We start from the raw sequence: 217,762 nt of genomic DNA, 5'->3' as shown, positions 1-217,762 counted from the left end.
AACGTAATGACGTTTCTTCTGGAGATCGTATCGGGGGAAATCAACATTTAAATTGATTTATTGGTGAATATTTTGAGGCTATCAGAAAGATGATAATTTTGGTTAGAATGGAGGGCATATAGGCTCATATTTTCTTGATATTCAAGATGAATCATTTAAAAGATTTTCTTATGTTTGGGAAGTTCTCTTCATCATCATTTCAGCTAAGAAATGTTCACAGCTGAATTTAGTCCCTCATTTTTTAAATTTCTTAATTATCAGTGAACCAAGGCAATTCGAAAGTGGTGTACATTTGCTTACCGGAATTCCACTTGATTGAACTTCAAACATAAATGAAGTCGTTCATTATACACACTTGAATTACGGGCCTAAATAGGCACTTACTCCTCATTTCATAGCTTACATCTGACAAATTAATAAATTAACATAAAAAATGTATAAGCATAAAAATTGCAATACAATTTAAACTAAATCATAAAATGATCAGTTCCTCGAAAGGGTTTAGGTACCAGCTTTCATCTTTGATTATGAACTCATCGAAGCATAATATTATGCAAATGTGTTACAGTTTTATCGGAATGGGAGGGAAGCGTTAACTTTAACTAGTTGACACGCCAACTAGTTACTAGTTTTAATAAATAATTCCGATCCGGGAAGACTAACTGGGTCAGATAGGGGCCCGGAGCAAATATTATCTCTGGCTGCATGGGAATGCAATGTGGATTTAATTCGCGTTTTGTTTGATGAAATAATTCTTGGTTAATATAACCGTGAATTTTTTTTTCCTACATATCGTGCCGATAAAAAGGCGTATTTATCTACTGTAAGTAACGTGGATGTCGTAAAAAGCGATTATGGGAAAAATATGTGAACATGAGGCTTTACGAAATCCAACCACCAAATCTCTTCCATTTGTCTCGTCTCTGGTAACCCCGTGACATGGGGGGCCAGGCTCCCCCTGAAAAATAAGCCTAGAACGCCAATATGTCTTACGAACTTAAACAAATGAGTCACCGAGTGGTAGAGTTCTGATGCAACAAAAGTATAAAAAAGACCATTTCAAAACACTAACAACATGAAATCACATCATAAAATCACGGTAATAATATCATATAGTATTACCGTGATAAAATCTACATAGCATAGGTTTTTTTTATTTTCATTAGTAACATAGCTGGGCATTAACTCGTTAATCCGTTAATCGTTAATTAACGAAGTTAACATTTCTATTAACGGATTAACTTTTAAGTTAACTTTAAAAAATGTTAACGGACTCGTTAACTTCCGTTAAATTATCCTAAGTCCGTTAATCGTTAATCCAGTACCTAATATTTACCAGAAAAATAAAGCAGACACGCTGAAAAACGCGTTCTGACAAGTACGTTCGGGCTTCCAGAACTTCCAGAACCCAAAACAACAGTTTTTCTAACCAGATTACCAACGCAACGATATAAAAAATGCATTTTTTTTATTTATTTACAACTGAATTTAAGACTAGTTTTAATCAACCGAATGAGCTCGGTATACTTATGTAAGTACGATCCCATCAAAAACAATACTTGTCAAAAAAACCAAGTCTCGCAACTCAGTTGTACTCTCGTGTTTTCATGCGATGACCAAGTCAATATATTTATGTAAAACGTTAAAGATTTCCTGGCCTGGACTTGGTATTACATGGATCTCACAACTTTTTACCGTAGAACAACTGAGTTGCGAGACTTGGTTTTTTGACAAGTATTGTTTTTGATGGGATCTCATTTCTTTTTGTATTTTGTAGACAGCAGTTATGTATCTAGAAAACTGGACCGAAATTGAAAAATTTTACTCGACTTGGCGGTTGCACTACCGTGCCCCCAAATATTTTAGTTTTTCCTTGATTCATACACCAAACACTACTTATATTCCAAATTTGAAGCTTCTAGGTCTGCTAGAAGTGCCTTAGAGTTTTGATGATCGGTGAGTCAGTCAGTGAGTGACAAAATTAAGTAACTTTGACCCGTTATAATTCTTAAACTACTGGTTCAAATTGAATGAAATTTTAAATATACCGTGTCTTTACAATGCCTGCATAGCTAATGAAAATTCAGCCTTCTAGTTTTATCCACAACGAAGTTACAGGCGGTCGAAAATGGCCTGAATTGCTTCGAGAAAAGGATGGTACGGCCGTGCCGCTTTTTTGCTCGACTTGGTGGGGGCACTGCCGTGCCCCCAGATGACAATGCAATGTTATGGTACCATTGAGCTGGTCTGATGATGGAGTCAGGAGGTGGCCATAGAAACTCCTAAATGAAACGGCGGAATCGCATCGAATTTGGGTTCGTTGGATTTGTCATTTTGAGCACTTTAGTACTAGATGATGTCCAGGGTCCTGATGATGCAGTCAAGAGGTGGCCATAGGAATTCCTAAACGAAACGGTGGAAACTTATCGAGCTTGGGTTTGTTGGATTTGTCTTTTCGAGCACTTTGGTGCTAAATTGTATTGTAATTGTAGATTGAGATACCTACAACTAAAGTGTATAATAAAATTATAATAAAAGCTTTTATTCTGAAATGCATTTGTACTAAAACGAAAAAAATAATTGTACTTATGCAAGGTTCAAATAATTTCGAAAGCTTGTAGCGCAAACATAAAAGAGGAATAAATTCCATGCGCGATACAAGCTTTCGAAATTATTTGAACTTTGCATACAATATATTTTTTTGTTTTATTATCACGTGTTAACGGATTAACGATTAACGTTAACTTGCGTTAAATCATCCGAAATGTAACGTTTTAACGTTTAACGAAGTTAAGTTTTTTATTAACGGTTTAACGATTAACGAAGTTAACTATTTGATTAACGGTGCCCAGCTATGATTAGTAATGTAAAATTAATTTTTAAACTTTAAGGTGGAATTGGAAGAAGAAGGTTCAGAATTTTTTGTAAAAGTCACATGAAATCTAAATAATATTTTTACCCGACCATTACCTAAATAAATAACTTCCCATTTACAGAGTAGGTTCTAGGGATTATTGTACCCAATACACGTCACAGTACAATCTAATTAATGTTAATCTGACCTACATTGGCTAAGGCCGGGTTCCCACTATGCCGGACCGGCATTTCTGCCGAAAACCGGACACCGGACATGGGTGTTCACATTACACCGGATCACCGGATCCAAAATCCGAGCCGAATGAAGTGCGGGGAGCACGGGCGGGGCGGGGCGGGAAGCACGGGCGCCGCGGCGGGGTGGGCCGCAACTCGTACACATTACTCCGGTCCGGTGATTTTGCCGGCATTTTGTAGCGACAAAACGCTCGGTAAAAATGCCGGGCTCGGCGAAAAAGCCGGATCCGGGATAATGTGAACAGCTTCATACAATTTGTACCGCCGCTAGGCCTTCCGGCGATTTTACCGGACCGGGAGATCTGCCGGCATAGTGGGAACCCGGCCTAACACGTTCTCCGCTTAATCCTATGGTTTTACTTTGTACAAACAACATTATACCAAGCTAAACATTGGCATCTTATTCAGTCGTAATAGGGTCGATTTTGTAGGTTGATGTGTTGTTGACTGTACTCTTTCGTGGCTGCAAATAGGTTAAAACGAAACGTGTCAAGATCAGCCGTTTGTGCGGTCAGTGGACGCGTTAACTGGGTATTTAATTATTGGTCGTTTAAATAGTGGTAATTATTAAAGTTGTAGTTTAAATTGGAAGTTAAGTATCCAAAACCCATAGTATTAGCAATCTAGAGTGACAATAGCCGGTGTCGGTTAGGGACTGGAAAAAATCTGAAGTAGTGCCTGATCATATGCTGTAGAGCAGGGTTTCCCAAAATTTTTTTTGCCAACTTTTCCTAGCGGAACCCCCGTACTACTCCGCCCGCACGCCCTGCCCCTCCCTTGTGCGTAAACAAGTCGGTGCGAGCGAACAACGTCGGTCACGAAACGTGGAATAATATTTTTTACGGAACCCTTGCGGCCTTTCCACGGAATCCCAGGGTTCCGCGGACCACCATTCGGGAACCGCTGCTGTAGAGAACGTAATTTATTTCTTTTTGGATAATATCGGGTTGATTTTTACTTATTACTAGCGGCCGCCCGCGACTTCGTACGCGTGGATCCCGTTTTACCCCCTTCATCTATCTTACGCGGTTTAGATTTTTTCATACAAATGTTTTTTCCCGCTAACTCCCGTTCCCGTGGGAATTTTGCAATATCCTGTTGTAACTAAGCTTTAAGTTTACTAAGATACCTGCATGCCAAATTTCAAGCGTCTAACTTAAGTGGTTTAGATTTTTTCATACAAATGTTTTTTCCCGCTTACTCCCGTTCCCGTGGAAATTTTGCAATATCCTGTTATAACTAAGCTTTAAATTTACTAAGATACCTGCATGCCAAATTTCAAGCGTCTAACTTAAGCGGTTTAGATTTTTCATACAAAAGGATTTTCCCGCTAATTCCCGTTCCTTTGGGAATTTTGCAATATCCTGTTGTAACTAAGCTTTAAGTTTATTAAAGTACCTGTATGCCAAATTTAAAGCGTCTAACTTAAGCGGTTCAGATTTTCATACAAAAGATTTTTTCCCGTTATTTCCCGCTCCCGTGGAAATTCCTAAGTATCCTATAACCTGCCCAGGAGTACGAAGAATAATCGTACCAAATTTCGTTAAAATCCATCGAGTAGTTTTTGTTTCTATAAGGAACATACAGACGGACAGACAGACAGACAAAAATTTTACTGATTGCATTTTTGGCATCAGTATCGATCACTAATCACCCCCTGATAGTTATTTTGAAAATATATATCATGTACAGAATTGACCTCTCTACAGATTTATTATAAGTATAGATGTCATGAACAAACTGGAAACTCTGAAAAAGACTTTCTAAATATGTGTCTAACTAAACCTGTGTCACAACTATCTACTTGTAGAACTGCAGTTGCTTTTCTAAAATATCGAAGAAAGTTACCTTTATCAACTTAAATCATAAGAACCGTGATCACTTTATCTACTCAATGTAGAAATATATCAGTACAAGCAATATCTACTTGTAAAATATCTTCTACATCAGAGAAGCGAAAAAGCGTAGACAATGTAGTATGTCTACATTCCTACACTTTTCATTAAAAACAATCTCTTTAAACTTTTCGAAGCATTTTATTTGAGCATTGGCATGTTATACCCATTGTCCTGGTTTTTGTCGTATTACCAAACTGCATTAGCCAAAGACTTTTACTATGTACTAGACTAGATAATTTTTTCAGCATAAAAATTGTGTCACAGTGCGGTCGTGCACCAATGCGACCTACAAAACAGTGTTTTAGTTAATGTTCTAACGGTGATTAAAACACTGTTTTGTAGGTGACTTCCAATTTCTACGATTTCCCCGTTCACCACATCAGTTCCCTGGCTACGCTCCAGAGCAATGAAGTATATCTGAAGGTATCGCAATATGTAATATCGCTTCGATACATTCAGATATTATATAAATATTAGTAGAAAAGATTTCGGTATGTATTCTGAAACCTCAGAATACGGAACAAACCAGAAACCGTCAACGGGCGTAAATGTGTATTCATATAAAGTACTCCAAAACGCACTACTTTGACTTTAGAGCAATTAGTCAATGGCCGGCGCGCGCATTGTTTACATATCCGTCAGATTGACACTTTAAAATTAAATTATGCCGTCTTGTGCCGTTCCAACATGTAGGAATGCTACTGGAATCACGAAGAAAGTGCATGGGAACATGTTTTATCCGTAAGTAGCACATTTCCAATTCATTTTAATTAAATAATAATTTTCAAAAAAAATCACGGTTGTATTTTGTAAGTGTTGCCACAAGTCTACGGAATATTTTACCCTACTTTTTTATATTGAATTACATTTGTCTAATTACACTATTTAATAGAAATAAATAATCATCTACACTTAGTTACTTCGGAGTAAAAATTAAATTCATAGGTAGGTAGGTACTATCTATGCCTATGGCCAGTCATGTCGTCTCGTTCTATCGCAAAGAATCACCATTTGATGAGAGCGAGAGCAAAAACGGAAATGGATAGTTAATACTGTGGCCGTGTGTACTTATTTCACTTACTTATTTTTTACTTGTTTAACATCTCATTAAAAAATTACATAATTTTACCCCGAAAATGGGGGTGTCACACGGCGCTAGTAACACTAAAGGGGGTAGAGGGGCGCGGGAGGGGAAGTATTTTGGACACAAGTTGCCGCGTAGAAATGTTATCGAACACTCCTTCTGGTTTGTTCTGTATTCTGAGTCTGAAACGTGGCTTAGAACTCAATTCAAAGTCAGATTTTCAGCTGTTTTCTCGTGAAAAAGACTTGTGGGTTGCTGGTAAACGAAAAAACTTCTACTAGGGTTGTTCAAAAAGTAATGAGAATGGGATATTTCTAGCCATCACAAAAATGTGGAAAAAAATGGGTAAGTAGCTTAATTCTTCACTAGAAACTTTTAAAAATCATTGATGAAGTTCACCACAATCAGTCAAACATTATTGAAGTTCACCACAATCTGTCAAACTGGCAAACAAGTGATGTCAAGTCAAGAATTTCTTCTATAGTTCCAAAATACTGGACTGTCCTGTCGATGACATTGACAGTAGGGCGCCACCGTCAATACCGAATCGCTGGTTCAGATTTTTGCCATATTGCAAACCATATAGTTGAACGATAGTAGCGCCCCCCTGTCATTGAGTTTGGTGGGACAGTTCAGCGTGGGTCAACTATAGTTATTTGTCGGAGTCTCATCCAAAAAATGTTTGTTCACAGATTTACACTGATTTACACATTAAGATTAATCTGAGTCAAGAATGAATGGTGAGCTATTTCTATAAAAATAATTTTTTCATACGATCGTGGGACATGACCAAAAATATGATGGAAATCCTGTTAGGTAACATCAATTAACACATTCATATTATACTGGTTATAGATAAGAAGGTGCGAAAAATAGTCTAGTCACCTTTAATACTATTACACAAGTCAAAGCCAGTTGTAATTAAGTTATTAACTTATTTTAAGCGTCTTAGCGTTTGTTGTTGCCGTGTACTTTGTGTTTATTTCGGTCAGTTAGACAGTTCAGAATGGCCACAGAATTTATGTAATTTAATTGTAAAATAGGGCTTTCACTTCAATATTTCGAAATAATAACTATTGACTGGTTCTGGTACACTTGCGCGAAAGACACTAGCGCGAAAGACATTCGCGCGAAGACACTATCGCGAAAAGCCATTTGCGCGCATGGACACTTGCGCGAAAAGACACTAGCGCGAACGGACGTTAGCGCGAAAAGACATGAGCGCGAAAGACATTTGGGCGAAAGACATTTGCGCGTAAGGACACTAGTTACGTACCTACTACTCATAGCTGTATCTATCTCATTTGATGTAGGTAACTTATCCCAAGTCTACGTCTTTATCCCAACTAATATTATAAATGCGAAAGTAACTCTGTCTGTCTGTCTGTCTGTCTGTCTGTCTGTTACGCTTTCCCGCTTAAACCTCGCAACCGATTTTGATGAAATTTGGCATAGAGATAGTTTGAGTCCCGGGAAAGAACATAGGATAGTTTTTATCCCGGTTTTTGAAACAGGGACGCGCGCGATAAAGTTTTTCTGTGACAGACAAAATTCCACGCGGGCGAAGCCGCGGGCGGAAAGCTAGTGTAACTATATAACGAAATATTGTAATCTTCACTTCTACATAAGTCAGAATTCTTGGCCCCGTGCACACTTGATTTGTCTGCAAATGTAGCCTATTGTTTTGCTGTCCACGGCGTTTCCTATGGAGACAGTCACGAGATAGGTTATCCTTTACACCATATATCTTCGCTGTCTGGCTGCCTTCCAGGGGTTCTATTCTGCAGTGAGGTTTTTAGTTATTTTGCAATTCACTAAAGAAATAGCTTGTGGTCGTCAACGTATCTTAAGGTGGTCTCTCGACTGGTGGGTGGACAGTGCATTTGTGTGCTTGTCACAATCCAAGTAGGTGTATACGGTACTGTCGTGTTTAATTTTGTATATTAGGCACGTAAATAATGGCTATTTCACGCTCTCAACTCAATCTCAGTTGGCACTTGGCAACAACTTGTACGACAGTTTTTTATTATGTGCCCTCACATAATAAAAATCTGTATATTTTCAAAAAAGTTCAGACAAATAACCGTTGGTTTCATTCTAGCTAGTGTTTTAAATTATTTATCAAACTTTTATTTTAAAGAAAATGTTAACTTCTCGTGGTAAACTTAAACTTGTGTTACGAGTGGGTTCACCAGAATAATCGAGTGGCGGCGGCAGAGATGAATCCGCGTTCCTCGGATCACGAGTCAATTCAACACCTTCACCGTCGAACAAAAAAAAGACAAATAGAGCAATAGAGCTGAAGAAATGGCATCGTTTTACAGAATAGGGTCTCAGAAATCAGATTGGGCTCGCATCCGGATTGCTATAAATATTTGTTACTTGCCCTGACAGCCCGGTCTTATTACCTTAATACAAAGTTAGACAAGGGTTTAAAAGATAGACAAATTATGTATGTTATGTACATATGTCTTGTTTCTTTATTTAACATCGGAAATCTTTGTGTTACTAAAACAACTTATATTGCTGTCGTGCGACGGGCGGCCGCAGTGAGTGTGTGAGCGCGACAGCAACATAATTACGCGCGAGCGATAAGGATGAATAGCTTGGGGTCATTGGACAAAATTCTACGTGCTCGCAGACCAGACTATAATAAATCTATCTAAAATGCTACGAGTATATCAAAACTATAAATAGAGATGTTACCATTTATGCAATAGTGCAAACTTGGCAGGTAAAATCCATGCACTATTGTCATTTAGATACTTACCTACTCATAATTATCATCATAATTTCAGCCACAGAACGTTCACTGCTGAACATAAGGTATCCTCCGATTGGGTGGTTGGTAGCAGCCTGTATCCAGCGCCTTTCTCACCTTTATGAGATCGTCTGTCTATCTAGTGGGTGGGTGGTTTAAATACTTACTCAACACTTTAAAATTTTTCATGAGGATGATTGCTTTTTGAAAATAATGTCACCAGTTGAAAACTACATAATTCCTGGGTGACATACACTTTCTGTGTAATACTGAAATTCAGGCCGGGCGTAGCCGCAAAAAAACTAAAAATAGCTTTAAAAAAGTTAACCAAATCTTCGCCACACAGCACTTGAGCGAGCAGGTCGCCAAAACAGTTTTCAGATCTCCATAGTTGCATCACGAAACGCAAAACTTTGAGGCACCGCTCCCAGCTGGCTTCCATCCAGGAATAAATGTCTGCGAGCTCATAAAAATGTATATGTAATACCTGAGAGACGGCAGGGCATTAGACAAGCGTGCCGTTTCTCTGAAATATCGTCCATTTGGCATAATTAAGTTTAAGAAATAAAAACACTGGCGGAAGCGTCGTGGAGAGCGATTGTTATTTTGGCGGTAGTACCTACTTTCTTATACCATAGATACGGTAGATAATTGAAGATAGAGAAAGTTTTCTTTGAACTTCATTGCATAAACAAAGTACAATCAGTGGAATTAATGCCTTACAGTATCATCTACAAGTCAGTAATGAGTAAATTCAATATTATTACAATAACAATCCTGCTTACACGCTAAGTTGTCAATTTTAGCCAAATGAATGAGTTTTAATTAAGAACGAACATCAGAATTAAATAAATTAAGCAAGATTTACTTACCTACTAGCTCTATCAGTTGATAAACACAAATAACTATTTGACATCATATTGAATTGATATCCTATTTAATCCAAGTAAGTATGTGTAATTTCAGTTCGTGCAGACTTCGGCAAGTTGGTCAAATTAAATTGTTCATTGCAGACAGACATATTGGCGAATCTAAATAAGAATGGCGAATATTTACACAAAACTTATCAACAAAAACGATTGGCTACTTAACATAATTTCGATTACGTAACTCTACGCCCGTATTTACAAACGATGCTTGCTTAAGTGAAGCAGCAACGCTATGCCAAGTCAAACTCACGGCGTTGAATAAAGCTCTGTGATTGGTTTGTGTGTATCACTCCGCCACTCAAGTATTGTCTATGAATAGGTTTTTGGGACCCTGTGCGTCCTTGCGCACTGTGAGATCTCATAGTGATGTTTGTGAATACGGGCGTAAATGTAATCACTAAAACGCACTCTTCAGTGTTTTTTCTTTCTTTTCGACGTGTTGTATATGTCGTCCCAAAAGGTTTTCCTGTCCCAGTAAGGGTGGCTGAAGACTTGGAACTCCCGGTCCAGGTAGAGGCAGGTGACATTTTCCCGGGAGACTGTTGGCCATCGGATGGGTAGTAATGGGGTCACGGATGGTGTTGGATTGCTAAAAAGGATGGTTAAGAGATGTAAATTTTGACCCATTTATTGTTCCGAAGTAGTGGCAGGGTGAAAGTGATACTGACGTGTAAGGGCTTTTTAAAACCTGTTTGTAGAAAATAATTTACTATTACGACTTTAGGAAGCAAACTGGCTGTATAGGTACAATCAGTACAGTTAAACACAAGCATCATAGGCTGGGTTGAACCACCTTACTTTAACTTTGACAAACGTCAAAAATCTGTGAAACTTCATACAAAAAACACAGGTTATCGTCAAAGTTAGGTGGTGCAACTCAGCCTTAATGTACTTATTTGGAATAGGTGCTAGTATTTTGCAACAAACAAAAGAATCAACTGTTCCATAGAACTTTACTATCGATTGAACCCGAATGTATTCAGACTGGTGATTAATTAAATCTGTCACTAGGGTGACCTCAGGGGCTGTGTCGATAGTATAAGAGTAAAGAAGACAAAGAGGGCTGTTAAAAAGTTGGTTTCAACTTACCCGTATTTAACATAATTCCCTATTAAACTGGATACTCTACGAACCGTTATTTTGTCGGCTTCTTCCTTAGGGTTCTTATTCAAAATGGCGTATTTTACTACATCGCCATGCCCAGCCACATTCGAATTCTCGTAAAAATAATCGTATCCACCAATTTTGCCTTTATACGCAAACTCCATCAGGTAAACTGGATTGCACTTAGAATGGGCCTCCACGGAGGTCATGAGACTATGCAAAATAAGACTGTCCCCGAAATAATTTAAATGTTGAACCACAATATCGTCAGATCTGTTGCCAAAATAGAAACGTTTTATACTCTCCGCTATCTCATGTCTAACTTCATCTTTTTGTGTGATAAGATCCGCTGGCAAGAACTCCAGGAAATTAGACTCCATCCTTTCTCTGTAGTTCAGTTCGTAATATTCCGTGCTCCTAAGATACAGTCCTTCAAGTGTTGAGAACAGAAACATTGTTGGTATTTTTCGGAATTTGCCTCTTTTCAGAATGTCGCTAGGAGCTCTCGTTAGAAAATGTTCCTCGCCTGTGTATTTTTCGACACACGGAGCAAAACCAAACGTGCCATCCGTCAAGTTATTGTAGTACTCAAACGTCATCTCAGTTAATAGCTCAACAGGCATTCCCTTGTAGTGTTCAGCTAATATCTTCGCGAAGTCTGTTTTTGGGACGTTCATAAGCCTTGAGATTTTCATTGCTGTGTTAGACGGATTCCGGTCTAAAGCCCAAGGTGCAGTGGCTGATCCAGACTCTATAATCGCTTGATGGAACAATCTCCTACTCATGCTGGACAGCATTAGGTATTCGACTGACGCTCCCCCCGCGCTCATGCCGTATACCGTCACTTGTTTGGGATCACCCCCAAATTGGGCTATATTATTTCTGACGAACTTCAGAGCAGCGACTTGGTCTTTCAACCCTGCGTTGCCTGGAGCGTCCTTTATGCCTAAACATAGGAATCCTAACGCTCCAAGTCTGTAGTTGATGGTTACAACTATGATGTTCTGTTTTATCAGATATTCAACGCCCGCTGTTGGTCCTGCTCCCATGATGAAGGATCCTCCATGGATGTAGAATAATACAGGTATAGGGGTTTCAGGACTTATCATGGGGGTGAAGATGTTAAGCACGAGGCAGTCTTCTTCGCCTTCGCCCTTTTGGGGGCATTTTGTGGTGCGGTTAGCATCGTAGACGATAGTCCAGGGCTGGGGAGGTTTTGGTGCCTGAAAAATAAGGAGAAATTGAACTTAAGTTCTTTTGCACAGGAAATTGGTAACTAATTCGTAAACACGTTTATATTATTGCATAAACGCGTCATTAGCTATATAACATTTTTATTTTACTTCAAATCAAATCAATCACTTGACTTCAAGTGACATCAATCGTTGTTTATGTAAAGTATCTTAATTTACTGGTGTTCTGACATGTCCACTAGTGGATACGCATCTTTATTATGTTTAGGGGAGACCGAGGTGAGTTGTAACAGAGGAGAGTTGTGACATTGTCGATTTTTTTGGAACAATTTTTTTTTATTAACTACTTACTAGCGAGCTCGTAACAGTACGCGTTTTTTAGTTCAAGTCTCGAGCTAACAAATACGCACTGTTGCTTGCTGATAGCTATTAATAAGTTGCCATAAATCTAATATGTTACAACTCTCTTCGATCTCCCCTACTCTACTCGTATGTATTTACAACTAGCTTTCTGCCCGCGGCTTCGCGCGCGTGGACTACATTATCTGCCTACATATTTTACGGAACCCTATTATTTTCCAAAATAAAATTTAGCCTATGTTACTCGTGGATAATGTAGCTTTCGAATGGTGAAAGAATTTTTAAAAACGGGCCAGTAGTTTTTGAGCCTATTCATTACAACCAATCAAACAAAGTTTTCCTCTTTACAATATTATTAGTGTAGATCAATATAAATCAAACTAACGATTTGTTTACAATTTGTTAAGCTGTAGATCGAAATTTCAAAATTGATTTAATTTAATATCGTCGCTGTATTAACACGTTAATTAACAAACGCCATGTTTACCAGAACGGTAATTATCACACATGTGACGAGTTTACCGGTAATTTAATAACTTCACATGCCAATCCTAATTACCAACATAACATTCAGGCAACTGGATGTCTTCATTACAAATAATTAATATAATTGCTTAAACTCGTACCTACATGTGTTACTGATGATGTCATGAGAATTATTATGTCAGATTAAATTAAGTCACTATCTACGTTAAGATTGTATTGACTAAAATACCTATCCGTCTAATATTATAAATGCGAAAGTTAGTGAGGAGGAGAAACTCTTTCACGCAAAAAATGTTTCTGTGGTTGACGTTTTCTCCAAAGTACGGAATAATACTTATTTTTGCGATAGTCAAGATGATCAACTTTGACTATCATGCTCAACTCTCTATATTTTGTGTTTATAGCATGAGTATTTAATAAATTTGTTAGTGGATATAACATTGGTTCGTTGATCTACACGATAGAAGAACAGCTACTTACATGGTTAAATGCCATATTTTTGGAACGATATAAACCTGTTTTCAAGTTGTAATTTATGACCCAAAATAGTAAAGATAATAAGTAATATTAATGACATAATAAAAGACAAAAATCAGAAATGCAATTGAACAAAATAATTAACTTACAATTCGATTAACGACATTGTTTACAAAACCAACGGAAAGGAATCGATCATTCTTAACATAGTAATAATAACAAAAGAAAACTAACCTTAAACCGATTGTTCCCGATCGGTGGCTCTGCATACGGTATCCCAAGAAAGGCGATATAGTCATTGTTCACAGTATGCCCCCTAACAGTCCCGTACCTTGTCTGCACATATTTGTACCTCTTATTATGGCAATCACTAATTTCCGTGGCGTAAAAACAATTGAGGATCGCGACAAATGTTATGACAAGCAACATGGCCGTCCCAGTCCTTTTCGATAGACATACTGATTTGAAATAATAGAACATCTAATTTAGAATGGATGTTTAATTTTGTTTTCGTAAACTGGATTTAACAATACCTATTATAATGCGATTTGGCTAGCGAAATTAGTTTCCGATAAACCATTCTCATAAAGGTTTGGTCGGTGATCGAATTTAACATGAATGGATTATTTTGGTTTGGGTGAATGAGTTTATTTAGATGTGTTGTGGAAAAAGTTATAAATGAAAACGTTTTTTTAGAGAAAGGGTTGGATTGTTACTTAATTTTGTGACTGATTGTGACACTAGAGTAAGAGTTTTATAATTATTTTGTCTTTAACATACTCTACCATTTCATTTACGTAATTAAAAATTCAAATTAGATTCGAGCGTTACTTTAAATAAATTATTGGCATCACTTAAGAACGTCAGATCTATTTAAAAAGGTCTGCTTAATTCAATTTATCTTCTCAAAAGCGCGTTTCACCTAAATATTATATTAAGTATCACATTCATGGAAATCCTTAATTTCCATTTCGTTTTTCTTTTATAATTTCCGTGTTTACTTGACACTACACAAAATGAAGTCACTAAACAAAAACATAAAGTCCATCTTTTAGTGTCACTTTAACCACCAATCACATTTACGTTTATCAAATAGCAAATAACTTTATACAACGTAAGCAAATGTTCTAATACAGCCGCAAGATTCAACTAACCAGACTGTATACGATAATGGCCGATAAAGTTGTTTTATCTCTTTTTTTATTACGTCTCTGATATTACGTTGTTATACCGGATTGAAATATTCTTAACCTTCGCAAAATGGTGATCATCATCATCATTTCAGCCATAGGACGTCGACTGCTGAACATAGGCCTCCCCCAATGCTTTCCATGTTGATCGATTGGTAGCGGCCTGCGTCCAGCACTTCCCTGCTACCTTTATGATGTCGTCGGTCCACCTTGTGGGTGAATTTAAATGGTGATAGTTAAAAAAAAAATGACCATCCATTAGTGTATCATCCCCACAACTTTGGCACGATCTTTACAGGACATCCTGTATATTGGGATAAATTATAATAGTAACGTAACGTCTAAAGCAAAAGTACTGTAAAAATAATGATACTTAAGTTTAATTTTGCTGCATAGTACTTAAATGTAAATAATCGTGTTAAATTAACTTGTGTGTGTATAGTAGCTAAATTAAAACGAATTCTATTAGCATAACATCAAATATTACAAGTAGGTAAATAGGTATAACAAGTATAGAGTCACAGAATAATAATAAGTGTAGAGTTACAAACACCTATTGACATTGGTGAATGCGTAGATTTATTTTATGTGCATTACATTTTATTTAATACATGGTTTACAGTTTATGCAATCGAAGTATTCGAATATTTGGCACAAGACTACGTTTTAGCTAAAAAAATAAATCCTTACAATACTTGAACAAGAAAATATTGTAGGATAAAAATATAGCAAAAAATGTTATAAATATTTTTCGAGTAACATCACACACGACTAAAGACATTTATAAGGTGGCTCAGTATCGCAAGTCAGTATCAAATCCCATACTTACCGATGCGGGTCACGCTTGCCCCGAAAATAAGCGATTCGACTCCCAGTAGGGCTATCATTATTCAATAAATAACTTTTGCTCGTGGCTTTACTTGCGCGAATTTCGGTTTTTCACAAAAAGTTTTCTTCCAAAAACCATGAAGCAAAAAAAAAAAAAGGATTTTCCCTGGGTTTCAAACTATATTCATAACAAATTTCGTCAAAATCGGTTTAGTCACTTTAGTGGTTTAGGCGTGAGAGTTAAAATAATATCCATTCATCCCTCCAGTTATCCTCAAAAACTCACATTTACAATATTAGTAGGATTTTCCTGCCATTTTGGTGCTTATTTCTATCTTTTAATAAAACTCGGGTCCTGAATTAAGTTTCTCAGCTTGAGCGTGCTCATCTTCAACTCACGGATAACTAGAATAAGAAAATTGAATAAGAAAAGTTTATTAGAAGATTAGCATGCTCAAATCATCAAGCCAAAAATCTCAATCTAGAAACTTAATGGCCTAAGGCGGAAAAAATGATCTGTTTTCCTTAATTTTCGCACTTGAAGTTTCCGGAGTAGTCATTTTATGGGTTTTCAAAAAAGTTGGTAACCCTACTCGCATGAACATGGCGTTACGTGTCACGTAGGGTGACCAAGCCTTTAATAAAGTAGGCTGTAAGCAAGATAAACGATTTGAGGCCTCAGATAAAATACTTTTTTTGATCAAATCGATGGATTTCAAATTCTATAGGCATGACGTAAGATTTTGTAATAAAATACAAAGCACGTCATAGTTATTAATTTTGTTAATAAGGTGTGAAGCGCGATATTTGTTGACACACAAAATGTCCAATTTAATATCGTTATTTATTGAGTTCTGTCCACATGGACACGATGTGAACACGGTGTGAATTTGAATTTTGAATTTGAATTTGTCCTTGCTATTTCAAAAGACAGGTTGTGCTGGACTGGCGTAATTCTATACGCCCGTATTCACAAACGATGCTTGCTTAAGGCCCGATTCGACCAAACTTTTATCCGAGAATAACACCTGGTATAACTAGCACATTGACAGTTTCAGTATGGGAAATATGTCAAAATGTCGAGTAACTAACATTTTATTCTGAGATTAATATTTACTCTTGTTTGGTCAAATCACGGCGAAGTCAGCGGTGAATAGAGCTCTGTGATTGGTTCGTGTGTGACCCTGTGCGTCCACACGCACCGTGAGACTTCATAGTAATGTTTGTGGATACGAGCATTAAACTAAGGTATTGTAATTAATTCTATAGATCGTGGGATTCGATATTACTAAGCAATCTGAGACCAATCAATCTCAAGATATAATTGATGAGCGAGTTTCAAGGCTGTTACATAATCTTGGTCTTTATTATTAAGACATTAAAGTTTTAATCTAGATATTGAAAATTTGATCCATCTCAGAATTCGATATGCTATTTTTTGGGCGTCGTTTTGTAATATTGCCCTTTAATTCATTGATCTTCTTCATATCGTGTCGACATCAAACCTACACAGCGTCAGCCCAAAACTCCACTACAAGAGTGGCGTTTCCAGCAGCATTCATTAAATCCTCCTGCGTGAGTTGCTTGGGCACTCAGGGCACGACATCATGTTAATATGTATTCTGTTACAGCTAATCTTATGTTTTTTAATCGAGGGCTAAATCTATCTGGTTTAAGGTACCTTCATCTCAAGCTATTCTATCTATACTCCTGTTTTAAACGTGTGGGTGCTAAATGTAGGCGGGTTTGAAGACCTCAATTTAACGCCATTTGAGTCTAAATTCTAGATCTAGACCATTGGTTCCCAAACTTATTTGAGACGCACTCCCTTTCGTCCATCCAAAAAATTCCGTGCCCCCCTCCTCCAGTCAAGATTATTTATTGATCATATCAGTCCGGAATGCATTCTCTTTGCGGTCGCAGGTTTTTTATACTTAAGTACACAGATGGCCCGCGCCCCCCTTTAAAGGTCTTTGTGCCTCTTGTGGGGGGCGCCCCCCCACTTGGGAAGCCAATGATCTAGACCGATACAGTCCCAATACAGGCTTTGCTAACTGCTCTGCGGCGGGACCGTACATCCATAATGAATGCCAACCAAAACTCCTAAGGGACCACTTAGATTTATTCGGCTGGAATAGTAAAATGTAGAGGCGTATTTTTCAAATAGTTTTTTTGGCTATTTTAAGGTAACTCATTTGGAAATGACATTTCCAAATGAGTTACCTTAAAATAGCACCACACATTGTGTGGTTGCATAGGAAAGTAAAGATGTATTCTTCCTTTTTATTTAACTAAAATCATTATTAATTGGAGACCTTTATGTGCAATATTCCCGATACTTAATATTATAAATGCGAAAATAACTCAGTCTGTCCATCACACTTTCACACCAAAACCACTGAATCGAGTTTTGATGATGTCCCGGGAAAGGACAGAATAGTTTTTATCTCGCGCGCTATGATTTATGCCGGTTTTTAAAACGCGCTGTAAAGTTTTCTGTGACACACAAATTTTCACCTCTCTCTCTCTGAGCAGAATTAGCGCAATTAAAAAAGACATCACTATTTTGTTGCAATTTCTTACAAAACTTGCGCGCAAAAAGCAAATCTTAGTATGTAAAACATCAAACTTCTAATGCTCGTAACTCAGTTCAGACTGAGTTTAGAGGTATACATGTCATAGTAAGTTTGGTTTATTACACTATTTTGTAATCAAAAAATAAGGATTGGATGGCCGCGCGAATAAAAAAAGACGCCACCTTCCATACAAAATCTGGCATTACCATTTTCCGATCAAGTAACTATCGTAAAAGTACACAAGCTAAAGTTTCCTTAAAACGTTCCACTTTAGACATGTTAAAATATTTCGCGTACAATACCTCGCTTGCTGCTATTTATCTAGCATTTGCACCATAAATATGTTCTACTCCGAACGCCTCATCGGGTTGTGCTAACATCCACCAGTTCAGAAAACCACGATAAAATAACACAAAACACTCAAAAGTGAATCTTAAGTTAGAAGTAGTAATACTCTATCGAGTGCAGTACGTAACATCAATTCGATAACAAGCTCTAAAGAGACAAGCAGGCAGCAAGTGCAACGCGGGAAATTCGGGAAAAGTGTTTGAAAAGTAAGTTATAGTAAAAAAAATAGAACTGCTATTTAACCTTAAGAAGATAATTTCGAAAAATCAGTCCTACCATTCTTTAGAGTAGCACCTTGACGCCATTTGTACGATTACAAACAAATGACAAGATGTTTGTGAAGATGCACAAATATTGAGTACTAACTTCCAAGAACATTTAATTTTGTCCAAAAATCTTGACGTTTCTGCATGAGACAAACAATAATAAAAGCGCTGGAGGAAACTCAGTCACTATTAGTTGCCATTTAAAATGTGAAAGAAAAATACGCTTTGCAAAAAAGTGCACACTAATTCTCTCTTTTTTGTCATAATTAATCTAAACTTTGAACTTTAAAATAAAAGTTTAGAAAATTGTAAGTTGGAGTTAAACGGCGACAATAGCCCAATGATGTCGGTGTCGGACTGTCTCGTTATTCGAAAAACTCTGGTATGCTGGACTATTGTGGTGAACCCATTCGAAAACAAGCATAAATATTTAGATCAGCGCGAGGAATTAACGGGACTATTAACTTTAGGCAAAACAAATTACTACAAGTAGGCACAAGCTTTACTTAGTTTGGGACTAGAGGCGCAGTGTAAAATGTCCAAGGATATTTAAAAAAAAAATTACGTCTATGGAATTTCCAACGACAAAATCAATCGTCTACAAACTTGTGTGATAACATAAACACCGGTTAGGAGAACATGGGAAAACATCAAGCATTGGCTCGCGTCCAAATTGGATACTTCAAACAACGACCATCGCCTCTATTCCTGAAGACAAAGGGTCTGGAATAGCTTGTAGTGTTTCCCAAATCCGTGATTTCCCCACAATGTAGTGCAATATGGTATTGACTGAAGGTGTGGGCTGGGTTTATTGTTCACAGCAGTGTGGGCTTGATTTTCGTATGGGACTACTAACCTGCTGTCACATGTTCGAATCCTTTCAGGGGCAAAACTGTGATGAGTTGAAGTATTTATGTGCGGGTTCTGTGCCTCGCTAGCCGTTATAGTAAAAGATCTTAAAGGGATCTTGAAGGGCCCGAATTGAAAGTCAGCAACACTTGTGAATTAAGTTTAGGTACTTTGAAACTCTTGACTGAAAAATGAGTTCTCTATATGTAATATAAATTGTTTAAATTCTCCATAGTAAACAACAATTTGACAGCTAAATTATTTATTGTTATTTATTTAAATCTGTTATTGTATTTTACACATGCAATTTTAGCTCAGCTGAAGAGGCAATATAACAGTTGGCACATACAAGTTTTAAGCATATGCGACAATATCTAACAGTTTCCAAGTAAATACTCGCAGCTTCGAAGTGACTTGCTAAGGTTAGTTAATTAAACCGCGATCCGACTGTCGCACTAATGAATAAAACGGAGTTTTCATTAATACGAACAAAGGATCGCTGAAAGTTGTAGTGCATCTGGTTATTTAAATTCGAAGTCAAAATGCTTTATTAATATGAAGGCCCTTCTTAGGGCACTCCTACACGTCCCAAAAATTCGAGGGTCAGAGTTGAAACCGCGTCGTCCACTGGACTATAGAGGTAAAGCCACTCTTTAACTTCTAACTAGAAAGAGATAAAAATCAGTTTCTTGCTCTTTTTGAGTTTCTAAAAAGGAGCAAGACACTGATTTTCAGAGATTTCTTCAAGATAGGTACTCACCTTATCACAGGATTTTTCTTTTGTGTTGCTTCTAAAGTCAATATTTTTCTCCTACTCATGTTTTTTTTTCACTAAATCACTCGTATTAGCTTAACTGACCTACCTGTACCTACTATAAGTAATAAGACTACAAGTGAGAAGGAAACGACGACATATTGGCGGAAGAATCTTACCCTAATTTTTAAGTGGCCCCTATGGTAGCATGGTAATGTATGCTTACAGGCATTTTGTTTACATAGAGGTCACTTAAAAATTATGGATTGATGGCGAAAACGGGCAGATTAGTCACCTTTAGCAGCCTCTTTATTCTAGCACACCAGACTTAAGTATACAGTTTTCTGAAATCTGAAAATGTGACAGAAAGAAAAATCGTCAAACACCGCTTCTTGCTTTGTATTCAAGACGTTTCTAGAACGCTCGCAAAACTTCTCCTTCTTTTTCGGAATTCTTTTCGTATCAAACTTTCGGATTCATCATTATTCCACAGCAGCACGTGAGCATGAAATCAGACTTAAGTCAGTGGTTCTCAAACGAACGACGAAAAGTACTATACACATTATTTTCTCATTCAATTCCTTTGGATTTTCTTAAGTACAAAAAGAAATCTACTGCTCAAATAAACTAGAGAGGAAAACAGAAATCTTCAAGGCCATCAACAGACGGAGCAGAAGCAGGTAATCAATCAAAAAGTTTGCTGGACCAGAAATTTCGAGAGTAAAAGGTATTTCAAACAAATTGGCAATTAATCAACAACCTGTGTAATTCATTACAACTCAAGATCCTTAATTAAATTATTATACCGAATCGAATAACATTTCCCAGATGTAATTTACTTCGTTTATTACTGAGTATGAGTTGTGGTATGAGTCTGGACTAACCAACTCATTTCCAGCTCTGTAAATCCTATGTAGAGAATCCATGAAATGCAGTAGAACTAAAACAGTCGCGTTTTATCATAGAAAGCTTATACCCATGGCTTCGCCCTCGAGATTTTGGGGTCTGACAAAAATGATAATGATTTAAACTCAGAAATAATGTAGTTTTCTACTGTTGAAAGAATGATCAAATCAGTTCAGTAGTTCCGACAAAGAAACTTACAAACTAAAATATTTTTTATTATTGCGTATTTTTTACTAATAAACACTGACAGAGACAACATAGGCTGAAAAACTTGGTTGTCATCAACAAAAAATCAAGAATATTGAGAACCAACGAAAAACGTTAGTTCTACTCAGGGGGTTTCCCGAAACTGCATAGTAACGGTTACTTCTAAAGATCCTTTTCTACATTGATGAAAATGAAACGTTTGCTCTTTCATATTTTTAACCTTTTAGCAATAAGGTGCAGTTTAGCCTTGGCACATAATAAAATAGATGCAGTAACTTACTTTAAATAAAACTAACCAGAAGTGTACTGGGACGTGTAAAAAATATTTAGGTTCAATACTTTTTTTTGACTTGTAAGATGCGTTGTCTATGTTCTATAACTCTATCGTCCGTATTCACAAATTCGATGCTTGCTTAATTGAAGCAGAAAATCGAACGCACAGCATTGAATAGAGCTCTGTGCACTGTGAGACCTCATAGTAATGTTTGTGAATACGGGCGTATGTCATTTTAGGTACTTTTAGGCACATTTAGATACGTTATGTACGTTATTTTTAAAATAATTTTTTTGGCTTACTTTCTACATTGTTTAACGAACAGTGTGCATTTTTAGGCAAATAATAAGTAATGTTGTTCTAAGTAAAAAATAAAATCTCCAAATTAAAACGTATTTTTCCACCATGTATAAAATACCTTTAAAATTCCTTTTTCAAACCCGAGCCTTCTTTGTCCCTTTTATTTGTTGTTGGGATCAAACTATAAATGTCAGAGGATTATAGGCTTTCTGTCAGGTGGGATAAGAGCTCTGGTGTTGCCAGTTTATTTCAAAACACGAAGGTTTTTACCGCACAATCCTTTCCACATAATAATAAAGTGGTACAGTCAGTTGCGGATTTTCAATAAGAGTAAAGTTTTATTTTAAAAAGTATTATACGTAGCTATGATGCAATAATTTAATATGAATGGGAGTGACTGAAACAAGAAATGAATGTGTTAATAAGAGCGCTATAACTTCTTAATACAGTTGTAAATATGGAAGAAGACTTACGATTGAAATTGAGATTATCAATGCTAAATATTTAGGTAGAGCAGCTATAAATAGGCAAAAAGAAGTTTTTGTAGTTAGATCAGTTGCCCTGCAAGAAAGTCGTGGGTTCAAACTTCAAATTGAATAATAGAATTGAGTGTTAAACATCATAAAACATTAATTCTACTTTTTGACTTATTCTATTCATAACAGATTACTGTATTCAAAGTCTCAGACAGAAATATCCTCACTATTAATCACATACAAACAACTAAAACTCCGCTAAGGGTCAGAAGCGTTTAAACTTTCTGCTGCTGACTGTACCTCTATTTTGTCCCCACAATAAAAACGTTCCCTTCCGCTAATGTGCTGCGCGTTAAGCTTAAGGGTGGTTTTCGGATAGAGCGACCGACGAGCGCGACAAAAGTAGGCTAGATATGTCGTTAGATATATGTCACAGTATTTACGGTTTTGTACCATCACTCAAGTTTGAACACCTTGTACGGTCGACAGTACATCAAGTTAGACATTTTTGTTGTAAAGTAACACCTATCACAACTGAATAAGAACCGCAGTGTATGCAGTAACGTATCTAGTGCTTGACGTGCTGTCGTCTGTAAGTGCATAATATCAGATTTTTTTAATTACTTTCAAAAATTGAACTGAAGCTAAGAAAACCCAAAAAGAGACCCTTTGGCACTCGCACGAAACCTTAATCAGGTTCCCTAACTTCCAACTGTAAGGACTATCACTCACACAAGAACGTTTAGCTGCATTTCACAATACCAGTGGCTTACAATTTATACCATTTTATGATCAAATCAAAACAAAATCAAAAATCTAAATAATATTTATCATACACGTCACTATACTTAGTCGGGTCATAAGTTCTGTCACATGTTTATAGTGAAATAATTGATAGTAAATTTGTTTTTACGGTAATCATTTATATACTAATAGAAAAGTATTAAAACAAAGATTTTATGCTTATAAAAATTATTTCAAATTTTCCTCGCAATTATGAATACAAGGGTTCAAACTGCGCGGTCAGTGGTCTCTAGAAACACGAGCGAATTTCGTATCAATATCGGCCGTTGGTTTGATACAGGATGCCTTGAGGGACTCCAAATCAGTATGAGGCATAGAGCAGGTCTTCCTCTCCAAATATTGCCATATTTTGTAATCCAACAGATTAGGGTCTGGACTGGATGAGGGCTAGACTTCGTGCCGGTCAATTTTACGCCCTACGAGCGGGTTTTGCGCGCTTTTCGCTCTATGAGCTGGCTCAGAATCCTGCTGGAACTCCCAGTGTCTGTTGTTGGGCATGATATGTGAAAAAGGTTCTATAAGCTTTGTGAGAACTGAATTTTCATACAGAATGGCTTTCGTTTTTATGCCTTTCATGCAAAAAATACCTCAAAAAGCCCAAATTTGAGACATGTTACCAAACCTTGAGTGACGATAATAGTTGGCCTAGCTGGACAGCCGAAATTAAGCTGGTGCTTCTTCATTGATGTACGCATCCAACTTACAATTTTGATTTTTTGTAACTCTCCTCCATGGTAAATAAAAGCATTCGAAAAATTTTATTCAAGGTACTTTTTTCCCGCGTACCGCTTAAGCAAAACGTGGGATTTCTTCAATCTTAGGTCTTTTAAACGCGCATCCAAGTAATTTTTGATATTTATTCAAAAAGTTTGAAGCTTTTAGTCTTCATAAATACCAATTTCACCCTGGTTTTGCTTTAGCCTACCTCCAGGGCAGGCAAAGTCTGCTAACGCATGGGTTATTTTTGAGTTCGCGCCTTCGCAGCTTTTAACGCTGCTGGAGTCCTAACCGTGCAAGAACAATTACTTTTGTTTTGTGTCTTCTACACTTAAAACTTCATTATATCGTTTGATGAAACGATAAACGTAAAATTAATATTTAATTAAATTTTTTCAGCACATCGAAAATCTGCTTTGGCGAGTAACCGCACCAATGCAGCGTGACAATCGCTGTTCGGTCTTCTTTATGCGTCCACTACATATTTAAAAACAAATAAAATTCAAAACAGTGCACATTTTTAATTTCGTTAAATATTCTAAATTCTAATTCAATAAATATTTTTGAGACCTTCATTCAAAATTCAAAAGTTATGATCATGTGACAGAACTTATGACCAGACTAGGTATTTGTGACCTTGCCCTACCATCACTTTGGGACAATGGTATGATGCTGAGAAGAGGTGGCAGAAGAAACTCACACACGTTTTTTACTTTGGTCGCTATTGCTAGCACTTAAAACCATCCTTAAATACTCCACCGCTACCCTCGTTACGGCCGCTACATCTGAATAGTTACTGTTATTTTTATTCCGCCATAAAAGCCTCAGGTAAAACAGCGTGACCATTGAGTTCTATTAGATGACACTATGCTGGAGTTATAGCGGAGTGTTTGTAGTTGCGGGTTTTTGTTTGTTGTGTAATGTTTAGTGTTAAAGAAAAACTGATCTATGTTCAAGGTAAAAGAAACTAGCATGTTTTCTTAAAAAAAAAAAAATAGATGGTTTTTGCAACAAAAATATAAGTAGGTAGTACAAGTATTCAGTATAAACTTCACTTTTCTTCCATTGCAGGAGCACGACTCTCTTGAATTTACTAGAGGTTTGGCTTTGACTTACTCTCCACCTCGTCGGAGAGAAGTGATGGAGTGGGAGGTCCATTGGAGGAGTGGGAGTGGAAAAACAGCACAGTAAAAACACGTCACGTACTAAAATGTAAATCAGATGCACAGCACTGTTGGAAAGGCAATAAGCCTCCGACATAGTGGATACAAAGTTCGTAAACGACCTGCTGAAAAATAAAACATACCGNCCGCTAATGCCCGTTCCCGTGGGAATTCCTAAGTATCCTATAACCTGCCCAGAAGTATGAAGAATAATTGTACCAAGTTTCGTTAAAATCCGTCGAGTAGTTTTTGTTTCTATAAGGAACATACAGACAGACAGACAGACAGACAGACAGACAGACAGACAGACAAAAATTTTACTGATCGCATTTTTGGCATCAGTATCGATCACTAATCACCCCCTGATAGTTATTTTGAAAATATATTTCATGTACAGAATTGACCTCTTTTTGCAACAAAAATATAAGTAGGTAGTACAAGTATTCAGTATAAACTTCACTTTTCTTCCATTGCAGGAGCACGACTCTCTTGAATTTACTAGAGGTTTGGCTTTGACTTACTCCCCACCTCGTCGGAGAGAAGTGATGGAGTGGGAGGTCCATTGGAGGAGTGGGAGTGGAAAAACAGCACAGTAAAAACACGTCACGTATTAAAATGTAAATCAGATGCACAGCACTGTTGGAAAGGCAATAAGCCTCCGACATAGTGGATACAAAGTTCGTATACGACCTGCTGAAAAATAAAATATACCAAGTATTTACAACGCTGTAAAAATGATTTTGCAGCATAATTACTTGGTATTTTCTTCACCAAACCGCGGTTTTATTCCCATTCTTCAAATTTCACAAAGCACATAATTTGCTCCAATCATCTCATTTGCAGTAAATTACCTGGAAAATATACCAAAACAATGTACGGTGAAGCAGGTCAACCTACTTCAAAATTACGGATTTTCTAATCAATTTTGAACTTAATATCTTTTGTATAGAGTTTAAAATAGATTAAGGCTTCGTGCCACAGACTGTATTTAGTTGTTTTGTTATTTCAGCGAAACAAATTCGAGCAAAGCTGTTTATTCGGCTGGACCCGACTCATTTTCGCATTTTCAGCCATTTTCCACTGCATTTGGACCTACTTAATATTCGGAGTTAGTTCATTGCGAGTTATGAAGTTATGCCAGTTTTAGTATAGTTATAGTTTAGCATATAAGTTGTTTTATTGTAAGATATAAGGTGGCTTTAACTCGGTTTTAACTCTTTTATAATGCAACCAGCTAGAACTTGCTACGTCTGTATACTTTCCTGAGCACAATTACATCTATGCCCTGTGCCACTTCAATGAATATAATAAAAGTATAATTTACAGGGTAAATATCCAAGTTACTTGGTCTAAAAATACTAACCAGTGGCTATGTAGGTACCGGAAAACACAAGGTGGACCGACGACCTCATAAAGCAGGAAGGCGCTGGATGCAGGCTGCTACCAACCGGTCGATATGGAAATAATTCGGGAGGCCTATGTTCAGCAGCTGTATGCTGCTGATGAACCAATGGCAATATGTTTATTGTCACTGTTTGCAACATATGGAGTACCTACAAAGAAAGGTTAAACGGGGTATTATCTACCAGTCAACCAGAATAAGAAAATGCTGCAAAGCGTGACCTACTTAAAAGCCTAAACCAGACCCAATATTCGTCTTCAGTCGAATCTCATTCCGTAAGAATATCTTGTTTTAACCGAATTAACTGATATCTGTAGGTATACAGGGTGACTTTGCAAAATATTGAAAATTTTTATTAGCGNGCCGCTAGTCCTATAATAATTTAAAAATATTGTTGTGCATTCATTTAAGGATATAATAAGCTATTGAATTTCACTCAGTAAATGAATCCTAAGCCTCTTCGAAAACACATTAACATTAAAATCATTAATCAAAAAACTTTTCATTACCCAACTTTCGTACAAAAGCCAAAGCTTTCCTAAGTTGAGATTGTAAATCAAGCCTTTGGAAACTCCATAATCAGGTCGGAGTCCACCACACAAAAGACTGGCTACATTGGGAATATTGGCATCTAAAATTTCGAAGGCCCTATTCTGGAAACCTATTTTGGTATATTTCGTCATCTTTCATCTCTCTCACTTTCTTTAATCCAGAGATTCCAGTCTCGTTATTGCATGTAGTACCTATTCGTATTATTAATATTTATTTTTGTCATTCAATACAAACTTCATTAATTATACAGAGTTAAAAATATGTGTGTAAGTTGGTGGATAAATACAGTCGTGGTCAACTAATTAGGGACAGATAGAATACTAAGCAATACTAAGTGTTCATATCCTATTGTTGTGAGCTTCATTCGATATTACTGGCTGTTACTTTGTAAACATATTGACTATCAAGTACTCTATTTAACAGAATACAATAACAACAAAAAAAACTTACTAACTTAATAAAAAATCTAAATCAAATCACATGAATCGGTAATTATGGTACGGACGGTCTGGCCACCTAATTAGGGACGCTTAAGTTTTTCCTTCTAAATTAAAAAAAAAAAAAGTAATAACTTTTATTCTGTTCATTTGTAATTTCGGCGTCAATTTGAAAAGCGATATTCTTATCTTGCGAGTTAAAAACTCATCAAATTATTAAAGGTAATGGACTGAAAGAAAAGCAACAATGCGCTAAGTTATAATCAATCTTTATCAGTTTGGATGGCCATACCGGTAAATTGCAGATCATCTAAAATGTTCAAAAACATGAATCTACGATGCAGTGGATTATTTCAAAATCATGAAACCACAGAAAGTATGCCTAGAAGGAAGAGGCCAATAAAAACAACCCCACAAGATGATCGCAGAATGGTCACTCTCGCAAAGAGAGACCCCTTTAAGGGTTTCGTTCTGATCAAGAGCGAGATTTTTGGACCAGAACCGACTGCTGGAGTATCTGCGAGGACCGTCAGAAGGCGAATGGTGGAGGCAAAGCTTGTAGGAAGAGTTCCTCGAAAAGTTCCATTACTGAAGATGGAACACAAAGAAGCAAGATTGGCGTTTGCAAGAAAGTATGGACATTAGGCTTTTGCTCAATGGATAAATGTGCTGTTTTCTGATGAGATCAAGATAAATCTTATTTCATCCGATGACAGACAATACGTGCGACGACCTGTAAAGTCCGAAATGATACCAAAGTAAACGAAGAAGCAGGTGAAACATACAGGCGGCAATATAAAAATCTGGGGATGTTTTTCTGGACATAGAGTGTAACCTATAAAAAGAACTGAAGTTAAACTTGAGCAATTCCAATACAAACAAATATTGGAGAAAACGATGCTATCGTATGCTGAAGAAGTCTTACCAGTCTTATTAACATTTCAACACGATAACGACCCAAAACATACCGCGTACTCTGTTTAATCGTTCCTAGCGCAACAGTCAGTGACGGTACTAGATTGACCCGAAAACAACTCAGACTTAAGCCCTATAGAGCTTATGGTATGAAACGAAGGAAAAAGTTGCAGCTCAACGTACTGGCACTAAAAATCAGCTTTTCGTGGCATTCCTTGGTGTTTGGAATAATATTTCTTTAGAAACCTGTAATGATTTGATTGCATCCATGCCGCGCCGATGTCAAATGGTTATAACTAACAAAACCAACCATATTGGTTATAAAAATACGTTTGATGATTTTGTTTTGTATTCTATATTTATTAATGAAAACTTTTTATGTAAGAAACACTTAAATAATTTCCAATTTATTTACATTTACAGTGAAAGTGTTACGTGTCCCTAATTAGTTGTCCATCCCTAGGTCAATAAATGTGTAGGTGGCAATGATTTATTTATTTTAAAAATATTGATCGCAACTAGCTAGTTTCTTTTCTGGCCTTTTAATATTTAGAATACTAGCCAAATTACTTGTTATTAATAGGCACAAGCTACAAAGCCTCGTGAAGATTTTTTTTTTGGACTGGAGAGACGGTCTTGTGTTTTAGTCATATAACGTCCCTAATTAGTTGACCACGACTGTATGTGGTTCCTTAGAATAGAACAGGACTTCTCTTATTCTTCCCGTAGATGTCGTAAAAGGCAACTGGGGAAAAAATTAGGAACTGGGGAACATCAGGCCTCCAAAACCCTTCTGGCCAGGATAGGTCAAATTCCTCTGGTAAACTAGAAAAGGTCACGCTCTTACAGTGGAGACTAAAAGACCTGATGAATAAAGATGAAGTCAATTTCAAAAGGTATCAGCATCATTTTTAGTGCTTAGACGTCCACTGCTGGACAGGTCTTGCCCATACAGGTAGAGACTTCATCCAGAATACACCCCCAGTATTGGAGGGATTAGCGAATTTTGTGGAAACAAAAGCAATAAATTGCCGTTTGGGAGGAGTGAAGCAATTTGGAGCCACGTGTGCCAGTTCGGTACAAGGGCTGCCTGCATTTGGCATGAATAAAATATGAAGAAGATGTTATAGGAATATGGAAGTGCTTCGTTGTCGTACACCTGAGCTTCGTGAGGTGTCATCAGTCAAGTTTGAGGCGAATTATTAAAGCGGGAAGGTTTAAGATTGAATGTTAACCTGGCCTGGTAATTCGTGTACTGGACTACTGTGCACTGCACAGTGTGCAGGAGGTTGCAGGATACACACATTTTTGAACACGAATATAGGAACACTTTTTTTAAAAAATTATTATACTCGTATCATCAGACTTGTAGGAATGAAATGATGATGCAGAAACAGAGGTTTTGTGAGATAAATTCTTAATCGCATTATGGAGCAACAAAAAAGCAGGGGTGAAGCGATTTCGGAATTCATCATGCTACTTTGTCTAGGCAGGCTGTATCATCGCTATACTCAAGAGCCTAAGCTCACGATGCGTTGTGACTGCGGTGTGACGCCGGAGCGCTGTCGCTGCGAATGCAACGCATGCTGCGTTTTACATAGAAATATCTGTAACTGGCACACGAAAGTCGTACCATCGTGTGCTTTGGCTTTTGTCTGCGTTCACGATACTGGCAACGGCCGAGCGATGGCGTGGCGACGCGACAGCGGAGCGGCGGCGATGAGGAGTAGTATTGCGATCGCCTCGCTCCGCCACCGCTTATTTCGTGCGCGTCACCATCGTTCGTTCGTTCGTTTCAGCCAAATGACGTCCACTGCTGGACAAAGGCCTCCTCCAAGGTTTTCCACAATGCACGGTCCTGCGCTGCCCGCATCCAGGCTCTTCCCGCGACCTTTACCAGATCGTCGATCTACCTAGTAGGAGGCCTGCCCACGCTACGTCTTCCAGCCCGTGTAGCCGTAATTACGCGCGTCACCATACTGTCCTTGTTTTTATATGCATCGCTGCCACTCCGCCGTCGCGTCGCGTCACCATCGCTCGGGCGTCGCCAGTTTTGTGCCCGCAGACTTACTAAAACACCGAAGTGCATCAAAAGCGAGGTTTATAGGCAGTCCCAACCCTGTGAACACAATCTACGGTCTGGGCAGATCGCTAACGAGTTCTCTGGCGACTCGCATCGTTGCGTTCAAAGGATGTACAGGCGACAGCACATCAGGCAATCATTATTGTTGCAAAACAACCCCTAACGCAACTGCATAAGATGCTACATAAGATGTCACAGAGATTAGCTTTATATGTTGTCGTACCTACATACGTTGCACTGTTGCAGTTGTAACATTATGCAATTGCTTCTTCTTCTTAATAATTATAAGATTGTCAGATAAATTAGACCTCTTTTTCTTGACTTGGTTAAACTTTTTTAAATGCCAAGGCCTTATAATTTTTTTTGCGTTTAAGGATTTGCCCACTAGATGCGTTCTGCCCGCATCATGTATGAACAACATTGTCGGTCTCTATACATTTTGTATTGATGCAATCTGACTGCGGGCGGGCACGAGCAAAGAACGCAAACCGCACCGCTGATATTGCCTCGACTCTATCGCTGGAACACTGGCCGTTATCCTGACTGATGTTCTTCTCATACATGATGCAAAATATTATTGTAGATAAGTAACAAGAACTGACGGCCGATGGGGCAGCAAGGTTTTGGAATGGCGGCCGCGTACCAGAAAACGCAGCGTGTGATGTCCACCCACAAGGTGGATCGACGACATCATAAAGGTAGCAGGAAGGCGCTGACGCTGGCCGCTACCAACCGGGCAACATGGAAAGCATTGGGGGAGGCCTATGTTCAGCAGTGGACGTCCTATGGCTGAGATGACGATGATGATGATGAGGTAAATTATAATAGTAACTGGCTATTTGTTGTGCGTATTAATAGAAATTAATATCTCTCATGGGCATCAAACGATCCCTACCATGAAAATAACATCCACAACTACCCCAAAAATAATATTCTATTCGTTCCGGTCTATTAGGATGCAGGACGAAGGGCGTTACGGAACGTTAATGCCGTAACGTTATGAAGAGACCGTATCCGGGACGTAACGTTCACCTGGGCCCTAATGTGTGCGATTGGGTACGTTTTATATTCTTACTATTTGATTCTTTGGGCTGTGGCAACTGAACTATGGTGACAAAATTTATGTGCGCACAAGCCTGTGGCATTTGAGTTAACAAAACATAACTAGTAGTTGCATTTTTGTAGAATCAATTTGATTCTAGATTCTAGCCATGTATCTTATTTAAATCTTTAAATATTGCATCATCATAGTGGTTTTATACTTTTTTTGTTTCTATAGGAACTTCCGCAACCTGTTCTTGTTTGTACAGATAACAGAACGTCAAGTTAAAAAAGAGCAAAATTATAGTGTAGTTTAGTAAGTAGGTAGGTATTTTAGTACCTAATTGGTTTTTGAAACTACAAAAGTCCAATGGTGTTAGTGCCGATAAGTCGAGTCTGAGGACAATTTTATTATAATTTAGGTGTTTTTATATTTCTTTCAATTCGGTAACAAAATAAATTTTGTTGATAAAAGAAAAAGTGAAACATTAAATCTAATTCCAGATTGTAGTAATCGTGCTTTAAGAAAAAGCTGGAACATTTTCAGTAGCACTATTTTCACTTTTGATTTTATAGCCGTAGTAAACGGCTACGATAAAATCCGTAGCGCGATACCACCGAAACCGTAGCAAGGTGCTACGATGAAAACCGTAGCAGAGTGTTACGAGAAACTCGTAGCAAAGGCCGTAGCTGCTTTTTGATTTGTACAAAGCGAGAATTCGGAAAATGTTATTGGTAACTTTTTAATAAAATTTTGGGATATTAGGATATTACAAATACTTTGCTACAAAGAATTTAATAAAAATCCCTTCCTCAAATTAAGGTACTCACTTCACAATAAGAAACCTTCCAACCCCGACTAGGCCGCAGGGTTCTACATTTTAGGGCACGATTATATGAAACCCTCGTGAAAGAGGGCATGCATAGCTATTTAGAAAGGTTTTTGTGTTAATACTGCTGATTTCGCTATTGTAACTGGAAAAATGACCGTGTTTTTAAGCGATTTTGTGAAAAATATTCAAAGCAAATCAAATCCAATGACAGTTAACTTTCCCCGGGGTAAACTTGACCTTCACTGGTTAGGTTTTTATTGGCGGTCAAGCTGTAGATCCTGGCTACATAGGAGTTGCAGCGGTGGGAACGAAAGGTGGGAATAGTCCCGTTTATTGTAACCAATGTGACTTTTTAAAGGGCATCGGGCAAAATTATTATAACTGTCAAAATAAAAGCTATAAATGATAACAAACATTTGTTTCTAAATGCCAAATTGTCGAGTTTCCAAGAAAAATAACACATAAAAGAAATAAATAAGGCTCATATCTCTGAAAAATGTTTTCTTATTTATTTTATACTAGCTTTCCGTCCGCGGCTTCGCCCGCGTGGAATTTTGTCTGTCACAGAAAAACTTTATCGCGCGCGTCCCTGTTTAAAAAACCGAGATAAAAACTATCCTATGTCCTTTCCCGGGACTCAAACTATCTCTTTGCCAAATTTCATCAAAATCGGTTCAGTGGTTTAGGCGTGAAAGCGAGACAGACAGACAGAGTTACTTTCGCATTTATAATATTAGTATAGAAGTATAGATTGTGACAGTGGGATTTCTGTGTAACCTATTTAATCTATGTTATCCCCTCCCCTCGAGTGTCCTCATTTGGAAATGAATTTTTAAATGAAGTACGGCCCTTAAATGTGGCTCATTTGCGCGAGATATAATCATGTATCTTCATTTTATGGCTGGAGCCAGAAAAGGGCAAAATAGTGATGAAAAGTTACTGTATTTGTGTTTATCGAATAACGTACTCGTATAATTTTGGTTTAATGATGCAGGCAGGACCGTTCATTATGGAAAACCTTGGGGGAGGCCTTTGTCCAGCTGTGGAGGTCATTTGTCTGAAACGAATGATGTAAAGTTGTGTAGTAACCACAGATCACAGAAACTAAAGGGAGATGTGACAAGGGGGCGGAGGAGCCAGTCTCGCAGCAATATGCACAAAAACAGAACATATTGCTCGTGACAGCAATGATGACAGCAGCGACGTCATAATGTAAACAATTTACATTGCTTGCGTAGTGCTAAAGATTATTAGAATGTTGAGTACTGATATACAGCAGTGGATAATGAGCACATTAAAATTAACAAAACGCATTCAATCACACGTCACATATGTAATTTTTGACATAACGCCGTATCGCGGCTTACGCTCTTTCTCTATCGATATTAACTATATCTCTAACTCCTGTATACTTTACGTTGTGTGCCATTTCGATAAGGTATGTAGGTACATCACTAGAACAAATTGGTGTTTTGGCTTTCTCGTAAAGAAACCGGAGTAACTCAAGCTACGCGTTTTGTTTGCGACGCCCAAAGAATTTTAATGGATCATTTCTTTGATGGACGGATTTGTGCCTTGAGTTGTTTTTACAAGGTTCTTACAACGGTGATGCTTTTAAAAAGGTTTGAGTTTTTATCTTGAAGCTACGTAGTTTGTAGTAGAAACAGTCTTTATTGCACAACAAGCTTAACCTGTCAATTAATTCATAGTTCAATCATTAATTTATAGTAGAAATTAATTAGCAACACAAAAGTAGGAACATAAAGCCGGGTCTCCAGCGTACTAAATACATAGCTTCTAGAATCTACGTTCGTTTTTGGTATACTACGCTTTTACGTAACTTTTATAGAATTTAATTAAGGACACGTGAAATAAATTCTTACAAATGTGACTACGCTCCCCTCCAAGTAGGTAGCATGCCAAATGACTGCGCATTTGGCGTGACGTCATCAAACGACATTGTTATGTAGCGATAAGGGGCCAATTATACGCACGTAGGTTTTAAGTGTTTGCAGCACTATAGTGGTTATGGTTTGATAAGTGTTATCGAAGTTATGCTCTCTACGTCGCGGCTATGAATAGATGGGTGACCACTCTGACCGTATTTAACTTAGACCGTACAAGTTGAAGTATAATTTTTTTAGGTACCTTAGGGTTCCTACTTTTTATGTTTTTAATTAAACCGGTAGACAGTGGTGACAGAGTTTGTTTGTCTCGAAGCGGTAGGGCAAAAAAAGAATGAGACATGTATAGGCTCCTTAAGAGCATTTGACGATTTGTAAGTACTTATTTAATTAATCTAAACAAATAAAGATAATTTTGATTCGGAACCCTAAGGTTCCGTACCCAAAAAAGAAAAACCCTAAAAACAAAAACCAATAAAGGAGGTTTTCCGTCTGTGTATCAAGACCTTTTTTTTATATATTCCCAGTTTGGCACCGTATTGCAGGTTTCTTTGATTCAGCATAATTATAGAAATAGCACTTAACAGTCAGTGCCTGATGTATGGGAGGAGAGGCACAGGAGGGGGTTTTTGTTACGTCAAATGTCAGCCAGACTTCTGATCTCCTTCAGCTCCCCTAGACAAAACGCACTTTTTGATCGAATCGAAAATCGAATCCGTCAAAACTCCATACAAAAAAGGGGCTTTTCGACCACTTATCGACTAGTTTGCGATTATAATTTGCACTTTGTCTAGACCCACAGGTTTCCTTCATTCAACATAGCTATAGCGCCTAACAGTCAGTGCCTGAGGTATGAGAGGCACAGGATGGAGGGGGCTTTTGTAACGTCAAATGTCAGCGAGACTTCAGATCTCCTTCAGATTTATGCTCCTAGCTGTCACGTCATGTCAAGGACTGACCCTCCCGTGCCGCTCTCATATCTGCGCTGACTGTGATAAGCGCTAGATCTTAAAATACTATAATTTAAATTGGTTAATAATTTTGCACGCCATTACGGATTGGTGCAGAGAATGTGGCACGAGTCCACAATTTCACCTACCTCGGGAGCGTCGTGTCAGTAACTGGAGGTACCGAAGAGGACATCACTTCGCGCATTGCCAAGGCCAGAGCTACCTTCGCATAACATCGCCCCATATGGCAGTCACGGAAATTGACCCGAAGGGTCAAGATCAAAATATTCGGGTCCAACGTTAAATCCGTTCTGCTCTATGGGTGTGATACGTGGAAGGTCATCAAGGTTATCTCGCACCAGCTGCAGGTCTTCATCAACCGCTGCCTTCGCCGAATTCTCGGCATATACTGGCCCGAGAAAATCTCCAACGTCGAGCTATTGGAACGCTGCCACGAAATTCCGATCGACCAGCAGATCAAACGCCGCAGGTGGAACTGGATTGGCCACAATCTCCAAAGGGACCCCGATCACATCCCTAAGCAGGCTCTGGATTGGAATCCCCAAGGAAAACGCAAACGTGGTCGACCCAGGCAAACTTGGCGGCGCACTGTAGCGGACGAGGCGAAGAAGATCGGCAAGACCTGGAGCGAGATCAAGCGAGAAGCTCAAGACCGAACGAGATGGAGGACTGTTGTGGACGCCCTCTGCCCCATCTAGGGGACATAGGACCATAAGTCAAGTCAAGTCAAAATAACTTTTCTTAAATAAGTCGACAAGAATCAAGAACCTTATCATTCTCCAAACTTTCCAAGATTATCTGTTGCTTCCATCACAGTAAATTGTGTTTCTCCAATCTTCATCAACAAAGTATCTTGCGAGTTGCAATTTCGTTGAATATTTCACACTCGCCTGCATGTCGCATGTCTTTGCTAAATTGTTTTTGTTTTAGACAAGAAAAGAGACAATCTCTGGAGCAAAATAAAGGTAAAAAACAGATATGCTGTTTAATCAATTCTGAATATAAATCATGTTTTTAGTAAACTATTTTAGTAAGTTTAAAAACAACCTGAAAGCCACGATAGCTGAACGGAAGAAGGGCACATATTTGACACTATTAGCACTGTGACGTCATTTGTTATTAATACACCGATGGCGTATCTCTTCGTTCGTTTGTTTCAGACGAAAGACGTCCACTACTGGACAAAGGCCTCCCCCAAGGATTTCCACAATGAGCGGTTTTGCGCCGCTCGCATCCAAGCACCTCCCGCGACCTTCACTAGATCGTCGGTCCACCTAGTGGGAGGCCTGTTCACGCTACGTCACGGCGTAGGTGTTATGTCTTTCTGTAAGCTAAGTATCTCTTACGGGCATAGAAAAGGCGAACATTCAAACCGTAGTTTAATTTTTCCCATAAACTTGCTTGACTTTCACTGGTTGGGTTTTTATTGGCGGTCAAACTGTAAATCTTGGCTACACAACAGTTGCAGCGGTGGGAACCAGAGGTGGGAATAGTCCCGTAAATCACAATATAAACTATGTGAAACTAAAAATATTAGAAATGACTAGTATTGCACAATAATGGTTTCTGTTTCTATCAAGAATCAAGATTACCTTGATTACGTAGCGAGTGAAGGTAAGTAGTGTTTTGACGCTACTGCGCCGTGTTATTACGTTCATGCAATCGACTTCGACCGGTCGATTTTAGCTTGATGCCTACTTGCTAAGTTTCAGAGGTGAATTTGAAATGGAACTACTTAACTGGCTCACTCATGTTATACAAGACAGAGCGAAAGGTCATGAGTATAATTCCAACTTGTGGCAGTTATGTTACGTTAATGCTGAAAATTCAATATTTAATGATTTTCCGGGCATTGAAATCATATTTTTTCAAGATTTCTTTACAACAGAATCTCGTAGTTTATATTTTTATTTTAGAGAGAAGTAAAGGGACGCCAGATCTGTATAAGTATGGTTAGCTACTCAAATTCTCTGTTTAGCCTAAAGGTTAACTGGTAGAGAATGCCACACGACATTAAGTTCGCCTTATGTACCACATGTTTTGCAATAAAGTTAAAGGTTGTAGTCTACAAACTATGACTAATAATATCATTGTTTAATGTGACCGCTGAAACGTATTATAGTTATTTCAGTGCACAGACCTATGCGATGAGAAGTTATTGCAGAATAGCGTTCGCCTGTGTCACAAGTTTTGTTTTGAATCAGTCCGAGAGTTAGAAGTCTTTGGTGTATGTACATCCTATAGCTTCAGCCTTTAGTTCCCAGTCGGCTACAAATATCGTCAGCCTATGCATTTACTCGTAGCAACGGATTGCATTTGCTTTACGTACACGATCGAACACCTGCTAATTGAACAGAGGTGGAATTGTATAAAGCAATCGTAATCATTTGACAATTCATAACGTACGATAAAGTCAGTTAGACAAAGCGTTTGACAGAATAATCGTACGTTATGAACTGTCAAATGAATACGATTGCCTTACACAATCGCACCACAGAGGGCTGAGTGTGAGTTTACATCAAACGTCACTAGTAAGCGCGTAAAAAATGACAATAAATGTATGATGGATTGTACAGCGCCCCTAGCGGAAACTTCATCATCATCATCATCATCATCATTTCAGCCATAGGACGTCCACTGCTGAACATAGGCCTCCCCCAATGCTTTCCATGTTGATCGATTGGCAGCGGTCTGCGTCCAGCGCTTCCCTGCTACCTTTACGATGTCGTCGGTCCACCTTGTAGGTGGACGTACCACGCTGCGTTTTCCGGTACGCGGCCTCCATTCCAGAACCTTTCTGCCCCATCGGCCGTCAGTTCTGCGTACTATGTGCCCTGCCCATTGCCACTTCAGCTTGCTAATCCGTCGGGCTATGTCAGCGACTTTGGTTCGTTTACGGATCTCCTCATTTCTGATTCGATCTCGCAAAGAAACACCAAGCATAGCCCTCTCCATAGCACGCTGTGCAACTTTGAGCTTCTGTATAAGGCCTATAGTGAGAGGCCACGTTTCCGAGCCATAAGTTATCACTGGTAACACACACATCTGGGTGTGTAGAGGTCGGTGCATATACCTGAACAGGTTCGTGGACTATGAGAAGGCCTTCGATTCGATTGAGACTTGGGCAGTGTTACAATCTCTCCAGCGGTGCCGTATTGACTATCGGTATATCGAGGTGCTGAAGTGCTTGTACAAAAACGCCACCATGTCGGTCCGAGTACAGGAGCAGAGCACGGGGGCGATTCCACTGCAGCGAGGCGTTAGGCAGGGAGATGTTATATCTCCGAAACTGTTCACCGCTGCATTGGAAGACGCTTTCAAACTCCTGGAATGGAAAGGATTCGGCATAAACATTAATGGCGAGTACATCACTCACCTTCGGTTTGCCGACGATATTGTAGTCATGGCAGAATCGTTGGAAGATCTTGGCACAATGCTCGAAGACCTTAATCGAGTTTCCCAACAGGTAGGCCTGAGGATGAACATGGACAAAACGAAGCTTATGTCGAATGTCCATGTTACGCCCTACCCAGTTTCAGTTGGGAGCTCAATTCTCGAGATTGTCGACAAGTATGTCTACCTCGGACAAACGATCCAGCTAGGTAGGTCCAATTTCGAGAAGGAGGTCAATCGTCGAATCCAACTCGGCTGGGCAGCGTTCGGGAAACTACGCAACATCTTTTCGTCCAAAATACCTCAATGCCTGAAGACTAGAGTGTATAACCAATGTGTGTTACCAGTGATAACTTATAGCGGAAACTTAAAAGAAGTAAAATTTTCATATATTTTTTTAACGCGCTCACTAGTGAGAACGTTTGATAGAAACTCATACTAAGCCCTCTGTAGAAGGAAATTCAGTGGGGTTACTCTTTCCAAACGGTGTGGAATTAGAAGGTTAGATAAGGTTTCAAAATATACGAAAAAATTTGAGCACCAGTAATGGGTAGGTATTGCTTTTCAGATCGGAAATTGTTTTTATATCTAAATTCAATTTTATTCTAATCGAATGATTTGACTTCATTTGTCTTTTTTCAATGCATAAATTAAAGCTACAGGAAAATGTTATTTGTTTAGGCCGGAAATTGAATATATCAAGCCGCGAGCCCGCGGCGCCATATTTGTTGTCTCGTTTCCGTTTCCGGTGCGTGCTCACAGCCCGAGAAGCCTGCTAATTGCCGTAATAACATTGTTATTTTGTTGGAAGTATCTTCTAAGCAAGTATCTTCGTATCAAATTACTCGAATATTACATTAATTATAATAAAATATTACATTCTTCAAAAACGATATTTTGAGTAAGATAGGTACCTAGATAATGTATCTTTAGCATAAAATCATAAAAAAAAACAAAATGAATACTAAATAAATGAAACATTTTTGTTCATACTTACTTAATATCATGTAGTCCCAAATTAAGCAGACGTTTTTTTTATAACGATCATTGGTCATGCAAAATGTTTGATGGAATCAAATGTCCATATATACAATGGACAGACGACCTGATTAAGGTTTTTGGCAACTGTACATTATGGAAATCCCAACTAATATTATAAATGCGAAAGTAACTCTGTCTGTCTGTCTGTCTGTCTGTCTGTCTGTCTGTTACGCTTTCCCGCTTAAACCTCGCAACCGATTTTGATGAAATTTGGCATAGAGATAGTTTGAGTCCCGGGAAAGAACATAGGATAGTTTTTATCCCGGTTTTTGAAACAGGGACGCGCGCGATAAAGTTTTTCTGTGACAGACAAAATTCCACGCGGGCGAAGCCGCGGGCGGAAAGCTAGTAATTAATAAGTTCATTGAAACAATTTATAAATCCAATTAACAATTATGCGTAAACTGGCAACACTGTTATTATTTTCAGGCACAATATCAATTTATGCAATAACGATGCAAAACCATATTCAGATTTAAGTGTAAATTGAAATAATTTAATAGGCTCTGATTCAATGTTTATTTATATGGAATAATGATACCACAATGTTGTTGCAAAATTTCATTTAAAAGTAGATCTCACTATAATGTAGAGATCATCATTACAAACTAAGTATTAGTAGGTAGTAACTTTAATTTTATTATGTCTTAAATAAGTAACTTTTCAAAAGTTTAGTGTTCCGTTTTAGTGTTGTTGAGGTATCGATAAAAATATTGAACAGCTTTCGATAATTGTATTAAAATACATTGGATGTTAATGCTACTTCTTTTTGGTTTTTGAGGTCACAACTTTAGACATGAGCAGAATTTGTCTATCGAACCGAGTACAAACAAATATCTGCAAAAAGCGATTTTACACCATGCGTGTTTCATCTCTGAATCAATGGATAACCAATCACAGGACGAAATCTATTAATGAGATTAAACCCTCTTTTGGGCATCGTTTTCTGACATCGGTTTCTCACCTTTCTGTCTTAAAAATGGATCATAGAGCCATTATCTTTACATAGTATAAAACAAAATACCAAAAAAAAAACCTCCTCCTTTTGTTAAAGTCGGTTAAACACGAGTCGCCTCCCCTGTCTTTTAAACTATGCATCGGATTTTAATGCAGTTTAATACAAACATAGTTATGGACTTAGAGCGTACCCAGACAAATATTTCGACAAGCCAGGACAGGCTCAGAACAAGGAGAGCCGACCCTAAATAATGGGAAAAAGGGCTACGGAAAATAAGAAGATGACAAAGTAACATAGTTATCGATAAAAGTACCGATATTCTTGCTACCGATAACTATCGATCAGCGTCACTAGGCTGTTCTAATTACCAAGTTAATATCACCGTCACTGCCTCATAAGTTGGTAATTTACCTGAAACTGGGCCTGAGAAGTTCTGAAAGGTGTCTAATAGGCCCGCTAACGTCTAACTACACCCGTGGCGGTGTCTCTGAGGCCCCACGGGAGCCATCGGTGGCCGGGACCAACTTTGCGGCTCGTTTGTCTACATTTTGTGACGTCATAGTTTTTGTGTGTGTTAGTGAGTAACTACTTAGTTGTTGAACATTCTCATAATATGTGCATACGAGAAATAAGTTAGTATCAAATGAAATGAGAATAATGAATGGTTGTTTGTTACGAACCATCCTTTGGGACATCGATTCCATAGTCTAGAGTCATCTATTCTAGATTCTTGAGACCCGTGTTTCTCTATCCCAACTAATATTATAAATGCGAAAGTAACTCTGTCTGTCTGTCTGTCTGTCTGTCTGTCTGTCTGTCTGTTACGCTTTCCCGCTTAAACCTCGCAACCGATTTTGATGAAATTTGGCATAGAGATAGTTTGAGTCCCGGGAAAGAACATAGGATAGTTTTTATCCCGGTTTTTGAAACAGGGACGCGCGCGATAAAGTTTTTCTGTGACAGACAAAATTCCACGCGGGCGAAGCCGCGGGCGGAAAGCTAGTTTTAGTATATATTCTAGAGTTGTTGTTACTTTATTTAGTTCTAATATTTCTTACAGGATTAATATAAAATTGTAAATTAAAGGTACAAGGAAAACATTAGAATGTTTCCGTTCTCTGTCAATCAAACTTTGGGCCAAATAGACTTCGAGAGCTTGAAAATTCTCATAGCAAGCACTCTTCCTCATAGTATGGTTACAAAATCGCGCCTATCTCTGTTAAGGCTAATTTACACGTGTTAAGTATTTAAGTAGGAGGTAACTTTAACTTAAAAATTAAGTTAAATATTTAACTACTTACTTAATACGTGTAAATCAGCCTTTAAACAAGATCTATCATTACTATAGGTATCCCACTTCTATTAATTTTTTGAAAATGTTGAATTCGAAATTGAACTGTTTTGTGCATTATAAAAATAGTATTTAATGTAAAAAGGTTCTTCAAGTTGAGCTGGACTCTGTAACGAATTGCCGTCGTTAAGTCTAATACTCTTGCCTGTTCCAGTTGAAACAAGTCCCGCTTTTTGTCCCGGAGGGACGTTGCAGTGTCCCCTCGGGACTCATGACTGGCTTAGGGCTAAAAAGATTGGACTTACTTGCCCCTGTTTATTTAAACAAAAATGTTAATTTTACTTTGTTTCACCTGTTGGTGAAACATCTTTTACCTCGGTTAACTTATACACGGTTATTTGTAAAGCCTTGCAGGGCTAGATAACTAACATTATATGTATACGAGTACACACATTTATATTGAGTATCTTGAGCTTGAATTACCATTTTTATTCTCTACTTCTATCCCGATTCTCAACAGCGTATCCGGACACATTGGAAATCGCTCTAAATCTTAGGAAAAATGTTGATTAATTTTTGTAACTACTGTAAAATTAGTTTTAGCTGACATAGCACGATTTGCAGTACATATCATCGACGTAATGAAAATATTCACATTGTCAAATAGAAAGAACTTGGGCTTAGTAAGTTGTTCTTTAGTGAGGTAGCAAGTGTGAAAATAAATGTTGAATACATAGTTAGGTATGTATAACATACAGCAGTTCTCTATAAATCTACATTGCGTGTTTGCAAACCAAACTAATTCCAAACCTATTTACTCCCAAACGTATGGGCCACCATACATCACGTTAAAGAGAATTCGTACGTGCATTCGATAGAAGCTCTAAATTAGTTCCCTTTATGCACCACAGAGGCGCTGCTATCGGTGCATTGATGGGCTTCAATTGAATTCAAATGCACTTGACTTTAGTGCCTTTCAATATCGGAAGGCTTTAATGAGAATGCAGTGCAGTAAATTTTGTGTTCTTTGAGAAAGTTGGTGAGTATTTAATGTTTTGTTAGTAGGTATGTTTAGAAGGCTAGTTCTTTAGATAGTAATTTGGCTTGTTAAATAAATAATTTCTTGTGATGTGTACACTAACTGAACAAAATTAAATGTTGATTATTAATGGTAAGTATACCTCTTCTTCTTCTTCTTTGGTTTATGGCGATGAACTTGCGTTTTTTCGCCACTGAGGGCACACTATTCCGCCAATGTCACGTGCGCGAAAGTATACCTCGTATTACCTAGAGATTAATTTGACATTGACACAGGCACTTTGGTCTCAAAAATCTTGAAAGGTCAATCGTTCATTCGTTAGTTCCTTTCAGCCAAATGACGGCCACTGTTCGACAAAGGCCACCCCCAAGGATTCCATAATGGCCGGTCCTTTACTGCCCGCAAGGTCGAAACTTTCATATTAAAAAAGAAAGAGAGTGATGCCCATTTTCACCATCAATCCCTAATTTTTAAATGACCCCTATGGTAACATATAACAGGATTTTTTTTGCATAGGGGTCACTTTAAAATTAGGGATTGATGGTGACAATGGGCATGATACCTACAACAATCTCGTAAAACTATGAAAATTTTCCAAGACAAACGTAAAACCACGAGCAAAAATGCGGGCAAAACTAGTTACTAGTAAAACTCATATCAAGTTATTCGTATTTTATGAATATTTGGTAGCTACCCAAAGGATATGTGTTCATATATCCTCTAATATTAAGTTATTATTATTCAGACACGTTGTATTTCACGTGCTACCCGCAATAAACGTCAGTGGTGATGAACGGTGACAGCGGATATGCCCAGGTGTCGCTTTTTAGAGCTGAACCTTATGTGGTTGGAATAGATGCTGGTTTACAACAGTGTGTGTCTTTATAAGATGGTTTTCATAAATGTAGGTACATAATAATTACATAAACAGACAAAGGCACATTGAGATAAACGCTGACATCTTGTACAGTTCTAATAGTCGTTATTTTGCACGAAATGTATTTATAAAATGACTTACGTCCGTATTCACAAACGATGCTTGCTTAAGTGAAGCAGCAAATCGAACGCACAGCGTTGAAGAGCTCTGTGATTGGTTCGTGTGTCACACTGTGCGTCCACGCGCACTGTGAGATCTCATAGTAATGTTTGTGAATACGGGCGATAATGTTGAAGAAGGGTTAAGTTGTCGAATCTGAATCGAATCGACTGACAGAATCGTTAATAATAGGGGTAGAATTTCTTCGTCGCAAAGCTTTATCATTCATTTCATCCAACTTAAGCCCACCGCTGGACATAATAATATTTAATGATTAAACGAACTTAAAAAGTGAAGTTCTATCATAATTATGCGAGGGCTTTGTCCGAAGAGATTAGAAATAAGAACTATGTAGTATCACGTACGGTGATGCCAGTTTACGCACTGTTAGTTGAGGATATTTTTTTTTTTTTTTTGTGGGTATCTCAGTTTACATCCCATTTGACATTGGTATCCGTCGTCAGTTAGTTTGGAGTAGTAATTTGTATTTTTTATCATTTCACTAATATGGGGGTTTGTGTTTNTGGTTGAAGGCGATGAACTTGCGATTTTTCCAATTGTCTGAATTAGGGGTAGGAGTAGAACTCAAACGTTAAACCGCAAACCCTCAGACAAAAAACACAACTGGCATAAAGAGACAACCCGGGATGGTTGTTCGCATTATGGTAATGTGTAATGATGATGTTCTTCTTCTTCTTCTTTTGGTTGAAGGCGATGAACTTGCGATTTTTCCAATTTATTTATTTTCTTCAGCAAATGTTCCTTATCCTCATTTGACGTTTTTCGTTCGGCATTTTGACGACACAAAAACACTATTTTTAACACTGGGTACGTATTTAAGTAGAAGAAGTGCGAACTGGCAGAGCACTGAATCGTGACTGACGACGGATACCAATGTCAAATGGGATGTAAACTGAGATACCCACAAAAAAAAAAAAATATATCCTCAACTAACAGTGCGTAAACTGGCATCACCGTACGTGATACTACATAGTTCTTATTTCTAATCTCGAGGACAAAGCACGAGCATAATAGCCTTTATTCAGACATACAGAGTTAAGAATTGATTGAGTATAATATTATTCTAATTGACAATTGTCTGTGTGCCTTTTTTGGCAAAGGCCTCCTCCAACTATTTCCACTCTCCTCTATCTCCTGCAACTGTTGTCCATCCACCTCCAGCTATGGCCTTTATTTCATGGACTAACTGCCGCTGGACAATACTGGACATAGCCTTCCCTAATGTAAGCGTGAGAGTCAAAAGGCAAGGTATACCATAGCGAATTTAACTGTACCTTTTACCAGAAAAATTTACCTAAAATGTATTATTATGTACTCCGGTCTAAAAATCTGTACTTCTCCTAGAACGAAATAATAATATCTTGATAGCCAAATCCTAGTCTATTACCATCAAACTGTCGATAAACAACCTTTTTTATCCTGAAAACAAGTGAAAATAACCCCTCAAACGCTTATAGCACAGCACTAAAGATAGAATAATCTATTTTAAACGATTATTTCGGTCTTTTGTTTCACAGCTAATAACCCAGAAAGTAATCGCGTGCTTAGGCTAAACAGGCCTTAAAGGCACCGTTAAGACAATTCTCTAGCAACGAGATGTCGTTATTTTCTCCGGTTGCTAAGAAACAATCTAATAGTGATGTTAATTTGTCGATAATTTTGTATCGGTGACCTTGACCTCTAACAATTACCATCTTCTAAGTCTGTCACCAAACAACAATGTTAACAGCATTATTGTGTTCCGGCAGTTAGAGGTAAGATAGCCAGTTCCTCCGTGGTTGAGGATTCCGGGTGAAGTTCGTTTTCACCTTCGGCCTGATCGTCACTTACCATCAGGTGAGATACAGGCCAAGAGCTTCCTCGTTGTAGATAAAAAAATAATTAAAAAAAAAAAAGCAAATCTTGGAATTTTTGATGATAGTACTGCTATTTGAAAATGATTACGAAACGTTTTGCAACAGGTACCTACTTACAGTAAAATTGTGTGCAGTGCTCAAATACACAACACAACAACTTTTGAAGAGGTAAAACATTAAAATGACAAAATTACTTACAATTTGTATAGGGAAGTAGGTATATGTATGTATGAATGGTTACGTAGACATTCTATGGAATAAGTTTTTTTTTGATAGTCAGTTTTTGGCTGCGAGTATTCGAATCTTATCGACATTTCAAGAATGTTCTATCGAGGACAACCCTAATTTAAAATATTTGTTCTAGTTAAGATTGCATGCTTAAGGTCGGAAATATTACTTACTTTGCGAAAACTAAGTTTGCTTTGCCGTGAACATTTGGGTTCAAATTGAATTAGCTAATATTTACTGTTTGACTCAGGCTGAGTTGCACCAACGTACTTTAACCGTAACTTTAACAATAACCGGTGCTTTTTGTATGGAGTTAGATTTTTGACGTTTGTTAAAGTTAAAGTAAGATTGGTAAGATGGTGGAACCCAGCCTTAGAGTTGTAGCCATGTTAAACATAGAATTGGAAACTTATAATAACATGATAGAAAACATCTTTGTCGGCCGTTTGGTGTAGTGGTTCAGAACGGACTACTATGCCGAGAGGTCCCGGGTTCGATTCCCGGCCGGGCAGAAATTGAAATGATGAATTTTAATTTCTGTGACGGGTCTGGGTGTTACTATGTATAATATGTATGTATTTAAAAAAAAATGTATATAAGTAGTGTATCCGTCAAGCTAGCACCCATAACACAAGCATTAAGTTGCTTACTTTGGGGCTAGCTGGCGCTGTGTGAAATTGTCCAAAGATTTATTTATTTATTTTATTTAAAGATTTATCTTGCAATTAAATTAGTTTTCGAAAGTTACATAGATAATTTATTGTAGTACATCACACGAAACATGAAAAGAAGGAAGTTTTTATTTTCAGGAAAGGATCGTCATCTATTGACAGTGACTTTTTACCCGACTGCGCCAGAAGGAGGGCTATTCCATTATTGCAAACTGAGTTTTCATTAAATTTCGTTAAAATAATTATAGATCTGTATTTAATAAGAACGACAAAGGTTACCAAAAAACTAAATGCGGGCAAAGTCGTTGACAAAGATTCACAAATTATTAATTATACTTTAGTTTGTACTTTCTTCATACATTCAACGTACCTACTTAGTCCTTTCTTTGATTTATCTAATTCAGTGTGTTTAATCAAAGTCAATCATCTTGATGTGATCTATCCTTCTTTTAATTTCCTTAAATCGCAAACGAATCTTACCAAATCGAAAAGAAAAAGCTGACCCTACACAAACAGATGGAAATAAAGACAAAAGTTCAACGATAGTATCTGTAGTTCCGTGCGGGCTTCGGGGCGCTAAAAGCTTTGCTAAGCTACACCATTAGTAGTTTAAGAGGGCCAACGAAAATTACATAGAACAAATTTTTTATGGTTGACTTTAGTCTCTTATCAAAAATCTTGAATAGAAATCTTTATCGTTCTAATTCCCCCTTATTAATAAAAGTTACACCACCTTGTTTTAAAGTGACGTTTGGTATGGAAACATCACTTTAAAACAGAGTTCAACTAGGGGGTGTAACCTTTTTTTAGGGTTTAGGTATGTATTTCATGACAAGCGGCAATAATAGAAACTGACAGTGGATCTGTAAATACCAGTAAATTAATGCTTGGTTCAAAGGTTTAACTATTTTTGAATTTTATTGAGATAAGAAAGGTTAATACTGGTTTGGTACCTTCGACTTTTTATTCGAAGTGCCGACGCATCATTCAACCTATTTTTGTATCATCGTCAAATCGTAATAAGACTTTATTCTATGCTTTCTCCTTTCTCTTCCCAACAACAATTATTTTTAGAGCTTTCACTGGGAACGTTCGTGGTATCAGTCTGTTTGTTTCGCAAATTTTCGCAAATGTTTGACTTTTATATTTTTTACACGATTGATGCAACCACAAAGTTAAAAAAAAGTCTGTTTAATATGAAAATCGTGTGATTATTTTCATTATTCAAACCTCAGGTAGAGTTCCGAATTAAGTTATTCGTACATAATTATGGTAATTATGAAAGTTTTAGGCCCGATAAATTTCCTTTTTTGTCACCGCGTAGCGTTCCTACCTTTGTGAATTTAAAACCTAATTTACGCAAAAATTATGACGTAAATGTTATGCTACCTTTTATTTTATTTTTTTATTAGGCTCACAGCACAACCAATGCATAAACTGAAGCAAAATAAGTGTAAAACCCAAGAGGCGTCCGTTAGCGAAAATAAGAAGTTGTTTGCAATCCATTAGAGGCTGTCGACGAGTAATTAGGTGGGGGGAGAAATATTCCCCTTAATGGGGGAATAAAATGTTTGTTTCCGCCGACACTTTAGCGTTATCGACGGATTTATAATATAGTCTGATCGATGTAATTTGATGAACCAAAACCTGTACAACGTGGATGCTTTTAGCAGTGTTACGTTGTCAATTTTGGGGGATTTTTTCAAGTTAAACATTACGTATCTATTTATTATTATAAGGATTTTTTTTAACTGACTATGTCCGCTATGAGCTATTATGGCATAGTGACGTTCAGTAGAGGTATAAAAAAGTTATGCACTAATATAAATCTTCTTTAAATACAGACTTGAGAATCGTAACATAAAAGAAAGATTATAAAAAAGTTTAAACGACTTAACTTGAAAAGATAATGGCATAAGTACTTAAACATTTATTATTTCCTTAAAAATGCATACATTTTCGTATATTTTTCTTTCTTCTGCGGCTTCTATTGAAAAGGGTCGTTGACACTGGTCAATAAAAAAACTATAGTCAATAATTGATATAGTTTCATTCTAACTATGAATGAAGTAAGTTGACTCTTGGATTTATTGGTTAAAATATATATTATTATAATGGTGACATCTACCCAGTTTTGACTTTATTAATACAAGTTGACGGGCATACAAACTTACGTAAATCTAAGTCAATTTGAGTCAATCGACAACTAATATGAGACATCAACTAACCAACATACAAACTTTAGTTAGGGAATTCCCAATCGAGCGTTTGTCTGGCAGGTATGGCATTGATTTAGTGGTCTCGAAAATTTACATAAATGTAAGTAATTGCTTCTCTTGAACAGTAAAATTTATGTTATTAGTTTACAAGTTTCTGTGAAAATATATTTTAGTAGCTTTGAGAAAAATACTAGTAACTTAGTGAAATGATTTCTTGAACTTTGCCATGCAATGCCATGCAATAGAAGAGTTGCGTTTTGAAAGCTTCCAAAAAGTACCTATGCCTTATGACATCTTTATTTACATTAAACAGATGTTTTTACAACTAAAGCAAAGTTTTATGAACTACCTAATAGGGTTCATTCACATTATTATTATTTACTAATGGAATTAAGATTATACTTGATTGGTGCATGGCCTGCATTTTGTCTGCATTCTAAATTAGGAGGAATTCGAGTATCGAGCCGACATTCCCTCCATTGCAATGTAGTGTCCATTCTGAGAATGCGCTTGCTCTAACAAAGTAATAGGTAGATGGGAAGTTCTCCGAAGTTTTAGACCTATCCGTCCCTGTCACTCGTTGCGAGAAGAGAGAGTGATGGATAGATCCGTAAATACGGTAAAGACTTTAGTGAGTGAGTAGCCACACAGGTCTTACATTACGACTTAGAAGATAGTACTGTCCAAAGTAGAATCAGATTTATCGATTATTGTCCACAACAGAGTTGATGGCAAAATAAAGGGTGTGAACTAAGTAGGTATAATGTAGGTTCTACATGAACTAGTGAGGTACAGACCTCGGCACAAAGCATTGTAGTATCTAAAGCAGACGCACGAATAAAAGTTAGTATTTTACAACAAAAACGTGTAGGTGTTACAGTCTAAACTCATACTGATATTGACCAAGAGTATCAGTCAAAATCACTTTTTATTGATTGAGGTTTGCAGTCATAAGTGGTTTTGACGGATTATGAGTTTTAACTGTAAGATAGGTATAGCTTAATATGTTGTTAAGCTATATTTTTCTACTAATAGTATTCTTACACGAATGTCACCGAATTAATAAAAATAATGAGTCCCGCTGATAAATAGGGATCTGTCTTGCTTTTGTTTTCGACAAGCCCAAGAAAAATATATCAGAGGAAACCGTTATCCCGGCGACAACGGAACGACGCGGCTAAATTAATCACATTTAGTGTTGTCCGAAGTATCGATAGTTTTCTTTGATTTATCGTAATTGACATCACATTTATTTGATAGAGCTTCGCATGGCTTGACGGGCAATGTATTGTGCATCTAAACCTTCCTCTTGAATCACTCTACCTAAAGCTTTAGGTAGAGTGATTCAAGCAATGCAATGAAATGTAGTTTAAAAGATGTAAGCACACATACGGATTGAGTTACTTTCTTTTATACTAATGTTAATTGTGAAAAATCTAAAACGTTAAAATAACGGTATCGTTATAGTCGAGTCATAGTGACATTGACATTCACACCAGAAACGTTAGAATAGAGCGACGCGCGCTTTTGGTGCTAAGTGATAAATTGTGTTTTATTTATGAGAATATATGTATCTATCGACCTGAAACCTAAGTAAAGATGACACATTCCATTTATGTACAAAAGCCTCCCCCCAATGCTCTGAGCCCGAACCTGTCTTAATTTGGCACACAATTTTATATTATATTTATTTATTTTTTCCAGATAATGACGAGCTTTGCGCTGTTTATCGATAAGATACTGAGATATGGTTGGACATCCCTGACACTCCTGTCAGTCAGTTGGTTAATTACAACAATGTCATTTCAAGCAATTAGGTGTGATGACATTATTTCGGTGTATTATGACCTTACCTAACATATTCTGCGTTTGCTGAAACAATTATCATGATGAGTCTTGTAACTGAAAGGTCATTATTAATATTGGTGGCTTCAATTTGTTTAGTAAGAGAACTTCTATTTAGCAGTGTGGTGAAGAATATTGGATCTGAATTAGTTACAATAACAATCTTTTTTGTTATTTTTTGTAAGATAGAGTCGCTCGTAACAAATTTAGACATTACAAGACATTAAAGATGTTTGAAGTCTATCCTTCGGCATCGTGTATAAGTAGATGTTGAGACTTGATAGGCAGGCTCCCTACTAGCTGGACCGATGATCTGGTGAAGGTACATGGATGCGGGAAGCGCAGGACCGGTCGTTTTGGAAAACCTTGGGGGAGGCCTTTGACCAGCAGTGGACGTTATTTGGCTGAAACGAATGTACCAACGATAAGAAAGTAGATGTTTGATAGATCGACTGGATAGGGGAGAGTTCGGTATATTGGACCGCCGGGTAAATTGTACCACCCTCATATTTCGTAAAGTATTTATTGAATGTCTGTAATTGCAACACTCAGCGATACACAACTAAATTGAATTAATATCGGCCATGTGGTTTTTGCCGTGACAACGAACACGTGTGTTTTATTTTGAAAAGTATTTTTTCATTGTTTTCAAGTAATTTTGCATGTTTAGTTTGTAATTTTGTTAAATTTAATCACAGGGTGTTTCTAATATATTATTTAGAAGCGTAAATTAGTGTGGATTACAATTATTTGAAATATTTTTCGGTATTTATAAGCTATATTTTTTTACCGATTTTTTAAAATCACTATCACATAGTCGGCTAAATTGTACCACATCAAGTTGTATGGAACTTTACCAAAGGATTTTGAATTTTTTTTTAGTAAATCATATTTTGAAGTTATAATAGCGTAGTTATGTTTGACTAACAATACATGAAAGCAAAAGACTGGCGAAGTAGATTAGGTACAAGTGTGCGTTACGACAATTGGAATTACAAAACTTTACTTAAAATCATGATAACGTGTAAAACAATATCGATTGTCTATGTTATTAACTAGGTACTGTTCCTTTTCGTTACCTAATTTGTTAAGAATGTATCGTATAATATTTTGCCATTGTTTTTTTATAGGCTTGAAATTTATTGAAATCCAATTTAGTAACCCTGTGGTACAAATTATAGAACCGGTTGGCTAAATTGGACCGAAGCTCTGAACTCGTATTTTGTTGATTTGTGCTAAATATACAACAATTATGTTGATTAATGCCTATGAAATAGTAAGTTAAATAATTTATCTTTAATTATATACCATGAACATTAGCAAAAACAAAAGAAAACTATGTGTAAAATGGGATTGAAAAAAACTGGTCCAAATTATCGGACTCTCCCTTATATGGCATGTCCTCTGAAGTACAGAATGGATCTTCCTATACTTATATCTTAATCAAAATTGTACTATACCGACTTATGTACAATTACAAAATAGTTTTGTGACTCTACATAGCATAGGTGTCATCATTTGACTACTAAGCGACCGAAAGTAAATACCGCTGTTACAAGCAATTCACATGGGAGGCATCTTGCATTTTTAGATAGTATCTTTGGGGGGTCATTTTGTACCCAGAGGCATAGATGTCAAACTTTTAAAACCTTTTGCGGCAGGGGATAAAATCTCCGAAAAACGACACCATATCCAAATTGTGAAAGTTTTAAACTGCAATATGATCCGTTTGGAAAAACCCCGTGGCGCTAATGGCCAAGGAAGCCGCAAAAGAGAAAATGAATTTTTATGAACGCCATTTCCTAAAAAGGTTTCGCGAAATCGTGAAATATATACGGAATTAGTTATTTCTTTTCATTAAACAAATGGCGTGGGTTTCTGTTTATTTATTCTTTGCTATTTGTCTGTACTATGTAGAATGTAGATGGTATAGTCTACGCCTAGTGGTTAAGAATTCGAGCCTTGATAAATGGAGAGCCTGGGTTCGATTCGTATGTGGGAAATAAATATAGAAAAAAAAAACGGCTACGAAAATAATAATTACTTATTTTCTTTGAGATTTTATGTTAGACTCAAACGAAACGACTATTTTTTCATCTTTTTAGGATCGGACATAGTTTTACATGGTAAAATATAATTTAACAGACTATTTCTACATTTTAAACTTCCATGTTGCATTTTTTACTACAAATTATCTCTATAACGGGAATTGGCAACAAAACACTTTTATAAAATTAAAAAGGTATTTTCGACTCGGTTGTACGAGTCATAGTCGCGGGCAGACTGAAGTCCCATTATAGTGATAATTTATTTGTACATTACTGTATGTACCATTATTAAATAAAAGTCTCCATATCCTGCCGTAGTCGACCACAGCACATTAAACTACACATATATGTTGAAAAATCGATGGTATTATTAAAATTAGACAAGATGCCAGTATTTAGCTGGATGTCCTGATATCTGTACAAAGGCAGGTTCCCCAGATTGTCCTAGTTTCAGCACAGGATGCCTGCCGTCTCTCCTGGGCTGTTGGACAAGATCCAACTCCCAAGCCTGCAGTAACTTTAATAAAATTGAAAATACATTTTTAATCGTTTAGTAGGGCTAAAATGCTTTGTCTGGTTTCTTAGCTGCTGCTACATCTGGTTTTTGTAGCATTTCTTTAATTTTAAAACTATTTCCATAATTTTTTTGAAAAAGTGGGATAAAAACAGTACTTGCGTTTTTTGCTGGATCTTTTACCTGTGGGAACCTATAAGTGGTTTACTCGTTGCCTATCTTATGTCATTATTAAACACTGTAAAACCCTGGTTTTCCTAAATAAATAAATAAAATCTCAAACTATCCCTAGTAAATAAATTTCATCTAAATCAGTTCAGTGGTTGAAGAGTAAAACTAAAAAGTTAATAGACTCGTACGATTAAACAGAGTTCGTATTATAAATGAAAAATAAGTACATGAATGAATGTTTATACGGAAAAGTTCTATGAAGTACAATGTTTTCCAAAGATAATTGCATGTAGGAAGTTGCAAGAGGTAAAGTTTGATAACCAAACATTGTAGGGGTTCCAACTTCAGGCCTGTTTGCATTTTTAAGGCTCTCTGGTAAAAAAGTTTGGTTCTCTCACTTATAAAATACAAAATAATGTTGTCTGTTGTCCTAGGTTAGTTAGAACTTTCGGTTCTCGGTGTTTCAGAGGGCACCTGTAGTTCTGTTCCTATGTATTTAGTCTTTAATTACAAACATTATTCATCAATATTTATAAACCCATCTAGCGTGGGAAGTGTAGGTCAAATTCTCTATTTGCCTATGGTTATTTAGTGAGGGTCGTGCTTTGATATTTTTTAAATACCAATTGATATAACTGGTGTACTCTATCATCAGCTACTTCATGGATTAATATGACATGTTGATGTACTCTATCATCAGGTAGGTACTTCATGGATTAATATGACATCTGAAAACAATCTCATTGCAGACTGCATACCTAACAGACTTTTCCGTTAATTCTTGTCATAGTCTAAAAACACCTTAATTAATATCAGAGTAAATACAAATGAGTAGGTCATCTTCATAGAAACTCACAAAATTCGGGGCAACTCACCGCTAATCAACGCTAAATTTTGTCAGTGTGTGCGTGCGCGCCGCATACGTATTGGCACGCGCTCACATACAAACAGCGCTCGGGCGTTTCTATGAAGATGACCTACTCATTTGTATTTACTCTGTCAATATTCTGTTATAAACTTAGTTCTTAAAAGTTGACCTGAAAATCTCGGTCGAGCTGTCAAGTCGAGGTTACACCAGCAATTAGCGAACTTTGAAGTTCGTGTCGGCATCTCAGGATAACGGCGTAAAAACGCTAAGCACCCGGATGCCTCAGTCGAAACTTTAATAAAGGTCATAGCACACTTATATACCTGGAAAGGGATCAGGGGGAAGCTAGGCGAGGCGGTTACGGTACGGATAAGTGTGCGTTGTACGGAGATTCATACAAAGAATACTGACCGTTTCGAGTTGATACAGCTACGATCCGTTTCCGGGTTGATAAGTGTCCTTAATAATATAATAAATAATGTATTTTTATTTTTGATAATTTACATTGTAAAAAATATTTAAAATTATGAAAGAAAAAATAAAGAGATAATAAATAATAATAAATATTTGGACAATTTCACACAGCGCTATCTAGCCCCAAAGTATGCAATTAATATGATTGTGTTATGGAAGCTAGCTTAACGGATATACTACATAACATACTTTTTAAATACTTACATATTACATAGGAAAACCGAGACCCGTCACAGAAATTAAATTTCATCATTTAAATCCGGGCCGGGAATCGAACCCGGTATCTCTCGGCATAGTAGTCCGTTTAGAACCACTACACCAAACGGCCGACAAATGGTGTAAAAAACCTTAGCACCCGGATGCCTAAGCCGAAAGTTTAATAAGTCGAAAGCTAATACTTTCCTCCCAAGTTTACGGGGCGCTTCGGTGATAAAACCCCATGGAGTACGTGCGAGGTTTTCCAGTAGAGCCGGATTTAGAAAGGTACAATTAGACAGGCACCTATTTGTGACACAAATAAAGGTGTTACTCCGTGCTCAATTAAACAGTAGATATTGGAAGAAACTACAAAAATCTGGACGATTTTGAAACGTTTGAAGTCTTGTTAAATCACTTCGTGGTTTTCTTCTTACTTTTTCAGTGCCTTTGTATTTAAGTAAAAACGAGACACCTTCAACATAAATTATTATCAATACAACGATATGATTAGCAGATAGAGGTCGTATTGTGTGCACAAGTAATAACTCCCTTTTTTATAAAAATTGAAAACAGTGTTAAGGTTTTAGCTATACTCGTAAATATAAAGTTCTTTTATAAATATAAAGTTTTTTTACCAAATGTTTCACTTAGACAAAACAGTTTTTAATCAAATAATGTTATAAATACTGTAGGTAGACCTACATTGTAATGAATAAGGGGAACGCAACCATAGGGGTTAAGTGTGTGACTCACCGAATCTACTGCAAGCGATTCCACTACACGCGGCCGCTGGAAGCCTCCGCGGGGGGACCGAGTCGCGCCGCTCAGTCGGGCGCCGGCTACGACCAGCGCCGGTCGCACGCATGGGCCGCGCTCCGTGACGGCATGCACGCGCTTGCCGCGCTCGCGGCTTGCTGCGTGGTCGCCCGCGCCGAGCCCGCCGCGCGGCTCGCACCGCGAAACTCCACCCCCTCTCACGTCCTCCAGTGCAGCGATGGACTCGTCCTACCCGCCTGGAAACCCCTCGAAGATGTCCCCACTCTTGAACTCGCTATGCGCGGCGTCATCTACTTCATCTCCCTCATGTATCTTTTCATCGGAGTCTCCATCGTCTCCGACAGATTCATGGCCGCCATTGAAGTCATCACGTCCAGGGAAAAAGAGGTGCGCGTGCGGCGGAACGGAAGCGAGCAAATTGTCGTCGTCCGAGTATGGAACGAAACTGTTGCCAACCTAACCCTGATGGCGTTAGGGTCTAGTGCTCCAGAGATCTTACTCTCAGTTATCGAGATAGCCGGGAAGGACTTCGAAGCTGGTGATTTAGGGCCGGGCACCATCGTCGGCTCCGCTGCTTACAACTTATTCGTCATCATGGCCATATGCGTTGTGGTCATCCCTGATGGAGAAGTGCGCAAGATCAAGCATCTCAGGGTTTTCCTTGTGACTGCAACTTGGTCGATTTTCGCGTACGTGTGGCTCTACCTCATCTTAGCAGTGATATCACCCAGCGAAGTAGAAGTTTGGGAGGGAGCTGTGACCTTCCTTTTCTTCCCGGCGACAGTTTTAACAGCATACATTGCGGACAGACGACTTCTAGTCTACAAGTATTTGAAAAAAGGATACCGAGTTAATGAACGCGGAGTCATCGTGGAAGCAGAAGGCGATGGCTCTGTCGAGATGGCATTGAAGCCGAGTGGTGATGATTTCGCATCAGATGATGAGGAGGGCCGTGAGATTGAGAAGTCTCGAAGAGAATACGTGGCAGTTCTTCGAGACTTAAGGAGACAGCATCCGGAAGAAGATCTAGATACTGTGGAGCGAATGGCGTTGGAGACTCTCATGTCTCGCGGTCCAAAGTCCCGAGCATTTTACCGAGTGGCCGCAACAAGGAAAATGACCGGCGGTGGGGATTTCTCGCGAAAAATATCTGAGCGAGCTCAAAGTGATCTGAGTGAAGTGAAAGCTGAATTGCAGAGGCGTGAGTCTGGTTCTCCGTCGATCGAGCCAAAGGGTCCTAATGTCAGATTTGACCCTGATCATTATACTGTGATGGAGAACTGTGGTTCTTTTGAAGTGAGAGTTGTCCGCGGCGGAGACCTAACTGGGGAGATTTCCGTGCAGTATACCACGGAAGATGGCACTGCTGAAGCAGGTTCAGATTATGTGGCTGCTCAAGGCTCTTTGCTGTTCAGGCATGGCGAGACAGAGAAGACGTTTAGCGTCCAAGTGATCGATGATGACGTGTTTGAAGAAGACGAGCACTTCTACGTGCGTTTGACTTCTCCAAAGAACGCTTCGTTGGCTTCCCCGTCCACGGCGACTGTAGTGATTTTAGACGATGATCATTCCGGTGTGTTTTCGTTCCCCCAACGGGACTTCGAGCTGACCGAGTCAGTGGGGACTTTTGATCTTCGGGTGATGAGAACGGCCGGCGCCAGGGGCAAGGTGCGGATACCGTACTGGACGGAGGACGGCACAGCGAAGAGTGGTGCTCAGTATGAAGCTGCGCAGGGACACATCGTCTTCGAGAACAACGAAACTGAGTGAGTACTTTAGATTTTATAGTTACGTTCCTTCAAAAAGTTGTTTTTACGGCCTAATTTAGATTTAACACGTAGGACGCCATGCGGATCATCGGTGAGCCTCGAAAAATTAAATTTCTCTTGTGTCTTGTGTCTCAATAAACAAATCAATAACTTAAAATATAGTATAAGTAATTACTTGTTTTTGAATCGTGACAGCAAACAGTTGTTATTAAACCCATATACAACTACTAATAGGAATTGGAAAACGTGTCAATTTTAATGTAATTACTCGAGCCATTTTTATGTATTTGGTTTAGTTTTTAGTACTCGTAGTCTAGGTTAAATTAAAAGTAATTAAGTTGTCCTATTTATCTTTAGGTATAGATATTTAGACATTTTTAATGCGTCTCATTAAACTTCGGAATAAATATAGCTATGAGGAAGAGCTCTTGACTGAATCCTACAACTAGGTCGTTAGACTCGAGGGCCCTGAATATCTTGGCATGCTTCGAATGCAAATAAATAGGAGAGTACTAGTGTTAGTACTGTGTGCCTACCATGAGTTTACGTTAGGTGTGCTCGCTAGCGACTGCGTAAAAAAATGACATTTAAATGTATGACATATTGTGCAGCGCCCCTAGCGGCTACTTTCAAGAAATAAAATCTTCATATAATTTTTTGACGTATTCGCTAGCGAGCTCACCTAACGTAAACTCATGGTAGGCACACTGATGTCTAATACCTACGCTTACTTCAATGCAAAACATTATATAATTTTTTAGGGAAATGTTAGTGAGATTCGAGTCAGTCATAGAATTGCCAATTTCTATTTTTTTTGGCGATTATAAAAATACAAATAATTTATTTGTGAAACACAGGTAAGAGCATGGTGTACAAATAAAAGATGATTCTTAAATATTCCTAAATAACATTCCTAAATAACATTAAAATTAAAATATGGGTACATAATTTACTGTAGAGTAACTTTGTAAAGCTCTAAAATTAATGACTATCGTTATAGCTACGGTCTATACGCGATCAACGGTCAAAATATTTACCCACATCCCATGGGCATACTTACTTATGGTGTCAAAGTATAATAGCCCCTATTTGTGTTTAGCTTTTGCAATTTCCATTGGCGTAGCTTTGTATCTCTTTCCTAATTATTTAAATAAAATCATTTTGCTGCAATCTTACATAATTTTATGTATAAATACAGTCTATAGACCAACATTAATAACTTAAACGATTCCTTTGGTATAAATCCTCGTTAAAACAACTAAAATGATCACTGAAATTAATGAAACGTCAGCTAACTTATTACATTAGTATACATCATTAGTTCTTTCAGGCGATAAATCTCTATATAATAAAGCTTTGCGTGTGATGAAATATTATTCGTTTATACGAATGCATTTACCTTAATTGAGTTGGGTCATACTTTCACGGTTCTCAGAATTTTTCGCTGCTTTCGTCGAACGGAAATTCGGTATTTTTCAGTTGGGCACTTTTGTTGGGGTCGGGTCACAGTGATAATAGCACTGATCGATACTGATTTAATTTTTCAAAGTGGTATTTGCTTGAAGTTTGAGAAATTTTGTTTTAACCGACTTCAACCAAAAGAGGCGGTTCTCAATTCGGTTGTATTATACTATGAAACTTTTTCGTATTAATGGTATGGAATTCTTTTTTTCACAGAACTGCAAAATTTGTGTAGGCAGGATCTTTTTGTTTCAATATCATTTCTACTACTGTTGTACCTACTAGTTCAAAAGCCAATGACTATTTCTGACAAATAAAGGACAGAAATGAATCTATTTTAAAACTTTCTAACAAATTACTATGGGTATACTTGGAAACGAAGTGACATGGTGGCCCTATTTCAGTAAGAAAGGGCTAACGATTGTTACTTTTCCCTGGGCCAAGGTCAACATTATTAAGTATGATTCTATCGAAGCATTTATTTATTTTACTAGCTTTAGTCCGCAACTTTGCTCGCGTGTATTTAAGTACCTATGTTACAGAAAGTCTTAATCTCATGCTTGCCTTTTCAAAAAACTTTTTTTTAAAGTATAAAATTAACTTTTTACATCAATAACAAGATTTCATCCCCTATTTCACATCCTTTAACTTTAGTTTCCACGTAAAAAAATCCTTCCCCAGAGTACAAAATCTAAAAATCTCTATATCCGAATTACTCGAAATCCGTTCAGTAGTTTACTCATGAAAATGTCATAAACAGACACTTTTGCATTAATAACAATAGATGGATCAATCAACGAGATATTTCTTTCGTAACAGACTTTAAATATGAAGATTTCCGTAACAACCAGATGACGTGATATTAATGCATTCGAAATTCGTTAATAACTACGATTTATTAAAGCGCTGTAGTCGTTATTAAAGCGCTTTACAGTCGTTATGCAGGGGAAGCGAAGCACATGACTCGGGCTGACTCGGGTGTGGTATTTACAACTATCGCCATTAATATAATATGCCATAAATTGCATACCTACCTATTACTCGTATCCTCTCGCTTGGGCAGCGACGGTGGCGCCGGGGGGATTATGTGACGTAACGTAAACAAAAAAATTACAAATCAGCATAATTTGCAAAAACTCAAATATCTTCAAATTCGTACGGGGCGGGTATGCAACCAGCCCCCCTAGACAAAACGCACTTTTTGATCGAATCGAAAATCGAATCCGTCAAAAATCCATACAAAAAAGGGGCTTTTCGACCACTTTTCGACTGGTTTGCGATTATAATTTGCATTTTGTCTAGACCCACTGGTCGTACTGCAGTCGATGACGCTTTGTGTGCCGGCAGTCTCCTCTATTCGCAATTCCGAATGCAAGAACCAATATGCTAAAAAAGGCGCCAATTACCAGAACGTTGCGTACACTTAATGTAGTAGCTAGAACCGTTGACATATTCAGCTGTTCTTTGACTGAATTCACCAAGGTTACATTATTTATTTTATGTTATAGCGATAGCGCCAATTTTGATTGTTAAATATTTACTAATTAATCTACTCTATCGCATTGGGGTAACCAGTAATGTTAGAGATATTAGGATTGTTATTAATGAAATAAATAAATAATTAATCATTAGAGGGAAAAATGTTAACGTGTAATTATAATAATATTTTATACTTAAGCATTTGCACCCGGTATCATCATGTAGAATTTGTATTGTATCATTATTTCATTATTTAATTAAGTTTATTCGTTATCTTTGCACCATAAACGGACGTTGAAGTAGTCAACAGCACTATTATAATACATTGTTTGTTGCAAAATCATAACCTATTTACAACTATATAAAATGCCACAGTGTTTACCTTATTTCGCCGTAAATCCTTCTACTCTTATTCATATTTCTAAATAACAATTGCTTTAAAAACCTTCAATAACGCCCGTATTCACAAACATTACTATGAGGTCTCGCAGTGCGCGTGGACGCACAGGGTGACACACGAACCAATCACAGATCTCTTTTCCATGCTGTGCGTTCGATTTGCTGCTTCACTTAAGCAAGCATCGTTTGTGAATACGTGCGTAAATAACATAATTATCTTCCGCGATGTATAATCGCATTCAGCCAAGACAGAAACCATGCAAAACTCAAGTCTCAAGTGCATGTTCTTGCAATCGATAAGTACTCGTACAAGTACACTGAAGCGTTCACGATCATTACCATTACCACTGTAGTGCTTCCCAGCTAGTTTATGGCTAATTTTAGAACGCTTATATTGCGTTTGTTGTAAAAAAATAGAATAGAATAAAATATAATAGAATAACGTTTATTTTGCTGCTACATGAATACACATACATACATAAAACAAACGGTCAACATTACAGAACCAGTCAAAAGAATGATAGTTAAAATTAATCGGGAAAGCTACTTAGACGGCGTTGCAGCAGCAAAAAGGTCCCCGTCTCAGCATGTGACAAGTGTATACCACATACCACATGACGCTAATTTTCAGACGGCGGCCGTGGTCTGAGTTGCTCGGTATATCAGGATATGAGTTTTATAAATATTTAAGCATTATTAAGCAAATAGTTGAGCATTACCTACAAGCTGAATTTTTCACAGTGCATACATGGTGCAAATCTGAAACTACGATTTTATTTTTATTTATTTAATAGGACAACCAACAAGACATACACTGGAAGACAATCAATATTTACAACGTATTTAACTTAATCTAAGTGCTGCCTTAATTATAGGTTGCCACGGCATGCAAAAGTGGACTTATACATATACAGTGTCTACACTTAAAGAAAAGAGTTTCTTCAGCGAGTATTATTTAGCTGGAATAACATTTCGCCAGCGACTCGATGCGAAGCTGTTTAGGATTTTGCGCTTAAATGAAGATAGCTTGTCCCGATGATAGCGAAACGATCTTTAGGGGACTTCCCTAACTTAGGGCAACCAAACGGTCGCGTGATATTTGGTTCCTGTATGTATTCTTCGTTTTGGATCACATTCTGTAAAAGAAAGTAGATAAATACACTTTGTGAATAGTCAATAAGCACCATATTCCACGAATAGAAGTAATGACATGGATAATGTACGGCAAATTAAGAGCAGCTTAAAAACGAAACTAGTGTAGGTACTTATTATCTTTGATTGCAAAGTATATTTTAATGCTAAGGTAGCTATGACCAGTGGGCCTAGTGTGAGTTTTCATCAAACGCGCTCACTAGTAAAACTGCTCACCGCTCACTTTTAAAAACTAAAATTTTCATACATTTTTTAAACGCGCCTGAGCGCGTTTGATGTAAACTCACACTCAACCCACTGTAAGATACTGTACATCTCTATAGATAAAATTTTGTTGCAAAATCACACCAAATAACGACTACGAGTACCTATTTTGTAATAAATTAACCAACTCTATTATTGACCTCATCATATCACTCCTAGTAATGAAGTACGAGACATTTTCCTTGCTCAAAAATTATTGGTACCTCAGATCATAGATATTGTGGAACTTGATAAGCGTGATTTCAAAATCAAAAATCAAAATCAAAAATATTTATTCAGTTTAGACCACAAGTGGCACTTATGAACGTCAATAGAAAATAATAAAAAAAGAAAAGGTAGCCCTTATGGGGCACTTTACATGACTCCTTATCTTTTGGGCCCTACCAGCGCTTCGAGACAAACATATGGCAAGTGCTGAGAAAGAAGAAACGCCGGAACAAACTCAGTCACCACTTATTGCCAGGAATTATCTAACGGTAAGAATAGTCAAATTTAAGTACATCAAATATGTGCAGACTGAACTGACCACGCATCATTGTCATCAATATAGTCTCGAACCTTGTAGTACCCTTTGGACATAAGGGTATTTTTTATATGTATCTTAAATTTGTCTATTGGCAATTCAACAAGGTTGTGTGGTATTTTGTTAAATATGGTAATACATTTCCCCAAGAATGAATTACCTATCTTATGCAACCTAAATGATGGAACAGCAAGTTTATTTTTATGTCTCGTGTTAAATGAGTGGACGTCACTTTGAATTGAATTGAAAATTTGAATGATGCGGACTCTACATTGTGTTTATTGAGTTGCTGAAAAATAAAGCTTTATTACAACGAACTCAGATATCCTTTTTGAATGGTTCACTAACTAATCGCGAAGTTATGGCCACCTAATTACCATGTAGGTCGCGTCACAGCAGTGGAAGATCCCCAAAGATCTATAAGGTTTCAGAAGCCGTCAAAGTTGTGATCCTGACCTGGTGGCCCCTCGCTTGCGATAATCTCAGGATAATCCGCCGCTTTATCGCCTTCGATTTGTCGGATGCTTTATTCATGGATGGATAATGGATATTGTTTCATTTTGGTTGGCAGTGTTAAGGTACAATTCCACGCTGCGCGCCGCAAGAAGCAGCGCTGCAGATTTCATAGAGTTTTGCAGTTTGCGGTCTGCGGCCCGGAATTGTACCTTTAGAGGGGTTTTTACACAATGGGGAAGCTCTTGGCTTGATGGGAAATGATAATTTGAATTCAAAAATGTTTGTACTTTATCTTATGGTTTTTATAATGTGGAAGCTCTTGACCTGCGTCTCCCCTAGTGGAATATGATGATTCAAAATTCAAAAATGTTTATTCTGTATCTTATTTCTACTAATACATACGCTAGGCAGGGGTCTCCTTTTAAGTATTTTAAAGCTATTTTAGGGGACCCCGCTTTTCCATAAAAACACTTATTTTAAAAGATAGGTGATGATTAGGCCACAGCTTTCTAGACTGTAGAAGCGAGCATACTTAACACTTCATCCACTTGACGAAACAATGCTGAACACTGTTGTTATGACGACAGTTAAGTTAGGTCGTGGAAAATAGCCAGGCAGACTTAGAACAAACTCTACCACCAACTAACCAAGTTATCAGATTATAGCAAATTGCTCGGAAAATGTAATAATTTATCAATGTAAACAATCAGAAGTAACTTTCCTTCAAGTGTCTAGTTAAAAGAAAATCACTAATTCACACCTCCCAAGTCGGTATGTTTGTCAAAATATCGCCATAGTTACCAGTCGAACATTTATCCTGTTGCGGATCACATTTTAGATTATTTTTGTACACTTCTGTTGCAATTTGCAGTAAGTACAGTGCGACCTCATGATGTTTAAGTAGGTGACTGTACTAATATAAAGCTGAAGAGTTTGTTTGTTTGATTGAACGCGCATAACTCAAGAATTACTGGTCCGAATTGTTTTTTTTTTGTGTTGGTTAGCCTTAGATCATTATGATGAAGAAGACTGACTAAGATCACGCTACGGCCAATAGGAGCGGAGCAACAATGAAAATTGTGACAAAACGGGAAAAATATTAAATCACGCGTACTAAGTCGTGGGCACAGCTAGTTAAAAAATAATGAGTGTACATAAATCGATGGCGATCGCGACGCTTTAATCAGCGGCAAGCGTCTTTTTATAAAAACAAATGACGGTGACCATGTGGCTCGCAGACCATTACGCAGCGGTTCCGGATTCGAATCATACTGAGGACAACATACCTATGGTATGTGATGGGTGTGATTATTATTTTCCCTCATTGATGACATCTCTCTTTTTTGCATCGTGGTTTAAAAATTGCTTATACCTTCTCCAACGTTCAATCACCTTTTAAACAACATTCGTCGAAATTGTTCGTATGTTTAGGCGTGGAAGGTAACAGAGTTATTTTCCTTTAATATTAGTTGGATTTTTATTAAGAGTAACACTCGTATTCACAATTACGCTATGCGAAGTCGAACGCACAGCGTTGATAGCTCAGTCATTGGTTCGTTTGTGTTACTCCGCCACTCAAGTATTGTCTATTAATAGGTTTTGGGACCCTGTGCGTCCACGCGCACTGTGAGACCTCATAGTAATGTTTATCATTATCGAAGCATTCGCTGCAGGGCTTCGAGCCAACATTTAACCTGCTCTAAATTAGTCGTGAACTGTACTTATTTTTAGAGGATCCGCAATTTACTGCCGCATGAAAGATTGGTTAAAATTAGACCGCTGCTGTGTGCTATGCAGTTCCTAGAGCTACTTAATCTAAAAAATATTGATGAAGTAGCTTAAATAATGCCAGAAATTCAGTAATTACTTGGGTACCTACTTCATGTATCATCAAAGTCAAAGTTAAAGTCAAATTATCCGTCGACCGTCATGTTACCCATTAAGGCTTAACATTAAATGATTGATTTAATCAACGTGTAACGGATAAATTCTATCATCAGCATTATTTGCTATACTAATTTAAGGATAGGTTAATATGCTTCAGACTGTTTCCATCCAACAAATCTTTCCAGCAAATCTTTTTAGACATGTATTGTATTCACGTTTAAGTGATTCCAACATACCACTATTAAATAATAAAATCTCATATTAATACCACAATTTTGTCCTAAAGAGGCACTTTATAAAGCTACCAAAAGTACCAGGTTTTTGCCCAACAATAAATCGGTTCGCCCATAAACGTTGAGAGCATCCTTTTGTCTGAATGTCGCAACGCTATCACGAAATTAGATCTGCTAGACAGTGGTGTTATATCCGTTTACATAAATAATAATAAGAAAGACTTGTGCTACTAGACAAACATCATATTACCTATTTAAAGAATACCTACTTATTTACAGAGATAAGGTAGTACGAATATTGTTTTATAATAGAGAGATGTGAAGCTTTTCTTACCAGCAAAGTTGACATGTGATTTTGTTCACAAAATAGAGTCATAAACATGCAGATTATTATTACTCTTGGTGTCCAAAAATCGCACCTCCCGCGACAAAAACTTTCAAGCGTAGGTATCCCCAGGTCCCTCTACTAAAAATATCGATACCTCTGGGCTCAAAGGTCGTAAAGGACAAAATACCGAAAATGAGTTATTTATACAGTTTTACTCAGAATTTCATTCTCTATCGATCTGTATATTTAGTTTGTCGAAAATCCCAAAAAAAGTGCCTTTACGACCCATCATTTTTGATAAGCTAAACAGAATTCATCGTGAAAATTGGGTTGTAAATAACATTTGATTTTTTAGTACAGTTACTATGGTAGTAAAGAACAAGTAAACACACATTTTTGGGCGTATAACCTAACATTTTCATACCAAAGTCTAAATAATTTGTCCTTTACGCCCTTAGATTATCTAAACAAATATTTTAAAAATCTACAAAGAGAGGATATTAAAATAACTGAAAAGGTAAATTTATTAGATGTTTCTTATTGTATTTAAGTATGTGCGTTTGGAACAAACGAAAGAAATAAAATTACATCAAAAATTTGTATTAAAACTATTTTAGAGTGTAACATTTATGTGATTTGTACATATAAAATGATGACATCTACCCACATCGGGTAAGGTAATGTTGCTTTTTATTATTTCTCATATTTGAAGAAACTAGGTATTTGTCAGGGAAAAAGATAATTTTAAAAGATGATTTAAGAAAATGAAAACATGCTATAAAATAACGTATTACCTAATTAAGGTAGGATAGTCATCATAAAAATTGAAAAAATGAAAAAGTTACATTTGTTAAGAATATTATGAAAAAAAAAGTCACCTTACTGTAGTACCTCAACGGCCGGTTCACGCATGTCTCCGTTTTACTGTTTCGTTTTATCGTGTACGTTTTTTTTTCGTCAAGTACAATAACATAAAACGGAACAGTAAAACGGAGACATGTGTGAACCGGCCGTAAGGTGTCATTATTTTGTATGCACAAATCACAAAAATGCTACATTTTACAATTGTTTTTAATGATTTCCTAGTAATTTTGACTAACGTCCTCGGTCAAAACCACTTTTGAGTTTTGACTGTAATAATTATAATAAATAAGTATAGTTTATTTGGATCAGCTACTTGTAATGTTACTTACCTAACCTTTCTACTTTTGTACCAAGTACAAAAACATAATTTCTAGCTACTATGTATGAATAATAATGTTTAATCTATTTAGAATTTAGAATAACTAGTTTGGTTTTCCTTTGTCCTTAATAATTATATCCTATCTGCATTATCATAAGGTCAACTGGTTGACAGACTGCCCTATGGAATTAAGTCCGCCATTTGTAGTTTTTCGAAAAATTAATAATGATGAAATAAATAAATAAATAAAATCAAATTGGTTTCGGCTTTTCGTAAAAAGTAGACATTTAAGAAGTTTTATTTAAAAGCGTCATAATATTTATTTTCTAAATTCGCTCTTATATGGGAAATGGTATCTTCTAGTTCGAAGATATCAAAACTTCTGCTTAAATAGTTTCTAAAATTGTGTGCATTAAATTATGAAGCTACGAAAAATCATTTTATTTCATTAAAATTAAACATAATTCATTTAAATATGTGAAGAAATGGTATATTACATATCAAATACCATAAAACATTAAATATTTAAGCTAAATTATCAATTTTTCCTTGCGTAATACCTTACCTGGATGTTCCGTTTACGACCTATGAAAACCTATAAAACTATGTAAATTGTCATTTATTACCTTGGTTTTGTAGTTTTGTAAAATAAAAATAGACTTACGTCCTGAGCAACTTGCCTAGGACGAATATTTGAGGGGCGTAAAGGTCTTTTTAATGTAATTTTGAGGGCGTAAAGGAAATCTATCTCAGTAAATACAGCTCTAGTCCAATTTTTCAATACCTCTTCGGAAAATGCTGTGAATTCTAAGCACTTTCTTCTTAGGTCATATTTTAATAGCTCGAAAAACAAAAAAGTTACTGTCGAATAAAAAAATAAAAAATCGTTTTTTGCTTCTCCTGAAAAGTCGTACTTTGTCCTTTACGACCTTTGAGCCCAGAGGTATCGATATTATCTTACCTCAGTATCTTACTTATTTTGTAAATTTTAAACCTTGTACGTAAATGTGTGTAAAGTATGGAGCCTACAAGTTTGCTCGTATACATTGGCGAGAAGCTACCAGCACTCTCTAGATTCTGTAGATTAATTTGTCTACATATTTAAAATTAATAACCTTGCAAAAACCGAACGCCGGTAATTTCGGCTAGAGATAAAAAAAAACATATTAATCAATATCAGCACAGCCTGTCTAGTAGTGACATGTCTGACTGCAGAATGGTATTTAGGTATTTTGCCATTTCCTACATGTTTCATTACATTAGTTATAGGATTACTATCTTGCTTAACACCATTGTAAATTAAGTATTAATCTAACCAAATGATGTAATCTGTTGTGTTTTCCAATAAAATAAATAAATTAGACCTGGATGTTTATTCAGCGTACATTAAATCTGCCATTTCACATAAAGCGCTTTCATCTCTCATTTGCCAAAACATTCAAATGGAAAATAAAACTCTTTACCGGGCATTCGGTTAATGGCTTAGTTCTATTATATTGTCAAGTTCTGCAATTATTATTACGTGCCACAGAATGTAGATGACGTTTGTTTATAGTTCTGCAAATAACTTTTCACATATACCTATACAGGATGTCCCAAAATTTGCACGTCACACTGACACCAGAGGTAAATGAGATTATACGCATCTAACAAGTAGGTATAATATGTCCATTTTTAAAAATAACTAATATGAGTCATATCTTAAAACGTATGAAACTTTTCTATGGACATATAATTAAGCTTGTTCGATGCGTTTTCTATGGATATGAATAAATAAAATTGGTTATATCTTAAAACGTATGAAACTTTTCTATGGATATATTAAGCTTGTTCGATGCGTCTTAGACTCAGCTACCTCCAGTGTCAGTGTGACGTGCTAATTTTGGGACACCCTTTATGTATGAGTACTGGCTTTTGCCCGCGGCTTCGTGAAATTCGTCTGTCATCCTATGTTCTTTCCCGGGTCCGGGACTCAAACTATCTCTATGCCAAATTTCATCAAATCGATTCAATGGTTTGGCGTGAAAGCGTAACAGACAGACAGAGTTATTTTCGCATTTATAAGATTATTATTATTTATTAGGGGTTTTAGCTTTCATCAAATCAAATTCCGCTGTCAAAATTGCTTCAGTCAAGTCAAGTACGAGTGCCTAAATTGCATTTAGCTTTCTACTTCCCCTTTTAGAAATGTTCGATATTTTCGTCGGCGAAGGTTTTCTTTTGACGTCGATATTATACACATAAGTATAAATGGATTAAATGGAAACGTAAGGTCACGAAGTTATGAATACAACGAATTAGAAATATCGAGCTGGTTTCTCAAAAGAAAACTTATTATTGGTACGAGTATTGTAGTGTTGCCTAAGGGTAGGCAGAGTAGGTATCGATAAATGATTCATGTCGATGGTTTTTGATCATTTAAAACGCTGATTATACATTTTGTATGTTTTAAATATTAAATAACTTAATAAATCATGTCTTATTACTGACTAGCTTTCCGCCCGCGAACTTAAATTTGTCTGTCACAGAAAAACTTTATCGCGCGCGTCCCTGCTTCAAAAACCGGGATAAAAACTATCTTATGTCCTTTTTTGGGACTCAAACTATCTGTATGGTAAATTTCATCAAAATCGATTCAGTGGTTTAGGCGTGAAAGAGACAGAGAGACAGACAGAGTTACTTTCGCATTTATAATATTAATATAGACATTAGTATAGATTTTAAATGACATTTATTGTGCAGAAATATTAGAATGCAAAGCGTTTAACTCGCTTCTGTTGTGAACTGATACTGTTTGCTAATTGATTAGCAATCATGAACACTGCTTGAATAATAATAATTAATCGGCATGTATGCACAAGCATAATGGATTTAGATCCATTTGAAGTTAAATCAAAAGGAAAATACTTCATTGATTTGATTTTGAAAAACGAAGTCATAAAATATTATTCTTTAAAGATTGACGTAGGTACCTATTTATTTTTGTTTTGTGTGCTTTTTGGGGTATGAGAAAATGTATGCCAGTATTATGTATAAAAACCGGCCAAGTGCGAGTCGGGCTCGCGCACAAAGGGTTCCGTAGCAGCAAATATAATAAACTTATTATGTCAATTTATACACCTGGTGAATGGAGCCTAAACTCTCCCGATATTTTGCCTTGTACTTTTATGTATGAATATTAATTTTATATATGTATTTATAAATATTCCGAGCTAAAGAGGTGGCAAAAGCAATGGCAAACAAACCACAATCAATAGTATTCGGTTGTCGCTGAACACTTGGAAACTGAATACATGACTCCGATAGATACGGAAACAAGGCTTTTACATATATTTTTTGCGATTTTCCTAGAACACCAACAAGACTATCGTACACACGCAGTATTCCATTAATGTAATAAATACAACTCCAGTGCCCCACTAATCCCACGTCACCGTCATAAATTACTTGAAGGTGCGTCTCATTTTTAGGTACAGGTTCAATCAGTTCAGGGTGTTGAAATAATTCTAGCTCACGCGGTCTAAATGATGTGCACCGAAGTAACTTTTCATGAAATGCGCGAACCACATCATCTTCGATATAGTTATTATAATTCAGAATGTAGGAAAACGTATTATCTAAAGTATCCATTGTTAGATGATATACAATAAGCTTTAGAAATTTTAAAAACCTGCTACGAAACACTAAAATTTGCACCAAAAACAAAGGAATTTATATTATTGGGGGATTTATTAGTACGTGACCGGTTTAATAGCACCTATTAAACCAGTATACCTACTTACTTATTTTTTATAATAGGTACAATTCAATATTAAAAAGTCTCAACGCCAAATTCGACTTGCGAAAGAAGTAAATGGGAACGATGAAATTCTCTTAGCGCGCACAAGTGACAACGACGTCTGCCCTCACGTGTCTGCCCGTTCGGGTCGACGCGGTTAGCTATCTTATCCCCGCTCCCGCGCGAGACCACGCCCCGCAACTCACGCGCTGCAGCGCAGCGAGCGACCGATCTTCTTGAATCGATGTAATAATAATCTATAGGATTAACGCGTTTTAAAAATATTGGTTCGATGGATATGTTTAACCTATTATTACTCAACAATCACATTTGTAATATTAAACTTTATCAAATGCACAATGTATTTAAGGTACATTACTGGATAAGGATTAATGGCGTATTGCTTGAATAAGCTAATATTTCTCGTAAAAAGTACCTACATTATAAAGATTTTATATCATCGCGGATTTTAAAAGGTGTACAATACTGTAGTATATTTTTTGATCTATCTTATAAGGTTCAGCCATCGTTTTCAGTGTAAGCACAATAACTTAACCAAAATTACAGTTAAATCAACCTATCTCAAAAACTATAAGAGATACTTTGATCAAACCAAAAATCGTTGAAAGAGTTAATTAGCATGCATCACCTCTATTTTTTTTAGAATTTTATACCCCGTAGTTATAAAAATAGAGGGGGGGGGACATACTTTTTACGACTTTGAGAGCTGATATCTCAAAAACCGTTCACTTTAAGAAAAATGTTTTTTAGAAAACTTTATATCATTTTAAAAGACCTTTCCATTGATACCCCACACGGGTATGTACATCGAAAAAAAAATTTTCATCCCTCAGTTACATGTATGGGGGGCCCCACCCCCAATTCTTTTTTTTACTATTTAGTGTCATAATTTTGTAGCGGTTCATACAACACATATTCCCATCAAATTTCATCACTGTAGTACTTATAGTTTCCGAGTAAATCGGCTGTGACAGACGGACAGACGGACAGACGGACAGACGGACAGACGGACAGACGGACAGACGGACATGACGAAACTATAAGGGTTCCGTTTTTGCCATTTTGGCTACGGAACCCTAAAAACGCTGGATGTAGTGTACTAGTAGGTAAATAAATATGCTTAAAAACTACGTTTAAAAGACCAGTGCCAATGTCTAATAAACTATCGACAAACGATATTTTCTATCGATATCGCCACAGCATTCTCAAGGATTGTTAGCACTTCTGTGGCCGGTGTAATTTACCAAATTCCTTCCTAACACTCCAATCTCCTTGGAGTTATAATTGTCATAATGTTGCCGAGTTTCCAACTTTCGGTCATTTTCAATATAAATAGATTGGATTGGTTGGTTCACTGTATAAGTATAAGTTTAAGGAATTTTTTCAATATTTTTACGTTATATCCGAGAAAACATTTCTGTGATCATAATAGTTATTGAAATCGTGTCATCATCATAATTTCAGCCATAGATCCACTGCTGACGCTTTCCACGTTGATCGATTGGTAGCGGCCTGCGTTCAGCGCTTCCCTCTACCTTTACGATGTCGTCGGTCCACCTTGTAGGTGCACGTCCCACGCTGCGTTTTCCGGTACGCGTAATCGTGTCATAGTTTGTTTCTTTTCTAATTGTCTCTTTGCTAGTATCATAGCTGGTTAAATAATATTATTAAGATTACTCTTTTTTATGCTCTCTTTTTGAGCAATATTTTATAATGTTTTCCTACTTCTTTTCTTAGTATATTTAGTTCTTGTCCTTTGTCCAACTGTGGACCTCATTTGAATCGAATGGTTGCATATAGGTAATTGTTATGTTAAATGTGGGAATTGAAAATCAATGAGGTTTAATATCATTGTCCCACAGTCAAATTACCGCCATTTTATTATTTTCTATTGAAACTGTGTGTGTTGATAAGCACATAATTATTACTCTTAAGTATTATGATATTCTGAATTTCACAATCTCTCTGCTCTGTTTGCTGCGAAGATCGGCTACGTAAGCCATTTTCGGGCACACCAGCGCCGCCAAGACAGCTAGGAGTCGGAGTGGTCGCCATGGCCGAAATCGGTCGGATGGATCATCATCATCATCATCATCACACAATCTCTAATAATCCACTGTCGTAAATAGTAGCCAAAGTTTCCCAATTTACCGAAACATTTATTAAAATCCTTTTAACAGGTATGACACCTCGGAATAATCTCTCCAAACCCTCCTGCCTTCACGGGTTTGTTCTTAATACTACGGAATTAAAACTTTATAATGGACTCGCGGCCTTTTCGGTTTCGAGGGCACGCAAATTGGTTTCTGATAGTTCGGGACCGTTCAAACACTCGTAGTTCTGTCGGTGTTTTAATTTGTTCTTCGAGTTTTATAACGGTTCTCACTTTTTTTGGAATTCAATAAAAGTTCGCAGTGTGCGTGCACATTATAAGTGCTGTAGCTGAAGTGGGTATGAGTAAGGTATACCTTTGTAATGCTCGTCGCGTTATATAACTTACTAGCTTTCCGCCCGCGGCTTCGCCCGCATGGAATTTTCGTTACAGAAAAACTTTTACGATTCTTCATACAATTTAAAATCGGGCACAACTATCGGCCAACTAAAAATCAACGGTGTGCGCCTACTCTTAAAGAAGATATTTATACTGCCTAAAGATGTGACAAAGTCTACTAAAAATCTATATGGCCTATCAAAACCGTGATCCGTGATAGATCGCCGTAAATCGAAAAAGAACACGTCATTTGACTGCCCGACCCTAATAAAATGGCAGACTTGCTAATCAGAATCCACTAAAGGGATTCGCATAAAAACGAAACGCTTACGAAGCGGTAAGCCTGCAGCACCCCAAGCACGAATAAAGCTCATAGCAGACTTATCAACTCGGAAACGGTCAACACTGTTTACGATTACGATCCCTTTCCGGGTTGATTAGTGTGTTACCTTTTATGCTGAGTTGCACCACCTAACTTTGACCGTAACTTTGACGATAACCAGTGTTTTTTGTATGGAGTTTGACAAATTTTTGACGTTTGTCAATGTTAAAGTAAGATGGTGCAACCCAGCCTTAGTGTCGTAATTGTCATGACAATGGATAGTTTGCTGTCACAAGAGAAAAATAATTTTGTTATTAAATCGCGTAAATAACATTGCAAAAAACTATAAAAACAGCATTAGCCACTAGCTTTTGTCGTTAATTTTGTTGCGGGTCCAATGATAGTTTAACTTTCTCCTGGGACAAAATTTACCTTCACTGGTTGGGTTTTTATTGACGGTCAATCTGTAGATCCTGGCTACACAGGTATGTATACGTACACCCTGTGTACAGGGGTTGCAGCGGTGGAAACGACAGGTGGGAATAGTCTCGTAATCTCGTTAGTTTTTGTTTGTAAGATATTTTTTATAGTTTACTTTTGCAAATTAATAACAAAATTATTTTCTCCTGTGACAGCAAACAATCCATTGTCATCATGACAATTACCTACAGCTCTACGGTTACGAGAGTTTTTCGTGCTTGGGGTACCTTGAGATCCCCCGGGATATTTTCCTTGTTCGGAACAAGACTAGTTAAAATAGTAGAGCCAATTTAGGGGTATTCTCTGAAGCAATGACGATTTTACAATCCAATCAATGGTTCAAATTGGAGTTTGAAAGAAACACGGGTAAAAAGAAATCGGTTTTTGTTTTTCTGGAAGTCTGTTTTATGGATAGAAGACTTTTATAGGCGAAGAAGAAAGTTAAAGGTACAATAGCTATTTAGCCAACTTTGGATAGTAGACCTTTTTAGTTTTTTAGGTAGGTAGTAGGTATCTTTTCCCGCGACTGACGCTCGTATTCACAAACACTACTATGAGGTCTCACAGTGCGCGTGGACGCACAGGATGACATACAAACTAATCACAGAGCTCTATTCAATGCTGTGCGTTCTATTTGCTGCTTCACTTAAGCAAGCATCTTTTTGTGAATACGGGTGTGAGACTGCATTGATTTAAATACGAAGTAGCCTCAATAATTAAGATAGCCCATTGTGCTATTCTGAGCTAGCTATATCGTAAAGTTACATCAAAAGTCTATCTATCTTCACTAACGCGCTTTTAATTACTGAGTAGATAAAATTACATACTTCATGTACTTTACCATGTACAATTGTGTATTGATTATGTAATTTATTGATGAGCCAGCAATAAAAATAACATAATATTATGTTGGAAGCAGATACCTACAAAATTGCAGTGTAAGTTTTATTTACAAACTAGCTTTACGCCCCCGGCTTCGCCTTGGAATTTTGTTTGTCACAAAAAAACTTTATCGCGCGCGTCCCTGTTGCAAAAACCGGGATAAAAACTATCCTATGTCTTTTCCCGGGACTCAAACTATCTCTATGCCAAATTTAATCAAAATCGGTTCAGTGGTTTAGGCGTGAAAGCAAGATAGACAGAGTTACTTTCGCATTTATAATATTAGTATAGATGATACGTGAGTATAAATTGCAAAGTGAAAAAATAATACTATATTTCATTCACTCACTATTCTAAATGATAAACTTTTCCCTGTTGAAAAATCGGCAACGTAACACACACTACACAAAGCGACCAGTCTTCCTTGTTTGTATGTGCCACATTGTAGACGATAGCACGTCAAGCTTTACACTATGGGCTCTTATGTAGTCGTGATAAGGACGATTTTGCAATACGAATGTACATTCTGATGTGCCCTCGTGTGTACGTTTGTGAATTTTTCAACAGTAAAGTAGTAGAGGTAGTTTGCGTAAAAAATGTCCACGGAATACGTGAACGGAATTTTACAGAAGCTAACTTTACATTTTAAAACATTGTAAGCTTTGGAAGCTTTGAGCTTATTTGTAATCAAGAGTTGACGAATATTCTAAGCTTTATACAAACTTTTTGTATGAAATATGTGTTTACAGTTTCATCTAAAGAGTGCAGTTTTAATTTATGATATCTACGAGCATAGGAAGAGTCACTCGTCTCTTAATTATCTCTTAAAATATGTCAAATTTTGGCACAAATTTCAGATTAAGATAGAGTTCTTCCTTCTTTGAGTCACACTATTTGTTCTTTTTTGATTATTAAAATAAAATAAAGCTTCCTAACTGAAGTGGAATTGCGTAAAGCAATATTATAATCATTTGACAGTTCATAACGTACGGTATAGTCAGATAAACAAAGCGTTTGACAGAATAATCGTACGACTCGTACGTTGAGTTGTCAAATGATAACGATTGCTTTACACAATTCCACCTCTGACCACGTGTCTAATCATATGTCACTGCCTTCTTTTTTACCATAGTTGGGAGTACCTAGACAACAGAACATTCGTGTAAGTTGAAGGTGGATAGGGTGAAGTGAAGTAACTACATAGAAAAACTCTGAAGCGATTTTAGAATAAGAACTGTCACGATATTATCCGATCTAGAGCAGTTCTTTATTCCCACGTATTTATTATTCCAGTCGCCAAAACCCGCAATGAAACAAATATCATATTCTCTGGTACAGTCGCACACATCACACAAATCCTCCGCTCTGCTAACCGCAAGTTATCCGCATTTCTTCGTGCTTCATGGCGTTGTGTACGCGACTGTACATTATTGGAGACGACAAATTCTTGGTGACAGCACTTGTAGTGTGGTTTAAAGACCACCGAGCTTTAAAAAAGGTTTAATTCCACGATTAACTATGTTCTAAGTTTAGCTAGCTAGCTACTTCGAGTACTCGCTTAAGCACCTTATTCTGTACAATGTCTCCATAAAACAATGATAACAGCATAGTTGTGTTATTACATTTCTAGCATTAAGAGCCGCATCTAAAACTTAATTATAAATAACTTGAAAAATCTAGTTAGTGACTTTCATTTTTAGCTATTCTGAGCGTCGCTACGTCATGTATTAATTTGTCTATCAAACTGGGAGGTTTGATCTGAGATTCTCAACTTGATCGTGCTCATTTTTGTAGATTATTCTGACTGAATTGAGAATAGTTAAATTAACATTGAGAATTTGGCTTGAATAATCTATACTTCTATCTATACTATCCCATGCAAAAGTAACTCTATCTGTCTTGCTTTCACGCCTAAACCACTGAACCGATTTTGATGAAATTTGGCATAGAGATAGTTTGAGTCCCGGGAAAGGATATAGGATAGTTTTTATTCCGGTATTTGCAACAGGGACGTGCGAGATAAAGTTTTTCTGTGACAGACAAAATTCCACGCGGGCGAAGCCGCGGGCGGAAAGCTAGTTTTATATAAATTCAGAAATGTCTCAAATGAATTCAGGAGCGAAAACAGTTCATAGTTAAGTAGGTATAGTAATAAGTGTGATTTTCCCAAAGAGTTTGCAACGAAAACTTTCAACGACGTTTTCATTTTCCCCAAATAACTTTTTAAAGTTTGTCTCTACATCTTTTAACTTGCACCACACGAGCCAAACTTGGCATGATAGTAGCTTTGTTTATGTATGGCGGACGGACGAGATACGCGAACTTTTTAACAGCTAGTGACACTGTGCAGCTTACTGTCTTCATTAGGGTTATCGTTGGCTGCTATAGAGCTGGGAAAGAGCTTTGGGCTTTATAAGTTAGAGCTGATTTATAGCTTTACGTTCGATATAGCTGATGGGTTTAGTAAACTATGGATTTTGCTTGTCTTTGAACTGAGCTAATTTATAACTTACTAAGGCTGGATTCGACCAAACAAGAGTAAATATTAATCTCAGAATAAATCGTCAATTATTCGACATTTTGACATATTTCCCATACTGAAACTGTCAATGTGCCAGTTATGCCAGGAGTTATTCTCGGATAAAAGTTTGGTCAAATCGGGCTTTACATAAATAAATATTGGAGTCAATAAAGTAATAATGTATTTTAAATACAATAAGTAGAAGATTTGCAGACTTCTTAGCCACTGTATTTTTCAAAGTCGCATGGTTATCGCTTGGGCTGGATTGCACCGTCTTACTTTAACTTTGACAAACGTCAAAAATCTGTCAAACTCCATACAAAAAACACCGGTTATCGCTAAAGTTACGGTCACAACTCAACCTTAGTAATCAAGTCACAGATTACCTAATAGATTAAGGTGTAACAAAGTTTATTCGATTTATTCATAAGCTTTCAGCTTTTGGGTCACGATAGATTCTATCGTGATTGATATGACAGATTGAATCGAGTTAAGCCTTAAGTTTCATTTTCTACCTCAGTGCACCAATTATTTTACAACCCAAGCCTACGATCCAGGCAGATTTATACGATGAATATCGAAACAAGATAGAAAGTATTTCATTGAATAGAACTCGGTAAATCAATAGTACTAATTAATCTAACTTTTCATAGCTTCGTAGGTATCTTACTTTATTTTTATTTTAAGCTTCAGCCAAACCAACGCGTGCAGAATGCGTCGGCAATGGCGGTCCTGTGGGTCTAACTCTAGACAAAGTGCACTTTAAAATCGCAAACCAGTCGAAAGATGGTCGAAAGAAATTTTTTGTAATGGAGTTATGACATGACGGATTCGATTTTCGATTCGATCAAAAAGTGACATAAATGTATTATGTATACCTTCGCCGACGCGATCTACACGCGTTGGTTTGGCTGAAGCTTTCTTTAGACAGCAAAGAACTTAGCGTTTGAAAATGATCTCCTGGTTTCTTTCACGTTACACGTCATCCTGCCCTGGTACAATTAGATGCATATAAATGTACAGATGGCAACATCACACTAAATACTGCATCTTATATCCTTGAAATAGGTGTTATTTTGCAACAAAAACTTATACTCTGATTAGCTGTCGACTGTACTCGTATATTCTATGTCAAATATTCAACTCTACTCGTTTGAAACAGAGTTTAGAATCCTGAAAATATTACCTATTTATAAGTAACCTAGCGTGTCAGTGGATCAGTTTGGCTCACGGTTAGTAATTTACTAGCATTTGGCAATCGTTGTGGTTATTTATCGCCTGTATGTTTGTTTGTTTCACTATACTTGGTCAGTAGCAGAGGTTGGTTTTAGGTGAACAAATATTTTGGTTACCTAGTGTTAGTGTATAATTAATTCGTATAAGTACAGGGTGAAAACGATAAGTAATCTCACTCGATTATTTCTAAACTATACAAGATATCGAAAAACTGGTGATCCTGAAAGTGCATCACGAGCTCTTTCAAATGTTACCTATATTGAATTTTCGGATAGATCCAGTTTATTCTGTAATCTATTATTGATACTGTTTGATAAACCTCATGAAGCACTTTCACGATCAGTAACTAGTATTTTTTTATATCTTGTATAGTTTAGAAATAATCGAGTGAGATCACTTATCGTTTCCACCCTGTATTAACAGCCGGTTGAGGTTTAGAACTATGTACATGTATGGACAGAATGGAAACGTTCGTATATGTTTAGGGACAACAAGTTTATATAGAGCTATGTACGTGTACTAAATATGTAACGCTATATAAGTTGTAGTTTTTGGGTGTAACATCTTTCGTCTAAGTAAGACACTTTAAAAAAAAACGATGTTTTTAAACGTTTCCGTACAATTTTCTCAATTTCGTAAATAGATGCAAATTAACCATTTTATGCTTTTACATAATATTCAGACACTGATTTTTATTTTGGTAATAACCATTTACACAATGCTACACCGCGGTCTTTTGAATTCCTAATCTCTTCGTTCCATCGCGGTGAAAAAACAGCTCTTTTTAGAGTTTACGTAAATACCTTTGGACTTTTTGCGATCGCAGTCATTATTTAGAGCTTTTGGAGCTTCCGAAGCGACTCGATCGCTACGGCTGGCGTTTTTGAGTGGAGTGTTTGAACTGCATCGAGTTACGAAGAGGCTAAATTGTGATTGCCTAACAGTGGAATGGGAAAAATCCAGTGCTTTGCATAGAAAACAATTTTGACTTTACATAGATACATAAGTTTATTTTTGAGAACCATAGATTTATTTACTACCTACTTAGATACGGCGTCAAATTAGTTCGTGACACCCAAATTGGCCGAAAAGTTTTTTTTTTAATCCACAACGAGGAAGCTCTTGGCCTGTATCTCACCTGATGCCTGATGGTAAGTGATGATCAGGCCGAAGGTGGAAGCGAGCTTCACCCGGAATCCTCAACCACGGAGGAACTGGCTATCTTACCTCTAACTGCCGGAACACAACAATGCTGTTAACATTATTGTTATGGCGACAGACTTAGGTAAGACGGTGGTAGCTAGCCAGGCGGACTTAGAACAAGCCCTACCACCAACCAAACCGAACAGAAAAATCTGCCCCCACTGGGAATCGAACCCGGGACCTCTGCGTCTGAAGCAGGTGGTCTTACCACTAGACCACAGAGGCGGTAGTTGACAACACAACCTTATTCTAGTTGTAACAAAGAGGTCTTTCGAACTTTTTGGCTACTCTCATGGGTGTCACGAACTATTTGACACTGACTGTACTTTCCTATATCACAAATCACAACTAATTATGAGGCCCCAATGTTTAGTTTTTAGAAACCGGTGATTTTAAAAAACAATCGTCCATTTTCTAGTGTTAAACATTTACTGAATAAGGCTGGGTTGCACCATCTTACTTTAACTTTGACAAACGTCAAAAATCTGTCAAACTCCATACAAAAAACACCGGTTATCGTTAAAGTAACGGTCAAAGTTAGGTGGTGCAACTCAGCCTTATTCTTTAACCTCACAGGATATTTTTGGTTCATTTTTCAAATACACGGTTCCAATATCGTTTCAATATTGTATCAATTCAAGTTTTTCAACCTAAAAATTGAATAACTCGACTTTTTCCAGAATAAAAAATGATTGGACGTCGAATTGGAATCGAATCCTTATTCCCCGATTATTCCATGTAAATAAAACTAAATCCAATTGCATTCAAATTGAAGCCGTCCGCCCCGAGATATAAAACGCTCGGCATTTCTGCGCGAGCGTCCGCATATTTTCGCGGTTGGACTATTTGTGGGGTGCTTCGCAAGTTTAGCTATGTTTTTGGAAAATAATTGTGGACATTATTGTATCAAAATCTAATTTATTTTAACGTAAAAGTAACTTAAGCCTTTTGGGAGAGTGAAAGAGCTAGTCGAGAGAGACTGTTGATATTTCGGGGAAAACATTGAAACTCGGAAATATTAAAAAACGTATTATATTCCAGACTTCATACATTACAGAAAGAAAAATGGCTAGAGAGATAAAAGTGCTGCCAACACGAAACGTCAAAACTAAACAATAAAGCCAACCTAAAGAAACAGTAGGTATAATTGCATTCTCATTTGCCAACAGAGACAGAGTAAAAGATCGAGTCCTCTCTCTTGGTAATTTTTATTAATTGTTACTAACACGATTATGGACCCCAGTGTGACAACATTGTTTTTCAATTCAATTTAATTATAAATGTAGAGCCATTATTATTTACAAAACTACTTCACTATATAAAAGTTTCTCGCTGTTTTTTTAAGTTATTTCAGATACATTGCTTTAATCATATCTGTCTGTATGCTATTTGATGTATTTATTGTACTGTTGTTTGGTATAGATATAGTTTGTAACGTAGAGAAAGCAGGATAAACTATCCTGCTTTCTCTAATCCCTGTTTATAGACTTTTTGTGACAAACAAATATTCACGTGTGTGAGGTAAAAGCCAGTAGGCTATATTATCTACGTAGATAATAGGGCCGTACTTATAAACTTTTAAGTATTTTCTATAAAAACTGAAAGTATTTTCATGAACAGAAAATGCACAAGCGGGTTATTAATTACGTAACTTCTTATCTATTTTTTTGCGAAAGTTAAATGCTAAGGCTGGGTTGCGACATCTTATTTTAACTTTTTTTTTTATCCACAACGAGGAAGCTCTTGGCCTGTATCTCACCTGATGGTAAGTGACGATCAGACCGAAGGTGGAAGCGAGCTTCACCCGGAATCCTCAAACAACGGAGGAACTTTAACAAACGTCAAATATCTATCAAATTCCATACAAAAACACCGGTTATCCTCATAGTTACAGTTAAAGATAGTTGGTGCCACTCAGCCTAACACTTTACTGGTTTAAATGAAACCGTATATCTTTATCTGTCCTGTAATTTATCACCTCCGAGCTGGTGACACCAAGCCCCGTCCTTTGCATAAGAAATGCAATAACCTGGGCCGCCATTTTATTGTGTCACATTCGTATTTCGTGAATGTCGTTTGGCGGTTGCTTGAAATATTCAAACTGTGTTATGTTTATAATCTTTTTATATGCTGGAATAAGCAAGGTTGTTTGCTTATGTATATTTTGCCTGCTTTTAAAGTTACCTCTGTAGACATACGATTTCTTCTTCTTGTCGTGTCTAAACTACACAGTGTCAGTCCAAAACTCCGCTACAAGAGTGCGGTAACAGTAGCCTTCATTAAATCTTCCTGCGTGCAGTTGTTTGGGCACCCAGGGCACGACATCATGTGCTACGTCGACTGGGGAACAAAACCACCCCTGCTCTACAACTTTAAGAATACAAACACAAGATTTTAAGCTTTTCCATTCCATTTCAATTAAAATAGAGAGCGACATATTTAGCGAAACTTCAAGCCGTGAGCAATATGTCGCGTTAAGACCGGTGTTTCTCTATTAATTAATTTATTCTATTATTTAACTGAAGTTTGTGAGAATGAATAGGCGTTTGTTATCTCCAGCATAAGAAATGGAAGATTAGATCCTAAAAAATTACATCTCCTATTTCACCTTCTCCGTGCTATTTTTTGCGACAGAAAGTTGTTCATATCCTTCATAGAGGTTTAGCTTATTTTCTATATCAAAATACGTTTAGTAATAGTCGGGCAGCCAAATACAACCGCCTCAAAACAGTGTCAATAACCTTTTGTCAGATTACTCACGTGTCAATTTGGCGTGAGGTTTGATGACCTAAAGAAGGTGTAAATTAGGCGATGTTTAACACTTGGTGGAGTGGCAATACCTCCTAAATGACGTAATATAGTAGTACGTCACTTGATATTTAAACTTGTAGCTAGATGAAAAATGCGGGAAATTCTGGGATGCAAATGCATATGGATTCCCCAGAAATAAACCAATGAATAAATTCTTTGTATAATAGATTAGCCACATCGTGATGAGCCCGGGCATTATCGTGATACGCCGACACTTCATGATCTGCCCATCTTACACCAGCCATATCATTCAACCCTACTGACTTTACGTTTGACTTTACATAAGTATAAATGAAAATAAGTATATGTTAAATGCTGTGGCATTTAAAAACAATTTAATTGTATCTTTTCCCAAGAAAGTTTCAAATTATTCAATAGGAGTTTTCTTTGACTTTTTAACTAATTACTTAATTACACCTTTAACAATAAATCTGTTCTTTTGGCCAAAGCCAGGTTGTTTTCAATAGCAACAACTTTTTTCAGCTGTAATAAATTTTTGAATGGATGTTAAAAGCTACTAAGGAACTCAATAGTTTTCTTTTCAAAATATTAATTAAGTTTCCTTTGTGAACTTTTGGCTGGCCCACTTTAGAAGTCGTTGGAACTTTTTTCATTAAGCAAACTGAAAGTTTTTCAGTGCTTTAGAATTCTTTATAACATCAATTAGGTGTTTCACAAATGACTTGCTTTATAGGTCTTTTATTTTATAGTGTAACTAGCAGCCGCCCGCGACTTCGTACGGGTGAATCCCGTTTAACCCCCTTAGGGGTGGAGTTTCGTAAAATCCTTTCTTAGCGGATGCCTACGTACCTACTGCATAACATCTATCTGCATGCCAAATTTCATTTCAGTCAGTTAGTCAGTCAAAAGTGTCAAAGGAAAAATATCAGGGTGGCTGAAAATATTTATAAGAGTATTTAAGAGTAAGTACCTACTTCATAGTAAAATTAAAATGAATTAGGTGTAGTTGTGACGTAGTTTTCTTGTTAAAAGTAACAAAAAGAGGTCGTTACTTATTAAAAAAAACATTTTTTTACATAATTCTTTAAAATTCTCCATTGAGAGATTTAAAACTTCTGATTTCTTGTAAAATTACAAGGTCTCTATTTTTCCATTTAATTACGTTATATATACGAGTAAAATAAATAAGTGTTCCGCGTTGAACTCAATTTGCGACCGACTCGCATAAGAAATGCAATATCCTGGCCCTGGGTCACTGCCATAGTGAAATGAAACAGTAGAAAAACTACAACGTTTGTCTAGAAACTAAAGGCATGCGCTAGCTTAGTCCGAGTAGTTTTTTTAGGTAAGACAGACAGTTGACATTGCTTGAATCAATGTTTTTAATTACTCACATAAAAAAATCCTTGTTAGTAAAGAAAAATTGGTAAAAGGTATTTGAAAAGTACTTACTACCCTATCCTGCGATTGGTCTAAATATTGACATTGAAACAATCAAAAGCCTGGAAAATAAATCCTCAAACACACCTAAAACTAAATAATTCTTAAGTTTTTGGTCCCGATAGAATAAGAAGATAAATGTTATATGCAGCGATAGATTACAATTTTTATTTTGTAAGAAGGCCATCGTCTTACTGACTGAATTCTTTATGAGATGGTTTATAAGACCTTAGCGTTTTGCAAGGCGATTGCTTCTTTTATGAGTTGTACCAGTTATACATATACCAGTAACATTTATTGTTTAATACAAACATAACTTTCTACAATAACTTTTACTGTGCACCAAAGCATTGGGCTGTAAAGCGCCCTTTGTTGTGCGACGCGGGTTCTCACAAAAATAATATAATACGGAAAATTCGCGATAGTCAAGATTGTGCGGGCTACATTTGCATTTAAAGAATAAAAAGTTTTTGGCGACCTATTTCCTAGGGGTATTGTGATAACTTTTTGTGCTTATTTTGCCTTTAAAATAAATAAATACCATTACTTAGGTTCTAAGTTTTATGTAAAAGGAAATGAACGTGTCTCTTTCACAGGGTCCGATATAATTAATTTTTAAAAGAGGTCATGTACAAGTAATGCTTAAGGAATGTCTGTGGCACTTCCTGCTTCGACAGTGTTCAGGAATACTTGGACAAAGATTTGCATGTTATGTATTTTAGCATGGAACACTTACGTATCTAAAACACTATCTGTAACTACCTATTCTTAACAAATAAACGGTTTTGTCTTTGTCCGGTCTGGTCTAGTCATAGGTTTGATTCTGAAAAGGTTTAGGGTAAGTCCAGGATAGATGCCCCACTTTTTGAAACAGCTCTGTAACTCAGTCAGTAAGTTTCTATCAACAATTTGACCTTAGTATCTGTAAACTTTGGTCTTTCGTCTATGATATTACTATAATTATTTTAGTTTAAGTTATACCGATTCTGAGTAAATACCATTTTAATTGACCTCTAAAAAGTGGGATAGACGCCTAATGTGGGGGATAGAAGACTCACTGTATGATTGCTTCAAAGGATAGATGCCTGATGCAGGGATAGATGACTCGTTAATACAGTTTTTGAATTCTAAGGATCAAATGCATTTTGAAATCAAACAAGCCAAGTATTATTATTTAAGATTGTTTATTATGAATGAATTAAAAATGAAATTTAGTATTTAAAAAAATAGTACATAGTACATCCACCCGAAAAACATAACCCTCCTTCTAGCGCAGTCGGGTAAAAAGGTAATTTGATCAGAAGGGCACTCTATTATTACTTTCGTAAGGTTAGCCGTACTACATTCTTTTTTTCTTCTTAACTACTTGCTACTTGTGACAAAAAGAGCAGGTTAGGATAGATGCCCCTAGGCGCATGGGACTTGGCCCTAAGGGCATCTATACCAAAAAAAAATTAGGCAACTATCCTTTTAGCATAGGATAGGTGCCTTTTTTAATAAAAAATATAATAACACTAAAAATATAATTAAACATGGCTATCCCGTCTAATTTATAAGATAGTCTATCAAATTATATAAAAATCTGCTTCATTTTACAGCTGACATAAAAATTATGCATTAAAAGATACTTACCAATTTTATTCCGACGCTCGCCAATGTTTGGCCGCGGAAAATTTTTGCTCTCACTGGCTAAATGAACGCACTCTTTGATGGTTTGCGAGGCGAAAAGTGGTACGGGGAGGTCCCTTTCTATTATACGTACTATAATTTTAGGCTAAGTTGCTTGTAATATAGTGTACTTAAAATCGCGGCACCTATCCCACTGGGGCATGTATCCTGGAATTACCCTACTCAAAAAACAAAATAATTTGAGTTAATATTGCAGGCTAGAAAAACTTTCAATTATAGACACATTAAGCTCCAAATCATGGCGCCTCATAACAATCCACTCGATAGAGGAAGATATACAAAAGTCCGTATATAAAAAGATATTACGCGTATTTTTCAGGCTTTACTAAAATATCAATAAGATCAGTATTCGCAAACAGAATTAACGGCAAGCCGTACAAGTGTATCATGTATGCATAACCAATGCGGGTAACAACCGGGCCTGGTGCCAGGAACGCGGCTTAAATTGTTTTCGAATTTCCCCTACCATGGTGTTTGTAAATAAATCGTATGCTAGTATAATTAAAATTTCCCCATGGAAACTTCACCTCTTTAGATTACGTTACGACGAAGATGATGATGATTCATCATAATGGTCTGATCATTTAATAGTATCTAATGCAGGAGCATATAACTCTTTCTAACTTACTAAAAGGCAAAAAGAGTAGGTATTTGGCGCTACTATTATTTATTCTGTGGTTTGGCCAACATTCTCCACGCTGGCCAGTTTGGAAGGTTTGATATTCGCATTATAATTGTTTCTTCTTTGAACATTATTATTATTTTGAGTCCCTATGTCCTTCGCCCAGAAAAAAATTATGTCCTTCACACATTAATTGACAGGGACCGGAAACCTTGATTTTGTAACCTATGACGTCAATATAGTTAAATTTTTGAAATTTAATTATTAGTAGTATTAATTAAGCCATAACCCACTTTAACTAACCGTAGACAAGCCATTGTTTTTGGATAAAAGATAAGTACAAAGGGGGTCTGATTTAATCGAGAACCAGTGGTAAGACCTTGCTGAATTTCTGTGGGATATTTGTCACACATGTTTCGCTGCACACTTTGCGTGTTTTGAAACACTTTGTTGAATGTCACATTTGTTTTATTTTCTATAATATTTTGAAGTGTTTTATTTAATAGATGAATGTAATGCTGACTTGTCCTTGGTCCTGTAATGGTTAGCTATAATCTTATTTTAAACTTTTATCGTGGCAAAATATAGCAATAAGATCATCTGCTAAGTTACCTTTCAACCGTGGCTAATACCGCTTACGGTATAAAACCGGGAAAAACCGGTATGAAAATCTGCTACATTTTACGAGTTTAAGAATTACTTTGAGACTGTCGACAAACAGACGACTATAAAATATCTTAATAAGATGAAGAGAAGATACTTTAATAAACATCACACAAAACAGAAATTACTATTAAATAACAAAATGACAGAATAGAAAAGGCATAATTTAAAATAACATCCAAAAAGATGTTAAGCATTTTAATTTAAATAGAAAACACGAATGTAAACATTTCGTGAATTAGCCTTCTATAAATAACTACATACCCATTACCAAAGAGGTTCCAGCAATTACCTACCCTCAACCCTTACCGTAAGAAATAAATTCACCCCTGTCTAAGGCCCGGCTTCCACCAAGGGGAGCGGTGCGGAGACGAGCGATGTGTGGCGAAGCTGGCAGGCTATTTCCACCAAAGCGGAGCGGAGAAGAGCGGAGTAATGCGGAGATGAGAGGAGATATGTGAGCTGTGCGTAGCTGTCAGCTGTCAGTCTATGCTATCTATGAAACTCCGCATAGCTTCGCACATTTCTGCGCCTCTCCGCTCTTCTCCGCACCGCGGCGCCACCGCTGTCAAATTCTATAGAAAAACAATTGCGTCCGACACATCTGCGCTCTTCTCCGCTCAATCCATTTCAACCGAAGAGGAGCGGAGTAGAGATGTGCAATTAATGGAATTTATTTATTTAAAATAGGTACACAAACGGATCACTGTCCTGAAGTGTCCTGTCCATTACATAACCATAAAATTAAAACAATATTAAATAAGTAATTATAGGAATGTGATTGGTTTTCCAAAAAACTTCTCTGCACCGCTCCGCACTGCTCCTCCTTGGTGTAAACCGGGCCTAAAGGGTCTGATTTGTAAGCAGACCTTCCACCAGTTGAGCGATGACCTGGAAAGGGCCGAAGCCTTTGCACTGGAGAGGCTTCACGGAAGTACAGCACACCAAGGTGAACAGGCGTCTTATGTGGTTGGGATAGGGTGCTGTTTTGCAGCGAAGTAGAGTGATGTTCTGACGAGTGTATCTACGTGTTACGTCTCATGGTTAAACATTTTAATTTAAATATATGTAGACTTTTTTCATTGCTGTACAGTCCGCGCCGATATGAAAAAGCAATTTCGTGAAGGAAAGTGTTACCATTACGGGGAAAGTCTTGACTCTCTTGATGGAAAGAGATGGTTTTGCCGAAGGTAGAAGTGATCTTCACCCGGAATCCTGAAACACAGAGGAACTGGCTGTTTTATAATGTATCTACAACTATCGTCTATGTTATATTTAGGTACCCGACTGCGCCAGAAGGAGCTGAGGTATTTTCCAACTTAACTTTTTTAGAATCTAACTTTTGCCCTCAGTTTCATGTGGATTTACACCGTTATAAATTATTTATACCCTGATGTTATTCTGATGTACAAACAATAATACAGTAAATATTCATCAAAATACGCTCAGTAATTTTTGCGCGAAAGAGTAACAAATATCCATCCTCACAAACATTCACATTTAAAGTAGGTATTAGTAGATAGGATAGCATAAACGTTTTTCTTTTTCATTGCTGTACTTGTCATAGCTTCGTTTTCCTTACAAATAACATGAACCAATATTGACTTTATCCATAGGAAAACAGATTCATATCGCGCGTTCGCCGCTAGGCACACGTGCGGCAAATTGCCGCCGACTTTCATGCTAAGAATATAACCGGCTTTGAGGAATTCCCCGAAATTATATTGTTCTTGGTGTTATTGGTATACTTGTAAGATTTTGAAGTGAAAATAAAGAGGTTGGTAAGATTTCAGTTTAAGGGGTATAAAAGAGCCAGTATTTGAATTGATTTAATTGTTTTGTGAAGTAAAATTGGACTCTGTTGATTATAACCTATGGTGGATATATGGTTTACCTCTCTCTATTTTGAAGCGAGCTTGACCAGAAGTTGTTTGGTCACTCTTCTTATCTAGCGCACACTCATTATCTACTATCAGTGCTCCCAAATACTTAGGAGCTGTACATTGATAGGTTTATACATTGTTGTATTAATATTCTAGATGTGTTGTGCTATGTTTAAATACAATAATCTAAACAGACAAGAAGTTTTGACAACGCTCAAATTCGTGATTGTTTAAAACAATATTAACTTCTCGTGTTTTCCAATACCAGGCAGTTCGTTCGTAAAAAATAACGTAGAAAAAATTGTGTATTTTCAGTACCATCAAAAAGCTACTCATTTTTGGCTTTAAAAACCACCGTGGGCACATCATCACGAACTTTTCCAATTATGCAAAAATGCAACGATATTTTCCCTCAAACGAATGTGATTAACATTCTCCCAAAACGTTGGGAGCAAAAACAATTTGTTCAAAAACGCAACGTGATACAAAATGTAACATAATACGGAAAGCGAAAAGCTTTTAAATTATTACATTTTAAATAATGAAAATTCCTACCCAACTGGAGAATTATCTTTGATAAACGAACAATTTCATCTTATTATCTTCTTACACTCGCTGGCATGAAAAGATATTAATTTAATTATAATTTTGAGAGGTATTTTACCTTGCGGTTCTCATTTCTTAACTTATTACGTACCGCTTTTTCTGAACGTTTTCATTTTGTTTCAAGGATTCTTTGTTTTATTTTAATAGTACCTACTACTTATCTAATTCATACTCAAATCAATTTAATTTATTTTTCTTAAAACTTAGACATAATTTGTATGATTTTAGTTTTAGGTACAGATGACGGCCATCAAGTTTTATCGTCAGAACTTATACAAACTTATACTTATCTTGCTCTTAATGAGCAGTGATTTTTACAAACATAAGAAACATGTACGACTCTAGTTCGAAATGAAGTCAAATCCTCATTATATTCTCAAAATGGCTCTACCTACACACAAAACATATTTGGACTTACCCTCTTCTGAACACCTTGTATCAAAATTTAAACAGTATTTAAATCTGCGGCTAATTCTAAGTAGGTATGTATATGAAGTTTCAGTTGTATGGAAGGAAATTCTCGAAAAATTTGGTTTTCATTCAAATCAGAAAATCTACAGAACGTTGAGCAGATTTAAAGCTGCTATCTTTGGGACGGATTTGTATAGACGACAGCACATCAAAGTAAACATTGTGGCATCTTATGTAGTCGTAATAGGGTTGATTTTGCGATAAAAATGTAGAGTCTGATACGCTGTTGGCTGTACCAACATGCCACACTCAACTCGATTGAGCGTAGAGCCATAAAACTCTAGCTATAAAACGGCAGTGAATCTTAATAAACTTCATAGTTTTGCGTAAATCCTGTAGGTATATCAGTCAAAACTCTATTTCAGAGAGTGATATATTGAGATACTAGCTGTGCCCGTGACTTCGTACGCGTGAAAATAGTTTTAATAATATTTCCCGTTTTTGCAAATTTTTTTTTACACTGCTCCACCCCTATTGGCTGTTAAGTGATAATATATAGTCTATAAATCCTTTCTCGACAAATAGGATATCCGATAAAAATCGGGAATCGAACTCACTAAGAATACTCGTAGACTCTAAACGCTAAGAAATATTAATAACGATTATTCTAATTTCTATATTTTTATGGACAACGCTATCTTTTAACACAATCGAACGAAATTAAGAATATTTATCAAGCCAAAAGAACCTACAATAAGATCTTTACGTTCGGGGAACTCATTTACAAAAGATCTCTTCGTAGAAAGAACCATGTTTATAATAACAATGAAACTTGAGAATAATAAAGAACAACACGTAAATAATAATAATATAATAATAATAACGACCCCGTTGTGCTCATTATTATGTAAAGTGTATCAGATTATGCAGGTGAATATTAATTTCGACAATAAACTGATTTTATCGTCTTCAGAATATTATTTCAACTATAGTGCTGTCGGTGCAGTCGGTAATAATCATATCGATAGTTTCGTTTAACATTATTTTAAAGTCTCTACTTTTTGGATTTGTCACAATATTTTTTCAACCAAAGTTTTTGAGTTTCAACCAAACTCCTCGGATTCCGAGTCTGCTAGTCCCATACTGACACCATTGGACTATTGTCGCCTCATTTTAGTTTTGAGCTGGTATTTTATAGGCAACTACCCCCATAGATTACCACAGTGCTATAATGCTCTGGGCCGTTTTCAAGCAGTATGTAGCTTTTTCGAGGTGAACTAGTTTTATGCTCACATTAGCGGCCGCCCGCGACTTCGTACGCGTGGATCCGTTCTTAGGAGTGGAGTTTCGTAAAATTCTTTCTTAAGGATGCCTACGTCATAACATCAACTTGCATGCCAAATTTCAGCCCGATCCGTCCAGTGGTTTGGGCTGTGCGTTGATAAATCACTATGTCAGTCAGTCAGTCACCTTTGAGTCATGTATATTTAGATTTTGGCGTCGCATCTTACATAATATAAAGTCACCAATCGCCCACTATTTTCTACTATCGCCCTTCTTCTTTCGTCTAGCTAGAGATTATAACCGGTTTATCGACATCTCATAATATATCGATAATTCAGACTGCACTATTAACAAAGTTACGAGTTAAATGGATTGTGAATTTATCGCTTTAGTTACTCGGAGCATTCGCGTAATATGTTACTTGAAACGATTAATAATTAATTCGGGAACGACTGGCTTAATTAGGAGATAATTGCTATTGACATTACGAGTGGAATGTGTAGGATACACGTTAATTAATCAAGTTGTTCTTGATGCCTTTCATCTTCTTGTCTGACAATCCGTTTTGATGTCAGATGGATGTTGTTTTGGAGATATCACTCTTTGAACGGTGAAATATAATCCGAATTTGGGGCAGGATCCTAATTTTTGGAATCAAAATATTATGTCCTTTACTAGTAGTGGAAGAAATTCCGTGTTTATTTCCTGTTTCTTTTAAAATCTGTTAAACTTCATACAAAAAGCACCGAGGGCCTAGTGTGAGTTTACATCACTAGTGAGCGCGTCAAAAAATTACATTTAATATATGACGGATTGTGCAGCGCTCCTAACGGGAAACGTTCAAAAACTGAAATTTTCATACATTTTTAAACGTTTCATGTAAACTCACACTCAGCCCACAGGTTATCGTTATAGTTACCGTTAACGCAAGGTGGTGCAACTCAGCCTAAGTAGGACATATTTAACTAATTTACTAAGGCAAGCGAAAGATCTTCAGAGTTTTCCAAGTTTAAAAAGAAAAATAAACTGTCTAATGTATCTGAATAAAACTGTTGTTTTTCGAAATGTTCTTGAATTTCTGTGTATAAACTTTGTGTTCGGTGTTGTAGCGCTCAAATCTCGTCACACATTACGTGCAATAATCTGAAATAACATTTTTAAAATTAACCTTTTTAATATTTATAAATTCCACTCTACCAGTCGCTTCCACCCTAATGGCTCTACAGGATGGTGGAGTGATTCCGAGAGCCAATTTAGAGTCTCAAGTGTGGTCTCAAGTGCTTCGCGATTGGCAGAACAGAGTGGGTTATTCAATTTTTTGATCAAATCTTTTTATTCTGATATCAAATTATTTTACTGTGTTACTTTTTACGCCATATCAAAATGTTTCCAATCTGTAAAGGGTATTTTCGTGCGCAATCCAACAGCTTTTTGTTTTCTTAGCACTACTTAGATGTCAAATCTACAAATATTTGGTTCCAAAAGGCCGTTTTATACCAATATGCATGGAACATTTAAATATTGCATGCCGTGGCAACCTAATAATTAGAGTTGCCACGAATAGTGATTTGGCCGAATACCGAATACCGAATATTCGGCAACGCTGTCGGCCGAAGCGCCGAATATTCGGCGGCCGAATATTCGGCACAAAGTACATGCTAGTCGAGTGCGTAAATAATAATACGACAGGTTGCGACCTGTCTATCGTGTCCTCTTGAAATACACGACAGTTTCTGGAACTGGTTTGAGGAAGTCGCTAAAGATAATATGCGAAATAGTAATGATGAGGAGAACAAATGAGATGAATTTTTATTTGAAATCAAATCGACTAGATCGGAAAGCTGATCCTTACAAGTGGTGGTCAGCTAATAAAAAACAATACGCAAACCTCTCGAAATTTGCTAAAGTTTATCTTTCTTCTCCCGGGAGTAGCGAGTGAGAGATTGTTTTCTGAAGCTGGTATCATTTATGATGAAAAGCGTAATCGTTTGCTACCGTCAAATGCTGAAAAGCTTGTTTTTATCCATCACAACTTACCGCTGTTTAATTTTACTTATTAAAGTATTGTGATTTGATAATAAAGACAAATCTTGATTAATATGATGTGTCTTTTTTTTCCATGATTTGGTATTCGGTATTCGGCCGAATAGTACCTATTATTCGGCCAAATACCGAATACCAAACAAAGTGGCCGAATAGGCCGAATACCGAATAGTAGCCGAATATTCGTGGCATGTCTACTAATAATTAAGGCAGCACTTAGATTAAGTTAAATACGTTGTAAATATTGATTGTCTTCCAGTGTATGTCTTGTTGGTTGTCCTATTAAATAAATAAATAAATAAACATTTGGCACTTCTGTCTTTATCTGAAACTTATATAAAACACCTAAACCCAAATTATAGATGAAGAAGATTATGATGTACTTACCTACATTTTCATTATTTTATCTTTCTCCGTTAGATATTATTCCTTCTTCATACAAGCTATATCTTATCATAAATATTTGACCTTGTGTTGTGGACTTTGAGTACATTTTAGGTACATCACTTTGATCTCTTAGCCCAGATTTAACAGGCTTTTTATGAGTCTATATTCAAATTGAAAGATCCCAATCTGTATCAAAGAGTGTTGGGAGCGGACCTCAGGCTTCGACGGGCTCCCCTAGGGAAATTCCCTAGGCTCGCTGTCATAGTAAAAATGTATCAGTAAGATAAATGCGAAATGATTTTTAATTGAAACAATCCAACGGTTTAATATTTGTGATTTGCGACTCATGTTTAAGCACACAAATATATTTTATATTGAGCTGGAATCGAACCCCCGATCTTTGGTATATTAGTCCGGTACGTGAACTACCACACCAAACTAGTCAGTTTTAGTAAGACGGAGCTAAATGCTTTATGCCCGATTTCACTTAAATTTTTAGTGACCTCTTTGAAAACAAATTCCTGTTATGTATTACCATAGCTATAGGGGTCACTTAAAAACAAGGGATTGATGGTGAAAACGGGCATAAGACTTTTTTTGTTTATAAGTGCAATTTATCAGGTTGTTCCTAAGTGATTTATCGTGTATTATTATGGTATGATGAATTTCCTAATACATCCATTTACGTATTAATGTATTTCCATCACATCCTTTCTGAGTATAAGGACTACCTTATACTCAGAAAGGATGTGATTGAAAATAAACTACTAAGTTCATTCTGAATTTCTCCTTTTGTATTATACCCACCTTTTTATCAAAACACAGTCATGTTTTATAACACTTAGAAAGTAGACTTATATCCGTTTTCACCATCAATCCCTAATTTTTAAGTGACCCCTTTGAAAACAAAATTCCTGTTATGTGTTACCATAGGGGTAACTTAAAGATTAGAGATTGATGGTGAAAACGGGCATTACTCACCTATTTTGACTATGACCGCTGTTTACGCCTGAAAATAACACGGCGACTACTCAAACAACGAGTTGTATCAGGCCTATATTTCCACGTTTTACTACACAAATACTACGTTTGAGTTGAAGAATGGTTTTGGAGTCGTATTTGTTTGGTTTTTCTCCTGTGAATACGCAGTAATTATAATGAGTGAGTACATAAAGAAGAGTTACTTCTTAATATAGCAAATAGAGGTTGTGAGCAAGTCACACTTGAAGAAAATTAAGCTTTAACAAACTAAAAACAGCCAGCTTTAAAAAGTACTAGTGAAGGTTGGAATCCAAAACTATAATAGGTATTTACGCCCGTATTCACAAACGATGCTTGCGTGAATTAGCAAATCGAACGCACAGCGTTGAATGGAGCTCTGTGATTGGTTCGTGTGTCACCCCATGCGTCCACGCGCACTGAGAGACCTCATAGTAATGTTTGAGAATACGGGCGTTAGAGTAAATAATTATCTATTTGAAACATTGAGACAGTTGTAGTATATTTTATTTAACTACTTTTTATAGATCCTGAGGTTTAGCTTGACCCCATCGCATTATATGTCACAATTTACTTTTTGTACTGAAAATTAAATTAATACCGATTCATACCTTAAGCTGTACAAGTATGAAAGATACAAACAGATTTAATCCAAGACCGAGCATAATTGCAAACAATAACCTTAAAACAATAGCAATAAATCTCATTTTAATCCAGCGCCACCGCAGCCCATAACGCCCCAAATCGGACTGTGGGGAGTCGTAAAACACAAACGCACAGAAATACCACTCTGTGACACGCACGGTGTGACGTCACGATGATGTTTGTCACGTGTCACGCATGTCACGAGAAATGACAAAGGAAGTGCGTTAAGGCATTAGTGTGATTATAACATGAAAGCATGGTTTTAAAGAGATACTAGTTTCTGCCCGAGGATTAATTTTCTTTGCCTTCCTTATCCGAGTGATTTGAAATCTATAATAATAAATCTGTAGAGAGGTCAATTCTGTACATGCAATATATTTTCAAAATAACTATCAGGGGGTGATTAGTGATCGATACTGATGCCAAAAATGCAATCAGTAAAAAAATTGTCTGTCTGTCTGTCTGTATGTTCCTTATAGAAACAAAAACTACTAGACGGATTTTAACGAAACTTGGTACAATTATTCTTCATACTCCTGGGCAGGTTATAGTATACTTAGGATTTCCCACGTGATCGGGAATTAGCGAGAAAATCCTTTTGTATGAAAAATCTAAACCGCTTAAATTAGACACTTGAAATTTGGCATGCAGGTACCTTAGTAAACTTAAAGCTTAGTTATAACAGGATATTGCAAAATTCCCACGGGAACGGGAGTTAGCGGGAAAAACATTTGTATGAAAAAATCTAAACCGCGTAAATAGATGAAGGGGGTAAAACGGAATCCACGAGTACGAAGTCGCTGGCGGCTGCTAGTAGCTAATAATATCATGATTGAAGGAAAAGTATTCTAAATAAATTATGATATTTTATGCAAAATTCAAATTATAAAGGCCAATAAAATCATCCACAATAACGCGAGTCAATTCAAAATAACGCCATCTATAAATGAAAATTGTAATGGATCTTTTTTATGCATGACATCATAATGTAGAGTTCAGTATGTTTTTCATATTACAATAACTTATAATACAATAAATAGGTTATGTTTGCAGGAATAATAATAGTGATGTATGTATGTAGAGGCAGTAGGTTATAGCTATAGCTAAAACCTACTGGAACCAATCTCAATGTGAACCGGTTAAAGTTGCGTCAGCAATACGTTACCGGGTAATCTGCGCTTGGACATGTGGCCAGCGCCGTCACGTCGGTCAAAGTGAGAATTATTGGATGCGTGAAAAGCCCTATCAAATGAACTGGTGATGCGAAGTATTACCAACGAAATGATCCGGGTAAACTTTTTTTGATTTACTTTTTTACTGGTTTCAGTCCACAAACATAACAATTTGACTAACGCCCGTATTCACAAACATTACTATGAGGTCTCACAGTGCGCGTGGACGCACATGTTCACACGCGAACCAATCACAAAGCTCTTATTCAACGCTGTGCGCTCGATTTGCTACATCACTTAAGCAAGCATCGTTTGTGAATACGGGCGTAACTTATTTTTATAAATTACGCACAATGGTCCAATCTAGCGGCTAAGTGTGAAATTATTGTCCTACTAAACTGAACTACCTACATATTCGTCTCTCAAATTATTTCTAGCGATAAAAAAGATAAATATTATGTCGGTTATCATTAAAAAACCTTAATGAGTTTCACACACGAAATAAGTAGATACTAGTCGTATTTTCAATGTAGAAATTTTGGGTAGCTCAATATGAAAGATACACTTTGAGTATACCAACCCGATATAATTCATTTATTTAAGCTAAATGTTACTTTTTGTATAAGCTATGGGACACGATAATAACTTTTTCCTGAAAAATGTACCCGTTTTTCGAATTACTGTAGGTATAAGGAAAAACGACTACCCTCCCGACTTGGGCGAAAGAGACAAGTATATTACTCCTTTAAAATTCCGTTAAAGTTTCATGAAGATCGTTTTATGGTGAGAGGGAAGTCTATAGAGTTAGTGTCATCTTTATGGTACCCGTCCTTTATGTGGAAATACTTTTTACTTCCATTCTAGAATGTATAAATAAAGAAAGCTTCAATGAACAATAAATACGTGGCTTAATGTGTTTTGTGAATCATATAAGGATTTTCTATGGCACTATTACGTACTGAAAAAGAAAATATTTATAACTAGCTCCTGATTATAACTAACTATTATATTTATTATAACTAACTAACTAGCGCATAGGTACAATGTTTTATACTTTAAAACTTTCCTCTTAAATCACTCTATCTATTAAAAAAAACCGCATCAAAATCCGTTGTGTGGTTTTAAAGATCTAAGAATACATAGGGACAGACAGACAGCGAAGCGAATTTGTTTTATAATACGAGTAAGTAGTGATGATGCGTCCTAGTTCCTAGTATTATATTTTTTTCCCCCATAGGAGATCTAATTCTATTATAAGGACAACTGAATCCCACCAAAAACATTCTGTAAAAAACTAGCCAAGTCTCGATGGAGCTGCTTGTTTATCTCTAAAAAGTAATGAAATCTAGACAAAGTCGTGCCAAGTCTATGGTTCCTTACTGCGATTTCTTTATTATTAATAGTTAATGTTGTGTGACTTGGCCGTTGAAGGGTGACAAAACCAGGTGCTCCATGCATGACACCATTGCACCAATCTGTCGCCAGAACCGCTACTCATTGACGATGGAAAATTTCCACTTGGAAAACGTTGATTCAACAATAACCAGTCAATTGTAGGTTTAATAAAGCTGCGTATTTCAATAATACTTATGTATGATTATCTTAATAAAGATTCTTCAACGGCCAAGTCACACAACATTAACTATAATAATAAAGAAATCGCAGTAAGGACCCATAGACTTGGCACGACTTTGTCTAGATTTCATTACTTTTTAGAGATAAACAAGCAGCTCCATCGAGACTTGGCTAGTTTTTTACAGAATGTTTTTGGTGGGATTTCACTTCTTTTTGTAGAAAGTGGCAAAATTATTTAACGTCGTCGTTTTATAGACATTTTTTAACGAAATCAACGAAATGCAAATTACACAACATTCAACTTAATCCCAAGATCGAAAAACGCGACTAACCGTTAGTCGGAGCCCGATGGCGCACGAGTATACACGGGGGCAGCGCGTTCGCGCTCGCGCGACACATTTTGACGCGCCGGGCGTGGAGTCGGCAACATTTTGGCGATAATATTATAATGAATGTGAAGTATTCCAGCCTAATCAAACATTTATAATTTATTTCTTGTTTTTGTTTTTAATTTGTAGTGTATTTGTAAGTGATAGGTGTAATTTCTAATACAAAGTGACGTACCAAAGTAATTAATTTAAAGTTCCTTATTATAGTTCCTATTAGTTAAGTTGAAAGAAGATAAACAAGTTTATAATATATTAAGAAAAGTAAAATACTGGTTAAACAAAATGATTCTACGACATGACTTTTTATTTAATAAACACTAACCAAGTGTTTACTACTTCTGGTGAGGATGAGTTCAAATTTGAAGGTCACCGTACTGCTGGAAGGACCAGCAAGCAAACACGTACAAATTGCGTACTGCGGGCAGGACTTGCGATAATCTTCTGGCAGGACGTTTAGAACAAAAGACCAGTCCTTCCAGAAGAGCCTTCCAGCAGGACAAAGCACCGGGCGATCTATCATTAAAATATAAAATAACTAAGTAGGTACGTATAGCTAGGTGTGTTAGTAAGATTTAGTATCTAATTAATATAACTATTGCAACAGATTTTGCACTGAAATTAAGGTTTCGCACAATAGTCTGTTTGGAATATCCTCAACTTAGCAGAATTAGTCAAATGATAGGTTAATAGTGGAACCATACAAATTGATAATGTATTTGAATAAGTAGCTAAATCATTTCTAAATTGTCATTAGTCCTAAATTGATAAAAACCTAATGAATATTCGAATTATATCCCAAAGTTGGCAGAATTAATCTCTATAGCGCGTGATAGACCGCTGTTGGCTTGATGCGCGTTAGTGGCGCTGCGGTCACGCGATAGCGCCAGCGGTTATGGTTTAGGGTGGTACACAGTTTGTGGAGTATCAACTTGCGGTATAGGCTATAAATAGGTCCTACGGAACTAATTTTTGCTGTTGTACCTACTCAATTTTTTTTACACAAACAACGAAATCCACCAGGATCAGAAAAATAAGTAGGTAGGTAATACGATATATGTAGTCATTTAATGTGTTCTAATCTAACCTACGAGTTTTAATAATATGATTATGAAATCCTACTAATATTATAAATGCGAAAGTTTGTATGGTTGTTAACATGTTTGTTACTCTGTCACGCAAAAAATACTGAACGGATTTTAATGAAACTACAACTATATTATTGTAAAAAAATAAATGTATTATTGTTCGAAACCCAGAATAACATATCGGCTATAATTTATGACGGTCTGTGACAAAATAACCGGGTGAAAACGCGAGCAATAGCAAGTAAAATAATAAAAGTAAAGTATAATAATAAATTAAGAAGGCTGAAAATAGATTTTCAGACTCATTTACAGCGATTGCAAAGATTAAAACAAACAAACATTGCAACTTCTATAATGTTAACCAGATAAGGATCAACTCAGAGCCAAATTAGGTTTGAAAGTCAGTACCTACTTGCAAGTTTGCCTTTCCTTAGTATTACTGTCTGTCTTGTAAGTTGTAGTTTTCGTACTTGTTATACAAGTCGTTCGCGAGCGGAATGTATTTAAGTTGTGCTTGTACGCATGCGACTTTTTGAAGTTTTATTAGTGTTGTCGAAGTGCTGCTGGCTTGTTTCGGACTTTATTGAACTTATCTATACTTATAATAAATCTGTAGAGAGGTCAATTCTGTACATGAAATATATTTTCAAAATAACTATCAGGGGGTGATTAGTGATCGATACTGATGCCAAAAATGCAATCAGTAAAATTTTTGTCTGTCTGTCTGTCTGTCTGTCTGTCTGTCTGTCTGTCTGTCTGTATGTTCCTTATAGAAATAAAAACTGCTCGACGGATTTTAACGAAATTTGGTACAATTATTCTTCATACTCCTGGGCAGGTTATAGGATACTTAGGAATTCCCACGGGAACGGGAATTAGCGGGAAAATCCTTTTGTGTGAAAAATCTAAACCGCTTAAGTAAGACGCTTGAAATTTGGCATGCAGGTACCTTAGTAAACTTAAAGCTTAGTTACAACAGGATATTGCAAAATTCCCACGGGAACGGGAGTTAGCGGGAAATAACATTTATATGAAAAAATCTAAACCGCTTAAGTAAGACGCTTGAAATTTGGCATGCAGGTACCTTAGTAAACTTAAAGCGTAGTTACAACAGGATATTGCAAAATTCCCACGGGAACGGGAGTTAGCGGGAAAAAACATTTGTATGAAAAATCTAAACCGCTTAAGTTAGACTCTTGAAATTTGGCATGCAGGTACCTTAGTAAACTTAAAGCTTAGTTACAACAGGATATTGCAAAATTCCCACGGGAATGGGAGTTAGTGGGAAATAACATTTATATGAAAAAATCTAAACCGCGTAAGATAGACCCTTGAAATTTGGCATGAAGATACCTTAGTAAACTTAAAGCTTAGTTACAACAGGATATTGCAAAATTCCCACGGGAACGGGAGTTAGCGGGAAAAAACATTTGTATGAAAAAATCTAAACCGCGTAAGATAGACGCTTGAAATTTGGCATGCAGGTACCTTAGTAAACTTAAGGCTTAGTTACAACAGGATATTGCAAAATTCCCACGGGAACGGGGGTTAGCGGGAAAAAAAATTGTATGAAAAAATCTGAACCGCGTAAGATAGATGAAGGGGGGGTAAAACGAGATCCACGCGTACGAAGTCGCGGGCGGCCGCTAGTTTCAGTATAAAAGTAGTCTGAATGTTGTGCTTACCCTTAAGTGACATACGAGTATATATCAGAAATGTTATCTTCATAAATGTTAATCATAAGAGTATAATATATATGTTGTTGGTATGCCATATAAATAAATAAATATAAATATAAATAAAAGTATTATTTATTAACCTCAGACTTCTAACTTTTAAGTACTTCTTATTGATTCGACTATAACCTAGCCACATACTATACCGAGTACCTACAGGTTAACCTTTTTAAAACAAGAATTACTTGCACTATTTATGGATTTAAAACATAATTGCTTAACTTCTTTTTTTTCTTTCTTTTTATTATTATTATTATTTTTGACGTTCATAAGATATTAGTCTAAAATATTAGTCTAAACTGAATCAAACATTTTTTGATTTTGAATTCATTATACCTATTAAATTAAAAAAAATAAAACGCAAAAATGTTACAACCACTTTTTATACTAGTTTAAAAATACACTTCGGTTAATAATTAAACTGTAGAAATGAGCTTAAAGCGCATTAAATATTAAAGTCTTAGCAAACAAAGTATTTAGTTTTATTAACCATAAAACGAAGATAAGTCCGAATTAGACAGAGAGTTAAACTATTCTTAATATCTTTAGTGACATCAACTACTTCATTATACAAACATAACATTTTCACCTCAAAAATAGATTTCTAGCTTTTAATACATACATACGGCTGAAAGAAAATTCAGCTGCAAAAGTAAGTTGGCAAAAGAAAAGCCATTCTGAAATCAGGTTATTTGAGTGAAAATGGATCTTATCTTTGGAAACATAAAAGTGGAAATGAGGTACCTAGTTGGTAGATTTGAATCGTAGTAGGTTTATGTTAATCGGCCCTGATTTCTAAACTGAAAAAAAATCTGATACTGAAACTGATATTTATGTAGGATTCGTTTCTTCATCATCGTCATCATCATTATCATTTCAGTCACAGGACGTCCACTGCTGAACATAGGCCTCCCCCAATGATTTCTACAATGGCCGGTTGGTGGCGGCCTACATCCAACGCCTTCCTGCTACCTTTATGAGGTCATCGGTCCACTTTGTGGGTGGACGTCCTACGCTGCGCTTTGCCCTCAACTCCAATTAGTTTCTTATTGAATAAAAGCAAAAAAAAAATAGTTCATTAGAAACGCCATTTTGTTTTTAAAAAAACTCTTTACGAAACACTCCTACAAGTAATAAGAAAATGTACCTTACTATTTTTTGTAAATAAAGTAGGTGAGCCTTATCATCATCATCATCATTTCATCCATAGGACGTCCACTGCTGAACATAGGCCTCCCCCAATGATGTGTCAGGCGGGCCTACTTATAATAAAAGTTCGTTAAACCTTCTTAAAAAGCACTTTGGAATTCATAATTTTAGGTCTTTTTCAAATAAAAAAGTAAGTAAGTAAGATTAAGTATCTGGGTAAAGAGAGCATGAATAAGTTAAAGGGACCCATATAAAGTCGTCATTATTTACCGTTCCGCACATAAAATTCCTTTTCTCTACATGGTTATTTATCATGCTTCCGATTTCCTTCCTTACAGATCTCCAAGAGATCCATGTAATCTAACGAATGATAAATGTTGGGAGGACCCCTGGGGAGTCTTAGCACGTACGGCTGCTTAGCTCTGGATGCATCCTGGAAACGGGGAAGAAATGTGTTTAATCACGGTAAATGGTTTAAAGATTATTATTTTTATTTTCAGTAGGTACCTAGTTGGAATAACTGTGTTTTATGAAACACTTATCTCAAGTTCCGTCCCTTTAAATTTGCTTGTTGCAACAGAAGTAGGTAGGTCTTTTTGGGGTTCCAGTGTTTTAGGTTTGAATGAAAATCAGATAAAAAACATTAATAGTCTTGTAGTCTGCCATCATAACGCTTTCAAGGCAAGAGTGATCAGAAATCTTTTGGGTTAGCTCGCTCCATTATACATAGAATGCACTAACGAACTAATAGGTCTACAATGCGCGCCGCGATAAGATAATTTTATCGATTTTACCAAAATATATATATTTTGACGTCTAAAAGCGATAAGATTTTATCACGGCGTGCTTCCTAGACGTGCTGGCCGAATACCATAAGAATAAAACTTGACAAGATGTCAAAGTGTCAATGAACTTTTTTCCAGATTCATTTCACAAAATATAGAGTCTTTTAACAGAATAATAGCTATCCTTAAACGTCCCAAACCAGATCCTGGAAATCCGGGAATCTTCGTAACCGTTTATTTCCTCAACATGAGAGCGGCGGGTCACAAATCCATCAAGCGAATTGGCTGTAGGCGTCTGTCAAGTAGGAACTGCTCCATTTTAGTGCATTCCTTGGCTGTAGCGGACATGATTAATACAGGTTAATATTAGAGGTAAGTGCATTTTGAACGCCGCTTTGCCCGAAACGGTCGAACAAAACACACAATTTCTTTTCAAAACTATAATACACACTATCTACTATTTTATTATAGACCCTATCCACAAATAATTCCTTAATTTACCTATTTATTACTTATTGATTAGTTATTTATTTAATTACTACAGTTGACAATCGACATCGCTTTACGAGGTAGGTATTCGACGAAGCGCACCCATTTTGAGGCGCAACTAATGAAGCGCACCTAAACTATTCCTCAAAGCGCACCTATGTTATGTTGCCCTGGTACTTTTTATTCATCTTACAACGTATTTCGTAAACATAGATGCGCTTGGAGGAATAGTTTAAGTCCGCTTCATTAGTTGTGCCTCAAAATGGGTGCGCTTCAGGGAATATCTCGCTTTTACTACATACTTTACTCTACCTTCTACTATTGTTTTGCTATTTCAATGTCACGACTCTAGAAGGGTTAACTTCGAACATTAGAAGAAACCAAGTTAAGTTACTTGCACTGATGAGCGTAGCACGACGCTTGACAGACAGACGACCTAGCTAAAATTGTAAAAGCTCATTTACATCGTAAAGTTTCTATGAGATTATTTTCTCGGCCTTACCTTCAACTTATCTACCTACATCAGTCAGTCAGCCATGATCAGCACATTGCGTGATAAATGGACGACCGACTATGAATGTTAGAGCTAGGACCTTGTCCAGACGGGCGAATTCGTCGAAAAGTCGAATTTTCAACTCGCGCGTGTCTTGTGGACGCAATGTATTGGCTGATAGTATCTCGCCAACGCGCGTAGGATTCGCGACGAATTCGCTGGTCTGGACAAGGTCTGATCCACATCTTATAAGTCTCCACTGTATTATTTTCTCGACCTCCAAGTTACACGTAACGAAAAACGATAAATTTGTGTTTCAGCCTACGCACGCTACCAACTTATCAATTATTCTGTACCAATAATAACTAACTTAGGCCCACAACACACGGACAGTGATCAACATACACGAACTGCTCTTGCAGTCATTATAAATTAAAATTTTACTGTGCTGCCAACTGTTTCGGGCAGTTAGTTACAACTGCTCAAGCGGTTCCGTTTATGTGTGTATAGTTGTTGCAATGGACATGGCGCACAATTTTTGTTGAAGATGCAAAAAAAAACTACAAAAAATTAGAATGAATACTGTATTTTTACTTTTTTGTTATCTTTAAAAATGACTGAAATATTCAAGCTCAAAGTGCGCTCTTCCGCTAGGAGCGATTTTCCGCGCGGATTTTGAAAATGTGACGTAGTAACATGAAAAGCTGCATGTAAGATATTATCTGTGTACAATGGTTAGAATGGTTAGTAGGGGAGCCGAAGCGCGGATTTCGGGACTTACTAAAGAGTGGCAGACTAACATACAAGGAAATACTTTGTACCTGGTTGATTACCTCTAAGTATGCATTTTTGATATAAAACGGCATTAGTTCTTATGCTTCTCACCCAAAAAATACCTCAATTAAGCCCAAATTTGAGACCGCAGCCAAACCTTGAGTGACGATGGAAACTAGCCTAAATGGAGGACACATGAAATTGAACTTCTGCTTCTTCATTGATAAAGACTTATCATTTACCAAACCTTATCATTTTGTATTCCATTTTCAAGTCACTTTTTTTTCGATTACTGTTTAAACAAAACGTGGGATTTTTTTAAATCTCAGGTCTTTTGAACGCACATCTGAACGATGTCTGGTTTTAATTTCTTTAGTTACTCCGTGATCATGGCGCTTGCAACAGTGCCGAAATATTGGAAACTCAAAACTAAGGTACATGGTAGCAATCCCGTCAGTAATAATAATAGGAAAATGTCTTGAAAAATAAGTTGATCGTATATTACTTTAAGTAACTAATTTTATTATGTATCATACTTATAACTAATCACTTCATTCAGAACTAGAAAACGATTCCAAGGATTCTACTTTTCTTCAATAGATGATCAAGATAAAGAGGTATTTACTATAAATTGCTCTTCCACCATTTCAATTATTCTATCTTACATCTTACTTGATGAAATCTTTTTCAATTTTATTTACATGGTCATAACATTTTCACCATTCCTCTGCACCAATTTGTGAGGTACACCAGAAATCCCCGATAAAGCAGCTATTATAAGAATAATATTTTAAAAAACCCTCCTCCTGACGCAGTTAGGTAATAAACTAAATGTATCCAATTTCACTCCAACTTACTGTCAACTCAACGACGCGCTTTAAAATCAAAGATTGACTTTGAATTAGGCCTTATTTTACAATACACATTGAAAACAATATGACTTGCTTGAGCTTTTTCGACTTTTTCACAAAAATAACAAATAGGCATGAAGAGATTACAAAATTTCTGCAGCGACTGACTGTTCACTTGATTTACTTTGACAGGTGACAATAAAATAAGGCGCGGCTATAATCGAGGTCACAAAATTCGGAAAGAACATAGCGAAATCCATTTACTCGCCAATTTTCAAAAATTCCATTCCAAGTAAAATTAACAAATAACTGGACTATTTACTCGTTATTGAGCACAGAGACACAAACTTGGTTATTTATCCAGAAAATTTATATTTAGGTGCATAAATGTAAAAATGGCTTCATAGTGCACAAAATTGGCAATAGGTGGCATAATAATGGTTAATTTTTTAGCGCCTAGTTTGAAATGTGATTGAACGATGACAACTAACAACAGTTGTCAGAATTATGTAAAATTTTATTTTAGTTGGAAAAAGACAAAAAGTGGTAAATGGGTTAACGTGCGGGGGCTGCAAAATCATGTTGTGACGTCACGCGCGAATATTGGAAATTTTTGAAAATTTTAAAATGTCCGTAAACTTCTCGAGGCTCTATCTTCGGTAATACTGGATGGATTGAGGTGAAATAAAAACTAGTGTAATGTGTGTGATCTAAACTTTAAATTAAGTCATAATTTAACTTAATATTACAACTTATGCGTGTTGTCCATTCACGAAGGCGAGTGAGCTTTACATGTGTGGTGGCTCGCTACTCTTCGTTTTTCAAAAGTTTTGATAGACATTACATGACATTACACTATCATTGTGTGTACTTACGTGTACACACACAAGTAAAGCTCACTCGCCTTTGTGAGTTGCAAGAACTATACGTACGTTTAAAGCTTGTCACAGACTTAGCTATAATAAACATTAATATTTTTATAGCTAGGCATATTACTATATTATCTATACTAATTTTCGAGTGACCACACACTCAGCTATAAATATATTTCTGTGACTGTATTGTGTGCTATAAAAATATTAATATATATTATAGCTAAGTCTGTGACGGGCTTTATACTGTAGTTTGATATGCAGTCGTAGCTTGAAGCTGTCGATTCTAGCTGCTTTAAACTGTCCGTGTGTAGCGAGCCTTACTTATTTTCATGGGTTGTTGACGTGACCAACAATGTTTAAGTTGCTTTCACTTGTTGTTAACATAATTATTACAGTGGTTACGTTATCGTCAGAACAAATATGTTATTTGAAAACTAATTACAAGACCATAGACAATTACCTACTTACACACCCATAAAAGTGTGTGATAGAGAAATTACTTCGACAAGTGGTATAGACATTGTTCCAACAATAGTATAATAATTATTACTTACTAGCTTTTGCCCGCGACTTCACCCGCGTGAAATTTAGTTTGTCATAGATCGTCATAAATTATAGCCTATTATGTTATTGTGGGTTATAAACAATAATACTGTAAAGTTTCATCAAAATCCGTTCAGTAGTTTTTGCGTGAAAGAGTAACAAACATACAGACATCCACACAAACTTTCGCATTTATAATATTAGTAGGATGTGCAGATGACAATACACTAAGCTAAATATTGTAATGGCGCAAGTACACTATGTGCAAAATCGACCAAGTCGAAGCGCTAGCCCGTACACCAAAGTATGGGCGACACACGGACGAAGGAGAAAGTAACCGAGATGGTGTTCACACTATTACGTCTTGGCCAATTTCCCGAATAGTGTACTTGCACCATAGCATTTTACTCGTAGGTAGTACGTAGTAGTAAATATCTATAAGTATACCACTGGATAAGCTAGCAACTGCACTCAGGAGGATTTGATGAGTGCTGCTGACAACGCCACCACTCTTGTGGCGGAGTTTTGGGCTGACACTGTGTAGGTTTGTTGTCGACACGAAAAGAAGAAGAAGCTGTCTAGCAAGAACAATTTATCAAAGCGCGAGTTTCTACCAGATCTTTTTTGTTTCGTCATTTTTATTCGGATAAAAGTAGTTGGAAAGGCTTTTTTTAGGCCCTAGATTTAATATTTTCAGTCTTTTTTTTTGTCGGATCCTTTATTTTTCGTTTTATCAGCGTTGTTAAGCAATTTTATTCGTACTTCTGTATTTTACAGAGTGCAGTTACTGCATCAATTTAACTGTGTCTTAGATAAGTCTATAGCGATCCGTCTCTGTCCCCGCCGGAGTTCGAAGCAGTGACTTTAGTCTATTGACTCAAACTTGGCGGGTAGATTGCGAACTACGCGTGTTCATTTTGTTCTGAGATGTACTGTCGGCGGTATATCAAGTTTAAATACTAGCATCTTATGGAGCTGGAATAATGTGTGATTTGCTACAAGAATTATAGAGATGAAGAAAAAGACTGTACACAAATTAAAAGCTTAAATGCTAAAAAAACATAACTATAAAGTAAGCCATTATTTAAATGACAAAAGTGCTTTACCTGCCTAGCTTGTCATGTTAAGTTACAAATTGCTGTATTTGATTGAAAAAGAAGCGGACAAATGTGACTGAGTTTCTTCCGCCACTTCTTCTCGCAGCATCAGCCTAAGTCGTCCCGAAGACTGTGGGGTGTAGGGCTAGCTATTTGGGACGTGTATAAGTACCCTGAAGCCCTTTAACTTAAATTGCATTCTTTCTTATTTAATATTAGAAATTAGATTATTTTCGAAATAGCTTTTCTGTAATAACCGTAAAATTAATCATAAAATACTGTTGCTAATCAGAGATGTGAAAACTTTTCATATTTGACAAAATATAGCCATAAAGTTCCAGCTTTTTATAGTTACTTGCAATGAACGATAGACACTCTAAATACCGTCGTAAATAAATTACTTTGTATCGTCTATTTTCGTTCTAAGACAGTGTTTCCATTGGCGTGAGACAAGCCACAGGGATCTTGTTTAATATTAATGACAGTTGTAGGGTATGTCCTCAAATACAGCGGTGTAGAGTGAAACATAACTCAAACTGAGTATGCCAACGTAAAAATGATGAGTCTGTAATGAAACTGTACTAAAATATTACACACATCAGATGCGTCCGAAACTGTAATGGATCCAAAAATCCAACTCAATCAAACATCTATACTTTATTTATCATCATCTTTAGCTTATTGCATCTATACTTTATTTTTCGTTTCAAAATACATGGCGACAACCAAACCAACCCATTTGTTACTTTTTAAATTGAACCAGTCAATTTCTGACTTTATAAATTGTTCCAGTTAAATATTAATCGTAGTAACTCCTCCCACACTTCATTTATTAATGTTTCTTATTTTTTATTTAAACAGCAACATTCTTAGCTTATGAATACTAATTTCGAGGGCAGATCTCATCAATTTGCATAATAATTACATCATTTGCTACAACAGAAGACACGCCCTCAGCTTTGAAAACTATTTCAGCCAAAATTCCACACCTCAAGAACTTTTCCGTGGTTTCCAATGAAAATGTAAGGGCACGTTAGCTGATGTGAATTGGACTCTACATCTGTACGAATAAGAGAGCTTTTATTTTGATGGCGTGGTAACATTAAAGTATCTCGTTTCGTGTAGAGGTTGAGGCGTTGCTTTTACATATGTGGTGGTTGGTCCAAGTCATAAGCGGCAGCGAATCGCTACCGCTTATTCGCTACTAGCGATTTATAATTAAAACTATGCATTATTTAACAAGGCCGTATGGTGGGAAAGCATTGGGGAAGGCCTATGTTCAGCAGTGGACGTCCTATGACTGAGATAATGATGATGATGAATTATGGTTACGATAATAGGTAGTAATCGTAACTCGTGTTCTGGGAAATCAGCGCATTCGTTCGTTCGTTTCAGCCGAATGACGTCCACTACTGGACAAAGGCCTCCCCCAAGGATTTCCACAAAGACCGGTCCTGCGCCGCTCGCATCCAGGCACCTCCCGCGACCTTCACCAGATCGTCGATCCACCTAGTGTTTTTTTTTAATCCTACTGCGGCTTGGATATTCTATCACTTGCTATTTTAGTTCTAACACATTTTATGAAGAAATTTTCTTACTATTGTAGATATAAGTAGTGCAATCTTTGTCTAGCATGCTCTACATTTAATTTTGTTAAGCTTACTAAGATTTTCTCTACTTTTACTTAGAAGTGCCACCAGTGTTCAAAATTGAATAAAATATTTTTGATTTGAATAGATTTGATTTATTATTATTTCATCTTTTGTACCACACAAATAATTTACGCAACTGACTGTAACAGAACCACAGTTCAATTTATTTAACATCAAATGTCTCCCTTTGACGTTTGCTGTTGTTTCAAATTGATTTACTTGTAACAGAATAATAAGGTCTTAACTTAGGCTGAGTTGCACCACCAAACTTACTATAATGATAACCGGTGATTTTTGTATGGAGTTTAACAGATGTTTGACGTTTGTTACAGTCAAAGTAAGATGGTGCAACCCAGCTTTAATCTTATGTATAAGTAAGTAATATGTTGTTAATATTAAAGGTACTTATGGCTAGCATGTATTTACAGTTATAAGACTGAGGGTGTAATTTATTTTTACTTTTCTCTGTTAATTTCACTGTTAATAACTGGGAATGATTCGGAATAACACCTTTTAAAGTTATGAAACAGTTAACAACCATCAATTAGTATCTACATGAACAATATTCCAAATGAAACTTTTATTTTAATGTATCAAGAATTCAAGATTCTTATCACGTCATGACGTTTTAAAGCTCTTTTTAATTGCCTTAAAAAGAGTTTTTAGAAAGTTTTAAAAGAAATCATGCCTCGAAATAATGAGATTCCATGGCACAATTTATTGGTATTAACAGCCCAATAGTTAGTGTATTCCAAAGTCAAAGTGGCCGTTTTCCATCCATTTCCCGCGTGATGTGGAATTGTGGAATTCGTTCGTTTCCAATCGGCCACTTTAGTAACGATGTATGCAGTGGCCGTGCGATGGAAGATAAACACCAATTTCCTGTGCCCATCTAGTTAATGGTAAAAACACAGTGTGTGCCAGCGGAATTAGAGGAAAAAGGAGTTGATGGTGTAAGGATGAAAATAACTTTTGATTAGACTCTTTATAAGTGAGCAAAGCTTGTGCTAATACGTATCTACCAGATAAAGAAAAAAAAGTGTAAGTAACTAAAAACTTCTTTCAAAGTATAGTACATAGAATTCTAATTCTAACAAAAAATAGAGCTGACACTAAAATGTGCAATAAAAAGAAGAAAAATATAACGTTGTAATTTATTTTTAGGACAAATACACCATAAGTGTTAGGCTGAGTAGCTCCATCTTACTTTGGCCGTTACTTTAACGTTAACCGGTGCTTTTTATATGAAGTTTGACAGATTGTTGACGTTTGTTAAAGTTAAAGTAAGATAATGCAACACAGGCTTAGTATTTTTTACTCTAATTACGTAAGTAGTAAAGGATCTCAAATAACCTTGGCAAATTATTTAGCGATGGTCCTCCACTAGTCTCTTCGTCTAATATTAGGTATATTTTAATATAAATGTAGTCTTAAAAATAATTTATTTCAATTCCAAAATCGCTTAGCACATTTTGATAACGTATTCATAACGTTTAAGACATGACTCACCGCCTGCTTCCAGACTTATCCTGGAGTTTTACTCCCTCAGGACTCTCGTGTTACAGTTGACACACGCTTGATTTATTATATTTTGGTTATTGCATTAAAAGTTTCATACTTACCCTACTTTGGAATGTCGACATGATTTAGGCTGAGTTTCACCACCTAACTTTAACAATACTGTAACGATAACCAGAGTTTTTTGTATGGACTTTGATAACTATTTTATGCCCTTTCAAAGTCAAAGTCAAAGTCAAAGTCAAAGTCAAAATTTCTTTATTTTTTTAGACTAATAAATTTTAATAGTTCTTACAAATCGTTATTTTGCTCTTAAGGAGCCTCTACATGTCTCATAATCTTTTTACCCTACCAGCGCTTCGAGACCAACATTTGGCAAGTGCTGAGAAGAAGCGCCGCAACAAACTCAGTCACCACTGTCTGCCGGTTAATATAAATAAATAGAAATAGCAGTAGTCGGTACATTCGATTCAGGAGCAGTTCACTGAATTTACCATGCATTCTTGTATAGTGTAGGTATCTTATAATGGGTATACAAGATTGCGTGGTATATTAAACAAGGTAGTGACGTGCTAATATCTAGACTTACAGATTACACACTTAAATACTAGTAGAAATGACTCGCATACATAAATTGGAATAACTTGGATTGACCAGTCCCCGAAAGCAGCGCCTGTTCACAGACATGACGAGTGAACCAGCCATCTTTCCCGGGACTGAAACTATCTCTATGCATAATTTCATCAAAATCGGTTCAGTGGTTTAGGCGTGAAAGCAAGACAGACAGACCGAGTTACTTTCGCATTTATAATGTTAGTATAGATTAGGGTCCTAGTAAAAGACCATTTCAAAGATGTTAGAGTAAGTAAAATTCTGGTCATCTATATTCAGTTATTCACCCTCGAACATTGCTCGTTCGCTCGCAAACGTTCGCCGTTCTCCAGTCATGTGCGGCTCACGCGAGCCTCTGTAGTAATGTCCACAGTTCGATAAATCAGTGCCTAGTTTTAATTAACTAAAACCCTTACCATTCTAAAGTATATGAAAAGATTATAAACTCTTCTTATGTTTATATCTAAGTGGAGCAATCTTCATTACCGTTTACTGCGGTGTACCTATTTTGATAACAGTAAAGATATAGAGTTTAGTTTAGGTATCCCCAAATATTCTTTGGCATTTTATTTTCGCTTACGAAGAGCGAACCGTGTAGTGTTCTGTCTCACAAGACGTGCCAGTTTATTGGAGTGGAGCGTCACTGTCAGCGAGAAATGAAAAACAAAAGTTTACTACACTTAACGCAATGTTTTTATTAGTTCTTGACTGTGACGAAAGACTGTGATTGTAGAGATGTCAGTAGGCTCCTAACTTCAAAAAAATCTTTGAACATATAAAATGAACATGAATAACCCGTCATCTAACTGCTAAGCAGGGGAAAAGTAGGCCAAATCCTTTATTTGTCTCAGGTAACTTAGAGAGTTCTCCTCAGGTTGAGACTAAATCATCATCATCATCATCATTTCAGCCACAGGACGTCCACTGCTGAACATAGGCCTCCCCCAATGACTTCCACATCGCACGGTTGGTAGCGGCCTGCATCCAGCGCCTTCCCGCTACCTTTATCAGGTCGTCGGTCCACCTTGTGGGTGGACGTCCCTGACGATGAACGTCGACGATGAGACTAAACGATGATGTAATAATATGAACTGTTCATCTGGCCCAATTTACATATCTACGAGTTCACATTTTCTGGGCAAGCTCGCTCCACTTTTGTTGCGCCAACGGCCATGCTATGAGCCCCACCATTTAATTTATTTTAGCAATTCTACGAGCTATGTCGGTTACTTTGATTCTCCTAGACTCTATCTTACATCGCATCGATCGTTATCGAGGGCTTGTAATATAAAAAATAATGTTACTCGCTATCAGTGAGACCCCACCCTAAGCCTGGATCGCTTAATCGAGGCGCGTAGACCCGCTCCCCCGGGTCGGCGATGCAGGCCGCTTTCTTTGCTAATACGATAAAGGAGGGTAGTTTACCAAATAGGGGGTAATGTGGGAATATGCTATGGCCAAACTAGGACACGATGCCTATATCATGTAGGTAGTATCAAGCATAACACTATGACAGCTTATTTGGTTTGATAGAGGATATTTATGAAACCAAGATATAATAGTCTGATGTGGATTAATTGGGAAATATTACCAGGTATTTTCCATTTATGAGTTAATACATCATCATCATTATTTCGCTGGTTTCGATTGCCGACTGCTGCTCTTAGCACGATAGCACAAAACACTATAATCCGCTTTCATCGCCACCAGTATCTAAGGCTAAGAACTCACGGCGCGATTTTCACCCGCGCCCGCGGCGTTTGTGGAATTGCGGTTTTATTTCAAAACTCACGGGAGCGGTTATTTGCGCAGTTATTCTAAGAACTCACTCGATTTAAAATCGCGCCGCGTGCTAAGTCACTGGTACAAAATGGTCGCCCGCCGAGCGGGACCCGATTACAACCGCGCGGCCGCGCCCACTGCGGGCGAAAACCGCGTCGTGAGTTGCATTCTACAAAAACTGCGGGCCCACAACCGCCGCGGGTGCGGGTGAAAATCGCGTCATGAGTTCTTAGCCTAACAGTTCTGAATGAACGTCCTCCAAATCTTGTACTCACCCAAATCAAAAACTTAATTATCCGTAGTAAATGGGTAGAAAGCGAGTCAGAATATTATTTGATGCTTCTTAGGGTTGATTCTAGTGATTATAATTTTCTAGACCACATCATTCTTACACTGCAGCACTGGCTCTTTCGATATATATAAATTTAAACATAAAAGTATAACTCAAAGGTGATTGACTGACTGATTAGTGATCTATCAACGCACAGCCCAAACCACGGGACGGATCGGGCTGAAATTTGGCATGCAGGTAGATGTTATGACGTAGGCATCCGCTAAGAAAGGATTTTACGAAACTCCACCCCTAAGGGGGTAAAATGGGCGGCCGCTAGTCTCTACATAAACTCGTTTCAATTACAGAACCTTGTAGCAAAGTCAGATGAAAAGTCAATCTAGCCCGGTTAATATGGCGCCGCTTAACAAACTTGACTAAATGTTCAACTTATACGTTTAATTGCTTTATAAAGTTGCCAGACAGGCAGACGGCAATCTTATCAAATAGTGTCGTAAACTACAGCCGAGCGAAATGAGCCAACACATCTGGTACAGTAAGGCATGCTTAATTTTGATCGTGGTAATGACTGGAGGAGTAGATCCTAGACTGCATCTCATTTAACACCAGGTGCGATGGCGGTCAAATACCTGCCTCGTTTTGCATAAAAAAAAGATTAAAGTTACAAACTAGGTTCATTAGGAAAATTAGAATTCTTAATCAAGTTTTTTGAGAAATAAGATTATGGAGTAGTGTGCTGTGGTCTTGACTTTTAGGTATTATTAAGTCAAGGATACAAAATGTATTTATCCAATCATCATTAATGAACTTTCAATCAGTTTCATAGCACAGAAATAACTATTTTCAATAATTTCATTTCAAACAAACTTTGCTTTCGTTTCAAATTACTGGACCGACTTTTCTATTCTTGCTATGCGTGTGCTCCGCAATTATTTGGAATCTACAGTGTACCTAATTAACTTTAGCTTAGCAAACATGCGACGCTATGCGTTTAATTAAGTTCGCATTGCTAAAACATTTGTCTTACGCCCCGTATTCACTAACATTACTATGAGGTCTCACAATGCGCGTAGACGCATATTCTGACACACGAACCAATCACAGAGCTCTGTTCAACGCTGTGCGTTCGATTTGCTGCTTCACTTAAGCAAGCACCGTTTGTTAATACAGGTGTTATTGTTATAAGCCCAGACTTGCCCGTGGTTAACAGATTGGTCTTATCCATCTCTGTATCAAAAAATAATATATTTTAGAGAAAAAGTTCTCATAGTATTAACATGCAGACAGTTATTTAATACAATGAATACATTAGATGTAATGCCATAATACCAGTATCTATAGATTTAGTTGTATGGTAGAGAATATCCCATTTTATAAAATTCCATAAAATCAAACCAATTATTCACAAAACATGAAACATTCTGCAGTTATAACGTTTCTATTAATCGGAATATGAGTATTCAAATTGGCAATTTCTTTTTTGATGACAACCCTTTTTCGATATGTTTGATAGATAATAATATTCTAAATTTTTTTTTGTAATTTTGAAATACGTTTAATAATATTGTTATTAAATCCAGGTGGTTTCCAAATTATTATTTTAAATTATTTAAAGGGTTTTTATGTATGATTTTAATGGATAAACACAAAACCGCAACTTTTTGCTAACTTTTAACTACAGAGCTTAATAAATTTAATTAAATAAATTAATTACTATGGACGAGACGGGTTAATTACACTACTTATTGGGTTACGTGCTGAAATAGGACTCGCAAAAAACAATAACCTACCCACCTACATGGTAAAAATCCTTTGCTTTAATAAATGCAATCATTTAAAGATTAGCTGTATCTAAGACTAAGTATCCCTTATAATTTTTTCCCTCCCTTATAACACCAGCCACGGGGGCAGCTAGTGAGTTATAAATATCTTTGGACAATCTCACACAGCGCCATCTAGCCCCAAAGTAAGCAATTAATATGCTTGTGTTATGGGTGCTAGCTTAACGGATATACTACTTATATACTTTTTTTTAAATACATACATATTATACATAGTAACACCCAGATCCGTCACAGAAATTAAAATTCATCATTTCAATTTCTGCCCGGCCGGGAATCGAACCCGGGACCTCTCGGCATAGTAGTCCGTTCTGAACCACTACACCAAACGGCCGACAGAGTTATGTGGGGCTCTCCTTGCCAGAAGGGCAGGACCTACCCACTAAAAACCTGACGTTACCCTCGGTAAGTTATATGAGTCGGACATCGGGTGGACATCACTATCGCCGTTTTGCCATATACCTATCTAAACTATCTCGAAATAAATAGGTAAATTGTCCTAGATACTCACCCGCCCACAGGCATCGTCGGGACACTATATGATGTCATGCTTGCGTCACCTTATAATATTGTCCTGTGTGTGTTCGATAATAATAAAATCTTCCCACGATCGCTCGGATTACCTAGCAACATATTGAGCAGCAAAGAACGTGTAGGTAAGCCTCCCACTCGGTGGACCGATGACCTGGTGAAGGTCGCGGGAAGCACCTGGATGCAGTCGCAGGACGGCTTGTAATGACAGCAATTCAAGCACTGTGCGTGCATCTAACGTAGTTATGCTAGGTGTTTATGTGCAATATTGTGGAAGGTTATTTTCAAATTCATTTAAACAACACCTTTAAGTTCTGTAATTTGCTGTTTTTAGTGTGCCAAATAAATGTATTTTCTTTCTTTTGTCAATAAAAATGTCAATGTGCTGGCGATTGAGTTTCATTAATACTTAAAGAGTCACAGCACACGTGCAAATTTTAGCATCGGGTATCGGTTATTATTCGATCATTAGAAGCCGTAGGTAGCGACTACACAATATACACATTCCACACCACACACTTAAAAAAAAATGGCTGTGACAGACGGACGGACAGACGGACAGACGGACAGACGGACAGACGGACAGACGGACAGACGGACAGACGGACAGACGGGCAGACGGACAGACGGACAGACGGACAGACGTACATGACGAATCTATAAGGGTGCCGTTTTTTAACATTTGGCTACGGAACCCTAAAAAACGCCAAATGCGGCGATTGACTCGCATTTGGGAAGCTCGACGCAGCGACATCAGTAGCTAAAACGCGCGATTCCGATACCGCGTCCGAATGATGAAGTCGTGAAATCGCGGTGCTGCATCGATACAGTCTCAAAATCACCGATCGCCGATAAATAAAGCATGTCTTCCGTGGCCCTAAAGGATAAATTCAAATAACATTTAACTACGACCATAAAACGGCTGTTCATCTCACTGACATTTGACCCGCACTGGATTCGAATCATTACTGCCGAATTAAATTGGAAGTTGATTGGATTAATCTTCGCTATGAATCAGTCCTGCCAAGTCCATAAAATAGTTCTTGCTTCCATTATAATTATTGGCTGAATCTATTATTGGCTGTAAGAACAAAAATACCTGTTTGTGTTATTATTATAATAAAGAGCTGTGGTTTTCTGAATAAAAAAAAATAATAATTAAAGAAAATAGAGCTATATAATATGACAGCAAAATAATTCATCTCTCAACGTCACCAGCTGATGACGATAATGATGACATCATTAACATCATCATCGTCAGCTGGCCCTTCACTATTGGTTTCCAACTTTTCCCCACTAAGGTACCTACTAAAATACATTTATTCTTGTCTTACGTTTACTGACTCTACGCAACTATAAATCAGTCAATTACAAGGTTTTCAAAACTGTGTTTAAAGAACAGCCCTGGAATTCAAAAGGGACAACTTCTCAATTATATCAGACTAGCTTTCCGCCCGCGGCTTGGCCCGCGTGGAATTTTTCGGTTTTTTATATAACCTATGACACTTGGCAATAATGTGGCTTTCTAATTGGTGAAAGAATTTTTAAAATCGGTTCAGTAGATCCCGAGATTACCCCTTACAATTTAACAAATATACAAACACTAAAAACTTTACCTCTTTAAAATATTAGTATAGATGATCGTTATCATAAATGGTTTTTCAGTAACTAGGTCACACTAATGTCTAGCTATTAAACCGTTTAATAACCAAAGTGACTAACAATTCATGTTTAATATCCCGAAGTAATCCCGTCAAAAATCATTGGAATTATGAGCTGCTATCACGAAATGCTGCAGTATTTCAGCAACCGAGACAATGGCCAGGCAACCCAAATAGCATTCCTAATTAATCAGATAGCTAAGAACAGTTAGGAACGTGGCCAGAACACAGTGTAGAAAGGGATAGAAGAATTAAAGGCACAATAGCACTAAATTGAAGTCCGTGACAACCAAAAATATTAATGGTCTCCATCGAATCTATGACACAGAAAAGAATTGTCTACGCTAATATTTTAAGGAGAAAAGAGTATTGAGAAGGCTCCGAAACTACTGACCCATTTCAAAAATCCTAAATTATTTCTGGTGAACATAGGCGGTATGAAGTTCACCGAGTCGGCTTGTACTAGCAAGCTGCTCATTACAAATCCTCGCTGCCCCATTGGCCTTTCATAATGCTTGCTAGGTTTTCTGCCCATTACCAATTTAGGTTTCTAATCCATCGAGTGATGTCAGCGACTTTAGTTAATCTACTAGGATACTCATTTCATTGTGGCTGAAATGATGATGATACACTTACACACTGACCCAAATGGCTGCAGAGAGTATCAGTTACAAATTGAAAAATAAAGGGACATACCGAATCTAACTCACTTATAGCTAGACGGACATAGGATACTAAATTTATAACCTCCATTGGCTTCGGCAGTCGCTAGAAAGACATTAATGGCCGTCATAAAATTCTAATACATATTAGTTTTACTCTTGTTAACAATTAGGTTATGGACATACTTATTAATCGATTGACCTTTTGTTATGTTTGCGCTGGGTTATGTTCTCTGGTAATCGATGTAGCTATCTCGAAAAACTCTCGTTCAAAGATCGTAAGGAATGATGGATTAATCGGATCGACAGTTTAAACCAAACTGTTCAAAGCATAGAATCAAATTGAACGGTTCAATTGGATCATTGGAATCATGTTAGACCATCAGGTCCATTGAAGCCCACGATATCGTAACCAAATTAGAAACAAACCCACAAAGTGACTTATAATATGAGTTCAGCCTTAAGTCCGGCGAGTTTCATTCTCTTTTCCAGTGAAAAGTAGATCAGTATCTACAATATACAGGGTGGAAACGATAAGTGATCTCACTCGATTATTTCTAAACTATACACGATATCGAAAAACTGCTTACTGATCCTGAAAGTGCTTCATGAGATCTATCCAACGGTACCAATAATAGGTTACAAAATAAACTGGATCTATCCGAAAATTCAAAGTTTCCAGCTTCCATACATTTAGTAAAACCACTTAATATTAAAAATTATACCAGATATCCAAAAACTGATTACTGATCCTGAAAGTGCTTCACGAGATCTATCCAACGATACTAATAATAAGTTACAAAATAAACTGGATCTATCCGAAAATTCAATGTTTCCAGCTTCCATACATTTAGTACTGCCACAGTCATGGCACTCATGTCTTGATAATATTATAGCAAGTAAAGCCTAAAACCAATGTTTTCCATGAATAATTTTTAAAATATTTTAATTTACGAGTTCAATTTAAGTGTTTATTATTTAATAAAAAAAAAAATAACACTTCTAATATTGTGTGCTGGCATACATTTAGTATGGAGGCTGAAAACATTGAATTTTGGGATAGTTCCAGTTTATTCTGTAACCTATTATTGGTACCGTTTGAAAGAGCTTGTGAAGCACTTTCAGGATCAGTAACCAGTTTTTTGATATGTTGTGGAGTTTAGAAATAATCGAGTGAGATCACTTATCGTTTCCACCCTGTATGTATATATTAACATCGTAGGTTATCTTTCGCTATATTTAAATTTTTGTGTTTACATTATTTTTTTGTTTTAGGTTGCGGATACCAAAACGGTTAGTTCATAAAGTGGTATGTCCATTTGGTTACTCTGGTAATGGCAATTCAAATGTCTTCTTGAATCTTCTTCTTGATAATTTTGATCTGTCTTCGCATTATGCTTGACTTTCTTCAATAGTCATTTCATATCTTGATATTATATCAAGGTTTTGGGCTATGGTTTCTGCAGAATTCGACTGTTGCAAGTTCTTGAAGATTCATCTTCTTGTATCGTTAAGTATTCTTTTGCTTTAAGCATTTCTCTGCCATCTTTTTTCACGTTCATGAATGTTTCCTTATCATGATTATTGTTAATACTTAATTATTTATCATGTTCCTTAATTTCATTTGGGCATATGACAATGAATTAATTGCTAGGTCTTGTCTCTGGTCTTGATCATCTTATTTGACTGTCTATGCTACATCGAAGTGTCTACTGTTGCAGGCTTATTGTCAATGATATGTACTTACTATTTATTTTCGATCAGGCTTCTGTATATTAAATAACTACTACTGGCATGCAATCTGATTCAGCTTTCTCTAAGGTAGAAATGTTCTGGATAAAATGAAGACCACGAACCAGCATCTGATTGACCACACTCACCTGATTAATTTAAAGGTAAGCAATTGGTTGCACACTGAGAGTTATTGGTAAAATCTAACTTTTCTAAGCAATGAGAATATGACAGTTACCATAATTATCTTGAATTACCACCTTTACCAACTTGTCATAATGTCTTTGAAGGATTTCGTTCAGTAAAGACCGCCTCTTGGGCAGAAATGACAACCCAGTCTATACCTTCTTCTTCTTCTTCATTATGGAACTATTTAGTCTGTGCTAAATGAACGTCATAACATTAATTAATTCCTAAAATAGTTTCAGAGCTGAATGTTGATATAATTCAGTGTTTAATTACCTCCTCGAAACCGCTCAGTTGACTAAAGCGATTAAAATCGTAACACGAAAACTTGACCCACTATTATTAATGTCTATGGGAATCCAATCTTTGATTATCCCCTGCTGCTCCACTATCCACTTAACTGCTTTGAGATAGAGCGCACATTTGTGTAATGACTGAAACCAATTATAGTGCCGGGGCCACACTTTGGCATTTCAATTTCGTTGCGGCTCTAACCGCCTTTCTTTTGAGTTTCCTTGCTTTTGCAGTGTGGCTTTGAGGGGGTTTTCATTGTGATTCTAATGAACTGTATAAAAGAGATAAGTTTTCTTTCTACAGCCATGTGAGTAAAATTTAACTATCGACTGTCACTTTCTTATTGATTTAAGTACGAGTAGTTATTATACTTATTATCTCTCTTATTTTTAAAGACATTACTTCAGATATTACATAAATGTAATTATTATCTTTAAGTCGCTTAACCTTGCATAAGAAAATGCATAATTCAATTTAAGCCCTAAAATAATCAAGAATTTCATTTATTTTTCACAATAGATAAATTAAGGTTTTAGAAGTAAGTAGGTAACTGTTTAGTCTTTATGTTTTACATTTACTACTCTTTAATTATTTGAATAATCAAACGTGCAAGCTACTACTCGTAAAATATTAACAACCGAATCGAACGCCCGGTACCTACTAAAGTGGGACAACTCAAAAACGTTAAAAAACTTCCTCCAAAAAGTTCCAATTGCCAAATGAAAACTCTTTCCCCGTTTCCATTTTCCCTCTCAGTTCCAATAGTGTCAGTAAAAAATCGTAGAGTCCGAAACTCACTTGTTTTCCTTTTGCATTAATTAGTTTCGTTCGCTTTCAAAGAAGCATTGTACAGAATCCTCATACGGCTTATCTACTTGTTAATAAGAGCGTTTTTGCAATATAATTGTACAGTCCGATATGCATACTGTACATACGACGGCCATCACGTAGCGACAGATTGTAATGAATTGGATGTGTACGAAAATCTGGTGGTGGTAATTTGGATTGGGATAATTGGGTTAGCAGGTTTTGCAAGTGAGTAGTGTGGGTTGATATAACTATACAGGGTGTTAGGTAAATGAGTATATGAGCCGACACTAGCCCATGTTAACATGGTCATATAAATGGTATGGTGAAGTCAGAAATTTGATATCATAATTATTTTTTAATTATCATACAAAATAAATTTTATAAAATCCGACTTGTATGAAAATTAAAATAATTAAAATGAAGATATCAATTTTCTGACTTCACCATACCATTTATATGACCATGTTAACATGGGCTAGTGTCGGCTCATATACCCATTTACCTAACACCCTGTAGAGGAGATGACAACAAATCAATTATAACTCTGTCACTGTTTTATGTGTTCCAGTAGGAGCTCTTAAGCAACTAAATAATTATTATTTTTCTTAAGGCCTATTTGTAAAATATGAGAAACCTCGCACGCATGACTAGGCAACAATAGTTAGGTATTTTGTTCTAACACTTTTAAAAATTCATTAGTTTTTTTCATACAAAAGTACCTATGTATTTATTAAGGGCGGATTTTTCAATCATCATTAACTTTTAACTGAAGAATAAACTTGTCATTTTGACATTATTTCCCATACTAAAATTGTCAATATGCCAAAATAAGGTATTCTTGATTTTTTAAAAATCAGTCCTTAGTGCATCAACAAGAAAGAACGACATAAGTAAATGACAGTACGATAAAAAACTTGAAAAATTACTTTTTTTGAGTTAGGTACTGAAGTAGGTAGGTATATTGAAACTTTTAGAACCAATGTTGTTGTATAATAATGTCACTTAGTTAACTGTTGTCTGTCGCTGTACAAAAACATAAATTTTACATCACTGCGTGTTAATTCGGCTTTATTAATCGATGTCAAATTGCCGAGAACAGTTCTCGACCGAATTAAAGCGCCTCTAGTGGTTAATCGCATCGTTTAAATTAACTCACAATTTGCTCTGAACTGATTAATTAATGGCTTAATTGATAATTGTTTTACTGATAAAGATAATGTATTAATAAACTTCTTCTTTTGTTTCAGGTGAGTATTGTGCGGAAAAGAATGCTCTAAGTTAAGTCGTGAAATAAAACAGGTAAAAAGAAGTACTTAAGTTTTATAAGACTCGTAAAATATACGAGTACTATAGTTACTTTGTAAAATATTGTTCATAATATAGTAACAAACTGAGAACGGAAAAGTTTGACTGTAAGCTGTGTGTAATATTAAAAGTAAGACCTAACTTTGACCATAACCATATCGATAACCGGCGTATTTTGTATGGAGTTTGATAGATTTTTGACGTTTGTCAAAATTAAAGTAAGATGGTGCAACCCGGCCTAAGTAAGTAAGCATATTCCTGCTGAGAAAAATCATAAAACTTTACTTTAACAGTGCCTTTACTATGACTAATCTATAGCTTGGCCACTAAATAGTAGATCCTTCTTCGTCTCTCTCTGATTGGAGGAACTGAAATAGGATCTAGGACTAGGACCATCTCCGTTCAATCTATAGTATTGTGATTCACAACTCCATGTGCTCGGGTCGTCTCCGGGCTCGTTCCTACAGCAGTCCATTTTTGCTGGATCCAGAAATGCAGCATCCCGCAAAACTAGACTGTCTTATGAAGACACATATTATGTGTTTGAAATTCGAATTACAATGCAAACGGATTGGCTTTTTGCGGGGCACTGCAAACGGGATGGTCGTGAGAACGTTTATATTTAAAAGCCTATACTACTAAACGGGATCCTACAAAAACGGTCCTGCATAAAACGGGATCTCTCCGTGGCAATCAGTATCTCCAGTGGTTCCCAAAGTTGTCTGAGCTACGTACGATACGACTCATCTCACACAAGTTCCCAAACCCACTTTTAACCGTTACGAGTATATAATAATATATTTAAATAACAAAGTTTAAGTACAATTATTGTCGCCCGCTGCCTAGCGGTTGGATCGGTAGGGTGGTGTGTCGTTCTACAGGCAGCGCCCACTCAATGTTCACTCGCAACCCACCACTGGGTCGCACCCATAGTTTGGGAAACCCTGCCTTAAATAAGCCGATAGATAGCCAGCCGATAGATGGCTAGTTCAGTGATTCGGTACTAAATCTCATTATGTTACAGAATGAATTAAATGGGACGAATCCAGAACGAAAAATATGTTTTTTTTTTAATTCAGTGTTTCGTCCCAGTGGGACGAACGTGTTGTGGGACGAATCACTGAACTAGCCAGATAGATGGCTTAGTTAAAACGTTTATTTGCATAACAGGAACACACATTACAAACAGAAAGTATCAAAAGTCTTAGTCTTAGGGTGGATTCGACCAAACAAGAGTAAATATTAATCTCAGAATAAATCGTCATTTTGACATTTCCCATACTGAAACTGTCAAAGTGCCAGTTATACCAGGAGTTATTCTCGGATAAAAGTTTGGTCGAATCGGGCTTAGTGAAGATAACGTCGATAAAATCGGTATTGTCTGAACATCACCAGATGAAACTGCCATAAATTATTAAGAACCCTGTAATAACGTTGCATAATCATAAAACTTTACTCCCAAGCTTTACGACTCAATTAGCGTGGTGACGTCATTGCGAGAACTAAGTCGTCACGAAAGCACGGTTGGGTAAACATGCCATGGTCGTGGTAGTTTCGGGTCAAGTCTCAAGGATAGGGGATTTGTTACTGGTGGAAATCTTATAGTTTAAAACGTAGGGTAAAAACTTCCTTAAACGACTATTTCTCAGTTCGTTCGTTCATTCGTTTAGCCAAAATGTCCACTGCCAGACAAAGAAAAGAACCCCCAAGGAATTCCTCATCGACCGGTCACGCGCTTCTCGCATCCATTCCTATGATCGTCATCATTATGAAAGTAAAAAAAGCTATTACCAATATAAAGCTTCCAGGGTATTGCTGGTTTTTGTGGACTACTAAATTGTGGCACATTTAACGTTCAGGATGCCCAGCAAAGAAAGAAGAGGAGGAAGTTTATCCCATAAAAAACTTAGATCACAATTGAGGCATTTATTTTTTTAATCTCTACCTAACATATTTCAAATGAACTCATAGAGAAATTAACCTTATAAGTATGTGTTACTAATAACGGTTTAGAAGCGAAAGTCGCGTGCAAACATTCAGGGGCACGATATCAATCAGGTCATTTAGTCTTCACTGCAGGAACACGACCCTCTAATTTCGTTCGTTCGTTCGTTCGTTTCAGCCAAATGACGTCCACTGCTGGATAAAGGCCTCCCCCAAGGTTTTCCACAATGAACGGTCCTGCGCTGCCCGCATCCAGGCTCTTCCCGCGACCTTTAAAAGATCGTTGCTCCACCTAGTAGGAGGCCTCCCCACGCTACGTCATCCAGCTCGTGGTCGCCACTCGAGAACTTTCCTGCCCCAAAGGCCATCGTCTCTAATTTACTAGAGGCAAATGAAGGAACTTGTTGTCTACCCATTTAACTAAACTTGTGGATGCACCCTTTTTATTGCACTACTTCTCACAACACTATGCCAATCTTTTTCAATTAGACCCGCCCCATGATATCGTTGGGTCGATGGGTCGATGGGTCGATAGGTCGGCGGGTCGATGGTCTTCTGACTGACCTTCACCTCTTGACTGCCACTGCCTTATTTAATTCTTTATGCAAAAAGGATAGGATAAGGTGAATGATTATTTAAATGACAGGAACTGTATCTGTCTAGCTTGTACTTATAACAAATTATCTTGTAAATGGTATTTCCAGTTATAAATAAGAGGTTGACAAAGGATACTGAGATTCTTCCTCTACTTCTTCTCAGAATAAGCCCATAAGTTGTCCCGAAGGGGTAGTAAATAAATATCATCCAAAAGTTGTAATAAATATGTTAAAAATCGACTGAAAGTGTGACCTCAACTTGTGTCTTAAACATACTGAAAAATTCGAACTGTACCCAAAGAATTTAGAGCTATAAAAATCAAGGAAAAATGAATGACATTGAAATTCAAAATGCGAAATGAGTGTTCAAAATTGCCAAAATTGAATGATGGTCTTCATGGAATCGTGTTTCTCAGAAAGCTTTAGAAATGTATGCCAAACTCGTTAGATAATTTAATTAATTCATCGTAATATTGCCTCCAAAATTCGTAGAAATTTAGAAATCAATTTCATACGTTTATAACTGTTGAATGCCTTTGAATGATGTTTATAAATGTATCGAATTCAACGGAAAAGCAATCTGCGGTGGTACTCCGAAAAACGTTACCTGAAATTTCGAATGTTACCCTCTCTCTCACGCAAAGCGGGAAAGCCAGCATGAACGACAGTGACAGATAGAGTCGAAACTACGTTACAAGCGTTTCGTAGTAGAGCCCAGCTGAATTTTGATGCGAAATAAAAAATCCAATACAAGTTAAAACGTAAAACACGACGCGAGTTGCTTTTATCACCGTTTTTGCAATTTCATTCCGTTGCTGAACCGCGACGAGTTTTTTGTAGAGAGCGATTGTCGTACTTGGCGATAGGGTTCCGTATTTTATTTGGTTCTGGAAAAAAATTGATGGTTCGTTCCTTTCAGCTTTTCAGTATACTTCTGGACAAAGGCCTCCTCCAACGATTTTAAAAACGACCGGTCCTGTCTCCCTTGCATCCAGGCATTCTGCGCGAAAAATGTGCAACAAATTGACTTTTTTAAGCTATTTTTTCCAGCAACTCTAATCCGTAGAGACTCGTTTGTAGTATAGTCTCTAGATTATTATTCTGAGTATTAACTTTCATATTAAATATTACTTTAACATCGTAAAGTTTAATAAAATTTCATCCAGTTATTTTTTTGATGAAGCAACAAAAAATATCCATCTATTCTCAAAATTACTTGTTTAATATTTTGCACACTCACGTTCAGATTTGCACACCTAGTTTACCTAATGATTAATTACAAGACAGCTAAAAATACGATTAGTAAAAGTTTTAGGGTGTAGTTTATGACCGAATTTAATTATGCTCCTAACTTTCACGAAACTATACACGCGACCGACCTAAACGCATGGCGTGTGCAATTATTAATTTAAAACGAATGAAAATTGACGAGTCGTAACTTATTTACTGGGTAATAAATTTTTGCTAGGCGTAGGACGTCCACCCACAAGGTGGACCGACGACCTGATAAAGGTAGCAGGAAGGCGCTGGATGCAGGCCGCTACGAACCGTGCGATGTAGAAGTCATTGGGGGAGGCCTATGTTCAGCAGTGGACGTCCTGTGGCTGAAATGATGATGATGATGATTGAATAGGCTCCAAAACAAATGGACCGATTTAAAAAATCTTTCTAATGAGAATCCAATAATTTTTCTAGTGAACATAGGATTTTTATTTTATTAAACCTCATTTAAATGGAACCCTAAAATAAACTGGCAGATAGAACAAGGTTATAAACAGAGAACGGCTCAATATGGAATTTGCATAACGGTTTAATTCGTTATCCTTTTGTAACGTAAACGTTACAAATAACGAGTAACGCTGTCAGCAGATTATACCTGCTAACATTAGGCTAAATATTCGGACTTTTTGATTGCCTTTGGGAGTTTTATCTTTTTAACTGAACATGATTCGTGTTTCATGTAAAAACATTATTCCTACTAAATCAGAGAATCATGAAGAATGTAAAACGTTACGATGTTATTTCTTTTCTAATTTAGCTACCTAACTCAAAATAGTCATGTTTCATACTGTTACTAAACTTCCTCGTGAAAACTTTAATAAGCCAACCGATCAGTAATAAACACTGTTTGACTGTCATTTGACTGACATTTACCGGTGAACCATCGATTCCCGCCATGCAGTTAAATATTTTCAGGTATTTATAATTTAATTACTCTATTACTACAACTCTAAAGCTTAAATTTTTTTAATAACTTAGGCTAGGTTGCACTGTCTTACTTTAACTTTAACAAACGTCAAAAATCTGTCAAACTCCATACAAAAACACCGGTTATCTTTATTATAGTAACTATTAAAGTTAGGTGGTGCAACTCAACCTAAGTATGTCACAACATTGTTTGAAAATGTCACTATGTGAGGCTTCTAAAAATCAAGTACAGGTTAAAATAGATTTCCCTAATTGTCTCACAAATACTAATGGGAGTTGTACCAGTTGTACTATCATAACATGATGTGTCGATAGCATAATTCTCAACAAATATCAGTCGAGATATCGATCAAGCTATTTCTGAACTGCGTTTAGTTTCTAACTGCTGTATGGCATGGTAAACGGCAGTCGATATGCCCTGATTGGGAAAACACTAATTTTATTACAGCCTATTTTAGAGTAGGCATTATCATTTTGCTTTAGGTATAGAAGTCAACACTTTGTTTTCTATGGAATACTCTTTATAGAAATGGCGCCCATTTAAAAAATATTTCAGTATCAACTTTCGGCCGTTTGGTGTAGTGGTTCAGAACGGACTACTATGCCGAGAGGTCCCGGGTTCGATTCCCGGCCGGGCAGAAATTGAAATGATGAATTTTAATTTCTGTGACGGGTCTGGGTGTTACTATGTATAATATGTATGTATTTAAAAAAAAAAGTATATAAGTAGTATATCCGTTAAGCTAGCACCCATAACACAAGCATATTAATTGCTTATGGGCTAGATGGCGCTGTGTGAGATTGTCCAAAGATATAAAAAAAAAAAAAACTTTGAGATGGTAAAAATCATGTTCCTGGAATGTGAATTTCAGATCTATATCTTATCTATTCAACACAATGTGTAAATCATTGTAACGCAATTTTTTATTATATTTAGAAAGAAAGAAAAATATTTATTTTGTATCTTAAAAATATTTACACATAACTTATTTTTAGACAAATCTTTAAAAGTACACAATGATACCTACTGATTTTACGGGGAATCTTTTAGCCTTCATCTTATTTTGATGGAATGTGGTAGCGAGCTTTATTTGGAATTCTCAACTAGGTACAAAGCTATTTTACCTCCAAATGTCGAAACACAACAACGCTGTTAAACATTGTTGCTAAGCCGACAGACTTAATTAAGATGGTAAATGATTAGACAAACTATAGTCTGGTCTGTGAGTACAGTCGCGACAGCAATATAATTACGCGCGAGCGATAAGGATGGGTAGCTTGGGGTCATTGGACAAAACCGGGCTTTACACTGATCTGACTGATCTGATTAATCTTATTTTCCGTGACACAATCATCCTTTCTTTCTCTTTATAATTATACCCTTGAGAGAAGAAACATTTCTATGACCGAGGCCGATGCATCTTTATTACATTCAAGGTCCCCACCAGGTCGGAAGGCAGCCCTACTAGTCGTATAATGCTGCGGAAGCAGAACTATGGCTTCTCGGTTTACTCTTTTATTTATAGTTCCAGCCCGATTGTGTAAGAGGCTGATTTGACACGTTTATGAAGTGTTTTCGAGCGTGTGAAGGAGCACTTATAAGTGCAGTTTATTATAGGTAGATATATATCCGGACTACCGTCCTTTCTTATAATAAAAGAATAGTAAAGTGGATGAGTCTATAAACAACAACTAGCGGCGGCCCGCGACTTCGTACGCTTGGATCCCGTTTTATACCCTTAGGGGTTGAGTTTCGTAAAATCCTTTCGTAGCAGATTCCTACGTCATAACATCTACCTGCATGCCAAATTTCAGCCCGATCCGTCAAGTGGTTTGGGCTGTGCGTTGATAGATCACTATGTCAGTCAGTAAATCAGTCGCCTTTGAGTTATATAATTTAGAAGATACGTGGACTCTACCTGTCAAGTTCGTATTTACTACATCATCTATAATATGAAAATGAATCGCAAAATGTGTTGGTAAGTGCATAACTCAACAATGTCTGGACCAATTTTACCAATTCTTCCCTAAAATTTGTAGCGGAGAAGTGGAAATAATGAAATCTGATTGGTTATTCAAAACACTTCTGCGCTGCGCTTCTCTCCGTCTTGGTGAAAACTGGGCCTTAGGCTCAAAAACTCCAAAATTCACTAACAAGCTCCCGAACACTGGTCCTTACAATTCTAGGAAACTAAAGGGATATTCCCACAGAAGATAGAAACATTCAAAGTTTCAAACCGCCTTTGGCTATTTTGCCTTTAAGTTTTACGCTATTCGTACTTTGCCTTACAAAGTAGTTGAAGGAATGTTTTACAGTCATTCAGAATTCAACCACTAGAGGCAATTTATTTGCTTTCAATAGTAATTAAAAAACTTATTGACTTTTATTCTAGGTATTTATTATTATTTTTAGTCACAACAGTTGCGTTGCCTTTACTTGATGTAAGTAATGAAGTAACTTTAAACTTAAACCATATTTTTATACCTTCTTTTAGCTATTTGTTTAAATAAAGAGCAATAATAAAATATAGTACGTTAACTATATAGTTAACGTTGGATATCCAAACAACGAAAAAAAAAACAAAACACAATAATTGGAACAAAAAAAACCCCAATAACATCAGATAAGGTTTTTCATTCAATGATTCATTACATAGACTTTCAATTAAGAAAATAATTATGAAACTAGATCCATTGACTGATGGAGATCTAAAAAAGATGTTTTTCATTTTCGTGAGTAAATAAGGCATCATTTCATGTAAACATTTGTACAAAAACTGGAGAGAAAACTTTTCGGGCGAAGTTGAAATGGCACACCGGAACTAGGGATGTACCGTGACTGAGCGAAGTTGTCGATAAATTAATGTAGAGATCCTAAAGTAGAGTCAACGGTATTCTTCCGTTTGGCCAAATTACTTTTCGCCAAATTTCACTTCGCAAACAACTTATCGCCAAAGTTTCATTTCCCAAATGAACTTTTAGCAACTGTTACTTTTCGCACCTAATTCATTTGGTCAAATTATCATTTGGCAAAATTTTACTTGTTCCACAAGTTCCTTTATGGCAGAGTCAACAGCATAAATTATTCTTCTCGCTATAATCATTATTGCCAACATCAGGTCATTGAATCTCCACTGCAGGTGTAGGAGGCAAATAGAGGACTTCCACTCCCCACACTAGCCAGGCGGCATAGTGAGGCCTGATATTTGCACATTTGTCTCTAAGCCTCTTACGGCATCTACGGGTAAAGTGGTAAAGTGGGAGTCTGATGAAAACAAACGGTCCGGCTCGTTTTGGTACGCCGAAATCTCACGGTCATGTTCTAACCTATGCCAAATTGCGCAAAAAATATTTAAAGCCCTAATAGCACACGGCGTAGACGCGCACTTGTAGCGATACAGATGGGACCCAATCTGTAATCATTCGTAGGAAAAAACGCGCCGTCGCGTTTCAGGATTTTCAGGAACGCGCATCTGCGCTCTTATCGATACGATGAATTGTGTCTATCGAACATCTCTACTCAGAAATTTCTCCAAATCAATACATTGGATGTATTCAGAGTAGGTCGTGTGATTTAGGGCTGTGATTTGCAAACTTTAACGCCCTCGGGACTCTTAACGAAGCCCTGAATCTCATCCTGAAGGCTCAAATAAAGTTTAGAAATGGCCAATTTGAACACACATAAAGTGTAGGCTGAGCCCATTCTCAGAAAAGATTATCATCGCAATTTGCTTTGGGGATCAATGTAAATCACGAAAACACAACGATTTTCTTTTTTACGTGAATAAAATGTTTATAGCTGTAATGTTTCTCACTTACGCATTGTCAAAACGAGAAACAGAGCTCAAAACAACCACTAGGGCTATACCGAAGTATTTCGTACGAATCTTCCGTTTGCCTCTGGTAAATTAGAGAGGGTGGGTCATCCTCTTTCTGTAGCGAACAAATGACCTAAATGATGATGATGAAGATGACTTCGTACAATAGACAATATCACAAATTAGCATAATGAGTTCAATATCTCAGTTTGCTAGCCTTCACTTGACGTCCTATTTGCTGTCCAAAGCTATTTCGAGTTTTTGAGCACGAATGGTACCCGACGAACAGCTCGACCTGGAACTTTTCGACACATTGGAGCATCTGCTCGTAGTTGGAGCGATCGCGGCTGCGGACGTGGTTGCCACTGGCTCGCTCTCATTGTCACTAAATAGTAATTTGTATTGCACAAATTACTAATAGTCCTGTTAGCCCCTCGTACTAAGCTAAATATGCTTGTGTTATAAGTGGCCTTACCATAATAGTCGAGCGGTGGGATTCAAACCCGCGTTCCTCGGCTTTCGAGTCGGCTAGCCCGACTCCTTCACCGTTCGGCTATCGTGGCTTGACTTCATTATTTATTAGAAGTTTATTTCAATAATAAAACAGAATTTTATTTTTGTCGCTTGTTAAACTGCATCCTAATCCCCAGAATCCCAATAAAATGAATCCCACTTTCCTGTATCAGGAAAAAGTATAGCAAAAGCAGGGGATTGAGAATTTGGTCACGCGCCGTGAGTAAAGTCGAAGTAATGTTCGAACCATTGTTCCTTATTATTTATTTGCACTTTTCTTGATATTTATGTGTGGAAAAGGTTATAATGTTTGTGTTTTTGGTCATGAATTATAGAAATTACTCTGGGTTTTGTTTGTAGATCCATGAAATTGGGAACAGAAGGCTTAGACTTTTCAGGAAGGAGGGTTAACGGTTATAAGCTTTTGCACATAAAAGTGATGTATGACAGTGGCGGACTGAATGCCGGGTGGCATTCTCTACCAGTCAACCACAGGTCAAGCAGAGAAACTAAGGTGTCACAAAATCATAATAATTCACTAAATGAAAGTCAAAACCAATTTAGTTGGCCATTTGGTGTAGTAGTTCGCGCTGGACTACTATGCCAGAGGTCGCAGGTTCGATTCCCGCACAGTGCCAACATTTGAACCAATACATGTTTGCCTTGATTTGTTGTCGACCGTACCAACAGTCTAATATCAGAACGGCGCCACAACATGTTACTTTATTAATAAACTTATCCCCACGATCGATACCCAAACTTTGAACGCGTTATTAGATTCGGAAAGTGTTTTACTCAATATCGTTAGCAGTAATTTATTACTAAACGTAAAGTTTTTGTGCCTTTTTATTATATTTCTTCAGTTAGTTAAAACGTTATTGCACATAAACACTAGTTTTAATAGCTCTGAGTGTTGTTTTATGATATGGGACTTATACATGATATACGAGTACCTAATAGTTTGTCTGACCATTTGTTATGCTTCAACTACACCAACGCGTGCAGATCGCCATCGCCGGTGCGATCATAGGCCAATGATAGTCCGACCTATGAAAGTCGCGCGACCTGTCATTAGCCTATGATCGCACCGGGCGATAGCGATCTGTGTGCTTACCATGAGTTTACGTTAGGTGTGCTCGCTAGCGAATACGTCAAAAAATTATATGAAGATTTTATTTCTTGAAAGTAGCCGGTAGGGGCGCTGCACAATATGTTATACATTTAAATGTCATTTTTTTACGCAGTCGCTAGCGAGCACACCTAACGTAAACTCATGGGAGGGACACTGCACGCGTTGGTGTGGTTGAAGCTTTATGTCTTCTAACTTTCATTCTCCTGGGACAACTTATTGGGATTTTTATTGGCAGCCAAGCTGTAGATCCTGGTTACACAGGAATTGCAGCGTTGGAACGAGAGGTAGGAAATAGTTCCGTATCTGATGCTGCAAAATGTTTTTTCTCCTTTTTGTGACGTCTGTTAAAAAGGTGTGAAATTGGAAGTGAAAGTTTGTCTATGGATATGTCTAATTTATATATTTTCGGAATTTTAACTAAAGTGATCGACGCGTGCTTTGCTTTCTGTCACACTCAAACCCACATGAAATCGCAGGCAGGAACTAGTTTATTTATAGAACTACGGTCATACAGTTCGCAAGTCCTGTTTAGCTTAGGTTTATTATTAGCCCAAACAAAGGACAGGAACACCAACCGCTGGCGTCGAGCCAACGTCTTCTATCGCAGACTCCTTGTAGGGTAGTTCATTAATTAGAAATACCGCATCCAATAACTTCTTGGCTTCATGCGTCATCGTTAGGGGTTATCTTACTTAAACTTTCTTAAATCTCTACTTAGTAATTCAGTTATGCATCTTAGCATGTATTCTTGTCTGATTTTGGGAAAAAGAAAGATAAAAAAAATCAAAACCCAAATATACATAGCTTGCCCTACCACCGCTTCGAGACATCATAATGGGTACTGAGAAGAAGTGGCAGTAGAAATTCAGTCGTATAATAAACTAGCGGCCGCCCGCGACTTCGTATGCGTGGATCCCGTTTTACCCCCTTAGGGGTGGAGTTTCGTAAAATCCTTTCTTGGCGGATGCCTACGTCATAACATCTATCTGCATGCCAAATTTCAGCCCGATCCGTCCAATGGTTTGGGCTGTGCGTTGATAGATCAATATGTCAGTCAGTCAGTAAGTCATCTTTGAGTTATTATTTAAATATAGGTAGCTTGCCCTACCACCGCTTCGTGACATCATATGGCAGTACCAGTAAAGAAGTGGCGGTAGAAATTCAGTCACTTAATATTAAAGCAAAACATAAAATGAAAACAAAATATGGCACCAAAATGGTCTCTCATTTTATTACGTTTAACCTTTTTAACCTGAGTTATTCTTGAACCATTTTTTCGTAAGATACAATGGTTATGACAAATCGACTTTACAACCAAGTTAATCCTGGAATTACCATTGAAGCTGAGAACAAAGGCAATGCTCAAACTGCTTTGGCATTCTGCCACCATCTTTGGTCTAGTTTGAGCAATGCATAAGGCTGCCTCTCCACTAAACGCCTAGCCAAAGAGTTAATGACAGTTGTGATTTCGAAATCGCTTTACGGAGCGAATTTATGACACAAAAACGCAGTAGCGTAGCGAATTCGAAATTACAATTGTAATTTTTTGTAACTCTATCTGGGGGAGCATGTACTTCATTTAAATGAAGTGCACAAGTGGACAGCTCTGCTAGAAATGGCTAAAACTGGTCATTCACGATCAGTTAAACTGTTCTGACACATATCGCAAACTGAGTGTGTATGAATATCAACATAAGGGTACATGGTAAAATTTTAGTTGTAAGTCAGTTGACTCATTTGTTTTAACTGACCATGTATGTCCAGCTTACATAAAACTTAGTGTAAGTGAAAATAAGCGAGGGATGTAGTTATAAACGCATGCCAATTTGTATACTGTTCACTGCACATCTTCGCACCGCTTATTTTCGCACTCTAGTGGAAGAGCAGCCTTACAGTGCCACTCCATTAATCTTAGTACCGCATCCAATTATTTGATAGGTGTGCTGTTTTTGTGGCTCTTGAATTTGTGTAATTAATCTTGTACATGTTGTTTATTAGGGAAGCTGTGTTAGCTTAAGAACTTCAATCGCTTTGCGACAAGGCTGCTTAATAACCTACCACTTAAGTCGTTGTTAAAACATGGTATGTTATTTCTGATATAAGCTTTGTGTGGTGTGGAAATAAGGAGAATGTATTAATTATGTATACCTACTCGGTTTTAGTACATAAATGCCCGTATTCACAAACATTAATATGAGATCTCACAGTGCGCGTGGACGCACAGGGTGACACACGAACCAATCACAGAGCTCTATTCAACGCTGTGCGTTTGATTTGCTGCTTCACTTATGCAAGCATCGTTTGTGAATACGGGCGAAAAGTCTTTGTCAGATGATTCGCGATTTATGGTCTTAAAATCAAAACTATTTTACTCTCATTTATGAACTCTAAAAACAAAAAAGATATCCGCGAGCATTAATTTTCATCCTTTTTGAAAGAAATAAAGAAAAAAAAAGTTTATTTGGTTTTAACTATAATACTTAGTTCCACAAATCAGATAATTTACATAATTGATTGAACCAAAATGGCGTACTTGGCGTGTACCTATCATGTTCTACAGAACATTAATCTTTGTAAGTGCCCAACAAAGAAGGAGTAAGTATTAAGCGTGAAAATGACATGAACAAAAGATTTAAGACAGACTATTATAACGGAAACTTAACACTTTCTATTTACTCGTACTTAATGATTCATCCTTTAATTACCTATTTCCATATCAATTCATCACAAGCGCTCATTACAATATGGCGGATTATGTCAAGAATCTCTTAAAGGATACTTCGCTAGAGAGATCAAGATAAATCTAACTCCTTTTCATTGTTCTCAGAGTTATTAATGTTTGTTTGTTTGTAAGAAGATTCAGCGTACTTAATGAACCTATTTTGATGAACTTTGGTATAAAGGTAGATCAAAAAGAGAAAGAAAGGATAACGTTGTTGAAAGGATAAGTTTTGATGAAAACAATTGATTTTAATTTTACGTTTAACTTTGTGATTTAATGATCATTAAGTGACTTTATTTTATTGCTGGTTTGGTTATGACAATGTTTCAGTAGGTATTATTTGGTTCAGATAAGACAATAATAATTAGGTACGTATTAACCTACCTAATTCTGAGGGATTACTGTCTTTCCAATAAAATTTTAAGTAAATCAGAAGTCTAAGTAGACAAGAGCTGAAAATCTGGTCTCCTCTTAAGCTCTAACTGACGAAATACCTACTGCGAGCGGGTCCGTTTTGGGGCATCAACATCATCATCATTTCAGCCACAGGACTTCCTCTGCTGAACATAGGTCTCCTCCAAATGCTTTCCATATCGCCCGGTTGGTTGGCCATTTTGGGACAAATAAAACGGTCGTTATGGAAAGCCTTTGTCCAGCAGTGGGCGTTATTTGGCTGAAACGAAAGCTTTTCTCTTACAACATTAAGCCTTAATTCTTATCAATACCAGTGAATAAAGCCCGGCGTTCATTACGTTACGTCATGTATGTCAAGGATTACACCCGCCTTACCGCGTCGACGTCCTAATCTTTACAGCGATATACGCTTCGCTGGAAGGGATCAGACGATATCTATTAACTTATGTAACTAATATAGGTTTATTGGCGCTGTTAACCTACTATTTTTGATCTGAAATTTATACTTAAACTAGCGGCGGCCCGCGACTTCGTACGCGTGGATCCCGTTTTACCCCCTTAGGGGTGGAGTTTCGTAAAATCCTTTCTTAGCGGATGCCTACGTCATAACATCTACCTGCATACCAAATTTCAGCCTGATCCGTCCTGTGGTTTGGGCTGTGCGTTGATAGATCACTATCTCAGTCAGTCAGTCAGTCACCTTTGAGTATACACATATTTAGCATTATTGTAGGTAAAAGCAACAAAAGCTTCAATGCAATGCAGTCACTTAAGTACACTCGTTTTCCCACTTTTGGAAAACCGCTACCGCTAGAGAGAAAATGCTTTTTCTATCTAAATATTTACGTACGTCTATGTAAAATTATTAGCCATTAGTCCTTTGTACACCACACTGGTGTTAGATATTATGTAATGTATTTTCCATGATCGATTTGTTGTGGCTCTATATGACCGGATTAAATACCCTCCGAATATATTCATTTGGGGCAATCAGATTGATTCGAGTTTTGCGTCCTACCCAAAATGGAGTTAATTTGTATGTCTCTACAGGAAATTGAACCCAGGCCCAAATCAAAACTATGTTATCATCAAACGTCATCTTTATTTACCACTCAATTCGCTTAATCGCTTCCATAACTTATAACTCTACGTCACCGATAAACATGCCTGCGGTGGATGATGTCATAATTTTGCCCCAATCTGTTTTATCCCTCTCTGGCCCTCGTTAAAATCTTCCCTCTCGCTTGCACCCCCGGGAAGATTATTAGCCATTATGTAAATAAATAACTGGATAAATATTCAATGTTCTGAGTCGCGCCCTTGGATGCTGGCATATTTTAAAGTTGATAGCCATTGGTGGGAAGTGGGAAGCTATTATGCCATATTTAGTTATGGACAAGTTTCGTGGGAAATTCGGGGGTTAAGTAATCTCATTTAAGGCAGTCCCAAAGGAATATATCATAATGATAAATGAATGAAAGTGTACAAGAATTATTGGGTTATTTGCCTACTATTTGGGTACTAAAACGTGATCCAAATGTAACGTGTAGCAATGGTTTGAGTGTAATTTAATTCGAGAAATTATATTGATCGAAATCGCTTGTTCCCAACGAGTTTACCGCCTCTGAGGTCTGGTGGTAAGACCACCTGCTTCAGACGCAGAAGTCCCGGGTTCCATTTCCCAGTGGGGGCAGATTTTTCTGTTCGGTTTGATTGGTCGTAGGGCTTATTCTAAGTCCGCCTGGCTAGCTACCACCATCTTACCTAAATCTATCGCCATAACAACAATGTCAACAGCTTTCTTGTGTTCCGGCAGTTAGAGGTAAGATAGCTAGTTCCTCCGTGATTGAGGATTCCGAGTTAAGCTCGCTTCCACCTTCGGCCTGATCATTACTTACCATCAGGTGAGAGACAGGGAGAGCTTCCTTGCTGTGGATAATAAAAAAAAATAAAAAAAAAACGTCACACCGAAACTGTTAATTGTTAGGTAAAAAAACCCATAAAGTCTTTTCCCTAACGTATAACAGTGATACTCGTTTCAGAAGTTCAGTTTTAGAGAACGATAGAGACAGAGACAAACATGTATAACGAAACGGTCATAAAGAAGTCACATCGTTAATGGAAATAACTTTATCAAGTTTCATAGAATTGCAAAGTTCAAACCTTAACCGCTTTAAAACAACTTTAAGTTTAAAGCTCAAAATAAATCAATTTACATTTACAATTACCCCATAAAGCAACTGGTATCTACTTGAAAGCGACTTTGTAATAGAATCCTTTGTGATTGAAGGTTTGAGTTTATAAAGCCTTTAACCCTTTATTGAGCTTTAAAGTCCCGTTTATCGTCGTCTGTATTTCCCAATATACTTCAACGTATCAGTGCAATTTTGAAACGGAAAAATACTGGTATTTTTCTCAATTTAATGCTTGCCAGGCTATTGAATAGAATAGAATAGAATGGACTTTATTGAACACAGTGAGCACAATTTATAAACAATAACAATACAACACGAAGAGAAAAAACACTTTCCTGAACACTATAATCCGGGCCTTTTCAAGGCGAGCGTGAATAGGCACTTACACGGCAGATATGTACCATCCTAGACTGCATCTCACTTAACATCAGGTGTGATTGCGGTCAAATACCTGCCTTGTCTTGCATAAAAAAAGAAAATTAGTGGACCACTGCACCAATAGGCTCCCAGCTCAGAAATTATCTTGACATGCTCGTAAGGGCATGCCATGAGCTGGTCTTCCACGGAAGCCCTTTTGCAGTTCATATTATAGATTCGCATTGTAAATGCGTACAATAAACGTTCGTACGTATCTAGTTTTTTGTTTACACGTTTTGTATAGTCATCCTTTTTGTCGTCAATTCTTTGCTTTTTACTCGACTTTGTTTACTTCTGTTAATTAAGGCTTAATTAAGTATATTTTAATACATAAAAATTGACTTTCTAAATAGAGGATAAGGAAGTGACAAGAAATGTAAAAAAAATCTAAAAAAAAATTATTGCATACAATATCAACCTTATTATATCAAACTAGCTGACCCGGCGAACTTTGTTCCGCCTTAATGACAATAAATAAGCAGACTTTTTTTAATTTCGAACGGGATAAAAAGTATCCTATGTCCTTCTCCTGGCTCTAAACTACCTCCCTGACAAATTTCAGCTAAATCGGTTCAGCCGTTCTTGAGTTATAAGTGGTGTAACTAACACGACTTTCTTTTATATACATATGTTACAGGAAATGTATGAATTCTAGGAATTGTATACTATTCCTAGGAAATGTATACAATTCCGAAGCTATTTAGGAAATGTATAAAATATTGCTTCAGAGATTTTTTAATACGCACATATCCTAGGACATGTATACTTTTCCTAGGAATTTTATAGAATTCCAATATTGTATTAGGAAATGTATAAAACTAAGCGACACAAGCGCGGTCGTGTGATCGGGTGCCCCTCAGTACGTCTAAAATTTCATTTAGCCAAACCACATTGGCCGATAGGTACTTTTAACTCACAACTATTATTGTTTAGCCTGAAAGTTGTTTTCACACTATTATACTTTGACTGAAAAAATATTTGCCTATTGGCATACCTTTCTTTCGGCATCACGCATATTACGCTGAAGTATTGGAAAACCCTAATTTTAACATCTCTTTTATTAAACTGTTGTTAGCATGAAGGTTTTAGTACTCCTGTAGCTGGATAACAAAGTCTCGGTTAGGTTAGGTTAGACTTGCGACCGTACACATACACAGCGGCCGCGGCGCGGTAGCGCCATTTAAGTTTCGGAGAAAAAAAGAAATCTTAATTACATTTCCGATTGCTGTTTAGGAAATGTGTAAATTTCCTAGGAAATGTGTCTAATGTAATTTACATCACACATTTCCGGGTGATTTTAGGACTTATACACAAATCCTAGGAATTGTATACAATGACCGATTTCATACATTTCCTGTAACATATATATAGATATAAAAAATGCTGCTTGAACTTGCCAGAAGTGCTGACGAATGATGATTGTGTAATATTTGTGCAACAACAAAAGTAGGTAGGATATCTTCACAAAATATTATCCCATATTGAAACTGGAATTTGCTAGCGTCGGATATCCGTCTATCGTGACCGTACATTGGTCCCAAAACCTTTCGACTCGCATTTTCTTTCTGACGGCAAGCTTCTGGCATGTTGTAGTTAGATCCAGTAGGAGCATTTCGAAAATATTAGATAGGAACTTGATATTTTTCTTTAAAAATCCTGGTAAGTACCTGTAGGTACAGAAGCCTGGGATCTTTTACTTCATCATTTCATGCCAGAGGACGTCCACTGCTGAACATAGGCCTCCCCCAATGACTTTCACATCGAACGATTGGCAGCGGCCTGCATCCAGCGCCCTCCTACCACCTTTATCAGGTCGTCGGTCCACCTTGTGGGTGGACGTCCCATTTTGAGAGATCGATCAAATCCGTAAACGAACCAAAGTACGGATTAGCAAGATGAAGTGGCACATAGTAAGCAGAACTGACGGCCGTTGGGGCAGCAAGGTTCTGGATTGGAGGCTACGTATCAGAAAATGCAGCATGTAATAGAGTGATCCTACTTATTTTAACTCTATTGTACTTCCGTTTAAGAATTGAAATAGAAGTCACAACGCGCTACGGCTAGCCATTGTTCTATAGCTTATCTTCTAAGTCGTTCACAAAATACGGGGTTTTCTTTAGATTTATTTTATTTGTTCACTATTGAAGTTCAAGTAGAAATAAAACTTAAGTGAACGTCCTTCATCAGCTTTTATTTTCCGTTGAATATTGAATTGTTTAAGAATTAGATCAGTTAAAGACGGTAACCTTTCCATGTAAGGTTAATTTGAAATGCAAAATGATATTCAATAATTTAAAATGGTTATCTTTAAAAAAAAAACACATCGCCATCTTATTCCAATTTGGGCAAAACTACAAAAAGTTTACTTACAACTTTAAACGATGCTACGACTTTACCCTGATATGCCATAGACTTTTCATACTTCTTATCAAAAAGTTTATATGTTACGTATAAAAGATTAAAGCACGTATCTACTTTCATTGTACAAAACGCACAACACTTTTATACATCGTCTACAACTTTAAAACCGTTTTAAAAGAAGTATACGCCAATCCGCTATTGTGCTACAAAGCCTTATCTTTTACAAATGGAACATTTTCTTTTTGATGTCCCATTTTGTTTCGTCGTTTCATTTCAACGAGTTTGACGGAAGCTCGGATAAGGTTACAGTGTCCAGTGAAATAATCTGCAACGTTTTATTTTTGGAAAAGAAATGCTTGTTTCACACGTTGTTTAGTGGGATAAAAAACATAACCCTTCTTCCAGCGCAGTCGGGTAAAAATGAATGCAAGTTTTTTGGAAGTCGTTTGTGTAAGCTTTGAGATTTGTTTTATAGTAATGCCACAGAATAATAATAAGTACTACGTACAGAAGTTTTACTTCGCGAAGGTATTTAAAAAAATGTATGCTCAATGTCATTAACAATATGGTGTAATTTAGCCTGTCTCAAGAGTCAAGCACCATTTTGTTGACAAACGTCAGTGATCGGCACTGCGCCGAAGCTATAGGGCTGACTTCGGTAAAATGATGTGACGTGAGGTGCCAAACTGCGGAAAATGGCGGAGGAGGAAATACATGATTTAGCATGAATTATCATGAATAATATTAACTACTTATTTACCTCTCAGTGTCTTGAGGCAACTTAAAAAAGTACATTCTGTGTTTTTATTATTATTTAGGCAGTTAAATACTGCACAGTATTTAGTACACCATTTTCTTTATTTTCTTCCATCATACACAAGAATACGCGTGCGTGAGTCAATGTTCGCTCGTATGTGAGGCTTTGTCGAATAATATCCTGTAGGTGGGCCATCGTACGTGTTTTGTTTCCGATGTAAACTCGCGGAGATGAACAGGCCTGGTAATGCATTAAAATTTGCTATTTTAATATAATAGAGTTAAGCTGGATTGCGCCATCTTATGGAATTATAACAATCACTGGTGTTTTTTGTATGGTAATTGACAGATTTTTGACGTTTGTTAACTTAAAGTAAGATGATGGTTCAACTCAAAATAAAAAAAAATCAATCACAAAAAAGTATGTTACCTACCTAGTAATCGAATCTATCGGATATAGGTAGTTATACAAAAAGTATGTGTGTTAAACCATGTTTTATGATTTTTATTATTTTATCTTCAGTAACATCCAAAGTCAATACTAAAATATATCACAGAGACTACACGCATGCAAACGATTTTCAGACGTAGGTAGGTAATCGTGCGTAGAATATACGAGTAGACAATAAAAATAAATTCAGAGGGACTGCTAGAAATGATACTTGAATGTCGTTTTATCAAGCACGCTTACCGCATCTTGATGCTTTTTGCGACTGGAAAACGTAAAGAAAACTGAAACTGGAAAATTTAGGCAACCTTCCACTCGGTGGACCGACGACGATAAGTTTTAGGGTTCTTTCCCACGGAGACATCACGTTTGCAGGCACTGTTTTTTGCAGGATCCCGTTTAGTATACGTCATTAAATACAAACAATCACACGAACATCCAGTTTGCAGCGCCTCGCGAAAAACCGATCCGTTGGAATACGGAATTCAGTTTTGTGATTAAACTGGACCAGTAAAAGACAGGATTACTTTAATCACAATTATTGTTTATTAAAAGTGTTCCTACTAGCAGCTTCCTGATATTTTTTACAAACACTCGTACCTGCGAAATACACAGAACTGCGAAATATAATACACAAACATACACAGAACGTGAAGACACAGGTCCAGTTCTGCGGGGTCCTGGGATTTTGCCATGAGAAAGGGCCTTTAAGGAGCTTTCTGCCTTTCCTTCTATTACGGTATAAGCATCCCCCAAAATAATAGGATTATTCAAGCGTATTTTATAGTTTTTGGATTAAAGTGTCAGACCGCAAATTGCATATTTTGGCATTGCGGTCACGATCGCGGGTTCCGTTATTAAAATGCTTTGTTTTCTTGGGTTTAGTGTTATTTTTTACGTGCACGTGCTGTTTTATATTCCTATGTTATGTTTTGATATTTTATGATAGACGGTTCTATGATCATAACTTTATTGCTTCTTTAAAATTTGGCGATGATTGACGAATAATCGCGAGCATGTTCGAGTGGAATATTCGCTCGAGTTCGCCGATCATTGTTCGCGGCGAATAGTTGGTTTTTGGTTTTTCGGCATCGAGTAGGGTTTCATTATAGATAATTACAGCCGATTACAGACTACCACACGCCTCGATCTTCGTCGATGGTGAAGGGGCTTGAGGCTACACCCGATCGAGCAATATGACTTATTCCTTTCCATAAAAGTCAGTTTTTTACAATAGATTCGTAGCAGAATCAGGAGAGAACAAAAGATAAAATACGAAATATACGTGGGACACTATTTAAGTTGTGAGCCTAACTATGAAAACAAAGTAGTTTATTATTAAAATGGTATTGATTGCGTTTATTGGTATTGTCTTTCATGATTTATGTATTTTATAATGTGTCCGAAACACTTTTCATAGCATTTTTTCCACTCGTCTTGAGGCACCTCCAAAGCATGGTTTTTGACCGCACCGACAGTTGCTTCTGGCTACATAAATCGCTGTTCACGCATTTAATTTTAATATATGGGTACCAAAAGAAATGTTTAGATTCCAAGCAAGAATTTTGTAGCGTTGGACCTGTTTATTTTTATATTTTGAGTGTTCAAATAGTCAGTTGTTTGACGAGACGTGTAAAAGCTCACATTTTCGTCACGAATGGCGATTCGACTATGCTGGTCAATTTCCCTTATTAAACTGAAGACTTTTGGAAAAAAAAGTGGCTGTTTACTATTAAGAATTAACCATTCTAAATTTCTCTAGTGACGTTTCTATCATATAATCGGATATTTCGGAAAAATAGGCGACCGTAAGTTTTAAAGTGTTCCGAGCGCATGGGACTTTTGTTGGAATTGGTTCATCTTAAAACACCTCCATAGTCGATAGCTGTTTATTTTCAGGATCATTACGCATAGATCCTTAATTCGTCAATTGTCACAAATTTAAAAACGGCTTTTAAAGCTTGTTAAACGTATTTATCAAAAATTTCCAAGGACTAAACGACACAAGCGTCCTATTGAGCGTTTGAAAAATTTTGTGACATCCAGCGAGAAAAAAACGTATTATGACCATAATATGGTCATACAATATTTTATTACTGCAAGTGGAATTAATGCCTAGGATTATCTCAATCCTACGATATATCACATGACGAGGTTTCTCTTCCATTTTTCTGACAACATCAATGTTATCCGCCACTATTAGTCATTTTGGACGACTTTCGCAAAGTTCACTGATGAGCCAATGACATACAATATTATACTTCTTAAACTAGCGTTTTACAATGGTAAAGGACAGATCTGTATCACCAAAAGTGAAATTTAGCTGACCGCTTCAGTTTTGTATTGATTAACCACGTCGAAAGTCATAATAAATCTTCGCGCGAAAATTTCCGCAAGTCAATTCTATGTTTTTGTAGTCAAGATAATTTTCAATTCAATGTTAATAATACAAAACGTGCTCAAATGATAAAAAGTTTTGAATAAGGTTGTAGTCAAAAATGTCAAACTTTTCATTAAAAGTATCAGATGTCGTCTAACAACACGTTATGTTGTCGAGGCTCACAACTTAAATAGTGCCCTAGTATAACCAGGAGCGAACTGATGCAAAAGTAATTTAATTTGGTCTGGTACCGAAGAAACCTTGTTAACAAGTTTTCTTCCTCAAACCGAAATAATAATTTATCGGAGACAAATTGAATATTCTGTCTTGACGGTTTTTAGTCATCCCCAGCGGTTTGCGGGTTTACTAAGTAAACTGACGCCCGTATTATCTACTAACGTTGCTTGCTTAAGTGAAGCAGCAAATCGAACGCACAGCGTTGAATAGAGCTCTGTGATTGGTTCGTGACACGTCTGTGAGTCCACGCGCACTGTGAGACCTCATAGTAATGTTTGTGAAAACGGGCGTGAAGGTAGCTGGTGTAAGTTATCTTTAAAAATCCTGTTATGAATTTTCAGCATATTCTTACTTATAATACCCATTTAATTATACTTATCGTATCGGATTAATGTTAATGATTTTAATGGACGCATTTCTATCCTATTCTCTCTACAAATGTTAATAAAAGGCAGTTGTCATTCATGAAAAATCTACTGAAAAAATTTTCGAAACACTTTAGTTTACAGTAATTTATTATTTATACATCATAAAAAATTTATAATGATATAATAAATCCACGCGAGCGAAGCCATGGGCAAAAGCTAGTGTATTTCATGAACGATTACGCACTGTTTAATTTTTGAACTAAATAACATTTTTTTTTTCTTTCTTAACAGATTCTGATCCATGGAAACTGTTAATTTGACTTTTCTCATTTAATACCGACTAGTCGCTATACTCTTTCGTAATAGGGATAATCTTAGAAATGTATTGTCATGTTTGACAAACTGCTTACTGGGTTATGAGGATTCCAACAAAACTCCATTGTCAGAGACCCGAAGGGGCGTGGCCAGTTGACGTTCCAATATTGAGTTATGGGGATGGAGTTGAGCTTAATTTGAATTTGGAATAACAAAATTGTATTTGAGTTCCGAATTTAATTTGTGAATGAATAGAATAGATCGAGTTTTTTAATTTTTTATTGCCAGATGACAATTTAGCATCTGTTTGTGGAAATCCTTGGGGGAAGCCTTTGTTACCTTTGTCCAGCAGTGGACGTCATTCGGCTGAAACGAACGACCGTTTGGTTAAAAAACTTCAGAGATATTGTTTCCAAAGTTACTTGCGGGCTATGTAGTCTAAAGTTATTCTAATTTAGCTTATGGCTAATCGAGGGAAATTCAAACCGATAACCGGTTCAGTAGTTTTTTAAGAATACATATTTCTACCAGCCGCCAACTTTTGCGTTTGCTGCAAATGCGATAAAACGATTTTTAGATTACAAACAAGCAAACTCGTGAGTTGGAGCTAGTCGCAACACACTTCCGCAAAACACCTCCAGCCTCTTGCAGGCCCATTGTGCGCTTGATTGCTATAAGCCGCGCCCTTTCGGCTTTGTTCTAAGGCTTAGGGGACAAGGGTGATAGTTTACTTTATTAAGGGTGGATTCGACCAAACAAGAGTAAATATTAATCTCAGAAAAATCATTTTTTTTCTAAGATTAATATGAGTTTTGACATATTTCCCATACTGAAACTGTCAATGTGTCAATTAAACCAGGAGTTATTCTCGGATAAAAGTTTGGTCGAAACAGTGGTAAAAAAAACTAGAGGCTAATAAAAAAGAGAAAAAGTAAACTAGATTGTTATCTTCAGTGTTTTTTATGATCTTAATGTAGAGATTCTGGATGGACCGTCTAAGGAAAATTAATCACATTGGCTGAACGAAAAAAGCTGTGAATCGTGCTTTTGACGCTACATAGGTACGTCCGGCTTTGCACTACTTGAAATGATACATCTTCCGCCACATTAGCATCGTTATGTCCTGAACTACGCCTGACCCCAAATGAAGAAAGGCATAGAAAAAAAGAAAGCATTTGAATTTCGATTTGAATTACTTATTTTTATAATAAGTACTCTTGCACACATTGTCAGACGTGTGTCACAGCCTTTACATCTGAAGCGGAGCGAGCGATGGGCTCGAAAGTCTGCAAACGGTCGTAAAGGGCAAGGATTGAGTCGAGATTTTAAGGCCAGGCTCTTCTGAAACCTTTATCTTAAAGTTTGTTATCCTTAGGAAACAATTGCATTGTTTAACCGCAAAAATGTAATGGTAATGGTCTGATGTTTTCAGTTTTGAAAGCCAAATCTTATTAACGACTAGCTTTCCGCCCGCGTGGAATTTCGTCTGTCACAGAAAAACAATATCGCGCGCGTATTTGCTCACCGTTTAGACCTACCCTGGACTACAACAAACATTTTAAAACCAAAATCAGCTCAATCGGCCCAGCCGTTCTCGAGTTTTAATCAGAATAACGAACATCAATTCATTTTTATTTATATTATAGAATTACTAGTAGATACAGGCAATATTAGCAAACCGAGCAAAATGTAATTATTTGTTATTTGTCTTAACTCCAAGGCAGTTCCTAAACAAAATTATAAGGCCAAAAAAGTTCAACTTCAAGTTCAAACGTTTGAAGAATGTATTGGCAAGCGTATGTAATGAACGCCAGACCTACGTCATTTTATAAAAGTTGAAAGTTTGTCAGCGTATACTGCCAATATAGAATATAATGTTGGTGAATCATGAAGTTTGGGTCATCGTGGCTTTGGCAGCTATCCTAAAAAACTGTTGAATATACAGAAAAAGCCACCGTAAAAGTTAGGCGATTATTAGTGTTATGTTTAAAGTTTAATTGACAATAAATGCCAAAATATTTAATGGATTTTTGTGTAATCTCCCCCTTAAGAAGGCTCATTTCCGTCGTTTTATTTGAAGCGAAAGTGCGATAGTTCCCGGCGCTGTGTTTACGGGTGTTGTGTGACACCGCGCATCAGCCGTAATTGGATTGATGGCTCTTGCCACTTTAGTTGGGTTTCTGTTTTCTCTCCATTTATGTCACAAATTCTATTCCAGTCACAAAATATTTAGGCCGAATATAAAACTTTACTTTAACCGTAACTGTAACTATAACCAGTGTTTTTTGTATGGAGTTTGATACATGATTCTACGGCAAGTATTGTACTTTATCCCGGTTAATAACGTTTCTTGTTGATTATTTTCAGTACGAATCCCATATTTTTAAAATACACAATGAGGAAGCAATGCACAATCGCATCAAGTTTTGTGCTTTACTGTGCAATAAAGTTTTAGATAAAGCTTATATAGGGTTTTCATCAATTCAATTTTAACATATCACAAGAATTAGACAAGTAATTTAGTTGCCTGAAATAACTATCTTCGCAAATGTCAAAATAAAAAATGGTATTTCCGTGTAAAACCCGGTCTGTGAGCATGTAGAATTTTGTCCAATGACCTCAAGCTACCCATCCTTATCGCTCGCGCGTAATTATATTGCTGTCGCGACTGTGCGACGGGCGGCCGCAGTGAGTGTGCGAGCGCGACAGCAACATAATTACGCGCGAGCGATAAGGATGGGTAGCTTGGGGTCATTGGACAAAATTCTACGTAATCGCAGACCAGACTATAGTCTTCCCCTTAACGAGGCTCATTTCCGTCGTTTTATTCGAAGCGAAAGTGCGATAGTTCCCGGCGCTGTGTTTACGGGTGTTGTGTGACACCGCGCGTCTGCGTAATTGGATTGATGGCTCTTGCCACTTTACTTGGGTTTCTGTTTCCATTTTAGTCGAATAGCCACAAAATATTAGGTACTTTAGTTGCCTAAACTATACAAAGTTCACTTCAAATCCTTGTCTTTATTCTAGACTCTCTCAGCTTGGCTTTTCGTGGCTTTGGCTTACTTTTGAATTTGTTGGTTTTCTCGTTTCTACGGTCTCGTGCCTTGATCAGAAAAAAGGCTTTCATGTAAATAATACTTACTTAGCGGATAAGTGAAACTATGTAGTACTCTTCTTTTTAGAACTAGTCGTTTCGCTTGTGTATAAGTTAAGTACATAATAACATAATATTTACCTAAAGTATGTTAGTTAGATCACAAATATTTGCGTTTATTTTATCTTGGTTACCTAGCCGTTCTGTTGCTATGATTATTTTCTGTACAAACTCCATATTTTTTAGATTAATTAGAAGATGATTCTAGCATTAAGTTATTTACTTTATTTCTGTGCAATAAAGTTTTAAATAAAGCTCTAAAAGTCGTGTCTCTATCATTTGCTTCAAGTTTCTTGCTAGTAACAGTGCTAATCCCCGATGCTTGTATCTGTAGGTAGAGACGACGTATCGCGAACATAATCCAGGGATAGAGTTAGGTATTAACGTTACTAATGTTGCCGGTGTACTCATTTATATTCTTAGGGATCCATCGATACCTTGTTCCTAAGGGGGATCACTGGAAATCTCTTTTTCCTAATACTGCTATTTTTAACTGATTAAGAGTAGTAGTAGGTAGATATCGTGCGGTCCACACAGATTATGACCGCAGTCTGTGGAGGTACACTTTTTGTGAGTGAGGGACCGTGGAAGAAAAGTGGTAGATATGATGAAAGTGTACAAAGCATATAAAGTCCACTTAAAAGGTGGACCGACGACATCGTAAAGGTAGCAGGGAAGCGCTGCACGCAGGCCGCTACCAATCGATCAACATGGAAAGCATTGGGGGAGGCCTATGTTCAGCAGTGGACGTCCTATGGCTGAAATGATAATGATGATGATGATAATGAAAGTTAAATAATCTTTTTTCGTATGACTTGAAATTAAATCAAGATATTGAAGATCATAGAGTGCGTGACGCTATTTATAAGTTGCTCCTGCGTGATTTTTTACTTTATTTGCCGAAAGATTTTTGGACCACATTTATTATCCTCATATTAGTAGAACATACCTAGTTGCCGATCAATCATTATTTTATTGCATGGGTGTTGAAAATTGAGAAAGAATTTCTATGCCAGACCAAAATGTACTCTAACAAACCCGTGAGCAGAAAGTAGTCGACTATACTATTAGAGGCCGGTCGATCTATTCTCATAAATAAAACACTGGATACTCATCTTCCACATTATATTGCCTTAATTTAGATACAATTCATCACTTAGCACAAAAGCGCGCGGAGTCGCCTCCGCGCGTCCCTCCTATTCTGACGTTTGATGCTAGCGTGACATTGACGTATTGTCAATGTCACTATGACAGCAACTCATTGGCCACAACGATACCGTTATTTTAACGTTTTAGATTTTTCATAATTAACAATACCTACATGTATTAGTACCCAGGTGAATAAAAGCCAAGCCATATTAACACAAGGCAAGTCACATACACCATAAAACAACCGACATTGTAGCTATTAAAGCAACATTTGTGGGTAACTTTCCACTTAGTGACGTGTGTCCCTAAAACATGCTGGGAAACCAGAAGTATCTTAACAAACTTTTAGTAGACTCTATAGAAATATTGTCACTTAAGAAAAGGCTTGTGTATTAAATAACTAGTAATGTCTAATGGATGATATGCTACTCACTGGAGATTTAAAATAACTCAAAATGAAATAGAAGCCCTCTACATTCTACTGTCTCAGGAGCTAAATAAAATAGAAAAAAATCGATAATAGTGTTAGATTCAGAATTTTTTTTTGATTCGGAAGGTTTTTAAAAGTCAAAATTGACCAATTGTGGGTTAACGGCATTATAGTGATTGGTCGGCAGTGAGGGTTATCCGACGGTTATGTTTTTTTAGGTCCAATATAATGAAAGTCAAAGTCAAACATACCTAAAATTGGATTCAAGCTCAAGCAGGTATTAATTACCTGGGTTTTATTAAACATCAATATTTACACCAATAATTACAATATTTAAACTATGAGTATTAAGTATGTAATTTCAACATGAACATTATTTCTTGGAGGTTCTAAGGACTATCTCAGTTACAGATTCTGTCCTGTGTTTCTTTTAAATATCGAAGGTCAACCAATCAAAAGTTTATCTATCTAAACTTGAGAATTGAGTTTTATACTACGTCTTACACCAAAACCAACACATCAACGTCACAACACCTACGAAAAAAGTTGAAGCCTGAACAAATCTGTAGCAGTAATTGAAAATCGATGATCCGATCTTGATCCAATAAAAACGTCTGATAAGAACTTCGACGGCATCACATTCTGCTGTCGAATATTAATCTTTGAAAAGTCTTTGTGGGTAATATGAGGGTGTCGCCTTACGCATTTTATAATAGGGCTTTCATAATATTAATATTATGGTGTGATATTGCCAGAGCTACATTTTTATTAAACAAGATTGGTAGAAGATAAACTTTGAATATGGTGTATTTGCTATCAAAAGAACAAATGTGGTGGTCACTACAGTCAATCGTTTATGTTTTGATATTTTAATATGCGTTTTAAATAGCTTCTTTAGGTACCAGTGATTTGTTACAAGTACGAGTAAATAGTCTATTTTAAATATTATGATTTTATCAAGAAAAAGCCCCGGTTTTGCACGGGTGCTAGGTTATGTAAACCAATCTCTTGAATCACTCTATCTATTACAAAAACGCATCAAGATTTGTTGCGTAGGTTTAAATATCTAAGCATACATAGGGACAGACAGCGATGCGACTTTGTTTTATACTAGGTGTGAGTGATATGTCTACAGTCAGTTATTTACAATCAACAACACGTCCTGCTACAACATTTTGTACCAAAATAGTTCTTATAACTAAATACATAGATTCCAGTTATGCCATAAACTGCACTTGACACGTCGCCCTTCGTGCCCCAACCACTTAGATGTAATATTCTAATATCGTCAAAGCTCAGAGTAAATCTCTGCAAAAGATAATTTAAAAAGATGCGCAAGTCAGCACCAGTCCACACGTATCATTTATCAAACCGGCAAAAACTCCCCTTAGGCCTGGCTTCCACCAAGGCGGAGCGGTGCGGAGCGGAGCAGAGAAGTTTTTTGAATAACCAGAGGTGGAATTGTGTAAAGCAACCGTAATCATTTGACAGTTCATAACGTACGATTATTCTGTCAAACGCTTTGTTTAACTGACTTTATCGTACGTTATGAACCGTCAAATGATTACGATTGCTTTACACAATTCCACCTCAGATTCCACTGCACATCATGGATCGCGTGGAAATGAGCGGAGAAGTGTCGTGTGCATTTGTTTTTCTATAAAATTTAGGGCCCTCGCCTACAGCGACTTTTTGTAGCGATGCAGTCGCGCTGCTGTAGCGTGTTAGTAGCGCGTTGGCAACACTTCTGTAGTGTGTTGCAAATGTGATTGCGTTAGTAGCGATGCTGTCGCTCGTTTAAAAAGTCACCGTGGGCCTTCGCATCTCATCAATCATCATCATCTTCGAATTTTTAAACGAGCCTTTAAAGGGCCTTTTAAACGAGACTTTTTAGCGGCGACGGGGCGGCGCGGCGCAGTGCAGAGAAGAGCGGCCTTGCGGTGTTTCATAGATAGCTATAGACTGACAGCTGATAGCTACGCATAGCTCACACAATATCTCCTCTCATCTCCACACCGCTCCGCTTCATCGCAAATCTCTTGTCTCCGCATCGCTCCGCCTTGGTGGAAACCTGGCCTTAAACTTGGTAGCGTCAGCAAAAAGTATTAATTTTAATTTTGCTTCTCTCAAAAGTAATTGGAGTGTTTTACCGAGTGAAAAACGTAAAGTATTCAATTTTAAATTCAGACTGAGAGTGAAAAATTAGTGGCTTACGAGTCTGGCTGCTTTAAAATTTTAAAGTGACTAAAAGCTATTTGGTTTTAGTGGGGATAATATTATAGGTATTTAGATAAGACAAATTTTATGCATTTGTCATGAGCTTAGTGCCTTTGTTGAATTAATATGAATGCTTTGAATTGAAAGCAAATACCATTCACCCTTAGATAAAATTTCATGAAATAAAATGAAAAAAGATTTAAATGAAATAAGATCAACGATTAGAGGCAATAACATGCTCAATGCAGGAAAAGCTACTAACCTTACAATAATTACAAAAATATCGGAAATTACGTTTATATGAAGGATCGTATGTAATTCAATTTTTTATCTGGTCAAACGTGAGAAAAATAATTACTTGAAGGAAATGTGTGTAATACTTAAATTAGGCTTTCCAACAAAGCAATAATTATATAAATTGCTGACCTTACCACAATGAGTTTGTTAACAGAACTTTCGAATTATCAAAGATTCAATGATTTCACACAAATCTTCAACACTGTGTTTTTTAGTGAGTAACACAAGCCTTATTTTGTGACATTTGGTGCGAATTTAACCTGCGTTGAATAGAAAGCATTTTGTTATTAAAGCATCGTCCGCTACATTTAAATAAAGTTCTGTTCTGTTGTGAGAACCAGCTTTTCCACAGTGAAAGCATTTGTTGTGAGAATCCAGATTTTCCACAGAAAATATTTTCAGGTGCACTCCCCACGCGTTCACACTGGCCGCGCAAAACCTCGTTTTTGAAAGGGTTTTGTTTTGACAAACTGGAAGCTTAGTTAGTTCGTTCCAAAAATAACTATAGAAACGTAGTAGGCCAGTAGAATTAAACACAAAAATTGATTAAATCGGAAATAATTCCTACAAAAGATTTTTTTGCTTTAATAGCTTCATTGGTTGCCCATTAAGACTCTCCTAAGTTTTCGACTTCGACGGAGTTGTGCTTAAGTGGTGGGGGCCCCCGAAAGGGGCGTTTTTTCGGTTTTCCGGTTATACCGCGTAAAGGACTTACCCTATCAAAAAGTGGTCTTCATGACGGTTGAAGGGCACTTAATCCTGCATTGAATAAGACCAAATTCATATGTTTTGGACAAACCGTTCTCGCGCTAAAGTTCGGCAAAGTAGAAAATATACGTATAATTAATGACCCTCTCCACGTCCAATGGCTTGTTACCCACATGCTTCCAAGCCTTGTAAAGGGTCGCCTTAACCAGTGTAACCCTAACAAGGCTCACGAGTTTGATTCGCTTATCCTTGTTCGTCCCAGCCGTTCCTTAACTGCGGTTGCTGCACCTCTTCCTGGCACTCTCCTGAACGACTCTGTGTTACCTAATGTGGCTGCCCCTCTTCCTTGTACCCTCCTGTACGATTTCATTGCTTAGCCATATGCCTGGTCCAAGGTTCGACGCCACAAAATCAACTTCGTACGAGTGAAAATAGTTTAAATACTATTTCCCGTGCTTGCAACATTTTTCTTTACTGCTTCGCCTCTATTAGTCGTAGAGTGATTGTATATATCCTATAGCCTTCCTCAATGTATGAGCTATTCAACACAAAAATAATGATTTCAATCAAACTAGTAATTCTTAAGATTAGCGCGTTCAAACAAACAAACAAAAAACTCTTCAGCGTTTTAATATGAACTTGTTGTTGTTGATTTTTGGCGTCGAACCTTAGACCAGGCATACGGCTAGGCAACGTAGTCATGCAGGAGGATACAAGGAAGAGGGGCAGCCACAGTAGGTAACACAGAGTCGTTCAGGTGAGTGCCAGGAAGAGGTGCAGCAACCGCAGTTAAGGAACGGCTGGGACGAACAAGGATAGGCGCATCAAGCTCGTAAGCCTTGATAGGGTTACACTGGTTGAGGTGGCCCTTTTCAAGACTTGGAAGCCTGTGGGTAACAAACCATTGGACATGGAGAGGGTCATTAATTATACGTATATTTTCTACTTTGCCGAACTTTAGCGCGAGAACGGTTTGTCCAAAACATATGAATTTGGTCTTATTCAATGCAGGATTAAGTGCCCTTCAACCGTCATGAAGACCACTTTTTGATAGGGTAAGTCCTTTACGCGGTATATCCGGAAAACCGAAAAAACGCCCCTTTCGGGGGCCCCCACCACTTAAGCACAACTCCGTCGAAGTCGAAAACTTAGGAGAGTCGTAATGGGCAACCAATGAAGCCATTAAAACAATAAAATCTTTTGTAGGAATTATTTCCGATTTAAAAGCTAATTCTACTGGACTATAGGGTAAACACTTTAAAAATTAAAATTATGTATAATTATTAATCAGGTAACTGCGATATAAAAATGTGAACTGCTCCCATGAATTATATTAAAAGTGATACATTTATTTTAATTTAAATGGCTTGTTCAATCCAATCACGCTATTACACGTAACTGTTTGGAAAAATCCATTAAATCACACTGTTACTGGGGAAAGATAGATTAACTGATTCCCTAACGAGTGATAGTGACTTGATGGGATTTCCCCTCAACGATTCACATACCTACATGTTACATTGTGATTTGTGACTTGATAAGAACAAGCGATTGGATGTATAATTACATTCTACCAGTAAAAGAAATGGCGCGGCGGCGTGCAGCGATGGCGATCAGACATAAATGCATTGATCGCCATCGCTGCACGCCGGCTGATCGTGTGTAGGGTTGTCAGGCGTCCGGATAAAGCCGGACATAGTTAGGCTTTTTGATTGCGTGTCCGGCCAAAATAACCGATGTCCGGCCTGTCCGGCTTTTGTTAGGCTTTTTATTTGGCTGCCGCGCCAGGCGATAGTCGAGCCACAGAATAAGGCACACCCGCATCAGGACGATAGGCAACCGATGATGATAGTACTCACTATTACATCATAATCACTGCATTATAATTACGGAGATTAATATAGAAAATAACAAGCAAACAGTTATCCTTCTTTTTAATAAAGACAAACACGTTAACTAAGACGGAGACAGTTCAATCGATTCGGAGTTCATCGTTGCTCGAGACACGTCCGAGACATAATTGGGGCACGTGCCGCGCACGTGTCGTGTTGTCGTCTTACTTACTATGACTTCGCACATAGCGTAGTAAGTAGACTTGTCAATTAAAGTAAAATAGCTGTATCGACGACCTCATAAAGGTAGTAGGAAGACGCTGGTTGCAGGCCGCCATTGGGGGAGGCCTATGTTCAGCAGTAGACGTCCTATGGCTGAAATGACGATGATGAGGTGTATGTATCTTTATAAATAGCGAGAAGAGAACTATGATCTGTCAATATTCTGTCATTGCTTCGCACGTCGTTTGTTCGGTCGTTTCAACAAATCGTCGCTTGCCTCTCTAACTGACGTATCTGCCATTTTTTTCGAAACTGAGTTATCTACATCATCATAATCAATTTTGCAAGACGAATCGATCTGTCTAATCGCCTGAAAATGTTGCTAAATGTCAGTTACGTCATTTAGAGAGGCAAGCGACGAAATGACGTCCACGGCTGGACAAAAGCGTCTCCCAAGGATTTCCATTAAGACCGGTCCAGCGCTGGCCGTATCCAAGTACTTCCCGCGTCCAAGAAAATATGAGCAATTTGTACATAGAAGATGACAGATGATACCTACTTCTTGAAGAAAGATATACCTACCTGTTATGAAAGCAATAATAATATCGCTGTCCAAGTATGTATTTTAGTGTTGTATACTCAGCGTCAAAATTAAATATCGTGACACTTAAAGTGGACAAAAAGTTGATAACACAACCTTATTCTAATTTTTTATAATAAAGAAATTTTGCGAATTTATTGGCTATGGGAACTATTTGATGCTGACTGTATGTATAAGGATCGAACCTGTGACCTCTGGCGTATATGCCACCAGACGACCGTCATTGTTTTGTTTTCTAAGCCGAAGTCGTTCTAAGTAAAAGCTCTTTATGTTATTCTCTCCGTTGAAAACACCAACACTGTTTTGTTGAAGTTGACAATAACAAACGTGTTGTTCACAGTTTAATTCCAATAATAAGGAAGATTGAACGGTCTTGCTTTGGCCCAATTGTTGAGCTTTAGCGTATAGGTCATCATCATAATTTCAGGTACATGACGTCCACTGCTGAACATAGGCCTTCCCCAATGATTTCTACATCGCCCGGTTGGTAGTGGCCTGCATCTAGCGCCTTTATGAGGTCGTCGGTCCACCTTGTGGGTGGACGTCCCACCTTGCGCTTTCTGATACAGGTCATGAAAAAATGTGTTTTGACTTTAGGTTTGACACATCCCTACAAATGAAAAGAAACTTCAGATAGATATTTAGATAAGTCGCTATTTCTTAATAGTAGGATTAATAATTTATGTTTACCTGCCTGTCAAGTCTTAGTCTGCCCAGAAGATTCTATTCACTATCTTGACGACTTTGAGCTGTCGAATAACCTCTGAAATCTTTCATCTTCCACACAAAATCAAAAAGCAAATATTCTTATCTAGATGGCGAAGTTCATACCCTCAAAACGCATACGTCATCATCAATACGCCATTGCTCGTATATTGCCTCCATTTTCGATGGGGGGAAGGAAACTGGGGCAGCGGGTTACAAACCGAATGTCTTGATAACTGCTCGGTTTGGATGTAAATATTACAACAGAAAAGTGGTATGAACGGACTTTTGTACTAAGCCAACCACTCCATACCACCTTTCTGTTGTAGGTAAACGCTTGACAATACAAGACTTGATTTTTATCAAACAAATTCATTCAAAAGAAGTTATGCTGAATTACCGTAGCATTCTCAATCTCCTTTTTGGATTTCAAGTAATCATGTGGTTGACTGGCAGATAATGCCACCTGGCATTAAGTCCGCCACTGTACATTTATATGTGCAAAAGTGTAAATAAATAAATAAATAAAATAATCAGCTACGTTATCAAATCGCCCTAAGAAGGCCTACGTTTAGACTTAGCGAATAATCATGTAAGGGCTTGTTCCCACGGAGATATCCCATTTATTGCAGCAACTGTTTGTTTGCAGGATTCCTTTTAGTACACTTGTCTACACAATATTAACGTTCACACGAACATCCCGTTTGCAATGTCCCAAAAATGTTGCAAAAAACCGACTGGTTAGAATTTGTAATTCGATATTCTATGTTCACACGACAGTCCAGTTTTGCGGGATACTGCATTGCTGGATTGTCGTGGAAATGAGACCTAATTTAGCTCATGTATCAATCTAAAAGCGATCTAAAACTGCAAGCAAACCCCATTTAAACTGAGGTGATATCGCTTACTTCTGAAGTTGAATGCTATCTACGCCGCGCCGGTGCAGCACGTTTGAGCTGGAATCGCACACGTCGAGGCATTATCTACATCGGTTTGGAAAACTTTGGAATTTTCCACTTGGAAGTACCTACTTGTGGAAAATTGATGGTGGAAACGAATTAAAGAGTATTGAGTGCAGTGCAGGCCGCGGGCGGTACCTAGATTATTTATTAGTCTAATTTCATTATTAAAACACTGAATATTTAAATTACTTACAGGTTTCTGTATTTTTACAATGGAATCCCATACGCAGTGTAGTATATGAAATACGAGTAAGTCCTTTTTGATTTGTTAACAAAACTTTAAACTTGATAACCACATCTTGTTAACATTCATGAAATGCAATAAACAATTTTGAATTTGATTTTGACCCAAAAAATCTATCAAAACAGTAATAAATTGTATATTTTCCCTTTCAGTTTAATAACTATGGGTATTATTTATTAATATTTTTAACCAAATGGCGTCGCCTAGCGAAGAATCCCACTTTTTGTATAGGGGGTTTGTAACACCCCTCTTTTCGTGCCGGGGGTTATACTATAGGTATTAGGTTCTTAGGATGTAATTGTTATAAGGAACTTTCTTATATCTTATCAATTGGGCTATATCAGACGCCATGACGCCTCATAACGTGAACATTGTTGTGCTCTCAATCAGGGTTGTATTGTAAACCCACCCATACTTTACACGAACTTTTACGTGCATTAAAAAGCTAACCAGGTCAAACTACATTGTCTTCCCCATAAAATATACTTCACCCATAACCTATGGTGTGCCTGAAGCATCATAGACGTGCATCAGTAATGGCTATCGATTGTTGGCCACCGCACTTCTAACTTTAGATGACCTTGAATCCATCATTAGGTTACGTAAGTAGTTTTTAGTGACGCATTCGATCTTATTTTGGAGTGGATTATGGCGGATTAACGCCCGTATTCACAAACGATGCTTGCTTAAGTGAAACCTCAAATTGAGCGCACAGCGTTGAATAGAGCCTGTAATTAGTTCATTTGTCACCCTGTGCGTCCACGCGCACTGTGAGATCTCATAGTAATAGAATACGGGCGTTAGAGCTTTAGGTAATAATGTGGCTTTGTAACGTACAAAGAAGTGCTCCGTCTGTAGATATTTAGTCGGCTGTAAACTGTAAAACCAAATAGTTTGTTTCCGTTTTAACGTCTTTTTAATGGTTCGGTTATCTTTGGAAACATAAGTACCTACCTAATTCTGTGCTAGTTATATAGACTGATGATACTTTATTATTTTATAGAATGCTACGACACTATGCTGAGTGCATACCTTTTCAGTATCATTGTAGCATGTACGTACATTTATTTTATTAATTTTATTGCATGTTAGGTATCTGTAATATTCGATGATTTTGAATAAACATTTATTTTTTCTTTCTTTCTTTTTGCGTGATAGAGTAACAAACAACCATCCATCTATCCATCCTCACAAGCTTTTTCCTTCATAATACGAGTTACCTTCATAATATTAATATTATTAGGATTTTACATTAATAAACTTTTTTCAGTCAGCTGCAATGAAGAACACGGTTTTTCTCAATATATCTTTCTCAAATTGATACATTAGTCCGATGGGGCCGTATACTCGCGCACTGAACATTTTTTGCTACTTTCAGCGATCCTTCTTTTTGACTGAATCTGAAAAAAATTATTAAATAAGATATTGAAAGCATTGCTTAAGAATATAGACTACTGAGAAGTCGTGTTTAAGCCCCGCTAAATACAATTATTTGTATGCATGAATAATATTATTAAGTATGTATTTTTTGGTCTGGCCTTCGAAAAAATAAGTAGAAGGTAAGGTCATAGGTATTTTACGAGTACTACGTAGTTAAGATTTTTATTGTAAACGTTCCTTAGTTTGGAACTAGAATGGAGTGTAAAATCTTTATTTATTTTATTTATTGTACAGACGTTTATATTCTTCTCATTCGCGACGCAATGGGGACAAAAATCCCAAAACAGTACAGAAGTTTGCTACACTACTGTACTAATAACACTATTTTTTATCACTCGCCAAATGTTTTTTGTTTCAAAGCACTGCTAGATTACGAAACTTTTTAAGACTCCTAAACTTTTTTACCACTCTTTTATATCTATTTGCTCCAAAATAGTCTAAACAAATACGGAACATTTTTGCTTAATTTATAGGAGTATCCTCATAGATCATACACCGTGCCACAAACAGGCTGTTAACGTAAAATTATTGCTATCATATTCAAAACAAAGGCTTTACATGTACACGTAACGATCTTTACACTGTTGTAGATATTATATTTTGTAGGTGTATAGTTCTTGCAACTCACATTTTCGTTTTATAATCACTAATCGTTATGTGCACGTACACATACAAGTAAAGCTCACTCGCCTTTGTGAATTGCAACAACTATAATAGTAAGTACTATTTTCCAATAAATATGAACAGTCAGATGTGCTTTCGACTGTACCTATATCAAAATAAGACTTTAATTGTTATTTGGTTGTAATAAAAGCGATTATAAAACGAAAATGTTAGAGTCTGATTATGCTGACTGTACCTACAATGATTAAGATCCTATCAAAGATAAGCCAAAGGCAGATGCGATATGTCTCGTAACAAAATTGATGACGTTTCTGCCTACGGGAATGTCGAAAGGACGGATTTGTATGTTAACAGCTAAAACGAGTCGCTTGCAAAGGAATGATTCTTCGAATTTGTTTGTAGGGGAAAACGTTTAGGCAAATGGATTGCACGAAAAACGAAATTGCTTGTGTTTTTGTTACGTTATCTCGTAATCTTTGTAGTTCCTTGTTTGATACGTTCGAAATAGGTTTTTCATAATAATACATACAGAAACTTCGTGAACAGAGTTCATCGTTACCGAGTAAAAATTTTATTACTTGTCTAAATTCTGTCGAAACTTTTTTTGCGACCGCACGCGAATTACTGGCCACTATAGAAGTTTTTTGTTTTTACCGACCAGTTTCGATGCTCTTTTGTTATTTTTCCACTTTTGACAGGCTCCTCATTTTCTTCAAGCATAATTTCCACATCTCGAATTGTAATGAGGTAAATGTTTAAAAATATTTTTACATTGTCAATTAACTCGTTTCTACAAATCTTCTAATAACACCAAGCTTTATACTCACAAGATTTTATATTCATCGAAAAGTAATGTAAGGTAAAATCATAGCAAACAATCATGTTTTTTAACGTTTACAAGTCACAAAACTTCTTTCATCATGATAAATAACTTAGGTTAAGTTGCATCGCCTTATTTTAACCGTGACTATAACCTCAACTGGCGTTTTTTGTATGGAGTTTGACAGATTTTTGATATTTGTTAAAAGTTTAAGTAAGATGATGCAACCCAGCCTTAAGCTGAATGTTACTAATTTTAAATGAAAAACGATTTCGTGCAACGAGTACTTAACTAAATATTTTCGTGCTTTCTCGACAAGTGTTAATACAAATTATGACGAACTGCTGTACTTAGCAGTCGTCGCGGGCAAATTAACTCCGCGAGTGTAGGTACATTATTATGAGTTATGCCCCGTCTGCGTGATTTATTATTTAATCTGTGGCACGAGCACTTATAATAATGAAAGTGGATGCAGTAGGCTCTCTTTTGTACAAATTCAAAATACTTTTGTTAAAATTTTGTTGTGTATTAATTAGCTAGAAAGGGTCTCAGTACTGAATAAATGTTTTATTTGATTGATTTTACGTATTTAGTAAAATATTATGACCATAATCAGCCGGACTTAATTATGGTCATAATATTTTACTAGATCACTAAAAACCCCGAGGCTTGGTGGTTCATGTATTGGACTATAACGACACCTAGGTAATGGGTTCAAATCCCGCATAGAGTCTTTATCATCCGAAGTCGTGGGCGTATAATGATTAGTGTAGGTTATTATTTCACATATTATCTTGCTCCATCTCTAAACTGAACGAATGATTGTTACAACTAATTAATAAATACTTAGAAAAACAATGTTTTGTCATATTCAATTGCATTCACATAATACCTACTACTATAAAAAAGTTGTGTTATAGCTTATAACTTTTTTTTTGTTCCAGAAAATTCATCCCCCTCCACATAATAGAAGAGGACAGCTACGAGAAGGATGTGCTGTTCTACGTAAACCTCGGCGAGCCAGAGTTACTAGGAGGTAGGCAAAGAATACACATTTACAGAAGGTCCATTCCAAACAAGTAAATGCAATAAGTGTATACCTAGCAAAAATCTTTTTGGACAGACAGGTTTTTAATTCAAGTATTTTTTTAGAATGAATTTTAATCTAATATGCCTAGATATACGGGAAAGTGCAGACGATAGCACATCCAGCTAAACACTGTAACATCTAAAATATCTTACACAGTGATGATGTTTTACATAATGTTTAAATTTGTTGCATTATGTGCTGTTTGTTTTCCATAAAATAAATAAATATAATTCCATAAGAAAGTGTCTTAGTCTGCTGTGCTGACGACTGTACAAAAAAAAGTATAATTACCTACTTTAATTTTGCATTATGTACTTACTTTTCAAAGTTGTTTTTAAAAGTTGTAGAAGATAGAATAACACTTACAGTTTCAAATTAGCATAGCTTAGCATGGGAATACTTTAGTCCTTATTAGTCCTAGAAAAACTAAGGAATAGTTAGCAAAACTTCTAGCTGCATGAAAGATAGTTTTCAACTAATATGTACATGAAAATGCATGTATTCTTTTTGCATTTTTCTAACCTACTCTTGTTAAATATCATATTTAATTTTATAAACAACTACTACTATTCTTAATCTTTGACATTTTGTACCTAATTCTGACAAATATTTCAACAATCCAGGCTCTTATTCACTGCTTGTTAGAGCTTACATTTGCATGTCCTCTTATTTATTTCAACAGAAGTATTTGAGACGTTTCTGCCAGACGTTTCTGCGAAGATCACCGTCGAATTTTCTCCTGGTAAGTGTATTTTTTAAGATTAAAACATTTGAAATTTTGATGGGTTGTAAACTTAGGCAATAATTACTAATCTATCTTTAAGGAGTGACACTTCTGTAGGTAATCTAGTTTATAGTTTTTGAAAGTTTATATTTTATATACATAAAATATAGTAAACACCCTGAATACGTTTGTTTTTTGTTTGTAGTTTACTAGATATAGTCTCTGATTTATTTAGTACCTACACCTTGGAAAACAGAATTAATTAATGTATAAATTAATTATGGCAAAACCCTCCACTATAGTGGAGGAGGCTCATAGTCCAGCAGTGGACTGTAAAGGGCTGTTGATGATGATGATGATGATGATAAATTAATATTTTAGGGGCCGATTCTTCATCAATAGTTTGTTTAAACAATGGACGTGCTCTGTTTCATACAAATTCTCAATTCATTCATGCAATAAACTTCATAAAAGCGGGCCAATATTCATGCAATCAATGTTGATATTTTAACAATACTGTCAACATCAATGGAGGCAAACAGTACGAATAATTGTCAAGCTTGTCAATAAAGTTTGAATTAAACATTAAATTGTACAGTTTATAATATATTTTTCGGAAACCTTCCGGAACCTGCATTAAAGTGCATAAAATATAATTATTTAAGTTAAACATTATTGGAATCCGTTCCGATTTCAAGTTATCTATTTTCAAGTAGGTAAGTTTGCTTAAAATTTTATTTAAATTTTAAAACAATTATCTGTATTATAAAAGGTCCAAAATGGGGAATAAAGTTAATTGGATCAATCAAAATAATGTCACCGAACCAAATTAGAAAATTAAAATGTTTACTACCGACCTCCCCTAATCAAATAAAAATAAACTTCCTTCAAATCAATTAGAGTCTACAATTCCCGACGTTCTTCATAAAGCTGTGGCCAAATCATAAAAACGGTAGCAAAGTAAGTACAGACCACTCTGCATTTATAGACTGAGCTGTGCGGAAGAGTAGTGACCATAAACTTTAACTTTGCAAGCAAAAAGTAAAGAAAGTTTTTTACGTTAAAACTTTTTTATTACATTGAAGAAAGAAAGACCTTCAACGCGACTTCTTCATTCATTAAAATTTATTCTAGGGGGTTTTGAAGATATTTTTTTGTAAGAAATATTTTAAAGGGGTCAAAAGTGGCTCCAAATGGTTTGTGTTATATTACACACGCTGCTGCTCGCCAGTTCTGACTTGAACTTGGCTTGACACGCTACCGCGAGTTTAGATGTAGATGTTTTATTAGAAAATTATAGTTGGATAAGTCGAGCACTTGTCAAAAGCTTATATTGGGAAAAACCATCTAAAACGTTTGATTTTTTCAATAAGAGCTTTTGTTATGCCTTACAAAAGGTGCTATTGGGTTACTGCAGTTGCAAGACGGTGTGCTATGTCACTTGTCTGTGCATCGAGGGAATCTCAAGACAAGATTCAATTTAGCATTTTCCGCTCCTGAATTCGAAGGTAGGGTCGAATACATTAAGTATCGAAATTGCTGCAAGGATTTAAAGATTTGCTAGAATCGGTGTTTTAATTTGATATCGATTTGGTCTTAAGGGATGTTTTTAATTGCAAAAGGAATTAGATTTTATGAGGAACTCGTTTGGTAAAGACATTTGAGAGCATCAAACGAAATATTGTTTTTACTATTTTTACCAAAATCACTTTGGAGATTCCGATTTGGTTAGAAAAAAATACATCTACTCCGCTCTATAAGTATTTGATTTATTTTGGGAAATAAGTACGACTTTTTTTAGTCTCGGGAGAGGGATCAATTTGCATTACAGGATTTTCATAGTTAATCTGAATAACAATATATCCTAGATGTAATATAGGAGTAAAAGAAGGGTACGATTTTTTTAGAAGTTACATAGTTGATACACATTCTCGTAGATATAGAAAGCGGGTCTTTATGGCCTCCATTTGGTACGAGACTACGTGGTAGACTTAATTTATTTATTTATGATGTCTAGATTGATTGGTTTAGAAGGTTGGGTGAGCGTGTATCAAATAGGGCCAAAGCACACGATGCGTTGCGGCGCCGCAACGCAAAGATTTCTTCGCATCGTGCGGCGGTGTGCCGAACCGCTCGTGTGCACAACACATTTTTTTTTATTCACAACGAGGCAGCTCTTGGCCTGTATCTCACTTGATGGTAAGTGATAATCAGGCCGAAGGTGGAAGCGAACTTAACCCGGAATCCTCAACCACGGAGGAACTGGCTATACTTACCTCTAACTGCCGGAAAACAACAATGCTGTTAACATTGTTGTTATGGCGACAGACTTAGGTAAGATGGTGGTATTTCTATGTAAGACAACGCAGCGACACCGCTCCGGCGTCGCACCGCCGCCGCAACGCACCGTGTGCTTTCGCTCTTACGACCGTATTCACAAACATTACCATGAGGTCTCACAGTCCGCGAGGACGCAGACTGACACGAGAATCAATCACAAACCTCTATTCAACGCTGTGCGTTCGATTTGCTGCTTCACTTAAGCAAGCATCGTTAATGGCTTAGTGAACAAAGTCTCTTCTAGATAACAGTGATCTACGTTCCTAAAGAAAACGGATACCATACATGTTTATGCCAATGTCATATTTGACCGAATTCGGTATTTTTATGAAAAAAATGCCTTAGCTACAAAAGTTGTCGAATATTTACGATTTCTTGAAATGCGTGACGTTTTGTCGAGAATTTTTACGGTTCGTGAACGTTTGTTAGTCGTATAGATTTATGAGTTAATATAAATATGTGGGGAAGCAGTCGTTATAAACATGAGACGGTTATTTTTGTGGCAGTTAGGTAAAGTTGCGGATATTTCAATATAACTATTTAATATAGGTACCTGGCTCTAATCCTCGCTCTACAATCCTAATGGCGCAGTTAGATTATGCAGGAAGTGGATCGAACAGAAGCGTGAGCACGCACACCGAGGTATGACGATGCACGATGAAACTAACAGAAGTGCGTGTTTACACTATGTCTCGATCAATTTCCGGCATAGTGTAACTGCGCCATATTATACCTACAATCCTATCCTTTTGTCCTACGATATTCAGTTTGTTGGTTAAATTGTATCGATAACTAGTAGGCCACTGTTTTTGTGACAGACTGAATTTCACGCGGTAGCTTATAAAGCTAGTAACTTAAAATATTTCCATCTAAAATCATTTAAATGAATATTCCTCCTTATTACAGTTTCGGATTTATTACATTTCAAATAAATGCCTATTCAAAACCGCAAAGCTCTTACTTTAATTAAGAAATATTAAAAGGAACGTTTAAATAATGGCGAGAGACATTGTTTATCCCTTTCCAAAAGCGTGTGCTGAATAGAAACAGTAAACTGGCCTGGAAAATATTTTCAGTATTTCTGTCTGTTTTACTCATTTAAGGTTGCTAGTATGAGTGACAGAGACAGATATAATCGAAGACAATCCGTTTTACAAAGGGTCGGGTGCAAATACAATTTGTTATTCAGAAACCTTTGAATAATGTAGGACTCTGTTTGTGCAAACAAAAGAAATTATGTCGTATCTTAGCGAAATAATATTTACATTGCTGTGGTTAAGGGTCGTTGGAAGGGAAATTGTCGGGAAAAGTGTTGGGCTGAGGTCATGCGGTAAAGGCGGCACCCCATTATGGCTGAATGCTCGGCGAACGGACGCGACCACGCACGAATACTGCCGCGCGCATTACAAAGGTTCGGTGAACGGACGCGATCACGCACGAATGCCGAATGTCAGCTGCGAGCATTAGGGAGGTCCTAGTGAGAGCATATTGTCTTTAAAAGTGTTGGGCCGAGGTCATGCGGTAAAGGCGGCATCTCATTAGGGTCGAACACGCTCGGCGAACGGACGCGACCACGCACGAATACTGCCGCGCGCATTACAAAGGTTCGGTGAACGGACGCAATCACGCACGAATGCCGAATGTCAGCTGCGAGCATTAGAGAGGTCCTGTAAGAGTGTGTCTTTAATAAAAAGAAAAACATCTGTGTAGCTGATTATATTATAACCATTTTTGTAGCTTTATGTTTGTAAATAAACCTATTACGAATGAAACGTGACAAAGAGATAATAATAATTAGTAATTAATTAATATTATGAGGAAGTCTTATCTTTTCTTTATTTTTTACCACAATTTTAATCATCGTAGGGTAAACCGTATAGCTATTGCCCACTTAAAGATTTCAAACTCATTGAGATGAAACATTAAAGAAAGTATTTTAATTATCGACCATTTATGACTTTTTTCTTATAACTCAATAAACTGTTAAACAGAATATTAACAGTTTTTAGTTAAAACTTACGTAACTTAGAAAATATTGAAATAAATTTAAAATCCTCCAAAAAGTACAGTCATTGCCCATTACTTACACTAATTGCCCACATCAAAGCACAGTAATTGCCCAGTATCTTTAAACAAAATAATCAATTTTAAAATGACAAAATAGGCTTTAAATAAATAAAACAAAACATTAAACTTAAATTCTAGTAGTACAGTCTTCAAAATTTCAAAATAAATTGCGTTTGGCCTTATTAACATATTATCAAATATTTCTTGAGCTGATGTTGGTTATTCTTCCCTAAAGTTGTATCTATTTCCTTACAATTAACATTTTCACTAGTAGATTTAACGTAGGATTTTCATTTTTATTATTTTCGTTTGAATTTTTATCAATTTTTTCAAGCCAAACCATATTTTTCAGCAATTTATCTTGTAGATAAATTGTTAGATACATCAAGTACAGCTTCGATCGCTTTTTGCAAATTTTCTATGCTATATTGAACTTTTGGAGTCTTTGGCATACTGAAAATGAAACATTAAAAGCCATTTAAATATTTATGCCTGTAAATTGCAAAACAAGTCTAGCAATGAGCATCTTAAACACTGCTACTGCATGGTGGCAACAATCTAATAATAATTTCCCTGGGCAATAACTATACATTAACATATGGCAATAACTGAAATGACGGTGGGCAATAACTAAAAATATACAGATTTACGTGCAGTGATTACCCACCGTTAAAATGACCGTTAGAAATCAAATTTTATCAGTTATTTTCATTGACAATGGAGAAAACACTTATAATTTCATCATGACTATACACCATTAGTTGAATATTAAATAACTTGCAAAAAAAAATTAACCTCTAAGCAAGTAATTCCTTAGTAAAATTGTTAAAGTCTTTACCTATTTGAGTAACATTTTCACCCGTCTTGACATAATCCGCCATAACTGTTTTTTTTTAGTGTTTCCTATTGTAAATTTTAAATCTACTGTACATTGATCTCGGAGCCATCTACTTAGTAAATTCAAATCTAACTAGAGTGATTCAAAGTCAGCACCTGACAATATTATTCTTAAAGCGGGCAATCACTACCAGTGGGCAATCACTCTCTGGTTTACCCTACTCAAAATACACTTTTGCCTTTAAGGCTGTGTGGAACGCAACACAATATCTACTTGAGGGTAAACTTGAAGGTACAAAAGTCCGTACAAATGAAACGAGGGTAGTGCCAGTGTAGGGTAATTCGATTGTGCCAGTCTTGTACCAAACGACGCCTCCGTTTATTTCCCACGGAGGCAGTTTCTTAGCGCTAGTAATGTCCACAATCTTACAATCAATCGATAATTTTAATTTAATTCCAAATGACTTCTTTTTCGTCAGCCAAAATAATTTATGGGGTAAAAATGGCTTTGTTGAGCATTGTATAAATTTTACAACTAACGCGTGTTTTAGAAAAGTTACGTTTATGATCTGATAAAAAAGTTTAAACAAAAAGGGAAGAAAGTTAATGTATAGTAATAAGTTCTTTTAAGTTTTAAAATCAATTTCTAAATATTAATATTCTTCAAGTCTCCCGCAATACAATACCACTGAGCCCACTAACCATTACCATTGTTTATTTCTTACAAACTAGGTACTTCTTTCTAAATTTTTTTGCGGTAGAGTTTCAAAGTTTATCGTTTGAAATCAGATAAAGTAGCATCACTAGGAATGCCTTGCAGAATTCTGTATATTACATTATTTGTTTTTATCTTCGCAAGGACCAATGACGAAGTAGAAAGTGGTCAATTAGCGATTTAAAATCAAACTTGGGTTCAAAGTTTCGATTAAAAATACTTTTGAAATATCCTATAAGTTTTCTAATATTCCGAGCGTAACTGTGTTATTTTCTAAACGTTAGAATCGTAAACACACTAATGTCATTTTACCTATCCGTTATTTGGCAAGCGACAGCCAAATGCCAAGCTTTGCCAAATGCAAGCCAAGTTCCGCCAAGCTGCCAAGTGAGCCGTCTTGCGTGTCGAACTGTCAAACGCATCCAAACTAACACGTTAGAGTAAACTTCTGCCATTTCGATGTTTCTGAATAGAGTAAGTTAGCGGTCTGTAGGTAACTTTATGATACAAGCTTTTGCCTGTGGCTTTGCCTGTGGCTTTGCCTGTGTGACTTTTGAGTCGTCATAGAAATTCTTTATGGTATCTTCTAAATATATAAAAGGAGAAACTGACTGACTGACTGACAGATCAACGCACAGCCTAAACGGCTAAACGTAGGCACTTGAAATTTGGAAGGGACGTAGCTTAGGTACCGTAGAGGTGCACTAAGAAAGGAATTCCCGAAATTCCCACGGGAACGGGAATTAGCGGGAAAAACGGGATTCACGCGTACGAAGTCGCGGGCGGCCGCTAGTGCTTCTATAAGCCGGGATAAAATGATAATGTTTTCACTGGGTCTCAAAGTATGTATAATAGAACTAAATTTTCGTAATCTAATAGAATGGTGAGCAGTCCTGTTGTTCCCCCTGGTTGACCCCCCTGGGACCAATAGAATACCCAAAGGAATCGGTTTTGTGGTTAAGCCTAAAATAATAGACAAATATTTAAAGAATTTTATCCATCCATGTATCCATTCTCACAAAATTTCACGTTTATAATATTAGTAGGAAATAGAATAATATGAATGACTGCGTACTGTTCCAAACACCGGCTTCATAATTTTTTGTCCTCAATAGGATTCAAACATACATTTTGACGTAATATTTCGTCAAGCTAACCGTATTATATCCATCGCTGCCTATCCGCCAATATGTCGTGTTTATTTAACTGTTCAATTTCAAGCAAATGAACAATTATATTATACATCAGCAATAAACATGCTTGAAATGATTTGCAGACACTTTACAAAGTATTAATTTGATTACTCGTTATATCTCTCTGAACTTCAAGCTCGCTGAGTTGATTAAAATCGAAACTTTTAATGAACTTGATCCTATCTAATAATGGTAATAAATGTTGGAAAGTTACTTACTTTGACTAATTTGAGTTATGAGTATTTTGTATGAGTGGTGAAACGTGAAACTCAATACGTGTTCACTCAAAAACTTGGAATGCCTCTAGATTGTGATCGCCAAGTTTGTGACTGGAATCTTTGCAGTAAGAGCTCGTTCACATGGCAACCAAGTATATTTGGAGTTCCATTTGTACATATTTGAACGGGTAAGTTTTTGCGGGACACTGCAAATGGGATGGTATTAAAAAACACTGCAAAAAACGGGATGCCTCCGTGGAAACAAGCCCTAAGAGGTGGAAATGTGTCGCAAGGTTCTCGAATAAGTATTACCTTATTTTCACATAGGTACAGTGTACATTCTGACACAATGAACAAACTTGAATTTCAGACATTATTCATTTAGTATTTATACCTACTTAGTTATTATTGAAATTAAGAAGAATCGGCCCCTAAAGCAAGCGACAATAACTTCAATGCGCAATAATTTATCAAATCAAGTGTTCAAACCAATGTAATATGCGATATTTTTTTTACTGGTACACATGCATCTTGCTAAACGCTTGTCTATTCACTTTGATACTACGCCGTAGCTACGAACAAAGCCAGTCGTAGTGATACTATCCGTTCGCGATAAGTTTGCCGCTGGCTATATGACGTCACTCGAAGGAATGCGTCTATAACTTTAGCAAACTATATTGAAAATATTTTTTATTTATTAATATTGATAAAAAAATGTGTATTTGCGTAAAATAAATCACTTAATTGCGTTTAATCACTAAACAATTGCGTTTAATTGCGGTTCGAGGAGGGGACGCGCATTCCACGGACCGGCAAACTTAGCGCGAACGGGTAGTAGTTGTAATTTCGTAGCCTTTCGTAGCACGAAGCCAATCGTAGTTGTAGTTTCGTAGCCTTTCGTAGCACGAAGCCAATCATAGTCGTAGTCTCGTAGCGATAATCTGCCACCCAATGGTGCAAGCATACTATGCACAGATCGAGATAGTGTAAATACGCATTTCAGTGCTTTTCGCCGTGCGTTGCTCATACTTCGGTGTGTTCACGTTTCTGTTCGATCAATTACCCGCATAGTGTACCTGCGTCATAAGAGTTACATTATTTCATGTTGTAGATATTGTCGTTAACCAGCCTTATATGTCATATAACTATGTAGGTATGTATTATATTGACTGCTATAATTTAATATAATGATTTATAATAAATATCAGGGTCAAACATTGAATCGAGTTAAGCGAATGACAAAACTTGTTTACTTTTACTATGTGTATTTACAATGAAGTTCACGCTCTGCTAAATACTAACGTAAATGGAATCACCGTCAGTGATTAACTTTTGAAATATTTCTTGTTATTTTTTTTTTTCTCTTTTTATTGTTTTGGTTCTTCTTTTCAATATATTCTTACTTTTTTGTTATTTTCTTTTTAGTTTTTCTGCCTTTTACTTATTATAATTCTATTTCTCTCTACACGCTTTGGTGCATCTTCTCGTCACTTGCACGTAAGTTTTATTTATTATTATTTTATATGTTTTATTATTTTATTTCGTTTGCCTGTGTTGTTGTATTTTGTTGTGTCGTAACGTGTGGTATGTGTGTGTTACTTTTAATCTCTCAGCTTTGACTTTTATAAATAGTAATCGTTTTTAGAGCCCTAAAGGTTTTGTTTGTTTGTATTTTGTGTTGTTTGTAATTTAAGTTTCTAAAAGATTAATTGATTTGAAATTTTTATAAGTTTAATAAATTTTTAGTGTAAAAAATATGCATCTACCTAAAATGTTTGTCTTGTTGTCTGTGCATCAAAAAATCTTACCTAAAAATAATGTAAGATAACCACATTACCACTCCTTTGCGTCGCGCAGCCGAGTAAAAAACTAAAATTGTCGGGAGTAATTTTCATTTATCTTCAAACGAAATTAAACCTACATAAATGAGAAAAGATATTATGTCGCAGAGAGTTTTAAAATAGCACTGCAATAGTAAACGCTCTGAAGAAATATTGTTTAATATAGGACTGCACCCGCTGGCTGCATTAGGGCGAATATAAATTAGAGCATTTACTTGTAACAGAATGTATCACCCTTTCCTGAACTAAAACATTGAGCATCTTAAGTTTTAACATAACTTAGGCACCACCTAACTTTAACGGAAACTATAACGATAATCGATACTTTTTGTATGGAGTTTGACATATTTTTCAAGTTTTGCCTTAATATCAAGAATTCCATATTAAATTCATGTAATGTTATGTTGAGCAAAGACTCGAGCGGTGAGGTTAAAGTTATTTATGTAGTTCAAAATCGAATTATGCTTGCAATTCTAGTGAAGAGTCCCAGTGAGGATACGCCCTTATAAAAATGAGTTTTATAAAATATGCTCACTTGTTGTGGAACATTCGGAGCTATTGGCTCGAGAAATTGTAGTAACCTGCAGGCACCTTTATGCCCACACGTTCATCCTGTATTGGGTTATCCTAGTAATATTTTCCTATGGATGAAGTTTATGGTGTAGGCATAAGAGTGTTTATTTCCATATAGATAAAGTGCATTATTTGACATCAAAGGTTAGAGTACAAATTCCTATGGTAATTTCTGTGCGGGGTTCTATATTCGCGAAATAAGTATGGTGTTCGTTTGTTTGTTTTATTTTTCTTGGTGACAGTGGCAAGGTTACGTAGGTAATACAGACGACGGCTTATCAAGTTACACCATATGGGATTGTGTAGTTGTAATGAGTGCTATTTGGAACAAAAATGTATAATGTGTCGAGTCTCTTAAATTGATTTAAGGAAAAGAAGTATAAGAATTCGTTCGCGTGGAAAACCCTTATTTATCACCTAGAACTCTAGATGATAAATGAATAACAATTCAAAATAGTTTACGTCATATTCTCAGACCTACTGAACACACAATTTCACAAGAATCGGTCAAGCCGTTTCGGAGAACTTTACATTTTCAATAAACACTGTAGGTAACACGATAACTATCGTATAATATGCATTTCCTCGCTGAATGATTTAACTAATTATCGTTAATCTATTTTTAAATAATCTTTCTACGAAAAAAGTAAGTATTAATGTAATTAAAACATTTTTTTATGTAGAAAATAAACGCTTTATTAACGATCACAAGGCGCCTTTATTACGACTGTGAATGCCATCTCCCAACGTTTCCTTCAACCTGATTACATTTCTTTCAGTTCAATTACATTTCGACGACTATGGAATAACGTACAGTGGGCTTCATAAAAATCGAGATGTTCTGAAGTACCCACGAATCTAAACAATTAAATCAATCGTTGCCGCGGTCTCTTGTGGCAAGATAGGTTAAAAAAAATTGAGATTTAGATTAAAAAAAAGTTTGAGACCTTAATCTAATGACCACCAAATGGAATCAACATTTTCGACTAACAAGATTGTGTCTAAGGTACAATTTATATTTCTAATTTTAATAATTGAAGATTTCCCAGTCTGTTCTTTATGATCTTAACTTTTATTTTAGCTATCTTTTTCTCATCAGAAATCTTATTTTATATCTATCCAATCAAATTACAGTTAGGAGGGAAATTATAACGGCATTCTTGCCTATTTGCTACAGATGCTGCCATTTTATTAAAATATTTTTCCAATTCTGAGTGGGTTTTGATTGCTTCAACCCACGAATCATTTGCAGATCTATTTGGAAAGAAAATCAAGTGTTTTATAAAGCCTTGAGTTAACTCTACAAAATGTATTTTGATAAAAGTATTAGGTACTTTATTAATTATGTGTGTACTTGTACCTTACATAATTATAAAATTATTGGTTTTCCTATTAAATAAATAAATAAAACAAAAGCTACTAGGAAACTGAAAAACTGTAGGTACCAAAATATTTTATAGCGAGGTTATTTTACTGTATTGATATTATATTATCCCATATTCATACATAGATTCAAGTAAGAAAATAAAAAATACAAATAGTTTATGTAAAAAAGAAATCTCGGTTACTTATCGCAGTAAATAACAGCAGTTTATAATAAAAATCTGGCCTCTAAATCAGTACCAGAAGTGTGTGGCATAATATGTAAATAAGAAAGGTTATACCATAAAAGGGCATGTAAATAGCCTAATATGGGCCTCCATATAAATGAGGACTGTTATTGGCATTGGAAAAAATGTGGTGCTCCTTCAGAACAGGTCCTTGAAAATATTATATCGTATTTGAATTTTGTTCGGTGTTATATGAAAAGAAGTCATAGAATATTATCTTTTAGGCCCAGAACAGACGGTGAAACGCAACTGCAAAGAAACTGCAACTTTATGATGATTCTGATGAATGAAACTGAAACTGAAAGTTTCAAACTGGTCGCGTCATGTGTGGTCTCTCAATGGACGCTATGGCAGAAACTTAAATGCAACTCAAAAATAACTAGAAGTTGCAGTTTCGTTGCAGTAGCGTTTCACCGTGTGTTCTGGGCCTTAGAGTAACCTCAAAACTAGTTGTAGGACTATTGTAACTATAACGTTTTTATTGTGTTATTTATCAGTGTTACGTACTCACAGCAATCGTAAAACACACACTAGATTTTTATATTTAATGTTAAAGTAATGAAGGGTAGGTAGTAAAACTTTTTGAAATACGTAGGCACTTATATTTGAAACATTAAAAAACGGTGGAATAAAAATTAACATTTGGACATTAAAATTAGCACGTTTACTTTAACACCTATTATTTTAAACGGACTTCATTTAAATTTTGAAAGGAAACAGTTAAATATTCGCAGTTTTTATTACCAGCAAATTTTATTTCACCCCATATTTTTGGTCCCGACTGTACTTCTAGTTAAACAAGGCATTTGTAGGCATTAAACTTTTACGGTCACTAAACGTTTCGCTTCTACAATCATTACTGAGGTCGAGTTTGGTTCATTTGATACGTACCTAAAATCTTTTTAATTACAGATTTTCGTTTGAATTCCCTGAGGCGTTTCACGCTATTCGTTTTAAGAGTTTTCTTACAACATTTTGTAACATAAAAATATATATTAAGGCTAGCAGGCAATGTCTCAGATTCGAGAACATTAAATTCAACGCACATGAACCAATGAACTGTCTTTGTAAGTAATTTGAATTTGATTGCAAAGTGTAGTTCCTAAATTAACGTCAAATAGAAATTAGGTGCATAGGCGTCTTTAAAACCTGAGTAACTTTTCACTATTTTTTATTCGCTCCTTTCACATAAGAAATACCTTGATGTCGGTCGTACCTATCGAAATAGATATATTTATTATGATTTTTTGTAATCTTAAAATATAATAGGATACTTATCATTGTGGTGCAAGAGATATCGACCATTTTTGCAGTATTTTATTACAAATCTGTTAACACAAATGGCCGCTTAGCAATTTCCCAACCTAATCCCAGCACGGTTTGTTATTCAACCGCAAATGAGGCTGTAGCTAATGTAAGTACCGGCGTAATACAGGGTGTTACTGGCGGTATGCCAAGTGATTTCAGGCTTAAGACCGCTGAGAATAAAGCATAAATTTAGATACGCTGAAAAAAATGCTCATTAACATTAGTTAACTTTTAGGTACCTATCTACTGCTTACAGAAAAATTTTACTTGAGATCTAGTAATTTGTACCTACTACTAAGTATCTTTTTAGGGTTCCGTACCTCAAAAGGAAAAAACGGAACCCTTATAGGATCACTTTGTTGTCCGTCCGTCCGTCTGTCAAGACCCTTTATCTCAAGAACGCGTGAACGTATCAAGCTGAAATTCACATGAAATACTCAGGTCTATTGTCCCTTTAAGCTGTGAAAATATCAAACTTCTAAGCCAAGCCAATCAAAAGATACAGCCGATTATGTCGATATTTTCAACAAATTTTCGACACTCGCAAAGGAATCAAAACCTACAGGATACTTCCCGTAAACTCAGAATCTTGAAATTTGGCATAAAGCATTGTCATATAATGCAAATATAGGAAAAATTGCGAAAATTACATTTTTTTAGTTATATAATATAATAAAAATATTTTAATAAAATGAAACTTACTACCTTATTTCTCACGAACGAATAAAGGTATCAAATTGAAATTTATACCAAATACCTAGATCTATTGTCCCTTTAAGAAGTAAAAAAATCAAACTTCTAAGTTAACGCGATCAAAAGATACAGCAGTTTATACCGACACCTTAGACGAATTTCCGTCACACGCTAGGGAATCAAAACCTACAAGGTATACTTCCTGTGAACTCAGAATCTTGAAATTCGGCACGAAGCAACGTTATATAGTACAGATAAAGGAAAAATTGCGAAAATGATAAATTTGAAGTTATATAAAATTTAAAATATTATTTTTGCTTACATGACATAAAATATTTTTTTAATAATTATAAACTTACTACCTACCCTTTTTCACATGAACGCGTAGAGATATTAAAGTTGAAATTCATATCGAACACTTCTTAAATCTAATTGCCTCTAAACTGTGAGAAATTCTAAATCAACGCAAAAATTCAAAACGCTGAGGTAGGTACCTACCTATAATGCAAATATAGGAAAAATAAATAAATAAAAAATAATCATACCGCATATTTTGAAATTCGCCACTACTCGCAACGGAATCAAGTAAGTAATTTGATTTAATTACGTCATAAATTGTAAACCGCTACGTTTGTACGGCGGAACCCTCGGTGTGCGAGCCCGACTCGCACTTGGCCGGTTTTTTTTTATTGGTATTATCGCCCAACCTGTCTGGCCAGTGCAGGTTGGAGAGTGTAGGCCAAATTTTGTGATCCTGTGGTAGAGATTAAAAATGACCAGTAGGCCTAAGATGCGCGCCGCGATAAGCGGTTATCATGCCATTTTATCGATTTTCCCCATACATTTGACGTCGATAAAAGTTATCACGGCGCGTATCTTAGGCCTACAGGTGATGCAGTGGAGTTTTAAGTTGGTTGGTGAATCTGCAAAGTTAAAAAATGACATTTTTTTTCTGTCTAACTTCTATAATTTTTAAATCACAAACTTCAAACCGTTTTACCTTGATGCCGTAATTTGCTTCGATAGAAGCGTCGGCCTACTTCGCCTTGAATGCACTCATTAGCAGCCGTAAATCTACGGGGAAATGGTGGCAGATTTTCTATGGACACCGTCTCGGCTAAATGAGCTGCTTTTGCTACTAAAATTACTTACATATGTCGTTTAGAAAAGATTTAGCTAAATATTAAAAGTATTTTCAAGTGACACTTAGGCCAAGTTGCGCGCCATCTTACGTTAATTTTAACAAAGGTCAAAAATCTGTCTAACTCCATACAAAAAACACCCTTTATTGTTATAGTTACGGTTAAAGGAAGGTGGTGCAACTCAGCCTTAAAGTTTTATTGTCAGCAAGAATTTGCATCAGTTCGTTAAAATAACGATAATGCGTTACAGTTATTTGATTGGTTGCTTCATGTTATCAAATATGATTTTTTTTTAAATCAAGTTCGTCTAAGTGTGAGAGACAAAAAAACGCAATTTTCAAAATTGAATTATTGTTACATAATGAAACCATAATTAATTATTAAAGAGATATTTTTATGCCTAATCATCTCAAAGGTCTATTTTCATTTTACGGCTGTGCTATTTTTTAAAACCTTTTAGTGGCGAAAGTATAACAATTTCAAATTACCAACGTTCAAGTGTTAAAAACAATTTAACACTTGTTGGAAATGCATTGCATGTCTCATTTTACCTCCAATTAACTTGAAAACACTAATTAACTAACACCAAAGGAATTATCTTGCAAATTGCGGTGTAGTGTGTACGGCACATCAAGTTAAATACTGCGGCATCTTACTTTGTTGTAATAGTTACTATTAAGTTACAAAAATAAATATAAAAACAATAAAAAAAGCTTTCAAAGCCGGTTAAAGCTTCAACCACACCAACGCGTGCAGATCGCCATCGCCGGCGCGATCATAGGCCAATAACAGGTCGCGCGACCCATGACAGTCCGCGCGACCCATGACAGTCCGCGCGACCCATGACAGTCCGCGCGACCCATGACAGTCCGCGCGACCCATGACAGTTCGCGCGACCCATGACAGTCCGCGCGACCTGCCTCATTGGCCTATGATCGCATTAGGACAAGTTGAAGCATAAGGACAAGCATAATTGTATAAAAAACCGTTTTTGTGGCATGCTGCATGTAGCTTAGATTTTTTTATCTGAAAAACAACATCCAATCCACTTAATTATTATGTTTTTGTATTGTTCAGAGTTTTCTAGTATTTTTATATCCGTTTTTGGTACGCATTGTACAGTACAGAACACTGTGTATAGTTTGGAACTCTATACATTACCTGATGATAATGATGTAAATTGTAAATGTGAACTTGAATTATCATGGCATATTATCTCTCACGCCCGTATTCACAAAGTAACGATGCTTGCTTAAGTGAAGCAGCAAATCGAACGCACAACGTTGAATAGAGCTTTGTGATTGGTTCGTGTGTCACCCTGTGCTTCACACGCACGGTGAGGCCTCATAGTAATGTTTGTGAATACGGGCGTCAGAGTACGTTTAAAGCTATTATGTGCTATAACTTACCCACATTAAGTCTAAATTCCTTCACCAGACGATGACCATCCTGTTGTGCCTGGCGACGAAGTGACCCACTTGGCGACCTTGCCTGAGGAGGAGGCGGTGGTGGCCATGATGGGGCTGCCTCGCTCTGGAGAGATCACCAGGGCACAGCTGAGGATTAAAGAGAACAAGGAGTTTAAGGTTAGTGCTCTGAAACTGGATTTAAAGCCTTGTGTAAGTAGGGGACACACGATCTTGTGAAGGCCGCGGGAAACACCTGGATACGGGCAGAGTAGGATCGGTCATTGTGGAAATCCATGGGGAGGCCTTTGTCCAGCAGTGGCGACGAAGTGACGCACTTGGCGACTCTGCCTGAGGAGGAGGCGGTGGTGGCCATGATGGGGCTGCCTCGCTCTGGGGAGATCACCCGAGCACAGCTGAGGATTAAGGAAAGCAAAGAGTTTAAGGTCAGTGCGCTGAAACTGGATTTAAAGCCTTGTATACTTATACAGGGGTTTAAGGTCAGTACTCCGAAGGTGAAGTTTAAGCCTTGTGTAAATAGGGGAATCCCAGGGGAAGGCTAGGAAGCTCCTGGATGCGGGTAGAGTAGGACAAAAACTGGATTTAAAGCCTCGTATAAGAAGGGGATTCCCAGTAGACCGAAGATCTGGTGAAGGTAGCGGGAAGCACTTGGATACGGGCAGAGTAAGACAAAGTAGGTACCCGTAGTTTAATAAGCCACCATTAATTCATAATGGCCAAAGATCTATAAGCCAAGATTTAATATGTCATATCATGGTCATATCTCATGTACTCGTAACGAGGCCTCAAAAGTATCTAAATAAATTTTGGGGACTGTTGTCATATTATTTTAAAAAATACGCCTACACAGACTGAACTTTAATCAATGGTTTAGTTCATCATTAGAGCCGACACCTCCACACTCTGAACCAGACTTGTTCCAAGAAAGTAGAATAATAACCATTAAATTGTTTGTTTTGTTACAGAACACTGTAGATAAGTTAGTCCAAAGAGCAAACGCTTCCATTATAATTGGGACTTCGTCGTGGAAGGAGCAGTTCACAGAAGCTTTGACTGCCAGCTCAGGTAAATTTAATTATTTCGTTTTAATTGCTATTAGGTAGGTACTGCAGGAAGCACAGAAATTGTTGGCATATTAACTAGGTGGTTTACTGGGACAAATACGATGAAATACTATGTCATACGTAAGTAGATATTGTAAGCTTTATTTAAACTTACTACGTATGCGTTTTTTTATCATAATTGAAATAACTCTTACTTGCACCTACTATAGTTCGCGCAACTAACAACATTTTTATCCTAAAATGTAACAACAATAATGAAATACCTATATGTTAAGGATTTGTTAATTTACAGGTTCAGATGACCCTGATGAACCACCATCGTGGTCTGATTACATACTTCACGTAGTTACGCTCTTCTGGAAGATCATATTCGCTTTCGTTCCTCCTACTGGTAAGTACAACTTTGATCCGGCTCGAAGGATCAAACAGTTTAACTTTGATCCGGTTCGAAGAATTATAAAAATCAAAATCAAAATCAAAAAATATTTATTCAGTTTAGACCACAAGTGGCACTTATGAACGTCAATAGAAAATAATAAAAAAAGAAAAAGGTAGCCCTTATGGGGCACTTTACATGTCTCCTTATCTTTTGGGCCCTACCAGCGCTTCGAGACAAACATATGGCAAGTGCTGAGAAGAAACGCCGGAACAAACTCAGTATAAATTATGCAAAACATTTAATATGCCGTTAATTTGAGGGATTTATTTATTTTTGAAGTATTATGTATGTTTGTTTATATCCGTTGTCTACCCATAGTACAAGCTTTGCTTAGTTTGGGACTAGAGGCGCAGTGTAAAATGTCCAAAGATATAATTTTTTGTCTAAGAATCAAGACAGTATTCCAGATTTTATTTCTCCGGGTTTTCTGGAATATAATATCTTTTCTATCCTTAAACCAGTGACAACTGCCACTGTGCCGTTAAGCTTATTAATATGTTTCTTGTGTTTATCGACTTTATACGGTACATCATAAAGACCATTTTATTCTTCAACAGACATCGGTGGCGGCTATGTCTGCTTCGTGGTGTCCATTATTTGCATCGGGCTCGTGACGGCCGTCATAGGCGACGTGGCGTCTCACTTCGGCTGCACCCTCGGCATCAAGGACTCGGTCACTGCCATCGTCTTTGTGGCTTTGGGGACTAGCATACCAGGTAATGATTGATGTTTAAAAATTTTTGTTGATAAAACCATTAATTACCATTCATGTATTAGAATGACAGCCATGACTATTCAGGCAGACTATTTACTTAGGCTGGGTTGCACCATCTTACTTTGACTTTGACAAACGTCAAAAATCTGTCAAACTCCATACAAAATGCACCGGTTATCGTCATAGTTAGCGTTAAAGTTAGGTATTGCAACTCAGCCTTAAATATTTATTTATTTATTTATTTATACTTCAATGCCAAAAATATTAACATTAGGCGAACTTAATGCCATAAGGCATTCTCATCCAACTTTAAGGTTACTGCCTTAAAGTCCTCAACATTTGCGAAACATGAATAGTAAATAATGGTTGTGTACATCTTTCAGTGTAGATTTCTAAAAAAGTAGCCTAACTGACTATTCATAGTTTTTCATTATCCGATGTTATAAGGCACCTAATTCATTGTAAATCTGTCCAAAGAAGGGATACCAAACTTCCATCCATTCTCATAAACAATGACGTTTATTACCGTTTATAGTATTTTATAAAAACGTTACGAGCTCAAGTTAGGATCTCTTAGGTAAGATCAGAGGATAAATCTTTTCTAAAAATAAAATATGGCAATGTTGTCCCCGTAAACTATGAAAAATCGTCGCCCGAAAGTTCGGTCGGGCTGTTAATCAGTATTTGAACCTGACTGTGTAAAAGTACGCTCGATGCCCCAATTTGGAATCTGTCGATTCTTCGTACGAATTAGAAGCCGACCAAAATATCGGCCGACTTATTATTATGTAGTCTGCAGGGAGTCTAAACCAGGAACAGAATTCCTTTTGGAAATTAGAACATAAATATTTCCTCTATTCTCCCAGATACTTTCGCCAGCAAAGTAGCAGCCATCCAGGACAAGTACGCGGACGCCTCCGTAGGCAACGTCACAGGTTCCAACGCCGTCAACGTCTTCCTGGGAATCGGGGTGGCTTGGACCGTCGCCGCCATTGTGCACTGGAGCAGGAACGAGAAGTTCCTTGTTGATCCTGGAAAGTAAGTTAAACATATCTTGACAGGGCTTAACGGCCAAAAAGCTCTTTAGACCTAGAGGAGCTGAGTTTGTTCTGCCAATTGATAAGTAACTTTGATCCGGCCGGAAAGATAAAAAAAGACAGAACAAACTACAATCCAGGACAAGAACAGCAATAGGCCTATTAAGGCACTATAGTGATACTCTCACGCAATCTGCCGCTGCAAGGATTCTGACCATCCAACCTCTTTGTAGTTCCTTGATTTTTCCTCATCAACGAATGAACCTGTATTTATTTCAACCAACCTTGCTTAGCGTGGGATGTCCACCCGCAAGGTGTACCGACAACCTCATAAAGGTAACAGGAAGGCGGCGCTACCAACTAGAATATGGAAATCATTGAGTGAGGCCTATGGTCAGAAGTGGACGTCCTATGACTGAAATGATGATGATAATGAACCTATTATCTCTGTCCCCAGTCTAGCCTTCAGCGTCACGATGTTCTGCTCGGAAGCCTGCCTCGCTGTGCTGGTCCTGGTCCTCAGAAGACGCAAGTCCATCGGTGGCGAGCTCGGAGGCCCTCGTTGCGCCAAGATCGTTACTTCCATCTTCCTTTTCTCTCTCTGGCTCTTCTACCTTACCGTTTCCAGCTTGGAAGCTTACGACGTCATCCAAGGGTTTTAATCTAGTATTTGTAGGTTTTGTTTTGACTGATGCTTCGCTTGGACTGAAGCTGATTGTGTTACAATGTGGACTTTTTCAGTACTTGGAAAATTTTTGGTGATTAAAAATTGCCTGTCATGAGGAATTTTAAGGTACCTTACGCAATTTTCGGTTGTAAAACTTAATTTTTTTTAGAAAGGTCAATAATTTTTGTGTTTAAAAATGAAGCAACAATACGGTGACAGAAACTAAGGTGTATTAAAAGTGTCTGTAAAAAAATCTTGAATGTCATTCAAGGGAAATTAACTTTAACACCTTTTTATTTCTAGTTTAGGTACTCAATTAAAACTCATACATCCAAATACTGAAATATACCACCATGATTTTGATGAAAGAAAGCGATATCATAGGTTAGAAAGTCGTTGGGCAATTGGAAAAATATCAATTTTTCATACGCGATAGAGGCATAATGTGCGGTTGTCAGGAGCCCATATCCGTTTGTGAGTGACAAGTTACTGGCTCATTATGAATAAGAAAAGAGAAAATTGCATAGCGATCGAAGTTGAAAGAGTAAAGTAGTACCTGATTCCATTTGGTAAGTCCTACAAGTACTACTTTACTAGCTATTAAGTATCAATTTACTTACTGATTGATAGGTCAAGATGTTGCCTAACAAGCAAGCGTGACCTGGTTTTCCTTCAATTAATTATGATACACGATAACCACTTTAAGTTCAAATAAGTTCTATCTAAAAAGATTCAGGAGACGTATTTTTGGATTGGTCGCATCTGTCCCAATCGTGTAAGCAAATTAGAATTCAGCAAATTGCTACCAGTCGTTATTTGAAGAACATAAAACCATGACCATAACCATAAATGAACTTGTTTTATACTGGCCTAATGACCTTTTAGGTTTGTTTAATAATTAGAATTCGGACGATCCTAGAATACGGACTCAATAACTGTTGTCTCTTATCGAAAATTAAATAACTCATTCGAAAACCTTTAGCCTTTAGGAATATTTTTTTAAACTTCTAACTGTAGAATATTGGTCGGTTACCCTAAAAATATGTGCTCAAATGTACAGATTTCTTCTTCAACTCCATTCTTCCTCTAAATATTTATCTTATAAAATTTTATCCAACTGATAATAATTAATGTAGCCTTGAAGGCTGTGGTAAAAACTTAAAGTTAGACTAAGTGCGACGTAAAATAACCGTTATGGTAGTAGACATAGAGTTACAGTCAGCTGGAAAAGTATTAATGAAAATTTAGATGTTTTGCATAAATAATATTTTTATTATACCTTTAAGGCTACGCCATATTGAAATATTTGAAATTGGAATAGTATTCAGTTTCATTAGACTGGCAAGTAAGACAACTTTGAAAGCGTTGTTAAAATTATGGTAAAGGGTTATTTAGACGTCTTATAAAATGGCAGTACTTTTTTCGAATTATTAATTCATTGAAGTTTAATTGCAAAGTCGTTTATTCAGTAACGGCCGCTAACAGGTCGAGTTACCTTAAAAAAGTCGCAAAATATTTGTTGAGGTCAAAAGTAAACGTAATTAACAGGTCCTTTATGTTAATTAACGGAAAATTAAGTACAGAAGCAAGTACATGTTAAATTATCTTCCAGGAAAGTCATTTCGTTTGTTTGTTTTATTCGAATATTTTTATTTTACTACTTCGGATTTTGGAAGATACGTGCGATCGTAAATTGCATCTATAAATCGTCAAAGAGTGGGAGTATTATGTATAGTTTGATAGCAACTAGTTTCTTAGCTGTTGCTATCAAATCAAATATCTACAGTAAAGAATAGTTCTAACAACGACCTGCAACCAGTCGTTAGATAGAGTTTTGTGTGTCGTGTCTTACGAGCAATATAATAATAACTTACTCACACTGTGAAACTTAGGGCGGATTTTTCAATTGTCAGATATCTTTTAGCTGAAGAATAAACTTGTCATTTTGACATATATTCCATACTGAAACTTTCAATATGTCAAACTTATTCTTCAGATAAAAGTTATCCGACTATCAGCCCTTAATCCCAAAACTTTTAATGAATGGATTAGCCCCCTTATAGGTACTAAGGAAAATTCGTTACAGATGCAATTTCGCAATCGCTACACATACAAAAACAATAGAGCCAAGTTATTTTAGAAATTGTATTAAAATTGCCACGTAAGGCATCTTGTTATTTTGTATTTGAAGGCAATCTACAGTGTGAGTCACGTTAAAGTGTACATATGAAAATAGATGAAACTAGACCTATTTTTATCGACAAAAAAGGGGTCAAAAATTTTTTGAGATTTTTTTTAAATTTTTTATAGAATTTTTTTTCTTCCAATTACTTATTGTAAAGAAAACGTAATAACTTTTAAACTAAGCGGTATATCCTGATAAAGTAAAAACAGTAATAATGCTAAATAATAGGCAATAGTAAAAAAATACATAAAATACACCAAAAATGCAAAAAAATAATAAAAAATGATACTTTTTGAAAAAAATCTGCTTAAAAATTCGTGTTTTTTTGGTTATTTGATAAATTTCTCCAAAAAATGCCCCTATAACAGGTGGTTTTTATTGTTTTGTATTATTCTGCATCGCATTACCTTTGTAAAACCAAAAATTGCATGTCTCTATCCCTATCACAACATTTGCTATGATAGTTTGAACAAAGGCCTATCACAACCTCTACAGGTAGAGACAATTTTAATTTTAACTAAAATGCTTATTTTACTTCGAAATCTTTTGTTTTTACTTGAAATCTAACTTGTCTTTATCAAAATTACAAATCTAGAGCCATTTTCAGTTTCGTTGTTAACGAAGCGTTGAATGGCGCGCCCGGAGAGGCTTAGTTCAAACGATCATAGCAAATGTAGTGATAGGGATAGAGACATGCGATTTTTGGTTTTACAAAGGTAATACGATAGAGAATGATACAAAATAATAAAAACCACCTGTTATAGGGGCATTTTTTGGAGAAATTTATCAAATAACCAAAAAAACACGAATTTTTAAGCAGATTTTTTTCAAAAAGTATCATTTTTTATTATTTTTTGGCATTTTTTATGTATTTTATGTATTTTTTTACTATTGCCTGTTATTTAGCATTATTACTGTTTTTATTTTATCAGGATATACCGCTTAGTTTAAAAGTTATTACGTTTTCTTTACAATAAGTAATTGGTAGAAAAAAAATTCTATAAAAAATTTAAAAAAAATCTCAAAAAAATTTTAACCTCTTTTTTGTCGATAAAAATAGGTCTAGTTTCATCTATTTTCATATGTACACTTTAACGTGACTCACACTGTATATGAGTATGGCAAAAGCAATGAGTTGCTATCACCATACGTAACAAACCTTAGCTCTTGTCGCATAAAATGGACAAGCCATTTTGGATGACGGGCCATGTTCATAATGCCATGTTGCTGGCTCCAGATTGGATCGTGTTCGTTTTCTAAGGCCAATATACTGAAGTATAATACATGTATAAGGCTGTTTCTAAAAATAAATACGTTGAAAGTTGCGTGATTTAGACGAGGTCAAGGTGAACTTCAAAATGAAGGGCAGAAAATCTATATTTTTTCTGTGTTTCACGATTGTTAATGTTCAAGTTATTTTTTGCTAGAAGTCTTTGATAACTAAAAACAACAGCAGTGATTTTTATACGAGATTTTTTGGTTCTATTTCGACTGTCGATACTAACTGACTTAGAAGGGAGAACTTTCAATATTGGTCAAGCACATGCAAGTGACAAAACAAAACGTACGGAACAATATTTTTTTTATTTTATGTAGAGCCAAGCATTTCTGCTCTCTAAAGACATCTTGAGAGTTTATTTATCAAGTAAAAACAGAGTCTTGGTACTAAAAATCTTTCTAATACTCAACGATCAGCCTAATATGAGAAACATACAATACATTTTGGGTAAAACTTTGATATAACATTTTGGAAGAAAATGTCCCGAGTCTCTGACACGCAATCAGTATGTTGAAACAATATTTGATCAAATATCAAATGTTTTCCTTATATCGTGTGTTTGTTTACTAAACTTTAACCTTTACCTTATAAGTCACGTGACTTGAAAGAAAATACGTAACTTTTGTGTTCTTATTGGCTATTCTGAAGACTTTTCCTGGTGGAAAAATAATGCTTTTTATTGTGTTACAAAATGTTTGGGACTGGTAATCATTTTGTTAGCAAAACTACTAAAAGTAGTGTATGATTTTGCTTACTTTTATCTTGAAAATTAGTTAAGAGAAAAATAAATATAGACAGATTTTGTTGAGCATGAAGAATGTAAATGGTATCGTGAAAAAGTATGTTAATCTACAAAACTAGATTTTACCTCTTCGAAGATGTTAAGTTTCAAAGCTATTTATACTTGTTCCTTAATGCTAGCATGCTCTCATATTATGTACAATAATGTACATAGATTCCAATGGTCATAGTTTTGTTCAGATCACGGTGTTCAATAAACTACACGTAGAGATTTATAAATAAAATCAATGTTACTTGTTTTATTGTAATTATACATTCTTTTATATAAATTATATATGTATAATTTTATGCCTCGGATATTTATAGTGTGCACTCTGTGGGATACCAACCTTTTAAAAGGAAGCTACCAACAATTTAGTGGTGTTTCAAAACATGTATAATTGCGATAAAACAAAAGTAAATAATATCATAGAGAGTATAGCGTTAACATAGTATTGTAAATAGGCAACGACAAACGCATATTTATCGTTAAGCTTTGAATGAAAATATAAAATGTTCAGGTTAAAGCATTTTGTGGTGGTACGGTGTCTGCACACTGATTCAATATTTAGAAACAAGTAGTCAAAGTGTTATTTATCAACAAAAGAAACTGGAAAACAGAATATTGCTCATTCAAAACAACTCGGTTAGCCAGTAGGTTAACGTGAAAGAACGAATTTTTCCGGTTATTTTCCACTACTTAGGGTCAATAGCATTTGGGGAAAATGGCAGCTTGAATGTGCTAAAGAACTGTTCCCAAAATAAATAACCCTGAACTAAACGTGATGTGTGGACACCTTCATAAAGTATTCACTGGATAGTACTGCCACTATTTGTAAGTGTGTTTATTTTCAGAGTGCTTATTTTAAGATGTAAGTAAATGCGTTGTTTATAATTTCAAATTATTATAGATAGAAACATTATTGAATTATATTTACAATTTTATGTAATGAGTACAAGGTGTAGAGATATTTAAAAGGGGTATCTAAAAATTGAATGGCATTCATTAAAATATACAATTTCGCAGAGCGACAGAAATATACACACAAATAGTTTATTTTACACTATTTGAAACAACGAAACCCATTTTTAGCAGTGACTATACCCTTTTTAATTTATGAATTATTGTCAAAATATTTATTAAATTCATTAGTATTTTTATTTTTACTATTTACTTATTATCTCTCTACTCTACTCTTCCCGTATTTAAAAAACATTACTAGTACGTTTAGTATATTTGCTGATCATGTTTACAAAAAATACTTGTGACATTATTATACATTTTTATGTATTTACACCTCATGAGGTACCTATTTATTTTAAACATTTTAACCGAAAGAGTAACTCTCAGTAAAATTTTAAACTTTCGCCTATTTTAAATTTTCACTCTCTAGCTCTTTTAGACATAAAACAACTTCTGCCTGAATTCGGACCAAAACTCTTCGTTTCGAATTTATTTTTTGTAGGTTTTTTCTATGCTAATGTCTGTTTCTATAAAATGTAGATTTTCTAAATTTTTTCATCGCCACTTTGCGCGTCTTAGACTTTGCTACTCTGCTTATTTAGTATCTTAGATGGAGTACCTAAATTTATAGTAGATTTGAAATACATAATAATATGCGATTTATTAAAAAAGAAAATATGCATTACCCAATCATTTTACCTAAATTTTAAAATTATTTTAACAAATTCCAACTGTGAATCCAATCGCTTTTAAAACTAATAAAATTAATAATAATATAGGTCCATTGGGTAGGTGTTGAATCTATTCTGTCAAGTAATGTAATAACAAAATATTCATAACAAAATTATAATGCTATTGATCATAAATATTGCTTGAATATAATATGTTGTTTTGGTAAATAAGCATAATCTTTCGGTTATTATTCATAATTATTATGTTTAAATTACATTTATAATAATTTATATTATTATTTATATTGTGACGAAAAATGAATAAATTTAAATATTTCGATGAGTCTATTTATAATTAATATTTATAAAATTATCTTTAATTACTTTCTGTTATAAAAGCAATATTTATGATCCAATCTTACATTCTCTATCTAAATGTCGTGCGTGTATAGATTTCTCTAAATCTTTCTTCGTGTGTAATTATAGCCCACGGTAGTATTAACGAACTGATATTGTAAATACGGTGTTGTTTATTTTTTCATTTTTAATTTCGTTTCGTCCCTATTATTATATTAATTTATTGTATATTTGTGTATCGAAGAAGAAACAAATCGAGAAATTGATAAATAAACAAGATAAACATTTAGTTTGCTATGCCGTCCGCGTGAATGGAATGTTTTTTCGTAATTAATTTTTGAAATATTCAAAAATAACTGTCTGAAAAAAGTATTACATTTAATTGTTCCTGATAATATTGTATAATTTATATTTCATATCTCATTTATACTTCACAAATAATTAATTTTTAATTAAAAAATTGTATAAAACAGGGTGTAAGTAACAGATTAGCATAAACTTAAACTGTGGTCACTATTCCATAATCAATTTATTAAAGGAATCAAAGCATTTATGATTTATTTATTTTTTTAAGTTTAAAGTTATGTTATTCTTATAAAGTAAAAAATTACATGTTTAACCGCAGTTGCATCGTTTTCTAATTAAACGTAATAAAACTTAAAACATGCAGACATCTGCTTTTCAACATTTTTGGGAACATAGTAAACTGAATCAACTGTGTAATCTTTCTGGTACATTACACCCTGTACTATATTAAATATATATATGTAATAGAATTATATGTTTATGGATAAACAACGATACAATAATTTTTAAATGTGACATTTTTGTACAATACATAAGTGTTTATGTAATACATTTTATGTGATATAATACTCCAATTAAAATAGCTAGAGAAGTAAAGAGATTGTATTGCGATTGTAATTAGAGATTTTATGAGTAGTTATATTATTATATTATTATTATATAATAACAGTCATACAGTTGGTGGCCAGCTTTTTTATTCTTATTGAGAATCCAGAATAAATAATTTAGATATTTTTGCGATACGGCTTTTACCATCACCATGAACCAGCTTTAAGTTGGTAATATTTTTAGGAATACGCCATAAACGTAGTATAAATATTGTAAAATTTCACAAGTAAATGTGTTCCCGAGTATTAATTATTATAAAAATGTAACAATTCTTTTTTTGTGTGTTATTGAGTACAAATGAGTTACTTTTGTTCCCAAATAAGTGGTTAATACAGTTCCTAATGTTAGTACTGGCCTATAACATGCTTTAAGTTTATCGGTATATGTGCATGTGGATTGAGTGATCCTTGCTTCAATCTTAACAAAAATCGAGGAAGTTTTACTTAAAATATGTTAAAACATTGCGATGAAGTTTAAAAATTTGTTAAACCTAAGATAAAAATGTTATGGCCAATAAATAGGAGCACTCATACCGCACGCTTTAAGAAAACGTCAACATGTTTATTTCAGAAAATAAAGCCTTTCCACTTCTTTTTATAGTATTGAAAAATTGTTAAGAATATGTTAAAACTATTAACAAATTCAGAAATTCCTTGCACGTCCCGTTCCAAAGTTATGACGATTATTTAGGATCACTCACACCGCACACGGGCCGTATGAGTGCTCTTCAAAATAATGACTTTTTATTAATAAATACGTTTTATTTCTGTTGGGAAATGTGTGCAAACTGACGAGCGAATTTGTTAAAGAATAAGTGTGACAAAACTTAAAAGCTGAAGGAAGAAATTAACCTTTATTCTTTCCTCCAATATGCCGTGTGAGTGATCCTTACTTTTACCTCTATCTGCTCATATGTAGTTCGTAGGCAGACTGAGATAGTATCTAAAATTGTTAATTGTTTTTAACAATTATTTGGCATATATTTTGCTTTTATTAAGGTCATAATTTAAGAAATATCAGGCTTAGATGATTCCTAAAGGAAAATGTTGATTAGGGTACGTATGATTTTTTATTTTGAGAGACTGTTTCGATTCATCAGAAGTTTACATGTGAGATTTAATAATATTATTTTATCGTATTTTATAGTCCAACCAAAAAAAAACAGTTTTGTTGAGAAATTTGTAATTTATTTAAATAAAACCGTGAGTATCTTTCTCAATTCATATTACAAGTCAAATTTGAATTCAATCCTATAAACAATTGTAATGTTTCTTTATTTCTATCATTCAAGATGTAGGGGTAAACCACTAAAACTCGCGCTACTGCCGACCGCGGCGACGGACGCCCCCCGCGAGTTTTAGCGGAGGCCCCTAAACCTACTACATATTAGATTGCATTGGTTTTGCATTGTCACGTCTGACGAATCGGAACAGTCTCACAAAATAAAAAATCATATGTACCCTAATCAACATTTTCCTTTAGGAATCATCTAAGCCTGATATTTCTTAAATTATGACCTTAATAAAAGCAAAATATATGCCAAATAATTGTTAAAAACAATTAACAATTTTAGATACTATCTCAGTCTGCCTACGAACTACATATGAGCAGATAGAGGTAAAAGTAAGGATCACTCACACGGCATATTGGAGGAAAGAATAAAGGTTAATTTCTTCCTTCAGCTTTTAAGTTTTGTCACACTTATTCTTTAACAAATTCGCTCGTCAGTTTGCACACATTTCCCAACAGAAATAAAACGTATTTATTAATAAAAAGTCATTATTTTGAAGAGCACTCATACGGCCCGTGTGCGGTGTGAGTGATCCTAAATAATCGTCATAACTTTGGAACGGGACGTGCAAGGAATTTCTGAATTTGTTAATAGTTTTAACATATTCTTAACAATTTTTCAATACTATAAAAAGAAGTGGAAAGGCTTTATTTTCTGAAATAAACATGTTGACGTTTTCTTAAAGCGTGCGGTATGAGTGCTCCTATTTATTGGCCATAACATTTTTATCTTAGGTTTAACAAATTTTTAAACTTCATCGCAATGTTTTAACATATTTTAAGTAAAACTTCCTCGATTTTTGTTAAGATTGAAGCAAGGATCACTCAATCCACATGCACATTATCGGTATGCATATTTATTTCGCATAATCAAGTCGTCCGAGTCCACTTGAATTTCAGCGACTAGATCAAACAGAAAAAGTATACCAAAAAGGAGAGGTTGTGAAGTTATTGTTTCTAAAACAACTATTCAACTAGGTAATGCATATATGCATTTAATTCTAATAATAAAAATATATAAATATCTCTACGTTATCACAGATCAGAAATGTTGTGTTAAGGTTTGAAAAAAAAACGATTGAAACGTAGTAAACAGGAGTTGGAAAAAATAATCATCGCCGTAAAGCATTTAAAAAGTAACACGATATAATAAATATGCATACCTATTCTTACATTTTAACAGATAATATTTTTCTGACGTATTTATATTTGGCCAAAACGCTTTCTATAGTTTATGGAAATTATATTTCTTTCCACAATGTTAAATATAATTACACTTGTTTATCACTATAAACACTTATATAATTTTATGAAGTTACTGTCATTATTTTACTTATTTAAATACAACTAAAATAGGTAGGCAACATAGATTGGATGTTAGACTTATCTTTATTTACACGATTTATATATGCCCCAGATTCCACTGCATGATATATAAATTAGGCATTTCATAGAAAACCGTAAGGAGCACGCCAACAGTGTCATAGTTGATTATGTTATTTTGATAATTATTGTTGTATAAATAAATTATTAAAGTGTTTGTTAAGTACTTAACGCTTGTTTTATTAATATTAATTAAAGATCCAATAATCGACTCTACATTTATTTTATATTAATAAATCACTGCACAACAAAATCGAACTTTTTTTTTGTTGCATGAGATTTTTCACTTGTTGTTTACTAATTTAGGCTCGCTGATTTTAAATCTACCCTCAGATTTTTTCTAGCAGCTCTAGTTTATGAGATACAGGTACCCTCTTAAAATGTACTCTCCATTTGACTGCTGATATCGCTATCGTCAACGTCTTACTAGTTTCTGTTTCTTTTTTTGCAATGACTTTGTCTAGAAGGACCTGTGTAAACAATCCAAATAGAATTGTCACTTTTGTGGCAGATATACATTAAAAAAATCCTGTTTAAATGTGTCAGACTTTGTGAAAAATGCCTATTTGGAGTACTTTCAACGGCTGTTGGAAACAAATAACAAGCCCTGGATACCGAATATAGTGTGTAAAACGTGTGTGGAGTCTTTACGATTATGGAAAAATAACAAGAGGGATCCCTTGAACCTTATTACGTTCAAGGGATCCCTCTTGTTACGAAAATTTTGTGTTGAGAAGTTAAAATGTGAAATTTTCGATGGACCACAACTTAAAAAATTAATAAACGATGTAAATTTTACTGAAAGTATGACAAACGCTGAAAAAAATGCCTGGAATGATTTTGTTTGGTTCGTAAAAAACTTTTTGGGAAATAAGTAGTCCGTCAATTTTCCTGACCCTGTTAATCAGTTAGTACTATACTTTCAGCAAACTTGAATACAAAATGAGCATTGAGATGTATCTCTATCATAGCCACCTTGATCGAATTCCTGAAAATCTTGGAGATTTAAGCGAGGAGCAGTGAGAACGCTTTCATCAGGATATTTGCGCTATAGAAGAGCGGTACCAGGGCTATTGGAGTGAAAATATGATGGCTGAATACTGTTGGATTATCCAGAATAGTAGTAGCACTCGAACTCATTAAAAAAAGTCACATAAAAGAAAGTTTTGTTCTAATTACATAGTTAAAGAAATTGTTATATGACAGGAAACCATGTTTTTTTGATAAAAATAGCTACTCTTCACATCTCAAAAAGTAGAGCTGCTAGCGAAAATCTGAGTACAGATTTGGAATCAGGGTAGAAAATGCAACTAGATCCATAAAAAACATTCCATGCAACAAAAATGCTGTTGTGCAGTGTTATGAGCCAAACTTTCACATAATATCAAGGCTGGGTCGCACCATCTAACTTTAATAAACATCAAACGTCTGTCAAACTCCATACATAAAGCAACGGTTATCTTTATAGTTACGGTTAAAGTTAGGGAGTGCAACTCATCGTGCATTATTATTACCTACAATAGAAAGAGATACCTTCTTTAGAAGAGCTATTTAAATAGTGAAGGCTTTAGTTTGGGGTAGTAAAAATAAGAAAATCATACTTAATTCCAATTTTACAGCTAGTTCCAAATAACTTGGAAAAAATAATTTCCAAATGAAAAAGTTTATTCCTCATTTTATAAATCTGTCAAAACACAAAATATGAAAGAGACAGCTGATGCACAGAACAAGTAAAATAATTACTACGTTTGGTGGAAAAGTAACAGATTGTAGATGATAGAGAAAATCGAAATTTACTAAAAAACCTATTTATACCGAGCGACATTATTAAACAAACAAAGGTTAATGAGTATGTTTCGTAACTTTTCACTGTAAAAATGTATTTGATTCTGTCTTTGTATCAAAGTTTTGTTTATTAAATTCGTTCAACGTAGATACAATTGAAAACAACGGTTTTGGGATTCGAGCCAAAAGTTCTCGTCGGCTCGTCAAAAATGCAAAACGATTTGGCACCTGTAGATTGAAATGTTTTATTTAATTGTATTGTGTGATCTTGAAAATAAGAATAAAATATCAGTTATGAAGAAACGATTTAAATATGAAAACTCAACAGACAAATTATTTAATTGCCAGTATTTACATATTTTCTCCCTTACAACTTCAACGGGACGATTGGGAAATAAATAGTAGTATCACTACTAACTTAACACTATACATTTTCATCAAATATTATTGTATATTTGATGAAAATGTATAGTGTAAAGAATAATAATAATTTTATTAATTTATAATATTATTATTGACTAGCAACCCAACCCTGCTTCGCACAGGTACAATGCTTAAAAACCTTCCTCTTGAATAACTCATCTATAAAAAAACCGGTGCGTAGTTTTAAAGATCTAAACATACATAGGAAATTAGGGACAGACAGGAAAGCTACTTTGTTTTATATTATTATGTAGTGATGAAAATTTATAGTTTAGTGTTTGATCGACCCATTTAAGGCCTATTCAAACCTGAGCGATATTCGCGGCCGCTGTGGGTAGAGGTACATACCACGCGGGTTTCGCTCAGGTATTTATTAGTGAATTAGTGTGTTGCTAACCAACATCCTGATGCGTGCGCTTCATATGATTCTGTGGCTCGACTTTCGCCTGGCGCGGCAACCAAATAAAAAGCCTAACAAAATCCGGACAGGCCGGACAAGGCAATATTTGGCCGGACAAGTCCCTAAAAAGCCAAACATGTCCGGCTAAAGCCGGACGCCTGGCAACCCTAACCGCGGCTAGAGCGTTTTCTCTGCCGCAGACGGTAGCAAATACCGCTTAGGTCTGAATAGGCCTTTGTAGGCACTTGCCTTGCAGTTTTGGCAGAGATAAATTACTTACCTACCTATCCTATCTCCAGAAAGTCATCTATCTATCCATTGAAAAATCGCCCCTACCAAATTGATGAAGCCGCGGCCATAATACACCTCCTCCATCGCTTTTCAACATTTCAAAAGGAGATAAAGTCGCCTATAAAATAAATAGCGGCCATACAAAGGCGTTCCACCGAACCACTTAATCAGACGAGATAAATTCGATCAAGCCTCGAATTGCGGCCGCAATAACAAGGATACCCTGGAAATATGTGAAGATTGAAGGACTGATGGACATTTATTGGAATTCAACTTTATGGTCTAGTTAGCGACTTGGTTATGAAGCTGGCCGTGGGTTCAATTCAATAGTTGATACTTATGAAGAGGCGTACAATGCTTTAAAGAACTAGTAAAATATTAACATGTTTAGTGGTTGGACTTTTTCGTGCAAGAAAATGGTAAGGTATACGTTTTCTATCCTAAAGCTGGGTTGCACCATCATAACATAACAAACGTCAGGATTTACGGTTAAAGTTAAGTGGAGCAAAACAGCCTAAATCTATGTAGGGTAAACCGTATAGCTATTGCCCACTTAAAGATTTCAAACACATTGAGATGAAAAATTAAAGAAAGTATTTTAATTATCGACCATTTATGACTTTTTTCTTATAACTCAATAAACTGTTAAACAGAATATTAACAGTTTTTAGTTAAAACTTACGTAACTTAGAAAATATTGAAATAAATTTAAAATCCTCCAAAAAGTACAGTCATTGCCCATTACTTACACTAATTGCCCACATCAAAGCACAGTAATTGCCCAGTATCTTAAAACAAAATAATCAATTTTAAAATGACAAAATAGGCTTTAAATAAACAAAACAAAACATTAAACTTAAATTCTAGTAGTACAGTCTTCAAAATTTCAAAATAAATTGCGTTTGGCCTTTATTATCAAATATTTCTTGAGCTGATGTTGATGAGTCAGAATCGATAGAGACAGAATCATCTACTTCAAAACATAGATGACGCGAAAATTTGAATTTTATATGTATTTATTTTTTTATCTTCTTTGATATCAGTTCAAGTGGTTGCTCAGAATGTTCAATTAGCTGTTGGTTATTCTTCCCTAAAGTTGTATCTATTTCCTTACAATTAACATTTTCACTAGTAGATTTAAGGTAGGATTTTCATTTTTTGTATTTGCGTTTGAATTTTTATCAATTTTTTCAAGCCAAACCATATTTTTCAGCAATTTATCTTGTAGATAAATTGTTGGATACATCTTGTACAGCTTTGATCGCTTTTTGCAAATTTTCTATGCTATATTGAACTTTTGGAGTCTTTGGCATACTGAAAATGAAACATTAAAAGCCATTTCAATATTTATGCCTGTAAATTGCAAAACAAGTCTAGCAATGAGCAACTTAAACACTGCTACTGCATGGTGGCAACACTCTAATAATAATTGCCCTGGGCAATAACTATACATTAACATATGGCAATAACTGAAATGATGGTGGGCAATAACTAAAAATATACAGATTTACGTGCAGTGATTACCCACCGTTAAAATGACCGTTAGAAATCAAATTTTATCAGTTATTTTCATTGATAATGGAGAAAACACTTATAATTTCATCATGACTATACACCGTTAGTCAAATATTAAATAACTTGCAAAAAAAATTTAACCTCTAAGCAAATAATTCCTTAGTAAAATTGTTAAAGTCTTTACCTGTTCTGTTTGAGTAACATTTTCACCCGTCTTGACAAAATCCGCCATAACTGTTTTTTTTAGTGTTTCCTATTGTAAATTTTAAATCTACTGTACATTGATCTCGGAGCCATCTACTTAGTAAATTCAAATCTAACTAGAGTGATTCAAAGTCAGTACCTGACAATATTATTCTTAAAGCGGGCAATCACTATCAGTGGGCAATCACTCTCTGGTTTACCCTACCTAGTGCAAATTTCTTAGGCTAGGTTGCACCATCTTACTTTAACTTTGACAAACGTCAATAATCTGTCAAACTCCATATAAAAAACACTGGTTGTCGTCAAAGTTACGGTCAAAGTAACGTAGTGCAACTCAGCCTTATTGTTTTCAATATTTTTATTTTGTGCTCGCATAATTTATACCAGGACTCTTATGCCTCGCAAGTCGCATTACTGGCCACCAAAAACCTTTATTCTTTTTTCATCGACACATTTCGTTCGTCTTTTTTTTTTATTTTTTCACTCACGAATCATTTAGAGTTGGCGCACACCGTTGATTTTTCGTCGGCCGATAGTTTAGTCGGGCAGTTGATCGGTATGGGCATGTATGGGAGTGCGCACATTACACCGATTCGATTTGGCCGATTCTTTATACAAAATAAAATCGGGCCCAGCTATCGGCCAACTAAAAATCAACGGTGTGCGCATACTCTTATGGTTTTCCATCCATTTTTATCGCATATCAAGTAGGTAGATAATACTCATTTTGACATAATACCAGGCAGTTCACAGACATTGGTGATTGACATGATCTATGTTGTTGCCATTGATCTATGGTTGGTATGTTTGTTGGTATATTATCTTTGGTTAATAAATGATTGCTATTCGCCTGTGAACAAAAAGTTTTTACCATCTAAGCATCTCAATACTACTATTTTAAAACTGTATTCACACCGTTTTAAAATAACGTTTCTACTATCTACAAGCCACATCTATCTCTTAACACCAACAAGTAGCCCGACCACAAACCGCCCGCCTTACCGCCAATAAAACTCGGCTCGGGGTGTAACTCTTGCGAGCTTGCTTAGAATTGCCCTAAGCTACAGATCTTGTGCGAAATACTGTTTAAGTTGCGATATACAGGGTGTACTTTTGAAACTAGTCTTTTAAATTCTGTCTCTACAATCTACAATACGATACTTATACTAGAATTTTTAAGTAAAGTAACCCAAAAATTGACAGAGGTTCCTGCAAAGAAGAATAACAGGCCATAGCAAGTAAAAGGCAAATGCTATCTTTTAATACCCACCCAATAATAAGTAGCTCAACTAAAAACAACTCGGTTACATTACTACCAATATTATTATTTCTTGCACTGTTTACAATGTCTTTTATCTATGTTCGCGCAACTAAACGTACCTATTTGGTTAGGACAATATAGGGTGTTTTTTATTCAAGTAAGATCTAAGATCTATTAAAATTACATTTTATAGATATAATTGGTGCGATTTTGCTGTCGACCGTAAAAAATGAAATCATATTTTATTTATAAATACAATGTATAAATAAAACATGATTTCAATTTCAAAAGATATCAAACTGTAGAACTGAACTAGTCTCACTTGACACTTTCCTTTACAAAGACCCTGACCTAAGGCAGCGAACATCTAATCTAGATCAAACTTAATGAACTGTGACGGAATATTTCACCTCGGAAACTGCTAAGCAAGATTCGTTGGGACTACTATGAGTTCTAGAAGAAAAATCTTGAATATTTTTATAGTTAAAATTGTACAAAATGAAGGATTTTTTGCACTGGGTCGATTTTATAGGTGCTGATTGAAACGTCATTCTGCCACATATTAAAGTGGTTAAAAAAGTAAGTAAAATAAGATTTATCCATGACGTTTATAGTACCTATAGGTAGGATTATTACCTAATATTCTGTATCCATATACAAATACATACCTACTTAAGCGTATGTTTATTAGTTTAAGTTACATAATATGATTATCATTAAATAACAGATAAGTCGTGCTACGGGTTATAAGCTACTCCAAGCATTTTTTAATAAAATTAAAGGTGAATTATTTAAAAAAAAACTATCGTCCAAGAAAGGCTATTAAACAATACCAACAAAAAGCCAAGTGAAGAACAATGCCTATTTAATTCAAAAACTTAAAACAGTTCTTTAAACCGGAACTTAACAGATAAACACAGAAGTTAAGTTAAATACGCGTTTGAATACACGACAATCCGAATCCAATTAACCCAGTTTAAAAGAATATGCTGCGCCAGCGGATTCAATTTAGTTTTTACGTAGTTGAAGTGGACTCAGAAGGGTAATACTGAACTATACTTAAAGTAGGTACTATATTTACAATAAACAGATTTTTTTTAAACTAAGGCAAACTTAACTCTAAACAAAATAAAAATAAAAACTTATTTTACTCAAAAATGAAAGTGTGTCCGTGAGGCAAAGAGGCGAGGATGCTGGCTGCATTTCCTCGCTGAATGGCAATACTAAGCCTTTGTGCAAGGAAAGAGCCAGCATTTAGATTTTCCGAAATTTTAATTAATTTAGGGGAAATGGTCCGAAACAATAATTTAGCATTCGGTCCCCAAGGTCCGAAGGTCTCGACACCAAAAGGCGCAAATATGTAATCATTAGAAAGTGACTCATATTTGCGCCGGTTGGCTAACTCAGCCGACTCCGCTGCAGCCCCTGCTTTAGCAACTGATTCCCTGAGGTGGGAAGGGGCTAAAGTATCGACACATGTAGCGTCCCAAACTAAAGCCCGTCCCCGTTCCCAGGGAACCAGAGTGAGAAACTGTATACCTACCTACTCATAGTATTTTTTTAAATTACATGCTAATGGTGGATATACGCCTTTGTCTGAGTAGTGTAGTGTCGAAGTAGTCATGTCGATATTCAGTGGTGTCGGAGTAACGTTTGTCGGAGTAGCATTTTATAGCCCATGTAATGTAATGACAAACGTTACTTCGACATTACGTTACTCCGACACTTTTGAATATCGACATGACTTTACTTCGACACTACACTACTCAGACAAAGACGTATATCCTTTGTCGGAGTCGTTTGTCGGAGTTTATTTAGGTAGCCCCAGACTTATATGAATGTCGTAAGGGGCGACTAATGGACAAATATGAGAACACTAGCTCGATTGATGGTTTCATTTAATTTATTTAAACCAGGTTACCTTTAATAATATTTTTTCGTTAATTTATGAAAATATCAAATTAGCCCGTAATCCTAAATCCTGATACATAAAGTTAGCCTATTAATTTAACACAGGTACGACTGTACTCAGTGTTGCACTATCAAATGCAATTGACGCGCCTCTATGCCAGGGTTTTTATGTTCCTGGTCGGGCTATACATATTGTAATATTTAGTTACTAATTTACTAATTATGTCGATAGATGGCGTTTGACAGCTTTGCCTTCATGAATATTTACGTACCTCAAAAATGTTTGTCAGGTGCAAGAAGATTTTAACCAATGACGATAGATGGCGCTTTTCCACGTCTTATGAAAATCCCAAATATTTTACGGGACCCTATTTTTTTCCAAAATAAAATTAGGCCTATGTTACTCGTGAGTTATGTAGCTTTCGAATGGTGAAAGAATTTTTAAAATCGGTCCAGTAGTTTTTGAGCCTATCCATTACAACTAAACAAAGAAACAAACAAACAAACAAACAAACAAAGTTTTCCTCTTTATAATATTAGTGTAGATTATCAGACCTCCCCAACCCTTCTGGCTGGCATTTAGAATGCAGGCAAGTGCTCTATTAAAGAACTTTGCAAATTAATAGTATATTTTTGTATAAAAACTGAATGTTGCCAACGATAAATAATACTTACGGCTGTAAAAAACGAGGTTACTGAATTCACTTCAACAGCTTACTCTGTTTCGCCCATTTATCAACGTTTTTATTTGTGAAAATGTTGCCATAGAGGCATTGGTGCCATTTAATTTGTGCAGTAGGTATATGTAAAGTTTTGAGTTTACAAAATCTACTGAAATAAAAATATAAAAAATATTCAAAAGGTGAATTGAATGAAAAGTAAAATAATATTATATTTCTCTTTACCACAACAAAGTAATAAAAACATTTTCGAATTAAAAGTTCTTTTTTCACAAACTGTATGAACATTGTATACGTAGAAAACTCACTCAAAGAGCTACGGACAAATGTAGTAAAAAACTCGAGTAAAACTTTGTAGAGAACGACGTAGAAATGTCCGGAAGGAACGGTGGAGCAAGCAAAAACTCAGCTGACCGCGTCTACAAAACTTTCCTGCGAGCCTTATGCTCTGATTAGCACCACGTTGGGTGCCAATTTAGGTTACGTAAGATTGTATGATAATGGAGGCGAAAAACCTTACCTTCAACTCACTTGTCACTTTCTTGCTCGTGTTTTTTAAGTTTTTTCGCTAAGAATGCGAGGGCAAAGGTTGTCAAACTGTGCTGCCTTGGTTTACAGCCTTTTCTTTTTTTTACAGCCTACGGAATACCTACGTCATTAGAGACACAGAGAGAATAATGTTCGTTCGTTCATTTAAGCTGAAAGACGTCCACTGCTGGACAAAGGCCTCCCCCAAGGATTTCCACAAAGACCGGTCCTACGCCGATTGCATCCAGGCACCTCCCGCGACCTTCACCAGATCGCCGGTCCACCTAGTGGGTGGCCTGCCCACGCTGCTGCCTTATTAGCCTTTTATTAGCACCACGTTGGGCGCCAATTTAGGTTAAGTAAGATTGTATTAAGGAGGCGAATAACTCAACTTCAACTCACTTGTCATTTTCTAGTTCGTATTTTAAATATTTTTCCGCTAAAAATGAGAAGACCAAGATCGTAAACTATTCTGCCTCATTTTGGCCACCACGTTGGGTGCCAATTTAGGTTATAATTTGTAAAGTTTAATAAGATATTGAAGGGGAGAAAGTTAGGCTAACTAATTGTTAATTTTTTTCCCTTATTTTAATTCATACCGTACAGACTATAAGCGAGGATAGGATTAAGAGCGTTTACGCGAAGCGCGGCTTTTCAAGGGGCATCATTGGAAATGATTCGCGCGCGGCGTTTTTTAATAGTTTTCAAATGTTTATAGCAAAACAATAACAATGAATTATATACCGTTTCAAAGTAAATATTTTAAAGAAGATGTTATTTTATTTAATTAAGCTATTTTTATGTTGAATTAAAGAAGAATAATGGTGTAAATCACTTTGATTTTTGGGTATTTCACGTTCTTTGAATTTGTGATTTCTTATTGTAAAATGCTTAAATCTAAGAATTTTCTAAACTAACTATTTGCCTAAGGACCTATGCTATAGGATATAAATGTTTGTTATATCGTTTTCACAGTATTTTTATAAAAATTTCAGCTTGTAAACTGACGCTGAAGTGGAAATTTAGAAAACCTGTGTGGACTTATGTTGATAGAATTCTTAAATACTATATTAATAGAAATATTTTCTCAACTATTTAGACGATGAAATTACCTAATTTTTTATGCCTATAACATATATTTGTAATAAAACTGGTCTTAACTGGTTAATGATTGTATTGAGTTGAAAAAGTAGTTTTTGCGCCAAACGGCGTAAACGCTCTTAAACCTTAATGCATAGTGTCCTATGGAATTTCTTAGTGTCAACTAACAGTCCTCCCCTTAAAGATATCGGCAACGACTAGTCCTGCGCTTCTTATATCCAGGTTAGGACTTTATCTATACCTACTTATAATAAATCTGTAGAGAGGTCAATTCTGTACATTAAATATATTTTCAAAATAACAATTAGGGGGTGATTAGTGATCGAAAGTGATGCCAAAAATGCAATCAGTAAAATTTTTGTCTGTCTGTCTGTCTGTCTGTCTGTATGTTCCTTATAGAAACAAAAACTACTCGACGGATTTTAACGAAACTTAGTACAATTATTCTTCATACTCCTGGGCAGGTTATAGTATACTTAGGAATTCCCACGGGAACGGGAGTTAGCGGAAAAAAACATTTGTATGAAAAAATCTAAACCGCGTAAGACAGATAAAGGGGGTAAAACGGGATCCAAATTTTTTTTTTATTGTTAACTTATGAAAAATATTTCTTTTTTTCAAGCTCACCCTGTGTATCCATATATTCAGCCACACTCCCCTTTTTTCCCTAACAATACGAGAACAAACGCCCATGGTAGGGCCGCGTCGCATCTTATCTCTCCACGCCACTGGGCAGGCCGAGTTCTATTGAAATTTATTTTTTATCAGCCCTTGATACTTTCTTGGTGACTATGCGTTCTGGTTTTTGCGGTCGTTACCTATCTTCGGTGATTTGGGGAATGGAAAGTTACGTAGATTAGACCATCTTGGGTAGGTACAGTCAGCAGTATTTTGGTAGTTTGAAAATATAATTTAAAGTGACGTAATTTAAGTCATAGTCAATTATTTCAGATCCTGTGTATTGTGTTTCAGGAAATTCTTTTATTGTAGAATAGAATATTCGAAGACATAGAGTTGCATTTAGCAATAATATATTTTTAACGTGTCCTTTTAGTCTGTAAATATTTCAAATTCTATCCTACTAGTATTGTTATCAGTTTTAAATTTATTTAGATAAATAACACCCTCAAAAATAGGAGAATATAATGAAGTTTAGTCGTAAATTAAACGTATGCTCAGCATTAGTAATCCCTAAACTTTAAAAATTTTGGTTATCCTGCCAAAAAAATAAAATATCGCTCTAGCCTGCTTTCTGTAACCGATCTTGTTACGTTTTCGCTTTCCCAGCAAATTTCATCCGCCATCTCGAGGCGTGAACGATTTGAAACAAGACCCTGATGAATTGGGAGATTTGGTTTCACGTTTGTAACTATGTGACGGCCACAATATGATAGGTGGACTTTGTAACTTAGTACGAGTACTTATATCCAAAATATTATTGTAAATCTTGATTTATCTAATTTTTAAGGAATATAGTCAAGTTTCGGTTATACCAGAGCGCCTTTTAAAAATTACAAATTTTAATCAAGAGACGTTTAATCGTCATGAGATGTGGCTTTAAATCGATTTTTCATTCAAGTTCCTCGGGGCTCGCAGGCCTCCGGAATGTTTAGTCTAGGAAAGTTCTGTCAACTCTTCTTCTTCTTTTCGTGTCGACAACAAACCTACACAGTATCAGCCCAAAACTGCGCCACAAGAGTGGCGTTGTCAGCAGCACTCATCAAATCCTCCTGAGTGCAATTGCTTGGGCACTCAGGGCACGACATCAGGTGCTTCATTGACTGGGGAACAAAACCGCACCTGCACTCCAAGTTTAAGCCATCCAAGAATCCCCACCTGACAAGATTGTCATTGTAGTTGACAATGACTTCATAACTTCTTANATATTAGCATTTTATTATGAATAAGACCGTTAGAATATAATCTGCTGATTGTGCAGTAATGAGCTGACAGACGTAACCAGTGTGCCTACCATGAGTTTACGTTAGGTGAGCTCGCTAGCGAATACGTCAAAACATTCTATGAAGATTTTATTTCTTGAAAGTAGCCGCTAGGGGCGCTGCACAATATGTCATACATTTAAATGACATTTTTTACGCAGTCGCTAGCGAGCACACCTAACGTAAACTCATGGTAGGCACACAGATAATGATTTGTATGGTTTTTGGGCTCAATCAAATAGACTGAATTGTACTGCAAAAATGCAGCTTGGATGGCGTTTTAGTGCAGGTGACCCCGACTGAAGCCTACTGCACCGCAGTTGGCTTGCGTTTCCAATGTACATAGATTGCACATAGGTAACACAAACTGTATAAAACGGCACCTAGCTAACTAGAAATCTCAACTTACTTAAGTAAAAGAGCTAATAAAAATGAAGATTATTGTTAATTATAAAACGTTAACGAAGTAGAACGTATAAACTCAGAATTTTGTTTAAGTTCGAGTTAGCCTATTTTCTTCATATAATTTTTATTACGGGTCCAATGACAGTTTAAATTTCCTTCGGGACTTGGCCTTTAGTTGGGGTTTTATTGGCGGTCAAGCTGTAGATCCTGGCTACACAGGGGTAGCAGTAATAGAAACGGTGGAAATAGTCCGTGGGCCATAAAATATCTCAAATTACCTACATATTTTCTGGTTCAAGTCTATAAACTAAACTATCAATATACCGAACTTGAACAAAGGAGAGCGCGAAATACGTCCATCGATAAATTTTATAAGCCATAGCTTGATTGATGGGTTCCATTTTGTTTAAAAAAAACTATTCGCGGGCCTTTATAGTGACGTTGATGCATCGATGTTTGCCCAGCTAATATTTTTCAGACTTGTTCAAGAGCGTTGTTTTGACATAGTAGGTCACAAAGTCGATTAATTTTGTAGGTCAATACAGCAACAATTAGGCAATTGGCACTAACAAATGTCATAACGGTTCCTTCCATAGATGTTTATTTTATGATGTCACTTATTCGCCAGCTTAATTAGGTATTTTATACCATTTCCAAGACACAATTTCTTACAAAAATTTAATTTTGGTCCTGAAAATAGCGTTTGTTTACATACAAACATTGACATACCTACATTTCGTACATATCAATACATTTCGCGTCATACAGCTTAAAGTATGTCAATTAACCAGTGGTGTCATCTGCCCCATTGACGTTAAGAAGATAGGAAAAAACTGCTTTATATTAATTAAAATATTTTCATCCCAACACGATCTGTGGACAGTGATCAAATTAATATTCCGCCGCGACCCGCCCAGTGGGGCGGGCGGGAATTCGTGATGAGCTCACGACTTCGATCAAATGGCAATGCCAGATTTTGTATGGAAGGTGGCGTCTTTTTTTTTTCGCGCGGCCATCGACCAAACTTTGTTTTTTGATTACAAAATAGTGTAATAAACCAAACTTACTATGACATGTATACCTCTAAACTCAGTCTGAACTGAGTTACGAGCATTAGAAGTTTGATGATTTTCAAAAAACAAAAATTGTGTCCAAAATTTTTGACTTTATCGATCGATATCTCGATAACGATGCATGATACGCTAAAAATGGTTCGGGCTTTATTGTAGAGCACAAAGAAAGCTACAAAAAGTGTCCTACAAAAATTTTCGAATCTCATCGGATAGCCGAGTTATTGCCGAAAAACAAATTTTAAGCGTTTTCCAAGATGGCGGCGAAAGCTCCTAGGAAAGCTTGGTCGACAATCTCAAGTTAAGCTTTTCTAGGTATCCCCTACAACATATTAAAAAATTAGAAGCGCAAATTCATTTTCTTTTATTTGCCTTTTTTTCGGACGAAATGACTGGACTAAATACGTTTTGAGTCATTTGTGATTATAATTTAAAATAATTAACGTCCTTTTAAACGTTGTTTTTATACCATTTGTATTTATGCATTAGTTATTCGCCATCAATAAATTATTGTGATCAGATGATTGGATCCTCACAGTAGGTACTCTTGCACAAGTTGAACCGACTACCTCATAAAGGTAGCAGAAAGGCGCTGCATTCAGACCGCTACCGGTCATTTGAGCAGCGGACGTCCAATGGCTGAAAAGATGATGATGATGATGAGTACTCTTAAATCCTTTGTTCTATGTACTTGTATACCCAGATGAGACATATCTGAAAAATCATCTGTCATAACAACCAGGCTTATGAAAACAAAAAATACAACCCTCATTTATATAACTTTAATCCTTTATTAGTTAAATAGGGCTCTAAATGTAAATATGACAGATGAGTGACTGACTGACATAGTGATCTATCAACGCACAGCCCAAACCACTGGACGGATCGGGCTGAAATTTGGCATGCAGGTAGATGTTATGACGTAGGCATTCGCTAAGAAAGGATTTTACGAAACTCCACCCCTAAGGGGGTAAAACGGGATCCACGCGTACGAAGTCGTGGGCGGCCGCTTTTAAAATAAAACTAAGGACGACTTTAATAACTGAAAACAATTGACAACCAAAAATAGGTCAGCCATTTAAAAAAATGTTGAGCATTCTATTTTCAAATCGTTACCTACTCTAGTGGAAAATCGTTAACCTACCAACAACGTGAGCTACTTTACTGATTAGCCAGAGGGAGTAAAAAAATAATAAATTCAGGGAGCCTCTCCTGTTTCATGCCATAATGATACCAGGGCAGCATTTACAATTATGTTGCTGCCGTAGCATGGAAATAAACAGTAAACCCACACAAAAGTCACCGCTACAAGAACTGCCACGCGGTCTCGTGCTAGATGGGCGTCTTAAAGGCCACCTTCTATCAACGGGAGCGCGTGGTAAGTAACTTGCTTCTGAATGTATGTAACTTCCTACTTTTTTATATTTTTAAACCGGCAGACAGTGGTGACTGAGTTTGTTGCGGCGCTTCTTCTCAGCACTTGCCAAATGTTTGTCTCGAAGCGCTGGTAGGGCAAAAAAAGAATGAGACATGTATAGGCTCCTTAAGAGCATTTGACGATTTGCAAGAACTAATTTAATTAGTCTAAACAAATAAAGATAATTTTGATTTTGATTTTGATTTTGACTCTCTTTAATTTACCAGAGGCAAATGTAGGAATGGGGGATAAATAAATAAAAATTCATTTATTTCCAAAAATACTTGTATACAGAGTTATTACCGAGTCTTCCCGGTAAGTAGTCAGAGACACTTGTATTGGGAACAACTCGCTACTTCTCATTTGGATAGCTAATAAAGTCAAGTAGTATTAGTTCACTAAGTAAGTACCTATTTACTTTGCTTTGATATGTGAGATAAATTTACAGCAGTAAATTGTAATAAATTATGGTAGATTACCCACTCTAAGTCTTTCATTGACATACAAAGATTTACGCTAAATGATAGTAGGTATACTAAAAAGAAAGGAATAGGATAATGCTCGTTTATGTGTGGTTGTGCGTGTGTGTATGAGTGTGAGTGTGAGTGTGTATGGGGATGTGGGGATTTGACTTACACTCCTCATTCTTCCCAGACGGGTGGAAATGAGTGATTTCGCGCAATGAGTGATTATTATTTATCTAATCATCTTTTATGACATCTATAGGAAGAGAAGAACATCCCCAATCTGGTCTGGAGACCAGTGCTATTGTGTGTTGATCAATTTCATGTCAGTAGAAATATGAAACAATACGTTCACTTGCATAGATTTTTTATTTTGAACAACCCAACTTTTTTGTAAATTCTTTTGAGAAAATTAATGTCTTTAACACCGTAACTTTGTAATGACATTGAGATACAGGGTTATTTTTAAATACACAACCTCGCAGTAGATAACTGACATCATACAAAACAATATTGTACTCGCGCGTCTTGAATGGACTGTTCGTTATATTTAGTGTGTTGCCACGGTTTACAGACAATAAACGCATAAAGTGTCACCGCACAACTCAAATTAAGTCCGCCATAAAGCCTTGCTGTGATTAAGCCATTAAAAAGGCCCCCGACCCGCTGTAATGTGAATATTCATTTAAACCTTTGCAAATGTAATTAGGAAATTGAGTACCCCCTTTTTGCCGTTTAGGTTTCATTTGTGGCGATTTGTATGACATATGGAAGCTCCCGTTTTTAATTTAACACTGATTTTACGACTTAACTGCGCACCTGGTGGCAGTGACGTCACATCGACGCTCTGGTACGGATGGGACGAACGCGCAGAGATGTGCTGGTAAGTGCGAGGGAGAGTCACATTCCAGTGAAATGCGCAGTTAGCTCGATCGGGTTGTACAATGTTTTAGGGCCCTCGCCCACGGCGACTTTTTCGTAAACGCGCGACAGCATCGCTACTAACGCGCGTTAGTCGCATTTGCAACGCACTACAGTACCTCTAGCATGAACAACTTTCGTCTTCGAATCGTTTGGGTATTCGACAAAATTCGATACTCAGCCTTCGAATTAAACCATAACGTGACAATTTTGATTCTCAAAATAAGTTTCGTTCAACCATTTCTCATACTAAGTTCACTTTACGACACTTTCACAAGGGCGCTGCTGTAGTTTTCGTACTAAATCATTTGATGGCGATTCGAGTACCTACGCAAACGATTCGAACTCGAAAGATTTTTGTGCTAGCCGTACAGAAGTGATGCCAACGTGCTACTAACGCACTACAGCAGCGCGACTGCATCGCTACAAAAAGTCGCCGTCTGCGAGGATTATTGCAAGTACTAAAACATCAACTTTTTTCGACGAGCTTTTCAGGAAGCTCTAGACTCTAGCATCACATCTCATATTTATGTGAATAAAGGCGCAAAGAAGTCAAGTACATGTCAAAAGAGACATTAACAACGGAAGCATATTTTATAACTACGAACTCCTCCTATATTCTTCTGATTAATTTCGTTGCGGGTCCAATGACAGTTTAACTTTCCCCCAGCACAAACTTGACCTTCACTGGTTGGGTTTTTATTGGCGGTCAAGCTGTAGATCCTGGCTACACAGGAGTTGCAGCGGTGGAATATTTAAAATACAACGGAAGCATAATAATAGGGTCTCGTTAATACCTACCATTTGGGTACGGAACGGTAAAAGTGTTCGTACGTTACTTTGAGTTCAATTTATTCCAAACTTTACCAACAACCCTGACGTAACTCAATCTGCGTGACAAAGTGTGTGTCAACCCGGAAGCAACGTCCAAATAGTACCACCCTGTATGACGTCATATTTTGTGTAGTAACAGCTTTTACGATGTTACAGTTGCTTCCGCTATTATTAATTTCATTTTAGAGGACAAATTACAAAGTGATATTGAAATCTGTGTCACTTAATTTGGTGAAAAATAGGTACATTTTAGGTATTTAAATAGTAGGTAGGTACCTACTCTCCAGACAGGTTTGATTTATCCCTACCATTTTTCTCTTTTAGTGTACCTAATTCTAGCGTTGTTGAAATACATAAATAATAATATCAGTAACTTGGTAACAAAAACATTCGATTTAAGATTAATATTGGAATTCTGCAAAGTTTGTCTTCTAGAAACTACGATGTCTACGATTCATTACATAATATAAAGTAAACGAGAAAATCCATACATTATTTATCCCGTAGCATCGTCTACGAAGAACTAAGCGATGTGCTACATTGTAGCTACGAGAGTACTACGAGAACACGTCGTAGCAGTTAATATTGCTTAGATCAGAGGTGTTCAATCTTTTCCATCGAACAAGCTTTATAATTTGTCACCGTAAAATTGCAAATTCCGTTAGATTATAATTTGACCTATAGTTCCAATAAACTGAATTGTCCTATCCATGACATTGACAGCGGGGCGCCACTGTCAATACCGGATCGCTGGTTCCGATTTTTGCCATTGTATAGTTTCCATATACATATTATTATGTAGTTGAACGATGGTAGCGCCCCTCTGTCATTGAGTTTGGTGGGACAGTTCAGCGTGGGTCATCTATAGTTAGATTCGTACGTTCGTTCGTTTCAGCCAAATGACGTCCACTGCTGGACAAAGGCCTCGCCCCTAAGGGATTTCCATAATGACCGGTCCTGCGCTACCCGCATCCAGGCTCTTTCCGCGACCTTCACCAGGTCGTCGGTCCACCTAATGGGCCTGCCCGTCGTCTATGTCCCGTACGTCTTCCGGCCCATGGTCGCCACTCGAGAACTTTTCTGATACAACGGCTATCATCTCTCTTTTTAACTATACGATTAAATAGAAATACTAAAATGAATGGATGTAGACTCAAGTTTATGATCATGGTTTGATCTTTCATTTATTGGTGACAATCTATACTAATATTATAAAGCTGAAGAGTTTGTTTGTTTACTTGAACGCGCTAATCTCAGGAACTACTGGTCCGATTTGAAAAATAATTCTTTCAGTGTTAGATATCCCATTTATTGAGGAAGGCTATAGGCTATATACCATCACGTTACGAGTAATAGGTGCAGAGCAAACATGAAAAATGTTGCGAAAACGGGTTTTCACGCGTACGATGTCGATGGCACAGCTAAAGCCTGGTCCGTGAGCACGTAGAATTTTGTCCAATGACCCCAAGCTACCCATCCTTATCGCTCGCGCGTAATTATATTGCTGTCGCGACTGTGCAACGGGCGTCCGCAGTGAGTGTGCGAGCGCAACAGCAACATAATTACGCGCGAGCGATAAGGATGGGTAGCTTGGGGTCATTGGACAAAATTTTACGTGCTCACGGACCAGGCTTTAGTCCTATTATAAAAGGAAGACCTAAATGTTGACAGCCACTGCCTCACATTGTGACTCTGCTGAATAGATGTTCACTTGAAATGGTTGCAAAAAGTGGATATTACATTTTTCTTTTCAGGGTTCAGTAAATAAATACAAAACCCTTTCTTCGATAGTATTCGCTTCTCGTTGAATTTCCTTCGAGGAAAAAATATTGAGGAAAAAGGGTTTCAGGCTTTCAGACTGAATATTTAATGTGTTTTGAACAACATGTTTCTACTAGCGTGTTTATTTGCGATGGGTCTACGTGTATTATGATTATGAAAGATAATAAATATTATAGTGTTTGAATGTGTAAAATAGACATTATTTGCTATAGCTGATTGAGTAGGTACGTGATATGGCACCTGAAAGGCACAAAAGCTTTTTAAAAGTGATGTTATAGTAAAGTTCGCTCACTTTCTCTCTCTCTCTCACTCGGTCGATGGTTATTTTTGGTATTACCTATATCTTCTATTATAACTTTCATAATATTATGAATATTTTTAAAGACAGAGCATTTAACCTTATTTCTATGCAATATTCAAAGTAAAAGAAACCATAACTCACGGACATAAAGTTGGAATAGCGCTTAGCGATCACAAATGACGCGTGAAAATGCGTTAACGACGCGAATGATCAATGACAGCAAACTTTCACGTTTACCGGACAATATAATTGAATAGAAAGTCCTTTTGTTCTTTGGTAAAGTCCATAAATTAGTGGCCATTGAAGATCGACGCCTCAACACAAAGAACTTCCGAATAAATGGAAATATACGGGGGGAAATTCGGGACGCGCGTCTTATTTTAAGTGGATTCAGTGCACTGTCGTTTCATTTACTAGAAAGAGTGATTTACACAAGTTCAATACAAGAAAAAAAAATAAACTTGCCGTTCCAAATTTCAGACTGCACAAGATTGGTAATTCATTTATGGGGAAATGTATTAAACTTTTCAATAAATTACCACAAACTGTTGTAGAATTGCCCATTCATAAATTTAAAGCACATATCAAAAGCACCTTAATGAAAAAAGGCTACTATAAAGTTGATGATTATATAAAAGATAAAAATGTTTGGAATGTTTAACTACCTAGCTCGCATAAATACTTATGACTATAATATTTTGTATATTTTAAAGACTGTAAACCCTTGAAAAGGAGGCTGACAATAGTGACTGAGTTTCTTGCGCTGCTTCTTCTCAGCACTGGCCCATTTATTGTCCCGAAGCAGTGGTAGGGTTAATATTGGGACGTGTAAAAGTGCTTTCTAAAAGCCTATTTGCAAAAATAAATGAATTTTATGAATTTTAATTTTTATTCGTCTCGTTTCAGCCAAATGTGACAAAGGCCTCCCCCAAGGATTTCCACCACGACCGGTCCTACGCTGCCCGTATCTAGGCACTTCCCGTGACCTTCACCAGATCGTCAGTCCACCTAGTGGGAGGCCTGCCACACTACGTCTTCCGGTCCATGGTCGCCACTCGAGAACTTTCCTGCCCCAACGACTATAAACTCTGCGAGCTGTGTGCCCTCGCCCACTGCAACTTGATTTTAGCAATTTTGCAGGCTATGTCGGTCACTTTGGTTGTATAATGCAAAATAATAAAAAATCCTACGAATTAATCATGATGTCAGTAAGATACTGTAACGTTTTAGTCACTAAAATTTTTTGACGACAAGTATTAATAATCACGTCTCGGAACAAATTGTGCCGCTCTATGTTTCCAAAGGCGTGATATCTCCCCCATCTTCGGTTGAAATATTGCCATTCTCGGTGTGATTTCATTTGACGCCATTGTCCTCTATTCGCTTTTTGTTTTGCATCAATTATCAGATGTAATGCCGAGTTAGATGTTCCATTGAATTAATGGTTGGTAACTGAGTCAATGGTAAATGATTCTGTTTGTACAACTGTTTATAACCTATTGGACAGACAAGAAATTTATTTTGATAGTAGCATAACGATTTTTGCTTGCAAGCTTGTTCTGCCGTGTCATTTTTGTATGAAAAAGTATTTATCACTGTAGGTATATCAAATAATTTCACTTGCTTTCATAGTAAAAGTGAAGGGAAAATAAGATTGATAAAAATAGGGATTATTTAGGTTAGGCCGTGTCGGCCTGATTGAGCCATAAAAGACCGTTATGGTGTCTGATAAAATCTTAAACTACGAGTAGAGGCCTTAAGATAATTAAGGCCTGATTCGACCAAACTTTTATCCGAGAATAACTCCTGGTATAACTGGCACATTGACATTTTCAGTATGGGAAATATGTCAAAACTGTCGATTTATTCTGAGATTAATATTTACTCTTGTTTGGTCGAATCCACCCTAATTGTTACAACCCATACCATAGAAGTAAAATAATGATAGCGTCATACTTAATTAATATTCTTTTGTTTGAATATAAACGCTATCGTTATGTGCATTGAGTTCAATTTGAACAGGATTCAAAGCAGCTTATGCTTGTTATAGCTCGTACGCAAACAGAAGTTCATACTCGCTCATAATTATGCATATCCAATCAAACTTGAACTAATAGTTACCATGTCTGAGAGATATGTTAATTAATGACAATCTTAATTAATCTGCCACGTGATGTAAAAGAAAATATACCTACTGTCTTTACTTTAAAATAGCTTGTTAAATATTTTTTAAACAGAGACCCCCATAATGATAAAAGCTGTCCGATTTGGTATTTGGTTGTCTCATTGAAGACATATTTGTATACTTGGCAAAGACGTTAGTATTCCTAATAGACCCAATAATACTGGAACTGTCCTATCCGTGACATTGACAGCGGGGCGCAACCGTCAATACCGGATCGCTGGTTCCGATTTTTGCCATTATTGGAAACTGAACGATGGAGGCGTCCCCCTGTCAATGAGTTTGGTGGGACAGTTCAGTTTAGGTCATCTATTTACAATTTTTGTTTAACTAGTACCCTTACTAACAAAATAATAATAGAGACAAAATTTTCTATCAAAGTGATATTAGAAAGAGATACAAAATGTTTTCAGCCTGTTTTATATAGTTTGTAATTATACTATTGTATAAAGATTGATTTATAAAGGCTGGTTTATAAAGCTATTGCTTTATAAACTCTTTGGAAATCTTATGCCCGTTTTCACCATCAATCCCTAATTTTTAAGTGACCGCTATCAAAACAAAATTCCTGTTAGGTATGTGTTACCATATGGGTCACTTAAGAATTTGGGATTGATGGTGAAAACGGGCATAAGATTTCCAAAGAGTTTATAAAGCTATTGTATAATTACAAACTATATAAAACAGGCTGAAAACATTTTGTATCTCTTTCTAATATCACTTTGATAGAAAATTTTGTCTCAACAATTTGGTCAACCATCACAAACGCCCAAACATAGTCCTATTTTTCCAACTTACTTCTCAAACACTACCTTCAATATTAGATTGGCTCAAACTGTATAAAAGGGGTAATATTCCGGGATATTTCTCCACTGCGATGTGTATCGAGCGGGGGCTATTCTTCTTAGAGCTGTAAATCTTTTAACATCGTTTCACCAACTTTGAGGTAAGTAACTGGCGATAAGTTTTGTGAATGTTTTATTTTATTTGATTTGTTTGGAACAACCAACAAATACAAGCAAAGGGGTTTTACATAAATATTTTCTCTTAGGAATAGGTGCTACCTTAATTACAGGCTACCATGGCATGCGAAAGTTATCATTGGAAAGAGATAAGCAAAACATGTTTAAGTAACCATTACTAAACAAGACTTAAAATTTGCAGTATCTAGTGACTGCCAATCTGGAAATCACCAGGGAAGGGATTTGTTCAACATTGGCAATTGTGGGTGAAAATCATTTTCATGATTTTTTTCCACAACGAGAAAGCTCTTGGCCTGTACCTCACCTGATGGTAAGTGACGATCAGGCCGAAGGTGGAAGCGAGCTACACCCGGAATCCTCAACCACGGAGGAACTGGCTATCTTACCTCTAACTGCCGGAACACAATAATGCTGTTAACATTGTTGTTATGGCGACAGACTTAGGTAAGATGATGGTAGCTAGCCGGGCGGACTTAGAACAAGCCCTACCACCAACCAAACCAAACAGAAAAATCTGCCCCCACTGGGCATCGAACCCGGGACCTCTGCGTCTGATGCAGGTGGTCTTACCACTAGACCACAGAGGCGGTTGATGAATTCAATCAACTTTGTCAGACTGTTCTCTGATTTCTCTGATCATCTCTTTTTATCTGGTGAGATAGCTTCTTTGTTGTGGATAAAAAAAAATGGAAGAACAGGAAATAGAGCACACAATGACATACCATAGAGCGTCTCACGAGCAGCAGCGGAAATGACGCGTCGCGGGTCGAGCCATCTGCCGGCAATAATCTGCGCCCCAGTTTCGTTGATTTTAATCCGATTATTTGTATCTTTCTATGATAGACTAAAATTATTATTTGAAATATTTTCTTGGGGACGACGTTTATTGGCCCTAATTTCTCTGTTAATTTGGCAAGTCTAAGGCTGGGTTACTCCATCTTACTTTAACTTTGAAAAACGCGAAAAATCTGTCAAACTCCATACAAAAAACACCGGTTATCTTACGGTCAAAGTTAGGTGGTGCAACTCAGCCTAAATACTAGACTTTATAATTTTTGATAATTTTCTTGTAGTCTCACTATTTACTGACGAGTAAATAGGTACTGAGTGGGTAAACAAGGTCTAATTCTTAGCCCTTTAGGTTAGTATGAAAGTCAAATCGATTTTTTTAATAAAAATAGTACAGTAAAATAAAAAGCTTTGCGTCTTCCTGCAGCGTATTTATTATATGCTGTTCCACGTCCAATATCAAGTATAGTTAAACTGATGAATGTATTAAATTATATTTCAATTGAGATTTCATCCTTACTAAAGTCGCACCCGAAGTAACTCTACCATTATTACCTAAAAACACAGCAAAAGTTTGTTTTTCAATCATTATTGTTAAACTAAGCAATCGAAGTCTAATTTTGCTTTGCAAACTGAAAAAGCCACTGGTTTATTTCGTATCGATATCGATTAGATCACAAACGGTCAACCTAATCGCCATGAAATCGCTTTAAATGGCATAGCATCTGCTGTACTCTATACATAATTTGATAGCGACTGATCGTTTTTTGTTTCTGTAATGCGATCACTGCCGCAAGTTTTTGTTTTTCTTTGCGAAACAGGCAAAGACAAACGTAATTAGTGGGCTCTGTTTGCGAAGTATATTGCCTATTGGATCGCGGTTCGCAGATTTTCGGCAAAGGTATTGAGTTTTTTTAGCCTTGATTCATTTATCAATGTTAAATGTTAGTAGAATTTTTATTCATTTGATTAATAAGGTCTTTTTATTCTTTAAATATAGAATTCATTAATTGAAACAGATAATTTACTTCAATTTTAGATAAAAAAATAAGCGCACTTTAACGTTAAAATAGATTTCAATTTGACTATGTAAAGAACTATTGCATTAGTACTTTACTATCCTAATTTTTATGCGGTTTAGTTTGGTTAATTAATCGAGCTGTTTTATACCACATGCCCTAATGTAATAAATATTTTAATCAATCGTAATTTTATTTACATTAGACTCAGCTCAATCAAATTACAAAAACAAAAAATGTTACTATAATGTTGCCACTTGCAATGTAGGTAGGTATAGAGAAGTGAAAGAAAGAAAGATACATTTATTACAATGGACATCACACAAATACAGGCAATTACATAGACATGACAGTGGCACATAATAATAAAAGAAGAAAAAATAAAAACAAAAGTAAACTGAGCAGTGCCACCCATTCACCAACAAGATGCCCACTGCAACGGGACCCCACTCAGCATATGCCGTGGCCCACGGTGACGAAGGCCACGGCGCTGGTTTTCAGTGTGCCCCATGCACAAGTGCAATTCTTACCTAACATTACCTAGCAAAATTGCC

The 217,762-nt window shown here is 36.4% G+C and overlaps 2 protein-coding genes across 3 annotated transcripts; one reads left to right on the top strand and one right to left on the bottom strand.

Moving 5' to 3' along the window:
• Nucleotides 1–10,077: 10,077 nt before the first annotated feature.
• Nucleotides 10,078–14,033, bottom strand: LOC114358860 (esterase FE4). The gene is made up of 3 exons (XM_028312939.1): nucleotides 13,638–14,033; nucleotides 10,873–12,110; nucleotides 10,078–10,372 (listed from the first exon to the last, which is right to left on the bottom strand). Exons 1-3 carry the CDS (start codon nucleotides 13,881–13,883, stop codon nucleotides 10,195–10,197), a joined length of 1,662 nt encoding a protein of 553 aa, XP_028168740.1. The 5' UTR covers nucleotides 13,884–14,033; the 3' UTR covers nucleotides 10,078–10,194.
• Nucleotides 14,034–55,912: 41,879 nt separating this feature from the next.
• Nucleotides 55,913–185,083, top strand: Calx (sodium/calcium exchanger 3). 2 transcript variants are annotated; one of them, XM_028312933.1, is made up of 9 exons: nucleotides 55,913–57,613; nucleotides 162,423–162,514; nucleotides 163,251–163,310; nucleotides 179,267–179,415; nucleotides 180,222–180,321; nucleotides 180,613–180,711; nucleotides 181,317–181,475; nucleotides 182,341–182,512; nucleotides 182,969–185,083. In XM_028312933.1, exons 1-9 carry the CDS (start codon nucleotides 55,956–55,958, stop codon nucleotides 183,171–183,173), a joined length of 2,694 nt encoding a protein of 897 aa, XP_028168734.1. In that variant the 5' UTR covers nucleotides 55,913–55,955; the 3' UTR covers nucleotides 183,174–185,083. The 2 variants fall into 2 exon arrangements, with proteins under 2 accessions (XP_028168734.1, XP_028168735.1); XM_028312934.1 differs by lacking the exon at nucleotides 163,251–163,310.
• The last annotated feature ends 32,679 nt before the right edge of the window (nucleotides 185,084–217,762 follow it).

Source organism: Ostrinia furnacalis, unplaced genomic scaffold (assembly GCF_004193835.3).
Source record: "Ostrinia furnacalis isolate ACB-3 unplaced genomic scaffold, ASM419383v2 OfSCF4122, whole genome shotgun sequence".
NCBI classification, from domain to species: domain Eukaryota; kingdom Metazoa; phylum Arthropoda; class Insecta; order Lepidoptera; family Crambidae; genus Ostrinia; species Ostrinia furnacalis.
This window is presented reverse-complemented; position numbering and strand designations above follow the sequence as displayed.

What these genes read in the sequence shown, in the direction of transcription:
- Calx (XM_028312933.1), top strand. Translation starts at nt 55,956, where the DNA reads ATGCACGCGCTTGCCGCGCTCGCGGCTTGCTGCGTGGTCGCCCGCGCC. An exon ending in CACCGTCGAATTTTCTCCTG is followed by an intron (nt 163,311 to 179,266) that starts GTAAGTGTATTT and finishes TTCCTTCACCAG; the next exon opens with ACGATGACCATCCTGTTGTG. An exon ending in AGCTTTGACTGCCAGCTCAG is followed by an intron (nt 180,322 to 180,612) that starts GTAAATTTAATT and finishes GTTAATTTACAG; the next exon opens with GTTCAGATGACCCTGATGAA.
- LOC114358860 (XM_028312939.1), bottom strand. Translation starts at nt 13,883, where the DNA reads ATGTTCTATTATTTCAAATCAGTATGTCTATCGAAAAGGACTGGGACG. An exon ending in TCGGGAACAATCGGTTTAAG is followed by an intron (nt 12,111 to 13,637) that starts GTTAGTTTTCTT and finishes CTTATTTTTCAG; the next exon opens with GCACCAAAACCTCCCCAGCC. An exon ending in GGGAATTATGTTAAATACGG is followed by an intron (nt 10,373 to 10,872) that starts GTAAGTTGAAAC and finishes CATCCTTTTTAG; the next exon opens with CAATCCAACACCATCCGTGA.